Genomic DNA, 238,581 nt, shown 5'->3' on the forward strand with positions numbered 1-238,581 from the left:
AATAACGGAATCCATAAGACAGAAGTCAAAACGGAAGCCTTTAAGAGGCGTTCCGTTTTGATCCGTCATAATAGAAGTTTATGGGCAGCATAACAGATCCGTCTGGTTCCCTTTATGCAAGACCGAAAACAAAGTCCTGTCGACAGGACATTTTTGTCCGTTCTGTATAACTGAAACCAGACGGATCCGTTATGATTCCCATAGACTTCTATTATGACGGAACGCAAAATGGAATGCCTTTTAAAGGCTTCCGTTTTGCATTCCGTCATAAAACAAGTCTATTGGCAGGATAACGGATCCGTCCTTGTTTCCGTTATGCAGGACTGGACTCCTGCATAATCCGTTATGCTGCCCATAGACTTGTATTAAGAAGGATTAAAACGGAACGCCTCTTAAAGGCTTTCGTTTTGACTTCTGTCTTATGGATTCCGTTATTTTCTGTTATAACCATGTTATAACGGAAAGCCATAACAGAATACATAACGCTGATGTGAACCCACCCTAACTGGTTAACACTTTACACTGTACTTGGTGGGTTAATCCAGTTGATTGATTTATATTTCAGATAAGTGTATTTTTAAATCTCATAATGTTCCCGTGGTAACCATAATGGGAGAATTTCTCTTTGGCAACATAGTTACCTGGAATTCTCGCTCTCGATTCATTAGAAAATGTAACATGTATCCATTATTTTCACTAACAAGCACCAGGTCAGTGCATTAAATGACTATAGATTTAGGCAAAATATCCAGATTATAGGAAGCCTGCGTTTGATGCTGCTTGTATAGATGGATTACGGCATTTTGTGCAGCAGTTTCTGTAAAATCCTCAAAAGTCTTGCTGTATGTGACCTGATTGTGTCATAAGCACTTAAAGGCAACGCATTAAGCAATATCCATGGCTGTTGTGGCTTCTATTTTAATGGGATTCTGCACTGTACCCCAGGTATACATTACTGCATATGAAACATACAGCCTGCATGATTGCAATTGGAGCTTATTGAAATGCACCCTGCATACAACTGCAGGAATGCAGCATGCATCAGGGTAGACTATCACTTTATTATGTACAGATACAATTTCTGCATGTGAAGGTGAGTAGTGTTGGGAGCGAATATTAATCGCGACTATCGGCACTTCGAAAGTTCGCACATATTTAGAATATAGTGATATATTTGCATTTTCGAATATTCTAGATTTTATTTTTTTCATCTGAACCCATGATCCCTCACTGTTTCTTGCTTGTGGGCCAATGCGAAGGATGCAATGTCTTTGTCTGAGCTTAGCAACATCCCTAGCAACCAATAGGAAAGTTGCCTACCCCTTACTATATAAGAACCTCCCCAGCAGCCATCTACAGTTTTTTAAAGTTCTGAGAGAGACAGCAGTGTCATTGCTGTGCTCTGTGCTTTCCACTCATTATGGGACTGGGATTCGTGATCGAGATACCAGAACAGCACAAGATTAAATTATATATTTAATTGCCTTAAGGGCTCACTGGACATAACACAATATACACAGAAAATATATACAGTGGTCTGAGTGGTAAATACAGATGGCGTAGTACAAACAGGGCTAAGCAGAACAAATAGGGCAGTTTACCAGGTATATGAGTCCTTTGGGTTGTGATGAGTTTTTAGCTGTATTCACATGGGAAGCAGTGATGTCAGCAGGTTGCAGGTCCCTCTAAACACATGGCACGATGTGACCTCCCTTCAGAGAAAAGACATGCCCGCTTGCTGGCACAAGCCTTTAGACCTGTAGCCGGCCCATCACCTCCCGGCCTCTGGGAGGGATCCACTCCCCCTCTGCTGGGGCTGGCAGCAAATGAGCCGCAAAATCAATTAGGGCTCATGGCTCCAGACCAGAATGTCACAGGGAGGTGGTTCTGAGACTTATTTTTTAATGATACATGGGAAAAAGTATGCAAATTAGATTATACCAGCCATACCCATCTGTTGACAGCTGTCTTGTAGTTCTTGCTATTTATCAGTGTCTCTACATTGCAAAACAATACCCCCTGAGCTGTATCTAAGGCATTTCTTTGAGCCAATCAGTATCCTGCTCTGTACTAATGAGGGGTAAGAACCCGAAAGCAACACAGTGTTAGAGAGGCCCTCATGGTTTGGTGGAATGAAATACATACTTGATTAAGCAGACAAGTAGCTGTTGGGAGCATGTTAAAGTCCAATTTCCTTTTTTCTTTCAGGCCAAGAACAGACAAGGGGCATGCGACAAGAAGAGGGACATCAAAGAGCTGGAGTGTCAGTTGCTTTCCCTGCAAGACCTTCACCAATTCAGCTGGGATGTCAAACAGGCCTGAAAAAGGCCTGAAAAAGCACTTTGATAAGGAAATTAGGCAAATCATGTGAGAAATGTAACTAGTTCTTTTTCAGGAACCTCAGCCACATCCTCCTTACTGAACTTCGAGAAGAGACTAGAAGCATGTGATTAGGGAGGTAGGCAGTGATGGGGTTGTTGCAGACTTATACACCAGCCTCTATTGCCTGAAGAACACAGACCCTGAAGTCGCTGATAAGTTTCTATCGCTAACCATCATAATCCTGCAGATGCAGAGGCTCCCTTTGATGGTGGGCAGTGACAGTCTTCAAGAAAAGCTTTATGTAGCACTGGAGAACCTTACTTGCATGTAGAGATGGTGCTGGATGATAGAATATGTATAAGCAGAAGGGAGAGTTGGCATCCCAACTCTCTCCTGAACTCTTAAACGTGGACTATAAGATCCTCAGCAAGCTACTGACCAACAGGCTGCAGGTTGTTATTGGAAGGATTATCCACCCAGACTAGACCTACAGTATATCATAACTGAGACCTGACCGCAGGTGTGCCGACTGATTTGCTCTCGTAAGAGACAAGGTACATTTAAGTAAATAGGATTGAGTGTGCAATATCATACCCATGGGAAAGAGTGGTGTCAGAGTTTCTGTCTGACTATTTTCACGTCAGTGTTTGGTCACTCATTTGCATTAGTGATTGTGAGCTAAAATCAGAAGTGGAGGCTACACAGAGATAATGGAAAGATTTGCATCTGTTCAGTGTTTTCGCCGGCATCTTGTTTTTACTCACAATTGTTTGATGGAAGTAATTGCCCAAACACTGATGTGTGAACTAGGGCTAACCCTGATCTAAAGGTGGATTTACACTGCCTGACTGTTGAGCAGATTATTGGGAGGTTCCTGCGAACACTCGTTCTCGACAATCTGCCCATTTAACTGTGCCTCCATTCACCTGATGAGCAAACGCTCATTCATCGGGTGGTCTTGTCGTCCATGCAGGCACATCAATTATCGTTTCAGGGCAGCAGATCCAGCAGTCTAAACAGTGATCTGCTGCCCAAAAACAATGGTTCTGTATGAGGACAAGCGATCGCAATAGCAATCCCTTGTCCTCATACTGTGAAGGACAACACTTCCTTCCCAACAATCGTTTTTCTGGTCTGCGCATGTAAACACACCTTTATTACTGAGAACTCATAAACACTCATTTAAACTGATATATAATAAAGTTAATAAGAATTTAGCTTAAAAGGGTTTTCCGGGATTTTAATATTGATGACATATCCTCAGATTTGGTCATTAATATAAGATTGTAGGAAAATTCAGACTGGCATTGTCACGGCCATGCCCATGACCGTGACTCCTTTACCGCATGCGGTTGCATGCGGTTTTGTATGGGCGTTCAACCACGGGTGAGGGCTGCTTGTCTGTGGCCTCACTTGTGGTTGCCGCGGGCAACCAGTGTTGTTGTTAGCAGCAGAGCAGCCTGAGCGTCGCTAGGCAGCTTGCTGCCCTGGCATGCGGTCTCACCTGACGTTCCTTTTGTTAGGTGTGTTTGTTGTGTGCACTGTTTTGTAAGTTATTGTGTGCACTTTCCCTTTATGTATGTTTGTTTTCCCTTCTGTGTTACTGGAAGGGTTAACTTCCTTCCCAGTGTGTGTGTGATGTCACTGGGTGTGTCCAATCCTTGGGTGTGGCCACTGGGGCCTATAAAGACCCTCTCTCTTGCAGAGCTCAGTAGGTTGCTTCAGCATGCTTGCTGATAGCAGCCTCCTGTGTTTGTTCATCCGCCAGTGAGAGCCACCACTGTGGTCATAGTTTAAGTTTGAGTTTGAGTTTAGGTTTAAGTTAAAGTTTTATGTATGCCTATGTCTTTATGTGTGTGTTGTAGCAAGTTTGTCTGTTGGGATTTTCATATGTGTTTGTGCAGCATAACGGTTCTGGATCCCTGTCTGTTTAGGGATCCAGTCAGCAGGGCTGTGGCAGGTTGGTGAATGTCTGTTCACCTGCCATTTCCGTATTGCTGTTTCTGTTCCCCTTTTCCCAACAGCTTGGCCATTGAGGCTCCTGCTCCTCCGTGTCAAGGAGGAGTAGGTTGCCTTACCCAGCTCCTAGCTCAGGGATCTGCGGAGGGTAAGACAGGGCTCCGAGGTTCCGGCGCATGGGCCCTCCTACCTTAAAGGTCGGCCCATGCAGGTTAGGAGTTAGGGTCAGGGTAGGGACGCTGTAGGAGGTGACCTGCTCCCTGTCCTGTGGCTTCATGGCCGAGTAGCTACATCAACACCTGGCACCTCACGGCTGAGGGTTTCCCCCCATCCTCAGCCGTGACAGGCATACTCTAATTCATAGTCATAGGTGCATATCCATAAAGCAAACACAAGTTTGATCAAAATGTGCGCTAAGAGCTTCCATAGGTATTATACCACTTGGATTTAGAATGATCCCCATTTCTCAGCTTTACTGCTTATATGTATGTGCAGCTATTATTTTTTTATTAATTATGTTTGCTTTAGGCCTCTTTCACACTACCGTATGGATATTTCAGTGTTTTGCGGTCTGTTTTTCACGGATCCGTTGTTCCGTTTTTTGTTTTCGTTGTGTCTCCGTTTCGTTTTTCCGTTCCATTTTTCTGTATGGCATATACAGTAATTACATAGAAAAAATTGGGCTGGGCATAACATTTTCAATAGATGGTTCCACAGAAAACGGAACAGATACGGAAGACATACGGATGCATTTCCGTATGTGTTCCGTTTTTTTTGCGGACCCATTAACTTGAAGTGAGCCATGGAACGTGATTTGCGGGCAATAATAGGACATGTTCTATCTTTCAACGGAACGGAAAAACGGAAATACGGAAACGGAATGCATACGGAGTACATTCCGTTTTTTTTGCGGAACCATTGAAATGAATGGTTCCGTATACGGACTGCAAAAAAACGGCCCGCAAAACGGAAAAAAAACGGTAGTGTGAAAAAGGCCTTATGGATATGCACCTATGACTATAAATTAGAGTATGCCAGTCTAAATTTTCCTATAATATTTATTTGAGGGTAGCGCCTCTTTTAGACTGAGCACACGCCCATCTGCCTGGGGCTTCTGAGCAAAGTACAAATGTAGCTGGTTCCTTCACTGCCCTGATAATGTGGACTTGGATAAGTCCAGGAGAGGCGGTATATTAGTGATAGGAACCCATTTGCGGAAGCTACCTTGACGCTTGGTAGATGGGCCCAACACAAGTTTGATCAAAATGTGCGCTAAGAGCTTCCATTGATCCATTTATAGTAGATATTATACCACTTGGATTTAGAATGATCCCCATTTCTCAGCTTTACTGCTTATATGTATGTGCAGCCATTATTTTTTTTATTAATATTAGATTGCAGCAGTGTGTGGCTTAAAGAGAAAAAGGCGCTCATAGGGTAAATAAGTTAGGAGATGATCCTCATAGGAGGATGTAATGTGCTAACCTGTTTTTGTTGTGCTATCCTGGGCACAACGCCAGTGAAGGTGAAGGAAAGAGTCCATAGTCGGTGCAGCCGGAATGATCAAAAACCCTTTAGGCGGGAGCCAAACCGCCAGTGGGGCAGATAAGATATTGGGAGTTGGCTTGACTGGAATTGTTGAGCTGATTGGGGATAGTCCAAGGCGCAATACACAATCGGAAGAGGATGTCCAATAAAATAAAGTCTTAAACTAAAAATAAAAACTGATTTTATTGGACATCCTCTTCTGGTTCTATATTACGCCTCGGACTATCTCCAATCAGCTCGACAATTTCAGTTAAGCCAACTGCCAATAATTAGCATAAGATCGGCAGGGGTCTGACATCCAGCACCCCCACCAATCAGCTGGTTGAAGAGAAGGCCCGCTCCGTGCGAGCATAGCCCTTCCTTCATTGTTTACCTGCTCACCATCGACAGTGCAGCAGTGAGCAGGTGTAATTACAACCATCTCATTCACTTCAAACGAGCCGTCCTATAGAAAACCCCTCTAAGTGAGTGTTTGTGAGCTGGTATGTTGCAGGCAAAAGGGTTACAGAGCTATCACACATCTTTTCTCACAGATTTCACCATGAAGGGGAAGGAGCAGCTTGCAATATATGTGAAAACATGCAAACTGCAGAAAACAGTTAATAATTAGAGTTGAGTGAACACCTAGATGTTCGGGGCAACCAATGATTTTAATACTAGGGATGGAGGGGTGTCTGCGGATCACAGCCCCCTGTAAGAGATCGGGTGCTGCCAGGCAGCAGGGGGCCGTTATGTCCACAGTTCTCAGTATATTCTAACTTGAAGTGTCCCCATCACTATGGGAACGCCTCTGTGTTAGAATATACTGTCGGATCTGAGTTTTCACGATCTAACTCAAATCCGATGGTATATTCTAACATAGAGTTAAAATATACCATCGGATTGGAGAAAACTCAGATCTGATGGTATATTAATATTACCCGAACACCGAACCTGAACTTTTACTGAAATGTTCGGGTGCCGAACACCGTAAAGTTTGGTACGAACCCGGGACTTTACAGTTCGGGTTCGCTCAACCCTATTAACAATCTTTACTTAAGAACCACTGGAAAAATGTTTTTTTTTTTAAACTAAAATAAGCAAATGACATAAAAAAATAAATATTTAAAAGGTGTCCATAGCTTTGAAAATGAAAACACATCAGCAGTGTTACTGCTCATAAAGCAGTAAAGGAAAGCAGGAATATGTCATGTTCTTTTTGTATTGCTCAGTATTTTAGAAATCCTTACAAGTGTAGATCTGATCATTTCTGCAGAATGGAGAAAAGATTCTGGTGTCACTCGCTGTGATTCATAGAAATTATCCTCTATGTGGATGTTGCTTAAAAGTATCTTATAAAACATCAGAGAATGAGCCCATCAAAATTTCTGCCCAGAGCTGTCCAGAAGAGAAGACAGTAACCAGAGGGGAAAACTGCCAATGACAGACCAGAATAGAAAAAGGTAAGTAATGCATCAACAGTGTGCAGTATAAAGTCCATAGCTACACATGTACAGTAAGTGGCAGACTGTTTATAATGAATTTTTAAATCAGGGGCCCGGGCTGAAACTATGGCTAATATAGCGGGAATAATAGAGCTACGTATTTAGGGGGTGTAGGAAGGCGCAAAGGTCCGTCATTGACGGAAGGTTTGTGTCACCGAGGTTCCTGGCCTCGGTGAAGTAAGAGCCGGTATTTTCAGGTATCAGCGGCAGCTAATGCTGATTGACATGTTGCTATTTTAGTATGGCTGTATAGCTGATCCAGGACGGCTCTTACTGGGAGTAGCCAAAGTGATGGGTGGGTGACTACTCCCCACGTTCCAGGCAGGGTCTTGACTGGCCTATAATAAACCCAGCCAGCAGTGTCAGCTGTGAGTGGATTACTCCTCTTTGACAGTAGAGCTCTGTCAGTCTCTGTGTTGGGACCTGGAAGTTTGGGCCTGAATTAAGGCCTGCTACCTTGTTGGTGGGAAAGCAGGTGGATTTGGCTTTGTCCAAGGACTTCTTCTTTGCCGCATGGTGTGAACGAACACCAGAATCACAAGGTGACTGTTTTCCTTTAAGCTGACTTTTTGTTTTGTCATTTACTTAATGTTCGAATAAACACTGAACTGTTTATTTCAAAGACTTTGTTGTTACCTCTATGCTGCGTCCGCTAACCTGCCTACCAGAGTGAATCCCCACAGGGGTTATTTATCAAACAAAGGTCGTATGAGCCGCAAAGAGCGACTTCTCCCCGCTCAGATCAGGTCTAAAAAAGTGGATGTGATGTGGGAGGGGAAGGGGACCGACCATCAGGACCATCTCATTTACCATTTTCTACGCCTGGTTTAGGCGTAGAAAATTGTCTAAATGTAAGACAGCTAGGAAGCTGTCTTACATTTAGAAGTTGCTGAGGATCTGCCGAAGTTATGTAGAGGCTGGAGCCTCTTCACAACTCTGGCGGATCCACCGCCAGGTATAGGGGTTATTAAGCCCGGCGTCTAAAATGCCAGTCTTAATAAATGTACCCCTTAGTGTGTCAAATGATAAATCGTACTGTGCTGTGCCAACTATGGCTCTCATTTAGAATCCATCATAATTGTATTGTGTTATGTCTGTTAATCACTATAATTAGTGTACTTTTCTGCCATCCATTGTTATATTCTGTTTTTTAAGTTATCTATGTTATAATTTCTATGTTATTTATCCTTTAACCTCTGCTCTTCTGTGAGCTCACATTCTGTGTCCTTTTTTTTCCCTGTTTGTCAGGAAAAATGTTTTTTTTTTTAACCAAAATAAGCAAATTACATAAAAGAATATTTAAAAGGTGTCCATAACTTTGAAAATGAAAACACATCAGCAGTGTTACTGCTCATAAAACAGTAAAGGAAAGCAGGAATATGTCATGTTCTTTTTGTATTGCTCAGTATTTTAGAAATCCTTACAAGTGTAGATCTGATCATTTCTGCAGAATGGAGAAAAGATTCTGGTGTCACTCGCTGTGATTCATAGAAATCATCCTCCATGTGGATGTTGCTTAAAAGTATCTTATAAAACATCAGAAAATGAGCCCATCAAAATTTCTGCCCAGAGCTGTCCAGAAGAGAAGACAGTAACCAGAGGGGACAACTGACAATGACAGACCAGAATAGAAAAAGGTAAGTAATGCATCAACGTGTACTGCTAAACAGTGTGCAGTATAAAGCCGATAGCTACACATGTACAGTATGTATAGACTCGACCAGCAACTACAGGTTTAAAGGCGTCTCAGAGGTGGAGAGAGAGTTTTTCTTTGACCTCGATCATCATTTCTCAAAGTACATTCAATAAATGAACTAAAGGCATATCCATTGCATCTCTCTCATTGGAATTTTACATGCAACTAGTGTCTCTAGGAGAATGATTTTACGTAGCGAGTTCACTATCTTCCTTTGCTTGTACAAAAAATTGCCACTCACACTCATCAGAGACTTCTTTAATGTACATCGGTGGCAGAATATATATGCATACGTAAAACTGAAATATATACTGTTAAAATTGCGTTTTATTCTTATTTTATGCTCTAATAAACAATCAAACTTTATTATGTCATGCCACAATATAATGAACAAATGCATAGTTCATCAATAAAAATAAATACACTGCTCAAAAAAATAAAGGGAACACTTAAACAACACAATGTAACTCCAAGTCAATCACACTTCTGTGAAATCAAACTGTCCACTTAGGAAGCAACACTGAGTGACAATCAATTTCACATGCTGTTGTGCAAATGGGATAGACAACAGGTGGAAATTATAGGCAATTAGCAAGACCCCCTCAATAAAGGAGTGGTTCTGCAGGTGGTGACCACAGACCACTTCTCAGTTCCTATGCTTCCTGGCTGATGTTTTGGTCACTTTTGAATGCTGGCGGTGCTTTCACTTTAGTGGTAGCATGAGACGGAATCTACAACCCACACAAGTGGCTCAGGTAGTGCAGCTTATCCAGGATGGCACATCAATGCGAGCTGTGGCAAGAAGGTTTGCTGTGTCTGTCAGCGTAGTGTCCAGAGCATGGAGGCGCTACCAGGAGACAGGCCAGTACATCAGGAGACATGGAGGAGGCCGTAGGAGGGCAACAACCCAGCAGCAGGACCGCTACCTCCACCTTTGTGCAAGGAGGAACAGGAGGAGCACTGCCAGAGCCCTGCAAAATGACCTCCAGCAGGCCACAAATGTGCATGTGTCTGCTCAAAAGGTCAGAAACAGACTCCATGAGGGTGATATGAGGGCCCGACGTCCACAGGTGGGGGTTGTGCTTACAGCCCAACACCGTGCAGGACGTTTGACATTTGCCAGAGAACACCAAGATTGGCAAATTCGCCACTGGCGCCCTGTGCTCTTCACAGATGAAAGCAGGTTCACACTGAGCACATGTGACAGAGTCTGGAGACGCCATGGAGAACGTTCTGCTGCCTGCAACATCCTCCAGCATGACCGGTTTGGCATTGGGTCAGTAATGGTGTGGGGTGGCATTTCTTTGGAGGGCCGCACAGCCCTCCATGTGCTCGCCAGAGGTAGCCTGACTGCCATTAGGTACCGAGATGAGATCCTCAGACCCCTTGTGAGACCATATGCTGGTGCGGTTGGCCCTGGGTTCCTCCTAATGCAAGACAATGCTAGACCTCATGTGGCTGGAGTGTGTCAGCAGTTCCTGCAAGATGAAGGCATTGATGCTATGGACTGGCCCGCCCGTTCCCCAGACCTGAATCCAATTGAGCACATCTGGGACATCATGTCTCGCTCTATCCACCAACGTCACGTTGCACCACAGACTGTCCAGGAGTTGACAGATGCTTTAGTCCAGGTCTGGGAGGAGATCCTTCAGGAGACCATCCGCCACCTCATCAGGAGCATGCACAGGCGTTGTAGGGAGGTGATACAGGCACGTGGAGGCCACACACACTACTGAGCCTCATTTTGACTTGTTTTAAGGACATTACATCAAAGTTGGATCAGCCTGTAGTGTGTTTTTCCACTTTAATTTTGAGTGTGACTCCAAATCCAGACCTCCATGGGTTGAAAAATTTGATTTCCATTTTCTTATTTTTGTGTGATTTTGTTGTCAGCACATTCAACTATGTAAAGAACAAAGTATTTCAGAAGAATATTTAATTAATTCAGATCTAGGATGTGTTATTTTTGTGTTCCCTTTATTTTTTTGAGCAGTGTACAATAGGATTAAACACATACAGACATACATTTAAATATACATGCGGTCAGGAACAAAGTGGTCATCTCACTACAAGTTGTAGCTGTGTAGTAAGAAGAACAGACAATGTCAAGGTGGATTAAGGGTAGTAATTCTACAGAGTAGTACATTTAGGCAGGGGCGTAGCTATAGGGGGTGCAGAGGTACCGGGCCCAGGAGGCTGAGGGGGCCCAAAGACCCTTGTGCTGTATAAGAAGACACTGGTATAATAGAAGGTGGGAGGGCTCTGTTATAGATTTTGTACTGGGGCCCAGAATCTTCAAGTTACACCTCTGGCTGGAGGGAAGGGGTTTGGTCAAGAATTTGGCAGGAGGGGGGGGGGGTGTTTCAAAGCACTGAGGGAACGGGGGCCCAAGCTGAACCCTTGCACCAGGGCCTGTGAACCTTTAGCTACGCCCCTGCATTTAGGTGATACTCTACTACTCTAAGAGTTGTCAATTTCTTAATCATATTAGAAATCAGATCTATTCTAAGCATAAAAAAGTACAGTCAATGAAACATACCGTTGTGAAGTCAAGGTAAACATATGATGTTAGGGAAGGCAAGATAACGTAGAGCTCTTGTGATCTCTGTCTTCAAATATGTAGCTATTAGTCCCATATTTTATAAAATTTGGCTTCACAACCTTTGTACAAATACAATTCTTAAAGCAAAGTATAGAGTGTAGCGTTAAATGAGTCAATTCACGTGTGGAGAGAAGAGGTCTAGGTGGCCATCCTATATATAGTGGTTGTCTTCCTAGCATGAAATACAGTAGGGTCTCCATAAGGAACAATACGTTATTCAACTATCATGAAAATTCCTCCTTGCATGATTACATCTTATTGACATGACATTGTTCATTCTTAAAAAGGTTTCTCCCATGACATATCAATATGTCATAAATATTTGATCAGTAAGAGTTTTACCTCTGAAGGCATTGAGTCTCCATGCTTTATCCCTTTAGCTTCTGTCTGCTGTTCTCAGTTGCCATTTAAAACAGCGTAAACTGAGTGAAGCCCAACCAAGCTGAAGGACACATTTTATATTATGTGGAATACAAATAAATTTAAACCAAGAGATAAGCCTTCTATATAGTAACAGCAAAGCCAGAGAAATTAGGAATACAAATTTACTTTACTTATATGTAGGAAAAATATTTCATCTGTACGAAAAAAAGTTAAAGATGAAAGCATAATAAATATAACCATAGTGAATATGTTTCTAATGGCTGGGCAATTAGCTAATCAATTAAAAGGAAAGTATCGCCATTTTTTTAAAATAATTAAAACTAGATACTACTGATATTCTTTTATTCTGATTTGTTTATCTGAGTTATGCTTTACAGCAGTGACATGGACCATAGGAAACCGTGTGTTGTAACAATACTCTGTGACCTATGCAGAGCTCATTGTGCAGGGAGGGGCAGAAGGAGGAAGTGAACTGTGATGTTCACCTATTGTGAATAGCAGAGGCTGTGTTATCTATACAGAGGTGTTACCTTTTATTGTAATCCTGCTTGTGATAATTATCAGATCATCATTTCAGTGGGAGAGTTTTCTAGGCATGTTTTATAACCTGTGCAGAGGTTACGAGGGAGTAAAAAAGCTTTAACAATCACTTATTGTAAATGCTAGATAACTGGGGCAGCCCCAGTTACAGGGGAAATACACTTTCCAGAGAGGCTGTACAGCAGGAAGACCTGACAGCTCCTGCAGTCTTCCGGCCCTGACATGACCACCAGGCCGTAAAAGGAAGCGCATAGCGCCTCCGTAGCAGAATACACAGAGCTCCTTCAGTACTGTGTATTCAGTGATCTTGAAGGCAAGGACACCGAGGAACGGTCCCTGCCGTCTCTATGGGGTGCCCTGCTGTCACTGACCGCTCAGCAGCTGCACGATTTGCTGCAGCTGCAATCTCTGAATGGGCGTTCTAAAGCATCCATTCAGAGATAAATCCCATCCCCCAGGACGTTTATAGTCTATGCGCGGTTGGAAAGGTTTGATATTACTGTAACTGTTTTATAATATTAACCAGTTGTCATTTTCTAAAATGTTGCCAGTATTTTATAGAATAAAACAAAAGTCAAACACATACCTATAAATTGTAAAACTAGAGAAACTGATTATGCAGTGGTTTCTTAAAAGCTATGTACACCTTTGGGGGGATTTTTTTATTATTGCATTGTGCTCATTTTGAGCAAAAAAAATTAAAAATTGTCTTTATTAAAAATATTGAGGCCTTTTTTCTGTACATGCTCTAGTAGCAGCCTTTGGATTTTCTTTCTTTTCAGTCAGTTGGGGAACTGATGGGCTCCTTATCTCTGCTCTCTGACATTAAATAAGTGTTTATTACCTCTTAGTAGTTTAGAAATAAGGTTTATTAGATGACCGGCAGAAAGTGAAGGTAGGATGCACACAGCTAGAAAAACAGTTAACCATTTGTGACAGAACAGCACAATATTTTTAGCCAAAAATGAGTAAAATGCAATCATAAACAAAAATTGCCTCCTAAGGTGTACATAGCCTTTAATTTCTTCCAATACTGTGTGTGTGTGTGTATATGTATATATATATATATATATATATATATATATATAGACATATGAACATACTGTATGTACAAAATCACAATAACCAAGGGAGGAGCACATAAACATGTTTACAGTGAAAAAGTGTCAAAGTTCTGCAATAAATTCCTTCCTTTTGATGCTCTTCCAAAATGTCTAGCAAAATATCAATAAAAGCAGAATTGTAAAAATGAACAAACAGTATACTAAGATTTATGTGCTTTGTATAGAGGAGTATGTAAAAGTGGAGCTACCTTTGCTCTATCTACAGTGCTAGTATTCATCATTCCCTTCATTCATCATAACACGGTTGTCCGGTTTCACAATACCAATGACCTATCCTCAGGATCGGTGATCAATATCAGACTGTAGGGGTCCAATTCCCAACATCCCTGACAGTTAGCTGTTTAAAGGGGGCAAAGTACTCATACTAGTACTGTGTTCTATTCAATGTTTGCTTAGAGACAGACCACCCCCTAATCTGATATTGATGACATATCCAGAGGATAGTGCAAGAAAATTTAGACTAGCACATCTAAAGTCACATGTGCACATCCATGCAGACAGCAAACAAAAAAACGTAGGGCAGCACACCATTACACATGCAAACAGTAGAAGTAGGGATTAGGGATTATTCTGGATTAAAGTGGTACTATACCTACTATACATAAAAAATGGAAGCTCTTTGCGCACATTTTTGATCAATTTTCTTACAGTATGTTTGGAGAGTAGCTCCCTCTTTTAGATTGAGCACTCCCCACCCATCTGCCCAGGGCTTCTGAGCAGAGTATAAATATAGCTGGTTCCTACACCGCCCTGAACATTGCAGGCTTAGGTTAGGCCCAAGAGAGGCAGTTCTGTTAGTGTTAGGTACCCATTTGCGGAAGCCACCTTGATGCCAGTAGATGGGCCCGACACACGTTTGATCAAAAATGTGGGCAAAGAGCTTCCATTTTTCATGTATAGTAGAGGAAGCGTGAAGCAAAACGATCGTCGGGCGGCTGCTCCAGACTGGGTCAGTAAAGATATGTGACTTTATGTGTTTTTTTCCCCTTAGCAGCCTCATTTTGTAGGGGTGCACGAAGGTTTACACCGCTTTGCACGGACTAGTGCTTGCGGTACACTGTAATTGGTATCCTGTGTGCATTTTGCTATAAGAGCCCCACTTATCGGATGCTGCTAATTTTGTGGGTATACTAGTCCCTCATGGTCTGGAGCTCACTCTGTTTTTTAAAGTTTTCTGTAACACTTCTGTGTTCCCATGGTTGCTGCTTTTTGTAACACATTTTTTATCAATGTTTTGTAAACAGATGTCTAATAAAGGATTAATTGACTATAATTACTTGTGTGGTAGCTTTCTGAGCGTTATAGGTGATATAGTAGGTATAGTACCACTATAATCCAAAATAATCCCTAATCCCTACTTCTATTGTTTGCATGTGTAATGGTGTGCTGCCATATGTTTTCTATCCTGAGAATAGGTCATCAATATCATGAAATTGGACAACCCTGTTAAGGGTTAAATATTGACAGGGAGAGTATAGCATGTAAGAGCAATAGAAAGCAGACTGTCAGTCTGTAGGGTTGAGCGAACCCAAACTGCAAAGTTCAGGTTCGTACCGAACTTTAGGAGTTCAGGTACCCGGACCCGAACCCGGACTTTTTCACTGAAGTTCGGGTTCGGTGTTCAGGTGATTTTATTATTTTCTATTATAACATGGTTATACACTGCGTGCAGAATTATTAGGCAAATGAGTATTTTGACCTCCTCTTTATGCATTTTGTCTTACTCCAAGCTGTATAGGCTCGAAAGCCTACTACCAATTAAGCATATTAGGTGATGTGCATCTCTGTAATGAGAAGGGATGTGGTCTAATGACATCAACACCCTATATTAGGTGTGCATAATTATTAGGCAACTTCCTTTCCTTTGGCAAAATGGGTCAAAAGAAGGACTTGACAGGCTCAGAAAAGTCAAAAATAGTGAGATATCTTGCAGAGGGATGCAGCACTCTTAAAATTGCAAAGCTTCTGAAGCGTGATCATCGAACAATCAGGCGTTTCATTCAAAATAGTCAACAGGGTCGCAAGAAGCGTGTGGAAAAACCAAGGCGCAAAATAACTGCCCATGAACTGAGAAAAGTCAAGCGTGCAGCTGCCAAGATGCCACTTGCCACCAGTTTGCCCATATTTCAGAGCTGCAACATCACTGGAGTGCCCAAAAGCACAAGGTGTGCAATACTCAGAGACATGGCCAAGGTAAGAAAGGCTGAAAGACGACCACCACTGAACAAGACACACAAGCTGAAACGTCAAGACTGGGCCAAGAAATATCTCAAGACTGATTTTTCTAAGGTTTTATGGACTGATGAAATGAGAGTGAGTCTTGATGGGCCAGATGGATGGGCCCGTGGCTGGATTGGTAAAGGAAAGAGAGCTCCAGTCCGACTCAGACGCCAGCAAGGTGGAGGTGGAGTACTGGTTTGGGCTGGTATCATCAAAGATGAGCTTGTGGGGCCTTTTCGGGTTGAGGATGGAGTCAAGATCAACTCCCAGTCCTACTGCCAGTTTCTGGAAGACACCTTCTTCAAGCAGTGGTACAGGAAGAAGTCTGCATCCTTCAAGAAAAACATGATTTTCATGCAGGACAATGCTCCATCACACGCGTCCAAGTACTCCACAGCGTGGCTGGCAAGAAAGGGTATAAAAGAAGAAAATCTAATGACATGGCCTCCTTGTTCACCTGATCTGAACCCCATTGAGAACCTGTGGTCCATCATCAAATGTGAGATTTACAAGGAGGGAAAACAGTACACCTCTCTGAACAGTGTCTGGGAGGCTGTGGTTGCTGCTGCACGCAATGTTGATGGTGAACAGATCAAAACACTGACAGAATCCATGGATGGCAGGCTTTTGAGTGTCCTTGCAAAGAAAGGTGGCTATATTGGTCACTGATTTGTTTTTGTTTTGTTTTTGAATGTCAGAAATGTATATTTGTGAATGTTGAGATGTTATATTGGTTTCACTGGTAAAAATAAATAATTGAAATGGGTATATATTTGTTTTTTGTTAAGTTGCCTAATAATTATGCACAGTAATAGTCACCTGCACACACAGATATCCCCCTAAAATAGCTAAAACTAAAAACAAACTAAAAACTACTTCCAAAAATATTCAGCTTTGATATTAATGAGTTTTTTGGGTTCATTGAGAACATGGTTGTTGTTCAATAATAAAATTAATCCTCAAAAATACAATTTGCCTAATAATTCTGCACTCCCTGTAATGGAAAATAGCTTTCTTAAGACAGAATACTAAATAAAATGGCCATTGGGTTAAAAATTCTAATAAACCTCACCTCATCCACTTGATCGAGCAGCAGGTATCCTTTCTTCTTTCTGCAGGACCTGCAAAAGGACCTGCTATGACATCACCATGTGGTGAGCGCGGTGATGTCATCACAGGTCCTTTTGCAGGTCCTGAAGAAAGAAGAGGATACCAGCTGCGCGATCAAGTGGATGAGGTGAGTTTTTTAAAATTATTTTTAACCCCTCAATGGCCATTTTATTTAGCATTCTGTCTTAAAAATGCTATTATTTTCCGTTATAACCATGTTATAATGAAAAATAATAAAGTGAAGTTCGGGTCCCCATTGACTTTAATGGGATCGGGGTCAAGTTCGGGTCCCGAACTCGAACTTTGAACTGAAGTTCGGCCGAACCAGGTGAACCCGAACTTCAACGGGTTCGCTCATCTCTATCAGTCTGTTTAACCCCTTAAGGACTCAGCCCTATTTCACCTTAAGGACCAGTGTCAATTTAAGTGCTGATAACTTTAAAACGCTTTGACTTATCCAGGCCATTCTGAGATTGCTTTTTCGTCACATATTGTACTTCATGACACTGGTAAAATGAAGTAAAAAAAAAATGCATTTTTATTTTTAAAAAAAGGCAAAATTTACCAAAAATCTGTAAAAAATTGCAAATTTCCAAGTTTCAATTTCTCTACTTTTATAATACATAGTAATACCACCAAAAATAGTTATTACTTTACATTCCCCATATGTCTACTTCATGTTTGGATCAATTTGGGAATGATATTTTATTTTTGGGGGATATTACAAGGCTTAGAAGTTTAGAAGAAAATCTTGAAATTTTTCAGAAATTTTCAAAAACACACTTTTTACCGACCAGTTCAGGTCTGAAGTCACTTTGTGAGGCTTACATAATAGAAACCACCCAAAAATGGCCCCATTTTAGAAACTACACCCTCAAGGTATTCAAAACTGATTTTACAAACTTTGATAACCCTTTAGGTGTTGCACAAGAGTTATTGGCAAATGGAGATAAAATTTGAGAATTTCAATTTTTTGGCAAATTTTCCATTTTAATCCATTTTTTTCCAGTAACAAAGCAAGGGTTAACAGCCAAACAAAACTCATTATTTATGGCCCTGATTCTGTAATTTACAGAAACACCCCATATGTGGTCGTAAACTGCTGTACGGGCACACGGCAGGGCGCAGAAGGAAAGGAATGACATACGGTTTTTGGAAGGCAGATTTTGCTAGACTGTTTTTTTGGACACCATGTCCCATTTGAAGCCCCCCTGATGCACCCCTAGAGTAGAAACTCCAAAAAAGTGACCCTATTTTAGAAACTACGGGATAGGGTGGAAGTTTTGTTGGTACTAGTTTAGGGTACATATGATTTTTGGCTGCTCTATATTACACTTTTTGTGAGGCAAAGTAACAAGAAATAGCTTTTTTGGCACGTTTTTTTTTTTGTTATTTACAACATTCATCTGACAGGTTAGATCATGTGGTATTTTTATAGAGCAGGTTGTCACGGACGTGGCGATACCTAATATGTATACAATTTTTTATTTATGTAAGTTTTACACAATGATTTGATTTTTGAAACAAAAAAAATCATGTTTTAGTGTCTCCATAGTCTGAGAGCCATAGTTTTTTCAGTTTTTGGGCGATTATCTTAGGTAGGGTCTCTTTTTTTTGTGGGATGAGATGACGGTTTGATTGGCACTATTTTGGGGTGAATATGACTTTTTGATCGCTTGCTATTACACTTTTTGTGACGTAAGATGACAAAAAATGGCTTTTTTTACACCGTTTTTATTTTTTTACGGTGTTCACCTGAGGGGTTAGGTCATGTGATATTTTTATAGAGCCGGTCAATACAGACGTGGAGATACCTAATATGTATACTTTTTTTTTATTTATGTAAGTTTTACACAATGATTTCATTTTTGAAACAAAAAAAAAAATCATGTTTTAGTGTTTCCATAGTCTAAGAGCCATAGTTTTTTCAGTTTTTGGGCGATTATCTTGGGTAGGGTATGATTTTTGCGGGATGAGATGACGGTTTGATTGGTACTATTTTGGCGTACATGCAACTTTTTTGATCACTTTTATTACCTTTTTTGGGAAGTAAGGTGGGCAAAATTTCAATTTCCTCATAGTTTTTATTTTTTTATTTTTATGGCGTTCACCGTGCGGGGAAAGTAACATGACCATTTTATATATCAGGTCGTTACGGACGCGGCGATACCTAATATGTGTAGTGTATTTAATTTTTTTAATTTTTATTCAGTGATAAATGTTTTTTTTTTATCTTAACTTTTTAAACTTTTTTTAAACTTTTTTTTTTTACCCAGACCCACTTGGTTCTTGAAAGCCAGAAGAAGCGCATACACGCGCGAAACGGCTGTTGCTTATTTGCTGCTGTATCTGCAACCCTTGCACCCCCCTCCTGCCATGGAATAAAGTAACCTGCCTATCAACGGTGAGTGCCGCTCGTTTTGTTTTCTTTTTCTTTTTACCACTTGGTTCTTGAAGATCCAGTGGGTCTGATGTCTGTATAATACAGTACAGTACACTATATAGGGTATTGTACTGTATTTTACATACACTTTGTCTGAACAGATCTATGCCTTTAGCACAGATCTGTTCAGCACCATGGACAGCAGGATGCCTGAGAAGGCGTCCTGTTGCCATGGGAACCTTCCCCGTCTGCTCAGTTGTGGCCACAACTGCGCAGACGGGGAAGGGCAAGGAGGGGGGCTCCCTCCCTCTGTCACCCCATCCTGTCGGGGGGCTGCAAAGGCACAGCAGCCCCCCGATGGGAGAGGGAGCGAGCCCCATCTTACTGTTAACTTTTTCCATCACAGATGTCAGCCGAGTGTCAGCAATGTACTGGCACTCTGGTATACCACTGGACACCAACGATTATTCAAGAGGAGGCGGGGGGGGGGATCGCAATCCCGCCTGCCGCACCGCCCACCTTCCGCACCGCCTGGTGAAAAAAACTTTATATGGGGCATTTTAAAGTTTGATCCCCGCGGTCAGGGACCGCGGGGATCAGAATCGGCAGAAAGCGCAGCAAACCGCAGGTCTGAATTGACCTGCGGTTTGCTGCGATCGCCGATACAGGAGGGTCACATGACATCCCCCCGGCGTTGTGACAGGATGCCGGCTGAATGATTTCAGCCAGCATCCTGTTCGGATTAACACCCGCAGCGCCGCAATCTCATTTTAAACTTATGACGTACCGGTACGTCATGGGTCCTTAAGGACTAGGGAAACATGCCGTACCGGTACGTCATGCGTCCCTAAGGGGTTAAAGAGAAAAGCAGTCAAACTGATCTGATATATCATAGATACATTTGTGAACAGCACACTAATGAGGCCTAGGATACTGGACTACCAATGATTTGCAAGCTTTATAAAGAATTCACACTCCTTTGATACCATTCGTAGATTTCTGAATCTGAAAGCTCGTTTGAAAACAAAGACCGTTTACTTAAAGGTTTTATATAGATGGGAGTTGAGTCCTGCTCTTAGCACCAATGATGATCAGCTTTTTGAAGAGGCCATAATGCTTGATTGAGTGCTGCAACCTCTTTATTGTTTTCATAGGTCTGAACTCATTAGGAATGCCATAGTTTTAGTAACTTATGTGTTTGTGTGGCTTAAAAGGGTTGTCTATGTTACTATTGATGATCTATCCTCAGTATAGGTCATCAATATCAGATTAGTGGGGATCCGACTCCCAGCCCCCCCCCCACCCTCGCCAATTAGCTGTTTGAAGAGAAGGCAGCACTAATACAAGCGCTGCATTCTCTGCTCTGTTTACCTGCTCACCACAACAATTACAGCTGCAAGCAGTATAATTACAAGTATGGTGTCCAAATTCACTTCTATGAGATGGCAGGGTCTGTTTAAGTGAATACTACAGAGCCGTACTATAGAAGTGAATGGGGACGCCATAAATGTGATTATACTGCTCACCACTGTAATTGCGTTGGCAGATCTGATATTAATGACCTATCCTGAGGATAGGTCATCAATGGTAAAGAAGTGGACGACCCCTTCAAGACTTTCCCTAACTGCAAATGTCCAGGGGGTATATTTAGATCAGGTTTTATAGATATGCATGCACCCTCAGGGTTGAATTAAAGAGGACCTGTCACCACAAAATGCAGTGCAATCTGAAAACTGCATGTTATAGAGCAGGAGGAGCTGAGCAGATTGATATATATCTTTGTGGGAAATCATTAGTAAAACATGTAATGTATACATTTAAATATCTGCTATTTCTGATTTTGTTTATGGGGGAAGTGTTATCAGTGATCGCTTTCCCTGTGTAAGTGTGTATAGTGTATACATGGATAGCTGTCAGTCACTGATAACTGTACACAGGGGAGGTGTTATCAGTGATTGATAGCATTCTCTGTGTAAGTGTGTATACAGAGATATCTGTCAGTCACTGATAGTCGTACACTACACATATTAGGTATCACATATATAAATATATCACATGATAGACCCCGTCCGATAAACACCATAAAAAAAATTAAAATAAAAACTGTGTAAAAAAAGCCATTTTTGTCACCTTACATCACAAAAAGTGCAACAGCAAGCGATCAAAAAGGCTTATGACCCCGAAAATAGTACCAATCAAACCGTTACCTCATCCCGCAAAAAATGATACCCTATTTAAGACAATAGCCCAAAAAATTAAAAAGCTATGGCTCTCAGACTAAGGAGACACTAAAACATAATTTTTTTGGTTTCAGAAAGGCTATTATTGTGTAAAACTTAAATAAATAAGAAAAAGTATACATATTTGGTATTGCCACGTCCGTAACGATCTGCTCTATAAAACTGTAACATGACCTAACCCCTCAGATAAACACTGTAAAAATTAATAAATAAAAACTGTTCAAAAACAGCCAATTTTTTAGTCACCTTGCCCCATAAAGTGTAATAATGAATAATCAAAAAATCCTATGTAACCAAAAATGGTAACAATAAAAACCTCAACTCTTTCTGCAAAAAACGAGCCCCTGTACAAGACGATCAGCAGAAAAAAAAACATATTTACACAAAAACATAATTTCTTTTTTAAAATTTCTTTATTATGTAAAACTGAAACAAACAAAGAAAGTAGACATATTTGATATCATTGCGTCCGTAACAACCTGCTCTATAAAATAGCACAAGATCTACTGTCAGATGAATCTTGTAAAAAAAAAAAAAAACTGTGCCAAAACAGTCATTTTTCAGTTACCTTGCTTCACAAAAAACTTAATATAGAGCAATTAAAAATCATATGTACCCCAAAATAGTACCAATAAAACTGGCACCTTATCCCTAGTTTCCAAAATAGGGTCACTTTTTGGGAGTTTCTACTGTATGGGTGCATCAGGGGGGCTTTAAATGGGACATGGCATCTAAAACCAGTCTAGCAAAATCTGCCTTCCAAAAACCATACGGCGTTCCTTTCCTTCTGCGCCCTGCCGGGCGTCCTTACATCAGTTTACGACCACATGTGGGGTGTTTCTGTAAACCGCAGAATCAGGGTAATAAATGTTGAGTTTTTTTTGGCTGTTAACCCTCAATGTGTTAAAGAAAAAAATGTAATAAAATGGAAAATCTGCCAAGAAAGTGAAATTTAGAAATTTCATCTCCATTTTCCTTTAATTCTTGTGGAACACCTAAAGAGTTAACAAAGTTTGTAAAATCAGTTTTGAGTAACTTGAGGGGTGTAGTTTCTACAATGGGGTCATTTATGGGGGGTTTCCACTATGTAAGCCCCACAAAGTGACTTCAGACCTGAACTGGTCCTTAAAAAGTGGGTTTTGGCAATTTTCTTAAAAATTTGAAGAATTGCTTATAAATTCTAAGCCTTCTAACGTCCTAAAAAAATAAAATGACATTTCCAAAACGATGCCAACATAAAGTATCATGAAGTATCATGAAGTACAATATGTCACGAGAAAACAATCTCAGAATGGCTTGGATAAATAAAAGTGTTCCAAAGCAATTACCACATAAATTGACGCATGTCAGATTTGTAAATTTTGACCTGGACACTGGGGCATCAATGACCCTTGGTCATGAAAGGGTTAAAAATGATTTTAGTGAGCTAGGTGAGAAGCTCAAGTCCAGGACCTCCAAGGTAGTGTTTTCAGAAATACTACCAGTGCCACGAGCATTACCAGAGAGACAACGGGAGCTTAGGGAGCTAAATAAGTGGCTTAGAAGCTGGTGCAGGAAGGAAGGGTTTGGGTTCATGGAGAACTGGGTCGACTTCTCCGTCGTTTACAGGCTCTACAGTAGGGACGGGCTGCACCTCAATGGGGAGGGTGCAACTGCCCTGGGGGAAAAAATGGTTAGACGGCTGGAGGAGCTTTTAAACTAGGATCTGGGGGGGGGGAGGTGTCATACTAATAAGGGGGTAGATAGTGTAGATAGAGAGTGGGTTATATAAGGGGACAGTGGGGATTTAGTGGGGGCTGAGGTTAGCAAGGAAAATAGGGAGAAGACTGGGCATAACTATACATTTATAAAAAATAGAACTGTTACATACGAACCTGTTACATACAAAAATTAACCAAGGTAACAAAAAAATCCAGGATAATCACTTTACAGGTAATAGTAATTTAAAATGTATTTTCACAAATGCCAGAAGTCTAGCTAGAAAAATGGGGGAGCTGGAGGCTATGGTACTAGAAGAACACATAGATGTAGTTGGTGTGGTTGAGACATGGTTGGACTCTTCGCATGACTGGGCTGTTAATATTGAGCATTTTACACTATTTAGGAAAGACCGGGTCAATAGTAAAGGTGGTGGTGTGTGCCTGTATGTGAGGAGTGATCTGAAGACAAGTGTGAAAGAGGCAATTGTGCGTGAGGATGTGGAAACCTTATGGGTGGAAGTTCAAAGGGATATAAACACTGAAAAAATAATACTTGGTGTAATCTATAGACCTCCTAACATCACAGAAGAGATAGAAACGCAACTGTATAACCAAATAGAGCGGGCGGCACAGACTGGTACAGTGGTCATAATGGGAGATTTTAACTTCCCAGACATTGACTGGGGTCATGGTTCTGCCTCAACTGCAAAGGGGAGAAAATTCCTCAATTTGCTGCAGGACTACTTTATGGGCCAGTTTGTAGAAGCTCCCACTAGGGGCAATGCTCTGTTGGATCTGGTAATTTCTAATGATGCAGAGCTTGTTGGAAATGTTACTGTTCGAGAAACACTAGGTAATAGTGACCACAATATAATTATATTCCCCTTAAACTATAAAAAGCAAACTCTGTCAGGCAGAGCAAAGACACTGAATTTCAAAAAGGCTAATTTCCCTGGGTTGAGAGCAGCATTTCAGGGCATAGACTGGGAGCAGCTACTGTCACATAATAATACAGCGGATAAATGGGAGAGCTTCAAGCCCACATTGAGTAATTGCACAAAAATATGTATCCCTTTAGGTAACAAGTTTAAACGGCTAAAATTAAACCCCCCCATGGCTTACAGCTACTGTAAAAAGAGCAATAAAAGACAAAAAGAGGACATTTAAAAAATACAAATCTGAGGGGTCAGCTGTAGCGTTTAAAGATTACAAATGGCTTAATAAAATCTGCAAAAAGGAAATAAAATTTGCAAAGATACAAAACGAACAGCAGGTAGCAAAAGAAAGCAAAACAAATCCCAAAAAGTTTTTAAATATATAAATGCTAAAAAACCTAGGTCTGAGCAGGTAGGTACCCTAAACAATGGTAAAGGGGGAGTAGTCACTGAAGATAAGGAAAATTCAGAGTTCCTAAATAGGTTTTTTAGCTCTGTATACACAAAAGAAGGGAAAGGAGATGATATCTGAGGCACCGAGGTTGTTAGTACATCCAGTGATATACTCAATTGGCTAACTGTAGATATGATCCAAGAGAAGTTAAATAGGGTAAATGTGAACAAAACTCCGGTTCCAGATGGATTACACCCAAGAGTGCTTAAAGAGATCTGTTCAGTCATTGCTGTGCCCCTGTTTATAATTTTTAAGGATTCTCTAGGGACTGGTACAGTGCCAAGTGATTGGTGCAAAGCAAATGTGGTGCCCATATTCAAAAAAGGATCAAGGTCCTTCACAGGTAATTGTAGACAAGTTAGTTTAACTTCTGTTGTGGGAAAAATGTTTGAAGGAATCTTAAGGGACTACAGTTGTGGCCAAAAGTTTTGAGAATTACATAAATATTGGAAATTGGAAAAGTTGCTGCATAAGTTTTTATAATAGCAATTTGCATATACTCCAGAATGTTATGAAGAGTGATCAGATGAATTGCATAGTCCTTCTTTGCCATGAAAATTAACTTAATCCCCAAAAAACCTTTCCACTGCATTTCATTGCTGTCATTAAAGGACCTGCTGAGATCATTTCATTAATCGTCTTGTTAACTCAGGTAAGAATGTTGACGAGCACAAGGCTGGAGATCATTATGTCAGGCTGATTGGGTTAAAATGGCAGACTTGACATGTTAAAAGGAGGGTGATGCTTGAAATCATTGTTCTTCCATTGTTAACCATGGTGACCTGCAAAGAAACGCGTGCAGCCATCATTGCGTTGCATAAAAATGGCTTCACAGGTAAGGATATTGTGGCTACTAAGATTGCACCTCAATCAACAATTTATAGGATCATCAAGAACTTCAAGGAAAGAGGTTCAATTCTTGTTAAGAAGGCTTCAGGGCGTCCAAGAAAGTCCAGCAAGCGCCAGGATCGTCTCCTAAAGAGGATTCAGCTGCGGGATCGGAGAGCCACCAGTGCAGAGCTTGCTCAGGAATGGCAGCAGGCAAGTGTGAGCGCATCTGCACGCACAGTGAGGCGAAGACTTTTGGAAGATGGTCTGGTGTCAAGAAGGGCAGCAAAGAAGCCACTTCTCTCCCAAAAAAAACACCAGGTACAGATTGATCTTCTGCAGAAAGTATGGTGAATGGACTGCTGAGGACTGGGGCAAAGTCATATTCTCCAATGAAGCCTCTTTCCGATTGTTTGGGGCATCTGGAAAAAGGCTTGTCCGGAGAAGAAAAGGTGAGCGCTACCATCAGTCCTGTGTCATGCCAACAGTAAAGCATCCTGAGACCATTCATGTGTGGGGTTGCTTCTCATCCAAGGGAGTGGGCTCACTCACAATTTTGCCCAAAAACACAGCCATGAATAAATAATGGTACCAAAACACCCTCTAACAGCAACTTCTTCCAACAATCCAACAACAGTTTGGTGAAGAACAATGCATTTTCCAGCACGATGGAGCACCGTGCCATAAGGCAAAAGTGATAACTAAGTGGCTCGGGGACCAAAATGTTGACATTTTGGGTCCATGGCCTGGAAACTCTCCAGATCTTAATCCCATTGAGAACTTGTGGTCAATCCTCAAGAGGCGGGTGGACAAACAAAAACCCACTAATTCTGACAAACTCCAAGAAGTGATTATGAAAGAATGGGTTGCTATCAGTCAGGAATTGGCCCAGAAGTTGATTGAGAGCATGCCCAGTCGAATTGCAGAGGTCCTGAAAAATAAGGGCCAACACTGCAAATACTGACTCTTTGCATAAATGTCATGTAATTGTCAATAAAAGCCTTTGAAACGTATGAAGTGCGTGCAATTATATTTCACTACATCACAGAAACAACTGAAACAAAGATCTAAAAGCAGTTTAGCAGCAAACTTTGTGAAAACTAATATTTGTGTCATTCTCAAAACTTTTGGCCACGACTGTATATACAGGAGTATGTGACTATAAATAATATTATAAGTGATAACCAGCATGGGTTTACCAAGGACAGAAGTTGTCAGACTAACCTGATTTTTTTTTATGAGGAGGTTTGTAGTAGCCTGGACAGAACGGCGGCTGTGGATGTAGTGTTTCTGGATTTTGCAAAGGATTTTGATACTGTCCCTCATAGACGCTTAATAAGTAAAGTAAGGTTTATTGGCTTGGAAAGTATAGCTTGTAATTGGATTGAAAACTGGCTGAAGGATCGTGTCCAGAGAGTTGTGGCCAATTATTCCTATTCACAATGATCCCAGGTTACAAGTGGTGTACCCCAAGGTTCAGTGCTGGGCCCTTTATTATTTAACCACTTAAGGACCACAGGTTTATACCCCCCTAAAGACCAGGCCCTTTTTTACAAATCGGCACTACACTACTTTCACCGTTTATTGCTCGGTCATGCAACTTACCACCCAAATGAATTTTACCTCCTTTTCTTCTCACTAATAGAGCTTTCATTTGGTGGTATTTCATTGCTGCTGACATTTTTACTTTTTTTGTTATTAATCAAAATTTAACGATTTTTTTGCAAAAAAATGACATTTTTCACTTTCAGTTGTAAAATTTTGCAAAAAAAACGAGATCCATATAGAAATTTTGCTCAAAATTTATAGTTCTACATGTCTTTGATAAAAAAAAAATGTTTGGGTAAAAAAAAAATGGTTTGGGTAAAAGTTATAGCGTTTACAAACTATGGTACAAAAATGTGAATTTCCGCTTTTTGAAGCAGCTCTGACTTTCTGAGCACCTGTCATGTTTCCTGAGGTTCTACAATGGCCAGACAGTACAAACACCCCACAAATGACCCCATTTCTGAAAGTACACACCCTAAGGTATTCGCTGATGGGCATAGTGAGTTCATAGAACTTTTTATTTTTTGTCACAAGTTAGCGGAAAATGATGATTTTTTTTTATTTATTTTTTTTTCCTACAAAGTCTCATATTCCATTAACTTGTGACAAAAAATAAAAACTTCTATGAACTCACTATGCCCATCACGAAATACCTTGGGGTCTCTTCTTTCCAAAATGGGGTCACTTGTGGGGTAGTTATACTGCCCTGGCATTCTAGGGGCCCAAATGTGTGGTAAGGAGTTTGAAATCAAATTCTGTAAAAAATGACCAGTGAAATCCGAAAGGTGCTCTTTGGAATATGGGCCCCTTTGCCCACCTAGGCTGCAAAAAAGTGTCACACATCTGGTATCTACGTACTCAGGAGAAGTTGAGGAATGTGTTTTGGGGTGTCATTTTACATATACCCATGCTGGGTGAGATAAATATCTTGGTCAAATGCTAACTTTGTATAAAAAAATGGGAAAAGTTGTCTTTTGCCAAGATATTTCTCTCACCCAGCATGGGTATATGTAAAATGACACCCCAAAACACATTCCCCACCTTCTCCTGAGTACGGCAATACCAGATGTGTGACACTTTTTTGCAGCCTAGGTGGGCAAAGGGGCCCATATTCCAAAGAGCACCTTTCGGATTTCACAGGTCATTTTTTACAGAATTTGATTTCAAACTCCTTACCACACATTTGGGCCCCTAGAATGCCAGGGCAGTATAACTACCCCACAAGTGACCCCATTTTGGAAAGAAGAGACCCCAAGGTATTCGCTGATGGGCATAGTGAGTTCATGGAAGTTTTTATTTTTTGTCACAAGTTAGTGGAATATGAGACTTTGTATGAAAAAAAATAAATAAAAAAAATCTGCATTTTCCACTAACTTGTGACAAAAAATAAAAAATTCTAGGAACTTGCCATGCCCCTCACGGAATACCTTGGGGTGTCTTCTTTCCAAAATGGGGTCACTTGTGGGGTAGTTATACTGCCCTGGCATTTTCCAGGGGCCCTAATGTGTGGTAAGTAGGTAAATGACCTGTGAAATCCTAAAGATGCTCTTTGGAATATGGGCCCCTTTGCCCACCTAGGCTGCAAAAAAGTGTCACACATGTGGTATCGCCGTATTCAGGAGAAGTTGGGGAATGTGTTTTGGGGTGTCATTTTACATATACCCTTGCTGGGTGAGAGAAATATCTTGGCAAAAGACAACTTTTCCCATTTTTTTATACAAAGTTGGCATTTGACCAAGATATTTCTCTCACCCAGCATGGGTATATGTAAAATGACACCCCAAAACACATTCCCCAACTTCTCCTGAGTACGGCGATACCAGATGTGTGACACTTTATTGCAGCCTAGATGCGCAAAGGTGCCCAAATTCCTTTTAGGAGGGCATTTTTAGACATTTGGATACCAGACTTCTTCTCACGCTTTGGGGCCCCTAGAATGCCAGGGCAGTATAAATACCCCACATGTGACCCCATTTTGGAAAGAAGACACCCCAAGGTATTCAATGAGGGGCATGGCGAGTTCATAGAAATTTTTTTTTTTTGGCACAAGTTAGCGGAAATTGATATTTTTAATTTTTTTCTCACAAAGTCTCCCGTTCCGCTAACTTGGGACAAAAATTTCAATCTTTCATGGACTCAATATGCCCCTCACGGAATACCTGGGGGTGTCTTCTTTCCGAAATGGGGTCACATGTGGGGTATTTATACTGCCCTGGCATTCTAGGGGCCCTAAAGCGTGAGAAGAAGTCTGGAATATAAATGTCTAAAAAATTTTACGCATTTGGTTTCCGTGAGGGGTATGGTGAGTTCATGTGAGATTTTATTTTTTGACACAAGTTAGTGGAATATGAGACTTTGTAAGAAAAAAAAAATAATAATTCCGCTAACTTGGGCCAAAAAAATATCTGAATGGAGCCTTACAGAGGGGTGATCAATGACAGGGGGGTGATCAATGACAGGGGGGTGATCAATGACAGGGGGGTGATCAATGACAGGGGGGGTGATCAATGACAGGGGGGTGATCAGGGAGTCTATATGGGGTGATAACCACAGTCATTGATCACGCCCGTGTAAGGCTTCATTCAGACGTCCGTATGCGTTTTGCGGATCCGATCCATCTATCAGTGCATCCGTAAAAATCATGCGGACATCTGAATGGAGCTTTACAGGGGGGTAATCAATGACAGGGGGGTGATCAGGGAGTCTATATGGGGTGATCACCACAGTCATTGATCATGCCCCTGTAAGGCTTCATTCAGACGTCCGGATGCGTTTTGCGGATCCGATCCATCTATCAGTGGATCCGTAAAAATCATGCGGACGTCTGAATGGAGCTTTACAGGGGGGTAATCAATGACAGGGGGGTAATCAATGACAGGGGGGTGATCAGGGAGTCTATATGGGGTGATCACCACAGTCATTGATCATGCCCCTGTAAGGCTTCATTCAGACGTCCGGATGCGTTTTGCGGATCCGATCCATCTATCAGTGGATCCGTAAAAATCATGCGGACATCTGAATGGAGCTTTACAGGGGGGTGATCAATGACAGGGGTGTAATCAATGACAGGGGGGTGATCAGGGAGTCTATATGGGGTGATAACCACAGTCATTGATCACGCCCCTGTAAGGCTTTATTCAGACGTCCGGATGCGTTTGGGGATCCGATCCATCTATCAGTGCATCCGTAAAAATCATGCGGACATCTGAATGGAGCTTTACAGGGGGGTAATCAATGACAGGGGGGTGATCACCACAGTCATTGATCATGCCCCTGTAAGGCTTCATTCAGACGTCCGTATGCGTTTTGCGGATCCGATCCATCTATCAGTGCATCCGTAAAAATCATGCGGACATCTGAATGGAGCTTTACAGGGGGGTGATCAATGACAGGGGTGTAATCAATGACAGGGGGGTGATCAGGGAGTCTATATGGGGTGATCACCACAATCATTGATCATGCCCCTGTAAGGCTTCATTCAGACGTCCGGATGCGTTTTGCGGATCCGATCCATCTATCAGTGCATCCGTAAAAATCATGCGGACATCTGAATGGAGCTTTACAGGGGGGTGATCAGGGAGTCTATATGGGGTGATCACCACAGTCATTGATCATGCCCCTGTAAGGCTTCATTCAGACGTCCGGATGCGTTTTGCGGATCCGATCCATCTATCAGTGGATCCGTAAAAATCATGTGGACGTCTGAATGGAGCTTTACAGGGGGGTAATCAATGACAGGGGGGTAATCAATGACAGGGGGGTGATCATGGAGTCTATATGGGGTGATCACCACAGTCATTGATCACGCCCCTGTAAGGCTTCATTCAGACGTCCGGATGCGTTTTGCGGATCCGATCCATCTATCAGTGGATCCGTAAAAATCATGCGGACGTCTGAATGGAGCTTTACAGGGGGGTGATCAATGACAGGGGGGTAATCAATGACAGGGGGTGATCAGGGAGTCTATATGGGGTGATCAGGGGCTAATAAGGGGTTAATAAGTGACGGGGGGGGGGTGTAGTGTAGTGTAGTGGTGCTTGGTGCTACTTTACTGAGCTACCTGTGTCCTCTGGTGGTCGATCCAAACAAAGGGGACCACCAGAGGACCAGGTAGCAGGTATATTAGACGCTGTTATCAAAACAGCGTCTAATATACCTGTTAGGGGTTAAAAAAAACACATCTCCAGCCTGCCAGCGAACGATCGCCGCTGGCAGGCTGGAGATCAACTCTCTTACCTTCCGTTCCTGTGAGCGCGCGCGCCTGTGTGCGCGCGTTCACAGGAAATCTCGGCTCACGCGAGATGACGCCTATTGGCGTTAGCGTAGCCTGGGGGAGCCGCCGCAATGACGCCTTTCGGCGTTACAGTTGCGGGAGGTGGTTAATTTATTTATTAATGATATTGAGGACAGGATTAATAGCACCATATCTATTTTTGCAGATGACACTAAGCTGTGTAGAACTGTACGGTCTATGGAAGATGTCCACAAACTACAAGCTAACTTCAACACTCTGAGTGATTGGGCATCAACTTGGCAAATGAGGTTCAATGTGGACAAATGTAAAGTTATGCATCTTGGTAGTAATAATCTCTGTGCTTCATATGTCCTAGGTGATGTAGCACTGGGAGAGTAACTTACAGAGAAGGATTTGGGTGTACTTGTGGATGGTAGATTAAATTATAGTATACAATGTCAATCAGCTGCTTCTAAGGCCACCCGGATATTGTCATGCATTAAACGAGGCATGGACTCGCAGGGCAGGGATGTAATACTACCATAGACTATAATGAATACACTAGAGATGTCGCGAACATAAAATTTTCCGTTCGCGAACGGCGAACGCGGATTTTCGCGAACCGCCATAGACTTGAATAGGCAGGCGAATTTTAAAACCCACAGGGACTCTTTCTGGCCACAATAGTGATGGAAAAGTTGTTTCAAGGGGACTAACACCGCCGTGCAATTTACTGTGCTACCAGATATGAGTGGTATGTTAAGTAGTACTATTCCTATCAGTTTAATCCCTGTTACGTCCCCTATCAGGGGACGTGGATGGAATAGATTTTAGGAACCGGGAGATGGAAAAAGATGCTTGGTTGGTCCTCTTATTTCCAATTTGGGGCACTGCGCGTGCGCCGTGCAATGTACTATGCAATCCCAATATGAGTGGTATGTTAAGTAGTACTATTCCTATCAGGGGACATGTATGGAATAGAGTTTAGACAACCGCAAAGAGTTGTCAATAGTTGACACACTCATGACATAAATTTTATACCTCTATGCGTCAATCTTGGTGTAGTTATGACTGTGCTCGTGCGCACGTTTGGGAGATTGCAGGCGATGGGGGTTTTTCAAAGCCTATGGTCGTGCTGAGGTAGTTCAGTGACAGTTAAGTAACCCAGAAAACAATGATTCTGCAGTGTGGGCCCATTGTTGGCCTAGTAGGCTTTAATGATCACCTTAGATGATCACAAAGAAAATTTATGTTTTTTCTATGCACAATTATCCAGCCGATCGCTTTTGGTCTGTTCACAATGAATCAACGACCTTATCATCTGGGGTGTGCCAACATTGCCATTGCCAACACACTCATAGAGGTGATCGCTTCATTGTGATACGCAAGCCCCTTCACCACAACAAGGTAACTATCACGAAGGGGGATTGACACATGTATGTGCCTTTTTTTTGTTTTGTTTTTGCAGCCACAGTGCAGCACCAGAGGCCAGAAAAATTAGGCATGTACACATGCATGAAAAACTAGGTATTGTTGCAGCCGCTGCGAAAAATGTATGTTTTCCAGGCAGAAAGTGCACTAAAACATTTTGGCTTGAACCCTAGTTGGTGGCGGAGAAGTCACGCAAGTCATCCGGCATGCAGAGATAAAATACAGCAGCGTGTGGACCAAGGCAGCTCATCTCATCACCAGGCCTTTTTTAGTCAAATGTATCGCCCACTGTCAGTCCCTTCGGGATCCATGCCTCATTCATCTTAATAAAGGTGAGGTAATCTAGACTTTTTTGACCTAGGCGACTTCTCTTCTCAGTGACAATACCTCCTGCTGAACTGAAGGTCCTTTCTGACAGGACACTTTAAGCGGGAGAGGCCAGAAGTTCTATTGCAAATTGGGATAGCTCAGGCCACAGGTCAAGCCTGCACACCCAGTAGTCAAGGGGTTCATCGCTCCTCAGAGTGTCGATATCTGCAGTTAAGGCGAGGTAGTCTGTTACCTGTCGGTCGAGTCGTTCTCTGAGGGTGAACCCCGAAGGGCTGTGGCGATGCGTAGGACTTAAAAAGCTCTGCATGTCCTTCATCAACAACACGTCTGTAAAGTGTCCTGTCCTTGCCGGCATGGTCGTGGTAGAAGGAGGATTACTTTCACCTCTTCCCCTGTTAGATTCCCGTTGTGCTGTGACATCACCCTTATACGCTGTGTAAAGCATAGTTTTTAACTTGTTTTGGAACTGCTGCATCCTTTCCGACTTCCGGTAATTCGGTAACATTTCAGGCACTTTCTGCTTATACCGGGGGTCTAGTAGCGTGGCCACCCAGTACAGGTCGTTCTCCTTCAGCCTTTTTATACGAGGGTCACTCAACAGGCACGACAGCATGAAAGACCCCATTTGCACAAGGTTGGATGCCGAGCTACTCATGTCCCGTTCCTCGTCCTCACTGATCTCACTGAATGTCTGTTCTTCCCCCCCAGCCACGTACAACACCACGGGTACCAGATAGGTGACAATGAGCACCCTGGGATGCCTGCTGTGGTTGGTCTTCCTCCTCCTCAAAGCCACATTGCTCCTCTGACTCCTCTTCCTCAGACTCCTCTTCCAGCGTTGCCACAGGTCCAGCAAGCGATGCTGATAAGGCTGTTTCTGGTGGTGATGGTGACCACAACTCTTCCTCTTCCTGCTCATCTACGGCCTGATCCAGCAATCTTCGCAGGGCATGCTCCAGGAAGAAAACAAATGGGCTGATGTTGCTGATGGTGCCTTCGGTGCGACTGACTAGGTTTGTCACCTCCTCAAAAGGACGCATGAGCCTACAGGCATTGCGCATGAGCGGCCAGTAACATGGCAAAAAAAACATCCTGTAAGCCTGGGTACTTAGCACCCCGGTCATACAAATACTGTTGACGGCTTTTTCTTGTTGGAGCAGGCGGTCAAACATTAGGAGTGTTGAATTCCAACGTGTCGGGCTGTCGCAAATCAAGCGCCTCACTGGCATGTTGTTTCGCCGCTGAATATGGGAAAAGTGCGCCATGGCCGCGTAGGAACGCCTGAAATGGCCACACACCTTCCTGGCCTGCTTGAGAACGTCCTGTAAGCCTGGGTACTTATGCACAAAGCGTTGTACGATCAGATTCAACACATGTGCCATGCACGGCACATGTGTCAACTTGCCCAAATTCAATGCCGCCAACAAATTGCTTCCGTTGTCACACACCACTTTGCCGATCTCCAGTTGGTGCGGAGTCAGCCACTGATCCACCTGTGCGTTCAGGGCAGACAGGAGTGCTGGTCCGGTGTGACTCTCTGCTTTCAGAGAAGTCAACCCCAAGACGGCATGACACTGTCGTATCCGGGATGTGGAATAGCCCCTGGGGAGCTGGGGGGGTGCAGTTGATGTGGTTAGAAGAAGAGAACTCAGCCGAGGAGGTTAGCGAAGAGGATGGAGTAGGAGGAGTAGAGGAGGTGGCAGCAGGCCTGCCTGCAAGTCGTGGCGGTGTCACCAACTCCTCTGCAGAGCCACGCATTCCATGCTTGGCAGCCGTCAGCAGGGTTACCCAATGCGCAGTGTACGTGATATACCTGCCCTGACCGTGCTTTGCAGACCAGGCATCAGTGGTCAGATGGACCCTTGCCCCAACACTGTGTGCCAGACATGCCATGACTTCCTTTTCCACAATAGAGTACAGGTTGGGGATTGCCTTTTGTGAAAAGAAATTTCGGCCGGGTACCTTCCACTGCGGTGTCCCAATAGCTACAAATTTTTTGAAGGCCTCAGACTCCACCAGCTTGTATGGTAAAAGCTGGCGGGCTAAGAGTTCCGACAAGCCAGCTGTCAGACGCCGGGCAAGGGGGTGACTCTGTGACATTGGCTTCTTACGCTCAAACATTTCCTTGACAGACACCTGACTGTGGGCAGATGAGCAGAAACTGCTGAAGGCGGAGTGGCGGATGGTTGAGAGGGGGCAAGGAGGACAGCAGTGGTTGACGTGGCTGAAGATGCTGGACCAGGAGGAGGATGGCGGCTTTGAGTTTTTGTGCTGCTTGTACTCATGTGTTGATCCCATAGGCGTTTGTGATTTGAGATCATGTGCCTTCGCAAAGCAGTTGTACCGAGGTGGGTGTTGGACTTCCCAAGACTCAGTTTCTTTTGGCACAGGTTGCAAATGGCATCGCTGTTGTCAGAGGCAGACACACAAAAAAAATGCCACACTGCTGAGCTTTGCAATGACGGCATTCTGGTGGTGGCAACAGCATGCGTTGATTGGCGTGCTGTCTGGCTGACCCCGGGTGCCGATGCATGCTGTCTGACTGTGCCACTAGCTCCTTGCGACGACCTCCCCTGCTTCCAACTTGTCTCCTCCTCCTCTCTGTCTCCCCATCTGAACTATGCCCCTGTTCTTCTTCTCTTCGAGCGGGCACCCACGTGACATCCACGGACACATCGTCATCATCAACCGCTTCACTTGTATCTGACAACTCAGCAAAGGAAGCAGCAGCAGGTACAACATCATCATCATCACACCGTACGTCCATGTGTGTAATGCTGCCTGACTGAGACATATCCCTGTTATCTACATCCTCTGGCAATAATGGTTGCGCATCACTAATTTCTTCCAACTGATGTGTAAATAACTCCTCTGACAGATCAAGTGAAGCAGCTGTGGTGCTAGTGTTGGTGGTGGCGGCAGGCGAGCGAGTGGTAACTTGAGAGGTGCCCGAAGCTGAGCTGGAGGAGGATAGTGCGTCAAGGTTCCGAGCGGAAGCAGTAGAAGATTGGGTGTCCTGTGTTAGCCAGTCAACTATGTCCTCAGAACTTTTCGAGTTCAGGGTACGTGGCCTCTGAACACTGGGCATTATTCTAGGGCCAAAGGGAATCACAGCACCACGACCACGACGGCCCCTGCGGGGTGGCCTGCCTCTGCCTGTCATTTTTTTTTAGATTAGTTGTACTATGCGTGCAAGCTACTGTGATACCAGATATGAGTGGCACTGTGCACTGGCAGTAGTTGGCACAGTACACACTGTAGGCCTAACACACACGCTTGCAGGCAAGTAACTGCAATTATATTACAGTCAAAAAAGTGTTGTTGTTTTTTTAAATTTAATCTACTGTGACACCAGATATGAGTGGCACTGTGCACTGGCAGTAGTTGGCACAGTACACACTGTAGGCCTAACACACACACTTGCAGGCAAGTAACTGAAATTATATTACAGTCAAAAAAGTTTTTATTTTTATGTAATCTACTGTGACACCAGATATGAGTGGCACTGTGCACTGACAGTAGTTGGCACAGTACACACTGTAGGCCTAACATACACGCTTGCAGGCAAGTAACGGCAATTATATTACAGTCAAAAAAGTTTTTTTTATGTAATCTACTGTGACACCAGATATGAGTGGCACTGGTGGCACTGTGCACTGGCAGTAGTTGGCACAGTACACACTGCACGCCTAACACACACGCTTGCAGTCAATTAACTGCAATTGTATTACAGTCCAAAAAGTTTTTTTTAAGCGCTTCTGTCTCCCCCCAACCCACAATTTTCAGTTTTTGACTTATTATATTTGTTAATGTAAGCAGATTCCATATATGCCCCTCTTACCTCGGGCTGTGCAGTAATTACAGTAAAAAACTTACTTTTATTATATGTAAATTTCTTCACTACCATCGAGTTGGGCGGACTTGCTGGTAGCCGCCGCATCATCTGTTTGAAAAAACGCCCCCTCCTCCACTTGATTGACAGGGCCAGCGAGCGCTCTCTTCCTCTCGCTGGCCCTGCCTGCAGCCTCAAATCCCTCGCCTGCGTCGTACCGGTCGTCATTCGGCGCAGGCGCTCTGAGAGAAGGACGCTCGCTTGGCCGCTTCTTCCTCAGTGCACCTGCGCCGATGACGTCAGCCCTACACCCGGAAGAGAAGACCTCTCTTCCGGGTGTAGGGCTGACGTCATCGGCGCAGGTGCACTGAGGAAGTGTGTACTGTGTCCAGTATATATCGAAATTCTGGACAAAGTGGTCCCTTGATTCCACATATCAGAAACAAGGTAATCTTGATAGTTGAAACTGAAGTGGACAGGTTACACACAGTAAGAGCCAGAGGTTAATAAGGGTCAGGATTAATAGGCTGAGCGCAGTGTCATTTTTCCTTTATACATGTAATACTACCACTTTACAAAGCGTTGGTACGATCTCATCTGGAATACGCAGTCCAGTTCTGGGCACCAGTACATAGAAAGGACGCTCTGCAGCTGGAAAAAGTACAGAGGAGAGCGACTAAAATGATAAGGGGCATGGAGGGTCTTAGTTATGAAGAAAGATTAAAAGTTACATTTATTTAGTCTTGAGAAGACGTCTAAGGGGGGACATGATTAACCTGTACAAGTATATAAACGGGCAATACAAAAAATACGGTGAAAATCTGTTCCATGTAAAATGTGCTCAAAAGACAAGGGGGCACTGCCTCCGACTGAAGAAGAAAAAGTTCAGTCTCCAGAAGCGTCAAACCTTCTTTACTGTAAGAACTGTGAATCTGTGGAATAGACTTCCTCAGGACGTGGTCACAGCAGGAACAGTGGACAGTTTCAAAAAGGTTTTTTTCTTAAAATTAAAAAACATAAATGCTTATGAAAACGTGTAGAAATCGGAGTCTCACTTCCTTCTGGGTTTCGCGTCCCCACCTATCCCTTGGTTGAACTTGATGGACGTTTGTCTTTTTTCAACCGTATTAACTATGTAACTATAGATAGCTGTCAGTCACTGATAGATGTACATGGGGGAATTGTTATCAGTGATTAATAGCATTCTCTGTGTAAGTGTGTATATAGAGATAGTTGTCAGTCAGACCAATGCTAATGAGCATTCATAGTAACACTTGTTAGAGATAATCTGGCAGTGTAATACTGCCGCTGATTACCGTTCATCGGTCAAACGCAATCTTTCAACAGGTTTAAAAATCATTGTGGTGTCTAATCACGATCTGCTGCCGGCAAACAATGATTAAATATGGGGACCAGCGGTGGTATTAGCGATTGCTCATCCCCATACTGAGGAGGAGATCGCTGCATGTAATAGCAGTGGTCTCCTCCGCTGATGAGCGGGCGATTACCGGAAACGAAAGCTTCCTTCCAGCCATGTGCCTTCATAATCTGGCAGTCTAAGGCCTCTTTCACACGGGCGAGATTTCCTCGCGGGTGCAATGCGTGAGGTGAGCGCATTGCACCCGCACTGAATCCGGACCCATTTATTTCTATGGGGCTGTGCACATGAGTGGTGATTTTCACGCATCACTTGTGCGTTGAGTGAAATTCGCAGCATGCTCTATTTTGTGCGTTTTTCCCGCAATGCAGGCCCCATAGAAGTGAATGGGGCTGCGTGAAAATCGCAAGCATCCGCAAGCAAGTGCAGATGCGGTGCGATTTTTGACTCATGGCTGCTAGGAGACGATCGGGATGGGAACCCGATCATTATTATTTTCCCTTATAACATGCTTATGAAGGAAAATAATAGCATTCTTAATACAGAATGCTTAGTAAAATAGGAATGGAGGGGTTAAAAAAAAATAAAAAAAAATAAACTCACCTTAATCCACTTGTTTGCGCAGCCCGGCTTCTCTTCTTTCTTCTTCTTTGAGGAAAAGGACCTGTGGTGACGTCACTGCGCGTCACATGATCCATCACCATGGTGATGGATCATGTGACGGACCATGTGATGAGCGCAGTGACGCCACCACAGGTCCTTTTCCTCAAAGAAGAAGAAAGAAGAGAAGCTGGGCTGCGCGAACATGTGGATTAAGGTGCTTTAAATTTTTATTTTTTTAACCCCTCCATCCCTATTTTACTAAGCATTCTGTATTAAGAATGCTATTATTTTCTCTTATAACCATGTTATAAGGGAAAATAATAAAATCTACACAACACCTAACCCAAACATGCCGATTTTGCTCCTTAAAATGTTTTGTACTCGCGTGGAAAAATCGCGCATTTTATCTGCCCCAAATCAATGACGCCGTGTGAAAGATGCCTAAGGCTACTTTCAAACTTGCGGTAGCAGCGTCCGGCAGGCTGTTCCAGTGCTAAAGCTAGCTCACTGTGCCTCCGAATGTCCGCTCCGGCCCCATTCACTATAATGGGGCGGGCCGGAGGTCCAGCCAAAGCATGGCGAACAAGCCTAGAGGTGGCTGGACAAAAACTGCAGAATGGTTCAGTCTGGCAATGTGGCCCCCAACCAGAAAAGATTGTGCACCCTTGGTCTTCTAGAGGATGCTGCTGCCAATTACAAGCAGGTATTCACAGCAGTGGGCATTAGTGCTGATTCTTCTGAGGTGAAGTGGACCACAAATCCCATGAGAAGCCAATAGCAGAGGGACCAGGGGGAGAGGCTAGAGAAGGAGAAGGAACAACAGCTACCTAAGAGACAGTATCATGGCCAGGAAATAGAGAGACAGTGAGATCTCCACAGACAGAAGTAAGCCCTGCTTCTGTGCAGACAGTACGGCACAGCCCAGACAGCTCCTGTGATTCCAGTGTGAGAAGATAAAGCTTAGCTGCTGCATTACCTCTTCAGCATTGCCCAGACAGCTCCTGTGATTCCATTGTGAGAGGGGAGATCTCAGTTGCTGCATTAACCCTACAGCCAAGCCTGCACTCCACTGCCATCCAAGCTTCTGAATGCTGCAGCCTCAAGCTGATTCCCAGGTGGCACAATCATTATGTGCACCATCATTAGCGCGCCAGCGTTTTCTGCAGCTGAGCCCCAACATTTTGACTGGGTTAATTTGTAGACAGTAGGTTATAACAAGCTGAGTATTAGGAGTAGAAAGCTGGGAAGAGTATACTGTCTTTATCTTCCAAAGGAGTGTGTGTGTGACCATCAACACTGCTTACTGTTAGAGATAGCCCACCAGTGTCGGACTGGGGTACCTAGGGCCCACCAGTAAAATGTATTTTGGGGGCCCACTATACGGATACATTTGAATATAATAAATAATTTAAGTTTTTTATATGAACATAGGCTGGTTGAGGTGCTGTACATTGAATATATGTATGTAGTGCAGTAAGTCTACTGTGTTATGTGCCACTTGTGCAGGGGGTGGGAGACTAGGGGCCCACCGGGGGATTCCCCTGTACCCCTGTGGGCCAGTCCGAGCCTGTAGCCCACCCACTACACCAGGGGTTTTCCTTAGACAGAATTGCAATCTGTGCTTTGATCCTTTTATTGCATTATCTTGATGTTCTTCATCATTGTTCACCGTTTCCCAAATTAAGGCTGGATTACCCTGCCCCTTCGGACTGTGATCACTTTACTCCTTCCTGGGGTGAGTGTGTACGGATCTGAGCAGAAGTTTCCTAAGTCAGCCCCTGGCAGAAGAGGAAGACCATCCTGCATTCCTAAAGAGCTCCAAGCAGGCACTTGGATTTGGGTGGAGGGACTCCGCCATAGTGAGGTGAGAACCACCATATGCCCCCCTAACGAGCGCTGCCCAAAGGGGTATTATACAATAAATTAGCAAAGATTTCTAATTTTTCTATTTTCACTTTCTCATTATGGGATATTGAGTGCAGACTGATGGACAAAAACTTGAAATATTTTATTTTAGTATAAAGTCACAACATAACAAAATGTCTGAAGACTTTCAGAATGCACTGTAATTGTAGTGCAATAAACCTTTACATGTAGAAGTGTTTTTCTCACTTCAGTAAGTGGCATTTATCATGTAGAGAAAGTTAATACAAGGCAATTACTAATGTATTGTGATTCTCCATATTGTCTCCTTTGCTGGCTGGATTCATTTTTCCATCACATTATACACTTATTTCCATAGTTATGACCACCCGCAATCCAGCAGAAGTGGCCGTGCTTGCACATTATATCCTCTTTAGTGGCCCGAACCGTGGGAGTGCGCATAGGACTGCACCTTTTCCTACAGTGTGCAAGCACGACCACCACTGCTGGATTGCGAGGTGGTCATAACCATGGATACGAGAAGTGTATAATGTGATGGAAAAATGAATTCAGCCAGCAAAGGAAGCAATATGGACAATCACAATACATTAGTAAGTGCCTTGTATTAACTTTCTCTACATGATAAATGCCATTTGCTGAAATGACACAACCCCTTTATTCTGTGTAGAAATGCATCTGTTGTCCACAAATGTAATTTACTTAGAACTTAGCACCATATACACTTCTGCAAAAACCAGCCCTTTTAGAAACCAGTGTTAGAAACCATTATTGCAGATCCTTTCAAAATGCTGGACACCATGAAAGACTCCATTACAGTAAGTGGAGTCCATTGGCTGCTGTTCTTGTCTGTCATGTGACGGATCGATCTCTGGCTTGCATTCTATTTTTCTGTGCCTATGACTAAATATAGGAACGAAATGCCAGATGGTGATGAGCGAGAAGCCTAATAAACCTTCCTCTGTAGAAATGCATTTGTCGTCCACCAGTTTACATTACACGAAGCCCAGCACATGTGTCAATTTCTATAGGAACTAGTCTGTGTATAAAAGCATTTGCATAGAGACCGGTGCATGTGCTAAGCTGTATACAGTGTAAAATGGTGGACAACAAATGCATTTAGTATATAATATATCATTGCACTATACAAAGATCTATGTTGCTAATCATACAGCCATACAAGACACCTGACCCTGACACCTGACAACTGACTCTGACACCTAACCCTGACTTTGATATTTGACTCTGACATCTGAGTTTGACTTATCGTCTTCATAGGTCAGGGTCAAAGTGAGAATTGAGTTATATGAAGAAAATCCTTCAGTTTGCTGTCGGAAGCTATAGCTCTGTGGTTTAGATGCTTGCCTTGCATGCAGTGTTTTTGGGTTCAAAATCCATATCAGTCTTTTAAAAAAATTGACATTTTATTGAGCAGTAGAAAAGAGACTTTTAGGTTTACTGAGTATTTGTCTTTTGAATCACATAGCTAGAGAAAATCACTACCAAACAATAGGTAGACCTGTAGCTTACTGGTGGGTTGTCTGACTCTCATGCACCGGCTAAGGCTTCATGCACACAGCAGGCCGGACCCATTCAACTTGAATGGGTCCGTGGTATGTCCGAACTGTAAAAAAAAATGACAAGTCATATTTTTTTGCAATGCGGAACCACGGAAAGAAACCCCACGGAAGCATTCTGTAGTGCTTCCGGTGTTCCGTTCCGTGACTCTGTTCCGCATCTCCAGAATTGCGGACCCATTCAAGTGAATGGGTCCGCATCTGTGATGCGGGGTGCACACGGCCGGCGGCTGTGGATTGCCGACCCGCCGTTTGTGGGCCGCAATACGGCTACGGCCGCCCAACGGCCGTGTGCATGAGGCCTAATGGACAAGAAAAAAAAGAGCTTGGATTTTTTTTTACATAAAACATATGACAAAGAGTACTATAAGTAGTCCATTTTTATTTTATTAAAGAGTACATGGGCAGCACTATAGTAAGGGGGGCACTAATTTACTGTATCTTCATCTAATTACAGGAGACTGAAGGCTATTTTGTTTTCTGTTGTCTTGAAAGAGTCACTGCACAATATAATAATGTATTCTTATTTCTTAGGAAGGAGTCTAATTATCAGATCTATAAATCACTTTATTGAAATTATTTGTCGCATCCAACCAAACATAAGCTGCTAAGATATGACCACTGGGGGTCTCACTAGTCCACTGTGGTTAGGCATGTTCCAGCTCTCCCAGCAAATACAAGCAGGAGGAAGTTTGGGCGTGTTCTGGAATAGCTGATAAGACTTGCCAGATTCACTGCCTCTTCACAGCAAACAAAATTATCTTACTGTAAGTCTGCTCTCCCTCCGCTATCTTACATGGCTTCTACATTGATTCACCTCTCTCAAGTGTGTATGCAGTTCCATATTAGCAAGAATTTATATTTTTCTGGGACCCCTGAAAAAGTTTATTAGTCACTGTATACAGAGCTGTGTCCTGGATTATACATATCTACTGTATATATGTGTATTATACACACAGTGTGCTATAGCTTCACCACACTGAGATTTGCTCAGAAAGCTGATCTACATATTACTGCTTTATCCACAGACACAATATATGATCATATAGATAGCAGTACTATGTGATAGCTTCTAAGTATAGAAAAAACATGTGGTAATGTCCCTATGTGGTAATGTTATAGCTTGGAGGTTACACTAATGGCTTTGCATGTAGACATCCCAGGTTGAAGTCCCCAGAAAGACATATGTTTTCTTTCTATTATTTATTTTATTAAAGACCATATTAATAATAAATATTAATAATAAATAAATAATGTCATTAACCCGTAGGATACCAGCGCTGTACATGTACATCGCTGGAAACACGGTCACAAATCCCAGCGCCGTACAGCTACAGCGCTCTGATCGGGCAGCCACAGGAGCTACTCCCGCCCGATCAGCTGCAGGGGTCTGGCAGTCACTGATAGTCGGACCCCTGCTGTATGCACAAACAATTAAAAAAAATATTATCAAAAAGTCGCACACACCACAAAATGGTATCAATAAAAAGTATAGATTGCCCCACAAAACATGAGCCCTCACACAGCTCTGTATGCCTAACTACAAAAAAGTTCTAGGAGTCAGAATATGGCAACCTAAGAGAAATTTTTTTTGAAGGTTTTTATTTTTTTCACCATAAAAGTGCAAGAAAAAATATACATATGTGGTATCGCCATAATCGTACTGACCTAGCGAATGAAACTTACAGCTCGATTTTCCACAAAAAAACTCATTAAACTGTGGTGGAATGGATTTTTTAAATATAATTCCACCCCATTTTTTTTCCTGCTTTCCACCAAGTTTTATGCAACCATATATGGTGGCATTACAAAGTGCATCTTGTCCCGGCAAAAAAAATCTCTCATACAACTGGTTATGTGAATGAAAAATTTAAAAAGTTATGGCTTTGGGGTGGCTGAGATTAAAAAATTAAAATGAAAAAATTAATAAAATTTCCCAGTCATTAAAGGGTTAAAATTGCTGTCTATGTGATAAGGAAGCCACCAGATAAGTTAGAAAGAAAAATAAAGGCTTGTTCCAGCATAAGTATGTCATGAATCCCAGCCAGTCTTTACAGTTTATCATGACGTTCAGGGACTGTATCAATAGAGCTATGAGACAATACAAGAATTCTTTTCTCAGGCTTATACTTCTATAACAAGCATAAGAATTGTTTTTACAAATGTATTGTTATTTATCTACAAAAAATTTGGAACTGCATACACACTTGAGAGAGGTGAATCAATGTATAAGCCATGTAAGATAGCGGAGGAAGAGCAGACTTACAGTAAGAAAATTTGGTTTGCTGTGAAGAGGCAGTGAATCTGGCAAGTCTTCTCATCAGCTACTCCAGAACACGCCCAAACTTCCTCCTGCTCTTATTTGCTGGGAGAGCTGGACCATGCCTAACCACAGTGGACTAGTGAGACCCCTAGTGGTCATATCTTTGCAGCTTATGTTTGGTTGGATGCCGACAAATAATTTCAATAAAGTGATTTACAGATCTGATAATTAGACCCCTTCCTAAGAAATAAAAATACATTATTGTATTGCACAGTGACTCCTTTAAGACAACAGAAAGCAAAATAGCCTTCAGTCACCTGTAATTAGATGAAGATACAGTGAATTAATGCCCACTCCCCTTACTATAGTGGTGCCCATGTACTTTTTAATAAAATAAAAAAGGACTACTTATAGTTAGGGTTGAGCGAACCCGAACTAAAAAGTTCGGGTTCGTACCGAACTTTAGGATTTTTTGACCCCGGACCCGAACCCGAACATTTCAATAAAAGTTTGTGTTCTAGTTCGGTGTTTCACAATTTAATGGCGCTTTTTGAAAGGCTGCAGGGCAGCCAATCAACAAGCGTTTAAAGAGGACCTTTCACCGATTCTTACCCTATGAACTAAGTATACATACATGTGGAGCGGCACCCGGGGATCTCACTGCACTTACTATTATCCCCGGGCGCCGCTCCATTCTCCTGCTATGCCCTCCGGTATCTCCGTTCCCTAAGTTATGGTAGGCGGAGTCTGCCCTAGCGCTGGCCAATCGCATTGCAGAGCTCACAGCCTGGGAGAAAATAACCTCCCAGGCTGTGAGCTCTGCGCTGCGATTGGCCAGCGCTAGGGCAGACTCCGCCTACCATAACTTAGGGACTGGTATCTCCGCCTACTATAACTTAGTGAGCGGAGATACCGGAGGGCATAGCAGGAGAACGGAGCGGCGCCCGGGGATAATAGTAAGTGCAGTGAGATCCCCGGGCGCCGCTCCACATGTATGTATACTTAGTTCATAGGGTAAGAATCGGTGAAAGGTCCTCTTTAACTCGTGTGCCCTTAGAAGCCATCACAGCCATGCCTACTAATGGCATGGCTGTGATTGGCCAGTGCAGCATGTGACCCAGCCGCTATATAAGCTGGAGTCACGTAGCGCCACACGTCACTCTGCTCTTACTAGTGTAGGGATATGCCCCAGAAGTGGAAGTGCCCTGCCCCAGAAGTGGAAGAAATTGAGTGCACTGATGCCCAACCACTTATGTTTCAGGATGAGGACATGGGAAGATGACCGCAGCACGTCTCTGATGATGAGGAAACATAGGTGCCAACTGATGCGGCTTTCTGCAGACCGACAAGGAGGGCAGGGGTAAATAGTGGGTGGAAGATGATGTGGAGGATGATAAGTTATTAGACCCCACATGGAATCAAGGTCATGCGAGTGACATGTGCAGTTTGGAGGAAGAGGCTGTGGTCGCACAGAGGCACCAGCACAGCAAAAGAGGGAGCAGGGTGCAAAAGCGTCTGTGACATTCTTGGGTGACATTTTACCATTTTTGCCGTGAGTAAACCCCTGCTCTGCATAGGTGACGGGGACCTAAATTTAAAAAAATCGTCTGTTACATTATCAGGTGAAATTTTACCATTTTTGCCGTATACAAACCCCTGCTCTGCATAGGTGACAGGGACCTAATTTTTGTAAAATCATCTTTTCAATTGGTGGGTGACATGAACCCAGTTTTGCCGTGAATAAACCCCTGCTCTGCATAGTTGACAGAGCCCGAAATTTTTTAAAATCGTCTGTTCCATTGGTGGGTGACATTAACCCATTTTTGCCGATGAAAAACCCCTGCTCTGCATAGGTGACAGGGACTTAAATTTCAAAATGTTTTCTTTAATTGATCAATCACATTTAAGCCATTGACCTCCCTTGGATGTGGTATCCTTTTCTCACGCTCCCTCTGCAGCATGGAACCCTGATTCCCCGTTACCCGTGATCACCATGGTAGGCACATAAAAGAACATCGAAAGTTGATAGAGAAGATATCCAATTGGATCGTGGACGTCACGGGGACGTGCGATCAGGCAGAAGTTATCTAGAGTCAACAAAGTGGCAGCAGGGCCTCTCCTGTCGAACGTTTCCAAATCCAAAATACCGCATTGACATTCCCTATATTTTTTTATTAATCATTCCAATAACAGGGCATCTTAAGAGTCCTGTATTGTTATTTATCGTCACTACCTACCCGAGTCGGGAGTGGGTAATTGCCGCGCGCCCCATCCTCTTCTTGGATGCTTCTGCTTCAATAACTTGTCCCACATTTCCGCTCGATCACATTTCATTTCATCCATTGACCTCCCTTGGATGTGGTATCCCTTGCTGAGGCTCCCTCTCCGGCATGGAACCCTGATTCCCCGTTACCCGTGATCACCATGGTAGGCTCTTAAAAGAACATCAAAAGTTGATAGGGAAGATATTCAATTGGATCAAGTCCGTCACGGGGACGTGCGATCAGGCAGAAGTTATCTAGAGTCAACAAAGCGGTAGGAGGGCCTCTCCTGTCTAACGTTTCCTAATCCAAAATACCGCAGTGACATTCCCTGTAATCTTTTATTAAACATTCCAATAACAGGGCATCTTAAGAGTCCTGTATTGTTATTTATCGTCACTACTTCCCTGAGTCGGGAGTGGGTAATTGCCGCGCGCACCCTCCTTTACTTGGATGCTTCTGCTTCAATAACTTGTCCCACATTTCCACTCAATCACATTTCAGCCATTGACCTCCCTTGGATGTGGTATCCCTTTCTCAGGCTCCCTCTCCGGCATGGAACCCTGATTCCCCGTTACCCATGATCACCATGGTAGGTGCATAAAAGAATATTGAAAGTTGATAGCCCTTTCCATGACTTTTTTAGAGCCATTTTAGTGCTCCAAAGTTCGGTTCCCCATTGACTTCAATGGGGTTCGGGGTCAAGTTCGGGTCCCAAACTCGAACTTTTTTGCGAAGTTCGGCCGAACCCGTCGAACCCGAACATCCAGGTGTCCGCTCAACTCTACTTATAGTACTCTTTGTCACCTGTTTTATCTAAAAAAAAAATCCAAGTTCTTTTTTTTCCTTGTCCATTAGTGGGTGCATGAGAGTAAGCTACAGGTCTACCTATTGTCAGGGAGTGATTTCATTTAGCTATGTGATTCAGAAGACAAATACACAGTTAACCTAAAAGTCTCTTTTCTATGTTTCAATAAAATGTCAATTTTCTTTAAAGACTGATAGGGGTTTTGAACCCAAGAACGCTGCATGCAAGGCAAGCGTCTAAGGCTACTCTCACACTTGCGGCAGTGTGATCCGGCAAGCAGTTCCGTCATCTAGATGTGACTGAAAGCATTTGTGAGACGGATACGGATGCGGATCCGTCTCACAAATGCATTGCAAGAACGGATCCGTCTTGTATTTTTTTCTCACATTTTTACCGGTCTGCGCATGCGCGGATCCAGAATTCCGGTATTTTGAATGCACTAATACAATCCTATAGGAAAAATGCCATTTAGGCATGCTACGGTTTTATCTTTTGCCTGATCAGTCAAAACGACTGAACTGAAGACATCCTGATGCATCCTGAACGGATTGCTCTCTATTCAGAATGCATGGGGATAAAACTGATCAGTTCTTTTCCAGTATAGAACCCCTAGGACAGAACTCTATGCTGGAAAAGAAAAACACTAGTGTGAAAGTACCCTAAACCACTGAGCTATAGCTTCAGCCAGCAAACTGAAGAATTTTCTTTATCTATGTGATGGAGCATATTAAAAGTACAATAAAGCTAAAAGTCAATGCGACGCTGATTAGTAAGAAGAGAAAAGTCAGACATCAGGGTCACACATCACTTGAAATTTTCTCTTTTCTAGGGCTCAATAAAATGTCAATTTTTTTTAAAGACTGAAAGAGGTTTTGAACTCTGCATGCAAGGTAAGCATCTAAACCACTGAGCTATAGCTTCAGACAGCAAACTGAAGGATTTTCTCATTCTCACTTTGACCCTGACCTATGAAGACAATAAGCCAAACTCAGATGTCAGAGTCAAATATCAAAGTCAGGGTCAGGTGTCAGAATCAGGTGTCAGGTGTCACACTGGCATTATTCTGATACTTGACAATGATATCTGACCATGTCCTAAAATGAACACTGTACAAGTGACATAGTTTCAGATTAGCAACAATATTGCTATCCTGGGGGCTGCGCCCCCTTTGGACAGTTATGCTATGGTCACACCGATCCCCAATCTGCAAGTGAGGGGTAATATTTAATGCTAGATGAACAGCTCAAGTTTAGGTTGATTTAGCATGTTTTTGATTCATTTACATTGTGCTTTTGAGCCATTGGGAAAATTAACTGCTGTTTTACAGCTGAATAACCAGCTGAGGAGACCACTGTCACCATCTGCACTGAAAACTGTCTCTGGTAATGCAGTGGTAAAAATGTATGTGTTTTTAAAAAAATAGCATGAGATTTTTCCGATGCAACTTTTCCTATGGCTCAAAATCACAACAATAAAGCATAAATGCCCTGTGTATACTCAGCCTTCCAGGGAATGATTGGTCCAATCCAAACAATAATGAGATTACAGTAGCAGGATAAACACTGGTCCACTATAAAGCACAATGACTGTTGTACTAACTGACAATATTATGGTATCGCCACGTATAAGAACTGAACCGTCACTGGATCATTGGAGATGTAGTGTCCCACTACGTAAGGGTGGGCACTACTCAAGGGTCAATTGGGTCACGTTGTTCTCCACCTCCTGTGGAACATGATTATGGTATTTTATATTGCATTGTAATGTATGATTTCATGTTATCTCCTGTGTACCAGGCCTGTTAGGGGTGTAGTTCTTCCTCCTAGGCAGTAGAGGGAGCTAGGGAACCCCCTAGTATATATAGTCAGGTCCTGTCCAGGGAGGGAGTTAAGTGTGCAGAAGCCAAGTGTGCACCTTAGCCAGAGGAGTAGCTGAAGAGCAGCTTCTGACATGCAGCTAGATAGGCCATGCTTATAGCTTGCTTCAGGGGAAGAGTCTGCCTCCTGAGAAACTAAGTTCCTATAAAAGTACAGTGCAGAGCCAAGCTTTATTCCAGCCAAACAGAGAGAGCTGAAGGGCAGAAGGATATATTTATAGCAAGGAGACATATACCAGAGGAAGTTTTCCCTACCCAAGGATAAAGCCAGCAATAGGGCATACAGGCCTTGGAGAAAGTCAGACAGGATTCTGAGAAAGTGCAGCCTGATCTGTAAGTGTTTAACCCTCTGAGTATCTTATAAGAACATTGCCTGCCGTTTTATATAAAGCCTGCCTGTCACAACCTTTTACATGTGGAACTAACTAAGGACTGTATATAGTTGAACTATTCAGTAAAAGGAAGTTTTGGTTCACTGCAACGTGTGTTCCTCAATTATTACTACAAGAAATCGGTGTGCCACCATTACCGGCACTGGCGTCACGAACTTAAAGGGATCTTGCCACTGGCCAATTAAACCTGCAACACCCAGGGCACCTCACCTACCACCTGGCCTGGTCCCTTATACACAGAGAGTGCCCCAGAGGATCCCTGTGCCAGTCTCTCCATCACTGCTGTACACCTGCCCAGGGTATATAAAAACTGTGAGTACCAAGAGCAACCCTCGTTCTGCTTATTAACTGTGACCTCACATTCGCTCACCCTGCAGGGCTGCGTACTGCAGAGATACTATAGATTTTGTAGCCCCCTCCCAATCACACCCTATAACATCTGTGACAGGGACACACCCAGCAACTATACCAGTTTCTATTACATCTATGGGACCTTTTACATTGGCTAATCTACAGGAAATAATAAAAATAAGACACAAGTGTCTCTTGTATTTTTCCTGCATGTTTTTAACGTGACAAATAAACTTGGATGTTTTCTGGAGTGCTGGAGTTTCACCAACAATAGGAATCATGCATATTATAAACTATGGAGATAATGAATGATGTCCTAATGAAGTGTCTTATTATATAGCATACAGCTAAATTTATAGAAGGAAGGGCCAACACAACCAGATAGGGCCAGCATTACTAGATTGAGACACATGATACCATCCCAACAGAACTGAATATCACAGTGCATCACACATAATACCTCTCCAGTAAGGCCCCTTTCACATGAGTGAGTATTCCGCGCGGGTGCAATGCATGATGCTAACGCATTGAGCCCGCACAGAATCCGGACCCATTCATTTCAATGGAGTTGTGTACGTGTGTTGGTTTTCACGCATCACTTGTGCGTTGCGTGAAAATCACAGCCTGTTCTATATTCTGCGATTTTCACGCAACGCTGGCCCCATAGAAGTGAATGGAGCTGCGTGAAAATCAAGCAAGTGCGGATGCGATGCGTTTTTCCCGGATGGTTGCTAAGAGATGTTGTTTGTATACCTTAAAATTGCATTGCACCCACGCGATAAAAACTAAACAACTGAATGCGATCGCATACTAAACTGAATGACTTTATTTGCGAAATCACGCATTGTTCACTGAACGCATTCGCAACGCATCCAAACCTAATCTGCACACACTCGTCTGCAAGGGGCATAAATGCTAGGCTTAGGTGACCAGCTCCAGCTCCCACATTCTCCTACTTCACTTGCCTCAGGATGGCAATGCAGTTGAATTCAAGAGACAGGAGGGGAGCATCAGATGATTACTTACCTGGCTGGTGGTCTTGACTAGAGCTCAAGTGGCCTCCTTGGCATCGGCCCACCAGGGAGTTTCCCTATAAGGTCTATGACCAACCTGTCCATGCAGTCTGCCTGTCAGTTTTTCTCCATGATCGAAGTGACCAAAAGCTTCTCCCTCCTCCCATCATTTTCATCCCCTCCTGAGCCACAGCAGTTTGAATCTCTTCTTTTTTTTCTGCTCCGTCACCTGGTTCTTTTCAGACTTATATTGTTGCTCCTCAGGTATGATAGCACTGTCCTTCTCGACAACTTTCTCCTCTCTGAGCGGCAGGTGGCACAGAGCAAGCAGACATGATGTCGTCACTGCGTCACACTTCTTATGTGTGCTGAGGTGGACGTCTCGTAGATCTGAAGTGGGTTATGGCCTATGAGAAAATACCAATATATTTGACAATAGCACAAACCTGTTTTAAGAGTGTCCTGCTGCACCTCGCCAGCCAAAACACTGCCAGGTTGTCATCCTGGCACAATAACACCCTGGTCAGGATTCCAGGCCTGTTTTCCCCCAAGAGGCACATGACCCAGCAATGATGTCTCGCTTGGGGACATGTCACCACTGAGGCCAATCATTGGCTACAGTGGCTCACATGACCCTGGTCTACAGCCTGGCAAAAAGTCTACAGCCTGCCATTTTGGATTTGGTATTCACAAATGGGGATTCGGTATATGATGTCATTGTAGGCGAAACCTTGGGATCTAGTGATCACCAGTCAGTGTGGTTTAATATAAGAACTGTGAAAGAGTCCCACCACACAAAAACAAAAGTTTTAGATTTTAGAAAAACAGACTTTTCAAAAATGAAATTAGTCATAAATGAGTCCTTATCAGACTGGAACGGATTACATGGAGTCCAGGAGAAATGGGACTACTTAAAAGGTGCATTATTGAAGGCAACAGAAAATTGCATTAGACTTGTCAGTAAAAGCAAAAAAAGGAAGAGACCACTGTGGTACTCAGCAGAAGTGGCCCAAATCATTAAAAATAAAAATCTAGCATTTTGTAATTATAAAAAAAAACAGAGCAATGAAGATAAGGAAATCTACAAGATTAGGCAGAGAGAGGCCAAGCAAGTTATAAGAACTTCTAAAGCGCAGGCAGAAGAAAAACTAGCTCAGTCTATGAAAAAAGGGGATAAGACATTCTTCAGATATATAAATGAAAAAAGGAAATTAAAACAGGGAATAACTAAATTAAAAACAAAGGATGGAAGGTATGTAGAAGAGAATAAAGGGCTAGCCGACTGCCTTAATGAATACTTCTGTTCAGTTTTTACAAAAGAAAAAGAAGGAGAAGGACCTCCACTAGAAAGGATGACTAATAAATCATTTGATGCATGTATCTTTACAGAGGAAGATGTTCTAAGTTTGCTGTCTAAGGTGAAGACAAATAAGTCACAGAGGCCTGATGAGATACACCCAAAATTATTAAAAGAGCTTAGTGGTGAGCTGGCAAAACCGCTAACAGATTTATTTAACCAATCATTAGTAACAGGAGTCGTCCCGGAAGATTGGAAATTGGCAAATGTCGTGCCCATTCACAAGAAAGGTAGTAGGGAGGAATCGAGCAACTATAGACCAGTGAGTCTGACATCAATAGTAGGCAAATTAATGGAAACCCTATTAAAGGATAGGATTGTGGAACATCTAAAATCCCATGGATTGCAAGATGAAAAACAACATGGGTTTACTTCAGGGAGATCATGTCAAACAAATCTTATAGATTTTTTTGACTGGGTGACTAAAATAATAGACGGTGGTGGTGCAGTAGACATCGCATATCTAGATTTTAGTAAGGCTTTTGACACTGTCCCACATAGAAGACTTATCAATAAACTGCAGTCATTGAGCATGGACTCCCATATTGTTGAGTGGATTAGGCAGTGGCTGAGTGACAGACAGCAGAGGGTTGTAGTCAATGGAGAACATTCAAAACAAGGTCATGTTACCAGTGGGGTTCCACAGGGATCTGTACTGGGACCAATTTTGTTTAATATCTTCATAAGTGATATTGCAAAAGGCCTCGATGGTAAGGTTTGTCTTTTTGCTGATGACACAAAGATATGTAACAGGGTTGATGTTCCTGGAGGGAAACGCCAAATGGAAAAGGATTTAGGAAAACTAGAAGAATGGTCAGAACTCTGGCAACTGAAATTTAATGTGGATAAGTGCAAGATAATGCACCTGGGGCGTAAAAACCCAAGGGCAGAATATAGAATATTTGACACAGTCCTGACCTCAGTATCTGAGGAAAGGGATTTAGGAGTAATTATTTCAGAAGACTTAAAGGTGGGAAGACAATGTAATAGAGCAGCACGAAATGCCAGCAGAATGCTTGGATGTATAGGGAGAGGTATAAGCAGTAGAAAGAGTGAAGTGCTTATGCCGCTGTACAGAACACTGGTGAGACCTCACTTGGAGTATTGTGCGCAGTACTGGAGGCCATATCTCCAGAAGGATATAGATACTCTAGAGAGAGTTCAGAGAAGAGCTACTAAACTAGTACATGGATTGCAGGATAAAACTTACCAGGAAAGGTTAAAGGACCTTAACATGTATAGCTTGGAAGAAAGAAGAGACAGAGGGGATATGATAGAAACTTTTAAATACATAAAGGGAATCAACTCGGTAAAGGAGGAGAGCATATTTAAAAGAAGAAAAGCTACCACAAGAGGACACAGTTTTAAATTAGAGGGGCAAAGGTTTAAAAGTAATATAAGGAAGTATTACTTTACTGAGAGAGTAGTGGATGCATGGAATAGCCTTCCTGCAGAAGTGGTAGCTGCAAATACAGTGAAGGGGTTTAAGCATGCATGGGATAGGCATAAGGCTATCCTTCATATAAGATAGGGCCAGGGACTATTAATAGGATTCAGATATATTGGGCAGACTAGATGGGCCAAATGGTTCTTATCTGCCGACACATTCTATGTTTCTATGTAAGTAAAAAAGCTGAGGACCAGAACATTGCCAAAGAGAGACATGGTAGCAACTGGAACCAGATGAGCATGTTTTTTTAACAAGCTACCACATACTGTAGATGTTAGTCTACAAGGACCACAATTCAAGAAACGCCTTTAAGCAGAGGCCGGTTCTAGAAATTCAATATCAACACATGTAGGCACTTACTCCTCACTGATACACTGCTTTAATACACTAATCAATGCAAGTAAAATATGTCTGGCAATCTACCTGTAGGGCTTTCCCAGATTTCAAAAAATATAACATGGACAATCAATTTGTAATTATCATGCAGTGATCACAAATCATTTTAATGATATCATATGTTAAAATTTCATGTAGACTGAAAATTCTAGACTTATATAAAAATTATAAAGATGGATGTCAGGTGTCTATAAAAATAATCCACCAAGTGGCATAATTGGTACAGAAGGTTCAATTTATAAATTGTGTTCACCTTAACCCCCCACCCGCCAATGTCTCTATCCTACAAGCAGCAGCAGGATTTTCAGCACAATACCCTGATGCTAGAATGATATGCATGGGAGACTTTAACATGATAATGGACAGCCATCTAGACAGATTTCATGCTGAGGCAGATGGGACTAACCAGCAGTCTTCACGCACCGCATTGTCCAGATTAGTTACTGAGATGGGTTGGGTAGACCTATGGAGGGAACGACATCCAAGGCAAGAAATATACTCTTGTTTTACCCGATCACGGGGAGCATTGTCGAGGATAGATTATATGTTCGGCACAGCCTCTACAAATCTAGACCTTGTGGATGCTCAATATGGTCCACAGGGGGTATCAAATAATGCACCCGTGGTGGCAAGGTTGATACTGCCTGGTACCATGAGATCTGTGGCTAAGCTTTGCATCCACCCCTTCTGGCTGACCCTTATGACAACTAACGATCATATACCAGACCAACTCAATATGTTCCTGGAGGTACATGATAAATCAAAGGATGACCTGTTGCTATGGGAGAAGTTGAAAGCTTATGTACGCGGCTGCTTTAAATCCTCCATATCCTATATTAAAAATGATACGCAATGTAAGGAGGAGGAACTGAGTCGCCAATGTAAAGGGGCAGAGAGCCGATATATGTCTAACCCAACTGAGGACAACAGAAGGGAGTGGATGCAGAGGGGGAGGCAATACATGATACACCTTACAGAGAGAAATGACTGTAAGCTGTTTTTCCTTAAACAACAAACGTTTGAACTGGGTAACCAGGCAGGTAAAATACTGGCCCATGTGGTAAGCAGAAAAACAGCAGCCCCATCAGTGTTGCGCATACACACTACAGGGGGTACCTTGGTGGAGGAAGCTGAGGGAATAGTGACTAGATTCCAAGGTGCAATATACCCGCCCTGAATTGGATAACTAACTTCAGGAAGTTACTTAACCACAGCACAGGATAGAGAGCTCCTAGATGGAGAGATAACACTAGAGGAAGTTTAGATTGCTATAAAAGGATTAACCCCCTGGGAAGTCACCTGGTCCAGATGGCATCCCGCTAGAAGTGTACTCCAAGTATATTGACTTTCTGGGACCACAACTACATAAAATGTATCTAGCAGCACATCAACAAGGGTGCCTACCAGAATCTTTGTATGATGCTTCGATAGTGTTGCTGTTGAAGCCTGACAAAAACCCACTGGAATGCGGCTCTTACAGGTCTATTTCCCTGTTGAATACAGATTACAAAATACTCACTAAGATATGAGCTAATAGATTAAATAAAGTTAAATCTGCTATTGTGCATGGGGATCTATCCGGCTTCATTTCAGGACGATCAACATCCAGTAATATTAGGAGGGCACAGGTCATTGCTCAGATGGGAGTGGGAGGACATAAAGGATGGGCCTTGGCCTCCTTAGACACGGCCAAACCATTCGACTCAGTGGAGTGGCCATACCTACTAGAGGTACTGAAAAATTTTGAGTTTGGTCCAGCCTTCATCATATGGATCTCTATAATGTACAACAATCCCAAAGCCAACATATTAGTCAATGGTACACACTCGAGTCATTCAATCTAAGTAGAGGCACTCGGGAGGGATTCCCCCTATCACCCCTCCTGTTTGCAGTAGCTATAGAACACCTTGCTCTTAGAAACCGACAGAATACTGTGTTTAGGGGGATATCTATGGGAGAGAGAGGATAGGATAGGCTTATATGCTGATGACTTGATACTGTCTATGGATGATGTGGAGTCTTCCTTACCAAGGGCGATAGACCTTATTGACCGCTTTGGACACTTTTCAGGTCTCCGCATAAACTGGTCTAAATCAGCCCCATGCCACTTTGGACAACTGATTGGCCATCAGTAGACCACAATCTTCCTGTAGTGGATTACTTTAAGTACCTAGGTATTGTTATCACCAAAGACCCACTTATGTCCTTTACTAAGAACATTGCTCCTATTGAATCATTTTTCGTTGACAAGTTCAGGTCCTGGAAAACCCTTCCCTTATCTATAATGGGTAGACTAAACCTTATTAAAATGATCTTGTTTCCCAAGGGTCTCTACTTATTGGAACACGCATGTATGCCTATACTGCGCAGTTTCTTTGACCACTTACATTCCTTGATGACTGTGTATGGGGGACAGCCAGGTGTAAACTTGCTTTACATACCGTGCAAAGACCCAAACAGCAGGGAGGAGCGGCTTTGCCTGATTTTTACTTATACTTCCTGGCTGGTCAGGTGAGATACCTCGCACCTTTGGTATCATCTACTGCATTACCGAATGCAGAATACTATTTACAACATTATTTACAACTAACTACATTGTGGCCAATACTGGAGAGTATCTACTTATTCCCAAGACATGCCCTCCCCATGCATAGGCTAGCACATCAGATGTGGAGCGTGGCAAAACTCCAGCAATACAAAGATTTTGCAGATGTCACCCCACTATGGGATAACCCAATGTTTCCTCACTTGCAGAATTATGAAGGGGCGAAAACATGGAGAGAATATGCAATACTTACCTTGAAAGATTTATATGACAATGGGGTCTTTATGTTCTTTTGTGCAACTGCAGGAAAAATTTGGAATCTTGCGCACTCACTTTTTTAGATATCTACAAGTGCGCCACGCTCTCCACGTACAGTTTCAGGATAGTAGACGAGCCATTCGACGTATCCACTGATAGGAATACTTAATACACAAGGACCCAGGGGAATTATATCAGCTTTATATACCCACCTATTGAGCAACCGAATGGCTTTACACCCTTCGACGGTTGAAACTAAGTGGTGACACTAGGTGTCACAGATGTGCACAGACAAACGCCGATTTCTGGCATATGATGTGGGAGTGTAGCTACATTAAATCTTTCTGGCAGGAACTTGCTAATGCTTTATCTACTATGATCCCAAGCCCGATCCCTTTTTGTCCCAATGTGTGCCTGCTGGGGATACTGGAGGAAGAGGTATATCCTCACCACATTAGTATATTCTTGAGGGAAACCCTGTTTCTTGTGAGGAAAGCAATAGCACTTAGATGGATGGCAGATCCACCGCCCATTATAGGACAATAGAAATCCCTGGTGAACCAAATTATCCATTTTGAAAATGTAGTATTTATAAATAGGAAATGCCCACAGAAATTCTGGAAGGTGTGGGGAGCGTGGTGCTCATCATCTCTGACACTGCCCAACTCCAGACACTTACATTCTGTCATGCCGACTCTATAATGCTGTAAAACACTCCCTAAAGAAATCTTTGTTACACAATATTTTGACTTTATTGAAATAAATACATGGAAGTGCATAATGTTATCACAATTTTGTCTGACGCTGTGTATAAGCAATGTAACGCTGGTATCACTTTTTGTACATGATATGTATCTATCAATCAATCCATTTGTATGTACTAATGCCATACCTTCTTGTTTATACTTCAATAAAACGAGTTTAAAAAAAAAATTCTGTTCAGCTTTTAACATTTTTAGTTCCAAGCAGATTTCCACAAGCATACCATTCAAAATCCTGCTGGAATGTAGAAATATGGGCTCCTAAACACAAATTTGTCATATCATTTTTTATTTGCCGCTAAAAATACTCTATAAAAACCACTTGCATTTTATTTATGTCTCATGAACTTTCATGGCAGTTTTTAGAATTTCTTCTTCACACATTTAATATACATTTTTTCGCCTATAGAGATGGGTATGGAAAACATCTTAAAAATCCTCATAGCCAGAGCATGTGGCAATTTTAAAAAAATGGCAAGGACACAAAACACTGCAGTTGAAGAAAATACAACTATAAAAAATGCATGTGTGTCCTGTTTTTCAAAAATTCCCATAAACCTAAACCTAACATCTGTATTTGGTGTCTTTTCTGAAAAAAATAGCAACTCCAGATGGTAGTTGTAGTTCTATGGGAAATTCGAAGCACAGGACACATTCATTTTTTATAGTTTTTATTTTTTGGGAGGGAAATGTGCACATGAGAAAAGTTTAAAACTAGGAGCAGGTTGTAAACTGCATATGAGAGGGTCCGAAAATGAATGAAGGAATGAAGATTACTTTGTGCACTCTTTCTCCTGTCTGCAGGATCCAGAATTGAGACGAGCCTATAGACGTTCTATTGAGCCCATCTTGCTTCCTTTCTCTCAGCGAGGAGAGCGCATTATGTTAGTGCTTCTCTCTCCCTGTTCTAGTGATCAGTACTCAGACCCCCACCAATGAAAAATTTTGATATGTCTCTATGAAAACATGTTTTTATGAAAACTCAATGACCCTTTAAATAAACGTTTTCTAGATCTAAACCTGCCAGATGTATGCCAAAGGAGACACTTCAGGCATATGTTTGAGCCACAGAGGTCTATGAATACTGTACAGTACTAGTCTGGATACCCTTTACTGGTTTCAGACATGTACTGCCAGCTGTACTGAAATGTGTGGTTTGAACTTAGACAGATGATACTGCAACTCATATGTCAAGTTTTGTTATGTTGGCAAACCAATGTAAAATAGCTTGCTCAGCTTTGACTATGTAAATCTCGCTCAGTCCCATAAAAGAACATTCAGGAATCTTAGGAATATGCCAGCTACAGTGATCTGAAATGGATTAATTTTTCACGACCCATAATTGAAATCCTATATAACATTATACTCTTGTATGGGATTAAAGTCTGAGAATGATTTGCAACTAGTGTTGAGCGAACTTCTGTTTTAAGTTCGGCGTCTAAAGTTCGGCTTCCGGTTAGCGGAGAATCCCGATATGGATTCCGAATTCCGTTGTGGTCCGTGGTAGTGGAATCAATAATGGCCGATTATTGATTCCGCTACCACGGACCACAACGGAATTCGGAATCCATATCGGGATTCTTCTCTAACCGGAAGCCGAACTTTAGATGCCGAACTTAAAACAGAAGTTCTCTCAACACTATTTGCAACCAAGTGGAATAGCTGGCGGACAGCATGCACTTCATGCTGACTTTCTATTACATTTTGCACCATGAGCTTTCTCTATGTGTACAGCGTTCTGGAAATATCTATTAACAAGCCTTATTTCTGGTTCTTTCAGTGCTTTAACTAGTCCCTGCTTACTTTCTATTCTAACAATATTAGACTACCGCAACAGTAAACATTTCTCCTTGAGCGTTAATTTACACGATGACTAATACAATTACTGCTGCTACTACTACTACTACTACTATTACTACTGCTACTACTACAAAATGTAAACTTAATTTCAGTCACACAGACTGATGTGTAATAGCTTTTATAGCTGTGCAAATAAATGAATAGCTGGCACATGTGGTAAAGCAATAGGAATGGTACTGTGAGCAGCTTAAAAGCTCTGAGGTCCACACTGACCACAATATCTCACATCTGTATGTGTATTATGATAGCTTGGTGTATGTTGCAAGGGAATGAAAATATTTGAGGACTTGAGGATATTAGATTGTCCACAGGTATAACTATGTTACGATAGAGGCCTGTGCCTATTGCTTACCCACTCCTCTGACCAGGCACAGGTGTCATGTCCCTCAACCTGTGCTCTAGTCTGCTGTATCTGCCCTCTTCTGCCCACCTGCAACTGGTCCGGCCTCTACTGCATACCTCCCAACCGCCCCGGATCTGGCGCGACAGTCCCAGATTATAGTGGCTGTCCGGCTGTCCCGGTACGGGAGAGGTATGTCCCGCGTTCTGACAGCTGTCTCTGCATCCATAGGAAGCAGAGACAGTTGCCTGTATTATGATGAAGCAAAGAGCTGGCATCGGCTCCCTGCTTCATCATCCCTCCCCCCTGCCAGCTCTCCACTCCTCTGGTCTGTGCGGGAGGCAGCGGAGGCAGGGCAGGCCGGCAGTCAGCCTCGGGTCCGCCTCCTTCACAGACTAGAGCAGCCTATGTCCTGCTGCTGATAGGAAGAAGGTAAGTATGTGGTGTTTATTTTTTTTACTTTCTGTGATGGGCACAATGTGGGCATATTACTGGGGGCACAATGTGGGCATATTACTGAGGGCACAGTCTGGGCATAATAATGGGGGCACAGTCTGGGCATATTAATGGGGGCACAATGTGGGCATATTACTGGGGGGCACAATGTGGGCATATTACTGGGGGGCACAATGTGGGCATATTACTGTGGGCACAATGTGGGCATAATTCTGTGAAGACACAATGTGGGCAGAAATACTGTGCAGTGGCATGAATGGGGAATAATTACTATGGGGGGGCATTAAGGAGACTGGGTGGGATTAGGTGTATTGGTTTTGAGTAGAGTTTGAGGCATGGCCTAGTTTGGAAAAAATGTGCGCTCTGCGCAATGTGTCCCTCTTTATTAGTTTACAAAGTTGGGAGGTATGCTACTGTTCCTTGTGGCCTCCTCTTTTGCAAGTTGCAGCTTCCGCTCTCCTGTCAGATTTTTAGCTTTAGGGCATGCACACGCTCCCTGGCTCTTAAAGGGCCAGAATGTGTGCCTTCCCCGACATATCACTGGTCACTTCTGATTATTAAGGCACCTCCTTCAGGAGTGGGCACCCGAGCTTTAGTTATTCTAGTCTTACTAGTCCCTAACCTCAGACTGTTTTTTGACTACAAATATTGCCTGACCCTTTGGTGCTTCACCCTAGTGTCTCTGACCCCCTTGGGTCAGCTGCCAACTACACAAGACTATTCCAGGAGGTAGCAGGTCCCCTGCAGTGAAGGATCACCAAGACAACGCCCTTAGGTGTAGCTTAAAGTGAAACCAGTAGTTGACACAGTGGGTCCACCCCCCATGGTTCACTACAAACTACCAAATACCTGATAAGTAAGGATGAGCGAATCAAATTCGATTTGCAAAAAACTGGTTGTAATACTGTACGGAGCTCCCGCTCCGTAAAGTATTGGAATGTATTGTCTCCGATGAGCCAAAGTTTAACCCATCCAACCAAATGTGGAGTAAAAAAGGGTCAGTTTTTTTTTTTTTCTGTTCTTCTGATGGTTCAGAAGTCCAGAAAGCTCAACGCAGATGTAAACTCAAATGATGCAAGACATTTTTGGTGTCATACAAGGCAGTAAGCACCATAGTAACCAGTATTGAGCGAATCGAGGTAACCAAAGTGGACTTTGATCCGAATTTCAGGAAAAATTTGATATGTTACCAAGCCAAATTTCCTCGCACTTCTTGGTAAAGAATCAATTTTTCCTAAAATGGTGGCTGAAAAAACAAAACAAAAACCTCATCCACTTGCTCGCGGAGAGTCCATCTGCTCCTATCTTGATTGAATAAAACTTGCCAAAGGACCTGCGGCGGGCGTGGTGACATGATCATACTCATGGAGCAAGTGGATGAGGTGAGTATTTTTTTTTTTTAACCCTGATTAACCACTGAAAGCCTGAATGTAAGTCACAGATGCCACAATCAGTGTTGAACGCAAATCTGTGGGGTTAAATGAGGGGGCGCCGCGATCGCCATTCCCCATGAATGAGGATACGCCTCGATCGCCATTCCCCATGATTGCGCCCACTCCATGCAATGGAAAGCGATTCATGACAAAGTAATTCATAGCAAATCGAATTTCTTGACGAAGTTCGGCAAAGCAGCCAAATCGAATTTTTCAAAACTTCGCTCATCTCTAATAGTAACATAGGTGGTCATTGATTATACTGAAATACACCTAAATTAGGCGTATTTCAGGGGCAGATGGCAGTGCAATGGTTAGTTGGGACACTATCTGCGACTTCGCTCCGGTCACACCAGGTCTAAAATTGTGAGTGTGGCGGGGAAGGGGACGTGCCAGCAGGCCTGTTTCATTCATGATTTTCTATGCCTGTTTTAGCTTGGAAGCTGTCTTACATTTAGAACTGGCACTGGATACGCCGAAGTTATGAAGAGAACGGTCTTAATAAATCTTCCCCATAGTTTGTAAGGCTAGAAAAAGATCTGTCTTTCCAGATCAGTCTATTATCCTGCACAATTGAGATGAAAGTCTCTATAGTGCAATCTAGGACACTGTTTTTGTTGTGTGCACTATAATAAAAGAACAGTATCAGCATAATAAAAGTTTACAAGTTGTGGTGTATGGGCAATCCAATCTGCATCTCTTTAAAATGCACAGAGAAGAGATACAAGCAGGAATATGGATATTTTCATAAACTATCACATTAACCATACCACTGAAGTGCTAATCTATGAATACAAATAGGTTGTATAATGAAAGGCTCTAGAGGCCACTGGGATTATTTTATGAATTTCCAGATAGCTGCATTACTGAGATCATTTTTATAAATATAAAGCTGCCTTTATGGGTCGAGTCCAAGTATGCAATAAAAGTATTAAAGCAACAGAGAACAGATGGCATGAGATGTGAGGAGTGGCAAAAATGTGACACAAAAGCCATCCTCTAGGGAAAGCTTACATGGTACTGATCTTTTGGATGTAATTTCGGTCTAGTGTATTACAATCTGATTTAAGGTTGCCCTACTTTGGCCTAATCCTTGTTTGTCATATACATTTATGTTCCATATCTGCACTGCAACCAATAGTATAATAGCCAGCAGCATAAAAGAAATATTTTAGAAAAACATAAATATCACGAAATCTGATGGTATGTGTTAGTGATGTAAATATGTTAGAGACGTGTGTGGAATATACAAAGACAGTATTAATTTCACCACAACATGAAAATGAATGCGCTAAGGTGTTCCATTTCATCATTCCTAGAATATGTGTTCAGTTTAGTGAGATTTATTGATATTATATGGAGAAGACAGAATTTATTGCACATTCTAGCAAATCATTTGGTATAAGTCACTCAAAATGGCAGCCACACTTTACAGGTCAGAAAACATAGAAGAAGGCATCTGCCACCAAAAAGGATAATTTCTGGGTGTTTTTTTTTATTAAAAAAAAATATGTATAGTACAGTGTGTTATTAAACAGGCTGTTTGTTACCACCGGATACTAGTCTTGAGCGAAGGAAAGCATTCTAAGAGGAATTCGGTTTAGGAAAATTTTGATTTGCAAAAAATCTGAGTTTCCTCGAGCTTTGTGGTAACGAATCAGTTTTTCCTAAAATGGCGGCTGCACGTGTTACAAAGTGAAAGTAAGATCACCCATAATGCCGTGCAGCCAGCCAGCCACCCCATGTGATGTCACAGCTCTATAAAACCCTCATCCTGCACTGTCCTGTGAGCTGAGCCTAGGGAGAGACGTGGCAAATGCTCATGCGCTAGGGACAGTGTTGCTGGAAATAATTAATAGAAGAATATTGGAGAGGGAGAGTGCACGAGAATGCATGGAGAATGCAGGGAGATTACAAGGAGACTGAAGGGAGAGAGCAGGAAGACTTTATTTATTCCTACATTTACTTATTCGTACATCAGCCATAAATGTAATTCAATACAAATAACAACAAACCAATACCATCCAGTCTGTACCCTAGGGGGGCCAGGACTTAATAATGACCATCCTCATCTTTTACTGGCTTTACTTTTTCTAAATCATCCTTAAAAGTCTCCATGTCCTAGAAAAGTCAGCAAGGTGCAGAGAGGAGGAGCTGGATGTTCCTGATGACATATTCTCATCGATATGAGATGATGTGGAAAAGGAGGACAAGCAGATGGCAGAAGAAGGGCTCCCACCTGTAGGACAGGGTAGCACTGGGGTTGGAGAAGAGGGTATTCCAGAGCTGATATTCTGTGTTTACTGTAAAATAACCTGCAGGAGATTGCAGGCAAGAACAGGAATAATATGCATATTGTATCCCCACCTAACCAGCCAAACCTCATACCAGCAACAGTCCTTCTTTAAAGGTGCCACAAGGTCATTAACAATGAAGAAAGACTATACAGGGAGTGCAGAATTATTAGGCAAGTTGTATTTTTGAGGATTAATTTTATTATTGAACAACAACCATGTTCTCAATGAACCCAAAAAACTCATTAATATCAAAGCTGAATATTTTTGGAAGTAGTTTTTAGTTTGTTTTTAGTTTTAGCTATTTTAGGGGGATATCTGTGTGTGCAGGTGACTATTACTGTGCATAATTATTAGGCAACTGAACAAAAAACTAATATATACCCATTTCAATTATTTATTTTTACCAGTGAAACCAATATAACATCTCAACATTCACAAATATACATTTCTGACATTCAAAAACAAAACAAAAACAAATCAGTGACCAATATAGCCACCTTTCTTTGCAAGGACACTCAAAAGCCTGCCATCCATGGATTCTGTCAGTGTTTTGATCTGTTCACCATCAACATTGTGTGCAGCAGCAACCACAGCCTCCCAGACACTGTTCAGAGAGGTGTACTGTTTTCCCTCCTTGTAAATCTCACATTTGATGATGGACCACAGGTTCTCAATGGGGTTCAGATCAGGTGAACAAGGAGGCCATGTCATTAGATTTTCTTCTTTTATACCCTTTCTTGCCAGCCACGCTGTGGAGTACTTGGACGCGTGTGATGGAGCATTGTCCTGCATGAAAATCATGTTTTTCTTGAAGGATGCAGACTTCTTCCTGTACCACTGCTTGAAGAAGGTGTCTTCCAGAAACTGGCAGTAGGACTGGGAGTTGAGCTTGACTCCATCCTCAACCCGAAAAGGCCCCACAAGCTCATCTTTGATGATACCAGCCCAAACCAGTACTCCACATCCACCTTGCTGGCGTCTGAGTCGGACTGGAGCTCTCTGCCCTTTACCAATCCAGCCACGGGCCCATCCATCTGGCCCATCAAGACTCACTCTCATTTCATCAGTCCATAAAACCTTAGAAAAATCAGCCTTGAGATATTTCTTGGCCCAGTCTTGACGTTTCAGCTTGTGTGTCTTGTTCAGTGGTGGTTGTCTTTCAGCCTTTCTTACCTTGGCCATGTCTCTGAGTATTGCACACCTTGTGCTTTTGGGCACTCCAGTGATGTTGCAGCTCTGAAATATGGCCAAACTGGTGGCAAGTGGCATCTTGGCAGCTGCACGCTTGACTTTTCTCAGTTCATGGGCAGTTATTTTGCGCCTTGGTTTTTCCACACGCTTCTTGCGACCCTGTTGACTATTTTGAATGAAACGCTTGATTGTTCGATGATCACGCTTCAGAAGCTTTGCAATTTTAAGAGTGCTGCATCCCTCTGCAAGATATCTCACTATTTTTGACTTTTCTGAGCCTGTCAAGTCCTTCTTTTGACCCATTTTGCCAAATGAAAGGAAGTTGCCTAATAATTATGCACACCTGATATAGGGTGTTGATGTCATTAGACCACACCCCTTCTCATTACAGAGATGCACATCACCTAATATGCTTAATTGGTAGTAGGCTTTCGAGCCTATACAGCTTGGAGTAAGACAACATGCATAAAGAGGATGATGTGATCAAAATACTCATTTGCCTAATAATTCTGCACGCAGTGTACAGTGCGGCCTTTATTATTAATACAGCATGGCCGCTCTGTGTGGCCGCTCCATAAGGCCGAGTGGCCTGGGTATAACTGATTTATAGTGATTCATGACAAATTAATTTGTAACTAATCAAATTTCTTGGCTAAGGGTACTTTCACACTAGCGTTTTTCTTTTCCGGCGTTGAGTTCCGTCCTAGGGGCTCAAATCCGGAAAAGAACTGATCAGTTTTATCCCCATGCATTCTGAATGGAGAGTCAGTCCTTCAGGATGCATCAGGATGTCTTCAGTTCAGTCTTTTTGACTGATCAGGCTTTTCAGAAAAACGTAGCATGCAGTATTTTTACCTCCGGCCAAAAAGCCTGAACACTTTGACTGAACGCCGGATCAGGCCTTTTTCCCATTGACTTGCATTAACGCCGGATCTGGCACTGTGTGTTCAGTCAAAACGGATCAGGCTTTTGCATGTTAAACCCGAAAAATGTGAAAAAAAAGTTAAAGTCCATAAATGGCGGATCCGTTTTTTCCAATGCATTTTTTCATTGTGATCAAAATCCTGATCAGGATTCAAATGTAATCCGTTTTCACACGTTTTTCCGGATCCGGCGGGCAGTTCCGGTGTCGGAATTGAACGCCGGATTAAAACAACGCTAGTGTGAAAGTAGCCTAACTCCAAATCAAATTTTTCAAAACTTTGCTTGTCTCTACCGACTACCATCCATTTACCCATACTAAATATGTCACTGTCACTTTGATGTTACTAATGTTGCCTTGACATTAAAGAGCTTGGGGTTGGATACAGACCTATCAGACCCCAGAGTGTAATTTTTCAGGGCAATTGGATTCAGATTCAGGTCGAGTTTAATCGGGCCCCAATCAAATCTGATGACAAATGTATGTGAAAAAAGACCCTAAACAGCTTTAAAGAAATGTGCTCATCTCTAACCACAGACCATAGATCACCATCCATCATCAAACTGTGGATTATAGTTTAGTAAAAGCAAACTCAATGCAACAGCATTGTCGTCTCGCAGTAGTAGATGGCTCAAATTATTTTGACCAAAATATTTTTGCTAAGTACAGTACCTCATAATAATTTTATATAATGCATATAATATGTTTGCAGAGTGCTGTTGTATTGTGTTTGCTTTTACTTTTTTAAGTTAAGCCATGGCGATGCATTCATTTGTGTCTTTTGTTTTTGCAGTATGCATTTTAAAGTATGGCTGCCTCCATTTTGGCTGTGCACTCCTAACTAACCCAGGCTTTCCATGGGCTGTTTTAAATTAGTGCAGTATATATAGCTGTAGTCTTCTCTCCCTAAATTCACTTGAGGCTTGCTAGCTAGAGAGATATAGAGCAGGCATAGTATACATGTGGAGCCGGCTCTCCATTAAATAATATGAGGCCAGCTAGCACAGGGAGAGGTATCATATATAGTAGGTTCTCATCCAGAAAGAGATCATGTACTCTGGGGACTCAGCCCCAATCTAAATAGAGCCTGCACATGGCAACTTTTAATTGTACCATACACCTTCTTGTTATAATTACACTAAGTGGACAATTCAGATCCAATAGGATATTTGTAGATAACCCAATAAGAAACAGGCCTGAGTGACATGTGATTGATTGATTGATTTTGCAAGGGTTATATGGGGGCTGGTATTTGTTCAGTTTTGCATAGTAGTGTTGGTTTGCTGGTGAAGCCTTGGCATCAATGTGGATTGGCTGGTGAGACCAAGTAGAAAACTTTTGAGAAGCCCCTTACTAGATGATTCATTCATAGCTGAGAAGTACCGTGTAGTTTGCCAGGATCTTTAGATTGTAACGATGTTTCAGCTGTGATATTAAGCAAAATTAAAGTGTTCATTGAGTTTTTTCATTAAACTAATAAAATACCAAACTAAGGCTACTTTCACATCTGCGCTTTCCCTTTCCGCTATTGAGATCCATCATAGGATCGCAATAGCGGAGGAAAACGCTTCAGTTTTGTCTCAATTCATTGTCAATGGTGAAAAAACTGAACGAAACTGAGTCACCAGAATGCATTCCGTTCCATTTCATTGCGTTCCCATGGTGCACACAAAAGCAGTGTTTATGAGTGCATCCTGGGATGCGGAGCAAGACGGATCTGTCATGACTCGCAATGTAAGTCAATGGTGACGGATCCATTTTCTGACACAAAATAAAACGGGTCCTTCGCCCATTGGCTATTTTAGAGATAATACAACCAGATCCGTTCAAAACAGACATAGACGGTTTTATTATCATGATGGAAGTGTTTTTGCTAATCCATGACGAGTGATGAGTTGCAGGGGCTATATTAGAATTTGCGATATTTTACGAATATTTGTGATATATTTGCAAATTCGCGAATTCAAGATTATTTTCTTGATTGTGAAAAATCTGAAATGTAATATTCGCGTAATGCACGCGAAATATAGGCGTGGGTCACTTTTGCTACATTTTCCAAGCTACTAGAAGTTTCCTGAGACTGGAAAAAATGGTTGGCATGGGAGAACATTAAAAATGGCTTTATATGCAGTTAGAGTGCTCCAATATATTCACTATTGTGTAATCGGCACTAACAATGCGAATATTTTGGCGCAATACGTGAAACTTCACATATTAGTAGGTCTGCATGTACGTACGTATGGACAGCAGAACCTATCACACTACCTAACACCCTGCACTGCAACAGCTACACTATATCACGATCTAACCTACACTGACTATCTGTATTATATATATAAGCTAACTAACTATCTAAGGGTCCATTTACACGTCCGCAATTTCATTCTGCATTTTGCGGAACTGAATTGCGGACCCATTTATTTGGGTCCGCAATTCCGATCCCGAAAAAAATAGAACATGTCCTATTCTTGTCCGCAATTGCGGACAAGAATAGGCATTTTCTATTAAGTGCCGGCGATGTCCGTGTTTTGCGAATCCATAGATCCGTGGATCCGCAAAACACACATGGACGTGTGAATGGACCCTAACTATCTAATGTAATGACACAGGAAAGCAGAGAGCACAGCAATAACACTGCTGTCTCTCTCAGATCTGCAAAATACTGCATACAAGGGCTGCTGGGGAGGTTCTTATATAGTAAGGGGTAGGCAACTTTCCTATTGGTTGCTAGGGATGTTGCTAAGCTCAAACAAAGACATTGCAGACTTCTCATTGGCTCACAAGCAAGAAGGGAGGTTACTGATGAAAAAAAATCTAGAATATTTGAAATTGCGAATATATATCACTATATTCTAAATATTCACAAATTCTCAAAGTGCCGAAATTCGCGATTAATATTCGCGTTTTGAATATTCGCACCCAAAACTATCCATGACTGATCCAGCAAAGGGGGAAACTAACTCTCCTTAGGGAGAGAGCACCTTAATCAGTGTGAGGAGACTTATAGGCCATACATGCTCCTCTGGAATTCTGGGAGGGAAGAAATGCAAATGAGCTCTTAACAAGCTCTGCTTCTAATGCCACCAGATGTAAGGCAGCTATCCTATACGTCAATGTTCAGCTCTTAAAATAAGCCTTGAGACATGACTTTGATATTAAATAAGCCAGCACCTCATCTGCAGACAGCAGTTTCGGGGTGATTGCCCCTCATCAGTGCAGAGCAGAGAGTACTGGCTTAACTGGGTAGGAGCAGGGCCGGATTAACGTAGGGGCTGATGGAGCTGCAGCTCCAGGCCCCTACCATAAAATAGGCCCATCTGCCAGCCAAAAGGCCGTCGGGAGGGTTAATAGTCCTCTGTTGTACACAGCGTCACATAGCACACAGACAATGCAGAGCCGCTCACCTCACGCTGGCAGCAGGAGCCTGAGGGAGGGACTCGGGAGGAGTCAGTAATATGATCCTAGAGTGGAAGCTGCTTCTGCCAGCCCCTCCCCTCCCCGCCCACCAACCAATCAGAGCTGAGGCAAGGCAAGCACTAGCAGCTCTGAGTCGTCTGAGTAGTACAGGGAGTCTTCACAGGTCCTGTAAGGGAACTGCACAGTGTAAAGTGTAGTTCCCAGGTTAGAACAGTGCATCTGCCAGGACCTGTGATGACATCATCTTCAGCATCACAGGTCCTGCAGAATCTAGCAAAGGAACTGCACCAAAAATGGTGTAGTTCCTAGGTTTGAAAGGTACATCTGCCAGGACCTGTGATGACATCATCACAGGTCCTTCAACCCCTAACAGCAAGTATTAGAAGTTCACAAGCAGCTCTGCATTGATCCATACAGACTGGAATGGAGTGGTAAGAGGAGGTCCTCCACTTTTCATCATTTACCCCCCCCCCCTCCATGCCCTGTTTTTACTCATTGCTCACTCATGTATAATACTTCAGACAGTTACAGTGACCACTACCTCATGTACCTCACACACACAGTGACTATAATGCATAACTGACCACATATTTCTATAAACACTGCATCTACAGTATTATACCTTGTATGCCTCACATATATATATATATATATATATATATATACACACACACACACACAGCATATATTAAACAGTATTATAGATGCAATATGTACAGATATATAATATATATTGCAGTGTACTGATATGTGAGGTACAAGGTATAATATATGCAGTGTGTATAGATATATTGTATATACAGCAGTGTACTGATATGTGAGGTACGAGGTATAATAGATGGTGTGTACAGGTATATTGTATATACAGTATTGGATTGATATGTGAGGTACGAGCTGTAATATATACCTCATATATCGGTACACTGCTGTATATACTATATACCTGAACACACTGCATATATTATACCACATTCCTCACATATCAGTACACTGCTGTATACACTATACATCTGTACACACTGTATCTATTATACCTCTTTTGTGTGCCAATCCGGCCCTGATGGCATAAATTATAAAACAGCAGCGAACATAGTTCATGGAACAAAGAGAGAGGCCTGGAATGGGTAGTGGGAGGGGCTATAAAAGGGGAATGGGGGCCCAATTTAGATTCTTGCTATGGGGCCCAGTGATTTCTATGTACGCCTTTGACAGGAGCAGAGAGATAAGAGAAGTGACAGATGACACAGAGTTTAGATTACAGGTTGAATTAACCCTTTAGGATCAAATTGGCTTCTCAGGAGATATATATGTTAAAGGCATCTCATTCAGTAGCTATATAACTAAGGGTGGGTTCACATCTCCTTTATGCATTCCGTTAAGTGGGGACTGTGGGGACTATTTTATTATCAGCCAGTGACTGTGTTACTGTAATACTGTTATCAATTCAGCACATAGTTTTCCCTGTGCGTGCATTCACATTTCACTTCACTTGGTTTGTTGTACTACTGTCAGTGTCAGACTGTTGTCACTGTGGGTGACAATGCACAACAGACAACAATGCACACCACAGTGACATCTCCTGAGTCCTCCTGTCCGGCGTCAGCCTCAGCTTCCCTTCACTATCACTATAATCAATCACTCTTCCTGATCCTGACTCACTCATTAGAGAGCTGAAGAGCCGACTGAGTCAGCAGCAGCAAGTGAATCGAATGGATAGCATCTGCGCATGCGCACCGGCACCTAGAGTCTTCGGTTCACTTGCGAGTCAGCTCAGCAGTCAGTGACTCAGCAAGTGAACCGAAGATCCGATTCATGAACCGATTAATCTGAAAGATCCAAACTTCCCATCACTATTGTACACAGCGCAGCGTGCAGGAGGGATAACCGCGGGTGCACTGAGGTCATATCCGGCGGGCCGCGGCATTACAGGAACAGCACCAGCTGCTCTGACGTCCTGTCGCCGGATATACGTCACAGGATATCCGGCGGCAGGACGTCAGAGCAGCTGGTGCGGTTCCTGTAATGCCGGCCCGCCGGATATGACCTCAGTGCGCCCGCGGTTATCCCTCCTGCACGCTGCGCTGTGTACAACCTACTCAGCAGTTTCGACCAGCACACGGCCCACAGCGCTCAGCCACACCAGCCTGTGAGACAGCAGGAGCTTCTGGAGCAGGGCAGGTATCAGATAAACTCATCCAGTTGGAAGGGAGGGCAATCATAGTGCTGTTATGATTTATGGACACAGCTCTCAGCATGCTTAGACAGCCTTCGATCTGGCTGTGCTTCTTAAGAGTCACAGTCCACAGGCTCAGAAACAGCCTGTGGACTGTGACTCTCAAGAAGCACAGCCAGATAGAAGGCTGGCTAAGCATGCTGAGAGCTGTGTCCATAAATCATAACAGCACTATGAAAATTACTGACTGGCTAAGCATGCTGAGAGCTCAGTCTCTATAACATAACACATTAAAGAAATTACTGTTTCTAGCTGCTAGTCCACAGTCCACAGCAGCTAGAAACAATAATTTTCTTTAAAGGGATTCTGTCACCAGGTTTGACCCCTGTCAGCTAAAAATATGCTGATGTTCAGGGCGTCTTCACGATTCCTAATGTGGGCTTATAAATGTCATCTGTGGGCTTATTTAGCTAAAAAACAGCTATTACTAACCTGTCAGTCAAACAAATAAGGTGCCTAAGGGGATGTTAATGGGTGCAAGATGCCCGCCGCACCCAGCGCCGCCTTTCCGGACTTCTGCACCGCCTCCTAATCCTCTGTGCCGTCTCTCGCTCGACCTCCCTCCCCCCTCCTTCTGCTGTAAGATCTCGCGCTTGCGCACAGGGCTCTGCCTGATGCGCCCGTGCAGACTTCTCCATTTGGCTTCTTACAGCGAAGTGCGCATGCGCCGGCACTTCGCTCAACCCCTGTATGCGCGAGATCTTACAGCAGGAGGAGGGGGGAGGGAGGGAGAGCGAGAGGCGGCACAGAGGATTAGGAGGCGGCGCAGAAGTCCGGAAAGGCGGCGCTGGGCACGAACGGCGGCGGGTGCGGCCGACACCTTGCATTCATTAACATCCCCTTGGGCACCTTATTTGTTTGACTGACAGGTTAGTAAAAGCTGTTTTTTAGCTAAATAAGCCCACAGATGACATTTATAAGCCCACATTAGGAATCGTGAAGACGCCTTGAACATCAGCATATGTTTAGCTGACAGGGGTGAAACCTGGTGACAGAATCCCTTTAATGTGTTATGTTATTTAGACACAGCTCTCAGCATGCTTAGCCAGCCTTCTATCTGACTGGCTAAGCATGCTGAGTGCTGTGTCCATAAATCATAACACAGCTCTATGAAAATTACTGTTTCTAGCTGCTGTTGTCCACAGTCCACAGCAGCTAGAAAACAGTAATCTTCATAGTCATGTTAAATGATCACTATAGTGTCAGGAAAACAAAGCGGTTTTCCTGACACTATAGTGCCCTGAGGGTGCCCCCACCCTCAGGGTCCCCCTCCCGTGGTCCCCCTCCATGTTGCCAAGATAGACGCCAAATGATTAAGACACTGAGTGCAGTTCCATAAAAAGGCCCAGCAAAATCCTCAGCACCAGGCCCATGATGCTCTTAATCCGGCCCTGGGTAGGAGGCCTGTGTCTGAGCAAGGGGGGAACTAACTCTCCTTAGGGAGAGAGCACCTTAATCAGTGTGAGATCCAGCAAAAACACAGATGTGAAAGTAGCCTAAAAGCCAATACTTACTTTGAAGGCAATAGGTCACTGGCTTTCTTCTAGGTGCTCTGGTTTCGTCTTACATTTCAAAAACATCGTAATGAGTCAATTGGCATTTTATGAAACTGGCTCAAAAGTGTGTGTCAAACATACATAGGGAAATTAGATAGTAAATGTCATTGGATACAGGGAATGATAAGAGTTATTGCAGTCTGAGTAGTTACAGATGATAGTGGAGCAATATAAGCAAGTGGAAATTAGCAAATAAATGTCTTTTAGTATGACAAGGGAAATTGGTATTGTCACAATATATGTTAAAACTTTGATCTTGGCAATATGTCTATTGTTTTTAAAAGATGTTTCCCCACTTTATGGAAAGATAAAAATGTAAGCTGATTTCATGCATGATAATCCACACTGAGATTTCTTTGGCAAGCTCTCCCTAGGACTCAGCACGAACAAGTTTTTGTACTAGCTCACAATATGAAAAGACCCTAATTTGTTCTTTCATGATGTCCTTGTGTTAGTGTGGAATGTGAGATCATCTCCATTCTGCTTAATAAATGATTAAATGGCACTGAAACAGAATATCTCACAAAATAAACAAAAGATCATTCTAAACTCTAAAATTAGATATTGATTTCCACATTCTTAGTTAAAACAGACAGCTGCGTCTTCTTTGAAACAGTTTTCCTTAGTAATGCTATAATGACAAAATGCAACTGGTGTGTATTGTATTTATGTTCATTGAAACCAATTGCATTTTATGTGAAATGTCCATCTATGGCACAAACTGTGTAGTGTAGTAGCCGAGGGACAGGTTGGACCTGGCTCCCTGGCTAGAGTGAGTTGAGAGTGTGCTGCTGATCAAGCTAGAGTAAAGACCTGCTTTGGTGTGCTCTACCAGGTAGGTCCTGACAGGACAACACCATTAGGCCTCATGCACTCTGAGAGAAGGAATTATTGCACTTTTACAGAAGGTTGAGAACAAGTTTAAAGCCGTGCAGTAGGTTCTGGCACCTACCACACTTCGGAGACAAACTAGGACAGCACCCTGGTGCTGGGTGCTGAAAAAGGAATATTAAAGGGGTTGTCTGAGTTCAGAGCTGAACCCAGACATATCCCCTTCTTCCCCCACTCAGCCCCTCTTACATGAGCCTCGGACAACATCTGCAGGGCAACGACTTTTTTGATTATATTTTTACACTGCTAGGTTGGAGGCTTCCCAGTGACGTCACCAGCACTGATGGACGGGCTTTAGCTCTGCCCTAGCCCATTTTACAGGCAAGGGCAGCGCTAAAGCCTGCCCATTAGTAGTGATGAGCGGCAGGGGTAATATTTGAATTCGCAATATTTTGCAAATATTTGGTAGAATATTCGTCATATATTCGCAAATTCGAGATCGCGAAAAAAATCGGCAATGTAATTTTCGAGTAATAATGCACGTGAAATACGGGCATAGGTCACTATAGCTACATTTTCCAAGCTGCTAGAAGTTTCCTGAGACTGGAGAAAATGGTTGGCATGGCAGAACATTACAATAGCTTTATATGCAGATAGAGTGCTCCAATATATTCGTGATTGCAAAATCGGCACTAATGATGTGAATATTTTGGCGCAATACGTACACTTTTATATTTTAACAGGTCTAACTACTTATTAGTGATTGGTGCACTAAGTATTGTTGTGAACTTGTGACATCACAGCACTATATATGTGGCATGTAAGTATGGACAGCAGAACATATCAGCTACACTATATCAGGATATAAATTACACTGACTATCTCCCACTAACTATCTGTATTATATAAGCTAACTAACTAACTGTAACGGATCTCCTGGCACCCCGACTGGGTACTTCCATTGATGGATGTTCCCAGTGCTTCCCGAGGACTCCAAGCACTCCACTTGACACTGTAAGTACTGCCGACCCCACGAACCGCCGCAGCTTGGTTGGGATCTCGCTGTCTTCCATCCATCCTGGGCCCAAGACCAGGATCCAACTTCCAGTGGGTAAAACCGTGTTGTAATCCCAGGGGAGTATAATACCGATAGCAATCCCCAGAGTTCCCCCCACACATGAGATGAGACTCTATGTTGAGGGTAAAACAGGAACTGACTTTATTGAAGACCAACTCAGTATATATACAGTTCAAGAAGTCTACCAACATAACGCAATCAAAACATGAACAGCATGCAAACAGACATCTCCCCCCCCCCCCCCCCAGTATCTTAATGAATGAATAGGGAGAGAGGAGACACATGTGATGCGATTATCTCCTGAGTGTATCATAGGGTGATCTACTCATCTACACCGGAGCTGGCTACTCCTAGAGTTAACTGTTGCTGTTGACTCTGGGTGAATAAACCACATGCTTCTTTTGAAACTTCTGGTGTGCTGCTGGCATTTTTTCTCTTCTACTCCTAGAGTTAGCTATCTTAATACCATCACTAACACAATAGAACAAAGGACAAATAAATTAACACATTCATTGTCTCAGTGCAGAGTTAACCCTTTTTGTGTTGCTGGATTCACACCCTGGACCTTTAATGGGCAATAGGAAATATGTGGCATATAAACTCCACACATAAATCAGGGTTCACAGTTCCTTGTAACCCCAAAAGGTCTGAGGGGGTCTCCATAGTTCTGGGACCATAGTCCGTAGGAAGGAGGCTAGCCCACAGGCTTCTCCAGCAGCCTCAGTGACGGTTCAGTCAGTCATACTAACTAACTATCTAATGTAATGACACAGGAAAGCAGAGAGCACAGCAATAACACTGCTGTCTCTCTCAGATCTGCAAAATACTGCATACAAGGTTCTTATATAGTAAGGGGTAGGCAACTTTCCTATTGGTTGCTAGGGATAAAGACATTGCAGCCTTCTCATTGGCCCACAAGCAAGAAGGGAGGTTACTGATGAAAAAAAATCTAGAATATTCGAAATTACAAATATATATCACTATATTCTGAATATTCGCAAATTCTCGAAGTGCCGATATTCGCTATTAATATTCGCGCCCAACACTACCCATTAGTGCCGATCACGTAACCGGGCTCACTGCTAGGCGGAAGCTTCTGCCAAGCTTACTCATGGAGAGCCCGGTACTTCACAGGATCTCCAGAAAAAGCCCTTGCCCTGCGCAATTCAGTGCAGGGCAATGGAGAACATCTATTCCGATATTTGTTGAACCTATTCTTTTTAATGATGAGCAACTCAATGTGAAAATGGCTAGAGTGTTCTGTAATTAACAACTTTTCTCTGATTAGGGGTAGGAAAAAAACTATAACATATATTTCTTTATGTATTTATATGTGTACATGAATGTCTGTCGTTAAATATTTTGGAATCTGCATATGTCTGTGGCATTTTTTCTGGCCATCTTGCCTGAGCTGCTGCTTAAGGCTGCGTTCACACTTGAGCGTTTTACAGCGCGTTCGAACGTGCTGTAAAACGCTCAACACATGAAACCAATGCTTCCCTATGGCCCTGGTTCTCACTTGAGCGTTTTACAGCGCGTTTGAACGCGCTGAAAAACGCCCTACGCTCAAAAAAGTTCTTGAGCTTCTTTGGGGAGTTTTGTCGCGCGTTTGTGGCCATAGGACACTGCTGTCAATCACACAAACGCGCGTAATACGCTAGTTGACTATGGACAAAAACGCACACAAAAATGCGCGACAAAAACGCGCGTTAAACGCGCATATCAAATACGCTCAAGTGTGAACCCAGCCTAAGAAATTAGACAATGCTTTACAGCAGTAGAAAAAATAGAAGAAATGCTCCAGCACCACGATGGACATAGTGAAAATCCCGGTCTTTATTGTCACCAAAATTCAGGTAAATACAGCAATCAGAACAATGCTTTACAGCAGCCACGTGGGCCATAGACACAATACGCATGAGATGTTCATTGACTTCTATGGAACAGTTTTGTAGATGCGCTCTGTGACCTGTGCAGAGGTCACTGTACAGGGAGGTAGAGTAGATATGCTGCGATATCGCCTATTGTGAATAGAATTGTTGGCATATTATTAGGCTTAGAGACCTGTGCAAAAACTGCAGGATTTTAGAATTTTTAAATATAGATGGAAATGACATCCACTCTGCTTTTACCATTTTTGGTGCCTCCAGTACAAACAGCAAAGAAAAAGGGGGGTAGGGGCTCGGCATGCATGCTGGTACCTGCATTCCCTGGATTTAATGGAGGCCATTATGGCTTCAAAAATGGTAAAGGAAAGAGTGGACCCAGCATGCATGTGGAACCAACACTCCCTGAATTTTATTGTGGCCGTTATGGCACATAGGTAGTATTTAGTCTTAGGTTCCCGTCTTACAGAGATCGCCTTGACTTTTGGCAGACGGGCCCAAATAATTTTGTACAAAATGTATTTGCCAAGTATCTAAATTTTATAAAACAAATGTAGCATTAGCACTAGAATTTTCTCTACAACTATGGCATTATTGTACGTTATTTGGTTTGCAGAGTGTTTTTGGTTTGCATAGTTATTTTTTTCTTTACCATCATATGACCTGTATTAGCCAATAGAAGCTTGCAGGTCCTTAGCTTTACTGACATACACAGAGTCACGTGACCTATATTGGCCAATAGAAGCTCACAGGTTCTTCATTTTTAGCCTCACTGACATACAGTATGCAGTTTTACACTAGGTTTCAGAACAACCCAGCTATTTTTCTTGACTGTTAAAGGTGTACTATGAATGTCACTATTATGGAGGAATTTTGGATGTCACTGTTTTTGTACACGGTGAATGTCACTGTTATAGGGGTACTGTGGATGCCACTGTTAGGGCACACTGTGGACTGTTATAGGAGCACGGTGGATGTCCCTGTTATGGGGTGCTGTGGATGTCACTGTTATGGGAACACTGTGGATTTACTGTTATGGGGATACTGTGTATGTTATTGTTATGGGGACACTGTAGATATCACAGTTATGGAGGCACTGTGAATGTCACTGCTATGAGGGAACTGTGGATGTCACTGCTATGGGTACACTGTGGATGTCACTGTTATGGAGAGATTGCGGATGTAATTTTTATATGGGCACTGTGGATGTCACTGTATGCTGGTGCTGTGGATGTCACTGTTATGACAGCACTGTGGAAGTGACCACAGTGACCACCCATAGGTGTTTTTACATCAGTCACTAAGGGGCCTTAGGCGGCCCAGACTAAGCGCTGCTCACATGAGAGCCGCGGCCCTGCTCTAACAGCAGGAGTTCCGATCCGGGCTGTTTAACACTTTACGTGCCGCGTACTCCCTCTGTCTCCCATCGGCACCCAGCAAATGTGATCTCTGGGTGCCAATGTGTTTGAAGGCTACCTGCATCTGTTGTAGGCCTTGTTCCTGGCTGTAGTAATTTCCAGCAGGCTGCGCTTCTCTGGCTCAACCTGCTGGTCAATGTTAGAATAGCATTGCCATTAAAATTCAATGCACTATAGGGATAATGCACTGCATTTTAAAAGCAATCAAAATACTGTCTGTTATAGTTCCGTTGTGGGGCTATTAAGTGGTAAAAAAAAGAAGAAAAAAAAAACATTTATTAAATTTAAAAAAATTCCATTAAAAAATTCTATAAAAATACGATTTTCAATGAAAAAATTTTTTTTTTTTAAATCTCCCCCTATGTTTGGTATTGCTGCGTCCGTAATGAACCGGACTACAGAAATATCACATAAATTATCCTCTATGGTGAACACTGTAAAAAAATAAAAAATAAAAAATATACAGAATTGCTAATTTATTCTTAGTTGCTACCGAAAAAAAATAATAACAAGCGATCAAAAAGCGCCATTTACTCGAAAATGATACCAATGAAAAATGCAAGTAGTCCCGCAAAAATAATAAAGCTCTCAAACAACTTGTTGTAAAACATAAAAAAAAGTATTTGGTATCACTGTAATCGTACTGACCCAGAAAATAAAGATATTATGTTATTTATACCGAAAAATGAACGCCGTAAAATTTATAACGTAAAAACGCAGTGGCAGTATTGCTTTTTTCCCCAACTCCCTACCAGAAAGAGTTAATAAAAGTTAATCAGAAAATGATGTGTACCCCAAAATGGAGCCATTAAAAATTACAACTTGTACAGCAAAAAACAAGCCCTCATAAAGCTATATGGTGGGAAAATAAAAAAGTTATAGCTCTTGGAACGCGACGATTAAAAAAGGAAGAAAAACGCTTTGTCATAAAGGCCCAAACAGGTTTGGTCACTAAGGGGTTAACCAGACACAAAAACAACAAATGAAATAGCTCGGGTCATTCTCAATGGATTCATTTTTTTTCATTTTTCTTCCCGCTTTTATATGGGGGAGTGATAATATTGCATGTCTATATGTTCATAAAATACTTCTAAACTTGAGCGATATCGTGTCACCGTCATGGCATGATACAGTATCATACCTTAAAAACCTTTAAAAGGTCAATTAAAGGTTACTTGCCATTGTTCTCTTAACTCATTAAGAATCAAGACGGTGATTGCAACATCTGTATGCCCCATAGTGATTGTGTCATTTTAGCATTTACTGGTATTGTTTTACACTGGCATTAGGGCAAGTTCACACACAACTGTGTCTACTAACAATAATTGGTTCGTACCTTATACCTTACTTTTATGTTAATGTTCCAGATACTCAAAAATGATAAAGATAACATTTGTATTATAATTGTTGTAGTGCTATTTTTTGTATGCGATATATATTTGTATAATAAGGCATTCTGCATTAATCTGAGCATAAATAAAGAGTTGGTTAAAGGGATTGTCCGGGTTTATCCCCATTTTCACTCCTCTGGCACCCTGACATGAGCATCTGAGCATTTCAGGCTCAAATGCTCTCCCTTGCCCAGCGCTGGATCACACAGGGCAAATGCTTTTTTGGTTATATTATTACACTGCTAGGCAGAGGCTTCCACCTAGCAGTGTTCCCCGTGACGTCACCGGCTAGCTCTGCCCTAGTAGTTTTACAGGCTAGGGCAGCACTAAAGGCCCCCATTAGTGCCCGTGACATCACCAGGCTCACTGCTAGGCGGAAGCCCCCACCTACCTTTCCCCATGGAGAGCCCGTTTCATCACCACAAGAAAAAGCTGCAGGGCAAGGGGGAGCATTGGAGCATGAAATGCTCCAATGCTCATGTCAGGGGGGAAGAAGGGGTGAAAATGGGGATATAAGTGCTGGATTGAATACATTTACATGAGCCCATGTATTTTATGTACAGATTGTATGGTACTCTTTATCAATGCATATCTATTTTATATGTTAGATCTGAGGACAAGAAGGTGTGACTTTTGTATTCAATGCCCCGCCATGCCTGATTGCGAAAACATTTCCTCATATTCACAGAAGTACCCCTTTAAACTTATCAGTACCCCTTTAAACTTATAGAAGACTCTACAGCCAGGGTTATACTACACAATAGATTAGGGCTGAACAACAAGCCCATCAAAGTACAATACAAAAAACTCCAGAGGAAAATTCTAACTGCCTGCAAATCACCCGTCAGTCATTGACAGATCCCAGTTAGGGCTCATGCACACGACCGTATGTATTTTGCGGTCCGTGTGCATTCCGTGGAACGGAACAGCTGGCCCTTAATAAAAGGTAAGTAATGCAGACAATGATAGGACATGTTCTATTATTTTGTGGAACGGACATACGGAAACGGAATGCACACCGAAAGAAAATATGTTCATGTGCATGAGCCTTTAGATTCTGGGAAAGTTTAAAACTGCGGTGGAGTGCAGAAGGAATCAAGGTACAGGCCACATCCACTTGGAGCAGAGGAACACAGCCTGAACACACGTGTAGCAGCCATTGGTGGTCCTGACTGACACTGCAGTGATGGTCACCGCCAGGCTTGGGAACCAGCAGTAAGTGTGCAGATTTTTTATTGAATTTAATATGATGTCTATGAGGCATTATGTTTCTAACTAATACCTTTTAAATGAATTCCGTAAAAACAGGAAGATGGAATAAATTATTATATGGAAGGTCTGAAGAGAATGTACATAGCATTTACAACTAATCTGATCAAACATATTTTAATCAGATTAACGGAGCAATGTTGTGACTCATTTAGTATTCTGTGGGTTCTGTTCTAATACCATTATTTCTGCTACTTAATATAGAAACATTAATGCAAATAATAAGCAGTACTGACATTTTGCCCAGCTTCATATAAAGTTCATCTTTTATGAATTTCCAGAGCGCGATTTTCTTTCATAATTTCATTTTAGACTATGAGTAGAATTCTGATATGACCAAATTGGTTTACCAAGTAATGTATATTATTATAACATTTTGTATATTATTCTAATATTTTATCCCTGGAGGTGTAGTGTCTTCTTGATGTCATCATTTCAGTCCAGCAGACAGAGCCAGTTCCGAGCTAGAGATACCAGAGGTGGTGTGATGCAGCCATCCAAGTAAAGAAGTGCAGCCCAGACAGGTAGAGAGCGGCTGCAGCAGGCAGAGCATTGTATGGCACTGAAGGAAGAGTGCAAGGGAGCAGATTGTGGGGCACATGTGCCAGACAAGCAAAGCCTCAAAAGTGTCTGCCAGATTGTCCACTGCAGCAAAGAGAGGGATTGTACTGTGGAGAGATAGAGATCGCACATCAGAAGGATCCATCACCCGCTAGCAGTGTCGGACTGGGGTGCCTAGGGCCAACCAGTAAAATTTACTTTGGGGGCCCACCATTTAAATACATTCAAGTATTATCTACTTACACAGCAGCAAGATGCTACCAGATGATTGAATGAATATGGGGGTCTCTGCAGCAACTTTGAGAAGGTAGGTCCTGGGGTAAAGAGCATACGGGCTAGCTTTCCTCTATACCTAGAAGTCATCTCAGCTCTAATTATGTCTGTAATAATAAACTGGGGAGTTTATTTAATAACCTATCACGTTTTTATATGAACATTCACTGGTTGAGGTTCTGTACTTTGAATATATGTACAGTATGTAGTGCAGTAAGTCTACTGTGTTATGTGCCACCTGTGCAAGGGGTGGGAAACTAGGGGCCCACCGGAGGATTCACCTGTCCCCCTGTGGGCCAGTCCGAGCCTGCCCGCCCAGGATCAGTAGGTGCGGACCCTGAGAGACTGTATAAAGTTAAACTTATTTCACAGAGACTGTAGTTATACCCTCGCTGTTATCAACACATCTTCTTAAAAAGACAATGGGGCCACTTGCTTCTGCAATCGCTGCTCTCCACTGGGGAGACTCTCACCTCGCTGGTATTGTACATTACCCAGGGCCTGGTACCAGATGCCTTTCCTTAACGCATCCTGGCCATCCAGGTCTTTCTCATCGTATCCCACTGCTGTCACCAATGTAACGGATCTCCTGGCACCCCGACCGGGTACCTCCGTCGATGGATGCTCCTAGCGCTTCCCGAGGACTCCAAGCACTCCACTTGACACCATAACCGCCACAGACCCCACGAACCGCCGAAGCTTGGTGGAGGTCTCGCTGTCTCCTACCCACCCTGGACCTACGACAAGGCTCCAAGCTCCAGTGGGTAAACCTCTCCTAAATACAGAGAGCAGGAACAGCTCTTACAAGAGCTAGTAGTTATAGCCAGGGGAGTATAGCAAATCTTCAGCATATAGCAATCCCCAGTGTCGATCAGTTGTCCAAACACCAGCCTCAACATGATGAAGGGTAAAACAGGAACACTTTATTGAACACACAGCATTGACTTATATACACATGACATACTGAGGACATGACATAGCAGCCAATCCTGTACAGTTTAAACACAAAACTAACCCTATTCAACAAACACAATGGCATTGTCTATGACGCAATTAACAAACACACTGGCATTGTCTTTGACGCAATCAACAATTAACATGCAAACCGATATCTTCACCCCCTCCATAATGAATGAATAGGGGACGAGGAGACACACGTGATGGGATTATCTCCTGAGTGTATCATAGGAGTCGGCTGCTATTATAATCAACTATCTTGATCCCATCACTAACACAATCAGTGGGAGTCTCAGTGCAGAGTTAACCATTTTTGTGTTGCTGAATCCACACCATGCCTTTTTAATGGGCCATAGGAAATATGTGGCATATAAATTACATACATAAATCAGAGTTCATAGTTCCTTGTAACCCCAAAAGGTCTGAGGGGGTCTCCATTGTTCTCGGTCCATAGTCTGTAGGAAGGAGGCTAGCCCTCAGGCTCCTCCAGCAGCCCCAGTGACGGTTCAGTCCGTCACTGTTTAAAGTAATTTTCTGATGACACATTCCCTTTAAAATGTATCTTTTCTTGAAATATAGATTGTTCACAACTCAAGATATACTCTCATAGCTACACTGCGTGCAGAATTATTAGGCAAATGAGTATTTTGACCACATCATCCTCTTTATGCATGTTGTCTTACTCCAAGCTGTATAGGCTCGAAAGCCTACTACCAATTAAGCATATTAGGTGATGTGCATCTCTGTAATGAGAAGGGGTGTGGTCTAATGACATCAACACCCTATATTAGGTGTGCATAATTATTAAGCAACTTCCTTTCCTTTGGCAAAATGGGTCAAAAGAAGGACTTGACAGGCTCAGAAAAGTCAAAAATAGTGAGATATCTTGCAGAGGGATGCAGCACTCTTAAAATTGCAAAGCTTCTGAAACGTGATCATCGAACAATCAAGCGTTTCATTCAAAATAGTCAACAGGGTCGCAAGAAGCGTGTGGAAAAACCAAGGCGCAAAATAACTGCCCATGAACTGAGAAAAGTCAAGGGTGCAGCTGCCAAGATGCCACTTGCCACCAGTTTGGCCATATTTCAGAGCTGCAACATCACTGGAGTGCCCAAAAGCACAAGGTGTGCAATACTCAGAGACATGGCCAAGGTAAGAAAGGCTGAAAGACGACCACCACTGAACAAGACACACAAGCTGAAACGTCAAGACTGGGCCAAGAAATATCTCAAGACTGATTTTTCTAAGGTTTTATGGACTGATGAAATGAGAGTGAGTCTTGATGGGCCAGATGGATGGGCCCGTGGCTGGATTGGTAAAGGGCAGAGAGCTCCAGTCCGACTCAGACGCCAGCAAGGTGGAGGTGGAGTACTGGTTTGGGCTGGTATCATCAAAGATGAGCTTGTGGGGCCTTTTCGGGTTGAGGATGGAGTCAAGCTCAACTCCCAGTCCTACTGCCAGTTTCTGGAAGACACCTTCTTCAAGCAGTGGTACAGGAAGAAGTCTGCATCATTCAAGAAAAACATGATTTTCATGCAGGACAATGCTCCATCACACGCGTCCAAGTACTCCACAGCGTGGCTGGCAAGAAAGGGTATAAAAGAAGAAAATCTAATGACATGGCCTCCTTGTTCACCTGATCTGAACCCCATTGAGAACCTGTGGTCCATCATCAAATGTGAGATTTACAAGGAGGGAAAACAGTACACCTCTCTGAACAGTGTCTGGGAGGCTGTGGTTGCTGCTGCACGCAATGTTGATGGTGAACAGATCAAAACACTGACAGAATCCATGGATGGCAGGCTTTTGAGTGTCCTTGCAAAGAAAGGTGGCTATATTGGTCACTGATTTGTTTTTGTTTTGTTTTTGAATGTCAGAAATGTATATTTGTGAATGTTGAGATGTTATATTGGTTTCACTGGTAAAATAAATAATTGAAATGGGTATATATTTGTTTTTTGTTAAGTTGCCTAATAATTATGCACAGTAATAGTCACCTGCACACACAGATATCCCCCTAAAATAGCTAAAACTAAAAACAAACTAAAAACCACTTCCAAAAATATTCAGCTTTGATATTAATGAGTTTTTTGGGTTCATTGAGAACATGGTTGTTGTTCAATAATAAAATTAATCCTCAAAAATACAACTTGACTTCCGGTTCCGGCGCCAACATGGCAAGTCGCGCTGAGTAGGAGCTCTGCTGACGCCCGATAACTAAAAGTTTAATCCCCCTACATACCGGACCTGGCAGTAGTCACAGTCCGGGCCTATCATCCAGGGATTATACCCGGTTTCATATGGACCGATTCCTGATTACAATGGGGGGAAAAAACAAGCAGAGAGGACAGACGAAAGGCACCAGGTCACAGTCAGTGGGGCGAAATCTGGTGGACATGGCTGCCCAGGAGTCTCTTATAGAAGAGCCGCTCTCACAAGCAGATGAAGACACGGAGGTTCCTAATCACGGGGATGAACCGATGGTCGACTACAAACGGCTAGCTCTAGAAGTTGCGGCGCGAATACTACCTGATCTGCAGGACTCTCTTTCCACGACAGTGACGGCCTCCCTGTCGCAGATTCACCATGACCTGGCTGAACATGGCCGCCGTCTCACTGAGACAGAGGGGAGGATTGCAGCGGTTGAAGACGACCAAAACCAGTACCGAGCAGAATGCTCCAGGCTTCAACAAGAGAACAAGAGGATCCTAATGAAGCTAGATGACCTGGAGAACCGTTCGAGACGGAACAATTTGCGGTTAGTGGGGGTTGCTGAAAATGTACCATTTCATGAACTGGTGAAGCTATGCGAGCAAGAACTTCCCCAGGCACTAAACCTCCCCATGCAGTGCAAGGTAGAGAGAGCCCATCGGATCGGTCGGCAACCGTCTCCGGCAGGAAGACAAAATCGTGAAGCTGCGTCACAAGGGGCATTGAATCAAAGACCAAGACAGGTGATTGTGCGGTACCTGGATTTTTCGGAGAAGGCAGCCATACTAAGAGCCTATAAAAATATTAAAGTACCACTGATACTAAGGGGATCCAGGACACTGTTGTTTGAGGATTTTTCAGCAGAAGTTACTAGGAAGAGACGTGAATTCTCCTCAATATGCTCTGAGCTTTATAAAGCGCAAGTAAAATTTGCTCTGGTTTACCCAGCGACATTGAAAGTACATGATGCAGATGGGAACATAGATACCTTCCAGGACCCGACAGAGGCGAGAAGAGCCTTACATCGTGTCTTTCGTGCTGAGAGGGAGCGTTCGCCGAGGGAGGATAGCAATATTGAGAGACGCTCATTCCAGCAGTACTCAAGCCAGTGAGCGAGGAGATTGGTGAGGATATCGCTGGAGGCACTCATTACTCGGGACAGGTCTGTCACAAATGTTCTTGTCAGAAAGAGATTGACATGCTATGGAACATATAAGGAAGATTGTTTTCCTGGAGCTGCTGGAATAACCAGACTTCCCGGATATCTTTGCAGCATCCGCTATGGTTTGTTAAACTACATGTTGACCTGGAGGCCCAGAAAAGTTTTTATTTTTCGACACTTTTTTTTTTTTTTCTTCTCTTATTTTCATTTCTTTTACTAATGTCCTTTCACTATGTTTGTAATCCGTTCTCAGGGCTAAAGTTAGAGCTGGTGCTTTACTCTAACGTATTGTCTCAGCGTGATGGGGAGGGGATATGTGAGGTTATGTTGGGAAGAAGTGAGGTCCGAATGTATTAATATGAGGATTGTTTCAGGGGGGGGGAGGGGGGATCTGGCTATGTTATATGGGGGGGAAAGGTTTGCCATCTCAGATACTAGATAACGTATTTAAAAAGGAAGGGATATACGCTACTACAAATACCCGCTTTAGTGTCCAAAAATGGTTCAATTGGTTACGTGGAATGTAAAGGGGTTGAAGTCACCTCACAAACGGATCATGGTATTGCGTCATCTGAAAAGGTTGCGGACAGACGTTGCTCTACTGCAAGAAACCCATTTAGGGAGAGATGATTTTCAACGAATGCGTCGTTTATGGGTGGGTCAAGTGATCGGTTCTCCGGCAGTTGGTTCGAAGGGGGGGGTTGTGCTTTTGATTCATAGACGCCTACAATGTAAAATTTTGGATAGCACAGAAGATGGTGAGGGTAGACTTCTCCATGTGAGATTACAATTAGCAAATGATACACTGAGTATATATAACGTCTATGGACCAAATGACAACAATTCAGCCTTTTTTGATAACCTACGCCAATTGGTCTTACAAGATACGACGCCATTATGCCTGGTAGCTGGGGATATGAACACGGTTATGTCAGTCACGGAAGATAGACGTAGCACTTCACAGCGCCAACCCAAACTTAGACAGAGAGACCAGATTTTAGACAAAGTAGTCACGGATTTGTGTCTATATGATGCTTGGAGGTCCACTCATCCAGAAGAGAGAGAATTCACTCACTTTTCCCTACCGCACAATTCCTGGTCACGTATTGACTACCTACTAGTTTCGGGACCATTACTACAGCGTACAGTTAAAACGGAAATAGGTGACCTAGTAATTTCAGACCACTCTCCAGTGATAATGGATTTCACGAAGTCTATACCTAGAGGTAGTGACTTCATATGGAGGTTTCCATCAGACTTGACAACTAATGAGAATTTTGTGGAAATGATGAATCACTGGTGGATGGAATACTGGAATGAAAATTCACCTTCCAGCGACACACAGTTAGCGTGGAGGGCGGGGAAAGCCGTCTTAAGAGGCAGGATAATAGCGCATGTTGCGAGCTGGAAGAAAAAGATAAATGATAAGCTGAAAGAACTTACCGAGACACTTAGGAAATCTTACACACAGTTTCTTTTGAGACCCTCCGCGTCTAATAAATCCTTGTGGGTGAAAGCCAAAGAGGATCATGATAGTTGGCTCAGGAGGAGAGAGGAACTAGAGGGGAAAAGGAGGGAAGCAAAATACTATAGATATGGAAACAAAGCGGGAAAGCTTTTAGCAAATCTAGCAAAGGGATTTACACCCCTCAATCAAATAACAACAATAAAAGATGAAACAGGTAGACTACTTACAAAGCCCAAACAGGTAGTTGATACGTTTAAGACGTTCTATGCTAAATTATATGCCCCTACCACGAATCCGAATGCACAAGGGAAGGCATGGTTAGATACCTTATCCCTACCGTCAATATCCCGTGATGAGTTGGAGGCTCTGAACAGCCCGATAACGGAGGAGGAAGTTCAAAGGGTTATTGGGAATTCCAGCAATGGGAAGGCACCGGGGCCAGATGGGTTCACTAATGAATTCTACAAGGTGCTTAAGCCGAAAGTTGCCTCGATACTGGTAACGGTGTATAATAGGATTTTACAAGGGCAGGAAATACCGCAGGACATGAACACAGCGTACATTAAGGTCCTACCGAAAGAAGGTAGGGATTGCACTCTGCCTTCTTCATACCGTCCAATATCCCTGATCAACAACGACTTAAAGTATATTTCCAAGATTTTGGCGGATAGGTTGGCCGTCTTTCTTCCTAGGCTTATCTCAACACACCAAGTCGGATTTATCAAGGGCAGGTCGGCGGTATACAATATCCGCAAAGTATTAGCAATACTGGATGACATAAGGGTCAGACCACAGTGTCACCCATCTCCAGCTTTCCTGGCCATTGATGCGGAAAAAGCGTTCGACAATGTAAGCTGGAGATGGTTGAACGAGGTATTGGATGCGATGGGATTTAGTGGTGCTTTTAGGACATATATAGACAAATTATATAGCTCCCCAATAGCAAGGATAGCAATTCCGGGCTTCCTTTCTGAACAATTTAGACTTCAAAAGGGAACAAGGCAGGGGTGCCCACTTTCACCCCTCCTTTTCAATATTGCCCTAGAGCCACTTTCCAAGGCGATCGTCCAAGATCAGAATATTAAAGGTATTAGTATCGGATCTCAGTCTATCAAACACACATTATTTGCAGATGATCTGCTAATATTTTTGTCACAACCGCACTCGGAACTCCCAGTAGTGTTCAAACTGATTGAGGACTTTGGGCATCTGTCAGGGTTCAAGATTAATAAATCCAAGTGTGAGTTATTGGGCCTATCTCCCTCTTGCGGCAGGACATCGGCAACGCTAAGCAACGTCCCAGTTAAGACTGCGAGTACATACATTAAATATTTGGGCATAAAGATTGGAAGGACACCTGATACTCTGTACTCACTTAACTATCCCCATCTATTTAAAAAAATTACAACAGAACTTCTCAACTGGTTGAAGCTGCCCATCTCAATGCTAGGTAGATGTTACCTAGTTAAGATGATGAGTTTTAGCAAATTATTATACCCTATGCAGACGCTGCCCATTCTTTTGAAACACAAAGACATCCAAAACCTGCAAAAAGTGTTTAGGGAGTTCATTTGGAAATCTAAAAGGAGTAGGATAGCGATGAAGACATTGTGTAGACAAAAGGATAGAGGGGGGGTGGGATTTCCAGACATCCGGAAATACAATCTGGCTAGTTTATTGAGGCATGGAGTGGATTGGATACACAATACTTCTCACTACTCGGTCATACAGGTCGAGAGGGAAATGGCGCGTCCCTGGAGTCTTGCAGCCCTCCTTCACACCAATTATACACAATTACCTAAAAACATCAAACAGAGCGTATTATTCAGAGACACAATAGCAGCATGGAAAGCAGTAAGAAAAATGTTTAAACTTCCTTTTCAGATCTCTAAAAGCATGCCTCTTTGGGACCATCCAGAATTTAAGGCCTTTAGTATTAATGCCCAATTTGTTAAATGGAAAGACAAAGGGATAACCACAGTAGGTCATATTTGGAATCGAGAGAGTGGTGCATATTTTTCTTTTCAGGATCTGAGGATGAAATTCCAACTGGAAACATCTCAATTCTTGGCATATCGCCAGTTGATGGCATTTGTGTCATCTAGAGCCAGAGATTTGTCTAGTGAGTTTTCGACCAATGCTTTTGACTCTCTCCTGCTCTCGACGGGTTCGAAGAAGGATTTGTCATCCATTTATCGTCTTTTGAGAGATTTTGATTCTAAGTTGGGAGATGGCGCACTTTTTAAATCTTGGCTCAAATTTTTCCCAGATATGATTTTGCCGGATCAGCTTTTAGATGGCTGGAATCTTATTAGGAAGGTGATAGGGAGTGAGGTATGGAGGGAAACATATTTTAAACTTATTCATAGGGCGATATATGGTTTTCACCTAATGAAATCACCCTCCCAAAGGTCGACAGAAACGTTGACACACTGCCCGAAATGTAACACACCAAATACCGATGTCACACATGGGATGTGGGAATGTCCTTCGATACAAACCTTCTGGAAGGCTTTCTTAGATGAAATAAACAGGAAGGGTGACTTGAAACTAACAATGAATCCAGAAATAATTTTGTTTCATATGGGGAGAGACGAGTTACTTCCAAAGATCCCACCAGCTTTTCATATTTTGCTGTTGGCTGCAAAGAGATGTCTATTGAATCATTGGTTGGTCCCAAAGGTGCCGAGTATAGGAGAGGTAATTCAGATGACTAACAATTGTCTGACTTTAGAAAGGATAGAAACTGAACAAAAGAAAACGAAACTCACGGAAACATTCTTCAAAAAATGGAGAAAATATATGGAAATATTTTTATTAGACCGAGAAATTGTCATCCACATTAGACCGTTCATATATACAGAGTGGTACTTGAAATTGGGAGTATCGGATAAATGGTATCAAATCCATACGAGACATATCTCATAATTGCAAAAAGCGAGTAGTTAGTCCGGAAGGGGTCACGGGTAATGGAACTTGAGAGGCACATAGTAGTAGGTACATACTTGACGAAAATCTAACAAATATGTGAGTATCTGAGATGAAGGGGGGGATGGGAGGGGGAGGGATTATGTTGGGAAGTTAAAAAAAAAAAAAAAAAAGGGAATTGTACAAACAGAAAAGTCTTTAACATATATACCCATATCACCTGCTTAAAGAACTATGTAATGTGAAAGCTGAATATGTCATCTAAGGTGTATATTGTGAACTGTTTCTCTTGTACTTGAACATTGTATTAACCTGTACTTTTCAATAAACAGAAGTTTAAAAAAAAAAAAAAGGTCTGAAAGATAACTCACTCAATGGTGCTTAGACCTTAAGTATGAGGAAGACCTGCAGTAGAAATAAGAAATGACAGAGTAAATGGCTTGCCCGAGTGTTAATTAGTATCTGGTTAGTGGGGGTCTTACTCCCAGCACCCCAGTGGGGTTGCTGGGAGTCTGACTCCCTTCAATCAGATACTGATGACCTATCCTGAGGAGTATTAAACTTTCAGACAACCTCTTTAAACTGCTAGTGCAGCAAACCACAGGGGAGGAGCTGCGGGGAGGGAAGTGATATTTGCGGCACAGATAGGAGTAGTAGTACTAGTTGATTCACGGTTTCAGTCCTCACTCCAATGCTCCCTGGTGCCATGCAGTGAATGGAGGTTACTCCCTTTCTTCCACCAGGGCACACCCTTGTATTAGGGCTACTGCCTGGTGTTAGGTGGAGTGCCCTTGATGTTAGGTTGATTAGTGCAAGGCAGGAGGACAGATAGAGGGGAACTCCACATTCCACATGTTGGCAAGGCTTTGTGAGCAGCAGAGGGCAGTAGTGGAATACCAGCTGCAACATGGTTATTGCCTTTCCAGTTGTCTTCCGCTATTAACAAGCGAGGAGTGGGCATGGATGTCTGACCTCTGTGACGTTTTAAGAAACTTTGAGGAATCAAAACAGATGGTGAACGGCGATAACGCTATTATCAGCGTAACCATCCCACTTCTGTGTCTACTCAAGCGCTCTCTGCTCACAGTTAAGGACGACTCTTTGCATGTGGAAGAGGTGGAAATAGGGGAAGACATTACACAGGGTGATAGCCAGACCACCCTCAGTTTGTCTTCTCAGCGCGAATTGGACGATGAAGAGGAGGAGCAGGAGACGGTTGCATCCGCTACAGAGGGTAGTACCCATGGAAGTTTAATTCCATCTGTTCTGTGTGGGTGGGCAGAAGAGGAGAAAGAGGATGAGGAGATTGAGAGTAATCCTCCTGATGAGGACAGCAAATTCTTGCCTGTTGGTACTCTGGCACACATGGCTAACTTCATGTTAGGCTGCCTTTTCCGCGACCCGCACGTTGTATGTTTAAACAACACGGATTACTGGTTGTTCACCCTTCTCGACCCCCACTACAAAGAGAACTTCTCATCTCTCACTCCTCTGGTGGAGAGGACGAGCAAAACGGTGCAATACCAGAAGGTCATTTCCATCTGACAACGCTGGCAGCAGAGTCCGTAGTTCCTTGGGCAGCCGATTTGGGGAGACAAGGAGAACACACAGCAGTTCCAACAGAGGCAGGGCAACACTCTCCAAAGCCTGGGACAGTTTCATGACACCCTGCCAGCACCCTCACCCTGATGCACGGCCTACTGTCACAAGGAGGGAACATTTTTGGAAGATGGTGAAAGAGTACATTCTGTAGCAGACCTCAGCATCCTCAATGATCCCTCAGTGCCTTACAACTACTGGGTGTCCAAGCTGGACACGTGGCACGAACTGGCGCTCTACGCCTTGGAGGCGCTCGGCTGGCCTGCCCTGCCGCCAGCGTTTTGTCTGAGCGGGTATTTAGTGCTGCTGGTGGCATTATAACAGATAAGCGTATCCGCCTGTCAACTGAAAATGCTGACAGGTTGACTCTTATAAAAATGAATAAGGCCTGGATTGCCCCCGACATCTCGACTCCACCAGAGGAAAGCGGCTGAACATAAAGCCTCCTTAAATGTGTTGTTTATAAAGTACTGAATACACTGTATTCCCATGCACCCCTTCCACCACAAAAAAGGGTATATGGTTGAATCTTCCTTTTCTCATTCTCCTCCTCCTCTTCCATCATATCAACATGCTTATTCATTGCATATAATGCCCTCGCATATATGCTCTCTCATCTAATGTTTTACAGGGTCAGCTCACCGGCAGGTCTCACACATAATTTTTTGGAGGGTCAGGTCACCTACATGCCCTCGCATATAATTTTTTAGAGGGTCAGCTCACCAGCAGGCCCTCAACTACAATATTTTACAGGGTCAGCTCACCTGCAGGCTCACACATATAATGTTTTACAGGGTCAGCTCACCTGCAGGCCCTCGCATATAATGTTTTACAGGGTCAGCTAACCAGGCAGGCCCTCGCATATTATTTTTTAGAGGGTCAGCTCGCCAGCAGGCTCTCACCTATAATCTTTTACAGGGTCAGCTCACCTGCAGGCCCACACATATAATGTTTTACAGGGTCAGCTCACCTGCAGATCCTCGCATATAATGTTTTACAGAATCAGCTAACCTGCAGGCCCTCGCATATTATTTTTTAGAGGGTCAGCTCGCCAGCAGGCTCTCACCTATAATCTTTTACAGGGTCAGCTAACTTGCAGGCCTTCGCATAATTTTTTTTTAAAGTTCAGCTCGCCAGCAGGCCCTCACCTATAATCTTTTACAGGGTTAGCTCACCTGCAGGCCCTGGCGTATATTTTTTAGAGCATCAGCTCACCAGCAGGCCCTCACCCACAATCTTTTACAGGGTCAGCTCACCTACAGGCCCTCACCTACAATCTTTTACAGGGTCAGCTAACCTGCAGGCCCTCGCATATTATTTTTTAGAGGGTCAGCTCGCCAGCAGGCTCTCGCCTATAATCTTTTACAGGGTCAGCTCAGCTGCAGGCCCACGCATATAATGTTTTACAGGGTCAGCTCACCTACAGGCCCTCGCATATTATTTTTTAGAGGGTCAGCTCACGAGCAGGCCCTCACCTACAAGTCCAGTCTCACTATCCAAGAGTCTGGTCAGCACAATCCTCACCGCCGGGGGTCGCGTAACTAGTTATCACGGAGGAGTCTCGTTCGTTATCGGAATTAACCAGACAAATCGCTCCACCAACTAAGAACGTCCATGCACCACCACCCACAGAATCGAGAAAGAGCTCTCAATCTGTAAATCCTTTGCTTGTCTGGGCCGGGTGTGGTTTCCTGTGTTGAGTCAAATTAAGTCGCAGGCTTCACTTCTGGTGGTGCCTTTCTGTCAATTCCTTTAAGTTTCAGCTTTGCAACCATACTTCCCCCGGAACCCAAAGACTTTGGTTTCCCGGAAGCTGTTCGGTGGATCATGGGAATAACGCCTCCGGATCACCGGTCGGCATCGTTTATGGTCGGAACTACGATGGTATCTGATAGTCTTTGAACCTCCGACTTTTATTTTTGATTAATGAAAACATTCTTTCGCTTTGGTTCGTCTTGCGCCGGTACAAGAATTTCACCTGTAAATTTTTTCAATGGTCAGCTAAGCAGCAGGCACTCTCCCATAATTTTTAAAACGGTCAGCTCAGCAGCAGGCCCTCAACCATAATGTTTTTGACGGTCAGCTCAGCAGCAGGCCCTCAACCATAATTTTTTTGATGGTCAGGTCAGCAGCAGGCCCTCGCCCCTAATGTTTTAGATGGTCAGATCAGCAGGCCCTTGCTCCAAATGTTTTAGAGGGTCACCCTCAGGCCATCAATCATAATTTTTCAATGGTGTGTATGATGCCCTCCTTTATGAGCAACAAAGGGTGTATTGTAGTGCTGGTTCCTTGTCATTTTTGGCAGCCCTTTCACTTAGTGCTTAGGCTTTTTGAGTGTAGGAGTCCCACTAAATGAACAATTGTACCACAATGTGAATGAGGCCCTCCTTTATGTGATATACAGGTTGTATCGGAGTGCTTCTTGCTTGTAATTTTTGGCAGAACTTGCACTTTATAAACAAGTAAATATACAGGAAAGAATTTTTCATAACAATTTTTCCTCTAAAATCGATTTTATCTTTGGTTTTGTGCGTATTATTGTCAATCTGTAAAAGTGGCGTATTGCTCGGACAACATCGTTCCCAGCAGCGACCTGGGAGTCCAAGTTGCATCCAGACATCCTCCCCATGCTGTTCCAGAACCATTTCGGTGGTGTTTCCATCAATTTCTGACCTTTTCCTATGAACCAGGCACCCTCCCCTCTTCAGAGCAGGGGGTGCCTGGTTTAATGCTTGGGTTCTCCCATTGACTTCCATTATGCTACCAAGCACCTAAGCATCCCGATGTGTTCAGCCAGAGCACCCGAGCTCTTTGGTGCTCGATCAACACTAGTGGAAACCTAACATTTCACATCACCGTAAACACACCGTTCTTTTCTTCAGCAAGGACAGGGAAGCTGGTCAGAGTTGATGGGAAAATGGATGGAGCAAATACAGGGGGATCTTAGAGGAAACCTGGTAGATGCTGAAAAAGGCTTGACACTGGGGTGGAGGTTTACCTTCCAGCAGGACAACAACCCTAAACACACACTACAATGGAATGGTTTAGATCAGGCATCCTCGAACTGCGGCCGTCCAGCTGTTGCAAAACTACATCTCCCAGCATGCCCGAACAGCCTACAGGTATCAGCCTACAGCTGGGCATTGTGGGAGTTGTAGTTTTACAGCAGCTGGAGGGCTGCAGTTTGAGGATGCCTGGTTTAGATTAAAGCATATTCATCTGTTCGAATGGCCAGGTCAAAGTCCACGCCTAAATCCCATTGAGAATCTGTAGCAAGACTTGAAAATTTCTGTTCACAGACGCTCTCTATCCAATCTGACTGAACTTGAGCTATTTTGCAAAGAATAATGGGCAAAAATTGCTGCCTCTAGATGTTTACAGCTGGTAAAGGCATATCCCAAAAGACTTGAAGCTGTAATTGCAGTGAAAAGTGGTCCTACAAAGTATTGACCCAGGGGGGCTGAATACAAATGCACGCCACACTTTCCAGATTTTTATTTATTAAAAATATTGAATACCATGTATCGTTTTCTTTTCACTTCACATATTTGCTACTTTTATGTTGGTCTATCTAATAAAATCCCAATAAAATACATTTAAAGAGGACCTTTCACTTGTATAAACGATGTTAACTGAGTATGCTGCCATATAGAGCGGCGCCCAGGGATCTCACTGCACTTACTATTATCCCCAGGCGCCGCTCCGTTCTCCCGTTATAGGCTCCGGTACCTTTGCTTCTTAAGTTATAGTAGGCGGGTCTTCTCTTGTCCTGTGGGCGTCTCCTTCTCCTAGGCTGCAGCGCTGGCCAATCGCAGCGCACAGCTCACAGCCTGGGAGAAAAAAACCTCCCGCTTTATATGGCAGAATACTCAGTTAACATCGTTTATACAGGTGAAAGGTCCTCTTTAAGTTTGTGGGTGTAACAGGAAAAAATGTGGAAAAGTTCAAGGGGTATAAATACTTTTTCAAGGCACTGTATATCTAAATGCTGTGGCCATGCATAGTGGTTTCTGTGACTCAGCACACCAGCCTCCCAGCTATGTTCTTTTTGCCCTCAATCAGTACTTTGAACCTTCTGTCTCAGTACAGTAATCCTCTTTGACAGAGGAATGTTTCTTTCCTCAACTGATTGTAAAGTCTAGCTCTGCAAAATACGTTTGGTATAAAACTGTTCGCCCTTAAGACCCCCATACACATTACACTATTATCAATTGGACCCGACCTTTACAATGAATATTTTAATGTGTTTGGGGAGCTCCAGACTGTTCTCCAACAGATGAGGTCAGAAGACAGAAGTGTCAGGTAAGTTAAATTTCAAAGCCTGATCCTTTTGCTCTCTAGGGAGATATGTTGCCACCAAAAGTTTCTGGCAGCAGCTTTCTCCTCTTTCACCAATGAAAGACATGCATTCTCAGCCAAGCTGAACATGCTTATATATGAGGGATTCCAGAGAGATAGCTGTGAACTGAAAAGTTGTTTGGTTGGCTGCTATTGAAGGTATATGGCCACCTTTAACCCCACATGTACTGCGCAAGGTCCGCGGGGTTTTGGGGAACAATCGTGGCACCATGCCTGCTCTTACCGGAAGGCAGCCATGCTGAGTAAGGGCAGCATGGTTCTGCACTGCCCCCCTGCAGCTCCAAGCGCTGCGATTGGCCGATCAAAGAACCTGGAACATCTGTAACGGGGTTCCGAAGGTGCACTCGGTCCCCCATTGCCCGCAGAACTGTTGCTTAGCTTTGGGAATGAGGATCTGTGTTTGACCTCATTCCCAGGGCGGCTTTACTGCTGGGTGGCTCCCTGCTCCTAAGTCTGCCTTGAGCGCCGAGCTGATCACTCGGTGCTCAACTGGTTGGTCTGTCGGTCATGTGACGCTGGCCACGTCACATGACCCTCACTCCCCACTATAAATACAGGCAGCCTGCTAGCCACAGGTTGCCTGTTAATTTCTAGGTTCATGGCTATTTGTTGGACTACTGAATACTCACCTGATTCCGTTCCCTGACGATCCTTTTGCCTGCTCCTCCTGTACTGCGCATCCGTCCTGGTATTGTGACCTCGGCTCCCACCTGACTACTCTCTTAGGACTCCTCTTGTACTTCTCTACTCTCCTGGTATTTGACCCCGGCTTCTCCTGACCATTATTTGCTTAACCCTTTGTACTGCGTAGCTCTCTTGGTTCTGACCTGGTCCGTTCATGTTCCGTATTTTGTCTTGTCTGTCTTCCCTGCACGTATCCTAAGTTAGGGACTGTCGTCCAGTTGTCCCCTGTCATCAGGACTCGTGAGGCAAGTAGGCAGGGCCAGGGGTGAGGGTGGAGCGCAGTGGTCACTATCCTTCCCCCTGTGTGTGTGTGTGGACGTGACCGTTACAACATCACAGCGCAGGAAGCTGTCAGAGGTATCGAGGAGGGTCGGGAGGAGGTCAGGGGGAAGTGGCAGGTGCTGAACAAGTCATCACCGATCACCTCCGAGGTGATGCAGGGGACAACAGTGTTTTGGGTCCCCTGCCAGCGCTGCTATTGGCTGGAACAACGCTCTAGCCAATGGCAGCGCTATAGCTGCACAGGAAGAGGCAGAACATCCCTGCATGCAGCCATTGTAGTTGGTGACTGCATGCAGAGATGTTATGTGGTTCTCTGTGCTGCTTGTTGGCTTTCTGGGACTTGTGGTGCACATCACAGCAATTTAACCCCTTTCCTGCTGAAAAGAAGAAAGAAGAAGAACATCTGGAATAGCTGCACAGATTTTTTTTATTTGAAGCTGTTCCAGATCCCTAAACCACCCCCCGTCCCCCCATCCTTTTTTATACGGATGCCATTTGGTCCGTGCACTTTTTTTTGGTCTTTTTTTTTTTACCATTTTCCAGCTCTGCACCACTTTTTTTGCGTGCCAGCTGTGACCGCCAAGTGCTGTTCAGTGCGTACCTGCCTGATCAGCACCTTCGGATTATTTGTGCTGATTTTTTGGCAAATTTTTCATTTTTTTCTTGTTAAAAAAGAAGAAAAAAGTAGTTAGGGCTTTATATAAATATATATAGAGTTCTAAATTTATATATACAGTTGCAAGAAAAAGTATGTGAACCCTTTGGAATGATATGGATTTCTGCACAAATTGGTCATAAAATGTGATCTGATCTTCATCTAAGTCACAACAATAGACAATCACAGTCTGCTTAAACTAATAACACACAAAGAATTAAATTTTACCATGTTTTTATTGAACACATCATGTAAACATTCACAGTGCAAGTGGAAAAAGTATGTGAACCCTTGGATTTAATAACTGGTTGAACCTCCTTTGGCAGCAATAACTTCAACCAAACGTTTCCTGTATTTTCAGATCAGACGTGCACAACGATCAGGAGTAATTCTTGACCATTCCTCTTTACAGGACTGTTTCAGTTCAGCAATATTCTTGGGATGTCTGGTGTGAATCGCTTTCTTGAGGTCATGCCACAGCATCTCAATCGGGTTGAGGTCAGGACAATGACTGGGCCACTCCAGAAGTCGTATTTTCTTCTGTTTAAGCCATTCTGTTGTTGATTTACTTCTATGCTTTGATTCATTGTCCTGTTGCAACACCCATCTTCTGTTGAGCTTCAGCTGGTGGACAGGTGGCCTTAAGTTCTCCTGCAAAATTTCTTGATAAACTTGGGAATTCATTTTTCCTTCGATGATAGCAATCCGTCCAGGCCCTGACGCAGCAAAGCAGCCCCAAACCATGATGCCCCCACCACCATACTTCACAGTTGGGATAAGGTTTTGATGTTGGTGTGTTGTGCCTCTTTTTCTCCACACATAGTGTTGTGTGTTTCTTCCAAACAACTCAACTTTGGTTTCATCTGTCCACAGAATATTTTGCCAGTACTGCTGTGGAACATCCAGGTGCTTTTGTGCAAACTGTAAATGTGCAGCAATGTTTTTTTTGGACAGCAGTGTCTTCCTCTGTTGTATCTTCCCATGAAATCCATTCTTGTTTAGTGTTTTACGTATAGTAGATTCGCTAACAGGGATGTTAGCATATGCCAGAGACTTTTGTAAGTCTTTAGCTGACACTCTAGGATTCTTCTTCACCTCATTGAGCAGTCTGCGCTGTGCTCTTGCAGTCATCTTTACAGGACGGCCACTCCTAGGGAGAGTAGCAGCAGTACTAAACTTTCTCCATTTATAGACAATTTGTCTTAACGTGGACTGATGAACAGCAAGGCTTTTGGAGATACTTTTAAAACCCTTTCCAGCTTTATGCAAGTCAATAATTCTTAATCGTAGGTCTTCTGAGAGCTCTTTTGTGCGAGGCATCATTCACATCAGGCAAATCTTCTTGTAAAAAGCAAACCCAGAACTGGTGTGTGTTTTTTATAGGACAGGGCAGCTGTAACCAACACCTCCAATCTCATCTCATTGATTGGACTTCAGTTGGCTAACACCTTACTCCAATTAGCTCTTGGAGATGTCATTAGTCTAGGGGTTCACAAACTTTTTCCACCTGCACTGTGAATGTTTACATGGTGTGTTCAATAAAAACATGGTAACATTTAATTCCACATGTGTTAATTCATAGTTTTGATGCCTTCATGAAAATAAAGAAAACTCTTTGAATGAGAAGGTGTGTCCAAACTTTTGGTCTGTACTGTATATAGATACAAGTTAATTTTTTTGCCAGTATTCACTGTAGTGACTTTTTATACTGCAGTTTTTGCACGCATGCACGGTCTGTGTGCATGTGTGCGTGTTGCAGAGCACCGATCAGTAGTGTGCTCCGTAGCATCTGCACATTTTTGAAGTTATTGTTTTTTTTAAACTTTTTTTTGGGTGTGAAAAAAAGAGCTGCAGTTAGTGGTAGTAAGTTATATATATATATATATATATATATATGTATGTATATATAGTATATATAGTCACGGATGGTGTTGCAGAAAGCTGGAACTTATAAATAAACATCCGACTGGCTTGATCACAAACTAAGGAGCATATGGGTGAGCCCTATAAAACCCCTAGAGCTCTCCCTGACTGCTATGCCCATGCAAAGGTCTTTATGGTAGACGATTGCATGCCCACGTACCTTATGCTGTGTGACACCTAAAAACCCTATAATAGTGAGGGGACACGACCACCGGCTCCCTGCACTTAATACGGACGGAGTCAGGGTCACCTAGAATCAAGCCAGCAAGGAAACACAAATAAAGGAAAAATACTTATCTGAGGAATCAGCAGTAGTAGCCTCCAGCAGTGAACAACTCATCCAGGAAGAAGTATAAACCGCAAAATGAGGCAGTATGGGAGGGAATATAAAGGAAGACAATTAGTGTAAATAGGTGACAGCTGGGAGAAGGAAAGGAGATGACAAAGTGAAACCAAAACAAAGAACGTCATGCAAGAGGTAGAGAAGAACGTCTAATAGACCTTCTCACAGAACTGGCGGTGACATACACTCACCTAAAGAATTATTAGGAACACCTGTTCTATTTCTCATTAATGCAATTATCTAGTCAACCAATCACATGGCAGTTGCTTCAATGCATTTAGGGGTGTGGTCCTGGTCAAGACAATCTCCTGAACTCCAAACTGAATGTCAGAATGGGAAAGAAAGGTGATTTAAGCAATTTTGAGCGTGGCATGGTTGTTGGTGCCAGACGGGCCGGTCTGAGTATTTCACAATCTGCTTAGTTACTGGGATTTTCACCCACAACCATTTCTAGGGTTTACAAAGAATTGTGTGAAAAGGGAAAAACATCCAGTATGCGGCAGTATTAGATGTCAGAGGAGAATGGGCCGACTGATTCAAGCTGATAGAAGAGCAACGTTGACTGAAATAACCACTTGTTACAACCGAGGTATGCAGCAAAGCATTTGTGAAGCCACAACACGCACAACCTTGAGGCGGATGGGCTACAACAGCAGAAGACCCCACCGGGTACCACGCATCTCCACTGCAAATAGGAAAAAGAGGCTACAATTTGCACGAGCTCACCAAAATTGGACTGTTGAAGACTGTAAAAATGTTGCCTGGTCTGATGAGTCTCGATTTCTGTTGAGACATTCAAATGGTAGAGTCCGAATTTGGCGTAAACAGAATGAGAACATGTATCCATCATGCCTTGTTAACACTGTGCAGGCTGGTGGTGGTGGTGTAAGGGTGTGGGGGATGTTTTCTGGGCACACTTTAGGCCCCTTAGTGCCAATTGGGCATCGTTTAAATGCCACAGGCTACCTGAGCATTGTTTCTGACCATGTCCATCCCTTCATGACCACCATGTACCCATCCTCTGATGGCTATTTCCAGCAGGATAATGCACCATGTCACAAAGCTCGAATCATTTCAAATTGGTTTCTTGAACATGACAATGAGTTCACTGTACTAAAATGGCCCCCACAGTCACCAGATCTCAACCCAATAGAGCATCTTTGGGATGTGGTGGAACGGGAGCTTCGTGCCCTGGATGTGCATCCCTCAAATCTCAATCAACTGCAAGATGCTATCCTATCAATATGAGCCAACATTTCTAAAGAATGCTATCAGCACCTTGTTGAATCAATGCCACATAGAATTAAGGCAGTTCTGAAGGCAAAATGGGGTCCAACACCGTATTAGTATGGTGTTCCTAATAATTCTTTAGGTGAGTGTATATATATATATATACACACCATTTGCGTGCGTGCATTTTTATACTACAGTTTTTGCACGCACGATCTGTGGTAGTTATATATATATATATATATATATATATATATATATATATATATTTCAGTTAGGCTTATTGCACACGAACGTTTTTTCTCGTTTATGTTCCGTTTTTTGCGTTCCGTATACGGAACCATTAATTTCAACGGATCCGCAAAAAAAAGGGAAGGTACTCCATATGTCTTCCGTTTCCGTATTTCCGTTTTTCCGTTCCATTCAACGAAAGAACATGTCCTATTATTGTCCGCATAAGAGACAAGAATAGTACTGTACTATCAGGGGCAAGCTGTTCCTTTCCGCAAAAAACGGAATGCACATGGACGTCATCTGTATTTTTCGCAAGATACTGAAAAAGCCATACGGTCGTATGCAAGAGGCCTTAGTGTGAGTTTAGGTTTTTGCACGAACGCACCATCTGCGTACGTGCATTTTGCAACCACTGAGCACCAATCAGTAGTGTCCATTACTGATTGTGTCTGCTCAGTTTGCACTGCAATTTAATTTTTTTTTTGCAGAAAAGCCTTTTTTTGTGCAGCAAAGACTTTTTTTGTGCAGAAGACTTTTTATGTGGAAAAATTGCCTTTTTTGCAGTCCCTTCACCTGTGAAAACACTACATACACACCCCACACTAAATAAAGGTTTACACGTTTCACACATCGCACACCAATAAAATAAAAATGGCCCGTCCATCCCAACGTGTATACTTAGCTGAAGAGGCATACGCCATGCTTGCCTCCGATACGGAGTCTGCCAATGAGGGAGAAGAGGATGCCACTTTCCTCTATTCGTCTACCCCCTAATCATCATCATCATCATCATCCGCTGATGAGGGACCCTCTAGAAGGCGCCCCAGGGTAGCAGAGGAGGCAGCCCCCCAGAGTGAAACCTTATGGACCCCACCCCCTGACGATTATCAGGCCCAAATTCCAGAGTTTGTGGGAAACTCTGGAAATCAAATTGACTGCACGGGCTTCACAGAAATTGATTTTTTCAAAATCTTTTTCTCAGAAGATTTTATAAATTTGATAGTGACCCAAACTAATTTATATGCCCAGCAATTTATTACCCATATGCTAGACCACTAGGTTGGACCCCAGTAAGTGCAAGTTTGCGGAGGTGTACAACCCCGATAAAAATGTATGTGTAGATAAGTCCCTATTACTATTCAAAGGGAGGATAAAATTCCACCAGTACCTGACTAGCAAATGGGCAAGGTATGTGTGACGATCCCAACTCTCGGGTCGCGTCACTGGGGTGATTTATACTAGTGAGCTCGTCAAGTTACCACAGAAATTAAAAGATAAAAACAAAATATACATACAGTAAAAATGCAGTGAACAGATAAAATAAAAGGGATAAAATACAGAAGATTGGCTTACTGAGATTCAGCAGTTATAATCTGGCTTTGGGGACAGCTGAAGATATGGGCAGTCACTCCAAACGATGTGGATCCCCAAAAAGGCTGACAATTACCTGTTTCCAAACACCCATTCCCCCCCCCCCCCCCCAGCCGAGGGGTGGGCTGTGAGGGAACCTCCCTACTTTCGGTCTGGCCTTCTGGGACATCTGATATTATTCAGGTTTCTGCCCCACCTTCCCAGAAGACTGACTGAGGTGGCAGTATGAATCACGGCGATTCCTCTCTGTATGACAGGGACTGCGGGTACAGGTATGATCCCATAATCGGAGTCGCTTTGTCCCGGTCATACAGACACCAAATATGAATAAGTAATGATTTCCAAAAGGCCAGATCTTGAATACCGAGAAATGCCTCCTGTCCAGTATGGCGTGCATAGACTCTGCCTGAAGCCCATGTCAGGCTGAACACAATTATTAGGGTTCTGAGGATGTGGGTGTCATGAGGTCGGAGTTATGGCTTCTGATGTTATTTCATTCATCTACTGAATGGGTTAGACCACCCACTGGTTTAGCAGCCAACATGTCTAGAGTGGCTGTGCATTTTAACTATCCCCCTCCCAGGTCTTCATTAGGATGCCCAAATGGTTTGCAATTAGCAGGCCAGTGCTAAATGGGGGCTTCCTCTGAGAATGTGGAGTTTCTCACCTGGTCTTCAGATGGGCTGGCATCTAGGAGGCACCATTTGCATTTGCTTAATAGATCAAAAGCCACTGCTATTCAATTAGCTATTGATAATGTAAGTTTAGGAGAATATGAGATCTAGCTATCTGTCTATCTAGCTGTCTGTCTATCTATCTGTCTATTCACCTCAGATTTCGTTACAGTATGGCATAAAGATTTACAAACTTTGTGAGATTAGCTCCGGGTACACCCACAAATTCTGTGTTTATGAAGGTAGAGATTCCTGTCCTGAGGGTGTCAAGAGCCACGCCTGACTCCATTATACCCGGGGTCAGGAAGTCGCAGCAGGTGGCTGCGCACTCTATGCAGAAAGATAGTGCTGTTTTTTAATGGTAGCTTTCTGGGATTGCCTGGCAACCCTTTTTGGCTCACTCAGGGATCCGTAGCTCCTTCTCCTCAGCTGTTACTTGTCCAGCACTCCCAACCTCCTTATATTCCCCTCTCCCACTCTGGTTTGCAGATATAGAGCTTCCTGCCTGGACTTCTATACTGACCCACTGGAGCTGTGTAGCTGTGTTCCCTGGTTGTTGTTCCAGAACGTTACCCTCCGGATCCCTGTTGAGCCTTTGTGGTCTGCTGTTGTAGCCCACCTGGGATTATATGTTTGTCTGTATTGTCTGTCCTCTCCTTGGTGTTTTCCTCTTAGTGTCAGTGGTGCAGACTAGTGATCCCACCGCCCCGTTCACTACATAGGGCTCATCTTAGGGAAAGCCAGGGTTTAGGCACGTGATCGGCGTACGGGTGAGGAACCCGTCTAGGGACGTCAGGGCAGTCAGGTGCCAGCCGCAAGGTGAGTCAGGGGTCACCACCTTTCCCTCTCCCTTGGACAGGGCCTTCCCATTTCCCTCCCTTTGCGTGACGCCGGTCATTACATTATATCTGGCCCTTATTTTGTGTAGGTAAAAAAAATAAAAAACTTTTTCTTTCTACCTACTTAGAATCCAGTATGGCTCCAATTGCTGCTTTGTCAAAGCAACTTCAAGGCCTGTCTTTGGAGGTGGCAGGATTGAAGGCGTCGGTCCTCCAGCAACAGCAGCAATTGCAACAGACCACAAGCCCAGCGGTTGCTACAGGTAACCAGGTTGTTGCGGAACCCAAGGTTGCTCTTCCTGACAGATTTTCTGGGGGAAGGGACAAATTTGTGACATTCCGTGAGGCCTGTAAATTATATTTTAAGCTGCGCCCTTACTCCTCTGGTAATGAAGAACAGCGGACGGGGGTTGTTATTTCCCTGCTGCAGGGGGACCCACAATCCTGGGCGTTCTCTTTACCCACTGATTCCCAGGCTCTCCGGTCAGTGGATGAATTTTTTGGGGCCTTGGGTCTCATATATGACGACCCTGACCGAGTCGCACTGGCTGAATCAAAATTACGGAGACTCCTACAGGGAGAGCGGCCAGTAGAGGAGTACTGCTCAGAGTTCCGTAGGTGGGCTACGGATACCCAGTGAAACTACCCGGCTCTCAGGAGTCAGTTCTGCTCTGGGTTATCCGAAAGGATTAAGGAAGCGCTTGCGCTGTATGAGACTCCCTTTTCCCTTGATGCGGTTATGTCCCTCTCTAACAGAATAGATAGACGTCTTAGGGACAGATTGAAAAATCCGGAGCAATTGGTAACCCCTCCCAAGCAGCAGTTAGTCTGTACGGACTTAGACGAGCCTATGCAGCTAGGAGGAACTACTCGTCAGGTCCATTCTCCTGAGGCTCGCCGTAGGCGTGGGGTTTGTTTTTTCTGTGGGGAGAGGGGTTATTTTATTAATGTCTGTCCTTCCTTCCTCAAAAACAAAAGACCGTCGGAAAACTACTAACCCCAGGCTGTGTGGAGGATGTCAGCCGGGGGGTATACGTTTCCTCCATACGAACATCGCAATTTGTGTTGCCAGCGGTTGTTGTTTTTGGCGTTAAGACGGAGACTATTTCTTTTTTTCTAGACAGTGGAGCAGGAGTAAATTTGATAGATGCCCATTTTGCCCACACTATGGGTTTGTCTCTCTGTACGCTACAGAGACCTATTCCCGTATTCGCTATTGATTCTGCTCCTCTGTCTCAGAGAAACCTCACTCACATTGTCCATAACTTACACCTTCGGGTAGGGGACCACCATAACGAGTTGCTTTCATGTTATGTTCTGGAGGGGCTTCCCACTCCGGTGATGTTGGGTCTTCCCTGGTTGGTAGCGCACAATCCAGTGGTGGATTGGCAGGCCAGGGAGATATTGGAGTGGAGTGAGCATTGCAGAGAAAATTGCTTAAATAGCAATTGCTTAGTTGCCTCCATAGCTACCCTACCTACATTTGCTTCGGACTTTGAGGATGTTTTTTCTGAAAAGGGTTGTCAGAAGTTACCACCTCACCGTCCTTATGATTGCCCGGTTAACCTGATTCCCGGTGCAAAATTACCCAAGACCAGGTTATATAATCTTTCGGGTCCGGAGAGACAAGCCATGAAAGATTATATCTCTGAGAGCTTGGCTAAGGGACACATCAGACCCTCTTCTTCACCCATGGCTGCAGGGTTTTTCTTCGTTAAAAAGAAAGATGGGGGCCTGCGTCCTTGCCTAGACTTTCGCAAATTAAACCGGATAACCATCCGAGACCCATACCCTCTTCCTCTCATTCCTGACCTGTTTAATCAGATTGCGGGTGCTAGGTGGTTCTCCAAACTTGATCTTAGGGAGGCCTACAATCTGATTCGTATCAAGGAAGGGGATGAGTGGAAGACAGCTTTTAACACCCCTGAGGGGCATTATGAAAATCTAGTCATGCCTTTCGGTCTGACCAGTGCTCCTGCTGTCTTCCAACATTTCGTTAATTACATTTTTAGTCATCTTATCGGCAGGTTTGTGGTGATATACCTAGATGATATTTTAATTTATTCGTCTGATCTGAAAACACATGAGGTGCATGTCAGACAGGTACTGCAGGTCCTACGGACGAATAAATTATATGCTAAAATTGAAAAGTGTGTCTTCGCCGTTCAGGAAATACAGTTCCTAGGTTATTTATTATCTGCTTCAGGTTTCCGTATGGATCCTAGGAAGGTCCAGGCAATTTTAGATTGGGATCTTCCTGAGAACCTCAAAGCACTGCAACGGTTCTTGGGCTTCGCAAATTTCTATAGAAAATTCATTAAAAATCATTCGGTGATTGTAAAACCCCTTACTGACATGACTAGGAAGGGAACAGATTTTTCTAAATGGTCTGACGCCGCTAAAATGGCTTTTTCCTCTCTAAAAGAGAGGTTTACCTCGGCACCTGTACTAATCCAACCTGATGTCTCCCAGCCTTTTATTGTTGAAGTAGATGCGTCAGAGGTGGGAGTGGGGGCGGTGCTGTCTCAGGGTCCGTCTCCTGGCAAATGGCGTCCTTGTGCTTTCTTTTCTAAAAAACTATCTGCAGCAGAAAAGAACTATGATATTGCAATGGGGAACTATTAACTATTAAACTAGCGTTTGAAGAATGGCGTCACTTTTTAGAGGGGGCAATCCACCCCGTCACTGTGATTACGGACCACAAAAACCTTCTGTACCTCGAATCTGCTAAGCGTCTCACCCCTAGACAAGCTAGGTGGTCGCTATTTTTTACCAGGTTTAACTTTGTTATTACCTATCGTCCTGGGGCAAAAAATACTAAGGTAGATGCTTTATCTCGTTATTTCCCTGGAGGGGGTAATGTGAGTGATCCGGTACCCATTCTACAAAGAGGAGTGGTTGTCTCTGCGGTACACTCTGTTCTAGAGGGGAAGGTGTTAGAGGCCCGGGGGGACGCCCCGGTCTCTTGCCCCTCAGAGAAATTGTTTGTACCGTTGAACCTACGTTTCGAATTATTAAAGGAACATCATAATTCGGCACTTGCTGGGCACCCGGGTAGTAAAGCAACCTTGGAGCTATTGTCTCGTCGTTTTTGGTGGCCAAGGTTGCGTCAGGATGTAATGGATTTTGTGTCTTCTTGTTCTACTTGTGCGCGCGCGAAAGTCTTTCATACATGTCCTGCAGGGTCTTTATTGCCACTTGTCATTCCCAATAGGCCGCGGACACATCTGTCAATGGATTTTATCACGGACTTACCTTTGTCTGCGGGTAAAACAGTTATCAGGTTTAGCAAAATGGTACACTTCATTGCGTTACCCGCACTACCTAATGCTAAGACTCTTGCTCAGGTATTCATCAGTGAAATCGTGAAGCTTCACGGGGTCCCTTCCGATGTTGTTTCGGATCGGGGAACCCAGTTTATTTCTAAATTTTGGAAAGCTTTTTGTTCCCGTTTGGGGGTACACTTGTCCTTTTCCTCAGCTTTCCATCCTCAGTCGAATGGACAGACTGAGCGTACCAACCAAAACCTTGAGACATATCTAAGATGTTTTGTGTCTGAAAACACAGAGGTGTGGTCATCATATTTACCGTTAGCCGAGTTTGCCATAAATAATCGCGGTCAGGAATCTACTGGTAAGTCACCATTTCTTGGTGCATATGGTTTTCATCCCCAATTCTGTAATTTCAAAGAGGGGGGGTCTTCTGGGGTTCCCGAAGAGGAATGGTTTTCGTCATCTCTTTCATCTGTATGGCAGAAGGTGCAAGCTAACTGGAAAAATATGGGAGGTAAATATAAATGCATGGCTGATAAGAGACGGTCGCCAGGTCCGGACCTAGGAGTGAATGACTATGTGTGGTTGTCTACTAGGAATATTAAATTAAAGGTTCCCTCTTGGAAACTGGGTCCTAGGTTCATTGGCCCTTACAAAATAGTAGCCATCATTAATCCTGTGGCTTTTCGCCTGGAGCTACCTCAGACTTTTAAAATCCATAACGTCTTCCATAAGTCGTTACTCAAGAAATATGTTCCACCTCTAGAACAGTTACCGCTGCCACCACCTCCTGTTGTTGTGGATGGTAATCTAGAGTTTCAAATATCCAAAAGTGTTGATTCTCGTTGGGTCCGCCGCTCTCTTCAATATCTGGTGCATTGGAGGGGTTACGGTCCCGAGGAAAGAATGTGGATTCCAGCGTCTGAGGTAAACGCCGACAGGTTAGTTCGGGCTTTTCATGCCTCTCATCCTGAGAGACCTAGTCCTGAGTGTCCGGAGGCCCCTCGTAGAGAGGGGGGTACTGTCACGAGGGTGTCAAGAGCCACGCCTGACTCCGTTATACCCGGGGTCAGGAAGTCGCAGCGGGTGGCTGCGCGCTCTATGCAGAAAGATAGTGCTATTTTTGAATAGTAGCTTTCTGGGTTTGCCTTGCAACCCTTTTTGGCTCACTCAGGGATCCGTAGACTTCTATACTGACCCACTGGAGCTGTGTAGCTGTGTTCCCTGGTTGTTGTTCCAGAACGTTACCCTCCGGATCCCTGTTGAGCCTTTGTGGTCTGCTGTTGTCGCCCACCTGGGATTATATGTTTGTCTGTATTGTCTGTCCATTCCTTGGTGTTTTCCTCTTAGTGTCAGTGGTGCGGACTAGTGATCCCACCGCCCCGGGAAAAGCCAGGGTTTAGGCACGTGATCGGCGTACGGGTGAGGAACCCGTCTAGGGACGTCAGGGCAGTCAGGTGCCAGCCGCAAGGTGAGTCAGGGGTCACCACCTTTCCTTCTCCCTTGGACCGGGCCTTCCCATTTCCCTCCCTTTGCGTGACGCCGGTCATTACAATTCCCGGATAGAACCCCCAGAATGCCCCCCCATCCTAGGAGTTCCGGTAGTGGGAAGATTGTGTGGGAGTTACTGCACCCACTGCTGGATAAGTGTTACCACCTCTATGTGGATAACTATTATGCCAGCATACCCCTATTCAGGTCCCTAACTGCCAGAGGTACTGTGGCTTGCAGCACAGTGCGCAGAAATCAGAGAGGCCTCCCTAGATCCATGGTAGGGCAACCATGATAACATGCTGGTGGTTAAGTACAAGGACAAGAGGGACGTCCTTGTACTGACCACTATTCACACTAATGCCAGCTCCCCTGCCCCTGTACCACAACCACTACCCCCAAACCAGTTTGCATCCTGGACTACAACAGGCACATGGGAGTGGTGGATCTTGCAGATCAACTTATAAAGCCCTACAGTGCCACATGAAAAACAAAAGTGTGGTACAAAAAGCTGGCCGTACACATTGTACAGATGGCAATGTGCAATGCGTACGTGCTATTTCATTCTGCAGGCCACAGAGGAACTTTCCTTCTATTCCAAGAGGTGGTAATCAAGGTCCTAATTTTTCAAACCCAGGCCAGGGAGGGTTCCAGTACTTCAGAAAGTTACGGTGCCCATGTTGTACCAGGGCAACATTTTCCAGGTCAAGTCTCCCAGATAGCAAGGAAGGGACGGACCCAAAAAAGATGCAGGATGTGTTTCAAAAGGGGGATAAGGAAAGACACCATTTACCACTGGGAAACCTGCTCTGAAAAACCTGGCCTGTGTATGCAGAAGTGTTTCAGAATATACTACACATCTATGGAGTATTCATTTAAAGAGGACCTTTCACTTGTATACAAACTAAAAACCATCTATATCAGTGGGCAGAGCGGCGCCCAGGGGTCCCCCTGCACTTACTAGTATGTCTGGGCGCCGCTCCGTTCGCCCGGTATATGCTCCGGTGTCTGCGCTCACTGGACTGATTTTTTGTATGAGGCGTGTCCCTTGCTGCAGCGCTGGCCAATCGCAGCGCACAGCTCATAGCCAGGCTATGAGCTGTGCGCTGCGATTGGCCAGCGCTGCAGCAAGGGACACGCCTCATACAAAAAATCAGTCCAGTGAGCGCAGACACCGGTCCTCTTTAAATGAATACTCCATAGATGTGTAGTATATTCTGAAACACTTCTGCATACACAGGCCAGGTTTTTCAGGGCAGGTTTCACAGTGGTAAATGGTGTCTTTCCTTATCCCCCTTTTGAAACACATCCTGCATCTTTTTTGGGTCCGTCCCTTCCTTGCTATCTGGGGGACTTGACCTGGAAAATGTTGCCCTGGTACAACATGGGCACCGTAATTTTCTGAAGTACTGGAACCCTCCCTGGCCTGGGTTTGAAAAATTAGGACCTTGATTACCACCTCTTGGAATAGAAGGAAAGTTCCTCTGTGGCCTGCAGAATGAAATAGCACGTACGCATTGCACATTGCCATCTGTACAATGTGTACGGCCAGCTTTTTGTACCACACTTTTGTTTTTCATGTGGCACTGTAGGGCTTTATAGATGGTTTTTAGTTTGTATACAAGTGAAAGGTCCTCTTTAATTTCATCCATGATGTACCCTGTAGTTTTACCACTTTATATCTCTGATTTAGTCCACCTAACTTGCATATCCACTGTCCAACAACCACTACATATTTTTGTCTGTGAGACAACCGTGCTCTTTTCATCCCTTAAAATGTTCGGGTGCTCTTTTCGAAATGGGGTCACTTCTTGGGGTTTTTCATTTTTGGGGAAATTTATTTAATGCGACATGGCAGCTAAAATCCATGTAAAAAAAAACTGTTTTTGCACTTTGCCTCTAGAGACCTGCTGTGCGCCAATACAGCAGGCTACAAGCACATATGGGGTGTTTAAAAAAGGGGAGAAAATGGGGAACATATACTGGGGTGCATTTTCTCCTTTAACCCCTTGTGAAAGTGAAAAATTGGGGTCTGCTAGTAATTTTTCATTTTTACAAATGTGTGCTTTGAAATCCTTTCTCTAGTATTTCTGCCTTCTCTAAAACACCTGTTTGCTGTAAAGTATCCTTTACACCACTTAAAATGTTTGTACGGGGGTGCTCTTTCCAAAATGGTGTCACTTCTTGGGGTTTTTCATTTCTGGGGACCTCAGAAATTTATATAATGCGACATGGCACCTAAAATCCATGTCTGCCAATTCAGGACAGCAAAATCCATATTTAGCTGTTTGACTCTATAACCCTGCCATGCGCCCATACATAATTTTTTGAGCACATATGGGGTGTTGACATATTCGGGGGGAAATGGGGAACAAAATTTGGGGTGCATTTTGTCCTGCTACCCCTTGTGAAAGTGAAACATTTGGGTGTAAAGCAACTTTTTGTGGAAATTTTTTTAAATTTAATTTTCACAGCCAAGCGTTTCCTAATTCTGTAAAACGCCCGATGGGTCAAAGTGCTCACTACACACTTTGAAATATTCTTTGATGGGTGTAGTTTCTGGAATGTGGTCACTTTTTGGGGGTTTCCACTGTAGGGCCACCTCAGGGTGTCTTCATATGTGACATTTACCATTCCAGCTTAATCCGCTCTCCAAAACCCATATGGTGCTCTTTCCACTCTGAAGCATGATGTGCGCCTATACATCAGTTTTTGAGCACAAATGGGGTGTTTCTGTAAACTCCAGATTCAGGGTTATACAGGTTCTTCTCAGAAAATTTGCATATTGTGATAAAGTTCATTATTTTCTGTAATGTACTGATAAACATTAGACTTTCATATATTTTAGATTCATTACACACAACTGATGTAGTTCAAGCCTTTTCTTGTTTTAATATTTATGATTTTGGCATACAGCTCATGAAAACCCAAAATTCCTATCTCTAAAAATTAGTATATTTCATCCGACCAATAAAAGAAAAGTGTTTTTGATACAAAAAAAGTCAACCTTCAAATAATAAAGTACAGTTATGCACTCAATACTTGGTCGGGAATCCTTTTGCAGAAATGACTGCTTCAATGCGGCGTGGCATGGAGGCAATCAGCCTGTGGCACTGCTGAGGTGTTATGGAGGCCCAGGATGCTTCGATAGCGACCTTAAGCTCATCCAGAGTGTTAGGTCTTGCGTCTCTCAACTTTCTCTTCCCAATATCCCACAGATTCTCTATGGGGTTCAGGTCAGGAGAGTTGGCAGGCCAATTGAGCACAGTAATACCATGGTCAGTAAACCATTTACCAGTGGTTTTGGCACTGTGAGCAGGTGCCAGGTCGTGCTGAAAAATGAAATCTTCATCTCCATAAAGCTTTTCAGCAGATGGAAGCATGAAGTGCTCCAAAATCTCCTGATAGCTAGCTGCATTGACCCTGCCCTTGATAAAACACAGTGGACCAACACCAGCAGCTGACATGGCACCCCAGACCATCACTGACTGTGGGTACTTGACACTGGACTTCAGGCATTTTGGCATTTCCCTCTCCCCAGTCTTCCTCCAGACTCTGGCACCTTGATTTCCGAATGACATGCAAAATTTGCTTTCATCCGAAAAAAGTACTTTGGACCACTGAGCAACAGTCCAGTGCTGCTTCTCTGTAGCCCAGGTCAGGCGCTTCTGCCGCTGTTTCTGGTTCAAAAGTGGCTTGACCTGGGGAATGCGGCACCTGTAGCCCATTTCCTGCACACGCCTGTACACGGTGGCTCTGGATTTTTCTACTCCAGACTCAGTCCACTGCTTCCGCAGGTCCCCCAAGGTCTGGAATCGGTCCTTCTCCACAATCTTCCTCAGGGTCCGGTCACCTCTTCTCGTTGTGCAGCGTTTTCTGACACACTTTTTCCTTCCCACAGACTTCCCACTGAGGTGCCTTGATACAGCACTCTGGGAACAGCCTATTCGTTCAGAAATTTCTTTCTGTGTCTTACCCTCTTGCTTGAGGGTGTCAATGATGGCCTTCTGGACAGCAGTCAGGTCGGCAGTCTTACCCATGATTGCGGTTTTGAGTAATGAACCAGGCTGGGAGTTTTTAAAAGCCTCAGGAATCTTTTGCAGGTGTTTAGAGTTAATTAGTTGATTCAGATGATTAGGTTAATAGCTTGTTTAGAGAACCTTTTCATGATATGCTAATTTTTTGAGATAGGCATTTTGGGTTTTCATGAGCTGTATGCCAAAATCATCAATATTAAAACAAGAAAAGGCTTGAACTACTTCAGTTGTGTGTAATGAATCTAAAATATATGAAAGTCTAATGTTTATTAGTACATTACAGAAAATAATGAACTTTATCACAATATGCTAATTTTCTGAGAAGAACCTGTAGATTTTGAAGTCTTTTTGGCTGTTAACCCTTGATGTGTTGCAGAAAAAATTAAAAATAAATTTAAATCTGCAAAAAAAAGTGAAACTTTGAAATTTCATTCCCATTTTCATTTAATTCTTGTGGGCCACCTAAAGGGTTAACAAAGTTAGTAAAATCCGTTTTGAATAGCTTGAGGGATGTCGTTTCTAAAATGGGGTGATTTATGGCTGGTTTCTAATATGTAAGTGACTATTACTGAACTGCTATTATTAACAAACATATGGATCCCACAGGAGGTTGCCACGCTAATAAATCAAACAAGAAAAGAAAAATCAGGTGGTCTCTAGGACCTTAGCGTGTTTTTGCAGCCTCACCGGCAGTACATTTAAAACTAATCTTTATTATTTTTGCTACTGAAAAGAACATATAGGTCTAGGGATCAAACAATTAAAACTATCAGGAAGCGGTCATGAACGGGATATCAGTCTTAGTGGCTAAGATGTAATTCACTTCTTACACTAATGTGACCCTAAAAGGGTTTGGATCGCACACTATATGCCAACATGTATCAATTCAGGATCCCTACACTACCTTCCTGCCTAAAAACTGAAGCCTGCTTCCCTACATGTTTCGCCGAGCGATTCGGCGTCTTCAGGGGAAAACTCACAGGTTCGAATGTTGGGGGCGGGGTCTGGGCATTTAAACCCTCGGTTTTGCTTACTATCGTTATCAGCCAATCACTGTGGCTGTCTCTCATGGGGAGCGTGTCAATGTCATCTGTGCCTTATTGAATCGGGGCCGGGATTCGCTGTGATCGTATCAGATGTCTATGACATCACACAAGGTGCGCGACGCATGCGCCTTTCGGGCGCTGATGTCCGTAGCTAGTCGCGTCCTTTCGCGCATGCGCAGTACTTCTTATTATCCCGATCCTGTTTCCAAGTCCTCGCGCATGCTCCAGGTAATAGCTCCTCGCATCCTGTCAATGCACTATACTTCGTCCGGACTTGCATTCTTGTGTAGATCCATGCACGCCTCTGTTCTATGTGTTAGGTTCATTCAGGGGCATATTACACACTGGATGGGAGTGGATAGATTATTTATAACCCTAGACTTATTGTCTATTGTGTGTATATTACATTGTATTGATTAGGGTATAAGTTATATATATTGCAAATTAGATTGCTTGATCAATATCTATATGTGATTTTGAGTCTAATAACAAGAAGTTAGTAGTGATGCACCATATCTGGCACCAGTGTCCATATTGGCCTGGGGCATATTCCACTCCCAGTGGGTATGTAGATTGGGGGTGATTGTCCATGACCCCCCAACTCATCTATTGCTGCATTCCCTACTGTGTTCTGAATGTTGCTCATAAATGTTCACATGCCTATATACGCCAATTTTGCATAGTTGTCCTATATCTAACCTTTATGGTGAATATGTGTTCATTTGTTTATTACATCTATGCCAATTGGATCCTAATTAGATGATCATTAGGATCCAATTGGCATAGATGTAATAAACAAATGAACACATATTCACCATAAAGGTTAGATATAGGACAACTATGCAAAATTGGCGTATATAGGCATGTGAACATTTATGAGCAACATTCAGAACACAGTAGGGAATGCAGCAATAGATGAGTTGGGGGGTCATGGACAATCACCCCCAATCTACATACCCACTGGGAGTGGAATATGCCCCAGGCCAATATGGACTCTGGTGCCAGATATGGTGCATCACTACTAACTTCTTGTTATTAGGCTCAAAATCACATATAGATATTGATCAAGCAATCTAATTTGCAATATATATAACTTATACCCTAATCAATACAATGTAATATCCACACAATAGACAATAAGTCTAGGGTTATAAATAATCTATCCACTCCCATCCAGTGTGTAATATGCCCCTGAATGAACCTAACACATAGAACAGAGGCGTGCATGGATCTACACAAGAATGCAAGTCCGGACGAAGTATAGTGCATTGACAGGATGCGAGGAGCTATTACCTGGAGCATGCGCGAGGACTTGGAAACAGGATCGGGATAATAAGAAGTACTGCGCATGCGCGAAAGGACGCGACTAGCTACGGACATCAGCGCCCGAAAGGCGCATGCGTCGCGCACCTTGTGTGATGTCATAGACATCTGATACGATCACAGCGAATCCCGGCCCCGATTCAATAAGGCACAGATGACGTTGACACGCTCCCCATGAGAGACAGCCACAGTGATTGGCTGATAACGATAGTAAGCGAAACCGAGGGTTTAAATGCCCAGACCCCGCCCCCAACATTCGAACCTGTGAGTTTTCCCCTGAAGACGCCGAATCGCTCGGCGAAACATGTAGGGAAGCAGACTTCAGTTTTTAGGCAGGAAGGTAGTGTAGGGATCCTGAATTGATACATGTTGGCATATAGTGTGCGATCCAAACCCTTTTAGGGTCACATTAGTGTAAGAAGTGAATTACATCTTAGCCACTAAGACTGATATCCCGTTCATGACCGCTTCCTGATAGTTTTAATTGTTTGATCCCTAGACCTATATGTTCTTTTCAGTAGCAAAAATAATAAAGATTAGTTTTAAATGTACTGCCGGTGAGGCTGCAAAAACACGCTAAGGTCCTAATACTGAACTGGTCCTGAAAAAATTGGGGTTTGGAAATGTTCTTAAAAATATTAAGATTTGCTTCTAAACTTCTAAGCCTTCTAACGTCCCAAAAAATAAAATGTCATTTTCAAAATGATCCAAACATGAAGTAGACATATGGGGAATGTAAAGTTATAACTATTTTTGGAGGTATTACTATCTATTATAAGTAGAGAAATAGAAATTTGCAAATTTGCTAATTTTTAAAAATTTTTGGTAAATTTGGTATTTTTTTTATAAATAAATAAAAAAAAAATTACTTAATTTTACCACTGTCACGAAGTACAATATGTGACGAGAAAACAATCTCAGAATGGCTTGGATAAGTAAAAACGTTTTAAAGTTATTACCACATAAAGTGAGACATGTCAGATTTGCTAAAAATGGCCTGGGCAGAAAGGTGAAAAATGGCCCGGTCCTGAAAGGGTTAAAATCCAGTCAGACTGTACATCATAATCAAGCATCTTTTTATGGGTGATACACTATAGACTTCTGTAAAAACAAGCTACACATTCAAAAGTTTTAAAAATCTGTGTAAATTATCATCATATGTAAATGATCAGGGCAATGATTAGGAAGAAGGGTTCCTAGGAATACTCATTCCCAATAATTGCCCTGTGTAAAGGTGTGAACGATCGCCTGATGAATGAGCAAACCATTGGGTGAAAGCATCGCTGATGTGGTCACCTAAATCTTTGTTTCTGGGCAGCAGATCGTCCTGTCTAAACAGGGGTCTGATGCCTAGAAGCCAATGTCAGACTGAAGTCCCTTGGGCCCACAGGAGGAATTGATTTTGAGGGCCCTCCCTGTGTGTATATAGGACCTTAAGGGCCCTGTTTTACTAGGTGTCCAATATTGTCAGAGTTTGGGCCCACCAGAGGATCCTCTGGTGGGCCAGTCTGACCCTGATAGAAGCAATAAATCTATATGGGCAAACACAATCACTCTAGAAAACGTGGCTGCTGCATGTAAATGCAGCTTTCAAGTTCTGTAACTAGAATGCAGATGTCAGTAGCAAACAGTTTGTTCTCGATAATTGCCAGCTGTTGGGGTATGTAAAGGTTGATTAATAATGCATTTTTAAATCCCTTTGCAACGGTCAAAACTTAGTTTATGCATTGTACAAAAGCTACTCAATGCGAAATGAATGTAAAAACTGACTGGCAGCAACAGGGTTAAATTCATTTACCATCATTACGTATAAGGCTGAGCCTTTGACCGTGTTAATATAAACTAGTATTGCACTTCACTCTGTTACTGGTACAACAAGAACCAGTTGACTGCAAGAAGAGCTTCTTGAACAGTTTGGAAGAATATTTTGGCAGGTTTCTCAGTATAGCCCCAGGGACCCTGGAGAATCTAAGCCACGACTAGATTAACACTTTCCTGTTCTGAAGGTCCTGCAGCTAGATAGCAAGACAGCACACAATGCAATGCTCCTTGTGCTTTGCAGATGTTAAACTTTCTATCAGCCTCTCCTCGTGACAACCACTCCCCCTGACAACTGAATAAGGAGGTGGAACGTCTATAGAAAAGCAACTATTCACTGGCCAACTGCATTCTGGTAGGTTTGTTTCACTTCAGTGTTTTCTTACATATAATCATTGCTTGGCGGGGATCTGTGGAGTTGTTTTTTTTTCCTGCAAATGTTATAATGTGCATTCTGTTATATATTTTCACATCTCGAGGGGTGACTCCTGATCTACAGTATATTCCTTCTGCAATATTAGGCTTCTCTGCTGTGCTCCCTGCAGCTCCCAAAATCCATATGTAGTCTAATTGTGTTTTATCATCTATATGTAGTAGTACCTGCATGATAGGAGTAGCAGGTCAATAGTACTCCAAGAAAACCATCATACATTGGGATATAGTTTTACTTTTGTAACATCTTACTGACACAGAAAACCTACTGGGGTTTCCAGGGGTGGATACAGGGAGCATAGGGCCCCTGTGCTCTCCTATAGCTCATTATGAAGTACCCCATTTATCTCTCTAGCAATCAACCAGTAACTGTGAACCATAAAATTAGCTCAGTCTCTTGCATGCAGTTTGATAGACACTAGAAAGTGTTTTTAAGGTGACAGTGGGACCACCTACCTACTGGGCCTCAGTGCAGCTGCACAGGTTGCACATGTGGCATGTCTGCCCCTGGATAAAAAAATAGAATCAAGTAAAAATCATTGAAAGATTTTGGATGGATTTAAAAGCCTGTTCACTTATATTACTTAGTATTATTACTTACTATTATGTACTATTATCTTGAGTTGTGAGGGTGAGATGTAATGGGGGACGCGAGACCCCCAGTCTAGTAATCAGTAGAAGTACTGTGGCTAGGTGCTAAATATACTTGGTTGGAAACCTCTTTGATGCTCTCCTTAACATAAGTAGTTAATTAAAATCAAGCCCCAGGTCAGTGCTTTGGCTAGAAGTGCTGAAGGGATATTTCTATCTATAATAAAGAGTAGAGGTCCACTGCATGCAGAAGAATGTGTTGTTATCTAGAACTTCCCAATAGGGGGTCCCTTCTACTGACTATGCATAATGTAGGGCATTCATTTGAAAAAAAAAGTTTCATGAAGACTTAATTGAAATTGCAACACTGAGAATAAAAAGACGTGGAATTATGGAAATGATATGGAAACGATAAAGCAGAAACAAAATATTCAAATCTCTTGATTTATTCAATATTGAGAATAAGTGCCACACACAGAAATACACATACTTACACGCCTTGGCATGCTATCGGTGAGGTTATTAATGGTCGTCTGAGGAGTGTTCTGTTTCACTGAATGCACTTGGGCACACAAATCATCAAGATTCACTGCTAGCAGCTTCCTCCACTAAATCAATTTAGTGCAAAGCTGTTAGTGTACCTGAAAGGAAGACTAGAGAGGTCCAACTACCATACATTATGCAACCCCACACCACAATCCTGGAAGCAGGACAGGCGTGACATTCCCTTGTGAAGATCGCATGGTCTCCAGACTAATCTTTAGTTATTATTGCATCCAATCTTTAGTTATTATTGCATCCAGAGCTGAAGGACTCATCGCTGAAGAGGATAGACCTCCATTTCAGCCTCCTTGCTGTCTTGCTGTGCACCATGATAGACTTTGAGAGCAGTGACGTGAGGTCAATGGAACACCTATAGCTGGACGTCTGGCTCATAGCCCAATGTCGAACAAACACCTTCTGATGGTTTGTGTAGACCCTGTTTACCACCTTAGGCTTGAGATGTGACATCTAATTTCATGGATCCCTGTGCACCATTCTTCTAATCATATTGTCCAACAGTGCAGAGGTTCATCTCTGTGCCCCTCTTGCTGTCATTCCAGTTTGTTGTTGTTCTCCCAATCAATGGAATATGCAGTATTGAACAGTGCTGACATCTCGGCATAGGTGTGTAGTGATCTGCTGGAGTGATAAACCAAGATCTCTCAGTGCAACGATTCTGTCCCTCTGAGTTTTTGTCAAGTGTTGATAACTGGCACATCAACAAACAGGATGCATTGCACAAACATCCTACATGACTTGATCTGATTTTTAAAGTTTCATGTTGTTAAAAAAAATTGCTTTCAATTTGGCTTTTATGCCCTCCCCACATGCCACAGATTGGAGCTAGGTGCTGGAAAATTTGATCTGCAGATCTTAGTGCCACCTGTTACTTCCTCTATTTGCATAACCTTATAGCTTGTACTTCTTGGTGTTGCAATTTCAATGTTGAAGAGTTTAGTAGAGAGAATGCCAGAGAAACTCATCCACTTATTTTTGTGAACTTCTGTATTTGTCTTTGGGTCTCCTAAATGTGAGACTGGCCATACACCATAGTTAGCTCTCTGTCAAATTGTTGTTCAGCCAACAACCACCCCTGCCCATACACATACAGTCAGGTCCATAAATATTGGGACACCGACACAATTCTAACATTTTTGGCTCTATACACCACCACAATGGATTAGAAATGAAACGAACTAGATGTGCTTTAACTGCAGCCTGTCAGCTTTAATTTGAGGGTATTAACATCCAAATCAGGTGAGTGGTGTAGGAATTACAACAGTTTGCATATGTGCCTCCCACTTGTTAATGAACCAGAGGTAATGGGACACAATAATAATAATCATAAATCAAACTTTCACTTTTCAATACTCGTTTGCAAATCCTGTGCAGTCAATTACAGCCTGAAGTCTGGAACGCATAGACATCCCCAGACGCTGGGTTTCATCCCTGGTAATGCTCTGATAGGCCTCTAGTGCAACTGTCTTCAGTTCCTGCTTGTTCTTGGGGCATTTTCCCTTCAGTTTTGTCTTCAGCAAGTGAAATGCATGCTCAATCGGATTGAGGTCAGGTAATTGACTTGGCCATTGCATAACATTCCACTTCTTTCCCTTAAAAAACTCTTTGGTTGCTTTTGCAGTATGCTTTGGGTCATTGTCCATCTGCACTGTGAAGCGCCGTCCAATGAGTTCTGAAGCATTTGGCTGAATATGAGCAGATAATATTGCCCGAAACACTTCAGAATTCATCCTGCTGCTTTTGTCAGCAGTCACATCCTCAATAAATACAAGAGAACCAGTTCCATTGGCAGCCATACATGCCCACGCCATGACACTACCACCACCATGCTTCACTGATGAGGTGGTATGCTTAGGATCATGAGCAGTTCCTTTCCTTCTCCATACTCTTCTCTTCCCATCACTCTTGTACAAGTTGATCTTGGTCTCATCTGTCTATAGGATGTTGTTCCAGAACTGTGAAGTCTTTTTTAGATGTCGTTTGACAAACTCTAATCTGGCCTTCCTGTTTTTGAGGCTCACCAATGGTTTACATCTTTTGGTGAACCCTCTGTATTCACTCTGGTGAAGTCTTCTCTTGATTGTTGACTTTGACACACATACACCTACCTCCTGGAGAGTGTTCTTGATCTGGCCATCTGTTGTGAAGGGTGTTTTCTTCACCAGGGAAAGAATTCTTCGGTCATCCACCACAGTTTTTCATGGTCTTCCGAGTCTTTTGGTGTTGCTGAGCTCACCGATGCGTTCCTTCTTTTTTAGAATGTTCCAAACAGTTGTTTTGGCCACGCCTAATGTTTTTGCTATCTCTCTGATGGGTTTGTTTTGTTTTTTCAGCCTAATGATGGCTTGCTTTACTGAATATGACAGCTATTTGGATTTCATCTTGAGAGTTGACAGCAACAGATTCCAAATGCAAATAGCACACTTGAAATGAACTCTGGACCTTTTATCTGCTCATTGTAATTGGAATTATGAGGGAATAACACACACCTGGCCATGGAACAGCTGAGAAGCCAATTGTCCCATTACTTTTGGTCCCTTAACAAGTGGGAAGCACATATGCAAACTGTTGTAATTCCTACACCTTTCACCTGATTTGGATGTAAATACCCTCAAATTTAAAGCTGACAGTCTGCAGCTAAAGCACATCTTGTTCGTTTCATTTCAAATCCATTGAGGTGGTGTATAGAGCCAAAAATGTTAGAATTGTGTCCATGTCCCAATATTTATGGACCTGACTGTATTTACTTGGACCATATGTGCATGTGGTCTAAAGTCAGAGAGGGGGCTAAGCTGCTGCCAGACACCTCTGGCTGTGGTCTATCTCACCTGAAAAGTGGATTAGTTATGTATAAATCCGACAGTCTGATCCTTCTATCCCCCAGCATCTGCTATAAGGGCAATGTTGGACATCCTCAAACTTAAATGGTTCAGCTAGTCTGACGGGTATAGCCAGTTTAAGATATCTCATTAATTTAATTTGAATCTATTTTATTAAATACAACCCAACTATCCTCAAATGATTCCCATCAGGAAAAGCAAGAGTTCAAACATATGTGTAAGAACTGTACAGATTCTTTAAGCTTGAAATAAGGAGGCAAGTTACAGCACATTGACCAAAAGTTGGATAATAGTGTATTTTTGATGTTTTAGAAATTCGGTAGTCCATCCCATTGCAATGGCCTCAGGTTAGAGCTTCCCACAGCCTTTCCTTGGTCATCACAACATAAAACCTCTTTCAACTAAAATACCACTGGTAGTGCCAGTCTGCAGTGATTGGCAAGTAGAGCCGATAGGCAGATGCTGTATTACAGTGCTGATTGGCTCTTTAGTGCAACCTTTCTGCAGTATAGTACAGGGATACATCTATTGTTCTGCTATAGATCTGAGCCAGGATGAGTTGCTCCTTTGGATACCAGATGAGAAAACTTCATTTTATTAATCCTTTATACTGTATGTGCCTTACAGGACCCTGAAGACTCTTGTTCTCAACACAGAAAGCGATTTACAGCATCCAGCAGCTTTTTGACTTTTTTATGTAACGATTTATTTCTATTAGTTATCTAACATTCATTTTCGTGGGCTTTGGAATAAACTATTAGTTTTTTTAATACGTTTTTTTTAAATAAGGTTACAACATTTTTAAGTACTACTGTAACTTGAGGGAGCACAGTATATTCATGTTATATAACATGCAGAGTGTGTCAGTAATTCACAAAGGGACTTTCTGTTAGCAGTCTGCTCAATATAAACAGGATTCTCTGAGCCCCTCTTCATATACTAACCTTATGGAAAAAACAACAAATCAAGTTTTGTCCAGTTTTGGACACAACTGAATGGTCCATCAACTGAAAATGACTGCAAATAAACGTAGACGGGGTGGGAGCCCTACTTACAGCACGCAGGCAGTGTGCAACAAGGACTGTTTACTGCAAATGGTACATGTTAGCAATAGTCAGTAAAAAGTATACAGAGGCCCAAACTTTTCCAAAAGTGGTCGAAAATGGCTCAATACACTTCTCACAATACAGTAATGTCACAACAGATGAGTAAGGCCTCATGCACACGAATGTGTTTCCGTGTCCGTTCCGTTTTTTCTGCGGATAGGATGCGGACCCATTCATTTCAATGGGTCCGCAAAAAACGCGGACAGCACACAGTGTGCTGTCCGCATCAGTATGTCCGTTCCATTGCGCCACAAATAGTGCATGTCCTATTTTTTTCTAGTTTGAGGACAAGGATAGGCATTATTACAATGGATCCGCAAAAAATACAGATCCGCAAAAAAAACGGATGCCATACGGACGTCATCCATTTTTTTTTTGCGGATCCGCAATTTGCGGACCGCAAAACACATACGGTCGTGTGCATGTAGCATAATTCTGCTGAATGGAATCAATGCCACTATAGGACAGCGTATACAGTAGCTTGATGTGTTGTGTTCATGATCTTAAAGGGGTATTCCAGTTTTATCAAATAACTGGCAGCCATTGTAAAATGAAAAGTTATACTATTTTCCAATATACATTCTTTATCAATTCCTTGTGGCTTTCAAAATTTCTGTTTGCAGTCATTTAGTAGGAACTTGCAAACAAAGGATAAAAATCTGACCTGATCATATGGGGGACAGACAGGAACGACAACACGGTGGGGCCTGATGTGTCATGGGGGCCTGGCTGCCAAGCCTGGCCTGTTACACAGTCAGAAAAGAGCGGAGGATGCGCAGGCCGCGCCCCCTGCTAAATGGCGCCCTAGGCGACTGCCTAAGTCGCCTTACTGGTGGCGCCGGTTCTGTGTGCAGCATTGCTTATGTTATTTTCACATCTGCATTTGCCTTTTCCGCTATTGAGATCTGTTAGAGGATCTCAAAACCGGAGGAGAACAAGAATGGAGTGCATAAGAATGTATGCTGTTCCATTTTGTTGCATTCCCATGCAAGGAAATTGAACATGCCACATCCGGGATCAAAAACCATGTAAGTGAATGGTGCTGGATCCGTTTTTTTGGACACGAAAATGTGGCTCCCATTGACTTACAATAGTATTTGATCCCGGATCTGGCATATTCATTTTTGATATCATACAACCGGTTCCGTTCTGAATGGATGCAGCCGGTTGTATTATTCAAACGGATGCATTTTCCTCTGCCAGATATCAAAACCGGAAAGGAAAACGCAGATGTGAAAGTAGCCTTACGCTGTATACACGTCCTCCACAGTCCTATTCTTATTGGAAACTCAGCCCAGCTTCCCCCAGCTGTCGGATCAGAAAGAAGAATGAGAGAGGGCTCACAGCACGCTGGGGACAAGGAAGCCATTTGTACAATCCTGTCTGTGCCGTGCCCCCTCCTCCTCTATGTAATATGTGCAGCTACATAGATGCAGGGGCCTAGCTAAAGGCATACCTCCCAACTTTTAAAGATTGCAAAGAGGGACAATATTTGCAGCATACGGTACATTGCGGCAATTTTTTTAATACTAGTCCACGCCTCAAACTCTGCCCAAACCATAATTACTGAGTCCGTCAGAACTGCAGCAGCTGGGGACCGAGCCCCCCCCTTTCCCGTGTTCAGCACCCCCATCCCCCCCCCCCCCCCCCCCCCCCCCCCGATAAAACATGTTCTATTTTTTTGCAGTGCGGAGGCACGGAGAGAAACCCGACAGAAGCCCCCCGTGTATTCAAGTGAAAGGGTCTGCATCCATGATGTGGTGAGCACACGGCCGGCGCCTGCTTATAGCGAGCTGCAATAAGGCCATGGCCGAGTGCATGAAGTCCTAGCAGTAGGAAATCTAATAAAATAAAATAAAAATTGTGCTATACATGTAAATATCACCAATGAAGCCAGCGATTGGCTTCCCTGGACACCGGAATGTCAGCTCTGGAGCAGCAGGGGATGTAACAGATGAGAATTGCTTATTTTTTTATTTTATGACATTTTCTACTTTTATATTAATTTATAAAAATCCCCTAAAAGTCTGATGCACACAGTGGAGTGTAAATGTGCCCATAATATTCATGTCCAGCGAAGCGGGGGCCAAACACAAGTTTGCTGTGGGGCCCAGCCTTTTCTAGTTAGGCCTCTGGATATGCCATTACTTTAAGGTGAAACTCAGAAAATTCGAATATCGTGCAAAAGTCCATTTATATCAGTAATGCAAATTAAAAGGAATTGCATTAATGCAGCTTAGAATTTGAATTTTGTGAAAAGGTTCATTATTCTAGGCTCAAAGTGTCACACTCTAGTCAGCTAATTAATCCATACCCCCTGAGCAAAAGGTACCTGAGATTGTGACTTTGGCGTTTCATAAACTGTAAAAAATAAAGGCTTGAAATACCTCGCTTTGCATGTAATGAGTCTCATGTGTTAGTTTCACCTTTTAAGTTGCATTACTGAAATAAATGAACTTTGCACAATATTCTATTTTTTCACCTGTATATATATATATATATATATACACAAATACACACAAGCAGGATATTTAAATGAACAACCAGTTCAACCATGACTTGCCATGACTCTGTGCCAAATATAACATTGTGCAATCACTTTTTAGCTCCCAGGAATCTTACTTGCGAGGAAAACCTGTGGAGGATTCCAAGAAGCCTCTTCGCAGGGTGTCGCCGTCAGTGCTGAACCTGTCTGCAGGGAGTGACTATCCAGGGCTGGTTTTCCCACAGTCCCTGCCCGCTCACTAAGTACACACATCTCCTGCCAGAAAAGTCAGTTGCAACTTAAGAAAATGTACTGTGGTCTAAAATGGGTCTCCAAGCACGTTCTCCAACAGGGTGGACTGAAGGCTGGGGGTCCCAGTATACCATGCCTACATGCTGCAAAAAGGACAGGACTTAAGGGACAAATCTGGTGGCAAAGGAACTCATCTCAAAGTTGTTGGAGGATCAGGACACAACCAACCTGCTCTGTGGGACACTGCAAACACCTCAGCAGATCTTACACTTCTGTGTGTCTGGAAGGCTATGACCAGGTATTCAACTCTTCAGTGCAAGACCCCCAAAGAGTATGGGGGAGGGCAGCCGAAAATATTGCGTGGTTTAAGCCATGGACTAAGATTATGGACAACTCCAATCCTCCCTTCACAGAATGGTAAGTGCATTTTTACAAGCAAACACGTTTTCTCTGTTTGCTGTAGACTGCTTTATAGATGCATGCAGGTGCTATGTGAATGGGTCCGCACCTGAGCCGCAAAAAATGCAGCTCAGATCCAGACCCAAACAACGTCCGTGTGCATGAGGCCTTATGAAAAGATTTGTGCTTCTCTCCTGGTTTTGACTTACTTAGGCCTCATGCACATGGCCGTTGGGTGCAATTGCGGTCCCCAATGCAGAGGCAACATCTGTGCAGCAGGCCATGGCCGTGGATTGCCGTGTGCATGAGGCCAAATACTGATGAAAAATGCTGATCAAATACTGACCGTGTGAAAGTGACCATAAATTAGAAACTGCTGTAAATACATTGAGAAGGGCTCATGCAGACGACCGTATGTATTTTGTGGTCCGCAAAAATATGGTTGACGTCTGTGTGCATTCTGTATTTTGCAGAACGGAACAGCTGGCCCCTAATAGAACAGTCCTATCCTTGTCCGTAATGTGGACAATAATAGGACATGTTCTATTTTTTTTTGCGGAACGGAAATATGGACATATACGGAAACAGAATGCACACGGAGTAACTTCTGTTTTTTTTTGCAGACCCATTGAAATGAATGGTTCCGCATGCGGACCACAAAAAAACCGGAACAGACACGGAAAGAAAATACGTTTGTGTGCATGAGCCCTTAGGCCGCATGCACACAACCGTTTTTCGGGTCCGCATCTGAGCCTCAGTTTTTGCGGCTCGGGTGCGGACCCATTCACTTCAATGGGGCTGCAAAAGATGCGGACAGCACTCCGTGTGCTGTCCGCATCCGTTGCTCCGTTCCGAGGCCCTGCAAAAAAAATATAGCATGTCCTATTCTTGTTCGTTTTGCGGACAAGAATAGGCATTTCTACAATGGGCCGCCCGTTCCGTTCCGCAAATTGCAGAAGGCACACGGGCGGCTTCCGTTTTTTGCGCATGCGCGGTTGGCGCACCCCAAAAAACGGAACGGTCGTGTGCATGTAGCCTTAGACTCATGGTCCACAATACATGGATACCATCCGTGTGCGTTCCGCATTTTGCAGAACGGAAAGTCCTGCCCTCTCCTATCCTTGTCCGTAATATGGACATGAATAGGGCATGTTTTATTTTTTTTGCGGGTGCCGCGGAATGGACTCCGTGTGCTGTCCACATCTGAAGTGAATGGGTCTGCGTACTATCTGCAAAAAATGTAGATAAGATGCGGAAAAAAACAACGGTGGTGTGAATAAGCCCTCAGTCTGAAAATGTCGCAGGTTGTAAAAACATTAAGGCATTGATAAAATGGTGTTCTTTTTATATCATTACACCACAAAAACTGACCCCACTGTATAAACCCCTTCCTGCACTAGTGGCAGAATGTACTTCCCATACAGAGGCGTAAATGAATGGCTTGGCATGCCGCTGCCTGAGCCACCTGCATTCTACAGCTGATATTATGCTGCAATGGCCAGGATCAAAGGTAACTCAGATCCTAGTTGTTTAACCCCTTAGACACTGCAGTCAATATCAACAACAGGATCTATAAATGTTAGAGGACAGTGGGTATCATCATGTGTCACTCTGATTATGATCCTGGGATGCCGATAGGTTCACATGGCAGTCGGGGCCTAACATAGCCCTCAGGTCATGTATGGTATGTGAGTCAATTAGATTGTTAATGTTACACTGATAACAGTGCAATAGTGATGTATTGCCATGTGTTATGTAAACGATCAAAGGATCGCAAGTTCAAATCCAATAAAGGAACTATAAAAAGTTTAAAGACTTCTTCTATAAAATGTTTTATGACAAAAAAAACACTACATAATTTATGCAGTTGCGTGAACATCGTAAAGGAGTTGAGTTAGGGCTCATGCACACAAACATATTTTTTTTGCCGACAAAAACGGAAATGACTCGGTGTGCATCCCGTTACCATATGTCCATTCCGCAAAATAATAGAACATGTCCTATTATTGTCCACATTACGGACAAGGATAGGACAGTTCTATTAGGGGCCAGCTGTTCTGTTCTGCAAAATATGGAATGCACATGTCCAATATCAGTGTTTTGCAGATCCGCAATTTGCATACCTCTAAACATCCAACAGTTGTGTGCATGACCATTAGGCCGAGTTCACACTTCAGTTATTTGGTCAGTTATTTCTCTCAGTTTTAGGCCTCATGCACACGACCGTTGTGTGTTTTGCGGTCCGCAAACCACGGATCCTCAAAACACGGATGGCGTGCAAATTTGTGGAACGGCACGGACAGCCTTTAATATAACTGCCTATTCTTGTCTGCAAAGCGTGGACAAGAATAGGAAATGTTATATATTTTTTGCGGGCAACGGATGCGGACAGCACACGGAGTGCTGTCCGCATCTTTTGCGGCCCCATTGAAGTGAATGGGTCCGCATCCGAGTCGCCAAAACAACGGCCGTGTGCATGAGGCCTTAGGCTACATTCACATGAACGTGGTGTTTTGTGGATCTGCAAAACACAGACACCGGCCTGTGTGTGTTCCGCAATTTGCGGACCGCAATGCCACGGCTATCATAGAAAATGCCTATTCTTGTCCGCAAGGCGCACAGCGTCATTGGTTGCTATGACGCCGTGTGCTTCGTGCCGACGCTGCTGTACAGTAATACACTCGTATGATCTATACGAGTGCATTACTGTACAGCGGCGGCGACACAAAGCGCACGGCGTCATAGCAACCGATGACGCTGTGCTCTTGTGCACTCGACAGGATGGGTTTTCACAGCGTCATTGGTTGCTATGACGCCGTGCGCTTCGTGCCGAAGCCGCTGTACAGTAATACATTTGTAAGATCTATACAAGTGTATTACTGTACACCCGCACGAAGCGCACAGCGTCATAGCAACCAATGACGCCGTGCACTCAGCAGAACTCACATAAAGTAGAACTGGCTTAGTTGCCTATAGCAACCAATCAGATTCCATTCCTTTCATTTTTTACAGCTCCTTGAAAATGAAAGGTGGAATCTGATTGGTTTGCGATGGACAGTTCTACTTTACACCAGTTTGCTAAATGACCCCATATGTGACCAAATACTGACCCCTGAGGTACCCCACTAGTGACAGTGACCCAATCTGAGTGTGTACCGTTAGAAAACAGAGGGTGGTTATTATCATTGAGCCAGTTACTTACCCACTTACAGACGTTTTCTCCCAGTCCAAGCATTCTCATTTTATATACTAACCTTTTAACAGTTTAATAAATGACCCCCATAATCTTTAAAGGGTTTCCCTAGGAAATATTTAAAGCACAAGTGCTTAGCTATCTCTGGCCAATCCATAGAGTTGAATGCCACTCCATTCAAATGAGAGAACACAAGGCCCTCGTTCTAGCAATGGGCGTGGACCCCAGTGGACCCCAGGCACATATCCCCTATCCTTTGGATAAGGCAGGGGTCAGCAACCTCCGGCACTCCTGCTGTCGTGAAACTACATCTCCCAGCATGCACACTTGCTTGGCTTTTCTCTAAACTCCCACACAAGTGGAAGGAGCATGCTGGGAGTTGTAGTTTCACAACAGATGGAGTGCCGAAGGTTGCTGATCCCTGGGATAGGGGATAAGTGTTTATGGTGGGCAATTCTTCTAACGTGGCCCTGATTACAGACTTGCATACAACATATATGACATTTCTATGAGTGTGGTCATTAATAGGGATGACATAAGCGTGCAGCAATTTTAAGTGAAACTGCAATTTATTTATATTTGTAGAGGCAGTGATAATGAATGTTTTTGGTTGATTACATAGTGTGCCAGGGATATGAATAGAATGGGACCTACACGGGCAGCATAGAGATCATATATATACTGTATATAGGATAGGAGAGAGGCTGTGAGGGCAGCAGCAGTCAGCCTGGAGCGTGTCTCCACAGTTCAGTAAATAGAAGATGGGGAGCGCTTCCAATGCCCAAAATGGACCACTTCAGAGACATTTTTCTAATAGAAATGTACAAATTCAGTAACTAATGTATAATACAAAACTGTTCATTATCACTGCTCCTACACATTACAGAAAAAGAAAACTAAAGGGCAGTTGCACTTTAATGGCTACCACTGCCTGAGGTATGCATCCAGTACTTAGCTGTTTTCTCATAGTTAGAGCTCATGCACACAAACGTATTTTCTTTCCTTGTCCAATCCAGTTTTTTTTGCAGACCATATGCGGAACCATTCAGTCCAATGGGTCCACAAAAAAATGGAAGTTAGTCTGTGTACAGTCGTGGCCAAAAGTTTTGAGAATTACATAAATATTGGAAAAGTTGCTGCTTAAGTTTTTATAAATAGTTAAGGCTGCATGCAGCCTGTAATTGTGGGAGGGGCCAGGTCCCCCTTCTTAAACCCCCTCGTACAGCTCACCATCACCGCGCCCGCCGACTCGCACTTCCTGTGACTCACGTCACTTCCGGTAAGCACGCGCCCCAGGTAAGTATCGCCGCACGTCTCCCGCCGTGGGCTCCGGTCTGTCCGCCTTCTGGGCCGTGGCCGGCCGCCGGCCCGCTCCCCCTCATCACCTTCGGCCGCCGCAGGCTCCCCTCTCCGCCGTCCGGTGGCGTCCGTCCTCTCGCGCAGGGGCGGGCTGGGCCGGGGGGCAGGGAGGCAATTGCCCCCCAGGCCGCCCGAAATAAACGGCCACTGGGCCGCGCGTCTTTAAAAAAAAAAAAATAATTTTTTTTTTTTTTTTATTCTTCAGGGCCGCACCGCCAATCATCACCACAGGCGGCGGCGGCGCGGCCCTGGATGTCATTGCGGCCGTGCTGTGTGCTGTGGGGCAGGGGAGGGAGAGGCGTGTCCCTCCCCTGTTCTTCTGATAGGCCGCAGGCACTAATGCCTGCAGCCTATCAGAGGCCGGCTCAGGCAGAGCAATGACGTCATTATCATTGCGACACCTGAGTCGGGCAGCACACAGCAGAGACACAGGCCAGAAGAGGCTGCATCGCTGCTGATGGAGGTAAGTATTAGTGTTGTTTTTTTTTTCTTCTTTGCGGGGGCTGGCACTATGGGGGGGGGGATCTGGCACTATAAGGGGGGCTGGCACTATGGGGGGGGGGATCTGGCACTTTGGGGGAGCTAGCACTATGGGGGGGGGCACTATAGGGGGAGCTGGCACTATAGGGATGGCTGGAACTATGGGGGAGCTGGAACTATGGGGGGCTGGCACTATAGGGGGAGCTGGCACTATGGGGGGGCTGGCACTATGGGGGAGGAGCTGGCACTATGGGGGGGCTCTGGCACTATGGGGGATTTGGCACTATGGGGGGGAATCTGGCACTTTGGGGGAGCTAGCACTATGGGGGGGCACTATAGGGGGAGCTGGCACTATGGGGGGGCTGGCACTATGGGGGGGCTGGCACTATGGGGGGGCTGACACTATGGGGGGGCTGACACTATAAGGGGGCTTGCACTAAAAGGGGGCTGGCAGCCTGGCACTATGGGGTAGGAGCTGGCACTATGGGGGGAGCTGGCACTATGGGGGAGCTGGCACTATAAGGGGGCTGGCACTATGGGCGAAGTGGCACTATGGGGGGGCTGCCACTATGGGGGGCTTGTACTATGGGGGGGGGAGCTGGCACTATGGGGGCATTTCTTGCTGGCACATTATGGGGGGGCACCATGGGGGAGAGGAGCACTATGGGGGTATCTGGGGGCTCTAAAGGGGCTTTTTTTTTTAATTATTGGCACATTCTGGGGGGGCACTATAGGGGAGAGCAGCACTATGGGGCATCTGGGGTTACTATAGGGGCATTATTTGGGGGCACTATGGGGAAGTGGGGGCTCTAAAGGGGCCTTTTGTATTGGAACATTATGGGGGGCACTATGGCATTTGGTAGCACTAAGGGGGCATTTTTTACTGGCACATTATGGCAGGCACTATAAGGGAGAGCGGCACTATGGGGCATTATTTGGGGGCACTATGGGGGAGTGGAGCACTATTGGGGCATATGGTGGCACTAAGAAGGGGAATTTTTTTACTGGCACATTGTGGGGGAGAGGAGCACTATAGGGGCATCTGCTGGGGGTACTAAGGGGCATTTTTTTACTGGCATATTATGGGGGACACTATGGGGAAGGGGGAGAGGAGCAGTATGAGTGCATTTACTGGGGCACTATATAGGGGTATTTTATACTGGCATACATTATGGGGACATTAGCTCAACTGCGGGCACTAAGCGGGGGTATTTCATGTACTGTCATATTATAGGGAGAATTAGTACTATGGTATTATGGGGAGCTTTACTACTACTGGGGGGCTATGAGGAACATGATTACTAGGGCACCATAGGGGCATTATTACTACTAAGTGAGCTCTGGCAGAGAATTATTTCTATTGGTGGGATTTTGGGGGGCACTGTTACTTTGGGGGCACCCTAGCACAGTATCAGCTTAGCACTATTATTTTTGGGGGACATTATCTTTATACTATTAGTGTCTGAGCGCAGTTATTTTTTAGAGCACTGTGTGCCAATAATTGTTTAAGGGGGCACTATCTGTGTGGTAGTAGTATTCCCAGGGGGACTGTTTCTGCAGTATAGTATTGGGGGCACAGCGGGTACAGTATTGGGGGCACTATCTGTGTGGTAGTAGTATTCCCAGGGGTACTGTTTCTGCAGTATAGTATTGGGGGTGGCAGGAAACTAATGTCTGTTTGTTAATCTCTGCAGAGACGGGAGATGGCTGAAAAATCATCATGGCGGTCTGGTCTGAATGGAGAAGATGAGGAAAAAGAACGTCTACAACAAAGGTGACATTAGATGTAAGAGGTATGTGGTGCTATGTAGGAGAGGAGATGCTCCGGCTCCTCCCCCTGCCATTTGCAGAAGGATGATTCAGAGCTGGGTGAGGATGACGAAAGGGGGCAGCAGGCCACGGGCGGGTGGCAGATGGTGGGGGGAACCACAAGCCTTAAGCAGGATCAGGGGAGGGAGGAGAACGGAGGAGCTTCCTGGCTGTAGCTTGTTATATAAGCAGGCAGTGCAGCCGGGACAGGTCCTCCCCTCTTCGTATGATGTGTAGACAGGCCTGAACTATAGAATGTCAGCTGTACAGTGTGTGTTGGGAGTGGCCTATTAAATGTAGGAGGGGCTTTTAATAATGGGCGGGGCTAAAAAATGGGCCACTTGACTGGATTTGCCCCCCAGGACTAAGGCTGCCAGCCCTCCCCTGCTCTCGCGAGAGGTAGGGCGCATGCGCGGCCGGCTCTGGAGTCAGCTCTCAGCTGCCGCTGGCCGCCTGGGGGGGGGGGCGCACAGAGGGGAGCTCAATCCCTGCCTCCGTCCCCTACCGCGGCCGGGCTGCTCACCCGCTGCCCGCCTCCCACACTCCGGACAGGGCTGTCCCGGCTGGCGACCCTGCCATGCCCCCGGTGTGAGGGCTGAGACAAGCGTGCACAGAGTGCTCCCACTCCGGTGGGGCTGCCGCTGCTGTCTGCTCATCCGGGGTGCTCAGGCAGCCGCCACCCGCGCTGTCCCGCGGCCACATCATATTTGCATAAGTTGCCACTGTGGCAGGTGTATCACTCCCCCACTAGTTAGCTGGTTTTTAAGTTTCCCCTAATTCAATTGCTTCAGCAGCCGTGGATCTCATGGTGGCCAGCCTGCAGTCGCAGGCAGGTCAGGTCCCGCTCCAGGCCCGGGCTGGGCCGGCAGGGATAGCTCTCTGGTCATGACCACCATCAGGGTGGTCTGACCCCTGGCACGCGTTATTGCCCATCACATATGGCCAGATGGGCAATTTACGGGCCACACCCCCTCCACGTCCCACATTGGCCCATCCAGGTCGCCGTGCCTGGCCCGGTGCGTCCACCCCCAGGCCCCGCTCCTGCCTGGCTGGCATGCGCCACGGTCTCCGCCACGCACATTCGGGTCAGATCCGTGGCGCTCCGGGCCCTTTCAGGCCCCGGCCTACCCACGGCCTTCCAGCGGGGCCCTCGGGGGCTCCGGCCTTGTTGCTCCCAATGTTCACATGTGTGTTCCTTTCCCAGGTGCCAGTAGCGTTCGTGGTCCCCGTCGTACCTTGTCTCGACTTTCCTGACGTCAGGTTAGGTCCTGCAGAAAATCGCTGTCGGCCGCTCGCGGGAAATCTCATACTTGAGGGTTCAGGTAGGTAATCTTGGGCTGCTCCTGGCAGTTCCTCTTACCGACATCCCGGGTGGCCGCCCAGGAGGCACACAGGGATGTTTTTCTCGCTCTCAACCTGAGACGCTCAGGTGTCTTCTCTGTCCTGCTTAGCCTGAGGCGTTCTGGTGTCTTCTCTGCCCAGGTACCCTGAAGCGTTCAGGTGTTTTCTCTGTCCATCTTGGCCTGAGGCGTTCAGGTGTCTTCTCTTTCCAGGTACCCTGAAGCGTTCAGGGGTCCTCTCTGTCCATCTTTGCCTGAGGCGTTCAGGTGTCTTCTCTGTCCAGGTACCCTGAAGCGTTCAGGGGTCTTCTCTGTCCATCTTTGCCTGAGGCGTTCAGGTGTCTTCTCCGTCCAGGTTCCCTGAAGCGTTCAGGTGTCTTCTCTGTCCATCCTTGCCTGAGGTGTTCAGGTGTCTTCTCTGTCCAGGTACCCTGAAGCGTTCAGGTATCTTCTCTGTCCATCCTTGCCTGAGGCGTTCAGGTGTCTTCTCTGTCCAGGTACCCTGAAGCGTTCAGGTGTTTTCTCTGTCCATCCTTGCCTGAGGCGTTCAGGTGTCTTCTCTGTCCCAGCACCCTGAAGAGCTCAGGTGTCTTCCCTGCCAGGTGCCCTGAGGCGCTCAGGTGTCTTCTCCATCCACGGTGGCTGGTAACGTCAGGGTCGGTCCTGGGCTCTTCGGCCACAGGTGCAGCCACCTTCCCGGTAGGCAGCCGGTGCATTCGGACCACGCCTCGCCACGCGTCCCGGTACTTCCAGGCCCCTTCTTACCGCAGTCCCTAGTCTCCGCCTCCTGGTGCCCTTCTTCCTGGTCCATGTTTTATCCACGTCTCCCTGTCTCCACATTAGACGACACTACGCTGTGTCCGCGCGCACCCGCGATGGTTTCCAGTCCCGCGCGGCAATTGTTCTCACGTCACTCCTAACTTTTTCCAGTCCTCAGGGCCAGCCGGTTCGTTCCCGTCCATCCTCTGACGGTAAGACAAGGGTGTTGATTCCACGCTCTCAGGTACGTCCTCTTATACGTTCGTCCACGACCTTCGTAGTCAGGGTACACGTCCCCATGACCTTTCCAGCGGCCATATTGTTGTCTCTATTCCAGGTGTTGCAAGGTCTCTGCTATTGTTGAAGCCATGTCACAGGTCTCTGACGTCGACGACACATTGTCCCTCCCGGGTACTTCGGTCTCAAGCCAAGGCGGCCCAGTTGCCCTCCGAAGATGGACTGTGCCGAGGCTCATTGCGGAGTTGGCCAAGAGAGGCATCAGACACCCAGCGTCAGCCAGGAAGGCCGAGCTATACCGTCTATTGATGACCGAGCCCAGCGCTCCTGAAAGGGAAGATCCACCCCCAGCCATCCAGCAGTCCCTGGTGCTGTTGCAGGCCTCCTTGGATTCGCTCATCTCGTCCGTTGCCGACATCAGGACCAGGGTGGTGGACTTGGAGTCCAGAACACCGGCGTCTTCCCAGGCGGTGGTCCCCGTCTCCGATCCCCCTCTATCTCAGCTTCCGGCTCCAGGTACGTCCCCGGCTGCTCCGGTGGTGGCTCCTGCGCACTTGGTGCCGGACCACATCAGGAGGGACATCTTGGCGGGCAAGGACGTGAATCTCGCGTCCATCCTGATTGCGTCCCACGATGCCGCAGACAACAAGACCTTTGACTGCGGGGAGGTCTCGGTGGTCCTTCGGGCCAAGGATGGACGTCTCAACCGCAAGCTCTCTGTCGTCGAGTTTGTCTTGGCCTTCGGCCTGTTTAGAGACGTGCTCTGCTCCGCCTTTCCGGCCCGCCGGGAGGAGCTGGACACGTATCTACACAGGGTTACTGGACTTGGGCACAAGTACGGCGGCACGGCTTTCTATGACTACCACCGCTCCTTTTCAGCCAAGGCCGCCGCCGCGCTTGCCCAGTTTCAGTTCTCCGTCAACTGGGCCATGCTGGACATGGAGTTGTTCTGCCAGCATTTCGCCGGTCTCCGGGCCCCCGCTTGTTCGACCTGCCAGTCGATTTTTCACTCCACTGAGTGGTGTCCTCAAACGGCCACGGCCCAACCAGACAAGGCTACTCCAGGCCCCTCCGGGGTCCCCCGCAGTCCCTCCACCACCGATAAGTTGGGTAGACCCATTGTTTACCTTGGCAACAGCCAAGTTTGCAATAACTTTAACTTTGGTTCCTGTCTCTTCAGCGGTTGCAGGGCTCTGCACATCTGCTCCATCTGCTTCAGGGCTCACCCCAGGTCCACATGTCCCAAGAAGGCGTACAAGCGCCTATGACTAGCCGACTGCGACATCGACCTCCTGGCCCTCCTTTTACGGGACCATCCGGTGCCGGGGTTCGTGGATTTCCTGATCACTGGCCTCTGCTCCGGCTTTGACACAGGGTTGGTGGCACTACCCCATTCCAACTGGGAGTGCGACAATCTGCAGTCAGCCAGGTCAGATTCCACCGCTGTACAGGAACTCCTGAATTCGGAGGTTGAGAAAGGGTTCCTCCTGGGCCCCTTCAACCAGGTTCCTTTCTCTCGCTGGCGGATCAGCCCCATAGGCATAGTGTCCAAAAAAGATTCGAATAAAAAACGTTTGATTTACGATCTCTCCGCCCCCCATGATTCCGTCATCCCCAGCATTAATTCCCTCATTCCTTCCAAAGAATTTTCCATGACCTATGCATCCATAGACGAAGCCATTGCCCTCATCCTTAGTGCCGGGAAAGGCGCCTGGCTGTCTAAAACTGACATAGCGGACGCCTTCAAACTGCTGCCCATCGCCCCTCACCTTTGGCAGTTCTATGGTATCAGGTGGGAGGGCAGGTTCTATTTTGCCAACAGGTTGACTTTCTGCTCTAAAAGCAGCCCGTGGTTATTCGACCAATTGGCGCAGGCCTTACACTGGATCCTGATCCACCACGGCAGCGCCCCAGCGGTCATCCATTACCTGGACGACTTCCTCCTCATAGAATCTCCGCTATGTCGGCCATCCGGGCTGCTCTCCCTCCTGGAGATCTTTGCCGCCCTTTCCATCCCAATTTCGCAGGGGAAGACCGCGGGGCCGGTCACTTCCATCACCTTCCTGGGTATTGTCCTGGACTCAGACAGAATGGAAGCCAGGCTTCCAGAGGCAAAGCTGTCCCAAATACGGGAAGTCGTGGCCAGGGCCATCACCTCTTCTCAGGTGACCAAGGTCGAGCTACAGTCCATCCTGGGTCGGCTGAACTTTGCCTTAAGGGTCATGCCCCAGGGCAGGGCCTTCATTTCCCGTCTGCTCTCGCTCCTTCCCACAGCCTCCGAACCCAGCAGCATTGTCCACTTGGACAGGGCTGCCATGGCAGACTTGCGCATGTGGGACAGCTTTCTGTTATCTTGGAAGGGGGTCAGCCTGTTCGTCCCCTCATGGTCCCAGTCATCTACCAGGGTGTTTGCTGATGCCGCAGCATCCCGGGGTTTCGCGGCCATCTTCGGGTCCCGGTGGCTGGCTGGCCCATGGCCTCCTCAGGTCAGTTCCGACCCTCAGTCCCTCAGCTCATCACCGTTCCTGGAATGTTACCCCATCGTGGCGGCCGCATCCGTCTGGGGTCACCTCTGGGCTAATTGCAGCGTCATGTTTATATCTGACAGTCAGGACCTGGTGGACATCATCTCCAAAGGCTGAGCTAAGTCGGCCAGGGTCATGTCCCTGTTGCGCAAACTGGTCTGGCTGGCCATGACCCATAACTTTCATTTTTCATGTTCCCATATTCCAGGTGCCAGCAACACGGCGGCCGATGCCTTATCGAGGTTCAATTTTCACACCTTCTTTCAGGTATGTCCAGAAGCAGACCGGACCGGGGCCCGGATTCCCGGCTTCAGTGACCTGATCTTGGATTGAGGTCTCTGCTGGCAACCGCCAAGGACCTTATGCACCGGTCCCTCTCGGCCAACACGGCTCGCAACTACGGCACAGGTTGGAAACTCTTCCAAAAGTTTTCCAGGGACCATCCCCAACAGGATACGACCTTCATCGCATACATCATGGCTTTCATGGCCCATTGCCATGTCAACCTCAAACTGGCACCCAGCACCATCCGTTTGTACCTGGCCGGGGCGCAACATTTCTTAGCCCTACAGAACCCAGAAGTGCGCGCGGCATTCACATCCCAAGCCGTCAAGGCCACGCTCAGGGGCATTGAGAAAAACAGCAAAGACTCCAGCCCGTCCCGGCGGCCGGTCTCCGGCGAGCTGTTTAGGCAGCTGTCTGCATCCCTAGATGGCAATCCTTTTGGCCCTTCCATTAGTCTGGTCATCAAGGCCGCTATGTACCTAAGCTTCTACGGCTTCCTTCGTCCAGGGGAATTTTCAGTTTCTTCCCAGAAGACGATCTTCCTGAAGAAGAAGCAGCTATCCTGGAGCATGATCCTACCAGGATCATCTGGTATTAAGCCTTCCTTCCACCAAGATGTCCCAAACCGGTCCTCCCATACTGATCCGCTTCTTCAAGTCCGGGAACGCCTGGTGTCCAGTGGCGGTACTCCAACATCTCCTGGGTTCCACACCATCTCCAGATCCAGAGTCTCCGTTGCTGCCATTCCAAGGGAAACCCCTATCCACGCCACAGTTTGTCTCCCACATCAGATCCCTGGTCGCAGGGTTGGGGGTGGACCCCAAAATCATATCAGGACATTCATTCCGCATCGGAGCGGCTTCAGCGGCTTCCAAGCACGGGACGCCTCCGCACGTCATCCGTCACATGGGTAGGTGGAGATCTGCCTGTTTTTCCCGGTACATCCCGGATCCGCTGACTGAAACCCGGCAGGTATTCCTTTCCTTGGTTTTGTAACCCTGTTCCATGCATTAAACAGCAGCACTTCTCCTACCCGGTGTCTTTTTGGCCCTCTTTTAGGCAGGCCCACGTCCCGTGGCTCCAGGCACACCCCAGCCACTGTCTAGCCCCCTCCTGTCACCTTACTGACCGTGGCCGCGGCCACAAATAGTTAAGGCTGCATGCAGCCTGTAATTGTGGGAGGGGCCAGGTCCCCCTTCTTAAACCCCCTCGTACAGCTCACCATCACCGCGCCCGCCGACTCGCACTTCACCCACCCTTTTCCCACCCCTTTCTTCCTACTCTCCCTAGGGTTGGCCCTCTTTTAGGCAGGCCCACGTCCCGTGGCTCCAGGCACACCCCAGCCACTGTCTAGCCCCCTCCTGTCACCTTACTGACCGTGGCCGCGGCCACAATAGCAATTTGCATATACTCCAGAATGTTATGAAGAGTGATCAGATGAATTGCATAGTCCTTCTTTGCCATGAAAATTAACTTAATCCCAAAAAAAACTTTCCACTGCATTTCATTGCTGTCATTAAAGGACCTGCTGAGATCATTTCAGTAATCATCTTGTTAACTCAGGTGAGAATGTTGACGAGCACAAAGCTGGAGATCATTATGTCAGGCTGATTGGGTTAAAATGGCAGACTTGACATGTTAAAAGGAGGGTGATGCTTGAAATCATTGTTCTTCCATTGTTAACCATGGTGACCTGCAAAGAAACGCGTGCAGCCATCATTGCGTTGCATAAAAATGGCTTCACAGGCAAGGATATTGTGGCTACTAAGATTGGGCATCCAAGAAAGTCCAGCAAGCGCCAGGATTGTCTCCTAAAGAGGATTCAGCTGTGAGATCGGCGTGCCATCAGTGCAGAGCTTGCTCAGGAATGGCAGCAGGCAGGTGTGAGCGCATCTGCACTCACAGTGAGGCGAAGACTTTTGGAAGATGGCCTGGTGTCAAGAAGGGCAGGAAAGAAGCCATATTTCTCCAAAAAAAACACCAGGGACAGATTGATCTTCTGCAGAAAGTATGGTAAATGGACTGCTGAGGACTGGGGCAAAGTCATATTCTCTGATGAAGCCTCTTTCCGATTGTTTGGGGCATCTGGAAAAAAGGCTTGTCCGGAGAAGAAAAGGTGAGCGCTACAATCAGTCCTGTGTCATGCCAACAGTAAAGCATCCTGAGACCATTCATGTGTGGGGTTGCTTCTCATCCAAGGGAGTGGGCTCTCTCTTTCACACGGGCGTTGCGGGAAAATGTGCGGGTGCGTTGCGGGAACACGCGCGATTTTTCCGCGCGAGTGCAAAACATTGTAATGCGTTTTGCACTCGCGTGAGAAAAATCGCGCATGTTTGGTACCCAAACCCGAACTTCTTCACAGAAGTTCGGGCTTGGGATCGGTGTTCTGTAGATTGTACTATTTTCCCTTATAACATGGTTATAAGGGAAAATAATAGCATCCTGAATACAGAATGCATACTAAAATAGCGCTGGAGGGGTTAAAAAAAAAAATATATAATTTAACTCACCTTAATCCACTTGATCGCAGAGCCGGCATCTCCTTCTGTCTTCATCTTAGCTGTGTGGAGGAACAGGACCTGTGGTGACGTCACTCCGGTCATCACATGATCTTTTACTATGGTGATGGATCATGTGATGGACCATGTGATGACCGGAGTGACGTCACCACAGGTCCTGTTCCTCCACACAGCTAAGATGAAGACAGAAGGAGATGCCGGCTCTGCGATCAAGTGGATTAAGGTGAGTTAAATTATATATTATTATTTTTTAACCCCTCCAGCGCTATTTTAGTATGCAATCTGTATTCAGAATGCTATTATTTTCCCTTATAACCATGTTATAAGGGAAAATAATAATGATCGGGTCTCCGCAACCGTGCGTGAAAATCGCACCGCATCCGCACTTGCTTGCAGAATATAGAGCATGCTGCGATTTTCACGCAACGCACATGTGATGCGTGAAAATCACTGCTCATGTGAACAGCCCCATAGAAATTAATGGGTCGGTATTCAGTGCGGGTGCAATGCGTTCAACTCACGCATGGCATCCGCATGGAATACTCGCCCATGTGAAAGGGGCCTAAGGTCCCTAGTAGAATGCCCAATGTTCGCACAGGATGATAGCTGATATACTCTCTCATTCAGTTCTATCACTGATTACACATGGAGATGGGCTGCCGGTAATTGAGCAACTTTCATCCTGATGAAAGATGGAAATCAGATTATAAATGAGCATTTGCACATTTATCGGCTGATCAGCACAGGTATATGGTTCCTGTGAACACTTGTTCCCAATAATATGCCTGAATATCATTTGGTCCTAACAGTTGCTGGAAAGTGACATACAGTATAATTATCATTGTAGGTGAGAGGCTGATACGAGATAAGTAAAGAATGTATGTCCTTCTTACATGAACTTGCAAAATAAATATTTAAGATGTTGTAACTGATTTTGCTTTGAAGAAAATAGGCCAAAGGTGTCCTGCCCCTGTGCTTGTCCCACTCTCGGCCAGGTTTCTGCCTGTATCTGAAAAACAGCTTTTACAGCTATATAGCACAGTAAAGTGCAATATTATATTGTAGGCTTTAACGACCAGCTAAATTAGCTGTCTGATAAGAGATGCTTGTGTAACATGGCGGCAAATAGTTTACTAGTAAGTAAGGCCTGTATTACACCAGCAGATTATATGACAGATTTTCAGACCAATCATTGGCCAGATGGCCTATTACACCCACAGATAGTGTTGAGCGAACTTGTGTTTCCAGTTCGGCGTCTAAAGTTCGGGTTCGGGTTATCGAAGAAGATCTTTTGTTATAGGCACCAACTATTGGTCTGATTGGACAGATATGGTCAGATAATCTGTTGGTGTAATATAGGCCTAACCCATGCAAAACATTGAAGGGAACTACAACAATGCAAGGATATATTGTGCTATCAATTTAAATATATTGTACTCCTAGTGGTAAATTTGTCAATTTCCGCCACCAGAACAGTGGTGTCAAAAAGTCAATTGCAACTTTAAAAGTTCTAAATAGAGTTGAGACTTCCCGGAAATGTTCGGGATCCGAACTCGACCCGAACTTCGCCCCGAACCCCTTTGAAGTCAATGGGGACCCGAACTTTTCGGCACTAAAAAGGCTGTAAAACAGCCCAGGAAAGGGCTAGAGGGCTGCAAAAGGCAGCAACATTTAGGTAAATCCCCTGCAGACAAATGTGGATAGGGAAATGAATTAAAATAAAAAAAATAATTAACCAATATCAATTGGAGAGAGGTCCCATAGCAGAGATTCAGGCTTCATGTCATAGCAGAGAATCAGGCTTCATGTCACCCACCACTGGAACAGGCCACTGTCAGATATTTAGGCCCCGGCACCCAGACAGAGGAGAGGTTCATTCAACTTTGGGTTGCCCCGCATATAATGGTAAAATGAAAAAAAGAGGATTGAATGAAGTGCCCTGGAGTACAAGAATATATTGTTAAGGGGCGGTAGTTATAAATGTCTAATCTGCACAAGGGATGGACAGGTCCTTTGGGATCCATGCCTGGTACGTTTTTATGCAGAATACACGTTCAGACAAAACGCTGGCCGCCAGGCAGGCCAGCCCCTCCAAGGCATAAAAGGCTAGCTCTGGCCACGTGGACAATTTGGAGACCCAGAATTTGAATGGGGCCGAACCATCTGTCAGTACGTGGAGGGGTGTGCACACGTACTGTTCCACCATGTTAGTGAAATGCTGCCTCCTGCTAACACGTTCCGTATCAGGTGGTGGTGCAGTTAGCTGTGGCGTGGTGACAAAACTTTTCCACATCTCTGCCATGCTAACCCTGCCCTCAGAGGAGCTGGCCGTGACACAGCTGCGTTGGCGACCTCTTGCTCCTCCTCTGCCTTTGCCTTGGGCTTCCACTTGTTCCCCTGTGACATTTGGGAATGCTCTCAGTAGCGCGTCTACCAACGTGCGCTTGTACTCGCGCATCTTCCTATCACGCTCCAGTGCAGGAAGTAAGGTGGGCACATTGTCTTTGTACCGGGGATCCAGCAGGGTGGCAACCCAGTAGTCCGCACACGTTAAAATGTGGGCAACTCTGCTGTCGTTGCGCAGGCACTGCAGCATGTAGTCGCTCATGTGTGCCAGGCTGCCCAGAGGTAAGGACAAGCTGTCCTCTGTGGGAGGCGTATCGTCATCGTCCTCCGTTTCCCCCCAGCCACGCACCAGTGATGGGCCCGAGCTGCGTTGGGTGCCACCCCGCTGTGAACATGCTTCATCCTCATCCTCCTCTACCTCATCCTCGTCCTCCTCGTCCTCCAGTAGTGGGCCCTGTCTGGCCACATTTGTACCTGGCCTCTGCTGTTGCAAAAAACCTCCCTCTGAGTCACTTCTAAGAGACTGGCCTGAAAGTGCTAAAAATGACTCTTCCTCTTCCTATAGAAGTGGTATTGTAACCCTGATAACGGCGTCATCGCCACTGGCCATGTTGGTGGAGTACTCGAAACAGCGCAACAGGGCACACAGGTCTCGCATGGAGGCCCAGTCATTGGTGGTGAAGTGGTGCTGTTCCGCAGTGCGACTGACCCGTGCATGCTGCAGCTGAAACTCCACTATGGCCTGCTGCTGCTCGCACAGTCTGTCCAGCATGTGCAAGGTGGAGTTCCACCTGGTGGGTACGTCGCATATGAGGCGGTGAGCGGGAAGGCCGAAGTTACGCTGTAGCGCAGACAGGCGAGCAGCGGCAGGATGTGAACGCCAGAAGCGCGCACAGACGGCCCGCACTTTATGCAGCAGCTCTGACATGTCGAGGTAGTTGTGAATGAACTTCTGCACCCCCAAATTCAGCACATGCGCCAGGCAAGGGATGTGCGTCAAACCGGCTAGTCCCAGAGCTGCGACGCGATTTCATCCATTATCGCACACCACCAGGCCGGGCTTGAGGCTCACCGGGAGCAACCATTCGTCGGTCTGTTGTTCTATACCCCGCCACAACTCCTGTGCGGTGTGGGGCCTGTCCCCCAAACATATGAGTTTCAGAATGGCCTGCTGACGTTTATCCCAGGCTGTGCTGAAGTTGGTGGTGAAGGTGTGTGGCTGACTGGATGAGCAGGTGGAAGAAGAGGAGGAGGAAGCGGAGTAGGAGGAGGAGGCTAAGAATGTTGCCCTGTGATCCTTGGCGGCGGAAGGACCTGCGCCAAAGAGCTCTCCGTCTGGGGCCCAGCCACCACTACATTTACCCAGTGTGCAGTTAGGGAGATATAGCGTCCCTGGCCGTGCTTACTGGTCCACGTATCTGTGGTTAGGTGGACCTTGCCACAGATGGCGTTGCGCAGTGCACACTTGATTTTATCGGATACTTGGTTGTGCAGGGAAGGCACGGCTCTCTTGGAGAAGTAGTGGCGGCTGGGAACAACATACTGTGGGACAGCAAGCGACATGAGCTGTTTGAAGCTGTCTGTGTCCACCAGCCTGAATGACAGCATTTCATAGGCCAGTAGTTTAGAAATGCTGGCATTCAGGGCCAGGGATCGAGGGTGGCTAGGTGGGAATTTACGCTTTCTCTCAAATGTTTGTGAAATGAAGAGCTGAACGCTGCCGTGTGACATGGTGGAGATGCTTGGTGACGGAGGTGGTGGTATTGGTGGTACAGCCTCTGTTTGCTGGGCGGCAGGTGCCAACGTTCCTGAAGAGGCCGAGGCAGCAGCAGAAGAGGTAGCAGGGGGAGCCTGAGTGAGTTCCTTGTTTTTAAGGTGTTTACTCCACTGCAGGTCATGCTTTGCATGCAGATGCCAGGTCATGCAGGTTTTGCTAAGGTTCTGAACATTAATGCCTCGCTTCAGGCTCTGATGGCACAGCGTGCAAACCACTCGGGTCTTGTCATCAGCACATTGCTTGAAGAACTGCCACGCCAGGGAACTCCTTGAAGCTGCCTTTAGGGTGCTCGGTCCCAGGTGGCGGTGGCCAGTAGCAGGCAAACTCTGTTGGCGGCGGGTGTTCTGCTTTTGCCCACTGCTTCCTCTTTTGCTACGCTGTTGGCTCGGTCTCACCACTGCCTCTTCCTCCGAACTATGAAAGTCAGTGGCGCGACCTTCATTCCATTTGGGGTCTAGGACCTCATCGTCCCCTGCATCGTCTTCCACCCAGTGTTCCTCCCTGACCTCCTGTTCGGTCTGCACACTGCAGAAAGACGCAGCAGTTGGCTTTCATCATCATCAGAGACGTGCTGAGGTGGTATTCCCATGTCCTCATCATCAGGAAACATAAGTGGTTGTGCGTCAGTGCATTCTATGTCTTCCACCGCTGGGGAAGGGCTAGGTGGATGCCCTTGAGAAACCCTGCCAGCAGAGTCTTCAAACAGCATAAGAGACTGCTGCATAAGTTGAGGCTCAGACAGTTTCCCTGATATGCATGGGGGTAAGGTGACAGACTGATGGGCTTGGTTTTCAGGCGCCATCTGTGCGCTTTCTGCAGAAGACTGGGTGGGAGATAATGTGAAGGTGCTGGATCCACTGTCGGCCACCTAATTGACTAATGCCTGTACCTGCTCAGGCCTTACCATCCTTAGAACGGCATTGGGCCCCACCAAATATCGCTGTAAATTCTGGCGTCTACTGGGACCTGAGATAGTTGGTACACTAGGACGTGTGGCTGTGGCAGAACAACCACGTCCTCTCCCAGCACCAGAGGGTCCACTAACACCACCACGACCATGTCCGCGTCCCTTACTAGATGTTTTCCTCATTGTTACCGTTCACCACAATAAGAAAAAAATTATTTGGCCCAATGTATTGAAATCAAATTCAGGCCTTTTTTTTTTACAGGCACCTAACACTATCTGGCTATCTATTTAGGTACCGTATTACACTAATACAGGCACAGCAGAAACCACTGATTTAGGGAATTGCTAATTTGGGAATTGTATTTCAACCCAGAACAAAAACTGTGCTTTGACGGACACTAATTAACTTGACCAGCCACAGCAGTAACCTCGGATTTAGCTAAATATAAATTGTAGGCCTAGTATTTAGGCCCTGGATGGATGACAGGTATCCCTTTACGCACAGAATTACACTTGGAGATGCACGGTAGCGTGTGAAGTTATTGAGGATGACCCTATCCGCACCTTCGATGTAATATACCCTTTTATGGATAGATTTAAACTTGGCCTGCTACAGCAGAAACCACTGATTTTGGGAATTGTATTTCAACCCAGAAAAAAATATATCCTTTGCCAGACAGCAGACAGTATTACAATTGGCTAGCCACAGCTGAAACACCAGATTTGGGGTACTGCTATTTTGTCAATTGTATTTCACCCCTCAATAAAATAGCAAGCACAGCCAAGCCCCTGATGTAGGATATAGGAAAAAAAAAACAACGCACTATTGATGGTTAAATGGACTTGGTGGCAGCTTGTGCTAGCGCACCACAAGACACGAAGTGGCCGCCGATCACCCCAGAAAAAAGTGACAGAAAACGCTCTGGGCAGCCTAAAAACAGTGAGCAATTAACTATCAGAAGTTGAATGATACACAGCTGTAGATCGATCACTTCAGTAAGTGTTTTTGATGAGTAAATCCCTGCCTAATCTGGCCCTAACAGCAGCAGCTGCATCCTATCCCTACACTGATCAGAGCAGAGTGACGTGCGGCGCTACGTGACTCCAGCTTAAATAGAGGCTGGGTCACATGCTGCACTGGCCAATCACAGCCATGCCAATAGTAGGCATGGCTGTGATGGCCTCTTGGGGCAAGTAGTATGATGCTTGTTGATTGGCTGCTTTGCAGCCTTTCAAAAAGCGCCAAGAAAGCGCCGAACACCGAACCTGTACTTTTACGTAAATGTTGAGGTCCGTGTCATGAACACCCCAAAATTCGGTACAGTTCGGGTTCGCTCATCCCTAGTTCTAAAGTAAAAAAAAAAAAAGTCTTAAAGTAGAAAAAAGGTGTGGTCTTATTCCACTACGGAGTGGTGTGAAAAAACAGGAGCAGCATCTCTAGACAAAAGTGCTAGTTTTCAAAATGCACCAAATGTATCAAACAACTTGGGACATTTAATATATTTGGTTCATAAGGGTGCTAACACACATGGCAGATTTTTTTTGATGGGGAACCAAACAGCAACCAGCCAAATACCCACTGGATCCCATCATAGTTAATGGGGTAAACATCAGTTTCCGGCTATGCTGGTTAGGCCTCATGCACACGACCGTTGTGTGTTTTGAGGTCCACAAATGGCGGATCCACAAAACAGGGATGGCGTCTGTGTGCGTTCCGCCATTTGTAGAACGGCACGGACAGCCATTGATATAACTGCACGGAGTGCGGTCCGCATCTTTTGCGGCCCCATTGAATCGAATGGGTCCGCACCCAAGCAGCAAAAACTGTGGCTCGGAAGCGGACCAAAACAACGGTCGTGTGCATGAGGCCTTACAGTGATATCTGGCAGGCTGCTCATTTGCCAGTACAGCCTGCTGAATTTAAAAAAGTGGATGTGAAACTAGGTCTACTTCTGTGTGTCCGCGTGCAGCCCATTGTACACACGGCTGTAAATTACATTACACAAGGCCTTAGTGTTAGACTGGAAACACGTGGGAACCGAGCTTCACATTGTGTAAGGCTAGTTTCAAACTAGTGCTAAAATGTACAACCTGCCGGAGGTTATAATATCCATAGCCAGATACTACCTTTCCATGCCGGAGCCCATTGACTATAGAGGGACCCGGCAGGAATCCAGCCTGTTTCCGGCATTAGTGCCAGGATTTGTGCAGACAAATGATATTTGTCCAGTCGAATCCTGGGAATAATGCTGGAAACAGGCTGGATCCCTGCCAGGTCCAATCATAGTCAATAGGGCCTGGTGGTGCTCCGGCCCTCTCCATCTATGTCGGATACAATGAAGTCTGGCGGGCTCTTCCACTGCAAGAACAGTTTAGCACAAATGTGACAGAAGACTAACACAATCAGCATTTCTGAGGTTCCTCATAACTGTGTCATTTTACAACTAGTAAATTGAAGCTAAAGCTTTCTTGCCACATAGAACAACCATTATCGCTCAATATGAGGGATAAAGAAACTATAGAGTTAAATACATTGTAAATTAAATTAATATCTGAGAGTGAAGAGAAGACAACACTTTTTTTTCTTCCAGGTTTAACTACGGCCATTTCTATACCATCCTCATTCCAGTGCTGGAGGAACGGGAGAGGAAGTGCTGGCAGTGAAACAAAATCCTGCCAGCACTTGCCATATCCACTTTTGTCTAGGGGATTGGTCTAACATGTACTAGATTTCTCTACACTGTGCACACCTATTCAGGAGTGTGGTACTGGAGTGGCTGACCAACACCTTTTCATGAGGGAATTATTTAAGCCAATAAATTGCGCACTGTGCAACATGCAAGCCAAGACCCCTTTCGAAATGGAAAATTCTTGTCTGAAAATTCTTGTTCGGAGAACAAAGATTTGACAAAAGGGGTTTTCTGGGAAAAAATATTGATGACCTATTCTCAGGATCCTCAATATCATATCCAGTATCAGCTGTGAAAGAGGCCCAGTGCTCTGTGTGCCTCTTCCTAGTCCAGTGATGTCACCATACATCTGTCATCATGTCATGTGGCCTAGTTGCACCTCAGCCCCATTCAAGTAAATAGGGTTGAACTGCAATACCAAGCACTTCCACTATACCATGTACGGCGTTGTGTTTGGAAAGGTGCCAGGAGTCTGCCGTGGCTCCCTAAAAACAGGTGATGGGGGGAGGGGGGGTGCCGAGACTTGGACCCCCGCCGATGTAATAATGATGACCTATCCTGAGCAAAGGTCATGATTATCTTTTCCAGATAACCCCTTTAATGTGACAGCCAGCTAGAGAATCATTCTTTTAATTAAAATCACACCAGGAAACTTGTGTAAAACACTAATACAGTGTTCCTCAACTCCAGTCCTCAGGGCCCACCTGCCGGTCATGTTATTAGAATTTGCTTAGTATTTGGCAGCTGATATAATTAGTGTCCATCCATCAGGATTTACCACAGGTATTCATTCTGTAGGATACTCCTAAATCCTGACCAGCAAGTGGGCCCTGAGGACTGGAGTTGGGGAACCCTGCACTAATAAATGGGCCTCAATGATTTATGAAGAGGCCTATTAAAACCTGTACAAAGAGCAGTCAAAGAGTATAGATAGTAAATGGCAGTGAGTTCAGATTTGGCTGTATTCACACACTGGCCCAGATTTATCACAGGGGTTCAGGCTGGATGATAAATCTGGTGCAGGGACAGACCCTTTTCTCTGACTATTCCAACTATTGGTTGGTTTACTTTAAGGCCCCTTTCACACGGGTGAGTATTCCGCGCGGATGCGATGCGTGAGTTGAACGCATTGCACCCGCACTGAATCCTGACCCATTCATTTCTATGGGGCTGTGCACACGAGCGGTGATTTTCACGCATCACTTGTACGTTGCGTGAAAATCGCAGCATGTTCTATATTCTGAGTTTTTCACGCAACGCAGGCCCTATAGAAGTGAATGGGGCTGCATGAAAATCGCAAGCACCCGCAAGCAAGTGCGGATGCGGTGCGATTTTCACGCACGGTTGCTAGGAGACGATCGGGATGGGGACCCGATCTTTATTATTTTCCCTTTATAACATGGTTATAAGGGAAAATAATAGCATTCTGAATACAGAATGCATAGTAAAATAGCGCTGGAGGGGTTAAAAAAATATATAAAATAATTTAACTCACCTTAATCCACTTGCTCGCGCAGCCGGCTTCTCTTCTGTCTTCATCTTAGCTGTGTGCAGCAACAGGACCTGTGGTGACGTCACTCCGGTCATCACATGATCCATCACCATGGTAAAAGATCATGTGATAGATCATGTGATGACTGGAGTGATGTCACCACAGGTCCTTTTCCTGCAATCAGCAAAGAAGGAGACAGAAGAGATGCCGGCTGCGCGATCAAGTGGACTAAGGCGAGTTTAATTATTATTTTTTAACCCCTCCAGCCCTATTTTACTATGCATTCTGTATTCAGAATGCTATTATTTTCCCTTATAACCATGTTATAAGGGAAAATAATACAATCTACAAAACGCCGATCCGAAGCCCAAACTTCTGTGAAGAATTTCGGGTTTGGGTACCAAACATGCACGATTTTTCTCACGCGAGTGCAAAACGCATTACAATGTTTTGCACTCGCGCGGAAAAATCCTGCATGTTCCCACAACGCACCCGCAACGCCCGTGTGAAACCAGCCTAAGACATAACTTTAAAGGGGTTGTCCAGGTTCAGAGTTGAACCCAGACATACCCACATTTGCACCCAGGCAGGCCCTGTTATTTGAGCATTGGAGCATTTCAGACTCCAAATATCTCCTTTGCCCTGAGCTGGATCGCGCAGGGCAAGGGCTTTTTAGTTTTATAATGGCAGACTGCTGGGCGGAGGCTTCCGCCTAGCAGTGTTTCCAGTGACTTCACCAAATCTGATGGGCAGGCTTTAAAATACTCCGATGATCATAACAGGGGGCTGCCTGGGTGAAATTGTGGGTATGTCCGGGTTCAGCTCTGAACCCAAACAACCCCTTTAAGCCAGAATTCTGCCACAATTTTGACACAAAAAAGCATGTCATAGTTCACGCCCCATTTTTATTGAAGCCTTAAGCTACTTTCACACTTGCGGCAGTGTGATCCGACAAGCAGTTCAGTCGTCTGAACTGCCTGCCGGATCCGCCGATCTGGATGTGACTGAAAGCATTTGTGAGACTCATCCAGATGCGGATCCGTCTCTCAAATGCATTGCAAGAACGGATCCGTCTCTCCGCTTGTCATGCAGACAGACGGATCCGTCTTCTATCTTTTTTCCCCATTTTTACCGGTCTGCGCAGACAGGAAGGACGGATCTGGCATTCCGGTATTTTGAACTAATACATTACTAAGGGTACTTTCACACTTGCGGCAGGACGGATCCGACAGGCTGTTCACCATGTCGGATCCGTCCTGCGGCTATTTTGCCGTGCCGCCGGACCGCCGCTTCGTCCCCATTGACTATAATGGGGACAGGGGCGGAGCTCCGGCGCAGCACGGCGGTGCACGGCGAAAGGCCGCCGGACTAAAATTATAGTCTATGGGGACGGAGCGGCGGTCCGGCGGCACGGCGAAATAGCCGCAGGACGGATCCGACATGGTGAACAGCCTGTCGGATCCGTCCTGCCGCAAGTGTGAAAGTAGCCTAAGGGGAAAAATGCTGGAGCATTCAGGCAAGTCTTCGGTTTTTTTTGGCCGGAGATAAAACCGTAGCATGCTACGGTTTTATCTTTTGCCTGATCAGTCAAAACGACTGAACTGATGCATCCTGAACGGATTGCTCTCCATTCAGAATGCATGGGGATAAAACTGATCAGTTCTTTTCCGGTATTGCGCCCCCAGGACGGAACTCTATGCCGGAAAAGAAAAACGCTAGTGTGAAAGTACCACCTTTTTAAGCGAGTTAGAAAAAAATTGAATAATCTTATGGTTAATTGCACACGCGTGCAGGTGAAGGCGCAGAATATCCGCACAAATTTCTGTGCATTTCTGCAACCAAACCTCACCAAAACCCGTAATTTCTAATTTGAGTTTTTTGGTGTGGATTTCATGCAGTTTTGCCCAAGATCTCACCCTTCCGCTGAAAAGGGTGAAATCCGCACCAATAATCACAAACATAATTGACATGCTGCTAACTTATAAACCCACACAGCAGGTCAATATCCGCATGGAAGAAAAAAGCAAAGCATACATGAGATTTTTGCAATCTCATACATTCTGCTGGTGCTGTATTATGCTGCAGTTTCCGTATGGAATAAATGCACATAATTTCTAGAACGTGTGCAGGTACCCCAATTGCACCAATTTTCACCACTTTTTAGACAGATTAGAGGCACAGACACATTAATAAATGTGGACACAGTGGCTAAATTGTATTTTGTCTCTGAAAAACCATATTAAAAGAAGTTACTATTGAAGTGACTGCTGCACTTTTCATAATCGCTCCCTACCGTATCGGTGACTTCTCATCATGGTCAACTTGTGCGTTTTCCTGTTTATTGTAAGAATGTTTTTTACATGCAGAACATTGATGGAATTTTCCATAGGCAGTTCAATGAACACTTCCCAGAACAGCTGTCTCCTTGTGCATAATTATACTTTCGTCTTCTTTCATTGTATTTTTCTTCTCCATTCAAGTCAAGATAAAAATACTATGCAAAATTGTAATGGACAGAGTAGAAGTGCTTTCTCAATGCAAAATGTGAGTTTAAATTCTACAACTCTCGCATACATTTAAGCAGTGTTGGACTGGGGTGCCTAGGGCTAGTGATCAGCGGCAGGGGCTATATTCGAATTCGCGATATTTCACAAATATTTTGTAGAATATTCATCATATATTCGCGAATTCGAGATTATTTTATTGAACGCGAAAAATCGGCAATGTAAAAATCGCATAATGCAAATTCGTAGCGCGAAATACAGGCGTGGGTCACTTTGGCGACATTTTTCAAGCTGGTATCAGTTTCCTGAGACTGGAGAAAATGGTTGGCACGGCAGAACATTACAATAGCTTTATTTGCAGATAGTCAAGTGATCCAATATATTCGCGATTGCCCTAATTGGCAGTGATTACAATATTTTTTCGCACTACGTGCAACTTCACATTTTAGCAGGTCTGACTATAGATTACTGATTGGTGCACTAAGTATTGTTGCGAACTTGACATTGCTTCCTTCTCATTGGCCCACAAGCAAGATGCAAAGAGGAATCGTGTTCAGATGGAAAAAAATTCAGAATATTCGATATAACAAATACATAGCACTATATTCGAAATATTCTCGAAGTGGCGATATTCGCGATAAAAATTGGCCCACCAGTAAAATTCATTCTGGGGACCCACCATACGGATACATGCAAATACTACCTGCTCACCCAGCGGCAGACAGCAGCAAGATGCTACAAGATGATTGCTTATTGAGGTCCCAGCAGAAACCTCAATAAGGCGGGTCCAGGCTGGCCTGCCTTTGTGCCTAGAAGTCTTCTCCACCTTCCAATGCATTAATAATAAACTGGATAGTTTGTTAAATAATGGTTAAGGTGCTGTATGCTGCCTATCTATATGTAGTGCAGTCAGTCTACTGTATCATGTGCCAGGGGTGAGGGACTGGGGGCCCACCAAGGGATTCACCGCTGTACCCTTGTGGTTCAGTCCAAGACTGCATTTAAGATCTAGCAAGCTTTTTATCTGCAAAAATGTGTAATGGTAGACCACAGAAAAATTCAAGTGTGAACTTAGCCTTAGGTCTCTTTCACACATCAGTGAATCATGGACTTGTGCTGTTCGTGGTCTCCACAGACCTCTCCCGTGTCCATTGATTTTAATGATTTTCCATGGATTATGGGTACGTGGCAACATCACGGAAGCATGTCCTATTTTTGTCCGGATCCCTCACGCACATTATAGTCTAGGGGTCTATAAAACCACAGTCGCGACATGGATGCCATCCATGTTTGTTCTGTGGTTTTCACGGGCCATTGGTAGAGATGCCCCGGAAACTAATTTTCAGCTTAGCCGTGTCTATGAAATACAGATGAGACACGGCGGGCAAAAAACTGACCAAACAAGGATCCCTCATAGACCTTTTTACGGATGAATCACTGACCATGAGGGATGAGCAAAGCTCTCAATACTTTGCCGAATTTCAGAAACAAATTCGCTTTGTGACTAATTACTTTGTCACAAAGCGCATTTCTTTGAATAGTGGGAACAATGATGGGGAACCATGCGCGAGATTTCGTGCAGGATCTTCAATCAAGATGGCGGCAGAGGACTCTTTCCATGCAAATGGTTGAGGTGAGTATGAATGGTTTTTGTTTTACTGTCATTTTAGGGACATTGATTTGTTACCACAAAGCACAAGGTAATTTAGCCTCGTGGCGAATTGAATTTACCTTGAAATTCGGATTGAAGTCCACTTTGTGAACTTCGATTCGGTGAACACTACTGACCATCTTGTCTCAGATGTCATCATGGACACGGAAGTGTGAAAGTCTGACATACCTGCCCTATAAGACTCCTCTTTGCCACAAGGAGAAAACCTACCCCACCAAGACACATTGTACCTAAATATAACAGTAATTTTACCATACTGAAATACCAGATTCCAGAGTCCTACACACCTGTGTTTTATATTTACTCTGTCTATTTGCTCATAAAAAAGAAAATATATTCGAGGTCAAACTTTCTAAAACAGGCTTTCGTATACACACACTTATGGCTTAGGACTTGCTAAAAAATTTCACCTTGAAAAATGTGTATGGCACAATACCTTATCATGTATCGAATTTTCTTTTTGCTTTAAACAAAGTTTACCTGGTACACTGCAGGTGTAGATAGCAACTTCCAAATAAAAATTGCTAACATAATATAGTCGATCACTGACTACTTGTCTCAGTTTAGTTTCGCGCAGGGAGGAGAGTTGGGCAGAATTATCATTACAATTACATAAATGTTCTGGTGTCGTTTTGTTTAACAGAATTGCATTCAAGAATTGCATGAACACAACACAATGTTGATTTATTTTAACACGTGACATTTCTTTGATGTTAAGGCCTCATGCTCAACTGCATTTGTTGAAAAGCTGTAGTAAGGCTCCAATGTACCTAAACCTGTATGTTACGGTGGGCAGGTCATTCTCAGAAAACCACCCGGCTATTGCAGCAACCCACCGGGGAGGGCCTGTGAGGAGGATAAGAGTGGTAGTGGATATGCTGGTGGTAAAAGTATTTACAGTTCACAGTGGCAAACTCCCCCTTTGGCTTTCCCTGGGGCCGTGCAGTGACTGGAGGGCGCACCATTTGTTTCCTCAGGGCACACCCTGGTATTGGGGCTCCTGCCTGGTGTTAGATGGATGCCCTTGATGTTAGGTATTTGACAGGCGTGCAAGGCAGGAGTGCAGATGAAGTGGCTGGCGTATGATGGATTCAATAATCACGCTGGTTGGTTGCAACAGATAACGGTCTCTTTACTAAGTTGATGGTAGGAGTAGTAGTAGTAGTAGTAGGACATATAGCAGCAAAAGTCACAGTTCCAAAGTGTAGCAAAGAGCAATCTTCTCTCAATAGCAGTGTATAGGCAACAAAAATAACGCTAGTTTTAGTACTACCTGATTCTCACTAAAAATACTTTGATAACTTCCCAAGATAACCACAGATGTGTTATACTTTCCTTATTAACTCATTCTGCAGTTTCCCGTGCAAAATTATGGATGTAAAGTCTATTTCAATGTTTTATACGTGCCAAAAGCAATAATACTTTCTGCCATAAATGAGCAAATACTTTGCTGTCTGAAGCTTGCACGGCCTGGATGGGTCTGGAATCTGGACCTTCTAGCATGTCTGGTTTCTTTCCTTCAGGGATACTCTAGTAGTGGAGTGGCAGCTGTAGCCTCAGAGATGAAGATTCTCTGGCTGTGTACCTTACACATGTAGGTCTTCCCTATAGCTTTGCTAGACACAAACTCTTAACTGGAAAGGGGGCGGGACCAAGTCCATCACCCTGGCAACTTAAGAGTTCTCCCAAGGTTAACCCTATGTTGCACATACATTGCTATGAATGTATAAAGTGCATATAAAGATATTGTAATGGTACATCACTACATTTAACTTAACAGACATTAAATTACATTAGTTAACTCTTTGTAGTGTGCCACTGAGGTACTGCACTACCATATCATGGTGATAATGCAAGCACTAGTGTTGAGTGAGCATGCTCGGCCTAACTGCTGTTCAGCTTGAGCATCGCTATGCTCGGCACATCCGAGTGCTCGGCCGAATACTGCGGGTGCTCGAGTACAATTTAATACAATGAAAGTCAATGGGAGACCCGAGCATCAAACCAGGCACCCCCTGCTCTGAAAAAGAGAGGGTGTCTGGTTCATAAAAAAAGGTTAGAAATTGATGGAAACCCCATCAAAATGGTTTGAAAACAGCATTAAGAGGATAGCTAGATGCGTCTTGGACTCCTATTATCTACAACATACAATAGACAACTACACAAAGGCTATATGCCAAAAGCCAGGTATATGCAAGCCATCAATCTATCCCAGAGACAGATGACAGGCTTAGTCAGCATACCTTACAATAGCAGCCTTGTGCATTATGAGACATTTCAAACCAGCTCTCATCTGAGTAAGCCTCAAAGTTACTTCAGATCTGTTGGATGGCTTGGGTGGTCCTGCGCTCCTAGTTCAATATCATTAGGGAGACAAAGTTTTCTGATTTGTCCTAACATAATATTCAATAACCTTACTATACAGTTTTGTCATGTAAAAACTCAAGCCATCCAACAGATCTGAAGTAACTTTGAGGCTTACTGGCTCTTAGGCTGGTTTCACACGGGCGTTGCGGGAAAAGGTGCGGGTGCGTTACGGGAACATGCGCGATTTTTCCGCACGAGTGCAAAACATTGTAATGCGTTTTGCACGCGCGTGAGAAAAATCGGCATGTTTGGTACCCAAACCTGAACTTCTTCACAGAAGTTCGGGTTTGGGATCGGGGTTGTGTAGATTGTATTATTTTCCCTTATAACATGGTTATAAGGGAAAATAATAGCATTCTGAATACAGAATGCATAGTACAATAGTGCTGGAGGGGTTAATAAAACAAACAAAAAATTTTTAACTTCCCTTAATCCACTTGCTCGCGCAGCCCGGCTTCTCTTCTGTCTCCTTCTTTGCTGATTGCAGGAAAAGGACCTGTGGTGACGTCACTCCGGTCATCACATGGTCCATCACATAATCTTTTACCATGGTGATGGATCATGTGATGCCCGGAGTGACGTCACCACAGATCCTTTTTCTGCAATCCGCAAAGAAGGAGACAGAAGAGAAGCCGGGCTGCGCGAGCAAGTGGATTAAGGGGAGTTAAATTATTATTTATTTATTTTTTTAAACCCCTCCAGCCCTATTGTACTATGCATTCTGTATTCAGAATGCTATTATTTTCCCTTATAACCATGTTATAAGGGAAAATAATAAAATGATCGGGTCCCCATCCCTATCGTCTCCTAGCAACCGTGCGTGAAAATCGCACCACATCCACACTTGCTTGCGGATGCTTGCGATTTTCACGCAGCCCCATTCACTTCTATGGGGCCTGCGTTGCGTGGAAATTGCACAATATAGAACATGCTGCGATTTACACGCAACGCAGAAGTGATGCGTGAAAATCAACGCTCATGTGCACAGCCCCATAGAAATGAATGGGTCCGGATTCAGTGCGGGTGCAATGCCTTCACATCACGCATTGCACCCGCGCGGAAATCTTGCCCGTGTGAAAGGGGCCTTAGTCAGATAAGAGCTGGTTTGAAATGTCTCATAGTGCACAAGGCTGCCATTGTAAGATATACTGACTAAGCCTGTCATCTGTCTCATGGATAGATTGATAGCTTGCACATACATGGCTTTTGGCATATAGCCTTCGTGTGGTTGTCTATTGTATGTCGTAGATAATAGGAATCCAAGACGCATCCAGCCATCCTCTTAATGCTGTTTCCAAACCAATTTTGATGGTATTTCCAATAATTTCTAACCTTTTTTTGTGAACCAGACACCCTCTTCTCTTCCGAGCAGCGGGTGCCTGGGGTTCTCCCATTGACTTCCATTGTGCTTGGTGGACCACACGAGCATGCCGATGTGTTCGGCCAGAGCACACGAGCACTTTGGTGCTCGATCAACACTAGCAAGCACAGACATTTCCATTAATAGTAAGTGCAACTTATAACCTATGCCAACATCTTGGGGATTGGAAATAACTATAATTGTTTGTTTAACCCACTAGATGCTGTGATATGATCAGTGGCGACTCTAGGAACAATATATAGGGGAGGCACATAAGATACCACAGTCAAAAATGGGGGGCACTAATAATTTTCACCACTTAATCATACAACTGAAAAAAACGAAATAAGTATATATAAATAAGATTACAAAATACGAGAGTATTGCGGTATGCAGGGATACCTTTTTGTTGTACTAACCTAATACTTAAAAGACAAGCTTTCAAGAGTTTTCCTTTCTTCCTCGGTATTGCTTCAGACCTGAGAAAGAGAGAAACACCCTCAAACTTTTCTTTATAGTTTAAAGCAGTTTCAGCAAACACCAGGGCTGTGTAAATAATCCCATATGTTAAACATGTCACTAAAGAAGAACAATGAACAGACGCTCAGAGGCTTATTCACAAAAGGGTGAAGATTTTGGAGAAGGGAACAATCTAGGACAACATAACTGAATAGAAAAGTGAGCTGAATTGGAGATTTTTTTTTTTCAAATCCGCTATGTTGATATAGATAGATAGATAGATAGATAGAGATATAATATATAGATAGATAGAGATATTATATATATATATATATATATATATATATATATATATATATATATATATAAATTTTATGCACTTTTATAGCGCTACTATATTCCGCAGCCCTTTACAGACATTATCATCCAACTGTCCCCAATAGGGCTCACAATCCAAGGTCCCTATGAGTATGTCTTCGGAGTGTGGGAGGAAACCGGAGTACCCGGAGAGAACATACAAACTCCATGCAGATGTTGTCCTTGGTCGGATTCGAACCTAGGATCCCAGCGCTGCAAGGCACTAGTGCTAACCACTGAACTACACTGCTCAAAAAAATAAAGGGAACACTTAAACAACACAATGTAACTCCAAGTCAATCACACTTCTGTGAAATCAAACTGTCCACTTAGGAAGCAACACTGAGTGACAATCAATTTCACATGCTGCTGTGGAAATGGGATAGACAACAGGTGGAAATTATAGGCAATTGGCAAGACACCCCCAATAAAGGAGTGGTTCTGCAGGTGGTGACCACAGACCACTTCTCAGTTCCTATGCTTCCTGGCTGATGTTTTGGTCACTTTTGAATGCTGGCGGTGCTTTCACTCTAGTGGTAGCATGAGACGGAGTCTACAACCCACACAAGTGGCTAAGGTAGTGCAGCTTATCCAGGATGGCACATCAATGCGAGCTGTGGCAAGAAGGTTTGCTGTGTCTGTCAGCGTAGTGTCCAGAGCATGGAGGTGCTACCAGGAGACAGGCCAGTACATCAGGAGACGTGGAGGAGGCCGTAGGAGGGCAACAACCCAGCAGCAGGACCGCTACCTCTGCCTTTGTGCAAGGAGGAACAGGAGGAGCACTGCCAGAGCCCTGCAAAATGACCTCCAGCAGCCCACAAATGGGCATGTGTCTGCTCAAACGGTCAGAAACAGTCTCTATGAGGGCCCGACATCCACAGGTGGGGGTTGTGCTTACAGCCCAACACCGTGCAGGACGTTTGGCATTTGCCAGAGAACACCAAGATTGGCAAATTCGCCACTGGCGCTCTGTGCTCTTCACAGATGAAAGCAGGTTCACACTGAGCACATGTGACAGACGTGACTGGAGTCTGGAGACGCCGTGGAGAACGTTCTGCTGCCTGCAACATCCTCCAGCATGACCGGTTTGGCATTGGGTCAGTAATGGTGTGGTGTGGCATTTCTTTGGAGGGCCGCACAGCCCTCCATGTGCTCTCCAGAGGTAGCCTGACTGCCATTAGGTACCGAGATGAGATCCTCAGACCCCTTGTGAGACCATATGCTGGTGCGGTTGGCCCTGGGTTCCTCCTAATGCAAGACAATGCTAGACCTCATGTGGCTGGAGTGTGTCAGCAGTTTCTGCAAGACGAAGGCATTGATGCTATGGACTGGCCCGCCCGTTCCCCAGACCTGAATCCAATTGAGCACATCTGGGACATCATGTCTCGCTCTATCCACCAACGTCACGTTGCACCACAGACTGTCCAGGAGTTGGCAGATGCTTTAGTCCAGGTCTGGGAGGAGATCCCTCAGGAGACCGTCCGCCACCTCATCAGGAAGCATGCACAGGCGTTGTAGGGAGGTCATACAGGCATGTGGAGGCCACACACACTACTGTGCCTCATTTTGACTTGTTTTAAGGACATTACATCAAAGTTGGATCAGCCTGTAGTGTGTTTTTCCACTTTAATTTTGAGTGTGACTCCAAATTCAGACCTCCATGGGTTGAAAAATTAGATTTCCATTTTTTTTTTTTTTTTGTGTGATTTTGTTGTCAGCACATTCAACTATGTAAAGAACAAAGTATTTCAGAAGAATATTTAATTAATTCAGATCTTGGATGTGTTATTTTTGTGTTCCCTTTATTTTTCTGAGCAGTGTATATTGTTCACTTCTCCTGACTTCTCCAAACTCTTCACCCTTTTGTGAAATAACCCTGTGGGTGTTGTTGGTGTGTGCAACTAATACTACTTATTCTGCTTGTAACTCAGAATGCGGTGGTCAGGGGTGCGTGTAACTCGCGGTGCGCTGGTCAGGGGTGCATGTACCGCAGGGTGCACTGGTCAGGGGTGCATGTACCGCAGGGTGCGCTGGTCAGGGGTGAATGTAACTCAGGGGGCACTGGTCAGGGGTGCAATGCAGATGGAAAAGGTACTTACAGTTCTGATGTGCTCTGTCCTCATGCCTTCTTCTTCTAGGCGCGGTGGCAGGGGGAGGGGCGCGCAACAATGTTTCCTGATGTTAAATCCCCAAGCCCCATTCTTTTCAGCCTCTGCAGGCCCTGCTAGGCTGAAATACACAGGCTGCCAATAGCAGTGCTGCCCTCTCCCTCCCAGCCGATAGCAGCTCAGGTGGGCGGGGGAAGATTCACTTGGCTGCAGACTGCCAAGGAGCCCGTAGTGAAGCGGGTGGGCAGCATGGGAAGTACTTTCAGTTTGGCGGCCAGCGTTTTAAAGGGGAATCAGCAGGGGGGCATGCTTGCCCCCCTGTAGCGACGCCTATGGATATGATACATTCCTTAGGTGCCACACTCACTGTTGAACAAAGGGAGGTGTTCAATGGGTTGTTATGTCATCCAGAAACCTAAGGCCTTTCACACAAACAATAAGAGATGTGTCGGAATCTGTTCAATGAAAAATTTATTTTAGAATTCCTGATTTGATCTAGTTTACTTTAGCATAAGCATCCTGAAAAAAGGGTGCGACAATTCTCTTTCTACATGCAACCATGGGGCAACATCCAATGTCAGACTAAGTTCTGCAGTACTCAGTTAATGTTACTACAGTTTTCCATGGAATGATGTATTATAGTGGGCATATCTGGATTATGCCATTTTAGGTCTCTCCAGGCACCAGACAGCTTTAATCTCATGAACAGTTTAGCTGCGGGGGGTAAAAGCTTCCATTTAAACCGTTTATATCCACAGAGCTTCTGTATGCACCTCCTCTCAACACTGGAATGCTTTTCAAAGATATCTTATGCTGTTTTCTCCGCTTCAGTTGGTTTTAAAAGCTGTCTCCCTAGCTGGTAGCAGTTTTTCTGCATTTGCACACTACACTATCTAGACCATGGGTGTCAAACATGCGGCCCGCGGCCCGCAATGAATATCTTTGCGGCCCGGCAAAGATATTCATTGCTCTGGTTACGCTTCCATAGCAGGCAGAGCGGACGGCACCAGTAACGTCACTCACTGACGTCGCTCGTCTGCTCCGCCTGCTTCATTCATAAAGTGGGCGGAGCAGGCGCCAGTGAGTGACGTTACTGCTGCCGTCCGCTCTGCCTGCTATTGAAGCTTAAGTAAGTGCTTTATTTATAAACGTGAATCCTTATCCTGTTATTAAGTTGAACTAACGCTGCCCTCTCCCATGTTCCCCTGTATCCCCTGTATCCCCATAGCACTTTATGAATGAAGCAGGCGGAGCAGACGCGCGACGTCAGTGAGTGACGTTACTGGTGCCGTCCGCTCTGCCTGCTATGGAAGCGTGTTCGTAAGTGCTGTGGGGATACAGGGGAACATGGGAACATGGGAGAGCGCAGTGTTAGTTCAACTTAATAACAGGATAAGGATTCACGTTTATAAATACTTCGGTGAGCAGAGGGCCGGTGTATTGGGGGACACTGTTATGAGGGGGATCTGTGGATGACATATAGCAGTGTCATCCACAGATCCCCCACCTCATAACAATGCCATCCACAGATATCCCACCCCATAGCAGTACCATCCACAGATATCCCACCCCATAACAGTTCCATCCACAGATCTCCCACCTCATAACAATGCCATCCACAGATCCCCCATAACAGCACCATCCACAGATCCCCCACCCCATAACAATGCCATCCACAGATCCCCCCACCCCATAACAATGCCATCCACAGATCCCCCCACCCCATAACAATGCCATCCACAGATATCCTACCCCATAGCAGTACCATCCACAGATCCCCCATAACAGTGCCATCCACAGATCCCCCATAACAGTGCCATCCACAGATCCCCCATAACAGTGCCATCCACAGATCCCCCATAACAGTGCCATCCACAGATCCCCCATAACAGTGCCATCCACAGATCCCCCATAACAGTGCCATCCACAGATCCCCCATAACAGTGCCATCCACAGATCCCCCATAACAGTGCCATCCACAGATCCCCCATAACAGTGCCATCCACAGATCCCCCATAACAGTGCCATCCACAGATCCCCATAACAGTGCCATCCACAGATCCCCATAACAGTGCCATCCACAGATCCCCCATAACAGCGCCATCCACAGATCCCCCATAACAGCGCCATCCACAGATCCCCCATAACAGCGCCATCCACAGATCCCCCATAACAGTGACATCCACAGATCCCCCATAACAGTGACATCCACAGATCCCCCATAACAGTGACATCCACAGATCCCCCATAACAGTGACATCCACAGATCCCCCATAACAGTGCCATCCACAGATCCCCCATAACAGTGCCATCCACAGGTCCCCCATAACAGTGCCATCCACAGGTCCCCCATAACAGTGCCATCCACAGATCCCCCATAACAGTGCCATCCACAGATCCCCCCATAACAGTGCCATCCACAGATCCCCCCATAACAGTGCCATCCACAGATCCCCCCATAACAGTGCCATCCACAGATCCCCCCATAACAGTGCCATCCACAGATCCCCCCCATAACAGTGCCATCCACAGATCCCCCCATAACAGTGCCATCCACAGATCCCCCCATAACAGTGCCATCCACAGATCCCCCCATAACAGTGCCATCCACAGATCCCCCCATAACAGTGCCATCCACAGATCCCCCCATAACAGTGCCATCCACAGATCCCCCCATAACAGTGCCATCCACAGATCCCCCCATAACAGTGCCATCCACAGATCCCCCCCATAACAGTGCCATCCACAGATCCCCCCATAACAGTGCCATCCACAGATCCCCCCCATAACAGTGCCATCCACAGATCCCCCCCATAACAGTGCCATCCACAGATCCCCCCATAACAGTGCCATCCACAGATCCCCCCATAACAGTGCCATCCACAGATCCCCCCATAACAGTGCCATCCACAGATCCCCCCCATAACAGTGCCATCCACAGATCCCCCCATAACAGTGCCATCCACAGATCCCCCATAACAGCGCCATCCACAGGTCCCCCACATGACAGTGCGTCATCCACAGATCCCCCATAATAGTGTCATGCACAGACCACCATTAATTCAAAGCCCACCAAAAGCACAACTTTTGTTTAAAAATATTTTTTTCTTAATTTCCTCCTCAAAAACCTAGGTGCGTCTTATAGTGAAGTTTAATATTTGTATATATATATATATATATATATATATATATATATATATATATATATATAGGTCTCACTTGTGTTATTGGGCAACGGGATGTTGGGGGTCAGCAGTCATGAAACAACAATGTTGTTCTATGAAAATGTACGATTTTATTTTTATTTTTTTGATGCGGCCCACATAAACTTAAATTTTGTTTTTTTGGCCCATGTTAGCCTTTGAGTTTGACATGCTTGATCTAGACATCCACTGTCTCTACTATGAATGTTCTGTTGTAAACACTCTTTATACGGAGAGTGACAACAGCCTCTGTTTTAAGTTTCTGAGGCCTATTAACTTTCATGCCATAAATACAGTACATGCATATACCACAATAAAGCACGGTATATAAACAATTCAGATAAATTTTATTTCAGGCTGAATCGTTGTAATTATGCACGAAACAGTAACTGAAAGGGTGACTCCTTTCCAGGGTTCAACAGAACGTGACAGGTCAAAATACACACATGAAAATGGCAAAGGTAAGGATAGCCAAACAAATCCTATAGCTCTTTGCATTTTATGGCATCATATCTTCTACTTTTCTGTATATCATCGCTCCTAACTAAAGCCTGTATTAGACAGGCAGATCATCAAGCGATTGTCGGGACGGAAGCGTTCCCTCCCAGCAATCGCTAGCTAGTGGAGCAGACCACTGCTATTACATGCAGCGATTTCCTCCGCAGCACGGGAAGGAGTGATCATTATGCCATCACTCGTCCCCATGCTGTCTAGTGGTTTGCGTGTCTAGTGACTGCTTGATCTGCCCCCGGCAAGTGCTGATCTTTAGGCATGCTTAAAAATCTGAAATGCCCAATGGCGGCAGCATTACACTGCAAGATGATCGCAAGCGAGCATTCATGTGAACCCTCGTTAGAAATTATTGGCCAAAATAACGGCCAGTGTGATATAGCCTTTAGCTTAGGACAAGAAACAATCTTTAATAACTTCTGGCTTTGGAGATTGGAGACTCCTAGGCCCCTATTGGGGTATTGTCTGTTAGGATACTAGATCAGATATTAGCAACCTCTAACATTCCAGCTATTGTGAAACTTCAACTGCCAGCATCATTCACTTCTATGGGAGCTCCAAGAAAAGCTGAGCAAGTGTCTATGCTGGGAGTTTCAGTTTTAGAACAGCTGAAGTGCAGAGGTTGATGACACCTGGGCTAGACTCTGTGATCACTGGTGTTATTTGACTGGCAGACTGGAGGATATCTTTCGAAGGGAGACTCGCATATAACAAATACAACATACCTTGTAAAATGCAGTCCTTTTTCAAAATTTGAAGTCTTTAACCCTTCACGACCTCCACCTTATACGTACGGCGGAAGTCGCGTTTTTAAACTTTGCGCTTGCAGGTGGCACCATAGCCGCCGGGTTTCTGCTGTTACAAACAGCAGAGACCTGCGGCACATGTATGCGATCAGCCGTATGGCTGATCGCATACATTTCACCCCTAATATGCCGTGGTCAAATGTGACCACGGCATCTAAACAGCTGAGATCGGGGAACCTGTTACACTGTACTAATAACTCGAAGCCTCAAAAAATAAAGCCAGCCAATTCGGCATTATTTGTCACTTCAACTCCCCAATTTTTCTTTTTACAAAAAGTGATCAGAGAGCCACACACTTTAAAATGGTATCACTGAAAAGTACAGATTGCACTGCAAAAAAAATGATCCCTCACACAGCTATGGAAGCATATCTACAAAAAAAAGTTATAGGGGTCAGAATATGGTGGTGGAAAAAAACATAATTTTTTTTTTTTTAAGGTTTTTAGTTTTTTTTTCGGTATTAAAATGCATTAAAAAAATTGTACTGACCTGGAAAACTAATCCCCGCCATGTGAATCCCGTATTGCAGTGCGGACCCACTGACTGACTTGAATGGGTCAGTGATCTGCAATATACGGCACAAGATAGGACATGTCCCATCTTTTGTGGTGCGGAGGCACGGACTAAGAAGCCGACAGAATCGCTTCCGATCTGTGCCTCTGCGCACTGCGCTATATCTTGAGGATTGCAGACCCATTTAAGTCAATGGGTCCGCATCTCTGATACGGGATTCACACGGCTGGTGCCCATATATTTTGGAACCGCCGCTTGTGGTCCGCAATACGGGCACATATGGCCTACAGTCGTATGAATAGACCCTTATAGCAGATCAGTTGGGGAGCGGGGTATGATATCAGTGATATCAGCCTGGAAAACAACTTCAGGCTACAGGTTAAACCTGAAGCTGGATTTCCACAGAGGCGATGAGCCTGCTTGTTAGTGGAGATGAAGAGCTGCATTTACATGCAGCGATCACCTCCACAGTATGGCTACTGCTGTCGCTCATCCTCATACAGCTGCATTGTTTCTGGGCAGCAGATCGCTGTTTGGACAGCGTGATCTGCTGCCCAGAAATGACAATGTAGCTGAACATTTTAGCATATTATAGATTTAGTATATTTAGCATATTATCAGGAACTAGCATTCATGGGAACATTTATTTCTGATAATCATCCTGAACATCAGGCCATTGAAATCATAAAGATAAACTTTTATGTTCTAGTTCAGTAGAGAAAGCTAAGGGCCATTTATGCAAGTGTACTTGTAACACTAATCAATATCTGCCTGTAATAAAAAAACATGTATTAACCATTATATGGCACACCTATCCAACACATAAAGGCCCTTTGGCACAGGAGGACAGAGCAGGTAACGATAGGGAATGCAGATGTTTATGCTTGCTTGTTGGCTACATTTACTGTACATGCAGCAATAGTCAGGAATGTATGGGGATGAATGATCGTTACTATGATTGTTTATCCTCGTACATTTTGGTGAGTCATGAAAACGGTGATCACCTTATGAACAAGCATTTGCTATTTTGTCAGGTGATCAGTGGCACTTTTACATCAGGCAATGAATAGGAATGATAGTACATACAAATGGCCATTATTGATCACCCTGATACCTGCCCCGTGTAAAAGGGTCCTAAGACTTGCTTACAATATGTTTTGAACTTTAAAGGGACACTGACAGGCCCTATAAACATATTTAGTTATTCCTATGCAGTCATAGATCTATTAAAGTGTATTCCAATGATATAAGATTACCCCCTGTCCGCATTGTAAACCATGTAAAAACAACTTTATACTGATCTGTCAATCACATTTCTTTATGCCCAAGGGGCGTTTTTTCTCCTACCTTCGTGCCCAGCCGCACCTTAACTGTCGCTTCCTAGCGCCGCCCAGCTCATTATTATTCACTTCGCTGGGCGGCTCTTACATTCCACGATCCTGTCAGTTGCCGCGCATGCCCGATAGATACTTATGGGCATCGGCCTCAATCGGACCATCTGCGCATGCGCCGGCACCCTCCCAAGCCTGTAATTGAATCCAGCGCTCTTCTCTCGGGCGCTGGATTCAATTACAGGCTTGGGAGGGTGCCGGCGCATGCGCAGATGGTCCGATTGAGGCCGATGCCCATAAGTATCTATCGGGCATGCGCGGCAGCTGACAGGATCGTGGCATGTAAGAGCCGCCCAGCGCAGTGAATAATAATGAGCTGGGCGGCGCTAGGAAGCGACAGTTGAGGCGCGGCTGGGCACGAAGGTAGGAGAAAAAAACCCACCTTGGGCATAAAGAAATGTGATTGACAGATGAATATAAAGTGCTTTTTACATGGTTTACAATGCGGACAGGGGGTACTCTATATCGTTGGAATACACTTTAATAGATCTATGACTGCATAGGAATAACTAAATATGTTTATAGGGCCTGTCAGTGTCCCTTTCTTAATCTAAACTTTTAATTTTTAAAATGTGAGCACAGTCTCCTGTGTGTATATATTGTTTACTTTTTCTGGTTTACAAAGTGCTGGAAACTGGCAATGCTAGAAATCCATAATGGGATCCATAGAGACCAACTTGCCCACCAAATTTAAAAAAATTAAACCTGGAGGTGATGAGAAAGTTTAGGTTTAGGGTATATCTACTGATCCTATGGAAGGTGTAAGCTTAGACCTGCACCAGATTTATCACAGGGGTTCAGGCTGGATGATAAATGTAGCACAGGGACAGACACTCTTGTCTAGCTCTATACCAACTATGGGTGGCTTACTTTGAGATAGACTTTAAAGGGGTTATCCAACCCCTGTATTGCCCCCCAAAATTCCTTGACACTTCAAACAGGTTATACTTACACCGTTACCCGGCACTCGCGTCGCTCCTGATGCCTGGTAACGAGCCTCCCTGGTGTCACACGCGATGCTAGGAAGGCTCGTCCCATCGCGACCTGCTATTGGCTGCTCCCCCATCGCCGGATTCTTTGATCCTCGTAATGGGGAGATGCAGCGGTGGCCGTGCGGGCATCAGAAGCAATGCAGGTGCTGGGCAGAGCGGTAAGTATAATCTATATGAGGTACCCGGGAATTTTGGGGGGCATTATAGGGGTTGGATGACCCCTTTAACGCCAGAACTGTGGAACTATATTGGTGCAAAAACCCCTTCTGATCAGCCACACCCCTTTTTGAGCAAGTTGGAAAAAGTTGTAGAAATCCTTTTTGGCAACAAATTGCAGCACTTTTTAGACAAATCCCAGGCTGAAACACATGTGTCATTTGTAATATGTATCTTCTTATCCACCAGGGCCCAGCTCACTGTATGAGTAGTTAATGAGGCACACAAGACACGTACATTTGCCATTATTGTTCTAGTTCTTTAGTTGGCAGCAATATGACCACATAAATACTGCTAATGGCTGCTACCGGAGAACTGCAAACATTATTAAATTGACCATATTGCTAGAGTTGTGCTTTATAATTGTCCCAGCCGGAACAGATGTAAACTGAGAATATAAATTCTGTCCATGTAGGTAATTATGCCTTCCAAGACGAATGCATGGAAGGATTCTAAATCCGGGCAGGTGATCATGATCAGAAACTAATAACCAGTTCCAATTATTCAGAATGTGCTTTCCAGTTCATTATTCTGATTAACAGTTTTCTCCCGGCTCTACTTGTCGTCATTTTTATAAACCTTTAGGGACGTTGGCCTCTTGGGAAGTATCTACATTAGCAAAGCCTTTCATCAGGAGGCAAAGCTGTTCTTCCACTACACAACAAGCTCAGTCAGGAGGATACAGGACATTTTGTGCTTTTATCTCTTCCTCGACATTTAATATATTCCTAACAAATGAGTGATCGTTAATTATTCCTATTTTATTTTCCTCCAGGCCTCAAATAATTCACATTTGTTGTCCCAGCAGTAGAGCTCATAACATAAGAAATCATTCTCCTCCTAAACGCTCTAGTTTAAGTCAACTTGAAATGGGAAAGGAAGAGTTAACTAGGTCAAAGTTTTGTCTTTCAATTGCTCTATTGATTGGACTTTTTTATCCTGAGGACTTAGACCACGTCACTCTTTTATCTCATTTACCTTTTAAGATGTACTTTAAATAACAGTCATCAGAAGTAGGGTTGAGTGAATCGAAGCATCGAAAGTGGACTTCAATCCGAATTTCCTTGTGCTTCATGGTAACAAATCTATTTTCCCTGAAATGGTGGTAAAAAAAAAAAAAAACATACTTGCCTCATTCATTTGAGCTCGAAGAGGCCGTTGCGGCTATCTTGATTTAAGATCCCGCGCAAAATATCATGTGCAGTGATCTATGATGTCACCACGTCAGCCAGCCTGATGACATCATCACTCACCACACAAGATTTTGCTCGGGATCTTCAATTAAGATGGACGCAGCAGCTTCTTCGCGTTCAAATGGATTAGGTGAGTATTTTTTTTAACCAATTAACCCCTGAAAGCCCTCATTTTTAATCTCTGATGCCGCAATCAGCGATGAACGCGGCATCTGAGGGGTTCAATGAGTGGGCCGCTACTTGCAAAGAAATGCACTTCATGATAATAATTCATCACTAAGGGGCAGCTGAATCGAATTTTTGTAAACGTCGCTCATCACTAATCAGAAGCCTCACATTTTGATGAGATCGGCCAACTATTTTTTAAGCGATATTTATGTTTTAAACATCTTGATCTTGCAATATCCCAAAATATGACCAGGGCTGGTGCAACCATATAGGCGAACTAGGCGTTCGCCTAGGGCGCCGGCCTGCTGGGGGCACCCTGGTGGGCTCCCCCTGACTGGGGCTGCAGCCCTGGGCGAGCGGCTCTTGAGCCGCCCCCAGCGCCGTTGTAGGGGGGGCCAGGAGGTAGAGGTCCTTCTTAAATATGGCAGAGCAGGCATCTGCTTACCCTGATGGCAGGTGCCTGCTCTGCCAGTAAATTACCGGAGGAGAGGAGGCGGGCGGCAAGGGAGGCTGTTCTAGCATCTCCCCACTCCTCCCTCGCGCGCCCTCTGTGATGTCAGAATATGACATCATTCCGGCCCCGGCATACTAAACGGCACGCTGGAGGACTGAGGAGCTGCACCACACTGGACCCCAGGGAGGTGAGTGTTTAAGTGTTTGACTGAGTGAGTGTCTGCCTGTGTGTGTATCTGTCAGTGAGTGAGTGTATGTATGTATGTCTGTCTTTCTGTTAGTAAATGTATGTGTGTCTGTCATTGAGTGTCTGTGTGTGTATGTCAGTGAATGAGTGTATGTCAGTGAGTGTGGATGTCTGTCAGTAAGTGTATGTGTGTCTGTCAGTGAGTTTCTGTGTACGTCATTCAGTGCGTGTCTGTCAGTGAGTGCGTGCGTGTCTGTCTGTCAGTGAGTGCGTGCGTGTCTGTCTGTCAGTGAGTGCGTGCGTGTCTGTCTGTCAGTGAGTGCGTGCGTGTCTGTCTGTCAGTGAGTGCGTGCGTGTCTGTCAGTGAGTGCGTGCGTGTCTGTCAGTGAGTGCGTGCGTGTCTGTCAGTGAGTGCGTGCGTGTCTGTCAGTGAGTGCGTGCGTGTCTGTCAGTGAGTGCGTGCGTGTCTGTCAGTGAGTGCGTGCGTGTCTGTCAGTGAGTGCGTGCGTGTCTGTCAGTGAGTGCGTGCGTGTCTGTCAGTGAGTGCGTGCGTGTCTGTCAGTGAGTGCGTGCGTGTCTGTCAGTGAGTGCGTGCGTGTCTGTCAGTGAGTGCGTGCGTGTCTGTCAGTGAGTGCGTGCGTGTCTGTCAGTGAGTGCGTGCGTGTCTGTCAGTGAGTGCGTGCGTGTCTGTCAGTGAGTGCGTGCGTGTCTGTCAGTGAGTGCGTGCGTGTCTGTCAGTGAGTGCGTGCGTGTCTGTCAGTGAGTGCGTGCGTGTCTGTCAGTGAGTGCGTGCGTGTCTGTCAGTGAGAGCGTGCGTGTCTGTCAGTGAGTGCGTGCGTGTCTGTCAGTGAGTGCGTGCGTGTCTGTCAGTGAGTGCGTGCGTGTCTGTCAGTGAGTGCGTGCGTGTCTGTCAGTGAGTGCGTGCGTGTCTGTCAGTGAGTGCGTGCGTGTCTGTCAGTGAGTGCGTGCGTGTCTGTCAGTGAGTGCGTGCGTGCGTGCCTGTCAGTGAGTGCGTGCGTGCGTGCCTGTCAGTGAGTGCGTGCGTGCGTGCCTGTCAGTGAGTGCGTGCGTGCGTGCCTGTCAGTGAGTGCGTGCGTGCGTGCCTGTCAGTGAGTGCGTGCGTGCGTGCCTGTCAGTGAGTGCGTGCGTGCGTGCCTGTCAGTGAGTGCGTGCGTGCGTGTCTGTCAGTGAGTGCGTGCGTGCGTGTCTGTCAGTGAGTGCGTGCGTGCGTGTCTGTCAGTGAGTGCGTGCGTGTCTGTCTGTCAGTGAGTGCGTGCGTGTCTGTCTGTCTGTCAGTGAGTGCGTGCGTGCCTGTCTGTCAGTGCGTGCGTGTCTGTCAGTGAGTGCGTGCGTGCGTGTCTGTCTGTCTGTCAGTGAGTGCGTGCGTGTCTGTCAGTGAGTTTCTGTGTACGTAAAATATCTAACAAAGGATTAGAGATGGGAAAAGTTGTATTTCTGTCCAACACCGGGAGTAAACGGCCAACACAAATAACCACCGGCAAACTAACACACGGGGAGATTTATCAAAACTGGTGCAAAGAAGAACTGGCTTAGTTGCCCATAACAACCAATCAGATCCCACCTTTCATTTTTCAGAGCTCCTTTGGAAAATGAAATTATCAATCTGATTAGTTGCTAGGGGCAACTAATCCTGTTTTCCTTTGCACCAGTTTTGATGAATCTCCCCCACAGTCTATTTCATGTGTCTCCAGTATTTCGCCTGATGTCATATGTCAATTAAAGAAGTATCAGGCATATCAAAATTCACCATGTATGATCCTTCTACTCCCTCCTGCCCTCTGCACAAGTCACAGAGCATGCCTAGAGAACTCTCCCATATAAGTCAATGAGTCTCCTCCAGACCATTGTATCTGTGGCCCATGGTAGCCGCTGTAAAGCAGGTCTCTAAATACTGGCAAGATGGCAGCCCCCATAATCATGTTCAGGAAACAAAATGAAAAAAACTTGTCTCACTATCTGGGTTTAATTGGCAGAAAAAAAATATAGCTGACACGTTCCCTTTAAATAGTGAGTACTGCATTAAAAACTCTAATCCATCCCTGATCCAAGTGCAGCCATAGGCACGAGGCTTGTGCCTAATGGAAGATCTGGCCCTATGTGCAGTATAACCCAATATACAGTAGATATTCTTTATCCGTTAATGAAAAATGCATGGTATATGGACACATCAGTGTTTCCAGCCAAGACTTCCGTTACACATGTAATATCAACTTGTCTGGAAATAGTGCCAAGTATTTGCTCCCAGGGTTTGGGCATATCATGTCTTCACTTAAACTTTGCTTAAATTGCCCCAGAGAATCTCAATGAGTGCCGCAGGGTCTTCTCAACGAATACAATCTGATTTGACAAAATGTTCATGTTAATGAAGCATGTTGTGAAGCAGTCCCTGTTAGTTTTATACATATACGGTATATTACAGTTTACAGTTTCAATAAAATATCCTGTTTTTTCTATGCCAGGTTCGTTGGCGGAGAACTTAATATTTGTTACAATGCTCTTGACCGTCACATTGAAAGTGGAAGAGGGAATCAATTTGCAGTTATCCATGATAGTCCTGTTACCGGAACCAAGCAAGCTATCACTTACCAAGAGATCTATGAACAGGTACTGTGTATGAAACTAGTACAGAAGTACTGAAAGAGTTAAAATAAAAAATGAAATTCACATTGTTCTGCCATCTTGGTGTGGCTTTACTCACATTTAAAGGATTATTTTAATCCTGTAAATTCTGCCAGAAGAAGGCGCTGTAACTAAAGAAACCTGCAGAACAGAGTCTGTCCATGACTGGGTATAGGTCTGACCATACGTATTGGATAAGCATTTCTCTTTAGCCTTCATACACATGCATGCTAAGTTGGGCTGAGTATGCGTGTGCCCAATTTTTATTTCACCTGCTCTCAGGGAAGAATTGGGAGTCCACCCTACACATTAGATTGTCAGCTGGTGCCACCGGAATTAGCGGGTTTGCTAGCAAAAGGTAGAGTTCCAGGAGAGCAAGGTTCTCTTGTAAGACCATGCCGTCTAAGGGGACAGAATTTGAAGGTGTTAGCATAAAGCTCCTGTGTCGTTTTTATTATAATTTATTTGTGTAGGATTTACCACTGCTAACTTTTTGAGCCTAGGGGCAAAATTAATGGATTACATACTGTAATATAGAGACAACCCATGCAGCTGCTATATGGTCTATAACAGGGGTACTCAACCGGTGGACCATGGTCCAAATCCAGACCATGGATACTAACTGTCCAGAACCGTACTTGCCCTGATTGCAACTGTATTTGTGCCCGCAGGATGCATAGGACCTGTACCACTAGAAGATGCAATTAATATATGATTTGGTGCAGCCTCGTCATACTTAAATATCTTCGTCAGCAGTCTGTGTACCAGAATGATATCTACTCCAGCTTGTAGCTGCTGTAAATTTCAGTCATCATGTAGGCCACTTTCCGGTGAAAATGATGATAAATGTGGCAGGTTGATGGCCCCACCTATGCACCACCCTCGCAACTTTCACTTTTTGGAAACTGGCAAGGGCAGCATACAAATGCCAGTTGCAACTACATTTAGTGCAATGGCATTTAAAAGGTCATAAAATTAGGTTATACAACTTTTAATGACAAAAACCAGGTGTAGAGAGATGGTAAATCTTGCCCTAAGGCTGGGTTCACACTTGAGCGTTCAAACGCGCTGTAAAACGCTCAACACATGAAAACCAATGCTTCCCTATGGCCCTGGTTCTCACTTGAGCGTTTTACAGCGCTGAAAAACGCGCTGTAAAACGCCCTACGCTCAAACAAGTACTTGAGCTTCTTTGGGGCGTTTTGACGCGCGTTTGTGGCCATAGGACATTGCAGTCAATCACACAAACGCGCGTCAAACGCGCGTTTACTATTGCAAAAAACGCTCGTCAAAAACGCGCGTCAAAAACGCGCGTTAAACGCGCATATCAAAGACGCTCAGGTCTGAACCCAGCCTAAGAGCTTTCTCTTTGAACTTCCCACTTGTCACGTTGACATTCTTGTCTACATGTGAGACCATCATTCTGTGACCAATAGCAAGATGCTCTACTGAAAGAGAAATTAATGACAAAAAAAATCTAAATTAAATTGAAAAGTCATAAATCACAATGAGATAAGGGAGAGGACCACGCTCAGTACTACTGTATATAAAGCATCTAACTGTCCCTCACCTGTCCAGCCCACAATCAAGCTTTAAGCTTATTTCTTTATTTAGTGATCTAGCCCACCCCTAGCCCTCAGTTTCCAAGTGGCCCAGCATTAACCCCTTGTGTGCTTGGCATGAAATTATTGGATGACAGTGCAACAAACCTTTGGGGAGTGCATGGAGGATGAGAGTGGTAGTTATGGCTCTGAGCGTGGTGGTAGTACACACAAGTGACAATCTCCACTCTTGCACCCCCTAAGGCCATGAAGTGACTGGAGAGCACACCCTTTCTTCTTTTGGGGCACATCCCTGTATTGGGGCTCTTGTCTGGTGTTGATTGGAGTGCCCTTACATAGTAACATAAGGCCGAAAAAAGACATTTGTCCATCCAGTTCGGCCTGTTATCCTGCAAGTTGATCCAGAGGAAGGCAAAAAAAAAAACTGTGAGGTAGAAGACAATTTTCCCCACTTTAGGGGAATAAAAAATTCCTTCCCGACTCCAATCAGGCAATCAGAATAACTCACTGGATCAACGACCCCTTTCTAGTAGCTATAGCCTGTAATATTATTACACTCCAGAAATACATCCCTTGATGTTGGATGTTTTGTTGGCTGCAAGACAGGACCGGTGAATGATGGAGACAATGATCAGACCCGTTGTTTGCAATAAAGTCTTTCTTTACTAAGTTGATGCTAGGGATTGTATAAATAGCAGCAAAAAGCACAGTTCCAAAGGATATCACAGTGTGATATTCTCTCAATAGCAGCATATGGACAGCAATAATGATGGTGGTTATAGTATTCCCTCTCTCTAAAGACACTTTGCAGTCTCTCAGCAGAACCACCGGCATGCAGTAAGGTTCTTATTAAGTCCTTCTGCAATTTCTGTACAGAGGGGTACAGAACTGAGATATGGGCGGCAAGTCCATCTCAAAGTATGGAGGCTTTTTTTGCAATATTCCCTACCACAGCAGCAAAGTCTTTCTGCCATAAATGAGCATAATACCTTGCTGTTTGAGTCCTAGACCTTCTCAGATGTCTGGTCTCTCTTTCTGTCTGGAGTACTTTTGTAGTATGGCTACTTAGGCTACTTTCACACTAGCGTTCGGGGATCCGCTTGTGAGCTCCGTTTGAAGGGGCTCACAAGCGGCTCCGAACGCAGCCCCAATGCATTCTGAGTGGAGGCGGATCCGCTCAGAATGCATCAGTCTGGCGGCGTTCAGCCTCCGCTCCGCTCAGCAAGCGGACACCTGAACGCTGCTTGCAGTTGTAGCTCAGAGACTATTGTTCTCTGAACTTGGACCTAGTTGTGCAGGAGGTTGAACAGACTTTCCTCTAGGCTGCTTCAGACTAGACTCCCTCAATACTAACTAGTCAGGGGGCAGACCTAGTTCATTAGTTGACATTTTGTTAACCATATGTTGTCCATACAATGCCATTAAGTGCATGTACATAACAAATCACAACATTTAACTCCAACATTGCATTTAGGCCAAGTTCACACGAACGTGTGTGACCCGTGCCCGTGCTGCGGGCCGCAATGCACGATCGCCGGCCGTGGGTCAGCCGCATCGGATCGCGGACCCATTCACTTTAATGGGTCCGCGATCCGCCCGTTCCGCAAAAAGATAGTACCTGTTCTATCTTTTTGCGCAACGGAAGTACAGGACGCAACCCCACGGAAGCACTCCGTAGTGCTTCCGAGGGGTCCCGTTCCGTGCGGCCGTTCCGCAATTCCAGATTTGCGGACCCATTGAAGTGAATGGGTCCGCATCCGTGATGCGGAATGCACACGAACTGTGGCCATGTATTGCGGCCCGCAATTTGCGGCCCGCAATACGGCCACAGATCACACACGTTCGTGTGAACTGAGCTTTACTCTAGAAATAGTACTTAACCCTTTGCAGTAGTCCTTCTGGGGTACTGCAACTGCTCAATGTTAATTCTGCCTGGGACATGGAAAGCTAAAGAAGCTCTATAGCACAATCGATCTCTACCTTGTGTGTATGACCTGAACTATGTAAGTAGAGAAGAAATCAGATTTTTATATCACTTTAACTGAAACCATAATAACATATATATAATTACATTTAGTTACATATAACTGTTGCCAGGTATACTAATCCGTAAGACTAAAGTCTTTATGTAATTTTTGCCTAATTGTCAAAGATGCTATTTTAATAGTCGCCCCGCGTGGAGAAAAATTTACCAGTCTTTTTTTCTTATTTAATTTAGCGTGAATGCAGTGCATCCTAAAAACCCAGTCAGTTTAGTAAGGAGTAATTTAACTATGTGATATCCATATACTGTATCTGAGGGGGTGGGGGGTTATATTGCTGTTGATAAAGTAAGAGAGGTTTTTGGTTCCTGGGAACAGACTGTACATTTGTCTGTATGAGAATACCAAGCAATGCCCATTCAGCTGTCAGATGGAAAATGGGAATTAGACTCACCGGTAATTCGGTTTCCAGGGATTCCCTCATGACAGCACAACAGGAGGTTGTTCCCTCTTGACCTTCTTGGGACAGGAAACAGAGAGGTTAAAAAGTCCCTCCTACCTCCACCCACCAGTGTTTTTCCAGATTACTACAGCAGGATGGATGCAACCGATTTATTAAAATCCTCAGAAAGTCTTAGATACAATATTTATATAGTAGTTAGCAAGGGAGGGAATGTACGGGTGCTGTCATGAGGGAATCTCTGAAAACCGAATTACCGGCAAGTCTAATTCCTATTTTCCAGCTCATCCCTCATGACGGCACAACAGAAGACGTACCAAATTATAATTTAGGTGGAGGGGGGCCCAAGTCTAAGGACAACATATCTCAGATATTTATCATTAGATAAAAATACCATTTCATAGAATCAGGAATAAACTTTTTGATTCTGCCAGAAAAATAAATCTTGATGACAGAATGTGTGAACTCAGTCGTAACTCTGAAATGTCTTTTTATCTGCATCCTTGATCAACCGGCCTACCTCTGTTTATAGACTTAAATACTTAATTAGAGGAAGAATAAATAGTCTTAGGTAAAGGATGCCCTTTACCTCTAATCCTAGTCTATATGGTAAGTACTATTGCGTAAAAGCGACTCGCTCTAAAACCAGATAGAATATTGTAATATTATATATAACCACGACACTGAGTAAACATTTACTGTAGACCCCCATTGCAGTTCATTCCCAAGAGCTTAACTGTTATAATCTGATAAACACCTATCTCCAGAATGTCTGCAAGGTATATGTTAGACACCGAGCCAAGCTGACAGCACTGGCACAAGGCAGGCATGGACATCAACAATGAGGTAACCAAACTGTAAAAATTAACTTCATACCGGTGCAGGACAAGCTTGGGATCCCGTACCAGGAGGTGTTGGTATGAACTCAGGAAAGGAGAAAGAACCCTCCAGACGAAACCAGGCCAACCATTGAACCCACCTGCCCGCATAGCTTCAAGGTCAGAGGCAGTCTTAAGGGTTTAACAAGATCTTTACATGGCACTACCCAGGGGACACAGGGACTTAGGAGTGGCAAAAGGTTACAGGACCTGTGCAGCGTACATAGCCACATCTTATATGCGTGAGCATGGCTGTGTGTGTGAATGTGGAAAGAGGAATGCAGTCTATTTCCGTTTTGTAGCTCCCTGGGTTGGCGTGCAGTGAGGGGAGTCTCCTTCCCGGGGGCGACAGAGGTGCCCTTGAGGTAATGGGTATTAGGTGCAATGAAGGCAGGGTCCCTAATGTTCGTAACATCAGCACCCTTATGTGCAAATAGATAGAATAACATAGAGAAGAGTTTAGTTGACCATAAGTTGACATTTACTGAAAATCACTTGTCTTGAGGTAGATATACCAATTCATTGCCATAGAAGGGATAGCTATAATCCATACAAGATGAATTCCCAGCCAGGATGGTGCTGCCTCCCATTATAACAGGTCTGGGTAGGATTTTTACTAAATTTCAGTGCTCTGGTCACGCTAATGTTCCTTTTGACTTCAGGCTGACCCACACTATCTCCAGGTGTAGAGTATACTATACCCTATAAATCACATGGCCGGTACACATATATGTCTTGCACTCCTTGAATTACATACAATTTCCATTAATATTGTCCATGTTGTCTATGAAGGAATGTGACTCCAAATACAGCTTTGCACTATACTGTAGATCGTGAATAGGCACTGTAGGCTACTACACCCCCCAAATGATAGTAATGTGAATAGATTGAACTACCACTCATCTCTACTAGGCTTTCCCTAATCTTTGTCACATTTGATCCTTACCTGAGATCTTCACCTTAGGACCCCTTTAGCTTTAACTTAAAGGGTTTCTGTCATCAGAAAAAAGGGTATTAACCTGGCTGACATTAGCGATGTGCTAATGTCAGCTGAACATAACTATATTAGTCCCATGTCACTATATGCCGCCGTTATTTAGAAAAACGAACTTTTATAATATGCAAATGAGCCTCTTGGAGCAGGGAAGGCATTGCACCTGCTCATAGAGGCTCCGTTCGCTCACCTCTTTCCACGACTTTCTATACTTGATTGACAGGGCCAGGCCAACGTTGGTCTCCTGTCTGCCGGGGAAATCTCGCGCCTGCACCGTCCCGTTCAGTATTCGGCGCAGTGAGGGAGGGATGTTCGCCGGCAGCCGGCTTCCTCGCTGCGCTGAATCCGTCACAGTGAGGAAGCTGGCTGCCGGCGAACGTCCTTCCCTCACTGTGCCTGCGCCAAATACTGAACGGGGCGGTGCAGTCGCGAGATTTCCCCGGCAGACAGGAGACGAACACTGGCCTGGCCCTGTCAATCAAGTGTAGAAAGGCGTGGAAAGAGGTGAGCGAACTGAGCCTCTAGGAGTAGGTGCAACGCCCGGAGGCAAGTGTCAGCCGGCCACTGCCCGGAGTCCATGAGGCGGCAATCAGAGAACCCACCTATTGGCTCGGACTCCGCCAGGTGGGTTTCGGGCTGCTAAGGGACCTCTACCTTGAGAGGTGTTAGCAAGGCTATTTGAGACCTGTAAGGAGAGGCCGGACACCCCCCGATCCTAGTCCCAGCCTTAGTCCCTAAAAGTTATTTTAGAATCTCTTCAACCCTAGAGCAGGGAACCTCTCTGCGTCTAACCCCTGTAGGCACAGAAAGAACACTGGTGGCTGGAGGTGGGAGGGACCTTTTTAACCTCTTTGTTTCCTGTCCCAAGAATGTCAAAGGGGAACAACCTCCTGTTGTGCTGTCATGAGGGATGAGCTGGAAATTAAGATTTAATTTCCTCCCAAAATAGTAATGTCCTTTTCTTCAGAAGTGTTTAATAACAGAACATTTCCACAGACAAACAAGTCCACCTACTGAGCACCACGCTGAGCACCCCTGCTGTTGAGCCTGCTGGTCCACTTTCTCCTGCATTCAATTGTGGAGCAACCTGCTCATTAGCTTCCCTGCTCACTTCCTCCTCTCAGTACTGTTCAGAGGATCTCATAGTGAACCACTCACCATTCATTAATTCTTCCCTATGCAGTACCTGGCTGCAGGAGGTATCTGCAAATGGTTCATTGTTAAACTATAATGTAATATCATGTTGTGTAATGTTATGCCATGCGTTGTAATGCCTTGTATACCCCCAGCATAGCTCTGTATGGTTGTGACGGCGTTAACAACTCTGACACAGTCCTTTGCGGGAGGTTCCTAGGTGGTGGCTGGCTCCACCGCTAGCTCTTCTAGGAATGTCTGAGGAAGGAAGCAAAATCCATGTGCTCACTCTCCTCGGGCCTTAGGATTCAGATACTAACAGATCTTTGTTTGATTACTTCAAGATCTACATCAAGAAAGAAGACAACATAAGGAGAAGGTTCAGAAATCTGCATGCCAAAGTGACAATATTAGGTTAGTAAGGTAACTAGAGTTGAGCGAAGTCCCTACACTATATAAGTTCAGAGACAGACTAACAAAGAGAGACAAACACAATGTAGAGTAATATGTAAAGGAGTCAAAACCAGTTGGGCTACGCAATACCAAACGAGAGACAAAGAATGGTCAGAAGACAAGCTGGGATCAGAAGCACGAGCAATCCAAATAAGCACAGGAGCAAGAACCAGGAATACAGATAGTGAGTCAAAGACTATCACTGGCACTGGTGTATGACCAGGAAGGGGTTTAAATAGAGCACCGAGTCCCAGGAACAGAACCTGATAGGTCCATGCCTTGGTGCACCATTGGTTCTCCAGTCAGAATATTAGCACATAGTAATAGAGCAGCTGAGCAATCAGCCCACTGCTAATCTCCCCCAGCACACGCCCGTGGGGGAGAAACAGAGCATTGCATCCTGTTGCTAAGGATGCGGTCACGTCACCAGGGGGCGTGGCTCAGCAGCATGTCTCTCCCAAAGCGACCATGCCGAGGCTGAAGTTCGCGCTGCTGAAGCCCAGAGTCCTATTTTGCAGTACAGTAAAGAGTGACGTTTATTCTTCTATCACTGGCCTGGTTTCCTGACTCACACCATACACTGGCCATTGCACACTGCACGTGCCCTGCTGGCCATTGCACACCGCACGTGCTCCAAAGGAAGAAAGGGTGCCCCCTCCTTTCACTGCATGGCCCTAGGGAGCAAAGGTATGAGGAAGGCTGCCGTGATTGACTGGAACAGCCAGAGTCACTATCACTCCCTTGCTCCGCTCCGGCTCCTCACGGGTCGCTGCACCTACGTCTCAATTCATAAAATTATATAGCTAGATCTCTCTCAAGACAGTGGAAAAGGAAATTGTTGGGCATTATACATATGTATATCAGAGGGGTATATATAAGGGACTACTTTCTATCCAGAGAAGGAAATGGGTTAACAAGCTACCGTATTTTTCTCTTTATAAAACAAACCCGATAAGACGCACCACAGGTTTAAGAGGAGGAAAATAAGAAAAAAATATTTTTCATCAGACCTCATATCAGATCCTCAGATCAGACCCCCATAAATATCAGGACATCAGATCAGACCCCCATAAATATCAGGACATCAGATCAGACCCCCATAAATATCAGGACATCAGATCAGACCCCCATAAATATCAGGACATCAGATCAGACCCCCTTATCAGGATATCACATCAGTCCTCCATGTCAGAACCCCATCAGACCTCAGATCAGCCCACATTGTCAGATCCCCATCAGACCTCAGATCAGCCCACATTGTCAGACCCCCATCAGACCTCAGATCAGCCCACATTGTCAGACCCCCATCAGACCTCAGATCAGGCCTCAATGTTAGACCCCATCAGACCTCAGATCAGATTAAAATAAAAACCTTATTTTACCTATCTTGCGCCGCAGCTCCTCTTCACCTCCGACAGAAGTTGCGCTCCCCTGTTTTCCCGGCCTGTGCTGCTCTGTCACCTGGCTGCGTGCAGCGTAAGGTCATAGTGCGCGCACTATGTCCTGACACTGTACGCAGTCAGGACATTGAAGAGCCGGCCCCAGCAAGGAAGACCAGTGAGGGTAATTACTACAAGTGCTTGCGGCGCTTCGCTCCCAAGTCCCGTCACCTAATTCATACTAGTGAGCACTTCCATAATGGAAGCGCTCACTAGTATTTATTGTAAGAAATGCACAATTGTATAGTCGCTCACCCATCTATTATCACGTACTGGTGCTCAAAGTCTGGCTGACTCACCCAGTCAGTGGTATAAGGTAAGGAGAACTTAAAGTATAACTGTCGTATTATTATTATTTTTTTGGAGTATTGGATTGTGGTGATTAATATCACCTTGGTGGCCCTATTTCAACTTTTCACTGTGTATTCAATTTCCCCTTAATTCCACATTTTTGTTCCCTGTACTGCCTACTTTTACCTGTGCTTAAAATAGGGTTGCTAGGCATGGTCCGTCTATCTGTTGAAGGACGGAGCACGCAGAAGCAGGCTGCGTGCAAGGTCACATTACTGACAGCCAGGGACTGTAAGTAAATGATTAAAGCCAGGTCCTCCCCAGCAGCTGATAACAGTGCCTGGGCTGTGTGCACTTCACCCTGTCCCTGCGCTTGGCAGACACTCCCTCACTCAGCAGAGCTGGAGAATGCAGAGTTGGCCCAGCGCACAACAGGGAAGGGAGATCTGCCATCTGCTCAGTGTATAAATGAAAGCAACATGTGGTAAGAGGACCCCTTTGTGCTGCAGGAGATTAACCCTTTAGGGGGGAGGGCTCTGGTTACTGACACTTTTGGGGGGCTATTGTTACTGGCTAGTGAGGGCAGGCGGGATTAGCCTCAGGGTGAGGGCAGTGGCGGCCATCTTAACTGAATAATGAGATTGCAGTTTTATGCAGACTGGTTGCTAAGGCCTGAATCTTATTAAATATGGGGTAAGTCAGTCTAATAGTAACTGATTCTGGAATATCATGTTATTAATAACTACATATATGAAAATTGAAATTGGGGTCTAAATGTGAGTTATCCTTTAATTAGTAGACTGGAACTCTATATCTGGTCTTCTGCATGTAGCCAGATATAGAGTGCCAGTCTACTAATTGAGCTCACTAGTATTTGCTTTATAAGACGCACGTCAATTCCCCCCCCCCCCCCCCCCACACACACACACTATTGGGGGGGGGGGGGAAGGCAACTGGACTTACTGTAGATTTATTGAAAACTTTTCACTCGTTCTTCCAACGAGCTTTCTCAATTCTGAGTGACTGTACAAGATTTCTCTGGGAATAAATATGTAACTGAAGCAACATCTGGTATACCCCATGCTGGGTATAATTACCAGATGTTGATTCAGTTACATATTTATTCCCAGAGAATTCTTGTACAGTCATTCAGAATTGAGAAAGCTCGTTGGAAGAACGAGTGAAACATTTTCAAGAAATCTACAGCAAGTCCAGTTACCTTGATTTATTCTTTACAGATATAAAGTGAAAAATATGTTAATTACAATACATCCCAAAAGATGCGGGTATTTGATTGTCTCATGTGAGCTGCTGCCCACCCAGAGAAAGGGAAGAATATCCTCCAAATAAGTGAGTAAAAAAAAAAGAGTTTTAAATTATTTGAATAACCCCATTAATATTTCTGTGACTAACCTTTTATATAACGAGACTTGTTATTTTTTTGGAAGCTGATGGGTCGACCAGAGCATTTTTCGTATCACAAATATCATAAGCATAACCGTAATTCAACTGTTTATACATAACGAGTATTATACTGGTGGTGAGCAGGTGGACTAGTAAATATCTCAACCTTGACAAGCAAAAACATGAACACGAGGGGAAGTAACTTGAAGTTCCAGATGTCCAAAGAGACCCTAGCTCATTTGACGAGCCCTTTTACACGACGTTAAGCCGAGCCTCTGTAACAGCAGTCCCTGGCCAATTCATTTAACACTGTTAGGACACAAAGTCCCTTTAAAAGGAGAGGAAAATTGAAGCAGTTTTAGAAATTGTTTAAAATGTAATGTTTTTATTTTTCTTACTGTCTGCCCTTGTCAGTAAATGTGACAGATAAACAATGTCATGCTCAATAGGCTGAAATCTTCTCGCACCAATTATATTATATCCTTCAGCACAATTCCTAACACCATGTTATGCACTAACAATACAAGAACACTGTGGCATTTATTCTACTCAAGGTGACAGCCTGTGTATTCGTCTGCAGAAGACCAAATATAAATATAAAGATTTCACCGTGTTTATTTGTTCATAAGCCAGAAACCATTTAGATGGTTAGAATGATATGTTTCTTATGCTCTGTGACAATGCTTTCTGTACACAGTATTAATTCATAGTGTGTCAGATGCCAGATTATTATTCAATGCATATTAATGTAATATAGCTTAAAGGGCATCTGTCAGCAGATTTGTACCTATGACACTGGCTGACCTGTTACATGTGCGCTTGACAGCTGAAGGCATCTGTGTTGGTCCCATATTCATATGTGCCCGAATTGCTAAGAAATTATGCTTTAATATATGCAAATGAGTCTCTAGGAGCAACGGGGGTGTTGCCATTACTCCTAGAGGCTCAACCTTCTCTCCATTTGCTGAACCCTCTTCACTTTGATTAAAGGGGTTATCCAAGACTATAAAAAAAATCCCCCATATGCTGGGCTCCTCACAATGAATATACTTACTAACCTACCTGGCTCCCCACTCCCTGTGCCGCACCCGGTTCCTGCACAGCCGCTGTTGCTTCACCCAGTGCTTGGATGAAAACATCCGGAGTTGAGGGGAGCAGTAGCAGGAAGGGATGAAGACGAGCCTCTCTAGCGTCGCCCGCGATGCTAGGGAGGCTAGTCCCCGCCTGTCATTGGCCCCTCCCCCGACACTGGATGTTTTCATCCACGCACTGGGAGAAGCCGCAGCAGCACAAAAGAGCTCTCAGAAGACCTACGATTAAGAATTGTTGACTTGCATAAAGCTGGAAAGGGTGATTAAAGTATCTCCAAAAGCCTTGCTGTTCATCAGTCCACGGTAAGACAAATTGTCTATAAATGGAGAAAGTTCAGCACTGCTGCTACTCTCCCTAGGAGTGGCCGTCCTGTAAAGATGACTGCAAGAGCACAGCGCAGACTGCTCAATGAGGTGAAGAAGAATCCTAGAGTGTCAGCTAAAGACTTACAAAAGTCTCTGGCATATGCTAACATCCCTGTTAGCGAATCTACGATATGTAAAACACTAAACAAGAATGGATTTCATGGGAGGATACCACAGAGGAAGCCACTGCTGTCCAAAAAAACATTGCTGCACATTTACAGTTTGCACAAGAGCACCTGGATGTTCCACAGCAGTACTGGCAAAATATTCTGTGGACAGATGAAACCAAAGTTGAGTTGCTTGGTAGAAACACACAACACTATGTGTGGAGAAAAAGAGGCACAGCACACCAACATCAAAACCTCATCCCAACTGTGAAGTATGGTGGTGGGGGGATCATGGTTTGGGGCTGCTTTGCTGCGTCAGGGCCTGGATGGATTGCTGTCATCGAAGCAAAAATGAATTCCCAAGTTTATCAAGACATTTTGCAGGAGAACTTAAGGCCATCTGTCCACCAGCTGAAGCTCAACAGAAGATAGGTGTTGCAACAGGACAACGACCCAAAGCATAGAAGTAAATCAACAACAGAATGGCTTAAACAGAAGAAAATACGCCTTCTGGAGTGGCCCAGTCAGAGTCCTGACCTCCACCCGATTGAGATGCTGTGGCATGACCTCAAGAAAGCGATTCACACCAGACATCCCAAGAATATTGCTGAACTGAAACAGTTCTTTAAAGAGGAATGGTCAAGAATTACTCCTGACCATTGTGCACGTCTGATCTGCAACTACAGGAAACGTTTGGTTGAAGTTATTGCTGCCAAAGGAGGTTCAACCAGTTATTAAATCCAAGGGTTCACATACTTTTTCCACCTGCACTGTGAATGTTTACATGGTGTGTTCAATAAAAACATGGTAACATTTAATTCTTTGTGTGTTATTAGTTTAAGCAGACTGTGATTGTCTATTGTTGTGACTTAGATGAAGATCAGATCACATTTTATGACCAATTTGTGCAGAAATCCATATCATTCCAAAGGGTTCACATACTTTTTCTTGCAACTGTAAGTCCGGAAAAAAAAAAATTTGTCCATCCAGTTCGGCCTGTTATCCTGCAAGTTGATCCAGAGGAAGGCAAAAAAAACAACCTGTGAGGTAGAAGCCAATTTTCCCCACTTTAGGAGAATAAAAAATTCCTTCCCGACTCCAATCAGGCAATCGGAATAACTCCCTGGATCAACGACCCCTCTCTAGTAGCTATAGCCTGTAATATTATTACACTCCAGAAATACATCCAGGCCCCTCTTGAATTCCTTTATTGTACTCACCATCACCACCTCCTCAGGCAGAGAGTTCCATAGTCTCACTTCTCTTACCGTAAAGAATCCTTTTCTATGTTTGTGTACAAACCTTCTTTAGAAATTGTCAAACATAATTCGAATTGTGTTTCTGTGTAGTATGAATTATATGCATGTCCAAGGGCAACAGAAAAAGATTTTCTCCATAGCCAACTATTAATAAGTTTTGTTCATTAATCACTAGAGCTTTATATATGGGGGCCTTAATTGCTTTGTAGGGGCCTGCTTATGCATAACTCAAAAATATATTTTTATTTATTTTTTCTTCAGGTGTCCAGGCTAGCTGGTGTTATGACAAAATATGGAATCAAAACCGGGGACAGAGTTGTCATATATATGCCAATGATACCCCAGGCAATGTATGCAATGCTGGCATGCGCTAGAATTGGTGCTATACATAGTTTGATATTTGGAGGGTTTGCACCCAAGGAGTTAGCCGTGCGCATTGATCATGCAAAGGTAAACTGATTTGATTTTACTCCTTCTTCTATAAAAATTCTCTGGAATGTGAAATATGCCTAAATAATATGGTATAACCTTAGGCTACTTAACAAATAATCATTTTGAATATAGATTCTTTAAATTAATTTGATTAATTATATTCACATATACTTTAATGTAAATATGCCTTTCTACAGCCAAAACTAATTGTTACTGCATCATTTGGCATTGAGCCTGGCAGAAGAGTTGAATACATCCCTCTTGTGGAAAAAGCACTTGAGATGGTACAGCACAAGCCTGAAAAAGTATTGGTCTACAGCCGACCAAACATGGTAAGTCACTTGCTATCAACGATCTCCCTATCAAATTTTTCTCTTGCCTTTCTCCATCAAAGTCATTAAGAAATAGGTTTAAAAATAGTGGTGTCCTCTCATGATGATGTATCTGGTACCGCATTACACCGCTGTTGGTGTCATGTTTTACTTTGTCATTTTTCTGATAATGAAATGAAAAATTTTAAAACTAAAAAAAAAATTAAAAATAGTGGAATGAGGAGCTGACATCTCTTTGTTAAAAAATGGTAAGGAAGGACATACTACAAATAGAATAAGATTTTTCCGTACTACTTTTGGCAAGACACTAGTGTGAACCTAACCATAACTGGGTAAGCCAATGAGCAAGGGTATTCCAGTGAAAGAGACTTTTGATCAGTGGGTACAGATATGTCATTCCTCACCTTTCCTCTTGGCTTGAGATATCCTGAAATGAGTGGTGTGATATGAAAATTATTTCAAACACCCAACAAAAGTGGAAAAAAAAAGGCTGGTGAAAACTTTTTCACTGCTGTTTTTTCCACGGATGCATTTCTGAAAAGCAGCCATTAAAAATAGTTCCCTTCAATTGTATGGGAGCTGTCTGGCCTTGATTTTTTTGATGGCCAGTATTCATGGTCCATTAAAAAAAGCATGTGTAAATACACCCATAGACTGTCACATGGCCATTTTTCACTGGTGAGTGAATGGACCCTAATGCAAAAGCTTTTATTTCAAAGTTGGTCTTGTCATGTGACTCATCTTTAGACATGAGGAACCAAGCTGAAGGATAAGAAAGGACAAAGTGGGAGATGATAATGGAAGGTTTTTCTTTCATTTTGTTGTTGTAATTTAAATAACTAGTAGCAGTGAACAGATGCATACAATGATAGCAGCTGTGATCACATCTGTTTCTACAATGAAACAATGGGACTGAAGTGACTGGAAATCACATTTGTTGTGCTGTATAGGAAAATGTTGCATGAATCTTTTTCTGTGATTATGATATTAGACATGCCCAAAAAATATCTGGTTAAAACCAAAGGGATTGCACTTGAGGTCCACTCACATCCGTCCTTTCTTCACAAAAGATATATAATAACCAATATTTGAAGAAGATAGTTGATCCCCAGGTTTGAAAGATTACTTTATTTTAAGGTAAAGGTTTCCCAATTAGATGGCTAGATTGAATGAAGATAAAGTTCATCTTATCGTAAAATGCCAAGATCCACCAGAGACACCTAAAAACGACTTCCTGAGACAATTAGGGTTGTTTACTAATGACTAGCGTTTCATAAGCCAGTCTTAGTAATAAGCCCACTAGAGCAAGATCCCACCAATTTATTAAGAGGCGCATGCCTTGTAATGCATTTTTTGCATGTTCTGCTGTCCACCGCTAGAACCTGAAATCCACTCCAGCTAGGATCTGTTGTATATTGCAGTTATGATTTATGCAAGTATTCAAGTATTCACTTTTGTCAGCCTGTTGGACTGTGGTGGCCCACCCCTTCTATTGAGCTCCACACACTTTTTAGAAAAGAGAGAACATAAAAACTTGTAAACTTTTTGTGCAAAATGTAGTATGTGCTAAATATTTCCACTTTTTATCCCAAAACCATGATGATTTTGTAAATGACCGGCAAAGTTCAATAACTCCACATTTCTTTTCATGTTCACAGGAACAAGTGGCGCTCACTCCTGAACGTGATCTTGATTGGACAGAGGAAATTGCAAAAGCTCATCCCCATGACTGTATTCCTGTTCCATCGAGTCACCCTTTGTATGTTCTGTATACATCAGGCACAACAGGACTGCCAAAGGTGATTTAGAGTAGACTAAATGTGACACCACACTGGGGTTCAATATTTGAAGTGCCATAAAAAAATGTGGTCATAAACTGTTTTATATTGTTTTAGGGTGTTGTAAGAAGTACAGCCGGCTATGCGGTGATGTTGAACTGGACAATGTCTGCTGTCTATGGAATGAAACCCGGTGAGGTAAGGAAAATTCCTATGTAATAATTGGTGTGATGTAAAGACATCATCTACCTCATTAAAATACTTCTGGTGCCTGGTTTACAATACACAGTCTATCTGTAGAAGGTGGTGTGCAAAGATTTTTACATGAGATGTATAAGTACAGCATCCTTGTATAGCACAGTCCTACTAATAAGAGGTCTCAACTTTTAACAAGAATCATGTGGTCACTTTCAGTTACTTGATGTGACACGTCACTTGATTGAGAATGTCTAAAACTTCACAAGTATTTTCCTAACATGTCTTTATAGGTATGGTGGGCCGCCTCTGATTTAGGCTGGGTTGTCGGACACTCATATATTTGCTATGGACCGTTAATGCATGGCAACACATCTGTGTTGTATGAGGTAAGACTATTTTAGAACAAAAGAATCTGTAGAAGTTCAATCACAGGTAAAGGTAAAACAAATTCTATGAAAATCTTAAAAAACAATTTTGGTGTTTTTCTTGTTAAGCATTAGATGACACAACTTCATCGCCCTCACTATTTTGGTGTATTTCACCTCTTTGTAATGGCTCTTTATCGAGTTTTCTTTTCTAGACAACGCTCATGTTGTTGTTCCTAGTTTATTGTATTGTTAAAAATCTCCATAAAAACATAATTGAAAAAAAAAAAAATTATGACATAACTTGTGTGTGTGTGTTGGTGTACATTTAGTTAGGTGTATGTAGGCACAAAATACTGTACAAGTTATAACATCTAATTCTAAACATACAGTATCATAAACAAATGGAATACTGGAACCCGGTCTCTAAGGTGTGGTAGCCTCCCACAGAGCATTGTGTTTAGAGAAAAATATATAACAGAGATGTAATAACTGTTCAGAAGTGAGGTTCAAATTAGTGGACATTAGGAAACCACTTATGTAGTTAATAGTCTACAGTATCTGGATAGAAGGTCACACTCTCAAAAAGAGAAAACATTATACCAGTTATTAGGCCACTCATAATCCCCTTAAAGGGAACCTGTCACCGGGATTTTGTGTATAAAGCTGAGGACATGGGTAGCTAGATGGCCGCTAACACATCCACAATTCCCAGTCCCCATAGCTCTGTGTGCTTTGATACATATGCAAATTAACCTGAGATGAGTCCTGTCTCTGACTCATCTCAGGGACAGGACTCATCTCAGGTTAATTTGCATAAGTATCAAATCTTTTTTTTTTTTACACAATAAAAGCACACAGAGCTATGGGGACTGGGTATTGCGGATTTGCTAGCGGTCATCTAGCAACCCATGTCCTCAGCTCTATACACAAAATCCCGGTGACAGGTTCTCTTTAAGTCGAAAACGCATGCATTTCTTCATTAAAACAATTTTTGTTTTAGTAATTTGGACTGAATTATTAGATTGTTCAGTTAAGCACATGCACATTCAGTGGCCATTTCAGAAGGAGACCCTTTATGGATGCAACAAAGTGTTGGACACATTATATAGATCCTAGTCCATGTGGACATGATCACATAGTCCGTCAGCAGCTTTCTTTATGTAACTTCCTCTTCTGGTTCCGATCTCTATTAGATATCTGGATAAACAGCTATGTACACCTTCAGAGAATTTTTTTTTTTTTATATATAATTGCATTTTACTCCATTTTGGGGTAAAAATAATTTTTTCAACTGGTCTTTATTAAAAATATTGAGCCGTTCTGCCACAAAGAGTTAACTGTCTAGCTGTGTGAATGGTACTTTTTACTTTCACTTTGTCATCTAATAACCCATATCTCTAAACTACGAAGAGGTCATAAGCACTTCTTTAAGCGACATTCTTATCGGTAAGATAAGGACTGAGCTTTAATGTGTTATAATGTCAGATTAGCTGGCTGACAGAAAAGAGAGAAAATTCAGATCCTCTATTAGAGAATCTCAGAAATGTACAGAAAAAAGGGTTCCATATTTTTAATAAAGACCAATTTAAAAAAAGATTTTTGGCTCAAAGTGAGTACAATGCAATAATGAAAAAAAATGCCCCCAAGGTATATATCTGGCCTTTAAAGGGTTTTTCCAAACTCTAAACATGCCCTCAATACCTGGGCCCCTCATTTAGATTATACTTATCCTGCTTCCCGGCACCCCCCGGCATACTTATCATTGTCCCCACACGGCTGCCGCTTCATCTGCCCATTGTGCATATCAAAACACAGGTGATGTGGATGGCATATCTGCCAACAAGCAGTAGCGGCACAGTTAGAACGTAGATAATTTTGGGCTTTTAAGATGTAGTACATTATTTTTAATTATTTTTCTTAGTTTTTTTTTTCAGTTTTTAGTACTTTTTCACTCTCTGTGACAAAACACTAAGGGTACTTTCACACTTGCATCAGAGGATTCCAGCAGGCAGTTCCGTTGCTGGCAATCCGGACGCAAATGGATGGCATTTGTCAGACTGATCCGGATGCAGATCCGTCTGACAAATGCAATGAAATACCGGACACGTCATCTGGAAAAACTGCTCCGGCATTAATGTGTTCCACAGATTTAAAGGTCTGCGCATGCGCAGACCGGAAGAACGGATCTGTCAATGAAGCAAAAGAAAAAGGAGAAGGACCTCCACTAGAAAGAATGACTAATAAATCGTTTGATGCATGTATCTTTACAGAGGAAGATGTTCTAAGTTTGCTGTCTAAGGTGAAGACAAATAAGTCACAGGGGCCTGATGAGATACACCCAAAATTATTAAAAGAGCTTAGTGGTGAGCTGGCAAAACCGTTAACAGATTTATTTAACCAATCATTAGTAACAGGAGTCGTCCCGGAAGATTGGAAATTGGCTAATGTCGTGCCCATTCACAAGAAAGGTAGTAGGGAGGAATCGAGCAACTATAGACCAGTGAGTCTGACATCAATAGTAGGCAAATTAATGGAAACCCTATTAAAGGATAGGATTGTGGAACATCTAAAATCCCATGGATTGCAAGATGAAAAACAACATGGGTTTGCTTCAGGGAGATCATGTCAAACAAATCTTATAGATTTTTTTGACTGGGTGACTAAAATAATAGACGGTGGAGGTGCAGTAGACATCGCATATCTAGATTTTAGTAAGGCTTTTGACACTGTCCCACATAGAAGACTTATCAATAAACTGCAGTCATTGAGCATGGACTCCCATATTGTTGAGTGGATTAGGCAGTGGCTGAGTGACAGACAACAGAGGGTTGTAGTCAATGGAGAACATTCAAAACAAGGTCATGTTACCAGTGGGGTTCCACAGGGATCTGTACTGGGACCGATTTTGTTTAATATCTTCATAAGTGATATTGCAAAAGGCCTCGCTGGTAAGGTTTGTCTTTTTGCTGATGACACAAAGATAGGTAACAGGGTTGATGTTCCTGGAGGGAAACGCCAAATGGAAAAGGATTTAGGAAAACTAGAAGAATGGTCAGAACTCTGGAAACTGAAATTTAATGTGGATAAGTGCAAGATAATGCACCTGGGGCGTAAAAACCCAAGGGCAGAATATAGAATATTTGACACAGTCCTGACCTCAGTATCTGAGGAAAGGGATTTAGGAGTAATTATTTCAGAAGACTTAAAGGTGGGAAGACAATGTAATAGAGCAGCACGAAATGCCAGCAGAATGCTTGGATGTATAGGGAGAGGTATAAACAGTAGAAAGAGTGAAGTGCTTATGCCGCTGTACAGAACACTGGTGAGACCTCACTTGGAGTATTGTGCGCAGTACTGGAGGCCATATCTCCAGAAGGATATAGATACTCTAGAGAGAGTTCAGAGAAGAGCTACTAAACTAGTACATGGATTGCAGGATAAAACTTACCAGGAAAGGTTAAAGGACCTTAATATGTATAGCTTGGAAGAAAGAAGAGACAGAGGGGATATGATAGAAACTTTTAAATACATTAAGGGAATCAACTCGGTAAAGGAAGAGAGCATATTTAAAAGAAGAAAAACTACCACAAGAGGACACAGTTTTAAATTAGAGGGGCAAAGGTTTAAAAGTAATATAAGGAAGTATTACTTTACTGAGAGAGTAGTGGATGCATGGAATAGCCTTCCTGCAGAAGTGGTAGCTGCAAATACAGTGAAGGGGTTTAAGCATGCATGGGATAGGCACAAGGCCATCCTTCATATAAGATAGGGCCGGGGGCTATCCATAGTATTCAGTATATTGGGCAGACTAGATGGGCCAAATGGTTCTTATCTGCCGACACATTCTATGTTTCTATGAAGCAATTTCAATGCGCCACTAATACAGTTGAATGGAAATTCTGGCAAGTGTTCAGGATTTTTGGCCGGAGAAAAAAATGCAGCATGCAGCGGTATTTTCTCCGTCCAAAAAAACGTAAGAGGGACTGAACTGATGCATCCTGAAGGGAATGATCTCCATTCAGAATGCATTAGGATAAAACTGATCAGTTTTTTTTCGGGTATTGAGCCCCTGTGACTGAACTCAATACCGGAAAAGAAAAACGCTAGTTTGAAAGTACCCTTAGATGCTTTAATCACTATCACCTGTGGCATCTACGGGGTTAATCAATTCAGATCCGAGTTATCTCCAATCCCAGTCATTGCAGTGGGTATCCAGCTGTATATTACAACTGACACTGTGTGCCTGAACATGTACAGTACTGCACAGTGAGAGAAGGGGTCTATCTAATGAGAAGTGCTCCTCTTACCCCATGAGCAGTGCACCCTTTATGTGTGGGATGCATTTGATGGAACGCTCCAGTCTATAATTATAGCCCATGCCAGTTTCGATGATTTTGCATACTGCAGCATTTTCCTGAAGGGTCCCTCTATCGACCTAGATTCTATAAAATGTGTTTCTTTGATATATTCTTCCTTCTTTCTACTTCAAAGATTCTTTAAAATAGATCATTTCTAATTTGGCTTAATCGCCTGCTGCCATGACATAAAACATGAATACTTTCTGAAGCAAGGTAAAACGCTTAGTGTTGCTATGGAAACAATGTGCTCCGGTGGTCCAACTCATTGGCGCCTTTGTTTAAGTTAACAAAATAACGATATAAACAGCAATTTGGTGACTAAATATTGTCCGGGAGATTTATGAAACTCTCTAAATGAAAGACTGTCTCTGTTCCCCATAGCAACCAATCACAGCACAACTTTTATTTTGTGTTCTGCTCTAGAAAAATGAAAGCTGTACTGTGATTGGTTGCTATAGGTGACAGACACCTTGTTTAGACTTTCATAAATCTGCTCCCATATAGTCTATTCTTCCAGTAGCCGTAAACCACAATGAACAAGGACGTGTTGTAGAGTTGCATTCCAGTTGCGCTTAGGGTGCATTCACATGACTGTATTCATTTTTTGCGTTCCGCGTTTTGCAGATCGGATCTTTCTGATCTATGATAGAAGTGCCTATTCTTGTCTGCAAAACGGACATGCATAGGACATGTTCTATCTTTTTTGCGGGGCTGTGGCATGGACTTGCATATATGGATAGCACACGTTGTGCTGTCCGCATCTTTTGTGGCCCTATCGAAATGAAAGGGTCCACATCCGATCCACAAAATGGCACAACAGAGGCGGAAAGAAAAATACGTTTGTGTGAATGGGCCCTTAGCTCCCATTCACACCACCATATGTATTTTGTGGTCCACAAAATGACGATCCGCAAAAAATACAAATGACGTACTTGTGACTTCTGTGTTGTGTCCATTTTTAATTATTTTTTTTTTGCTTGCAAATCCATTGTAACAATGCCTATTCTTGTATACTTTTGTAATTGCATGTAATAAAAAATTTAGTATAGCCACTGAATTATTCAATAAAATCCATCTGTATTTCTGAATTCTCTGTCCACCTCACTGAGATGGACGCACATGCTTGGGTCAATCTTTTACTGCCAGCTGTAGAGAGCTACAGCAGTCTCTATCTTTGTACAGGGAACTTTACTCCTGGTTTCTGAGGCTTTTAGCTGTGGCTTCCAGATCCAGCTGAGCTGAAGGTGCTCAAGCTGGCCAAAGCAAGGCTCGTCCATGAGGGACGGGCTCCTGCTTCATTCCCCAAGTAGGAGGTAAGCTAGACTCCTCTCTAACTAGACTAAACTCCTCCTCAGAGGGAGAGCTAGAAATAAAAAGGTTACAGTCTAGGTAAAATAGTTCTGCCATTGTTGCTGCCATCTGCTGGTGAACCAGGCACATTACATTTGAACATAACAGTTACATGGAAATAGATATGCACATTATGGAAATGAATACATAGAATGACATGAGGTTAGCCATAGGAGATAGTAGCAAGGCGCAAAGGTTGTAATGGCACTCTGGGCCGTTACATATTATCAACATAGACGTGGATTATTTACTGTAAGAGCAGGGAGACTATGGAACTCTCTGCCTGAGGAGGTGGTGATCGGTGGTTGATTGATTAGACAAGTTCCAAAAAGGCCTGGATGCCTTTCTTGAATGTAATAATATCACTAATTATGGGTAATAGATTTTTGGTGACCAGACATCGATCCTGGGATTTATTCTGATTGCTACATATGGAGTCGAAAAGGAATTTTATCTCTAATATGGGGCAATTGGTGACCACCTCATAGAGGTTTTTTGCATTTCTCAGTACCTCCTCAGATATTACTGACATCCCATATGCCCTTTCTGTGATCCTTTTACTTGAGTAAATAAACTGAATGTCAAGGGTGGCTGGATCAGCTAAGATGTCCACTGACCATGTTATGCCTCATTCATGCACATCTGCGTGACTGCAATGCCTGGAGTATAAAGATGGTGCTGGGAGATACCGTACCACTAAGGAAGTATACTGGACAAATCCTGAGCTGGCTGAGATGCCAGCCCAGTGCAGTGTCGGGATGTTTCCTCTGATACCAGGAAACAGCCGTAGCCCAGAAGTTTGACTTAAATGCTTGGTGCGGAGCCTTCAGAATCTGGGTCAGCAGAAAAGTAGCAAATAAACTCTGTGCATTGTGCAGTCATTTTCAAAATTTCACAAAAGTGTTGGAAAACACTTTAATCATTTCCTGTAATTAAAGGGATACTTCCACAACTGTTTGCCGTGCTAAAAGTCCAAAATAAGCAAGAAGTTAAAGAGCCATAGGAGTAGATAGAATACATTTTGATAGAAGGATCCTTTTAAAGAGGACCCGTTAGCTCCCCTAACATTTCTGTTTTAGTGAATACCTGCAATCACCATAAAATAATAGTGCTAGAGCGGCTTTTCTTAGAACTTTTCTTCGTGCCTTCCCTCTATTATTCCTCATGGCAATGTAAGACTAAATTCTGTTGCTAATAAGATGTGTGTCTACACTTTCTTACAATGTTGACAGTGATTTGGCATTGTATAGGAAGGAACACGTTGATAAGGGTAAATGTAACACCCAGTTGCCAACTTAGTCATACATTTCCAGGATGAACGACAGAGGAACAGCACAATGCAAATTCCTAATAAAATGTGGTGCAGAATTGTTAGTTTATTTAGGCACAATCTCAACTTGAAATGCGTCAGCCACACTGAACTGTGATGATATACATAACTGATAACATGAAGCGTTTCTTCTACATGTGTTTTATCCATTATTTGAACAGACTGCCGGATTACAGCTTTGAATGTGCCCTTGTGTGTGTCATGTGCACCAGATTTAAGACCGGTGTTCTGTCCTGGGGGGTGGTTTCTACTTCGATCTACCCAAAGAATCAAAAGTAAAAACGAGTCCAAGGCAACAAGAACAAATACTGCTATTGCGGACACATAGGCAAAAAACGCAATCTGTTCACCCATAGGTTTTTTCAGCCTATATACAGCCAGAATGTGAAAACATTGCTGTTCATGCGTATGTGCTCCTCCAATGACAGTCATTGATCATATTGCCTTGGACTAATTAGCAATTTTAAATATGCCTTCTAGAAATTATACGTAACTATGACTACAGTATTTATAGAAAATAAACTGTCCACAGGGAAAGCCAGTGGGAACCCCAGATGCATCAGCATATTTCCGTGTACTGTCTGAGCATGGAGTAGCTGCCATGTTTACTGCTCCAACTGCAATTCGAGCCATTCGTCAGCAAGACCCAGAAGCTGCCTTAGGAAAGCAATATTCATTGTCGAAGTAAGGCTATTTCCCTATAGAATTGTTAACAACTTGCTAAGATTTGTGTATGCCTCTATCACAATGTGTAATGTCTCACGCGTTTTAATACTCTTGTCAGTCAGTGTAACAACCAATAATTTGGTTGGAATCAATTGTTGTAGCGGATACAGCAATTATCATTAATGATCTGAAAACTGTTTGGAAGGTTAACTATTGTCAAATCTACTGTACGACCAGCATTCGCAACACATTTAAACTGAACTGAGGTCTTCTTAGTAGGGAAATCCGATCATTTGCATGGAGAAAAACCTCATTCTTCTATTTCTATTACTTGAAACCTTGCAGGAGATTTATCAAACTGGTGTAAAGTAGAACTGGCTTAGTTGCCCACAGCAACCAATCAGATTCCACCTTTCATTTTGGACAGCTCCTTTGGAAAATGAAAGGTGGAATCTGGTTGCTATGGGTAACTAAGCCAGTTCTACTTTACACTAGTTTGATAAATCTCCCCCATTTTTTATGCTGGTATTAAAAAATATTCTGAAGTCACATATGAGACTTAGGGTTGACTTTAGGAGTAGTGTTGATCGCAAATTTTCGTATAGTGAATTTTTATTGCAAATTTTTCGATTGCCGATTTTTGCAATCAAGAAAATAATGACTGGAGATCACGAATTCGCGAATATATGATGAATATTCACCCAAATATTTGTGAAATATCACAAATTCGAATATTGCCCCTGCCGCTCATCACTGGGACTCTGTTCATATCACATTTGTGTTCGTTTAGCTTGTATGACAAGAAAGCTACTGATGTACACGCTAGACATGTCCATAGTGTTGCATTTGCCAGACAGAAGCCATCATCTTTCATTATTCATTTTTACAATGGACCCCTATGGGTGATGGATGCCACTGTAATGGCAACTGTCAGAGGCATCTGTTTACCGTATACCTCATAGTGTATATGTTAAAGAAGATCTGTCACCACGAAATGCAATGCAATCTGCAGGAAGCATGTTATAGAGCAGGAGGAGCTGAGCAGATTGATATATAAAGAGGATCTGTCACTATGTAATCTGCAATCAGCATGTTATAGAGCAGAAGGAGCTGAGCAGATTGATATATATATAAAGAGGATCTGTCACCATGTAATCTGCAGGAAGCATGTTATAGAGCAGGAGAAGCTGTGCAGATTGATATATAAAGAGGATCTGTCACCATGTAATCTGCAATCAGCATGTTATAGAGCAGGAGGAGCTGAGCAGATTGATATAAAGAGGATCTGTCACTATGTAATCTGCAGGTAGCATGTTATAGAGCAGGAGGAGCTGAGCAGGTTGATATATATAAAGAAAACCTTTCACCATGTAATTTGCAGGCAGCATGTTATAGAGCAGGAGTAGCTGAGCAGATTGATTTTATATATATTTTTAAGGAAAAACATTTAGTAAAACATGTAATTTTATATATGTATATCTTTAGTTTTTTTTCTGATTTCATTGTTCACAGGGGAGGTGTTATCAGTGACTGATAGCTATCTATGTATATACACATGCAGCAACTCACTGGTTCAGGCCATGGTTCATCACTTAAGAGTTAATGTTATGTTATTATTCACTTCTAAGCATAGGATGCTTACTGAAATGCTAATTGTGCACTTCAGTGGTCCAAATGGCTAATGGGACTTTACTCTGCACTATGTATTCCAAAAAGCTGTATATGGGCAGCAAATGGTTAACTGGCAGTCCTTAGTAACAGTTGTCGGGTGGTGGACTGGCCCCGCTTTTCCCTGATTAGAGAGTTCCTGGCAAGTCAGCCTAGAATGAGGACGCACATGCTGCTGCTGGTGTGTAAGCAAGACAGGCTGAAGCAGGAGAAAATCATTTTTCTCCAGGGAAACACCATCCCTGTGAGTGACAAGCTGGCAGAAAAGCAACTGTGCTAAGAACCAACCTCTGAGGGAAAGAAGCATTGAATTTTTGCAGAAGATTGGGGACCATACAAAGGGACAGTGCTTAGACAGAGACGTTAAAAGTAACACACACATACCGCTATAGACTTTACTGCATGTGGTTTAAGTTTTATTGTTTCTGAGACAGACTGGCCATCCAATCTAGAATTGCACGCTGCAGTTGAGCATTGCAGAGATACATTAAAAAAAGTTGCACACCTTTGGTCTTTTGCTATCTCTTACACAGAAAATGCTATCAATCACTGATAACACATCCCCCCTGTACAACTATCAATGACTGACCTCTATCTATGCATACATACTTAGGCCCCTTTCACACGGGCGAGTATTCCACGCGGATGCGATGCGTGAGGTGAACGCATTGCACCCGCACTGAATACCGACCCATTCATTTCTATGGGGCTGTTCACATGAGCGGTGATTTTCACGCATCACTTGTGCGTTGCGTGAAAATCGCAGCATGCTCTATATTCTGCGTTTTTCACGCAACGCAGGCCCCATAGAAGTGAATGGGGCTGCGTGAAAATCGCAAGCAAGTGCGGATGCGGTGCGATTTTCACGCACGGTTGCTAGGAGGCGATCGGGATGAAGACCCGATCATTATTATTTTCCCTTATAACATGGTTATAAGGGAAAATAATAGCATTCTGAATACAGAATGCATAGTAAAATAGCGCTGGAGGGGTTAAAAAAAAAAAAATTTAACTCCCCTTAGTCCACTTGTTTGCGCAACCCGGCATCTCCTTCTGTCTCCTTTGCTGAACAGGACCTGTGGTGACGTCACTCCGGTCATCACATGATCCATCACATGATCTTTTACCATGGTGATGGATCATGTGATGACCGGAGTGACGTCACCACAGGTCCTGTTCAGCAAAGGAGATGCCGGGCTGCGCGAACAAGTGGACTAAGGTGAGTTAAATATATATTTTTTTTTAACCCCTCCAGCGCTATTTTACTATGCATTCTGTATTCAGGATGCTATTATTTTCCCTTATAACCATGTTATAAGGGAAAATAATACAATCTACACAACCCCGATCCTAAGCCCGAACTTCTGTGAAGAAGTTCGGGGTTGGGTACCAAACATGCGCAATTTTTCTCACGCGAGTGCAAAACGCATTACAATCTTTTGCACTCGCGCGGAAAAATCGTAACGCACCCGCACCTTTTCCCGCAACGCCCATCTGAAAGAGGCCTTACACAGAGAATGCTATCAATCACTGATAACACCTCCCCTGTGTACAACTATCAGTGACTGACATCTATCTATGTATAAACACTTACACAGAGAATGCTATCAATCACTGATAACACCTCTCTGTGTAACAACTATCAGTGACTGGCAGCTATTTATGTATACACACTTACACAGAGAATACTATCAATGTCCCGGAGTGGCATAGATCGTGCGCACGGGAGCGCACACCATCATAGGTTACTATGATGCTGTGCGCATCGGGCCGCCCGCGGGGCTATTGTCCCGCACTCTTAATATCATATGAGTGCGGGACAATAGCCCTGCGAGCGGTTCGACGTGCACAGCATCATAGTAACCTATGATGCTGTGCGCTACCGGCCGCGCAATGTATGCCGCTCTGGGACATATGGCCTGCTGACGGACTGTATGTCTCGGAGGGCATACGGTCGTGTGCATGAGCCCTTACACAGAGAATGCTATCAATCATTGATAATACCTCCCCGATGTACAACTATCAGTTACTGACAGCTATCCATGTATACACACTTACACAGAGAATGCTATCAATCACTGATAACACCTCCCCTGTGTAAAACTATTACTGACTGAGTGACCGCTATCGACAGGTGAAACTCCAAAAATTTTAATATCGTGCAAAAGTTCATTTATTTCAGTAATGCAACTTAAAAGGAATTGCATTAATGCAACTTAAAATTAGAATTTTGTGAAAAGGTTCAATATTCTAGGCTCAAAGTGTCACACTCTAGTCACCTAATAATCCATACCACCTGACCAAAGGGTACCAGAGATTGTGACTTTGGGGTTTCATAAGCAGTAAGCCATAATCATCCAAATTATAACAAATTCATAATCATCCAACATTATAATAAAGGCTTGAAATAGCTCGCTTTGCATGTAATGAGTCTATCTCATATGTTAGTTTCACCTTTTAATTTGCATTACTGAAATAAATGAACTTTGCACAATATTTTTATTTTTCGAGTTTCACCTGTATGTATGCACACTTACAAAGAGAATGCTATCAATCACTGGTAACGCCTCCCCTGTGTACAACTATCAGTGACCGAAAGCTATCTATGTATACACACTTACACAGAGAATGCTATCAATCACTGATAACACCTCCCCATGTACAACTATCAGTGACTGACAGCTATCTATGCATACTTACACAGAGAATGCTATCAATCACTGACAACACCTTACCTGTGTACAACTTTCAGTGACTGACAGCTATCTATGTATACACACTTACACAGAGAATGCTATCAATCACTGATAACACCTCCCCCATGTACAACTATCAGTGACTGACAGCTATCTATGTATACACACTTACACAGAGAATGCTATCAATCACTGATAACACCTCCCCATGTACAACTATCAGTGACTGACAGCTATCTATATATACACACTTACACAGAGAATGCTATCAATCACTGACAACACCTTCCCTGTGTACAACTTTCAGTGACTGACAGCTATCTATGTATACACACTTACACAGAGAATGCTATTAATCACTAGAAACACATCCTGTGTAAAAAGTGAAGTCAGAAATAGATATTCAAGTATTTTAAATCACAAGTTTTATTGAATTTTATCCTGCAAAACTATATATGAATCTGCTCAGCTCCTACTGTTCCATAACATGCTGCAGGTTGTATTTTGTTGTGACAGGTCATCTTTAAATAGAGGCCATAAACCTGATGTGAAAACAGCATTATATAATATAGTACTGTATGGTACATTTTGTTTCCAGATTTGTGGATTTAAGTTCTTTCTCAGGTTATAATATCAATTTGCTCTGGGATGACCCCTGTAAGCTGAAAACATTGTGTCCTCCACAAAAACTATCTGGAGAACTAATAATTGTTTCACGATCCTGAAAAGAGAAACCTTTTTTTATTGGGTTGTCTCATGTCAACAAATGGCATTTATCGTGTAGAGAAAGTTAATACAAGGCACTTACTAATGTATTGTGATTGTCCATATTGCCTCCTCTGCTGGCTTGATTCGTTTTTCCATCGCATTATATACTGCTTGTTTCCAAGGGTTATGACCACCTTGCAATCCAGCAGTGGTGGCCGTGCTTGCCCACAATAGGAAAAAAAAAAAAAAAACCTGTCCTACGTGCACTCCCACGAACCTAGCCACCTGAGAGGCTGACACTTTTTCCTATAGTGTACAAGCACAGCCACCGCTGCTGGATTGCAGGGTGGCCGTAACCCCTGGATACGAGCAGTGTATAATGTGATGGGAAAATGAATCCAGCCAGCAAAGGAAGCAATATTGGTAACAACAATACATTAGTGGGTGCCTTGTATTAACTTGGTCTACACAATAAATAGCATTTGCTGAAGTCCAACAACCCTTTTAAACAGAAATAAGCAGGTAACTAATACAGAAGCAGAAGTTCTTACCATATAAATGTCAGAAATAGCTACTGGAAGCATTAAATCACTTTCTATATAGAGGATAAGAGCTTCTTTAGGGTCCTGTACAGTATACGCATGGCAAATGACAGAAAAATATGACAAAGCCACCTACTTGGTGTCCAAAGGAGCAGCTAATGATGGCAGAGGTAAAGTTCAGTACAGGACATGTATTAACACACTGTACTCTAGAGAGGCGCTACTAGACAGTAAATCACTGCATACCCCGGTTATACAGGTGTTGTTCCAGTGTAATGCCATGTGTTGCAGACTGGCAGTGTCATGGGCATTGTATGCTGAATGTGGTCTACAGTGATAGTAAAAGCTTTATAACCAGAGGCCACTGTATTTCTTTTTTTCTCTGAATTTGAAAAAAAAATCAAAGAGTATGATATAAAATGAATGGCTCCACCAAAATATAAAAGGTGGAGAGGGTTATCACAGCTAAATTTGCATGTATAAAATTGTATCTTTTTTGTTTTATATTATATAAATATTTAGAAATATTATATATAAATATATTCGACTGCAGCATTACAGCGGGATATGCACACTTTATATTTTTGTAGAGAGTGCTCCTTTTGCTTCTTTAGAGTGGGAGGACATGACAAAAGGGCAAAGGTACTTCCAGCCAGGGGAAGAAGCTGGTGGCGGCTCCCTGTTAGAGCTGTGACACTAGTATGGGCATGTGTCATGTGTTTTCATGTGCTGGGCAGTAGGACCAAAGCCTTATAGCAAGGAAGTTAGTGGCCAGATAGCCTAGGATTTGTTTTGTGTTGCTGATGTGACTTATTTTTCTGCATGAGAAAAAAATATCTCTTGTGAACAAAAAACCCTTGTGTTGGTGCAGAGTTAATGGTCCCTTGAGACCGTCTTACCCTGGAGTGATCCTGTGAGCTATTTCCCCACTGAGAATGTTGCATTATATACAGCAGATCATCTAAATTATTATTAGAAAACCGAAAAAAATATCCTTTCTCTGCTAAAGCTGAGAAGGTACTTGTCGTTCCAGTACTTGATGAAGCGTCTTGACTGTGAAATGAACCTACTCTGATTAAAAATTGAGACATCCTTAGCTAAATATATGTTAATGTGCTGTTTGGTTAGGGAATTGCTTAATATTTTTATCCTTGCCATGAATGAACGTTTGCCCTTTAGGAACATGTTGACTTACGCTGAAAGGCAAGATTTCTATATAAGGCTTCATATATGTTGATGTCTGCTTAATTACAGAGTTAGAGGACTCTTCATCACTAATCAGCAGAGACACATGACTGCTACGAGCTCGCTCACAGCAGGACTGTGCAAATTCTCTGATGAAAACTATACAGTGATTTATTCTTGCATCGTTTAAATCTCATATCATTAGAGACATCCCAGGAGGAGACATTGCGGGACAGACAGATTGAAAAATAATAATTAAGTTGCTTTCTTCTTGATATCTTAAATATAGTATAAAGTTTACTACAATTATAAAAGCAAAAAGACAACTGTACTTCACATTTATGTCTTAGTGAAGCTTCACCTGTAAGTGACGGTAGCTTTATAGTCAGTATTGTATTTCATATTCATTCATTTCTGTGGGAATGAAGCAAAGCTAGCTAGTTGCTAGGCAAGCTTCTTGCAACGGTATGAATCTTTTTATCTCCTGTCCTTGTTTAGTACCTTAAGTGCCCAAGGGTGTACTGTTTTGAAGTGGAGGTGAGTTTAAATGACTCATTAATACCCCTGAAATACCTGTCCTGAATATGAACATGAATATTCAGGGCATAATATTGTGTGTTATGTAACCAAGCATGAAACCGTTGTCAGCCTGAGGGGTCAGAGGTTTATTTGAAAGCTCTGAATCCTCTGCCTTTCACCCTAGAGAATAGAATGATAAAACTTCTACTGTAGTATAAGAACTGTATAAATCCATATGCAGTAAGCATCTGCTATCACATAGTTCCGTAGTTGTCAAAATGAAAGAGCGTAGTTTTAAAAAAAAGTGATATAAATATATAAACAGTAACTTGTATGGTAGATCTGGTGGGTGGTAAGGAGCCACCTTTGATAGGGAGAGTGTGGGGAGAGGGGGACACAAACAATTCTTCATCCACCTCTGGTAGGGGAAATTTCTTAACTCTGTGGTTTTACACGCTAATCTTAATCTATCCCCCACTGTGGTGCATCTGTGCAGGTTCATGCATCAGAATTGAAATCTACACCAGCAAGGAAACCGGATTAGATTTCAGGTATAGTCAGTTTTATGCCATAGATAATAATAATAATAAATTGGCCGGGCTATGCCCACTCTGTACTGCCCCCTCTCTATCCTACTCCACTCACTTTTTAGAAAAGTTGCAAGTGGGGCTGAAAACTCCCAAAAAGTCACAAAATGTTATGCACACTGGGCATGGACAAAACTTTAATAATTTATTTTACACCAGCTTTCAGGCGTACAAGGGATGATAAAATGTCCCTAGCGCTTATATCCAATAATAAAATCTGTTCACTCTATCTAGTCTGCCTAATGATGTAAAAAGATTATTTTCATATATTGCAAAGAATAAAAATAAACTGACATACTGATGCTACAAAAAACTCGACACTGGCCATCTGTTGACTAATACTGCCAGTCTTTTTCAAAGCTACCGTACAACTTAACTAGTAGTTGACATGGAAAAATGACATGAAATAGTAATGTATGAAGAACCATTCTCAACAAAACAATTTCATCCATCTTTTCTGTTAGATTCCGGACTCTATTTGTTGCTGGAGAACGTTGTGATGTAGAAACATTACAATGGGCTAAAAGAATTTTCAAAGTTCCTGTGCTGGATCACTGGTGGCAAACTGGTAAGTTTTTACAATTTCTCCATCCTTTTTTCTTACGGATTCCCCACAGTTTTCAGCCTGTGCGTTGCAAAGGGCAAAATCCGAGGTGGAAAGCCACAGGTCAATTTACTTTGTAGATTGTTTTTACAGTGTGTGGATTGTTATTTCTCAATATCTCATCCACGTTGCTGGTACTGTGAAATGCAATGGTTCACAGTACTACAAAATTGATTCAAAGCAAAAGTGGAGTTGTTGCCTATAATTCCCACTGAACTCTACGAAGACTGCAGCGGCCGTAAATCTACAGGGGTCATTGGAGTTCGGGAGTTGTGAAGTGCATCTACTGTATAATGCATTTATGACATATTGTGTGGATATGCTTTAAATGTGTCGTAGTTGAGGTTCTAGGGTTTAAGGCATAACCTGTGCTTGTGCAATAAGTTAAGCCAGACCGCAAAACACTTATGGTCGTGTAAATGCGGCCTAAACTTTGTTTAATGCAGCGAGCCAAGGAAGTTGAGGATAAGGGCTCATGCACACGACTGTAAATATTTTGCGGTCCGCAAAAAATACGGATGACGTCCGTGTGCATTCGGTATTTTGCAGAACGGAACAGCTGGCCCCTAATAGAACAGTACTATCCTTGTTCGGAATGTGAACAATAATAGGACATGTTCTATTTTTTTGTGGAACGGACATACGGAAAGTATGCACTCAATAATAAAGCTTGTGGGTTGCAATAAATGCAGATTTTTACCAAGTGGGTTATGAAAGTTGTAGTACAAGTAACGGCAAAAGCACAGTTCAGAACTACAGTATCTTACAGGGCAGCCATTTCTTCAATGACGGCATGCAGGCAACACAATTATGGAGGGAGTAGTACTTCCAGTCTTTCTCTATACTATACAGTCTTTCCAAGCAACCATAAGCATGCTATTAGGTTATTAACTCCTACAGCAGTAACCAAACTGAGGGGTGCAGATTAAGGGCTCTTTCACACAAGCGGATGCCGTGCGGGTAATCTGCTGCGTGAAAGAGAGCCAAGCCCCGATCCGGACAGCAGAGACATGGAGCATTAACATGATTGATAATGCTCTTTGCCTATCTGTGATCTTTTTACGACAAAATCACGGTGAACTACTTTATCTCACTGTGCTTTTGTAGTACAAAGATCACAGAGAGGCACGGAGCATTATCAGTCATGTTAATGCTCAGTGTCTCTGCTGTCCGGAACGGGGCTTTGCTCTATTTCACGCAGCAGATTAACCGCACGGCATCCGCTCGTGTGAAAGAGCCCTAAGACATGAATGGCTGGTTTGGATCAAGTGTGGCAGGTGCTTGAGCACGACTTGCCTCCCACAGAAGTAAGTTCCCCTGCCATAAACAGTCTGTTCCTTACTGACATTATCACACATGGCCCTGCAGGTTCTATACCTTCTCAAGATGTCTGTTCTTCTTCTAGATTTACTTTAGTGTTTTTGTAAATTGAAGTCTCCGAGATAGCAGTTCTCTAGAACTTGAGGCATTGTCTGCAGAGCTTCTATCACACACCTGTATTGCAGCGCTCCTTAGACTAGACTCCTCTAACTAAATAGGGGATGGACCTGGATCCATCGCTCTGACAACCTGAATGAATGATAAACAAACTTTAACCAAAAAGTTGCCGATGCATTTGCCATTGGACTTGCAAAACATAGGAGGAAAAATATTTAACTATAAATCACAACATTGCACTAAATAAGGTTAAGCAGGTTAAGTTATGTAGTAATAGTTAACCCTTTGCAGTGCCCCACTGGGGTACTGCATTAACGTATGTCAACAGATAATGAGATTGCTTCAGCGATTCTGCAAGAACCCACAGGGAAATTGTACATATTTTAGTACAGATTTGCTTGCAGATTTCACTAGTGGAAAAAAGCTGAGCAGAAAGATGAAAAAAAAACACTATATTCAGTTCCTCTGCCTGCTCGCATGCCGATCTCTGTAGAACACAACCTCTTGTGATGGCATCTTGTCCCATGGCCACAGACAGTGATTGGTTACAGCTGTCACATGTGCCTAGACATCATTGAATGAGGATGAGTTCTACAGAGACATCCAAGGGAGCCAAGGAAGTGCCGGGGAAATTAGAATATGTTGTGGGGTTTTTTTTGTTTGTTTTTTTGCTTTTTCCATTTAGGATTTCCAAAGGTAATTCACAGCAAAATCTGCAACGAATGGAGTTTGTTGTGGATTTTGACTTCCCCAGTAAACTGAATTGAATAAATCTGCAACGAACTCGCAACAATTCTGTGTCAGAAACGGACACATTTAAAATGTAAAAATCTGCACAGAACATCACTTTCTACACTGAAAATGTATGCAGTGTGTGAATGAGATCATGCAAATCTCAATCTTAACCCGCTTTCTTTCTGGACAAAAAAAATTATCAATTTCAATTCAATATTATATATTTTGTATTAGATTAAATGGGCTATCCATGTATTTAATACTGATGACCTATCTTCGGGATAGGTCATTAATATCTGGGGGTCCAACTCACAGGACCACTGAAACCTCTTCCTAGGACACTGACATCACGTTCATCGGACACATGGCCTAGGCACAGCTCAGTCCCATTCATGCGAAGAGGGCTGAGCTGCAATACCAAGCACAGCCGCTACACAATGGATGGCACTGTGCTTGGTAAGCTGCGAGGAGGCCACAGCACTAACCAGAATGCCATGGCCCCTTAAAATAGCTGATCGATGGGGGAGTTGGGAGTTGAACCCCCCCACATTGTGCAGATTAGCATCTACCCGTACACAAAAAAGCACTTTGTTGTGCAGATTTTATGTTTATGTTAACAACCCCATTTAAGTCTATGGGGAAAATTTACACAGCAGTTTAATTTATGCATGGAAGTAAAAAGCAAAGTGTACATAAGAGTTGTCTAATCTCATACACATTGCTGGTACTGCATTACACTGTGTTTTTTTTGCACAAAAAACTGCATGAAATCTGCATCGTGCCCTAATGGTGAAATGATGAGGAATTTAAGGTTTATTTCATGCTGTGAGTGAAGAACATGAATCTTAAAACGAGCATATTTTCTAATGTTCCATTTATGCAGATTTAGATTGAAAATTACCTTCGTTACATATTTCCCAAACAAAACCAGATCATCAGCTTAAATGAAAATCTTCATCTGTGGTCTAATCTTCTTACTGGAGACAGCATACCGGTTTTGTTTATGTACAAAGTCATATTGAGGAAAATTGGATTTAAAGTGTTAGAACTGTTAATCTTTAAATCAATAAAAAAGACTTCTGACTGATAATCCAGAAGACCAGAAAGACAGTCAACTGCTCTACTGCCATGTTTTGTTTTTTGCATCCACACAAGACATAGTTTAGTGCAGAAAATGTGCAACAAATCAACTACACAATCTGCATGAGTATGTGGATTTTTAGGTGGATTTGGCTGCTAATTGAAAGAAATCCTTAATCTGAACCAAAGGTCAAGTTATGTGCATATTCTTTTGGAGGAATTTTCAGCAGCATATCTGCCACGTGTGGCCATCCCCTATGGTTTGTTTGGTTAATTTCAGACTTTTAAGCTGCCGATCAGTGGGGTGCGGACCCCAATGATCTGATATTGATGGTCTGCCCTAAAGGTACTAATGACGCGCAAATCGGCACTAATGATGCGCATATTTTTTCACAATACATGCAACTTCACATTTTATCAGGTCTGAGTAGATATTACTGATTGGTGCACTAAGTATTGTTGTGACATCACAGCAGTATGTCTGTAGCATGTATGTATGGACAGCAGAGAAACAGTAATTCCTATCACACTACCTAACACCCTGCACTGGAACCTATCAGCTACACTATATCACTATCTAACCTACACTGACTATCACCCACTAACTATCTGTATTATATATATCAGCTAACTAACTATCTAATGTAATTGGATAAGGAATAGGATCCAGATGAAAGCACAGAGCACAGTAATGTCACTGTTCTCTCTCTCAGAACTGCAAAAAAACAGCAGAAAATGGCTGCTGGGGAGTTTCTTATATAGTAAGGGGTAGGCAACTTTCCTATTGGTTGCTAGGGATGTTGCTAAGCCTTGACAAAGATATTGCAGCCTTCTCATTGGCCCACAAGCAAGAAGGGAGGTTACTGATGAAAAAAAATCTAGAATATTCGGGATTACGAAGATATAGCGTTATATTCTACATCTTCGCGAATTCTCGAAGTGACGATATTCGCGATAAAAATTAGCGATTAGAATAATAGAGATCAACACTAGTCATGATGATCCTAGTATAATGTGATATCTATAGGTTTTCTAATCCCAACTCTTTGGTTCAACTTTCTCTAGAAACAGGATCCCCTATTACATCAACATGTATTGGTCTGGGAAATTCATTGACACCACCTCCAGGGCAAGCCGGGAAGCCTGTTCCAGGGTACAATGGTAAGCCAATGCACTCCATGTATTGAAAGTCTTAATCTGCTTCTGTTCTATTTAGTATGGCTTATAATAGAGTTCCCTGCTTCAATAACTCATATTACTTGGATTATATCACTCTGGAGAGGATTGGGAAAATGGATTAGAGAGGGTTGACTGGTGTATAAATGGTGGAAGCTAGGAGGTGCCTATAAACTATATAAGAAGACACATAAATACAATTCTAAGCCCTCATTCAGATGTACTGTACGTATTAGAAGTCGTCATACTGTATGTCCATAGTAGTCCATTTTCTGTTAAACATGAGGCGAAGTATTGCATGCCCTGAGTTTCTAGAACCATCAGTCTGTGCAGAAAAGGAAGGTGTGAATAGCACAATTTACTTATTACTAATGTGACTGTATGCTGTCTGTAAATTAGGTTTGTGTGAATTAGACCTTACAATGATCAACCTTTTCATGACTTGGATATTTTCTCTTTTACATTAAGAAGGCACTTTGTTGTTACTGCCCTCTACTGGAGAGGATTTTGATTACCACCCATAGACTAAATATGCCTGGGCAGTCCACATTTAACTCTCCATGTACATTTCTGAGAATGGCGGGAATTAGCCGGACACAAACTGCAGTGTGCAGTGATTCTTGTCCAGCCTATTTGCCAGGTAGCGGCCGGACCTTTGCCAGACCCCATTGTAGTCAAAGGCGTCCGGCAGATAGGCAGCAGTATCCGGCAATGCTGGATCTGGAGAATTCTGGCAGGCTGTTCCAATAGTATCCTCTGCCGCAAATGTGAAACTAGTCCAATTGTTGATTATGTTTAGTAAAGACCAATTTAAAACATGATTTTTTGCCCAAAATAAGTATAATAAAAAAAAAGTGTCCATAGCCTTTAATAGGTAAACAAATTAAAGGGGTTCTCTCATGAAGATAAACCCCTGTCCATATTCTCTACTAAAATATTTGGATATCATATGTAGAGATGAGCGAATCGAAGTTGACAAAGTGGAATTCGATCTGATTTTCAGGAAAAATTTGATTTGCACCGAATCCAAATTTCCTCACGCTTCGTGGTAATGAATCGCATTTTTTCCTAAAATGGCTGCTGCACGTGTTAGGACATGGAGCAAAGAACTCTGGGAACGAGGGATCACCCACAATGCCATGCATGCAGCCAATATGCAGCCAGCCCCTGTGATGTCACAGCCCTATAAATAGCCTCAGCCATCTTGGATTCAGCTATTTTCTAGTGTACTTAGTGCAGGGAAGACGTTAGCAGGCGCTAGGGACAGTGGTAGAAAAGATTTTTAATTTTTTTTTTTTTGGGCTGAATAGAAGTTCATGGAAAGAGCATTAGAAGTGTAGGAAAAGGATAGGGAGGAATGATTCCACACTATTAAAGGAGAACGGGGTCCAATAGGGGAGTGTACAGCCTGGGTAAGGCTAGGGCTGCACAACAAAATGTGTTGCGTAACAATTTTCATAATGATAGTCTATGGTGTCGCACTTTGACCTGCGACATGCTGCGACACGACAGTAGAAAAAAAATCGATCCAAGATGTTTTTTTCTGCAACTGTCACGTTGCAGTCGCAGCATGTCGCAGTGTGACACCATAGACTATCATTATAAAAACAATCCTATTACACCTTGCTGCACTGACTGGGGATCCAAATTGGCATTTTACTGCTGCTTTTAGGTTGGCAATAGATGATACCTCTGTAATTCGAGCAAACCTTGCTTGTTATTGGGGTGCAAGTGCTCTGTGATACAGCCATTAACAGGATGTATTACTAGGATACATTTCTACGTCTTATTAGCCGTTGTGCGGTGCAGTTCTATGTTCTAAAGCATTTTTTGAGGCATATTAGTGGGGGTAAAAAGGGCTTATTAGCCTTTCAGCGGTGCAGTTATATGTCCTGAAGCCTTTTTTGTGGTGTATTTAGTGGAAAAAAAGGGCTTATTTGCCGTTTTGTGGTGAAGTGACACAATTACATCCTTTTATGGGGTGTATTAGTGGAAAAAAAGTGTTATTAGCCGTTCAGCGGTGCAGTTATATGTTGTAAAGCCTTTTTTGTGGTGCATTAGTGGGAAAACAAAAGGCTTGTTAGCCGTTGTGCAGTGAAGTGACAAAATTACAGCCTTTTTTGGGGTGTATTAGTGGAAAAAAAGGTCTTAATAGCCATTATGTGGTGAAGTGACAAAATTACAGCCCGAAAAAGGGCTATATTAATGGAAAAAAAAGTCTTATTAGCCATTCAGCGGTGCAGTTATATGTTCTAAAGTCTTTTTTGGGGTGTATTAGTGGGAAAAAAGGGCTTATTTGCCGTTAGGGCTGCAGCTATCGATTATTTTAGTAATCAAGTATTCTATCGATTAATCCAGCAATTAATCAAGTGCTCAAATAAGAAAAAAATTAATTAAAAGAACATTTTCCTTTATAAAAACTCATCAGCCCCCCCCCCCCCCCCCCGTGCCATCATCAGTAATCATTGCAGCCCTATTTGCCGTTCAGCGGTGCAGTTATATGTTTTAAAGACTTTTTGGTGGTGTATTACGCTACTTTCACACAACCGTTAATATTTTCTGGTATTAGGGTCATAGGTGTAGGCGATATAGCCTAAAATCTATATTGCAATATAATTTTAAGCATGTGCGATATGTGATATATTCTATCATATATATATATATATATATATATATATATATATATATAATATTCTACACTTTTTTTTTAAACTTTTTATTTAATAACTATTAGCCTGCTTAGGGGTTAGAACCCTTGTCCTATTCACCCTAATAGAGCTCTATTAGGGTAAATAGGACTTCACACTCTCCCTGCTGCCCTATGCATAGTACACACAGCACAGGGAGCCGACTATGGCAGCCAGGGCTTCAGTAGCGATTACACTGCTGGGGCTCCGATCAGAAGCTGCCTCCCTGGGGCCACTGCCACCAATGATTGAATCGTGTGGAGGGGGGGGGCCGCAATTAATATAATACTTAGAAGAGGGGGAGTAGAAGGGAGGGGCTGTGGCCACTGTACCACCAATGAATATAGTTATTATGCCTGAATACAAACGTAGCCTGCATGTGTCATCCATATCCCATACCTGGCCTCTATTACTGCGTGCCGTGATCCGCCGCAATTAACCCCTCAGAACCTGAGGGCTTAATTGAGGTGGATCACAGCGGGCCGTCATAGAGACCGGGTATGGGATATGGCCGGCACATGCAGGCTACGTTTGTATTCAGGCATATTAACTATATTAATTGGTGGCGCAGTGGCCACAGTCCCTCCTCCTCCTCCTACTCTCTGTTCTCATTAGTGGCGCAGTGGCCACAGTCCCTCCTCCTCCTACTCTCTATTCTCATTGGTGGTGCATTGGCCACAGTCCCTCCCCTCCTCCTTCTACTCTGTTCTCATTGGTGGTCAGAGGCAGCCGCACACAGTGGGGAGGGAGGGACTCCCTCCTTCTCTATTGTGCCGACTCAGGATCACATGGTGCGCGCCGAGAGCAGCGCATGCCATGTTTTACCGCGATATGGCGATATAAACGAAATCTCTATCGTTGGCCAAATTTATATCATTGATATCGCATATCGTCTATATCGCCCACACCTAGTCATAGGGTCTCCATACCGGAACAAAATGCTTCAGTTTTGTCCCCATTCATTGTCAATGGGGACAAAATGTAACTGAACAGAATGGAATGCTCCAAAATGCATTCTGTTCTGTTCTCTTACCGGAGAGCAAACCGCAGCTTGCTGCGGTTTGCTTTCCGTCCTGGGATGTGGAGCAAGGCGGTTCCGTCATGACCCACAATGCAAGTCAATGGGGACAGATCTTTTTTATCTGACACAATAGAAAACGGATCCGTCCCCCATTGACTTTCAATGGAGTTCATGACGGATCCGTCTTGGCTATGTTAAAGATAATACAACCGGATCTGTTCATAACGGATGCAGATGGTTGTATTATCAGTAACTGAAGCGTTTTTGCTGAACCCTGCCGGATCCAGCAAAAATGCTGGTGTGAAAGTAGCCTTAGTGGGAAAAAAAGGCTTGTTAGCCGTTGTGCGGTGAAGTGACAAAATTACAGCCTTTTTTGAGGTGTATTCACTTTTTATTTATTTATTTGATCTAACAGTATGTCAGACAGAGAAGTGACAGGCCCTGCACAGGGGAGTGGCAGAGTCCTAAATGTTTCTGGCACTGGCAAAGGTCACAGCAGAGTAAGGGGCATGGCAGCAGGGGTCACTTCGAGAGGCCTGAGCTCCCAGTGTCATCTAGCGGTCGTGTCTTGACCAGCAACCAAGCGGTGCTTGAATGGTTGACTCGGTCATCCACTTCGTCCCAAGTGACATCAGACATCCCCAGCCAAGAGTCGGTGGGTTTGTCAGACACAACCCTTAGTTGGCATGACCCAGGAGCAGGCCCTGTGCCCTCATCTGTCCTCAATCTGTCTCTGTCCTTTTCTTTTCCCTCAGCCAGACAAGTATTATATGCTGTGGGATCAGCTCCACTATAAAGTGAGGACGAGCTACTATAGGACAGTCAGCAGCTACTACCCAGCCAAAATCTGGAGCAGACATCCGCTGCTTCCTCCGGTAGGCTGGCTAATAGTGATGAGGAAAGTGGCGTGAGAGCTGGTGTTGCGAGCAGCCAGGCTCCTGGTTCAAATACCATTGAGGAGGACATGAGTGACTTGCAGACAGTACACAATGATGATGTAGCCTATTGCAATTGGGAGATTCATCATCATTGGGAAAAGAGGGTGACAACTTGCCCGTAAGGCAGCGGCAGAGCCAACAAGTCGGTACCGTGGCCAGGAGTCAGCAGGGTGGCTGCAGTGGGAGGTCAGGAACCAAACGTGCCTGAGGTAGACCACCCGCTTTGCAGGAGCCTACCTTCCCTGAAAGTAGTGGTGCAGGAATTCACAGAGGCAGCAGCATTAGCAGTCAGTCAGTGTGGAGTGTTGGGGGTAAAAATCACCAACTAGGCAGTGTGGCAGTTTTTTTTAAGTCACTGGAGGAGGAGAACATGGCCATATGCTAAATCTGTGGGCGGAAGGTGAAGCACCACGGCCCTGCGTCAACATATGCAGCGTCACCATAAAGTGGCCTGGGGGAACCGTGGCTCCGATGTGGTGGTCCAGTCTGCCACAGCAACCGCTGCATCTCCCAGTGGCACGCACCCGATTTCAGGCAGTCAAGGCTCCACCACCTCAGCCGAAGGGAGCTGTCTGTCCTCCCCATCATCTACCGGTCCTGATGCTTCTGCTCCTCGTCCTCCTACTCCTCATTAGTCATTTCATCAGCAGTCGATCGCCAAAGCGATTGCCAAGAGACAGCAATACGCGTGTGGTCATCCTATAGCGCAGAAACTGAACGTGCTCCTGGCCAAGTTGCTAGTACTGCAGTCCCTCCCTTTCCAAGTGGTGGACTCTGCACCTTTCAGAGAAATGATGGCTTGTGCCGAGCCGAGGTGGAGAGATATGTAGAACAGAAGGTGGGCCAATCCTTGAGCCTGTAGTTGTCTGCCAAAGTGCACGGCAGCGCCGTCGTGTGGAGCAGTAACTACGGTCATGGACAATACATGTCCTTTACGGCCCACTGGGTGAATCTGGTTCCTGGCCAGCCACACCAGCAACTTGGCCAAATGACACCACTTCTGCCTCCATGTTCTCACGCCGTTGGTCCTGCGACAATGTCCTCCTCCGCCTCCTCATCCACCACCGTGTCCCCAGCCTCCACTGCAGGGACAATTCACAGTGCTCCTCCAGCATACCACATGTACAGGGCTAGGCGGTGTCACGCTGTTCTACACCTCAATTGCCTGGGCGAACGGAGTCACACAGAAAGGAACTGCTCCATGTCCTTCATCAAGAAATGGATTCCTGGCTTTCTCTGCGACAACTTAAAATCGGATCCATGGTAACCGATAACTGGAAGAACATGGTGTTGGTGCTGCATCAAGGAGGGCTGAGCCATGTGTCCTGCATGTGTTCAATCTGGTTGTCAAGCAGTTCCTGAAATCTTCCACAAATCTGCAAGACATCCTAAAAATGGCCAGGAAACTTTCCATGCACTTCGCCACTCGTACACCGCCAAGCACACCCTCCTTGAGCTGCAACGGCAGAAGGGCATCCCCCAACATAGGCTGATATGTGACGTTTCCACCCGTTGAAATTCCACCCTCCATATGTTGGACTGACTATGCGAACAGAAAAAGGCCATAAGCGATTTCTTGATGATCCAAGCGGCCAGGTGTACTCCCCTGTGTAACTTTGATGTCAGCCAGTGGCAGCTCATGCGTGACACCTGCCATTTGCTCAGGCCCTTTGAGGATGCCACGTTATTTGTCAGTCACCAGGACTACGGGATGAACAACGTCATTCCACTGCTTCATATCCTGGAACAGATGCTGGTAAATCTGGCTGGTCAGGGGACTGGAGTCGTGGCACCTACATCTCACGGCCACATGAGCCCTGTGGGGGCTGAACTGGAGGAGGACATTGGACCACAAGCAATGTGTAGCGAAATGGGTGTTTTTTTTACACAGGTGACAGGAGAGGAGGAGCAGGAGCAGCCGTAGGAGCAAGAGGGAGATGAAGAAAATGAGGCAGATGACCCAGGCACACCGTGACAGTATACAGTGGAGATGGAGGCAGGGAGTCCCTCCGAGGGACTTGCGCAAATGGCCCGATCCATGCTCAATTGCTTGGATAGTGACATCCGAACTGTCACCATTCGGCAGAGGGATGACTTCTGGCTCTCCAGCTTGTTGGACCCTCGCTACCGGTCCAAAATGGGCACCTTTTTTTTACACCCGCTGAGAGGGAGAACAATCTGAACTACTATAGAGACATCCTATGTAGTCACTTCGCCGCTGCCTAATTGCACCATCATCCATCCTCTCGCAGGTCTCACCGGGGGGGGCCTCTGCACTCTCGTTCCACTGCCATGGCTGCTGTGGCGAGGTAGGAGCAGTACCAACTCCATCAGTAGCAGCTTGAGTCTAGAGTTGCTCACCCCCCTAGAGAAGAAACTACAGTACTTACCAGCAGCAGCTAGACCTGGAGCTGAACCTGAACCAGCAGGTGGTGGCATACTTGGACAGCACCCTGCCACCCCACATTGAAGATCCGCTGGGGGAGTCTTTTTATACCTGATTCACAGTGATGGCGCTACCCCCTGACGAAGGTACGCCGAAATGCGCGTTGGGGTCTCTCCTGCACACGGTTCCTGTTTCGGTGAGCCCCTGTCTCCTGCTGTTCTCCTCCGGTTATTTATTCTCTGAATTTTTTTTGGTCTGCAGCTTATTTCCATCTTCATTTTTTGTCTGCATACCAATCTCTACTTACTGAGGTGACATGCGTTGACAGGTATCTCACCTGGTACTTCATTGTTTCAGTATTTTGTACATGGGTTAGATTATTCATTCAGCATTGATTCCCATGCTATACACATACATTGTACCATGTTTTGTTGATCCGTGTGTTTTCCCTCCCAGGGTGGCGTTTTTCTGCTTTTTTGTCCCCCGCTCCTATTTCTTATTTATGGCATCATATTCATCTATTGCTTCTATCCATGTCATTTTTTAACCATGTTTCAATAAAATGTATTTTTTTGGTATTATGAGCTCCTTTTCTTCTGTTTTCGCAATCTATATTTTTAGCGCAACCTGCGCTAAATAGCTAAAACTTTACAAACCCAAAAGTCCTTCTAAGGACTATTGTGTGCGGCAGCAATATCTATTTTTAGCGCATCCTGCGCTAAATAGCTTACAACAGTTAGGCCGCTGCAGACAGCGACATTAGCTGCGCCACATATCCAGTGTAAAGTGTGCGCATCCAAAAAATATCTGTGACATCCAGTGTACTTTTTCCGTAGATGGTGTCCGCTGCGGACAGTGACATTAGCTGCACAACATCTGCAGTGTAACGTGTGCGCTTCGAAAATGTATCTGTGACATACAGTGTACTTTTTCCGTAGACTGTGTCCGCTGCGGACAGTGACATTAGCTGCGCCACATCTCCTGTGTAAAGTGTACGCATCCAAAAAATATCTGTGACATAGTGTACTTTTTCCGTAGACAGTGTCCGCTTCTGACAGTGACATTACCAGGGCCACATCTGCAGTGTAACGTGTGCGCTTCAGAAATTTAACTGTGACATACAGTGTACTTTTTTGCGTAGACACTGCGGACAGTGACATTACTGGTGGTACCTCTCCTGTATAACGTTTCCTCATCCCAAATATGTGTGATATTCCCTGTAATTTTTCATTAGCCGCTGGAGACAGCATTGACATTATCTGCGGGATATCTCCTGTGTGACGTTTCCACATCCCAAATACCTTTTTAAATTTGTTTGCACAAACACTTCTAAATCCTAAACTACTGTACGTGTTGCAGACTATATATAATATATAAAATTTTAATATGAAGAAGGCGAGCAGTAAGGGACGGGGCAGTGGCCGTGAAGCTGATGGTGCACGCAGAGGCCGTGGCTCTGCCTGCTGCCACAGCACAAGAAAAACAATCATCCACGATACCTAGCTTCACGTCCCAGTTTGCAGGGCGGCGCAGGAAACCACTCTTGAAGTCAGACCAGTACGACCAGGTGGTCGGTTGGATTGCAGCAGATAATTCTTCCAGTCGATTAAGCACCACCCTGTCTTCCACCAAGTCCAGTCTCAGAAGCCAAGAGTCTGCTGAACCCAATCTTCACCCTGATCCTCCTTCCTCCCACCATGAAGAGTATGGGCAAACAAGTGATCCCACACTCAGATATTCCGAGGAGCTCTTTTCATCGCCATTCCTTGATTTGACCCTCTCGCCAAGCACACTTGAAGAGGGACAGATTTTGTGCCCTGATTCCCAAACTCTTGAGCATCCACAATCTCAAGAAGATGACGGTGGTGAAAGGCAATTAAAGTTTAATGAGGTGAATGATGATGAGACACAGTTGCCAATAACTCAACTGCAATTACTGTCTCAAGAGGTTGATGAAGAGGATGAGACACAGTTGTCAATCACTGAGGTAGTGGTTAGGTCAACAAGTCAGGAGGATGAGCAGAGTGAGGAGGTGGTGGACGATGAAGTCACTGACCCAACCTGGGAAGGTGGAAAGCCGAGCAATGACAGCATTACAGAGGGGGAGGAATCTGCTGCACCGCAACAGGCTGGATGAGGCAGTAGGGTGGCAAAAGGGGGAAGGAGGGCCACACCAAACAGGCCCGCAACTGTTCCCCGGAGGCCCGCTTTTTTGAGGAAAGTGCGGACGACGATAGAATTGTAATTTGCAACCTGTACCATACAAAAATGAGTCAGGGCGTGAACACTAGCGACCTCACCACCACCAGCATGATCTGCCACATGGCATCAGAGCACCGTAATGCCGAATGCCTGGATCAACAATCTGTGTCTGCGGGTCACACCACTGCCTCCCTATGTTACGTGCTGGCCAATCCCCTGTCGAAGGCGCAGGCCCAAATGCCTCCTGCCCTGCACCTGGACCTTCGCAAGCACCATCAGCGACCACATCCACTTCCATTTCCCAGCGCAGTGTACAAATGTCTTTACCCAAGGCATTTGAACGCAAGCGCAAATACCCAGCCACCCACCCTCAGGCCATAGCACTAAATGCTTTCCAAATTACTGGACCTGGAAATGTAGCCGTTTAGGTTTGTGGACACTGAGGCCTTCCACAGCCTCATGTCGGCGGCCGTCCCGCGTTACACAGTCCCCAGCCGCCACTATTTTTCAAGGTGTACTTTGCCCGCCTTACACCAACATGTGTCCTGAAACATCACACGTGCCCTGACAAATGCAGTTACCTGGAAGGTCCACTTAACCATGGACACATGGACAAGTGCATTTGGCAGGGATGCTACATTTCCCTGATGGCACACTGGGTGAATGTTGCGAAGGCCGGAAGAGAGTTGTACCCTGGGATGGCAAGTCGACGCCAAGGATTGTGGCCCTACGTCGATCAGGGTTTCCGCCAGCACCTACGTTAGTGCCTCCAACCCCCACTTCTCCTCCTCCTCCTCCTCCTCCTCCGCTTCCTCCTCCACTTCCACCTCTGAATTATCTGCGTGCAGCACCAGCCAGTCATCAGTCGGTAGCTGGAAGCAGTGTAGCACTGCAGTGGGAAAGCGGCAACAGGCCGTGCTGCAGCTGATATGCGAACAGCACACCGCCGCAGAGCTGTGGCAGGGGATAAGAGACCAGACTGAGCTGTGGCTCTCGACTTAGAACCAGGCATGGTTGTGTCTGATAATGGCAGTAACTTGGTGGCGACTTTGGAGCTCGGCAAGCTTACACACATCCCATGCCTAGCCCACGTCTTAAACTTAGTGGTTCAAAACCTACCCCAATTTGCCTGAGCTACTGGTGCGCTGTGTGTGTGCACATTTCCGCAAGTCATCGACAGCTTCAGCCGATCTGTCAACGCTGCAGCAGCGCTTGAAATTGCCAGCTCACCGACTGTTGTGCGACGTGAGCACGCTCTGGAACTCCATGTTTCACATGTTGGCCAGGCTTTGTGAGCAGCAGAGGGCAGTAGTGGAAAACCAGCTGCAACATGTTCGCTGCCTTTCCAGTCAGCTTCCGCTATTCACAAGCGAGGAGTGGGCATGGATGTCTGACCTCTGTGAGGTTTTAAGAAACTTTGAGGAATCAACATAGATGATGAGCAGCTATAACGCTATTATCAGCGTAACCATCCCACTTCTGTGTCTACTCAAACGCTCACAATTAAGGACGACGCTTTGCATGTGGAAGAGGTGGAAATGGGTGAAGACCTTACACAGGGTAAAACCCAGACCACCCTAAGTTCGTCTTCTCAGCGCGAATTGGACGATGAAGAGGAGGAGCAGGAGACGGTTGCCTCCGCTACAGAGGGTAGTACCCATGAAAGTTTAATTCCACCTGTTCTACGTGGGTGGGCAGAAGAGGAGGAGGAGGAGGATGAGGAGGTTGAGAGTGATCCTCTTGATGCGCGGCCTAGTGTCACAAGGAGGGAAAAATTAGGAAGATGGTGAAGGAGTACATAGCAGACTGTGTCAGCATCCTCAATGATCCCTCAGTGCCTTACAACTACTGGGTGTCCAAGCTGGACATGTGGCACGAACTGGCGCTCTACACCTTGGAGGTGCTGGCATGCCTTGCCGCCACCGTTTTGTCTGAGCGGGTATTTAGTGCTGCTGGTGGCATTGTAATAGATAAGCGTATCCACCCATCAACTGAAAATGCTGACAGGTTGACTCTTATAAAAATGAACAAGGCCTAGATTGACCATGACTTCTCGGCTCCACCAGAGGAAAGCTGATGAACATAGATGGTCAGCTCACCAGCAGGCCCACGTATATAATGTTTTATAGGGTCAGGTCACCAGCAGGCCCTCGTATATAATGTTTTACAGGGTCAGGTCACCAGCAGGCCCTCGCATATAATTGTTTACAGGGTCAGCTCACCAGCAGGGCCTCACCTACAATTTTTTACAGGGTCAGCTCACCTGCAAGCCCATGCATATAATATTTTGCTGGGTCCGCAAGCAGTGTTTTGGTGTCCGCCTCCAAAGCGGAATGGCGATTGAACTGAGGCAAACTGATGCATTCTGAGCAGATCCTTTTCCATTCAGAATGCATTAGGGCAATACTGATCTGTTTTGGACCACTTGTGAGAGCCCTGAACGGATCTCACAAGCAGAAAGCCAAAATGCCAGTGTGAAAGTAGCCTAACACCGCCGGATCGCCGATCGTCATCGTTTCTCGTCGGAACTACAACGGTTTCTGATCGTCTTCGAACCTCGGACTTTAGTTAATGATTAATGAAAGCATTCTTGGCAAATGCTTTCGTTTTGGTTCGTCTTGCGCCGGTCCAAGAATTTCACCTCTAGCGGCGAATTACAGATGCCCCCGGCCGTCCCTCTTAATCATGGCCCCAGTTCCGAAAACCAACAAAATAGAACCGGAGTCTCAGTCCATTATTCCTAGCTGAAGTATTCAGGTGACCCGGCCTGCTTTAAACACTGTAAATTATTTCAATGCTCAGCTAAACAGCCGCCACTCTCCCATAATTTTTTTAATGGTCAGCTCAGCAGCAGGCCCTCAACCATAATGTTTTAGAGGGTCAGCTCACCTGCAGGCCCTCACCTACAATCTTTTAAAGAGTCAGCTCACCTGCAGGCCCTCACCTAATTATACCTAATAGGTAATTTGCGCGCATGCTGTCTTGCTTGCAAGTGGTAGCCATAGCTGTTTCTCAGGCTCCCTCTCCGGAATCAAACCCTGATTCCCCATTACCCATGGTCACCGTGGTTCGTGCTGAAAATAACATCGAAAGTTGATAGGGCAGACATCCGAATGGATCGTCCCCAGGTTATCTAGGGTAACCAAAGTGGCAGCAGGCCCTCGCCCATAATGTTTTAGATGGTCAGTTCAGCAGGCCCATGCTCCAAATGTTTTTGAGGATCACCAGCAGGCCATCAATCATAATTTTTCAAGGCCATGTATGAAGCCCTCTTTTGTGTAACAAAGGGTGTATTGGAGTGCCGGTTTCTTGTAATTTTTGCAGGCCTCTCACTTAGTACATAGGCTTTATGAATGTAGGAGTCCTACTACATGAACAATTGTACCACAATGTAAATGAGGCCCTCCTTTATGTGATATACAGGTTGCATCGGAGTGCCTCTTCATTGTAGTTTTTGGCAGCACTTGCACTTTATATACAAGTAAATGTACAGGAAAGAATGTTTCCTAACAATTTTTCCTCTAAAATTGATTTTATCTTTGGTTTTGTGCGTATTATTGTCAGTCTGTAAAAGTGGCGTACTACTTGGACAACATCGTTCCCAGCAGCGACCTGAGAGTCCAAGATGCATCCAGACATCCTCCCCATGCTGTTTCTGAACCATTTCGGTGGTGATTCCATAAATTTCTGATCTTTTCCTATGAACCAGGCACCCTCCCCTCTTCGGAGCACGGAGTGCCTGGTTTAATGCTCTGGTTCTCCCATTGACTTCCATTGTGCTCAGATGCTTGGTAGAGCACCCGAGCATCCCTATGTGTTCGGCCCGAGCACTATGGTGCTCGATCAACACTAGCTCTAGCCATCTGAGGATTACATGGATGGAAATGAATTTGCTCTGCGGAGGGAATCTGATGTTGGTCTACATGGGAGTCAACCAGATAATTAGGTGCTTATATAACATGATTTTGGGAAATCCTACAGCACGAGAGACTGCTATGGCCAGTAGAGTGCAGACCCCCCAATAGGATGCCTCCATACTCTAACAGAGCATATGGAAACATGTCCTATTAGAAGAACCACTTTAAAGGGAACCTGTCACCTCAAAAATGCATCTACAACCGCCAGCAGTACCTCATAGTAGCCCCCAGTCTGATAATAATCATATGTTTCAACCTGTAGTCCGATGCTGTATAATCTCAAAAAATGCTGTTTTATTCTACATCAGCGCTATTTTGCCGGTCAGCTTGAAGTCAAGGGAGCAGCGGCTAAGAGTGACAGCTTGCAGTTCGGCCGCGATTGCCAAAGTCTCACACATGCACGGTGTGCCGCCGAAAACCAGCTAACAGCGGTAGCAGGAGATGGAATCACGCATGAGTACAGGGTGCACCGCGCATGCGCAAGACTTTGGTAATGCTGGCTGGTGTAGATGCATTTTTGAGGTGACAGGTTCCCTTGAAATATAATAAATGAATGTAAGCCAGCACCTTGTGTACTTGACGAATAATGGTCATCTTTCATAAGAAGTGACCCTCTTCTGTGCTAAGCACTATCACTACCATTATCTCTGACTCTTAGAAAGGTTGTCTTTTATTCAATAAAGGGCCTGTGGAGAAACATTGCCTCAGCTTCAAAGAATAAAGAGCATGAAAGTAAAATCTGCCTTTTACCATTTCTACTTCCTATATTAGAACAGAAGCGAGACGTGTCTGAGTCTTTTATCTGTAAACACTTCTGTCTCTTTCATGCCATATTTCTTCCTGGGGAAGTTTTAGAAAGTGTTGAGCATATACAGAAGGTGCTATTCACAGCTTTGAAGTTATTTGATATGCAGAACCTCTATTATCTGCACCAAGATAATCTGAAAGCTGTGAATCACACATATTGAGCGTGAAAGTGAGCTGTAATGTCAAGGCTCCCGAAATGTAAGTTATATCATTTTAGATAAGACAAGGCCTAAATCCTTCCTGCAGGCCATGTAGACTGACTTAAGAAAAAAAAGAATTACAGCTGAAGCCATACGTTTCCATACACCTTTAGCCACATTTATTCAAACTCAGTTTTTCACAGTTCTTGACATGTAATCCTAGTGCATATTCCCTCTCTTAGGTCAGTTAGGATCACTATAATATTTCAAGAATATGACTTTTCAGAATAATACTAGAGAGAATGATTTATTTCAGCTTTTATTTCTTTCATCGCATTCCCAGTGTCTCAGAAGTTTACATACAAATTGGTTTGTATTTGCTAGCGTTGCCTTTTAAATTGCTTTTTTTAAATTAACTTCATAGATGCCAGCTGTCCTGAATTTGCAGGTACTGTCCCTAATTTTCAGAGACAGTCCTGGCAAATTCAGGCTGTTCTGTGCCAAAATGGGTTTTTTGTGTTACCCCCACCAATAAACTGGCAATCCCGGTGTGTTGGGCATTCCCACGGTAGGGCTTACATGACTCAAATTTACCATCTTCAATGTTGGTAACTATATAACTTGGGTCAGATGTTTTGGGCAGCCTTGCACAAGCCTCTCACAATAAGTTGCTGGAATTTTGGCCCGTTCCTCTTGGAAGAACTGGTGTAACAGAGTCAGGTTTGTAGGCCTCCTTGCTCTCACACAGTTATGCATTTAAAGATGCATTCTAGAATTAAATGTCAGGACTTGTGAAAAATTGAGTATAAATGTGCCTGCTGTATAAGAAGATGGACTGATAATGAACAACTCGTGTTTGGCCAGGAATGAACAGTACTCTTGTGTGTGTGTCACCTAGTGGAAACTACATGGGCTTCTGCGATGGAGTAACTAGCCTTTTTTTTTTATTTTTTTTTTTATTAATTTCATCCAGGTTCCTGGTAGTACAAGATGTAATGCACTGATAGCGGCCATGTTTGTATAATTCATGTTGCTATGCAATTGTGGTTGGAAAACTACCACACGACACCCAGGGGTCCCAAACCTACCCCTAACATTCTTTAAATTTTGGATGCCAAGCCACGTATGGATGCATAGGTTCAGTGGTTTACTTTGGTTGGGACAGGTAGCTTTTTTGTGCCTGTTGTGCAGCTTAAAATACGTTCATGTTCATGGGATCTTAAAGCTCTGAACCCGGACAATATCCCCTTTTTCACCCAGGCAGCCCCTCTGAGATGAACATCTGTATCACGCAGGGGAAGGGCTTTTTTATTTACATTTTTACCCTGCTAGGCGGAGGCTTTCACCTACCAGTGTTGTTGTTGTCGTCACCGGCACTAATGGGCGGGCTTTAGCGCTGTTGTAGCCTGTTTTACGTCACTGGATCTGCAGAAAAAGCCCTTGCCCTGCACAATGCAGGGCAAGAGAGAGCATCGGAGCATCAAATGCCCATCTCAGGGGGGCTGCCTGTGTGAAGAAGGGGAAGTGTCTGGGTTCAGAGCTTTAAGATGCAATGCACATGAATGTATTTGTGGTCTGCATGCAAACCACTTTTTTTGTGCATCGGATGCAGACCTATTAATTTTAATGTTGCCACAAAAATGCAGACAACACACCGAGTCCTGTCTGCATCTGTATGTCTGTTCTTGGCCTATTCTTGTCAGTTTTGCAGGCAAGAATAGGCATTCTTAACATAGAGCGGGACGTACAGAATGGGAAAATGCGGGGTGCACATGGCTGGTGTCCATGTTTTGTGGATCCGCAATTTGTGAACCTCAAAATGGATATGGTCGTGTGTATGGGGCCTAAGGCCTAGTTCAGTTTTGGTGCTGTTTTTAATGCATTTTCTTTTGCCAGAACTGGCCTGGATCTTGAATTTAAGGAGAACATGGCTCTGTGATCTAACCTTACTTTGGGGAAAGGCATACTTGATCTCGTAAGAAGGGATCTGAATCTGGTCAAGGCTCTAAATAAAGAGCTTCTATATGGCATAATACAGTAATACAGAATCTATAATTCTTCTTTAGGATTCATTCATGGTCTTGATTAGAAGGGAGAAGGTATGTCACAAAAGAAAATACTTTTTGAGTGCTTCACTAAATAGTTGGAGAGTCAGAGGCTGAAGGCTAATTCTGTGTGGCAGGTGTGATGTTACCTATCCATGTAAAGGGGCACTGCACAATTCTTATTTTCCCTTGCACCAGCCAATTAGCCTATTAATCCTAGCAGCAGAAGCCCCATTAATCAGCTCATAGACCATAAAGGGGGTTTCAACTTTTGGAAAATAAATGTTCGATCGGACTAGGTGCACTCAAGACCGTAGAGGTCCCAGAATTATAAGTGTATTGTATTTGTAGATATCCCTTTGTGTGTCATCAATGTCTTTGTATGCATGTTTGAGAGAACCTATTACTATATATGTGGTTGTGTGTGTAAAAATAGATTATATAGCTGTATAAAATGAATGCCCGGTATAGAGCAAAAACTCATGCTCTGTTACTAAGAGAGTCAACATGATCCCTTCTTGCACCTTTACAATCCCTCTAAAGTTAAAGCTCAATGCTTTACCTTAATTACTGGTGGGGATGCTTATGATGTGCTAGCACTCTCTAGTGGTGAGCATGCTTCATTAAGACTATACAGTATAACCACATATGCTGCAAATATAATACAATATAAAAGTAAATCTAAATGTATATCACCAAGTTTGTTCATCTGATATTTAGGCCTGTTTTCATAAATGTTTTATAAATGTGCTACAATCAGCTTCCCAATCTTTTTGCCGGAAATCAAATTAGGAATATGTTTACTTTCACATAGGGCAAAACAACCTGTGCGTAGGGGGTCGCATGTGGCCCATAATGCTGTTCTACGCAGCCCCCGACCTAGGCCTTGGCAGATACATGTGTTGCACCCCGGTTCCTTCTGGTTCCATTCTTCTCAGAGAAGAAGCAATGAAGATGAATGTTCTGCAGTTTTCACCGTAGCATTCTCTTTTAGAGTGTGCAGATTGTGTGGTACTGTGCCGCTCAAAGCATATCATGGTTATCCCTTTTGCAATCGTCACTTCTTTTAATAGAAGCCTGAATTTTTTCAAAGATGCATGTGCTAAGCAGCTTCCTTCAGCTTCTCCTATACAACCTCAACCCCTCAGTGGGGCTAACTACAGCATGCCCTGTCTAGGCCTTGAGGTGGTGCACCCTATTGACAAGTGTTGCTTACCTCTACTTCCTAAAAAGCTTCTCACAAAAACTCCAGCTTCCGGTTCTCCGTGTCCTGTGTCTGGTCCATAAGGCTCCCATGCACTATTACTTATCTCGTCCAGGAACATGCATCTAGCCAGTGCTACATAATCCAGACAGCTAATCTTTTCATTGTCAATGTGTTTCCCAAAATATACAGTACAATCCACATTTTCACTTTACAGTGCAGCACACAATACAGTGTGTCTCCTACTCTGTAATCCACATTTTCACTTCACAGTGCAGCACACAATACAGTATGTCTCCTACTCTGTCCCCATTGTGGCTCACCAGCAATATTCATCGCACCCTGCCCAAGGTATATGACTCTCCCAGAGAAGTGGTACATGGTTACAAGCTACTGGCAACATTTGTCTACCATTAGACAGCTCCTGTAGATCCAGGGCCCTTGCACACAGTGCATTTCATCCACCTTAATGTAATACCTTCTGTTGTAGTACAGCATGGGGAATCAGCATAAATGCAAGTATATGGCACTTAAAGAGGACCTTTCACCTATTCTTACTCTATGAACTAAGTATACAGCCATGTGGAACGGCGCCCGGGGATCTCACTGCACTTACTATTATCCCCAGGCGCCGCTCCGTTCTCCTGCTATGCCCTCCGGTATCTCCGTTCCCTAAGTTATGGTAGGCGGAGTCTGCCCTAGCGCTGGCCAATCGCATTGCAGAGCTCACAGCCTGGGAGAAAATAACCTCCCAGGCTGTGAGCTCTGCGCTGCGATTGGCCAGCGCTAGGGCAGACTCCGCCTACCATAACTTAGGGACTGGTATCTCCGCCTACTATAACTTAGGGAACGGAGATACCGGAGGGCATAGCGGCAGAACGGAGCGGCGCCTGGGGATAATAGTAAGTGCAGTGAGATCCCCGGGCGCCGCTCCACATGGCTGTATACTTAGTTCATAGGGTAAGAATAGGTGAAAGGTCCTCTTTAAAGGCAGGGAGATATAATGGCATTTAATATCCCAACATAATGTGCGTACTGGTGTTTTCTTCAGTAACTTGGCATATTCTAGTCATAACCCTAGGTGGTGTGGTCATAGTCACATAGCAACTGTAAGGGGTTACACTCTCAGGCAGGGCGGTGATGACAGATTCTCGTGCAGACCACAGGGTTAAAGTCCAAATGTTGCTTTATTTATAACACTTCGGCAATACAAGCAACCCCAGTTATAATTCACTGGGTAATGTGAAGGTCCAGCAGCACAAAACATAAACCAAACTAAAATAAACACCTGCCCGTCTGGGCTCTGGCTAATACAGTGAAGATCCTAGCTCACCTATTGAACACAGGTAACACAGAGAATTTGGCTTCTCTAGCCAGCAGGGCAGCCATCTTCCCATACTTTCTCCAGGCATTCCTCTCTCCAGACTGACAGCATGGACTGTGCTTTATTTCCCCTTAACGATCCCAGCTGGTTTCAGCTGGGGATCCCTCAGGCTAGGGGAAAACCTGTCCCGGAATGGGGTGGACTGGGGAGGTCCCTCTACCAAGCCTACCTTCTCCCAGTCCAATAAAATCCAGCCCATAAACTTAACAAAACTGTCTCAGCAACCTACACATTGCTGAGACCATTTTAACCTTCTGGATTTTATTTGAGGAAGCTGGGTGGGATATACACCCCTTTTAGGACTCTACCATACACTTTTCTGTTCACCTTACCACACAACACATACATGTAGCAACAGAGCGGACTAATAAGAAAACATGTTCTTTTTGTAACAGGAACAAATGCTATTTCCAACCCTCCTGAAAACTGGTTGTGTTGGAGCCTTTCATACTCCCTACTTAATGAATAATTTTTCAGTCTTGCCTTTATTAAAGGGGTTTTCTGAGATTTTTTTTAACTGATGACCTATAATATGGATAGGTCCTCAGTATCTGATTGATGGGGGTCTGACACCTAGGCCCCCCGCCGATCAGCTGTTTGAAAAGGCCACGGCGCTCACTGTAGTGTTGCAACTTTCCCTCAGCTCACGAAGCACAGCGCCGTACATTGTAATGCGGCAGTGCTTAGTATCTCACGCTCATTACCATTCACTTCAATGGGCTGAGCTGCGCCTAGGCCATGTGACCGATGAAACGGACGTCACATGGCCTAGGAAAAGCTGCAAGAAGGGCGTGGTGCTACTGTGACCACCAGTGCCGTCTCAAACAGCTGATTGGCAGAGATCCCAGGTGTCGGACCCCCACCGATCAAATACTACTGACCTCTCCAGAGGAAAGGTTATGAGTCAAAAAAATCTTGGAAAATCCATCTAAGTCAGTGGAATGTGTTTTGGGCCATTGCATGACAATGCTGGTAAAAAACAATCTATCTTTGTATACGGCAACTCTTCCTGTACCAGATTAATGTGAATGAACATGTGGACTTCACATATGCCAGGGCAAGTCTAATGGCCCGCTGTGGTGTGGCTTTATGTACATAAATATTAATGGCTTTATACAATAATATTCCATTTTCTTAATTGCACCTTCCATCAAACGTGCAGCATTTTAAGATCTCAACTTTCAGTGAACAGAAACCATGTTTATATGAAACCTCAGAGTTTTCTACCACAGTCTAGACCAGGCATCCTCAAACTGCGACCCTCTAGCTGTTGCAAAACTACAACTCCCAGCATGCCCGAACAGCCTACAGGTATCAGCCTACAGCAGGGCATTGTGGGAGTTGTAGTTTTACAACAGCTGGAGGGCCGCAGTTTGAGGGTGCCTGGTCTAGACAATCCTTTGTGATCTAAACTGTCTCGAATCCTTAATGATACATTTCACCTGCAGGGATACATTGTAGCAAACTATCAGGGTGTGTGGAAAGATGGGAAGATTTATCAAGGCTATTATGCCACAAAAGTAGTGTTAAAAAGTCACAAATTATGGCACACGCCATGTTTGCCTCATAATTTGCAACTTTTAATGCTTCTCGTCACCTTCCTAAAGGTATGTGAAAAGAGCATGGAGAGGCGTGCTATAATTTACATCAGAAAGTAGCATAATTAATAGCTAAAGTCTATGCCAGCCCCTGGCTGGTGTAAATTAGAGTTTCTGGCACACAGAGGGCCAGAGATGCGCCCAATTTATTTCAAAGGCTTGTCTCTTAAAAACTTGAGCGCATCACAATCCAGCACCTTTGATATCAAGACCGGTATATGAGATGCTTGATAAATCTCCCCCATAGTGTTTAGCTGAGTGGATCGTTTGGACTGGATATGATAGTAACAAGCTCTCAGAACAAAGTAGAGGAAAATAAGAATAATTCTATTCACAGACTGGAGGCAGATATTCAGAAATTAGAAAAAAAAAAGTTCTATAATGGTATTAGAATAAAGACTTTTTTTCTTTATTTTTATTTCAGTTCTTTGAAGTGTTCATGTATGTTGCAGTCTGTGTATCGCTCTGTATATTTAGGCCTCATACACACGACTGTCCGTATTGTGGTCCGCAAGCCACGGAACCACAAAATATGGACACCTTCTGAGTGCAGTCCGCATTCTTGTCACTACTATTACAAGAAATGACTATTGTCTGCAATATGGACAAGAGTAGAAAGGAAACACGGATGTGGACAACACAAAGATGACATCTGTGTGCTGTCCGTTTCTTTTCAGACCGATAGAAATGAATGGGACCATGTGCAATCCACAAAAAATGCAGATTGGACCCAATTCGGTCTAAAAAATGTAAATATAATATAAACACTTCTCAAATGCACATGATATTTTTATTGCAGTTAAAATAGTGGACAACCACATGCAAGAAGTGAAGTCAAACACCCTGGGGAATATTGTAGTCAAGTAAGTGCCCTAGTTTCCTGATCTGTATCACAAACTATATAAAGTCATACAATACATTTAAGGGAGTCTATCAGCAGTTCCGGCCATGCAGAACTACTGACAACTCTAGGGAGGGGCTGGGGAGAACAGGATAAGCATACCTTTTGTGGAGATTTAATTATACCAAGTAATCTGAATATGAGATTTTATTCTGCCAGATTCTCCTCTTGAAAGTGCCCAGGAGATAGTGCTTCAATGTGAAGTGCTTTCTGGATTGAGCTGTCTCACAGCCCCTGCCCTTTGTTCTGAATGACACCTGTAATGTTCTTCTGATTGGATGCTATAGCTGTCATTCAGAGCAGAGGGTAGGGTCTGTGAAGCAGCCCAATGCAGAAAGCACTTTACAGTGAAGCACCACCTCCTGGCCACTTGAATTAGCAGAGCCTGGCAGAGTAAAACTTCAGATTCACACTACTCCACAAAATGTATTTTTGTAGCTCCTGCCTAGTGCTGTCAGCAGTCTAGTATGGTCAAAATGGCTTAAGAGCTCCCTCTAATAACCCAAAAATATGAGTGCCACAGAGGGGATTACAGATTACTTTTACCTCCCTTTTCCTTGCCGCTTTAAAAAACAAGGTAGAGGGTGACATGCATTTCAGATATAATTGTGTAAAGTCATCAACCTAAGTATGACTTTGCTCACACCAAGGTTTCATTAGTACAATGGATTACCTGGTGACAATTGGAAAAAAATAGTACAAATATGTACTTTACATATAGGTGTCCATAATTACCATGAAGTATATACAAGTAAAAAAAAACTGCTCATTGACCATTATTTCTATATATAAACATAGGGTAGAATTTTGGACAGTTCTCAGCTGAGGGACAGGACTAAATAACATGTAAGTAATGCCACTTACACATAAAAAAGGCAAATGGTGTATAAACTTTAATTTTGGTGTAGTGTTTACAGCTTTGTACAATCACTTATTAATAAAAAGGTCCTCCAAAAAAAAGCTGATCTGCAGGAGAACCAATCAGCAAGTGATTAATTCCCCAACAGCACCACCACAGGAGAAACCAAGCATTACATGTTGCCTAGTGAAATCAGTGGACTGTGTAATGACTAGGTCCTTCAAAGTGATAGATGTTAATGCAGACACTCTCATCTCCAGCTAATTGATTGAGGTCCTAAATGGGGGATTCTCATGTCCTAATAGGCCAGTTGAAAATGAGGTTCCTAATGCAGCCAATCCCCTTTAACATGTTACTATTTTATACTGTATATTTTTTTTCCTTCTTTAGGTTACCTTTGCCTCCAGGAGCATTTTCAACACTTTGGAAAAATGAAGAAATGTTCAAAAGTCTCTATTTTGAGAAGTTTCCAGTAAGTATAACATGAAGGACATTGCTGAAATACGGAGCAATATTTTTTCTACTCCTAAATGTTTTTATTATATATTTACCAGGAATATTATGACACTATGGATGCAGGGTACATGGATAAAGATGGATACGTGTATGTATTGTCAAGGGTTGATGATGTCATCAATGTTGCAGGACATAGGTTATCTGCAGGAGCCATTGAAGAGGTTAGTCAGTCTGCTATTTTTACTGTCTATTACAGAATATACAGATACAATAATGCAGTAAAACGTACAATAATTGATTTAAAATCTTATGCATATTTGGGGTTATTTCACAGAATGTTTATACCAGGTGTTGGCTTTCACTAGCTTAGCTTTGGCCTCTAGATGGTCCTCTATGTCCTCAATAATAACTATGTTGAAAATGTAAGTTTTTATTCTGCATTATCTCTATGTACACTACTTTTGCATGTTTTTTCTCATGTTCCAGTCTGTTCTACTACATAAGTCGGTAGCAGACTGTGCCGTAGTTGGCTTGGAAGATTCTTTGAAAGGACATATTCCACTGGCACTATGTGTACTACAAAATGGTAAGGACTGTATTTCTTCTTTCCCTTCTTTTATAGCTATTGTGTTTGGTGTAATTGCTATTAAATCTTAAGTACTATATTTTGTCTTTCTTCGCCTTTTATAGCTATTATGTTTTGTGTAGTAGCTACATATTATTTATATATCTTATTTCAGATGTAGAAAAATCAGAAGACAAAATATCCGAAGAAATAGTGTTGCTAGTTAGAGAACATATTGGGCCAGTTGCAGCATTCCGGAAAGTGATCATTGTAAAGCAGCTACCCAAAACACGTTCTGGCAAGATTCCTCGTTCTACTCTCTCTTCACTAGCTAATGGCAAACCATACAAGGTAAGTCAACAGTGTCAGACTGATATAATGGAAGATGGATATTATACTATTGGCTTGCAGTATGAAATAATGGCTCTTCTGGATGGTGAAGTGCATGAGTGGTATATTCCATTACACTGTATTTGAAGTCAATGTGCAGAGCTGATGTATACATATTATGGCATTCTTAGGTAAGAAGAAGGGATATCGGTTCCCAATGGAGGACCAGGAATTTCTAGATTAGTTGATCGCTCATTGATTTCAATGCAAAGCAGTGTAATTTTTTTTCTCCACCATAGTTCTTGGTTTTATGAGATAGCAGAGATATTTGTAGGAATCCACCCTACCTCATTCTTTCAAAATACTGTAAAGAGCATCTGACATATGATGGCTAGCGGTTGGGAGTGCAACTACACCCATTGCTTGATATAGGGCTTCAAATGGTATAGGCCCAAAATGTCGCTATTCTATACTGATGTGCACTAAACTGTCTAGATAAATACAGTCAGGTCCATAAATATTGGGACATCGACACAATTCTAACATTTTTGGCTCCATACACCACAACAGAGGATTTAAAATGAAATGAACAAGATGTGCTTTAACTGCAGACTGTCAGCTGTAATTTGAGGGTATTTACATCCAAATCAGGTGAACGGTGTAGGAATTACAACAGTTTGCATATGTACCTCCCACTTGTTAAGGGACCAAAAGTAATGGGACAATTGTCTTCTCAGCTGTTCCATGGTCAGGTGTGCGTTATTCCCTCATTATCCCAATTACAATGAGCAGATAAAAGGTCAAGAGTTCATTTCAAGTGTGCTATTTGCATTTGGAATCTGTTGCTGTCTACTCTCAAGATGAGATCCAAAGAGCTGTCACCATCAGTGAAGCAAGCCATCATTAGGCTGAAAAAACAAAACAAACCCATCAGAGAGATAGAAAAAAAAATTAAGTGTGGCCAAAACAACTGTCTGGCACATTCTTAAAAAGAAGGAACGCACCGGTGAGCTCAGCAACACCAAAAGACCCGGAAGACCACGGAAAACAACTGTGGTGGATGACCGAAGAATTCTTTCCCTGGTGAAGAAAACACCCTTCACAACAGTTGGCCAGATCAAGAATACTCTCCAGGAGGTAGGTGTATGTGTGTCAAAGTTACCAATCAAGAGAAGACTTCACCAGAGTGTATACAGAGGGTTCACCACAAGATGTAAACCATTGGTGAGCCTCAAAAACAGGAAGGACAGATTAGAGTTTGCCAAATGACATCTAAAAAAGCCTTCACAGTTTTGGAACAGAATCCTATGGACAGATGAGACCAAGATCAACTTGTACCAGAGTGATGGGAAGAGAACAGTATGGAGAAGGAAAGGAACTGCTCATGATCCTAAGCATACCACCTCATCAGTGAAGCATGGTGGTGGCAGTGTCATGGCGTGGGCATGTATGGCTGCCAATGGAACTGGTTCTCTTGTATTTATTGATAATGTGACTGCTGACACAAGCAGCAGGATGAATTCTGAAGTGTTTCGGGCAATATTATCTGATTATATTCAGCCAAATGCTTCAGAACTCATTGGACGGCGCTTCACACTGCAGATGGACAATGACCCAAAGCATACTGCAAAAGCAACCAAAGAGTTTTTTAAAGGAAAGAAGTGGAATGTTATGCAATGGCCAAGTCAATCACCTGACCTGAATCTGATTGAGCATGCATTTCACTTGCTGAAGACAAAACTGAAGGGAAAATGCCCCAATAACAAGCAGGAACTGAAGACAGTTGCAGTAGAGGCCTGGCAGAGCATCACCAGGGATAAAACCCAGCGTCTGGTGAGGTCTGTGTGTTCCAGACTTCAGGCTGTAATTGACTGCAAAGGATTTGCAACCAAGTATTAAAAAGTGAAAGTTTGATTTATGATTATTATTCTGTCCCATTACTTTTGGTCCCTTAACATGTGGGAGGCACATATGCAAACTGCTGTAATTCCTGCACCGTTCACCTGATTTGTATGTAAATACCCTCAAATTAAAGCTGACAGTCTGCAGTTAAAGCACATTTCATTTCAAATCCATTGTGGTGGTGTATAGAGCCAAAAATGTTAGAATTGTGTAGATGTCCGAATATTTATGGACCTGACTGTATTTCACTTTTGCAATCATCACTGGAGTACTGTCTGAATATGTGATATACTTTGAAGAGATCACTGTGTGTGTTATCTGTACTGAGAGAGATCACTGTGTGAACTCGGAGAGATCACTGTGTGTTATCTGTACTTAGAGACTTCACTGTGCTATCTGCACTCAGTTATCACTGTGTTATCTGTGGTGTTACATAGGACTGCAGGGGTCATCTACCGCATTATCTGTACTCTGAGCCGTTAGATTTAGCATATACATAAAAAATAGATATAAATGCTTCCTGATTAAAGTATCTTTGATTAGGGTCCCCAGACATACAGTAACTTTGGTTGGGGTCCCAGAAATGCCACATCTGCTCCTGCATGCATATATAGCACTGAGGATTAAAGTCATGCTGCCAATGTTTATATACTTGCTAACTGCAGAGGGTATAGATAGCGTGTACAGTATATAAAAGTATGACAGTTGAGAAAGGGTTAAATAAAACAAGTAGTACATTTCAATTATTCCTTAACTGTATTGTTTTCTTACAGATTGGCTCAACCATAGAGGATGCTAGTGTGTTCAAAGATATTGAAGAAGCTATACAAGCAGGACTGTGAATCTTGGAGAGACATTTGTGGCGCAAACCTCTTTGGTGCAAAGAAGCAACTATAACAGCTTAATAAAGCTAGGAAATTAAAGGGGTTCTCTGGGACTTCTATATTGATGGCCTATCCATAGGACAGGTCATGAATATTAAGGTCTGTATCCTGGCTGGCACTACCACCTATCAGCTATTCTATAGTAGTTCAGGTGCCAGAAACAGGCATCAAAACTACACAGCTGCATTCACTTCAATAGGGCTGAGCCCGGTACCAAGCACTGCTGCTATACAATGTATGGTGCTGTGCTTGGTAAACTGCGCCAGTGCCTTCTCAAATAGCTGATTGGCGAGGGCCCCAGGACCCTCACCAATCAGATACTGATGAGCTATCCACAGGATAGGTCATCAGTATGAAAATCTCGGAAAAACCCTTTAACTCTGTATTCAAATCCACATATGTCAGTTAGAAATGAGCGAATCGAATCCCACGAAGTGGAATTCGATCCTAATTTCAGGATAAATTCAATTCGCCTAGAAGCCGAATTTCCTAGTGCTTCGTGTCAGCGAATCGATTTAACCTGAAATAGTATTAAAAAAAAAATAATTAAATCAAACTTACCTCATCCATTTGCTCGCGACGGGCCGCCAGCCTCCATCTTGCTTGAAGATCTCGGCCGAAATCCTGTGCGGAGTGAAATTACATCAGCCGGCGTGATGACTTAATGTCGTGCCGCACAGGATTTCGGCTGAGATCTTCAAGCAAGATGGCGCCGGCCGGACCGTCGCGAGCAAATGAAGGCGGTAAGTTTGTAAAAAAATAAAATAAAATTATTGTTAATTTTACCCTCAGATGCCACGATCATGTATGAACGTGGCATCTGAGGGTTACAATGACAGGGCGGCGCTATTGTAGCTCCCTGTCATTGCACCCGCTACTTACAAAAAAATGTAATCAGCCGGCGAATCAGCCGACTCGAACTTTTAAGAAATTTGCTCATCTCTAATGTCAGTATATTTAACCTCCTACTTTTATTACGAGGTTCTTGTGCACAAAAGCAATTCAAGTAGAAAAAAAGTCGTTAAAACCTTACATCCATGTTCCTATGTCATATCAAGGGCAAACACAGATATCATCATAGGGCCCCATAGCAAAATTTTGTATGCCCCAACCAGTTTTCTATATGCATGTGACATTCACTCTCAGGCAACGCAGAGTGCAATACCCCTGATTTCTGACACATTTACTTTCTTATTACATGGAAGAAATTTTTATATAAAAAAAAGACTGGAGTAAAAGTCTCCCTCCAACTTGACCACTTTATCTGCCTTCTATTTCATAAAAAGTGGAACAGATGCTTCATAAATGTGT

The 238,581-nt window shown here is 44.0% G+C and overlaps 1 protein-coding gene across 1 annotated transcript; it reads left to right on the forward strand.

Annotated features, from left to right (window-relative positions):
• The first annotated feature begins 118,538 nt into the window (after positions 1-118,538).
• Positions 118,539-237,795, forward strand: ACSS3 (acyl-CoA synthetase short chain family member 3). The gene is made up of 17 exons (XM_040408490.1): positions 118,539-118,747; positions 126,529-127,076; positions 173,716-173,860; positions 187,557-187,745; positions 187,925-188,059; positions 189,718-189,858; positions 189,955-190,035; positions 190,326-190,421; positions 197,974-198,125; positions 206,477-206,580; positions 210,934-211,029; positions 232,173-232,236; positions 233,524-233,605; positions 233,688-233,810; positions 234,076-234,175; positions 234,330-234,505; positions 237,160-237,795. Exons 2-17 carry the CDS (start codon positions 126,715-126,717, stop codon positions 237,226-237,228), a joined length of 2,115 nt encoding a protein of 704 aa, XP_040264424.1. The 5' UTR covers positions 118,539-118,747; positions 126,529-126,714; the 3' UTR covers positions 237,229-237,795.
• The last annotated feature ends 786 nt before the right edge of the window (positions 237,796-238,581 follow it).

Source organism: Bufo bufo, chromosome 1, assembly GCF_905171765.1.
Source record: "Bufo bufo chromosome 1, aBufBuf1.1, whole genome shotgun sequence".
In the NCBI taxonomy this organism is placed as follows: domain Eukaryota; kingdom Metazoa; phylum Chordata; class Amphibia; order Anura; family Bufonidae; genus Bufo; species Bufo bufo.

What these genes read in the sequence shown, in the direction of transcription:
- ACSS3 (XM_040408490.1), top strand. Translation starts at nt 126,715, where the DNA reads ATGTACTGTGGTCTAAAATGGGTCTCCAAGCACGTTCTCCAACAGGGT. An exon ending in CTGCAGGAGCCATTGAAGAG is followed by an intron (nt 233,811 to 234,075) that starts GTTAGTCAGTCT and finishes CTCATGTTCCAG; the next exon opens with TCTGTTCTACTACATAAGTC. An exon ending in ACTATGTGTACTACAAAATG is followed by an intron (nt 234,176 to 234,329) that starts GTAAGGACTGTA and finishes ATCTTATTTCAG; the next exon opens with ATGTAGAAAAATCAGAAGAC.